Below are 288358 nucleotides of genomic sequence, written 5' to 3'. Positions count from 1 at the left end.
AATGTTCGATATGTGCCCCTTTAGTGATTCGGCAGACATCAAGCCGATAATCAAGTTCCTCCCACACTCGGCGCAGCATGTCCCCATCAATCAGTTCGAAAGCATCGTTGATGCGATCTCGCAGTTCTGGCACATTTCTTCGTAGAGGAGGTTTAAACACTGATTCTTTCACATAACCCCACAGAAAGAAATCGCGTGGGGTTAAGTCGGGAGAGCGTGGAGGCCATGACATGAATTGCTGATCATGATCTTAACCACGACCGATCCATCGGTTTTCCAATCTCCTGTTTAAGAAATGCCAAACATCATGATGGAAGTGTGGTGGAGCACCATCCTGTTGAAAGATGAAGTCGGCGCTGTCGGTCTCCAGTTGTGGCATGACCCAATTTTCCAGCATGTCCAGATACACGTGTCCTGTAACGTTTTTTTCGCAGAAGAAAAAGGGGCCGTAAACTTTAAACCGTGAGATTGCACAAGACACGTTAACTTTTGGTGAATTGCGAATTTGCCGCATGAATGCATGAGGATTCTCTACCGCCCAGATTCGCACATTGTATCTGCTCACTTCACCATTAAGAAAAAATGTTGCTTCATCACTGAAAACAAGTTTCGCACTGAACGCATCCTCTTCCATGAGCTGTTGCAACCGCGCCGAAAATTCAAAGCGTTTGACTTTGTCATCGGGTGTCATGGCTTGTAGCAATTGTAAACGGTAAGGCTTCTGCTTTAGCCTCTTCCGTAAGATTTTCCAAACCGTCGGCTGTGGTACGTTTAGCTCCCTGCTTGCTTTATTCGTCGACTTCTGCGGGCTACGCGTGAAACTTGCCCGCACGCGTTCAACCGTTTCTTCGCTCACTGCAGGCCGACCCGTTGATTTCCCCTTACAGAGGCATCCAGAAGCTTTAAACTGCGCATACCATCGCCGAATGGAATTAGCAGTTGGTGGATTTTTGTTGAACTTCGTCCTGAAGTGTCGTTGCACTGTTATGACTGACTGATGTGAGTGCATTTCAAGCACGACATACGCTTTCTCGGCTTCTGTCGCCATTTTGTCTCACTGCGCTCTCGAGCGCTCTGGCGGCAGAAACCTGAAGTGCGGCTTCAGCCGAACAAAACTTCATGAGTTTTTCTACGTATCTGTAGTGTGTCGTGACCATATGTCAATGAATGGAGCTACAGTGAATTTATGAAATCGCTTCAATCATTTGTAATAGCCCTGTACATACGTAATGTTCCTAATAGATACTTTGCCCATCCACTCGTTACTCGCGCCCACTTAGGTTGACGATTCCCGTAAGAGTTCGGGCAACCTGTGCGCACTCGCACAGACGAAGGTCAACGGTCGGGCAGCCATTTAACTATATATGAAGCTAGTAACTGATCTCGAAAGAACAGATACCATTGGTGACCGTGCAGCTTCTCTAGAATAAATGATAATTAATTGAAACCCTCAGCTACCGACAGGTGTTGTTGACATACCTTGATGGGGACGCAGTTTCCCCGACCGGGACACGAATCCGGGATCTCCTGCTGCATGGCAGACGCTCTATCCATCTGAGCCACCGGTCGGGGCACACATTTTCAGCTGACTTCATCAAGGTATGTCAACAACACCTGTCGGCAGCTGAGAGTTTCAATTAATCATCATTTATTCTATAGAAGCTGCACGGTCATCAGTGGTACCTTTTCTTTCGAGAACAGTTACTGTCTTCATATGTATCTGTTATATTTATTAAACTCGTGGAAAAACGCTACGACCTTGAGCACCTACCCGATATGAGGAGCAATCAAAAAGTGTCTGTTCGGAGGCGGTGCAGTCCAGAATGCCTATGCCAATCAGGCAACATTGCCATGAGCATCGAGGATATCATCCCACCGACGCACCGGCTTGAGGATACCTGTTTGGAAAAACACTGGTCCTGCTACGTGAAAAAGACAGTAACTGCCTCTGCATATCCTTGCCCGAGAGGAATCGTCGACCCTTCAGGGCCTTTTTTATGGGACCGAAGGCGTGATAACGGCATGGGGAGGGGTCAGGACTAGAGATCTGGTGCTTGAGTGTTTCCCATTGTGTTGGCGTAACTTCTCGTTACGACATTTGCGGAAGGGGGAAGTGCGTTATCATGAAGCAGCTACACCTCTTGTCGCAGTTTTCCACAATGGAAAAGAATAACGGTTTTTGGTCCTGCTCGTACACACTTGGTAACAACGTCGTCACAGTTCACATTTCCGCACTTACAAATGCACCTCGGAAACACACAAATGCCAGACTAATCTCTTGCCTACACGTCGATGGTTACATATGCACATCGGAGTCGTGCTACGTTGCATATACGCTACTGCAACTATCTCAAACGGAAACTTTTTGATCGCCCCTTACATTAAAGCTGTTTGGAATACAGGGTGACGCAGAAAAACGGGAACATTTCCACAATTCAATAAAATTAGAAGCGATGACAGAAAGAAATTGCGTTCATAGTAATTGAAACCTTACATCTTTGCTATTTACGAAACATTGATGAATTTATCATTTTTTTTTAAATTACGTCCTTTAGATGGCGCCCTCCTGTACGAATACATACGCGAAATTTGCTGTTGAGATTCCTCACTGACAGCTGCAACATCTCAGCTGGGATACTCTGAATTTGCATCCCGAATTCTCTGTTTTAACTCATCCAGGGTTCTTGGTCGAGTCGTGTAGACTTTGCTCTTGAGGTAGCCCCACAAGAAAAAACTCACCAACGGACAAATCTGGCGATCTAGGGCGCCAGAGAATGTTACCGAATCGTGAGATCACACGGTTGCCAAACAATTCTCGCACATATACCATTCATTGCCGTGCAGTGTGTGATGTCGCTCCGCCCCGTTGAAACCAGGCTTCCTGGACGTTTGAAAAGTTGTTCAAAGCAGGTGCAACGAAAGTTCGTATCATCTCCACGTAACGATCGGCATTGACAGTTTTTGTGTTTGCAACCCTATGTGATGAAACACCACACCATACTGTCACTTTACTAGCTTGTAAGGGGCGCTCATGAACTTCATTATGATTAGTGTTTGTTCAGTAACGGTAGTTCTGTTTAATCACGTAACCTGTGAGATGAAAACGTGCCTCATCTGACATCCACGACTTATTTAGAAATTCATCGTCATTGTTTTGCTGACAGAATCCTAATCAAAATGGTTCAAATGGCTCTGAGCACTATGGGACTTAACTTCTGAGGTCATCAGTCCCCTAGAACTTAGAACTACTTAAACCTAACTAACCTAAGGACATCACACACATCTATGCCCGAGGCATGATTCGGACCTGCGACCGTAACGGTCGCGCGGTTTCAGACTATAGCGCCTAGAACCGCTCGGCCACTCGTGAGTTCTAATCGTAACCGGTAATTGTTGTCCTTCAATTGTTGCACCACTGCTGCTTGCTTACGAATTGAACGCCGTGGGCTCCGTAAGACAGACTCGCGCACAACATCAATGTTCGCTGGAGAACGGACCCTTCTTGGTCCTCCTGTTCGTTTCTTCTTGAGGGCAGATCCAGTTCCTTCAAACTTAGTGATCCACCATTTTATCGTGTTTTTCGACGGAACGGCATCATGAAGTCCTAGATTACGAAAACGTCAAAACTCCCTCTGCACCGCTACCAAACTATCATTGTTTTTATATAACATTTTTGTGGCTAACGCACGCTGTTGTCCGTTCCGCAGATCCATGATTATTGAAATGGCGGACTGTTCACTCGCTGTCACGAATACGCAGTGCTGTCACCTCCCAATGGCTGGCACTATTCATTTCAAACATTCTCGTTATATATTGTTAATTCTCCAAGTATCTGCCACATATATATACTTAATTCGAGGACGGCCAATGATCTCTTCAGGGCGCATGCACACCAGACTCGAACTCATAGGGGAATCAGCGAAATGCCTCGAGTAATGAGAATAATGGGCAAGGTGCACGACATTAGTGGCGTGTGGATAAGTTGAGAATTTGGGTCTGTCGGGAGGCGTGCTAGAGTAGTACATGCAGTTGCATTGACCCCTGTGTCCGGATGGCTTAGTGGTCAGAACATCTGCCTAGTAAGTAGGTGACCCGGTTTCGAAACCTGATTCGGCACAAATTTTCGACTTTCCCCGTTGATTCAAATCAATGCCCACTCGCTTCCAATGTCTGCCATCCCTTCATATCGTAATTGGTCCCAGACTAGTCTAGTACGATATTTGTTTTATTGATATACAGGGTGTTACTAAAAGGTACGGCCAAACTTTCAGGAAACATTCCTCACACACAAAGAAAGAAAATATATTATGCGGACATGTGTCCGGAAACGCTTACTTTCCACGTTAGAGCTCATTTTATTACTTCTCTTCAAATCACATTAATCATGGAATGGAAACACACGGCAACAGAACGTACCAGCGTGACTTCAAACACTTTGTTACAGGAAATGTTCAAAATGTCCTCCGTTAGCGACGATACACGCATCCACCCTCCGTCGCATGGAATCCCTGATGCGCTGATGCAGCCCTGGAGAATGGCGTATTGTATCACAGCCGTCCACAATACGAGCACGAAGCGTCTCTACATTTGGTACCGGGGTTGCGTAGACAAGAGCTTTCAAATGCCCCCATAAATGAAAGTCAAGAGGGTTGTGGTCAGGAGAGCGTGGAGGCCATGGAATTGGTCCGCCTCTACCAATCCATCGGTCACCGAATCTGTTGTTGAGAAGCGTACGAACACTTCGACTGAAATATGCAGGAGCTCCATCGCGCATGACCCACATGTTGTGTCGTACTTGTAAAGGCACATGTTCTAGCAGCACTGGTAGAGTATCCCGTATGAAATCATGATAACGTGCTCCGTTGAGCGTAGGTGGACGAAACTAAAATGAGCTCTAACATGGAAACTAAGCATTTCCGGACACATGTCCACATAACATCTTTTCTTTATTTGTGTGTGAGGAATGTTTCCTGAAAGTTTGGCCGTACCTTTTTGTAACACCCTGTGTATTAACGGAGACAGTAAGAATAAAAAGCAATCCAACAGCAGCTCTGCGTGCTTGACGGTAGAAGTCGACATCGGCTAGGGCAGTGCGGTCGCTGCTGGAGATTAGATTAGATTAGATTAGTTTTTCGTTCCATGGATCCGTATTGAGGAGATCCTCGTGGATGTGGAACATGTCAATTCTTTTATGCTGAAATAACAATACTAATAGTATGAATATATACAATACATCATTTGTTTCTATTAAAAAATTCGTCAATGGAATCGAAGGAGTTGGCCACTAGTAAGTCTTTCAGGCTCCTTTTAAGCTGGTCTTTATTTGTAACTAAATTTTTTTATGTTTACTGGCAAATTATTGAAGATGAGTGTTCCTGAGTAGTGGACCCCTTTTTGAAGTAAAGTAAGTGCTTTTAAGTCCTTGTGCAGATCATTTTTGTTCCTGGTATTGTATTTATGAACTGAGCTGTTTCTTGGAAAAAGAGATATATTGAAACTTCCTGGCGGATTAAAACTGTGTGCCCGACCGAGACTCGAACTCGGGACCTTTGCCTTTCGCGGGCAAGTGCTCTACCAACTGAGGTACCGAAGCACGACTCACGGCCGGTACTCACAGCTTTACTTCTGCCAGTACCTCGTCTCCTACCTGGAAGGTAGGAGACGAGGTACTGGCAGAAGTAAAGCTGTGAGCTGTGAGTACCTTCCAGGTAGGAGACGAGGTACTGGCAGAAGTAAAGCTGTGAGTACCGGGCGTGAGTCGTGCTTGGGTAGCTCAGTTGGTAGCAGTTCGGCGCTAACGGCCGTGCGAAGCGGAGGTCCGATACTTCCGCCTGTGCGGCGAGTGCGAGTGTTTGTTTACTTGTGGACTTAGTCTGCGCGCGGGCTAGTAACAACGATCATGGCGAACAAGTACAGGAAAACTACATTGCGGTTCAATTTCTGCAAAGACTACGAACGACTAAAGGCTTTAGCAGTGGAACGATTCATTCGAGAGGACGTCAAGATACCGCCAAACGATATTGTTGGAATTCACCTGTCCATCGTTAGTCCCACGGTGTATGTTAAGATGGTAAATGACGCGGCGTGTGAGAGAATTCTACAGGCGACAAAAGCAGGTCTCCGATTTTGCCATAGTGACGGGAATGTCGGCACGGTAACTGTAGAACATGCTGGTCTGAGTGTACGGACAATACGTGTGTTTGAGCTGCCATTTGAGCTCCCGGCTGACGAAGTTATAGAGGCTTTTAAGCCATACGGCACGGTACATGGTCACACAGCAGAACGCTGGACACAATTCGCCACGTACCCTGTTCTTAACGGAGTGCGACAGATCACTATTGATCTTCAGAAACATGTACCGTCCTATCTGACAATTGGTGGTTATCGGGCGGTGGTGATTTACGATGGTCAACCACGTACATGTTCTGGCTGTGGCCAGGAGGGACACCTCAGGTCGAACTGTATGCAACGGCGGATTACGCAACTGCCTTCAGGTGTGCGGGAGCCGTCGCCAGCGATGACAAAACTACCGATCACCTAGGCCAAGGCCCTCACTGCGTCCGCTGATGACCGAAAGGACACAGCCCCGGTGGAAGATCAAGATGGCACTCTCCGAAACCTTGTAGCAGACGTCCGGATGACAGAGGATGCTGCTCCATCGAGCTTACAATCTACGGCGACAATATCAGATGAGACCGAACTCCCACCAAGCACACTGATAGTAAACGAAGCAGTTCCAGCCACTACGGATGCTGTTCCGTCTGGAACGCACTCTGAGACGACAGCATCAGTTTCGACCGAACTCCCGCCGAGTACAACGATGGGACTCGAAACACTTCCTGTTCCTACGGATGCTTTTCTGTCGGGCAGCCGTGATTCCTTACAATCTGAGGACACGGAAGGAAGATCACGCAAACAACGTTCCCCGAAAAGGAGGAAACGGCGTCGTCGCACGACATCTCCTAGGGATGACTCCCCTTGCCCCGACGACGATGTGCCTGTGGACCAAGACGACACAACAGCCTCTACGAAACAGGATGAGGCAATGGAAACTGTTCGATCAGACCCGCAGCGGTCTGTCACATTGCCGGTACCGGGACGTGGTGATGCTGAAGAGGAAGCACAACCAGTTGGCGCTCCAGACGCAGATGATGTGGCAATGGACACGAATGTATCACTGCCTGCAAAGATGTGGTATGACGATATTGAGGAGGCGCCGGACGTCATACAGAGGCAGCCGGCACTCACGAAGACAGCCTAATAATTGCTGAAGGTGAAGGGAGAGGGGCGAGAGAACGTCTTCTAACTCAGCCCCCAGCGCCGAAGCAGGGAGATGTTTTTGCGCGTCGACAGAGTGGCATTCAACGTCGTGCGAACCGTATTGCGACATTAAATATAAATGACGTGCGTTCACCGGCCAAAATACACCTACTGAAGGAAACGATTTGGGCATCTGATGTGGATATTGCTTTGCTGCAGGAAGTCCACATAGCTGCACTCCCATACATCGCAGGCTACCAATCCTATTCGTCACATGGAGATCACAATGGGAGTGGGGTGGCAGTTTACGTGCGAGATGGCTTCCCAGTGGAAAACGTGTGTTACCTTCCGTCAGCCAGGGGAATGGCTTTCACGACGTTTGGGACACGCATCATAAATCTTTATGCACCGTCGGGTTCAAAATGGTTCAAATGGCTCTGAGCACTATGGGACTCAACTGCTGTGGTCATAAGTCCCCTAGAACTTAGAACTACTTAAACCTAACTAACCTAAGGACAGCACACAACACCCAGCCATCACGAGGACACCGTCGGGAAACAATCGGCGGCGGGAAAGGGCACGATTTTATGCAGAAGACATTGCCCCACTTTTCCATGGACGTTATGAATGTGTAATAATTGGTGGAGATTTCAACTGCGTTCTCAGCCAGAAAGACCAATGGCCGCAAGCAAACATCAGCCAGGAGTTGCGAATCGTTGTCCACGACCTTGTACTTGGTGACACGTGGGAATTACGACATGGAGATGCACCGGGATACACCTATGTGACCAGTCATTCGGCGAGCAGGTTAGATCGCATTTATATCTCGCGGGCTCATGCAAATGATGTCCAGGACGCGGAACGCTGGCCATTGGCATTTTCAGATCACAGCGCTTACATCTGTACGGTGCTTCTTCCCCGTAGAGAGGTGTGGAACAGTAAGGCCCCGTGGAAATTAAACATTCAACATCTACATGATCCTGAATGCCGTCACCGGGTCCTTGAGACATGGACGATGTGCGAGCGAAGGGTTGGAAGGTATGCGACGAAGCTTGATTGGTGGCTGACTTGTGCTAAACCGGCGCTTCGCCGTACGTTCATCTCATATAGCAGGGAGATGGCAGAATGGCGCCGCCGTACGACCGACTTTTATTTTGCAGCACTGCGCGACCTGGACGATGGTCCACCGGGACAGGACGTCTGGATCGAACGCAAAAGGATAAGAGCTAAACTAGTGGCTTTAGCTCGGAAACATCTTCAGGGAACCATGGTGCGCGCCAGATGTCACGATACGATAATGAACGAGATTCCTTCCATGCACCACGTCGTGAATGAACGAAAACACCGACGACGCGTTTTGGTACAGGAATTAATTACCCGCGAAGACCGAAGAGTGACGCGTCAAGCGGACATTGTCTCTGCATTCGTCGACCATTACCAACACATTTATCGGGAAGAAGCAGCCCCTGTCGATGACCTCGAACGTATAGCCACGTCCGTCTCCCGTACACTGACGGTGGAAGCCGTGGGAACCTTACTGGAAGCCATTAGCTGTGAGGAAGTACATGATGCGATCGCAAAGGGTGCGTTGAATCGGTCCCCAGGCATTGATGGACTTCCTGCTGAATTTTATCGCGAATTTCGCAACGAAATGGCACCGCGATGGACGGAAATGTACAACGAGATGTTAAATTCCGATGCGCCTATTCCACCGGCTTTTATGGAAGGCCTCTTGGTGCCAGTACATAAACCGAAGCCAGGAATTACGGTCACACATTATCGCCCCATCACCCTGCTTAATGCCGACTATAAGATCTTTGCACGGTTCCTAGCGTCCCGATGTCGTATGTTAATTCGTAGCGTTCTCTCTCCAGAACAGACGACACCGGGTGGATCGGTGAATGTGCAAACAGCTACTGCCGAATGCCGTGATGTGATAGCGCTAGCGGAGGAGTGCCGGCTTAAAGCGGCGGTGGTAGCGGTTGATTTTGACAGTGCTTTTGATAAGGTGCGCCACAACTATCTGTACGCTGTACTGGAACAAATGGGATTTCCAGACCGTTTTACTGGTCTCATTAGAAGGATTTATGGGGGCGCACAATCCTTGGTACAGGTTAATGGGCGTATAGCAGGGCCCATTCAAATTCGACGATCCAATCGCCAGGGCTGCCCTCTTTCGATGCTGCTGTTCGCGATAGCGTTGGAACCATTAATTGGGAGGCTAACAAATTCTCTTTCTGGGATGGAACTGCGGGGCTACACCTTCAAATGTCGTGCCTATGCGGACGACCTCCTGCTGCTCGTTCGTTCTGAGGAAGAGGTGAAGACGGTCCTTGAACTGTTGTTGGACCACAGTGTGACGGCGGGTAGTGCAGTGAACATGAACAAATCGGCAGCAATGCCGGTTGGAAGGGGCCTTACGCCGGAAGAAATCAGTCCGTTTCCTTATGTGCAACGATTCCGCTATCTCGGCATAGACTTTACCTCATCTGTAAAACATACTGCGGCAGTTAACTACCGACGTATTTTACAGACAACACGTACCATGGTCCGACAACATCTCCTACGGCGCCTTGATCCTTTGCAGCGAGTCGAATATCTGAACACTTATGTGGTTTCTCGAATGGTGCATATTTCGCAGATCCTGCCCCTACCACTCACGCTCGGACGTCGACTTCAATCAGCACTAGGCTATTTTGTGATGATTGGGTCGCCCCTCAAGGTGCGATACGCAACGCTCACGCTCCCTACGGACAAGGGGGGACTCGGACTTACAAATGTTCACTGCCGAGCGACGGCGCTCCTTATAGCCACGATGTACAAGCAATGGCGTAGCGGGCGTGATTCCCTTACATCCCGCCTACTGGATCTCCTAGTTCCAGAGTCCCTCACACCTCCGGTGGCGGTGGGCAACATTACGTCACATTTTGCGCATGTATCAACATTTATTGTGGAACTTAGTTATATCAGAGACGAGCTTCCGCGCACGAGACCACCATGCGCGAAGGATTTTTATGTTTGGCTGCTACGACGGATAAGTCGTAATGTCATTGAACTCAAACACCCCAAGTTGCATTGGCCGAAGATTTGGAGATATGTGCACCAAAAATTCCTTCCCGCCTTCGTTCGGGCACTGTGGTTCTCTGTCACCTGTGGCAAGTTCAACACCAACCAACGACTCCATGCAATTGGACTAGTGGACACTCCACTATGCCCGAAATGTCGCCAAGTGGATGACGACCATCACCGCTTAACTTGTATCGCGGTGGAGGAGGTATGGCTCTTGGGAAGACAGATGGTGGCTTCCCACCTCCGTGTGACCCCGCAACATATTACACCTGCTTCCTTCTTACATCCGGAGAGTGACTACTTTCCGGCGACTAAATCACACTCGATCATCTGGGTCAAAGGTTGGACGATCGCGTACCTCTATGGGGATGCTGCCAAGTCGCGACTCGACTTTTGGTATTTCTTGCGGCAAGCCCACAATGAGGTTCATAGATGGTCTCACTATCGGAAAATCTTTGCCAATTATCTTCAGGCAGTCTTCCTCGACCCCACACGCAGTTGGGAGGTGCCGGGTGCAGTCGGTGTGCACATTTGACAGCTGATAATGAACCTCACGTTTCTGTCGCCGCTCCATATATAATGCACAAACTATACCATGAAATGCTCTACATGTTCCTTTTAACAGAGTGATCTTTATGAAAAATAAATAAATAAATACATAAAAATAACATCCCTGTATCCCTGTTCCTTTACATTTGTGATTTGTTTTACAATGATTTATTTTTTTTTTATTTTTTTTTTTTTTTTGTTTTTGCAGAGGATGCATTTCATTTAGTGTTTGTAAACAAAATTAATTTCTTATATATATATAAAAAAAAGTGGTCAGCGTGACATTACATAAGTAAAAAAAAAAAAAAAAAAGTGGTCAGCGCGACGGAATGTGAAATATCAGTGTCACATTAACAATGGAATTACTTGATTTGTTTGTGATCTAGATATGCCCAAAAGTGACTCGACTCATACATTTCACTACCATTAACATCAGTATTAATTACAATATTACAGTCATGATCGATTATCTACAACTTTATATAGCACCAAACTGTATTTGTAAGAGTCGAAGGAAGTGAAACAGAGACTATGACAGAGAAAGGGTAGATAAATTTTTGTAGCCTACCCGCACTGTTATTTAATCTGTTAACTGTGTAAGCACTAAGTGAAAATAAAGAGAAATTTCGATATGTAATTTAAGTCGAGGGAGGAAAAAAAAAAAAAAAAAAAAAGTTGGTAGAGCACTTGCCCGCGAAAGGCAAAGGTCCCGAGTTCGAGTCTCGGTCGGGCACACAGTTTTAATCTGCCAGGAAGTTTCATATCAGCGCACACTCCGCTGCAGAGTGAAAATCTCATTCTGGAAGAGATATATTATTTAGGACAAATTTCATTAAGGAGTAAATATACTGAGAGGCAGTAGTTAGTATACCCTATTCTTTGAAGAGGTTTCTACAGGACGCCCGTGAATTTACTCCACAAATAATACGTATTACTCGCTTTTGGACTCTGAAAACTTTTGTTTGACTTGAACAGTTACCCCAGAATATTGTACCATATGACATTATGGAATGAAAGTAGGCAAAGTATGCAAGCTTTTATCATTTTTATGTCGCCTATGTCTGCTAACACTCGAATTGCAAAAACAGATTTGTTAAGACGTTTCTGCAGTTCTGTGGTGTGCTCCTCCCAACTGAATTTATTATCAAATTGTAATCCCAGGAATTTAAGACTGTCAACGTCTTCTATCTGCTCTTCTTCATACTTTATGCATATGCTGGGTGGAAATCTCTTACAGGTTCTGAATTGCATATAGTGAGTCTTTTCGAAGTTTAATGTCAGTGAGTACCTGTTAATACATAACGATGAAACAAATATCGCTCGGACAGCTCCATCGAATGGGTACGGAAAATTCCGATTTAAAAATCATTTTGCCTGTAACGAGAAATAAACCGACGCTCTTCGTCGACGCTGGACATCGCACAAAAAACATGATAAGCACTATTTGCTTGGGCTGACTCAAGCAACACAATGCAAAAGCGAAACTGCAAATATCTGCTGAACACCAGAGAAAATCCGCCTGACATCTCTCTGGAGAGACACCCTATATACCCGCTTAGGAATGGTGCTAATACGCTACAGCAACACCCTCAAATGTAAACTTTCTGGTCGCTCCTTATAGACTGATGTCGTCTACAACACTTTCTTTGCTCACTAAAAACATGTGATCATGTTAATGGATTTACTCTATCGCTGTAATGCTCTCCGGTTTGTGATACTGACTGGCACAACCAAAAGTGAAAAAAAAGTGCTTGAAAACCTTTTTTTTTTTGCCTTTTCGAGTAGAGTTTAGCCTTGAGCCTGTACCCGACAAGATGGTTACCAGGAAACTTCCAAAATCACCTTCAAATTGGCCGGCAGAAGTGACTTTTTAACTGCATGGGACTGAACAATGTCAGTCCTCGTCTCTCCAGTCCTCACAAAAGAACGGCCGTAAGGACTTTGCTGTTGAGTTCGTAGCTCCGTGGCTGCAAGCGGTACTGTGTTACGCCCCACAGAGTTGAGTAGGTTCCAGATCCTGGAGAGAAAATTACACCCTCTTTTTCCTCTCTTTTGGTGCATAAATTGTGTTTTCTGTTTCGATTGAAACATTTGAGCTCAAAAATTAAGTGCAGAGCCTACTGAAATAACTCTGTCGTGTAAATCTGAATGCAGTGTTTGTCAAGCCACCACAGGTCTTTTTTTCTGCACAGTTAGAGCTGCGCTCTACCAAAACAACGGTTCGGTAGTTTTGGTACAGCACATAAATGACGTAGTAAATAGTAGGATGACAGGTAGTATTGGTAGGGAAAGAAACATAAATGAAGGTGTAAGAGAGAAAGTTGGGGGAGGGTGTGTAACACTACGCTCGGGCGCACGATACTCATTAAAGCCTGTACTATGGTAAGTTGACGGGCTTCACCTTAAGAGTAAGTATTTTTGTATAGATATTGACCGCATGTACCTAAATGGAGGCAAAATCAGACTTACACCCACTCAGTAATAATAATGATACGGCAAGCAAGTCCGAAGTGCAACCACACGTTCGGATGGACAAGAAACAACACAGCAGATACCAAATTTTTAATAATACAGTCGCCAGCCTAATTAGGCATTAACTGAGTTTCTTCCCTGTACAAGTTGATGTACGTTCATACAAAACAATACGTAATAGCACATGGTAAATTTTAGAACCAGAAAATCTACTGAACTAATAAAAAAAAAAGGTTCAAATGGCTCTGAGCACTATGGGACTCAACTGCTGAGGTCATTAGTCCCCTAGAACTTAGAACTAGTTAAACCTAACTAACCTAAGGACATCACAAACATCCATGCCCGAGGCAGGATTCGAACCTGCAACCGTAGCGGTCTTGCGGTTCCAGACTGCAGCGCCTTTAACCGCACGGCCACTTCGGCCGGCCCTGAACTAATAATTTCACTTTCTGTACTAATATGGACAAGCCATAAATACACAACAATACACTATAATGTTTACTACAAACTTCGTACTGTCTATTGATCTGATTAAAATTGGGCATAGGTTACCCTAGAAATAGCACTTTCGAAACACACAGACAATGTCAATTTTGAAAAAAGTAAAACACTGATAAATTTTGGTTTTATATTGACTTTAACTTTGCTGGTCAATCAGTTCAGTACACTTCTGAATTCAAATGAATAGAAAAGAAAAAGGGGGGGGGGGCCTGAAACTGTTATGATTACTGTTGTGGCGTAACAAGCTTGCTACGCCACACTGAGAAGGGAGCCGAAAGGCACGCGTACACACACGCCGACTGGCGTCAAGTCTGGAACAGGATAACTATTGAATGGTAGCAAGAAAAGTACGTAGCTGCTTTATACTTAACTTTTAATCTTTGTTGGTTTACAACGTTCTTCTTGAGACATTTATACGATAACTCTCAAACTAGGAAAGGCTAATGGCGCCTTGCTAGGTCATAGCCATGGACTTAGCAGAAGGCTATTCTAACTGTCTCTCAGCAAATGAGAGGAAGGCTTCGTCCGTATTGTCGCTAGCAATGTCGTCCGTACAACTGGGGCGAGTGCTCGTCCGTATCTCGAGACCTGCCTTGTGGTGGCGCTCGGTCTGCGATCACACAGTGGCGACACGCGGGTCCGACATGTACTAAATGGACCGCGGCCGATTTAAGCTACCACCTAGCAAGTGTGGTGTCTGGCGGTGACACCACAAATACTGTATTGAAAATTTTGATTATTGAAATCATTAAGCACTCAAAATTTCCAATATATGAGTTACTACTCATTTTGCCTTATTTCCTGCTCATTTAACTACCATTATTTCTGCCTCAAAATAATTAAACTTCATTACTAATTCAATTTCAAAATTATCTTCCAACTTTGTCAGACCTTTGTTGTTTACCTATATATTCATTAACAACAAAGTTCTTTAAACATCGTTCTAACATGGATAGGTCTGCAGGTAATTATTATTAACATAAACTTTAAATCTTCATCTCGGGACACTCGCATTGCACAACATGTGGAAAGGACCCTGTCTAGGTTAGTTGTGAGGATAATTAACTGATAGGACAGTTCTGGTGAAATTTAAGTTGTTATTGAACAGTATGGAACTAAAGTAACACTGGTCCACACGAATACAGTACTATAAGTTTCAACCTGTTCGTATCGATGCGGCGGTTGGCGGGTGGCGAGATGGCGAGGCACAGAGCACACACACAATCACAGCCATGGCTCTTGATGTATCGGCACTTTGCTTCTTCTTAGCGTCGCAATACTTTTCCGTTTAGTGCCTATGAAATATTGCCGTGCTGTATAGGCGTCGGAAACGGCACATCCGAGGCTCAACGAAATCACGTTTTCCAGGAGAGCCTCCTCGATCCAGAACGTGTTTCTCAGACCGATGCCCAACTCCGACTACTACTGCTGAGCCCGTTGTGCCATGCCGCGCCCGTGTGCATTTTCCCGCGCTCGCCTGCCATCCACCTTTTACCGCTCCCCTACAGACAGGGTATTCACCCGAGGTTTTGCATTCTACATATCCTAATACATTGCCTACGTATGGACCAGGCGCACAATTACAACTTTAACATCTTACAACAGTTTCAACATTTCTTACATTTCAATTTTGTTTTAATATTGCTTGCAATTTGACATAAACATTAATATTCACATCGAAAATTGTTTACAGTTTCTTTAACATAATGACATGAAACAAAAAAGAAATGAAATCAGAACACTGATTACACTAATTTATCGAAAATCAGGAGAAAAAAATTATCATATGTACAATAGTACAGCGTTGTTGTTGTTACAGGTGGCCCTCCAGAACTTTTGTTTGTTTGTTTTGCACGTAATTAGAACCGCGCATAACTCAATGTTACTCCATTGTGTATTTTATATCATTACATAATATTATTGTGTTTTATAAGTAATAAAACTATTTGATCACGTAACTTTCCTGATCTCATGTAACAAAAGCAATTACTTTCGATGCAAGTACAATTTACATCTTCAAACATTTAGAAACCTACACAATTATTGTTGTTATTTTGTGCTTAATAGAATGTTCGTCGTCATGATCAAAGGCAAGAGTTTTCTCTTATTTCTGATAAAAGCTAAAGCTGTTCATGAATAACAGAAACGTGCTTCATATAAGTTTGATGAAGTACTGAAGCGATATTTAACATATTTTTTTTCCATTCTTTAAATTTTATTTATCACCTTGAATTAAATATTGACAATGTCACATTTTCTATAAATACTGGTTATTTTTAAGTAACACACAGGAGGACAACTGCGTAAAATAAAAATGTTTCGTAGTTCACGTGGCCCTTTATAGAGGGTGATTCAGAAGTAACTGCACACACTTTGTGACTGTAATGCACACATCAAAATGAGAGAAAAATGTTAAAGCAAGTGTCGTCTGGAACAGCTTTATTTCCGAGTTATGACGCATAATGTCATTACATCATGGGCCAGTACAGGCTTTTAACGAGTCGTGTTCGCTTGCGAATCGGCCAATGGTGCTTTGTACGGCCCTCTACTTTGCTCGGTTGATTCTGGCACGAAATGCCTTTGTTCACTTGACTTCGGTGTGATCCGTTGTCACTTATGGCGCTGTTGTAATGTAGCGGCACCAGGCGCACTTCATACATTCATTCTGTCGATTGGTCATAGACTGCAGTCGTTGTGGATGGTACGTTGGCGTACTTAGGCGGTGAATACGCGCATATGCACCTCCTTTAAGGTGCAGCCATGTTGGTTATCCAGATAAATGGATCGGACGCGCAAGACCAGTTGCTCGGTCCCAGATTTTCGGCTTTAGGCACCTCCTGGACTTCTGCCTTTGATGCCGTGGTGGAGCTCGTGTATGATGTCGCAACTGGTACAACTACAGCAGCAAACTGAAAACGACTGTGGTACTGTGCAGAATAAGATGAACGGAGCCTGCAGCATTCCGACCGAGGAAGACGTAGAGCACTTCACTATCTTCCGTCTACATGGACATCGTTTTGAACATGTTCTGGGGTAAATGGGGAGTATGTAGTTGTGTTGAATATCACGTCCCTTCGTGTCGTTGTTTTCTGTTAAGAATTAATTTTGTGCTGGTTGTGGTGCACTTGTGATTCCTATTCAACAGCATAACTCTGAAATAAAGCAATTTTAGACAAAGCTTACACTTATTTTTATGCATACACTACACTCACGAATTGCATACAGTTACTTTTGAATCAGCAAGAATTAATTTTTTGTGTTGTTTGTGGCCCACTTGTGATCCCTCCTGCACTGCAATCTTGTAAACAAAGCTGTTTCAGACAAAACGTTATTTAGCATTTTACTCTTATTTTAAGGCGTGCATTACACCCGTTACGTGTGAACAGTTAATTCTGAGTAACCCTGTATATCCTCATTCAGTTTCTAGTCAGTTCACCGCATCTGGTTCTAGGGGAATCTAGTAAGGCACTGATTGCATCCGTAAAGAATGCCATCGTTACGGAATAACGCCTGATAGGTATGCAGTACACGTAATGGACAGGTAATGTTGGCACTACCTTCACTGACCAAAGCGCTAGGATAACTACCGTAGTCTACACTTACGGCAGCCTACCGTAGTTTTACAACTCTATGCGCAGACAAACAGCAAACTACTAAAGAGATTCCACTGTGCAGTAAGGAAGCGTCCTTGTGGAAGTTGGGGACAGGTGACCCGTATGTACACTGCTGTCACGGTCATGTTGTACTGAAATCCGCGCTTCAGGATACTGGTCCGGTTCCTTTTTGCAGCCTGAAGAGGGCTGTACGAGGAAGAGGCAAACACAACAAGATTGGTAACATTGTTTCAGGGCTGTTCTGTAAGGTTTTGCATCCTCCCCGACTCCAAAACAGCATCAAAACTGCCACTATGCCACATAATCAGCACAACTTCTCCTGAATGGCGTGAAAAAAGTAAAATCCCAAGACGTAATCATTGCTGTAATCACAGTATTTACCGTCGCGCTAGGAAATATTAATCTGCAGTTTCATAGGGTCGCAATCATTGCTAGAAATTCGACACAAGTCTGTAATGAATAAGAACTTTGCACCCAGATTCCAGGAGGGGCAAGTTCCCCCTTCTCCTCCCCTCCCTGCTCCATCTCCTCTTTGCGGATGCCCATGCTCGTGGTTAAGGGTAATGACTAATTACACGTGTGGACAAAGTTTTGTGTTACCTCAATGCCATAACAGTTTATAATAGTCACTGCATACGCCTGCTGCTGTTGGCGGGAAGGTAAGCAGTCAAACTCCCTGCGTATAGTACCTATAAGGGACGAAACCACGGAAATTCAAACAGGGCACCGCCACTATGAATGTGAGACTCTGTGGCACAACTTTGCTGCCCGCAGTTTCCAAGAGGAGGGCAACGTAGTATTAATGGTAGATCTACAACAGAAACATTCACTATACGTGAAATCTTGCATATGACCTCTCTATCTGTATGTTTACAACAGCAACAACCAGCTGTCAGCATGCCCTAAAAAGCGAATGATGAATAAACGAAATTTTGTTAAACTTTTACATCACCTCGGTGAATAGAACGAAAAGCGGAATCATCATTTACAAAATTATTCTATTCTTACACCAGTGTAAAATCCCATATAGAATGACTTGACAGCCTTTGTTTCAAACACGCTCTTGAACAAAATATGGGAGATACGAGGTCTGATCAAAAAATAACAGGAGTTTTTGTTTTTGCTAAAGAATCGACATTAACATTGTCCCCTTCAAAGTAATCCCCCACAGATATAACACACTTGTGCCAGCGTTTTTTCCAATCCTGGAAGCACTTCCGAAACTCACTTTTCGTTATGTTGAGCTGCTTCAAGGGTTCTGCTATTATCTCACTAATGGTGGAAAAACTACATACTCAACCTTGGGAACAGAAAGATGTCGCAGAAGGCCATGTCGGACGAAAAAGGTGGCTGAGGCGACATAACGTCTTTTTTTTCCATCAAAAAATATCACGAACATGCATTGAGATGACACTTCCTGGCAGATTAAAACTGTGTGCCGGACCGAGACTCGAACTCGGGACTTTGCCTCCCGCGGGTAAGTGCTCTACCAACTTTTTTTTTTTTAATTCTCATTTTGGCCGCGTTTGTTCGTTGTATCTGCTCGGTGCGGACGTCGTAAGACATCCGATTAAGTTCGTTGATGATCGATTAACTCAGTTTTTTTTTATTGCAGAGGGTACGTAACCCTCTGTCCGAACACGCTGAGCTACCGTGCCGGCCCCAAGCACGACTCACGCCCCGTCCTCACAGCTTTAATTCCGCCAGTACCTCGTCTCCTACCTTCCAAACTTCACAGAAGCTCTCCTGCGAAACTTGCAGAACTAGCACTCCTGGAAGAAAGGATATTGCGGAGACATGGCTTAGCCACAGCCTGGGGGATGTTTCTAGCAGATGGACGTAAGAAGCAGGATGGACGTAAGGGAGCAATGTTCAACGCTCGTTCTTCGAAATCCTCCATGAAGAAGTTAGTTATGGTTGCTGACAGTGGCGAACCCATGCTGTTCCGTCAGTCATTTCATAATATTTTCAACCATACAAAAAATAGGTGGTCGTCAAAGTGTGTCGAAATAATTTCAGTATTTCAGGAGAGAAACGAGCAGCCAGCAGTTTAACGTATCTTCCACCGGAACAAGGATTTCGAAGAACGAGCGTTGAACAGTGCTCCCTTACGTCCATCCTGCTTCTTCACGTATGTTGACGATACATTTTTAATCTGGCCACATGGCAATTAGGCACTGCAGCAGTTTGTTGATCATTTGAATGGTACACATCAGAACATAAGATTTACAGTGGAGGTTGAGAAGGATGGAAAGTTACCCCTCTTAGATGTGCTGGTGGAGCGAAAATCAGATGGACGTCTCGGACATTCTGTGTACAGAAAACCGACGCATACATATTTATATCTAAACGCGCGTAGTTTTCACCACCCAGCTCAGAAGATAGCTATGCCGAATACATTGGCACACAGAGCAAGTGCTATTTCGGACAAGGATCATCTCGGCTCCGAGATTAACCATCTGAGGCCGGTATTCATAAAAAATGGATATTCCGATCGTGATATCAGATCTACTCTGGCGAAGAAACCAAGGAAGGACGCTGTTCGAACAGCTCAAGAGGACCAACACATCGCGCGGCTACCATTCTGCGGTGCAACGACCAACAAGATCGGCAGAGTCCTGAGCCGGCAGGAAATCAGACCAGTCTTCCGGCCACCCAGGAAGATTAAGGAAATTCTGAGACCCGTGAAAGATCTTGGTCTGAGAATACCGGGAATTTACAGCATTCCTTTCGAGTGTGGTAAAAATTATGTGGGCCATTCTATAAGAACTGTTGCCGATCGCTGTGTGGAACATCAGCGTCACCTGAAAAAACCGGTATCTAGAAAAATCAGCGGTGGCTGAACACAGTTTGTTAAATAAACATAAGATTTTATTCGATAAAACAAGACTACTTGCTAATGCTTCAAACTATTGGGACTGTGTCATCAGGGAAGCAGTTGAAATTAGACTCTGTGAAAATAATTTTAACAGAGACTCCGGTTATGCACTCAGCAATGCATGGAAGCGCGCAATTGATAGAGAAAGAGCGCAGAGGGAGACTTCTTACATTCCTCGCAGTTCTCCGCCTGTTGCGATGGATGGCGCTGCAAGCAACGCTGGATAAAGCGTGCAAACAAAATCTATGGATATAGAGGCCACCACCTCAGTATGCGCCGGTTTCACCACGACGTCATCCAGCCTATGAGAAGCCGTCCACTGCATATAAAAGCAGAAGCCTCACCGGTCCACGACAGTCAGTTTTACCCCTGACGAAGATGACGGAGGTAGTCATCGAAAGCTTGGGATTTTATCCAAATTTGACACGGCAAGTGAACCGAGAACTTTTTATGCAAGACTTCGTAGTCAAAGTCGAAAGTGGATTGGCACACGACACGTATAGGTAACATGGAGCAGGGGATATTGAATGTCACTAGAACAGTGTGGGAGTTGACGTCAGACTTGGAAAGATATGCAGCAATTACCAGGAAAGTGTTGAATGGGGATATAGAGGCTATACAGGCGAGATTGAGCCGAATAGACGGGAAAATACAAGTAGCAGCTTTATTGAGGACATTAGCAGACAGGGTGGATGATGCGCGTGTCGAATGGGAAGCGTTATATGAAGCTATGCATCACGCAGTGTATGGGCAATTGAGTGCCAGTTTGTTAGGTCCAGATCAGATGCTGAAGGAGTTGCTGAAAGTGCAGAAAGAATTCTCGGAAGGAGTGCGTCATGCCGTGCCTCCGGCGAAGCGGAATTTACCGTTATTCTATCGCATGTCTAAAGTGAGAGTAATTACGGATCAGGCGAGTATACACGTAGAAGTGCAAATACCAGTGATGGGTATCAATTCGCGGTACCAGTGTTATACAATACACCCATATCCAATTAGATGGGGTGCACTTGGGAAATGGGTGCAAGTGCAAACTCGGGAAGTGTTGTTAGTGTCAAGATGGAGGAGTGCTCATGTGGTAATGTCTACGGAAGATTTGACAGCCTGTTTCAGGGGAAGTGTTTCTATTTGCCTGGCAACCCACAATCATTCATGTGAGATGCAGTTGTTGTTGGGAAATATGGAAACCTCAGAATGCGAAAAGAAGGTGTTACTTCCGAGACCGAAACATCAGAAAGTTGGGGAAGTTTGGATTTACTTTGTGTTCGAACTAGAGACCGTAGTTGCCACTTGTTACAGAAATGGTAGATTGACAGATATATCAAAGCTTGAATTGCAGGGCAGTGGGTTATTGATTAATGGCACTGGACGTGAAATAGTGGGGAAGCATTTTCACCTACCAGCTACTTTCACGGGTAAAACAATGATTAACGTGACACAGCCTATCTTGTATTATCCAGAGGAACCACCACACACATTGCCTCGCCAGAACCTAGCGTTTACTAACGAGTCCTTGAATCTCACATTGCTATAATCTTTAGATAGTCTTATTATCTCAGAAAAAGAGCAGATCTCAGTTAATCAACTACTGCAGCACATGCAGCAAGATTGGTAGAAACATAAGCAAAACACAACTATATTTGGTGTGTCAACGGCTAGCATAATCTCAGTTCTAGAGTTTATTTGTGCAACTTACTTTTGTATATGGAAAAAGATGTCTTGTTCTGAAATAACAATTGTACATCAAATACCTATGGGATGGATCGGGAATAGTGGAACGTAATATAAATAGATAACCAATGATAAGATTGGAATCAGTATTAAGTGTAAATAGATTATTAGCGGATAAGAAAAGTTTGACAGTGTTGAAGGAGTAGTTGTAAGATACCTGTAGAGTATAAGGAAGTATGGCGTGCACAACCAGTAAGACCAGAATTATGGCAGTAGATTAGCCAAGAGGTAAGAGGATTGCACATGTATCGGAATGTGTCGTCACGCAGGGGAAATGGCCTGGTTACACTCAACAGGCGAGAGAGAATTGCTTAGCACGCGGGTTTGTGTTAGACGGAGACTTTCGTAGAGTGTAAGACAGAGGTATAGCGTCAGCTGTACTGCATTTCACAACTTCGCGTAAGTCTGCCGTAACAACACTTAACTCTGTCACAAGAACACCTAAGGGGCGAGTACGAGAGATAAGTCAGCAGTATAAGTGGAACGAATGAGTTCATTACAAACGAGCATGACATCAGGACATCGCTCGTGCTTCCTTCAAATACGCCAGCTTTGATAGCAACAAGGCACTCACAGTTAGACTTGCAGTTAGATGTGTACTGGGACGCTGTGTAGCGCTCAACTCGGTGATCAACATGTTAATCTTTACTAAGGAGATGTTGCAGTAAGGGCGGCCCATCCAGCAGCAGACGTGAGGGGACAGTACCAGCTCAGGTCCTCTCTGCTGCTGATGTCAATCATCAACCCAGGATTAGCAGACATCGCGGCAGACTCGCTCGCCACCAATGCTGACCACGTCAGTGAGCCGTTGTCGAGATCGTGCGGGGCCTAGGCCCTGTGCATCCGCTGTCACAACCGTGTGAGTCGACGACGCTGGGGGATTGCAGCCTGTTCCGCCCGTCCACCGTGGACGAGCCACCAGGAGGAGCAGGGAAGAAGATGGAGTGGGATAGAGTACACTCCGCACTATGAGAACGCTTCTCATGCCGACAGTGACGGGACTCCAACCCGGAGCCCCCTATGCGCAGCGGCCTGCTGTCAGCCACTGAGCCGACCGGTCAGCCGGGTGCCGCCAGCCACAGGCGGCCAAAGTAAGGGCATTCCACGCTACGTCACAGCACGCAGCGCTGCGCTAGCAAGACTGGTGCAGCCCGGAGCTGGTGTCATCGCTCTGAGTCAGCAGGGACTCGGGGGAGGTCATTGATATCACCAAGCTCAGCCAGCCTGTGTTATGCGGGCCATATTGTACTCGACAGGAATAAAGGTGTCATGAATTGATAATGTTTCTTTGGCATTTCTGACGCGTCCACAGTCATTTCCTAGCATCCTGACAACTGGAGGGGTCACCGCTCGGCCTCCAGTCCACCGTAGGCAACCGGGACCACCGGGGCGCCTACAATATGTATGGGTGCCCTTCATTGTAAGTGAATCGAATTTTTTGTCTCATTTATTCTGGATGCAGTTTCTATTGTATGTAATTTCTTGTATACCCCCTCAGCACTTCACTATGTCACAGTTGTTGGTCAAGTCAATGGAAGATTCTTAAAATACATGCCCAGAGCTGCTATGGAGCTGTAGTTTGGCCACTCATTTGAATGGATTGCAATCAAGATTGTTATTCACTTTTTCTATTGAATGTCCACTCACTGTTTCATTTGTCAATCAAATTTAGTGTTATTGCATGTAATGTCAAAGATTTAAAAAATGCAGAACATTTTCTCTCACTTCGAGTAGTCTTGCTACTCTTTTTCCAAGTCAACAAAAAGAAGCTAGTTTCTGGGTGAGCAAGCGAAGAAATAACTGGCCAAAGTTGCTACATAGTGAAATTCTGCATATCATTTAATGAAAATCTTATATCTCAGTCAACTGGTTTCACTTTTCAACAAGATTACAGGTCCATGTAAGTGGTATGAAGCAGCCTCTGCTGCTGCTTGCAGATTTGAAATCGTGGTGCAAGTCAGTTTTGTTCTACACACTTTCACAAATATTTTCCTTCACATTGACAGCTTATTTGATAGAGGCCTGCTGTAAATTAATTCACGATGAAAACTAATGAATTCCAAGAATTACTGAAAACCAAATGTGGTGGATTTGAAAGAATATGGAATGAGTCATTCATGACAGGGGTGAACAAGTAACTAAGCATTTTATGCATTAAGCTGCAGTAAATTTGAAAATAAACCATGTAAGAATCTACTGCAAAATTTTGGACACAGTGATGGGCAGATGTAAAATAGATTCAGTAATCTGGACTCTTATTTTTTGAGCTTTCAAATATACCCAGTTCAGTATAAATAGTGTTACTAACATCTTGCACACAATCACTAACACATGGCAATTGATCATTTTTTTACTTTTATTTTTTCTGTTTAAGATCACAGCTGGTGGTTGCGTATATTTTTGGAGAAATGAATCACAAAAGTGTTGACAATTTATTGAGTTTTGTTGTAAAATGGACACCAGACTGTATTCCCTGAAATTGTACATTTGAAATAAATTATAATTGTTTAAGAAGACCTTAAACATACCTTAATTTTTAAATATAACTTCTCTCGAGTGCACAGTTAAATAATAGGTGTACCAACCGAATTGTTATAGTTCCATCCATATTTGTTTAATATTTTCTTACAGTTCCAGTTTCACCTTTGGAAGGAAGGTACTGATACACGATACTAATGAATAAAAGGCTAAGTTTTACACTTGACTTTTGTTGAGTGGTACTTAAGATAAGTAAATACTCGTAAATTAGTGAAATCAATGTGAAGTGAAGTAGAAATTAGAAAATAAATGAAAAACTTAGATTAGTTTAGAAGAGTTACACACTGGCAAGCAGTGGGCAGAGCAGAAGAGGCAATGACCGTGAAGTCAGCACATTCAGGAGAAGCCATTGCCCTCCCCACGTAAGCGGACACTGTCGATTCAGCCGTCAGGGCATCGCCCGACCGGCTCACGTGTCTCTCAATTGTCACATGTGATCAAAGATCCTCGCCTACATTCCAAGAGCCAATGACCGACGTTAAGAAGATGTTCGAGAAGCTTTTCAATGTGACAGAAGAGGCAATGAGCATGAAGTCGTTCACCTCCAGTGAACTGAAGTAAATAAATACGTGAGACGCAGTGGGCACGACAGAGTAGTTTCCAGTTCAGTTTCGGTGCTGAAGACCATCATGCAGGAAGAGACTACATCATACACAGAAGCACCAAGTCTGCCACTGTAATGGAATAGCAAGCAGCAGCCTTGCCGCCAGAAGAGAGAAGTTAGAAGGTATTTGAAGACTGATTTTTACGTACCCGGGTGACTCTTGAGGACGGGAAGGAGACGGCCTCACATCAGCAGTCACCTGTGAGCTGGTGATGAAGATCTAACAGCCGAAGACTGGCAAACTGGAATCCGTTGTTCGAGTCCGGGACACTGGCATTCCCCTGCCATGCCGCTCCGCTGGCCGACGCACAACAATGACACACGCAGCCGCTTAGAGAAGAGAAACACTGGGACGCCACATTCAAGGTATCATCATCTGATTCACGACTTCATTCTCAGTAATTAAACGGGCCACCTCACGATGCGCATCTCCAGTCAACTGGGCGAAACAGCAACACAAGATACACACCGCCAGGCGTAATCAGACGCTGCCGCTGCCGCTGCCGCAACAGAAGGCTTCGCAAACGACACAGCTGCTGCTCTCCCAGGCAGAACAATCCAGTAAGGAAACCATTGTACAAATCTTCAATAAAAGTTATCTTATGTAAAAATGCTGTTTCATTCTACCTCATACCCGAGCCAAGGAAGAACCCACCCTGCCCACATGTTGTTAAGAGAGAAAAAGTAATTTATTTAGTGTTTTTCACCCTGACATAATGTGTTAGAGTCAAATGCCCTTTGCAGTAATGCTCATCCTGACAATTGACTAGCATCAAAAAAGGTTAACCAGTTACACTTTATTAATAACATGTCCACAAATCTACAAAATGCACTACAAAACCAATAAGTAATGCACTACAAAACTAATAGGTCACTTTGAAGGAGATTGTAATCCCGATCTTCAAAATTTTATTTCTCACCTAAGAAATCTGATCACAGAAATCTCTTTAGTTACGTGTAAAATCACAATCTGTCAGTCACTTCTGGGCTGAACAGATCATATATTGTATCCATGGCTGCATTCTGTAGCTTCTAAAGCCAGCCAGTCCTGCCATTTAATTAAAATATTGCTGAACAAATGTCATATTAAAAGAATAATCCCAATTCTCTCTGCTAGAACAAGACATAGAATTTATTTAAAGAAATTGCAGGACATAGGTACTAAATCTATTGTATTAAAACTGTCTATTTGGAAAAATCAATTGTGAAAAATAATGCTCATCGTAAGTTTTTTGCTGCAATAGTTAATGTTGCTCATTGTCCTGAAAATAAAAATGAAAATGGGGTATGATTTCATTGAGAGGATGCCTGTTTCTTGAAATTGTTTAAGAGCAATGTATTAATATACTTCTTGGTCTCAGATTTCTGGTGTAGTTCATTTGTCCAATAAAATGGTCAATAATGCAGTCCTTTCATGTTCTCAAAATAGTGTAATCAGTTAGAAAATGAAATTTCTTCAAGTGAAACAATGGAAATCACCATCATGTATATTCCCTCACTCCTGAGTAATCGCAGATAAGTTTCTCACATCTCTTCATTCTAATGGGTGCAATGGAAACAAGGTACTGTGTTGCCTCCCCACATCTGGTCATCAACACAGTTACAAAATTACTTCTCTGCTCCACAGCTCAGTACAAACACTCTTCAGCAACACTAACATAAACCCAAGTTACAAGTCATGTCGACAGATCATAGAATGTCATTCATATCAAAGTCTGTTCACAGATGACATATGTGTACAATAGTTTGTACTGAATAATAATTGCATTTTTGTGAAGTTTAAATAATCAGTTAATGCTGGGGAAAATAAACGATAATGGGTTTTAACATTTTTATACATTGATAAGATCAAATATCTTTGCGGATAGCAGCTGGTAAGTGGAAACATAGTTAGTCACATATGATTATCAGTGGCTTACCCTGGTTTTTTTAATATATATATATATATATATATATATATATATATATATACATATAAAAACAAAGATGATGTGACTTACCAAATGAAAGTGCTGGCAGGTCGACAGACACACAAACAAACAAACACAAACATACACACAAAATTCAAGCTTTCGCAACAAACTGTTGCCTCATCAGGAAAGAGGGAAGGAGAGGGAAAGACGAAAGGATGTGGGTTTTAAGGGAGAGGGTAAGGAGTCATTCCAATCCCGGGAGCGGAAAGACTTACCTTAGGGGGAAAAAAGGACGGGTATACACTCGCACACACACACACACACATATCCATCCACAAGTGTGTGTGTGTGTGCGAGTGTATACCCGTCCTTTTTTCCCCCTAAGGTAAGTCTTTCCGCTCCCGGGATTGGAATGACTCCTTACCCTCTCCCTTAAAACCCACATCCTTTCGTCTTTCCCTCTCCTTCCCTCTTTCCTGATGAGGCAACAGTTTGTTGCGAAAGCTTGAATTTTGTGTGTATGTTTGTGTTTGTTTGTGTGTCTGTCGACCTGCCAGCACTTTCATTTGGTAAGTCACATCATCTTTGTTTTTAGATATATATTTCCTACGTGGAATGTTTCCCTCTATTATAACCATATATATATATATATATATATGTGTGTGTGTGTGTGATATATATATATATATATATATATATATATATATATATCTCACACACACAGGCTTTCAGAAACAAAGGAAGACAAGCAAACATGACAGAAGAAATATGGGCCCTCAAATAAAACAATAAACACTAAAAAAAGACAAGATGGCTAATGTATTAGACATGCCATAATGTGGCTGCTAATTAAGCTTTGATTTGTAGTGAATAAGACAGTGTTCAATAAAAACTGTAGTGCATACAGCTATCTATTCTAAGTTCCAGTGGCTCATAGTTAGTGATAACAACATTGTCTTTAAGTTTAAATAATAGCTTAAATATCATGTCACGTCAAGGTGCTCATTGTACAGGCTCCCATCCTAAGAACAAAAACATGGGTGTGTCTTGCCATGTATGTGGTGAACTGTGATAAAAGGTTTCTGAATTTGTGCTGAAACCATCTATGGATTCATTCTTTCTGCATCCAGTGGCTCAATACAAGAAATTCATGTTACTATGATAGTGAACAGTGCATGCACATAACCAAGTTGTTAAAACCTTATGATTTAAATACTGGACAATTCGTCATGGAAATGCTAGTAAACCATACCTTGTGACTAAAAAATGAGCTAAAAGTATTAACAATAAATACACTTAGTAACAACAGAAGTGTGTGTGTTGAACAAGAAAAAGAAAATGTAAACACAACTGAAGAAAAGCATAAAGCTTAATAGGCCCACAAAAGAAATTAGTTGTAAGCAAACTAATTTAACACAGACAATATATCTTCAACAGTTGTGGCAGGAAAAATTTACAGTGTATTATATGAAGAAGAAACTGGTAGCCAAAGAATAAACTTATGGCTACAGGAATAACAAAACTGAATGCACCTTTGACTGAGATAATAAAATCTGGTAACTCACTAAACGAGTTATCTAAGAATGATACCACCACAATTATGGGGGTAGCAATTATGTTTGCCAGAATGAGGGTAAACATGCTGCACTGTACTTAAAACCTACACTACATGCTCTCGAAATGCCCAATATTGTAGTTACTCAACATTGTAGTTACTAGCATGCCACACAGATACAACCTGCAGGATAACTCTGTCATAAATTTGGTGCTTGAAAAAATAAACAGACAGAATATGATAGGCCTACCATAGCATGACATTCTTCGCACTTCCCCTATCAAGATAACTGTTTATGAAACATGAACAGCATTATAACAATGTTGGGAGATCACTCATTCGTAAAATGCTAGCAAAATTAATACAGAATGTTGACCTCACTGTAAGAAAACCAGTTGTTATAGAACCAGTCTCTACAAAAACCATATTAAGCAACTGTTTGAGCAAACCTGAAAAATGTAATTTAGGAATTGTTTTTGATGAAACTTGTGCAGCTATGAAGAAACACAGAAAAGAGACACCTACAGGGAACAAAACAAAAATGTCAAAAAACCACAGCTACAGGAAAAAAAAGACATCCAGTGTTAGAAAACAAAACAGCCCTAAAAGAGTGCCACCAACAAGGATAGAGGATTTTTTATGGCCTCCGCCCCAAAAAGAAGACCAAGCAGACGCCAGTGGTGAAAGCGCACGAGTGAAAAAGAAGGTAAGTAGTCAATTACATATGCCTGAACTTAACAGAAGTACAAAATGCATGCTCTTTTATCAGAATGTTCAATATTTTCTGAATAAAATCAACAAATTCGAAACACTCTTGTCAGATGATCTCAAGGAAGCTTCTGTTATATGTCTAAGTGAACGTTGGTTGAGTAGTAATACGTTAGCAGTCACAAAATTACCAGGATTAACATTATTCTTATCATTCTGTAGGACACACTCTGCAGATGGTGGGATATGCATTTTTGTTAGAAGTAACACTGAAAATCACTGCTTAAAATCCTTAGAGATATTGGGAAAAGAGAAAGGCTTTGACATTTCAGCTGTAGAAGTAACATCACTAAAAATAATAATTAGCTTGTACAGAGGCACAGATGAGGACTCACATTTTTTTTTTTCCTATGGAAACTAGACAGTGCACCTGGCAAACTAAAAGCTAACAAGAAAAATCTAATAGTACATGGCGACTTCAACATAAATTTCCAGCAAAACTCAAATGTAAAACAAAATCTCATAACCATGTATAATTTGCCCGCCCCGGTAGCTGAGTGGTCAGCGTGACAGACTGTCAATCCTAAGGGCCCGGGTTCGATTCCCGGCTGGGTCAGAAATTTTCTCCGCTCAGGGACTGGGTGTTGTGTTGTCCTAATCATCATCATTTCGTCCCCATCGACACGCAGGTCGCCGAAGTGGCATCAAATCGAAAGACCTGCACCAGGCGAACGGTCTACCCGACGGGAAGCCCTAGCCACACGACATTTCCATTTATGTATAATTTACAGGCCACTATAAACTCTCCCACTAGAATTACGAAAACTTGTGTATCACTATTGACCAAATATTCATAAATGCAGAAAAAAAAAGACTTCCAAGCTGGAACCATAAAAACAAGATTTAGTGACCATAATGGACAGTGTGTTCATTTTCATGCAATACCAATACCTAAACCCACAATGCCAACAGAACTAGTCAAAGAAGAATGAATCCCAAGCGAACAGAATATAGACACCTTCAGACAACTGTTAGCTAAGGAAACATGGAATGCAATATATGAGCATGAAAGCTCATTTTCAACTGTCAGCAGATATTTTAACTCCACCCAATTTTAAGTCAGTCAATGTGAAATGTCAGCTATCTTTATTGCATCAAAATATTCGAGGACTGAGAAATAAAATTAATGAATTAACTATCTGCATAGATGAATTAGAGTCTTCAAACCCAGCTGACATAATCTGCCTCTCTGAACATCATGTGACCACTGGTATAGAACTTTTAAGTGTTACAGGGTTTAGGTTAGCATCTCATTTTTGTAGATCAGAAATGGAGAAAGGAGGAGTTGCCACATTCATCAGGAACGGTCATAAATTTAAGAACATAGACATTCATAAATTTTGCCTAGAACAGCATATGGAAGCATGTGCAACAGAATTAGATTTTCACAAAAAATCTTTCATAATATTAAGTGTATATCGAGCACCTGCAGGTAACTTTAATCTGTTTGTAAACCACCTTGAAGCTGTACTGGCCCATTTAACAACCAAAAACAAAGAAATAGTGGTTGCTGGTGATTTCAATGTAGATTTCCTTAAAGACTCTCCCAATAAGAACCTATTTGAGTTAGTAACACTATCATTCAACTTAATTCCCACAGTAAAGTTCCCCACTAGGATAACCACTTGCTCACAAACAGCCATTGATAATATCTTTATAGAAAAGTCAAATGAACAAAATTATATTACAAAACCAATAGTCAATGGCCTCTCAGACCATGACATGCAGTTCCTTCTGCTAAATGTTAATACTGAACAGGATATAAAATCTGTTAAATCTGAGCTCAAGAGGGTAATCAGTAAGCCAAAAATTGATTATTTTAGGACACTCCTCAGAGACATTCACTGGACTGATGTTTACAGTGCTCATGGCATGAATGAAAAATATAACATTTTTGCTAATAAAGTGCTTACCTTATTTGAACACTGCTTTCCCCCAAAACTTACCAAGGTTAGAGCAAAGTCTACAAAGAAGCCATGGATTACTCGAGGAATAGGGGTATCTTGTAAAACAAAAAGAAAACTGTATCTGTCAATCCGAAACATTTCCAATGTTGATGCTATAGCACATTATAAGAAATACTGCAAAATATTAAAGACTGTAATACGGATGTCAAAGCAAATATATTACAAGGAAAAGATAGTCATATCAGATAACAAAATAAAGACAATATGGGATATAGTGAAGGAGGAGACCGGTAGAACCAGACATGAAGAGGAACAAATAGCATTAAGAGTAAATGATGCATTGGTGACAGATGTGTATAGTGTTGCAGAACTTTTTAACAAACATTTTATAACTGTTACTGAAAAGATGGGGTTGTCAGGTTCGGTAGATGCTGCTATGGATTACCTTAGACCAGACATTTCAAGTTGTTGTTGTTGTGGTCTTCAGTCCTGAGACTGGTTTGATGCAGCTCTCCATGCTACTCTATCCTGTGCAAGCTTTTTCATCTCCCAGTACCTACTGCAACCTACATCCTTCTGAATCTGCTTAGTGTATTCATCTCTTGGTCTCCCTCTACGATTTTTACCCTCCACGCTGCTCTCCAATACTAAATTGGTGATCCCTTGATGCCTCAGAACATGTCCTACCAACCGATCCCTTCTTCTGGTCAAGTTGTGCCACAAACTTCTCTTCTCCCCAATCCTATTCAATACTTCCCCATTAGTTATGTGATCTACCCATCTAATCTTCAGCATTCTTCTGTAGCACCACATTTCGAAAGCTTCTATTCTCTTCTTGTCCAAACTATTTATCGTCCATGTTTCACTTCCATACATGGCTACACTCCATACGAATACTTTCAGAAATGACTTCCTGACACTTAAATCTATACTGGATGTTAACAAATTTCTCTTCTTCAGAAACGCTTTCCTTGCCATTGCCAGCCTACATTTTATATCCTCTCTACTTCTACCATCATCAGTTATTTTGCTCCCCAAATAGCAAAACTCCTTTACTACTTTAAGTGTCTCATTTCCTAATCTAATACCCTCAACATCACCCGACTTAATTCGACTACATTCCATTATCTTCGTTTTGCTTTTGTTGATGTTCATCTTATATCCTCCCTTCAAGACACCATCCATTCCGTTCAACTGCTCTTCCAAGTCCTTTGCTGTCTCTGACAGAATTACAATGTCATCGGCGAACCTCAAAGTTTTTATTTCTTCTCCATGGACTTTAATACCTACTCCGAATTTTTCTTTTGTTTCCTTTACTGCTTGCTCAATATACAGATTGAACAACATCGGGGAGAGGCTACAACCCTGTCTTACTCCCTTCCCAACCACTGCTTCCCTTTCATGTCCCTCGACTCTTATAACTGCCATCTGGTTTCTGTACAAATTGTAAATAGTCTTTCGCTCCCTGTGTTTTACCCCTGCCACCTTTAGAATTTGAAAGAGAGTATTCCAGTCAACATTGTCAAAAGCTTTCTCTAAGTCTACAAATGCTAGAAACGTAGGTTTGCCTTTCCTTAATCTTTCTTCTAAGATAAGTCGTAAGGTCAGTATTGCCTCACGTGTTCCAGTGTTTCTACGGAATCCAAACTGATCTTCCCCGAGGTTGGCTTCTACTAGTTTTTCCATTCGTCTGTAAAGAATTCGTGTTAGTATTTTGCAGCTGTGACTTATTAAGCTGATAGTTCGGTAATTTTCACATCTGTCAACACCTGCTTTCTTTGGGATTGGAATTATTATATTCTTCTTGAAGTCTGAGGGTATTTCGCCTGTTTCATACATCTTGCTCACCAGATGGTAGAGTTTTGTCAGGACTGGCTCTCCCACGGCCGTCAGTAGTTCCAATGGAATATTGTCTACTCCGGGGGCCTTGTTTCGACTCAGGTCTTTCAGTGCTCTGTCAAACTCTTCACGCAGTATCATATCTCCCATTTCATCTTCATCTACATCCTCTTCCATTTCCATAATATTGTCCTCAAGTACATCGCCCTTGTATAGACCCTCTATATACTCCTTCCACCTTTCTGCTTTCCCTTCTTTGCTTAGAACTGGGTTTCCATCTGAGCTCTTGATATTCATACAAGTCGTTCTCTTATCTCCAAAGGACTCTTTAATTTTCCTGTAGGCGGTATCTATCTTACCCCTAGTGAGACAGGCCTCTACATCCTTACATTTGTCCTCTAGCCATCCCTGCTTAGCCATTTTGCACTTCCTGTCGATCTCATTTTTGAGACGTTTGTATTCCTTTCTGCCTGCTTCATTTACTGCATTTTTATATTTTCTCCTTTCATCAATTAATTTCAATATTTCTTCTGTTACCCAAGGATTTCTACTAGCCCTCGTCTTTTTACCTACTTGATCCTCTGCTGCCTTCACTACTTCGTCCCTCAAAGCTACCCATTCTTCTTCTACTGTATTTATTTCCCCCATTCCTGTCAATTGCTCCCTTATGCTCTCCCTGAATCTCTGTACAACCTCTGGTTCTTTTAGTTTATCCAGGTCCCATCTCCTTAAATTCCCACCTTTTTGCAGTTTCTTCAGTTTTAATCTACAGGTCATAACCAATAGATTGTGGTCAGAGTCCACATCTGCCCCTGGAAATGTCTTACAATTTAAAACCTGGTTCCTAAATCTCTGTCTTACCATTATATAATCTATCTGATACCTTTTAGTATCTCCAGGGTTCTTCCATGTATACAACCTTCTTTCATGATTCTTAAACCAAGTGTTAGTTATGATTATGTTGTGCTCTGTGCAAAATTCGACCAGGCGGCTTCCTCTTTCATTTCTGTCCCCCAGTCCATATTCACCTACTATGTTTCCTTCTCTCCCTTTTCCTACACTCGAATTCCAGTCACCCATGACTATTAAATTTTCGTCTCCCTTCACAATCTGAATAATTTCTTTTATTTCATCATACATTTCTTCAATTTCTTCGTCATCTGCAGAGCTAGTTGGCATATAAACTTGAACTACTGTAGTAGGTGTGCGCTTCGTGTCTATCTTAGCCACAATAATGCGTTCACTATGCTGTTTGTAGTAGCTTACCCGCATTCCTATTTTCCTATTCATTATTAAACCTACTCCTGCATTACCCCTATTTGATTTTGTGTTTATAACCCTGTAGTCACCTGACCAGAAGTCTTTTTCCTCCTGCCACCGAACTTCACTAATTCCCACTATATCTAACTTCAACCTATCCATTTCCCTTTTTAAATTTTCTAACCTACCTGCCCGATTAAGGGATCTGACATTCCACGCTCCGATCCGTAGAACGCCAGTTTTCTTTCTGCTGATAACGACATCCTCTTGAGTAGTCCCCGCCCGGAGATCCGAATGGGGGACTATTTTACCTCCGGAATATTTTACCCAAGAGGACGCCATCATCATGTAATCATACAGTAAAGCTGCATGCCCTCGGGAAAAATTACGGCTGTAGTTTCCCCTTGCTTTCAGCCGTTCGCAGTACCAGCACAGCAAGGCCGTTTTGGTTATTGTTACAAGGCCAGATCAGTCAATCATCCAGACTGTTGCCCTTGCAACTACTGAAAAGGCTGCTGCCCCTCTTCAGGAACCACACGTTTGTCTGGCCTCTCAACAGATACCCCTCCGTTGTGGTTGCACCTACGGTACGGCTATCTGTATCGCTGAGGCACGCAAGCCTCCCCACCAACGGCAAGGTCCATGGTTCATGGGGGGGGACATTTCAAGTAACTTCCATAATATGAATTTGACCCTCACTACCCCAACAGAAATAACGTCCATCATAAAATCTTTAAAATCAAAAACATCTAGTGGGTATGATGAAATATCAACAAAGTTAATTAAAGAATGTGATTCTGAGCTAAGGAACATATTAAGCTATCTGTGTAACCAGTCGTTTATCAGTGGAATATTTCCCGAATGGCTGAAATATGCTGAAGTTAAGCCACTGTTTAAGAAGGGAGATAAAGAAATAGCATCAAATTTCCGTCCAATTTCACTGTTGCCAGCATTCTCAAAAATTTTCGAAAAAGTAATGTACAGTCGTCTTTATAACCATCTTATCTCAAATAACATACTGTCAAAGTCACAGTTTGGATTTCTAAAAGGTTCTGATATTGAGAAGGCTATCTACACTTACAGTGAAAATGTACTTAATTCATTAGACAAAAAATTGCAGGCAACTGGTATATTTTGTGATCTGTCAAAGGCATTTGACTGTGTAAATCACAATATCCTTTTAAGTAAACTAGAATATTATAGTGTAACAGGAAATGCTGCAAAATGGTTCAAATCTTATATCTCTGGCAGGAAACAAAGGGTGTTATTAGGAAAGAGACATGTATCAAGCTATCAGGCATCATCCAACTGGGAACTAATTACATGTGGGGTCCCACAAGGTTCCATTTTGGGGCCCTTACTTTTTCTTGTGTATATCAATGACCTGTCATCAGTAACATTACCAGATGCCAAGTTTGTTTTGTTTGCTGATGATACAAACATTGCAATAAATAGCAAATCAAGTGTAGTCTTAGAAAGATCAGCCAATAAAATATTTGTGGACATTAATCACTGGTTCCTAGCCAATTCTTTGTCACTAAACTTTGAAAAAACACACTACATGCAGTTCAGAACTTGTAAGGGGTGTCCCAAGAGTATATGTCTAACATATGATGACAAGAAGATAGAAGAAGTGGACGGTATTAAATTCTTGGGATTACAGCTTGATAATAAATTCAACTGGGAGGAGCACACCACAGAACTGCTGAAGCGTCTTAACAAATCTCTGTTTGCAATGCGAATTTTGTCAGACATAGGGGATATAAAAATGAAAAAGCTGGCATACTATGCTTACTTTCATTCCATAATGTCATATGGGATTATTTTCTGGGGTAATTCATCAAGCCAAGCTAAAGTTTTCCGGGCACAAAAACGTGCAGTAAGAATTATATGTGGTGTGAACTCAAGAACATCCTGCAGAAGCCTGTTTAGGGAACTAGGGATACTAACTACAGCTTCCCAATATATTTATTCCTTAATGAAATTTGTCATTAAAAATATATCACTTTTTCAAACCAACAGCTCAATTCATGGAATCAATACTAGAAATAAGAATAATCTTCACAAGGATTTAAAGTCACTTAGTCTTGTACAAAAAGGTGTGCATTATTCAGGAACACACATTTTCAATAACTTGCCAGCAGCCATAAAAAGCTTAACAACCAATGAAATTCAGTTTAAGAGAAGCCTAAAGGATTTATTGGTGGCCAACTCCTTCTACTCCATTGATGAATTTCTTAGGAAAACCAACTGATTTGTATATAAGTACAACATAACTTCTGCACAATTTCAGTGCAGTAATGTGTTCACTGAAAATTTGTGTGTGTGTGTGTGTGTGTGTGTGTGTGTGTGTGTGTGTGTGTGTGTGCTTGTGTGTGTGTAAGTGTGTAAGTATAATCTAACTTCTGCACCATTTCAGTGCAGTAATGTGTTCATTGTAAATAAGTATTACAGTAGTTGTATTACATGTTTCTTACCTTATAAATAAATAAAAAACTTTTTTATTTTAAATTCAGTGCAATAGTATTTGTAAAATGACTCTTAGTGTTCATTAAAAAATGACGATCATTCCACTTGGGACCTGTGGAATGGTACATTAGCTTATTTGTTTTAGTTGTAAATATTTGTCATGTATTGTTGTTTTTCTGACATGTTCCACATCCTGGAGGACCTCCTCACTACAGATCAATTGGAATGAAAGTAAATCTAATCTAATCTAATCAACAGATTTATGGAAATATTTAGCGAGTACTATGAAACTGCATTCCCAATAAAGAAACAGACTGAGCTCTAATAATAGAAACAGATGTTGGGTAACAACTGGAATAAGGATCTCAAGAAAGACAAAGAGAACATTATATGATGATATAAAGATACAGCAGGTAGGCAATGAATTTCATGCTTATTACAGAAAATACAAGACAATACTTTAAAAAGTTGTCAAGGAAGTAAAAATGAAGGCAAATGACCTATACATTCAGTCTGCTGGAAACAAGACCAAAGCCACATGGAAAGTTGTAAAACAACAGACAGGTAGTCACTACCAGAAATGCCAATATCATACTATGTCAAGATGGAGAGAAAATAACAGACATGGAAAGTAGCTAATACGTTCAAGAGCCATTTTACAAACATAAGTGTGCAACAGCTCTGCTGCCTCATTCTATCTATATCTAATGAATGAAGAAGAAATCCTGACCATCATAAAAACCTTAAAAATGCAACAGCCCTCAGGAGTAGATGGTATACCTGATAAAAAATAATAAAAAGATGTACTGAACGCATTGTAAAACCACTACCATGTTTATGCAATAGTTTACTGGTATCAGGGACTTTCCCTTATTGTCCAAAAATAGCAAAATTGAAACCAATCTACAAAAAAAAAAAAAAAAAAAAAAAAGGAAACACAGAAGAAGTTAGCAATTACAGGCCGATTGCCCTATTGTCTGGCTTCTCATAAATTCCACAAATTACCTACAGGCTTTATGGAAGAATATCAAATCCTATGCACAGCACAATGTGGGTTTAGGAAGAACTGCTTAACCAACAGTGCTGTCTCCTAATTACCTATTTAAATTTACCAGAAAGTGGACAGTGGCAATTATATCACTGGTGTAAGCCTTGACTTGTCAAAAGCATTCAGTATTATAGATCATGAAACACTACTATAGAAATTAAATCAACTTGGCATCAGAGGCACACCTAATGACTGGGTCAGGACAAACAGTGGAAATACAACATATTTACTGCAACAAAATCACAAAACATTACTCAGATTACCAAGACATGAAATGGTGTTCCCCAAGGATCAGTACTGGGACCAGTGCTGTTCCTCCTATATGTAAATGACCTACAAACAAAATACAGTGTCAAAATGCTTATCAGTTTGCTGACAACATAAGCTTTCTAGTCTCTGAAGAATCAGAAAACCTACTAGAAGAAAACATAACAAAGACAAAGGATAGCATAGCAAAATGGTTCACATACAATAATTAATAATAAATGAAGGAAAAACTGTGAAATCAACTTCCATAATGTTAAGGAAAAGGTTCCAGAAACTATAAATATCCAGTTGTCAAACAAAGCTGTAAATAGAGTTGACCTGACAAAGTTTCTTGGGCTGTAGATCCAGAATAATGTCAGGTGGGGAACTCATATTGACAATATCAGCAAAAAATTGAACACATCCTGCTATGTGATGTGGAAACTTGAAAGCTACTGTAGTAAAGACTGCCTAAAAAGTATGTACTATGCAAGTGTCCAATCAATGGTGAAGTATGGAGTCATTTTCTGGGGAGCTTCTCCAAACACCATCAAGCTACTTAGAATCCAAAAAAGAATCAGAAGAATCATAAAAAGTGCCAAACACAGAAAATCTTGCAAGTCATGCTTCAGAAAACTGCAAATCCTTCCACTTTCATGCCATACATTTACATGAAACCATAGTATTCCCACAGTAGTATGTGACTGAAAATATCCGCACACTTCCTCAAAAATGAAGATGTACACATTCACAACACACGGAAAACATGAATCCCATATGCAGCTTACAAAAACTAAGCTCTGCCAAAATGGAGTTTGGCAACTTGGGAAAAAGATGTTCAGGAAACTACCAAGTAACACACAATTAATAAACAACATAGCAGGGTTCAAAGTGGCAGTAAAGACATACCTAGTTGATAACTGCTTCTGCAGTCTGAAAGAGTATTTTGATAAATAACAATGTGCCAGTATGAATAACAGTGTACCCACTGAAACTATATTAACATTGTAACCACTGAGCAAATACAAATAATATGCAAGTAATAAGTAGTGTAACCATAAGAGATTAACAATATTAAAATGACAGAAACAATACTGTTTTAAATGATGTCCAACATCTTATGTACATTTTATGGACCAACAAGGTCCCATGGATAAATAAATAAATAAACAAACAAATAAATAAATAAACAAACAAATAAATAAATAAACGTACACTGAGAAAGTACACTTAGCCATTGTTACGAAATATTATAGAATATTGTGTTGTACATTAGCTACAGCGGTATCGTCATCCCCTGAAGAGGATTCACCATCCAAATCCAATGGAATATGAAGGAAGAGGATGAAAGAAGCCACCTGACACCAGCAATCATCAAAATTCCACCTCTGTAGCCCCAAGAAACCAACAGTGCTGAAGGGAGGTCAGATATTCAAGAATGACAGTATGGAATACCTTTTGTAATGCCCTTATATCAAAAGCCACATCATCAAAAATAGTGTCACTTGAAGTTCCATAAGTTTCTCTGAACCTTCAATACCTCTCTCTCAACTAATCATCAATTTGAATATTACATTTTATATTTTCAAAATTATAGCTGTGTCATTTTTATCCTAAGTAAACTTTTTACACATATTCACAAAAGAAATTTAGGAAAAAGGAATGTGCCTAATTTGTGCAACATCAAATTTGGTAGCAAAATAATTATAGCAGTTTTAACTGAAACCTTGGAAAAATTGCTAGAATTCTTTCCATAGTGGAATAAGGGGGTATTGTGACACTTTTCACATGGTATTGAGCCCTGTGTTTTATAATCAAATCAGTAACTGAGCTGAAAAACCTATCAATCTTGGTACTGGTCACCACAGTTGACAAGTTTTCACTATGAGTTAAAGAGTAACATTCATAACTGGAATAACAACATTCTCAATACTATTTGAGATGATGACAAGTACTTACTGATGTAACAGATGAAGTGATCTTTTCCAATTAGTGATATATAATGACAAGCCAAAATTCTTACCATGATTGAAACTATGTGATAAAACAACATGAACTAACAGCAAGCACAATGATACTCATTCTAGTCTATTACAAACCACAACTCTTAGTTATCCTTCAAAACCACCAATATATAAAAGCAACAACCACTTTCAAGCAACCTATAATTAAAAGTATATAATATAACACAAACTATTTACCATCTCTGAAATTTGTACTGTTCTAGAAGGCTAGGGGACTGAGAATCAAGTAAAACTTTCACTTTTCATCAAATTTATTTGACTGAGGAGTATTTGACATAAGTAAGACTCATATTGCATCACAAATAAGATATTCAAAGCAACTGTTGCCTCAATGTCACATTCTAAACTCCATTCTTAATTAGATATTGTCAAATTAATTAAATAAAATGAGAAACACCACAGGTTTGAGAAATGTATAATAAAAATGTAATGTTGATGAGCTCACAAAAATCCTCATATGCTAGTCTAAATACATGAACTACTGACACAAGAGCTCATAAAATCATATTTCCATACTGGGAGATACATGTGTGTGTGTGTGTGTGTGTGTGTGTGTGTGTGTGTGTGTGTGTGTGTGTGTGTGTGGGCGCACGCGCGAGCGAGTGTATATCCAGCGCTGGCTTTAGGGTGGGGAGACTCAGGCGGTCGCCCATGGCGCCGGGGCCCAAGGGGCGCCACGTACTAAACGCATGTAAAAAAAAAAATTACAATTTACAATCACCCATTTCACGAAACTAAAATATTATTCAGTCTCATTCAACATACGTCGCTAATCTCACGAATGCGCGATGAATTCGGGGTAGCAGAAGAGAAATCATGCTGAATGCAATCTTCATATTGTCTGCAACCATCCATGTTTGATGAGGGCTAGCACGGGCTCTACCAAAGCGCCTCTCTTATTTGTTTCAAGAACTGAAACAAGGAAGAGCCCATGCAGCCGCACCATCTCTCGTTTACAACAGAAACTACCGGTCGCTCCAAATAAAAGAAAATACAGACTGTGAAATATACATTACATTATGATTTAATTAATACGAATGTATTTATATCGAATATTTGTGACTTAATGACTCATGTACATTAATTAATAGATCATGCAATGCGTGCACTGCATTCATAGAGCATTCTCCCCTAACTTTCTGAAATAATACAGCGCCACACAATGTTTGTTAGACTGCATATGTTGGCAGCGCTACGATTTGCACCCGCATGTCAGTAATTGTCAGTAAGAGTAGGAGGCAGTGGTCATGTTTTCGTGGCTGAATAATTGTGAGTGAAACGAGTGTCGTGACTGTGTCAACATTTTAATTTTCTGGTAGGTGCGAAAAACATTTTTATCTTTCAGTTCAGTTTTTTTTCTAGTTACGTCTACTGATAGGTGAATTTCTTTATTTGTTATAGATCGAATATTGTAGTCACGAAATAGAGCAGTGTCCAAGCAATAATTTGTCAAATTATTAAATCATGCCAGAAGAGAAGGAAATGATTTAAAAAAAGCTTTCTGGTTCAGAAAATCGGAAAAGAAAAGCTGAAAAAGAAAAAGTTCTTGAAGAAACTAAAAAGCACATGAATATTTATAAGTACCTTAAAGGAAATTCTAAGGCAAATACTTCAGATATTGAATCAAAAGTCCATGTATCAGCAAATAGTTCTTCAGATTGTGAACAATTATACACAAAAAATATACAATCACCTATTGAAGGTGATCAAATTGACCACCGCAGTACATCTTTGCATGAATCCTCTGATATTTCTCCAAGTCAAAATCAACACATGACATCTGTGGTCGATGAAAGTATCAACGTTCTTGCAATAAAAGAATGCAATGTTTCTGATGTAGGTACATGACCAAAAGTACTTAATGCTAGAGATATAGATCGCATTATAATATGTGGACCCTCACAAGTATGTCTAAATAACTTTCCAAAAGATGAAAATGGGCGTCATTTCTCTTCAACTCATTACACAAGAAAACTATCAAACGAAGAAACTATCAGACGACAGTGGCTAGTTTATTCTGTATCAAACGACAGTGTCTTTTGCTTTTGTTGTCGACTGTTTGATTTAAAGTCAACTACTAATTTGACTACCACTGTGGGTTTCAGAAATTGGAAACATTTAAGTGAAGCTCTGAAACTGCATGAAAATAGTCCTAACCACAAAAAAGCATTTACTCAATGGACTGAAGCTGAAATCAGGTTCAAAGCTGGATTAACTATTGACAAGGAAGAACAAAAGCTAATTTCTAAAGAACGTTTACAATGGAGCAATGTGCTTCAAAGGTTGATGCACATTACTTTGTATTTGGCTGAAAATAATATGGCATTCAGAGGGTTATCAGATAAATTATTTACCCCAAATAATGGAAAATTCTTAGGTCTTGTACAGTTATTGGCAAAGTTTGATCCAATCATGGAAGAGCACGTCAGACTGGCATTGAATGGTGATTTGGCTGACCATTATTGTGGCAAAAATATACAAAATGAATTAATAGAACTCATGGCATCACACGTTATGTCTACAATCGTATCCTGCATAAAGGGTTCAAAGTATTATGCAATCATAGCTGACTGTACTCCAGATATAAGCCACAAAGAACAACTTTCGATAACTTTAAGATGCGCCGACATAACAGAGGATGGCGTAAGTGTAAAAGAACATTTCATCTCATTTCTGCAAATAGATGATACAACCGGTGAAGGCCTCACAGAAAGCATTTTAAAAACATTGAGTGTGACTGCAGAGGACAGGGCTACGATATCGGCGCGAACATGAAGGGGAAAAATAAAGGCGTCCAGAACAGAATTAAAAAGTTAAATCCACTAGCTTTTTTTGTGCCATGTGGATGCCATAGTTATAATTCGGTATTGTGTGATGCGGCAAAATCATCAGTAAAATCCGTGACACTGTTCGGAATGTTACAAAAAATGTTTAATCTATTTGCTGGATCGGTAAATAGATGGAAAATTTTGACCGACCATTTGAAGATATACATCCTGAAAAATGTAAGTGACACATGCTGGGAAGCTCGAATTGATAGCGTCAAAGCGGTTCGTTATCAATTATGCGAAATGCATGACGCTTTGGATTCCTTGGCCGATGCTACTGAACAAAGCGATGCTGTGGTGTCACACGAAGCGACAACACTAGGAGGACAATTAAAAGACTTCAGCTTCATTGTTTCTCTCGTGACATGGTATGATGTTCTGTTTCAAATTAACGTTGTGAGTAAAGCAAGTCAGTCACCCACAATCAACTTTGTCGAGTTTATGGGAATCCTTGACAAATGTTGCTCTTATTTGGAAACATATAGACAAACAGGTTTCGAACAAGCTATTGTAACAGCAACTGAACTGGCTTCGGATCTTGATACACAGCCATTATTTAAACCACAAATGCGATTAAGACGTATTAAACACAGGCCAGGTGAAGAGGCTGTTGATGATCAAATAACTGACCCAAAAAAGAAGTTTAAAGTAGAGTTTTTCAATGCACTGTTGGACACCGTGCACATATCCATGAAAGAAAGATTTGAACAGATGCAAGAATTTTCTGCGACATGGAGTTTCTTGTTTGACGTTAAAAAAAATCAAAATAAAGAAGAACTAATACAATGCTGTTCTAAATTACAAGAAAAGTTAACTGTCAACATGAAGTCAGATATTGATGGAAATTTGCTGTGTGACGAAATTTTAGGCCTGCAACACTATCTCGAAGACAGCCAGGCAACGCCTATTGAAGCCTTAAACTTCATAAAAAAGTATAATCTTCAAGAGTTATATCCCAACATCTGGATAACGTTACGTATTTTGCTAACAATACCAGTGACTGTCGCAAGTGGCGAACGCAGTTTTTCCAAACTGAAGTTGATAAAAACGTACTTGCGGTCTACAATGTCTCAAACAAGACTAACCAGTTTGGCCTCACTGTCCATTGAAAATGAAGTTGCAGAAAACCTGGACTTTGCTAATCTGATCAGAGACTTTGCCGACAGAAAAGCGAGAAAAGTAAAATTTTAGTCGTTTATAATTGTTTTTCATTAGGCGTAATATGTTTTGTGTTCAGATGACTGACAGAAAATATAGGTTTATGGCTTACAGTTATATTTAATTCAATAAAAATATGGTACCCAATTCAAAATTAGTGTTTTTTCGCTATACATATTACCTCCTATATATATAAAAATCAATTGTTGTGTGGTAGTCTCACCAAAACAAAGAAATGGCTTGACCAATTTGAATAATTTTTGTTTTGTTTTGTTCGCTTTAGTACAGGGGTGCTTCAGAAAAGAAAAGAAATATTTGGGATATATGAGCCTGTTTCAACCACATTTTACGCATATTTTCTTTGTTTGGGACATGCAAAAACAATTTTCTGTAGTTGTTGTAGATGTACAGTGCAGTACTACGCAATATTTTTAGACAATTTCCCAAAACGTGAATGCCCAAACAATATATCACTGCTATACTGACTGTTACGGCAGCGACAGCAGCATGCTGGACTGACGTCACAGGCTACACAAGACTCACATGGAGCGTCTTAGCGGGCTTTCAGATTATTTGGATTTCATTTCCATTTAAAAAAATAAAATACTCAAATTTATAATGGGAAAAACCATGTTATGATCATAAGATGACGCCATTAACCACTTAATACGATTTCTAGAAAACAGTCAAATACCGTGTTGCAAAGCACTGCCAGGTTCGGGAAATACGGAAGCATCCGATCCCACCCGTCTGCTTTGACCCATGACATCACAAATATGGCGGAAACAAAAACAAACACACACACTTTCCACAAGAAGCCTAATGACACTAACGGGACAAGCGCGGGAAATGGGGTGTTTTGGGTGGGGGGCAAACTAAATATAAACAAATTTAGACGCCTTGCGTACCTACAACGTGTAAGTGAAGACAGCCATGCATGAATACCGACCCACCTCCCCAGGGGTCGTAACCCCTGCAACCCATAGGAGATAAAGATGCTTCAGTAGCTGATTAGTGTTTTTTGTCTTTAAAAAAAAAAAAAAATCTCACGGGATAGAATGAACAGATCAAAGATAAATATAATAAACTAAAACAGAAACTCAAGGAAACAGATAATTAAAATAAATAATAAGTGTTTTTAAATTTAAAAAAATCTTACGAGATAGAACGAACAGATCAGAAAAGTAAATAAAATAAGATAAAACGGAACTGGAGACAGCCACACTCAAACCAAACTCCGCGCCGTCATGACGTCACACACAACACCCTTACGTCACGGGTCAAAGCCGACGCGTTGGATCGGACGCTTCTGTCGACCCCAGGTTCGCTATTTATACAATAAAGGGCGCCAACTGGATGACTCACCCGGGGCACCTGGATGGCTAAGGCCGGCCCTGTGTATACCTGTCCTTTTTTCCCCCTAAGGTAAGTCTTTCCGCTCCCAGGGTTGGAATGACTCCTTACCCTCTCCCTTAAAACCCACATCCTTTTGTCTTTCCCTCTTCTTCCCTCTTTCCTGATGAAGCAACCATTTGTTGCGAAAGCTTGAATTTTGTGTGTATGTTGGTGTTTGTTTGTGTGTCTATTGACCTGCCAGCACTTTTGTTTGTCAGTTCTCATCATCTTTGTTTTTAGATATATTTCCATATTTAAGCACTCATACTACGACATTTTATTTATCTAGAAGAAACATCAATATTTATACTAATTTTCACATCTACACTGGATTTTTCTAAACACCTATATCTGAAATTATTATTGTAATTATTATTGTAATTGATCATTTGATACTGGATGTTTTCCAAAGACCTCAAGCACTTCGGAGGCAAAAGACACCTGAAATGTTTCCAACTAGTGACTACACACAAGTGGAACTCACTCTGTAAAATCTACTGTTTGCCAACTCTGCTGAAAGTAACACAATGTATAAGTGTAGTTTCAGCTCTCCGAGACTGCGGATGTGTGTGTAGTTGCGCTTGTGTGTGAGTGAGTGTATGTGTGTATGTGTGTCTACTGCTGACAAAGGCCTTAATGGCTGAAAGCTATGATTGTATGAAACTTTTTATTGTGCCTAACACTTCTCAGCATCTCTGCCGTATGGTGAGTAGCAACTTTCCTTCTCTTGTATTGTTACATTCCATCCTGGATTTTCCATTGTTTAATTAATGTATAAGCTTGTTAGCTATCTACCAGTCAGCTAATAAATATTTATGCCTACCAGCACAAAATCATTTTTACTTAAGAGACAACAGAGAAAATTAACATATGAAAGCTATGTGAAAAACTTAACTTAGGAAACAGTGCAAACTTGACCAAACCGATACAACAAAAGGTGAGTTTCAACTTTATATATACATGATTGCGTAGTTTTCTTAAAGTGTGATTTTGTTTTTGTGTGTGTGTGGGGGGGGGGGGGGGGGGGGCATGTGTGCATGTGTGCATGAGTGTGCACATCTGCACACAACTCATGACCTATGAGAGCATTTTTGATTTCTGACCAAGAACACTCACTCAGTGCAGAGCATACATGGAAATTTGTTCTGAATTATATGTTAATCATCAATATGCACAGTTCATTAAAAATAAAGTACACTAGCTCCAAGTTGAATTATCGTCTGAACAGCATGAGATTACGCTTTACAGTGTACTGTTTGTAACAAAGCAGGTGGATTCTTTGCCCCGTTATGTTTTTCTACCGCCCCCCCCCCCCCCCCCCCAATTTTTATTTCTTTTTCAAATATCATCAAGGTCTTCACTTATGTGACATGTGCACCAGACATTTTTAATATTAATTCAGGGCTAAGCTAACTTTATTATCCATTGAATTCTTTAGGGTGACTGGATTTAAAAGTATGATTAGTTTACTTAAAAACTGTGCTATTTACAAAAACCAGTAACAGCATACTTCATTATCATTGTTCACATGTGAAATTAACCTTCAGCTGAAGTAGATCAAAAGTATATACCAATAACTGAAGTATCTAGATAGTGACTGCTGGAAATCTGTTACTAACTTTTCCAGTCTTTTACTTTCAGAGTAATAGGCATTATTACCCAACATTGTTACTGAAATACTCAACTATTTTTTGGCAAGCTAGACAGCATAATTCAACAGCAGATGCTATTGAATGTTGCATGTTGTGCCACAGGGTGGCCTACTACTGCCCAACTATGGCAAAGACCCAGGTGGTATACTGTGGCCAAGAGGAAAATAGACTACCATGCAGCTGAGTGTAGTATGCTTGATTTCAATGGCTGCCTCACTACTGAGCCACCTGTATCCTCCCCTCCACAACCAGCTTTTCTGAACTGTGCAGATGGGAGCTATCCCCATAACACATTCTTCGTTCCCATAATTAACCTACCCTCAGCCTATGGTAACATACCGTCATCGCACCCTCCACCCAACGGTTCCACCGCCTCTGTCCTATCATCTCCTCCCCATTCTTGTCTTCCAGTCTCTTTTTAATGCCTTCGATCCCCATAAAAGAATCTCATAGATAATAATTGAGTGTACATAGGTGCAGTACATCACCACACACACACAATTCATGCAAGTACAACTCACAGACATGAGCACTGTGTCTAGGCACTGAGGCCAGACCAGTCAATGCCTTGCCTTGTGGTGATGTACTACACCTATGTACACTCAATTACTACCTTATGAGATTCTTTTATGGGGATTGAAGGCTTAAAAAAGGACACAGTTCTTAAACTACAGAAAACGGTCATAAGAAAAATAACTTGAAGTAATAGTAAGAGTAAGGAGGCTCATTGTTAAAGGAAGGGGGGGGGGGGGGGGGGGGGTTGGCATCATTACTATGCCAAGTGAGTACTGAGTATGTCTAGAAATCTATGGAAACATTAATAAATACTTCACTAACAGTTCTATACACAATCATAAACTAGTGCCAGTTTGGAATTATATTTTCCCAAATTAAAAACTCATAACAACATTTTATGTCAGGGGATAAGACTGTATGATAAACTGCCAACAGAAATGAAAAAGATTACTAAAATACATAGACAGCCAATACATTCTTCATAAGAAATGCATACTACACAGTTAAAGATCACTTAGTGAACAGAGCAGTGGGTACTAATGGAATGAGGTAACTACAATACCTTGTCACATTTCACTATGTCATCATGGTTTCTTGCTGTCACAGGGAAATCGTGTATCAAGATGTAAACTGAATAACAGCAATATCTGCTGACTCCGTTTTTCAGATGAACTAAGGAGCATAGTTGAATATGGCAGGAATGGAGTCGGGAGTTGGTGGAACGTGGACAGCAGTGTCTTCACAACCCAGGAGCCATCAGTAGGTTTTCTCCGTGTGTGCGACAATGAAGAATGGAGCTATGTCTTATTTTGCAAGTTGCCAGAAATAAATTCTTTGTAAATCAAGGAACATTATACAATAGGGTCTAACTGCAAGAGGCAGTGCAGTTGTTAGGACACTGAGCTCATGCTCCCAAGGATGGAGATGCTGTGTCTGGCCATCCTGATTTGGGTTTTCCATGGTTTTCCTAGATCACTAAGGCAAATGTTGGAAGACTACCTCTCCTATCTTCATAAAGTGGGTTACGTATGATGTGTGTTGTTTGTTTTGACCTATTGATTTATACTGTATTACCTTGACAAACCCTATTTCATTTTGAGGTGATCCTTGGATGAATAAGAAGATAAATAAAAGTAAATGCTTTAGAGTCTCTTTCAGCTTTCATAAATGTGTATTGTGTTTATGCTTCCAAATAAGTAATAATAGAATGTTTATTAATTTTGTAGCATTTTTCTTTCACCTTGTGATAAAATATGTCAATTGATGTTCAGTGATGGTACAATTGTCCTATGACAGCTTCAGTATCTTTGTTTTAACAGACATCTTTACACTTTTCCTGCCTTATACTGATGAATCTCTCAATTGACATTTTTACACACAACTCTTTCTTTACAAGATGTCATGTAATATGTTTATTATTATGTAAGCACAAATGTCTGTTGGAAGTATTACAGCAATGTATCATGTAAGCTTGCAGTACATTTAATTGGACATTTGGATATTTAGTAATAGGAAGGAAGAAACATCTTGGTAAGGAATATAAAAATTTATTTGTAAAACATTGACTCAGATCACCAGACCTTTGTAAATGAACATCATGTGTTTGTAAAACCAATGTTTTACAGGCTAAATCTATGTTCCAGCTATCAATATTCAACAGATAATATTTGAAACAATGGCATCCTATAATTCAGTGTGCAATAACCAGATACACAGTTCATGGAAATTTCTGTTTTAGAAATCTGATTATCATTTCTACAACAAAATAGGTAACTCTATCTTAGTAAACAGAAATAAAATTACATAATAAAATAAATATATTGCATATGTAATGCCCATTACAACTTTTTACAATTGGTTTTTAACACACTGGCAATATACAAACATTCTTGGTCACGTAAACATCCAATGTGTGAATGTCATCTCTGTGGGAAAGAGTTTACTGACCTCAATATCAAACTACTTCATGTATAAATATAAATATTATTTTATGCATGAAGTATTCATGTACTGTACAAAAATCTAGAAAAAGGATTGTCAATAACAATCCTCATATTAGGAACTTGCCACACTTGACTCTGTGGATGAAACTTGAAGCTCATCAGGACAGCACACACCAGCATACCTGTTGAAGACATTTCATTACTCAGAAATCCAGTGAGCAAAATTATTCCTGTTTCAACTTCTTACATCAACAACCAATAACAAAGTATGAAAAATGTTCAGTGCCACAGACATAATGTTAGGTATCTTTACAAGTGACTAAACAAGAGTAAATTGCAGCCAAGCACATGGCACTCAAGTTACATATTCATTAGGAGGATTATTACTAAATGAAGTGAAAGCAGCACTGTCTGGAGTAAACTGGCAGCAGAAACTTGCAGGAATGACAGCCAGTGACTCATATGAAAGTCTGTTCCAAACCTTAAGAATGAAATTTGATAGCATGTTCCCACAAATTCCCAAGAAGAGCCCAGGAGACAAATCACAAGGAAGAGAAAAACCTAGCAAAGGGAAGATGTGTTATACACCTGAGCTATATAAATTAAAATACATTATCATAATGTTCAGGGACTGCATGAGGATAGCTTCAGATCTTCCAGCTAAAGACCTGCTTCATGGTAACTACTTAAGAGTCAAAACTGAAGCTTGACATACCCCAGGAATCCATCACAAGACCTCTCCTGTTTCTTAATTATGGCTGTAACAACATGTTACAGATTGCTGATGACACCATCCTTTTTGATAGAGAAAATACTGCTGCACAAGTTCTACTAGCAAAAGAAGTATTCTTTGAAAACATCGAGAAGTGGTTTAGCAAAAACAATATGAAAAAAGAGTGAAGAATAAATACATCATCTGATATGTAGCCTCAGCAGTGTTGGATGCCAGGATGACAGGAAACTATCAATGAAAGAACACACCATATGTGTGTGCTCCAAGCTCTCCCATATGATACACCTTCTGATGAGACCAAGGGGTGTATTAACATGACCAGTTCCTTATAGCAGTGAGATATGTACTATTTCATAGCAGCATTAATTGTGGGCTCCTATTATGGGGACACACTGCAGATTGTAAGGATATATTAAACTCAGTGTGAGGCAAGAAATACTCCACTATGATGCCAGCAACATGAGAAGCAAAGAAATACCAGACTGTCGAGTGTCTGGAACAGGAGATAGTTTTACAATGGTCGCTCTAAAATGCGCAACGCACTGCCTGACGAAGTGCAATGTGCACAGGACTTTACACAGCACCAATAACACTCAATTGGAGAATTTTTCAATAATGATTAGAGTGATTAGACAAAATAATTTATTTTCATCTATATATGCACACATCCTTGTTGTGAACAATTTTCTTTATATGTTATATGAAAAACTGTTAACAGCTTGTAGGTAATACATGAAACGTAGCTTTGGTGCAGTATGTCCAGCCATGACTAGTAAACAATGCAGATCTAGTCATAAAATTATATGTGAGACACGTTCCATTTTAGTAAGTAATGTTTCAAATATGATCACTGTAGTATTGTAGTCACAATCCAGGACAGCAAGCTGAGCACCTGCATCTACTTACTACACACAGACACCATAATGGAAGCAAGGGTGCCCATATACAGTTCTTTACCATGGCCTAGACCTGGGGGTATAGAGGATTTTTAATATCCTGGAAGACTGGCGACTTTTAAGTAGCCATAAGAGAGTTCCAGTTCTGACCCTGTTAAAAAACTACATAATACAAACTTTAAAATAATTTTCTTGAAAGAAAAGCAACTGACAACACTATAATTATATAATTATCTTTTTCTTTCCTTGGGAGCTGGGGGAGGGAGGAGAAGCAGCCCCCCCCCCCCCCCCCCCCCCTGCCCTCACCTCCAGGCATTGTGCCCTTGAATGGAAGCATTCATCTGTGCCTGTGTAAAATGCATGTCAATTGAAAGTTCCAGTTGGTGTGAAATATTCATGTATATTTATTTATACAAAAGTATTTAAAATTCTGTGGCAGATTAGTGAAGTTTATGGAAAAACCATGGACCTCACCGTCGTTGGGGAGGTTTGCGTGCCTCAGTGATACAGATAGCCGTACCATAGGTGCAACCACAATGGAGGAGTATTTGTTGAGAGGCCAGACAAACATGTGGTTCCTGAAGAGGGACAGCAGCCTTTTCAGTAGTAGCAGGGGCAACAGTCTGGATGACTGACTGATCTGGCCTTGTAACATCAACCAAAACTGCCTTGCTGTGCTGGTATTGCGAACAGCTGAAAGCAAGGTAAAACTACAAACGTAGTTTTTCCCAAGGGCATGCAGCTTTACCATATGGTTAAATGATGATGGCATGCTCTTGGGTAACATATTCTGGAGTTAGAATAGTCCCCCTTTAAGATCTCTGGGCTGGGACTAGTCAGGAGGGCATCATTATCAGGAGAAACAAAACTGGCGTTCTAAGGATCGGAGCATGGAATGTCCGATCCTTTAATTGGGTATAATAATGAACAAAAAAGAAAAACAGGAACACAGATAAACTACTATGAACACCATAGTGAATGCATTATTGTAGACGAAATAGACACAAATTCAATGCCTAACACAGTAGTACAAGTTTATATGCCAACTAGCTCCACAGGTGACAAAGAGATTGAAGAAATGTATGATGTGATAAAAGAAATTATTCAGATAGTTAAGGGAGATGAAAATTTAATAGTCATGGGGAACTGGAATTTGATAGTATGAGAAGGAAGAGAGGGAGAAGTAGTAGGTGAATAGGGACTGGAAGTAAGGAATGAAGGACGAAGCTGTCTGGTAGAATTTTGCACAGAGCATTACTTAATCATAGCTAACACTTGGTTCAAGAATCATGAAAGAAGGTTGTATACATTGAAGAGGGCTGGAGACACTGGTAGGATTCAGATAGATAATATAATGGTAATATAAGAGATTTAGGAACCAGGTTTTAAATTGTAAGACATTTTTAGGAGCAAGATGTGGACTCTGACCAATTTATTGGTTATGAACTGTAGATTAAAACTGAAGAAACTGCAAAAAGGTAGGTATTTAAGGAGAAGGGACCTGGATAAACTGAAATAACCAGAGGTTGTAGAGAGTTTCAGAGAGAGCATTAGGAAATGGTTGACAAGAACATGGGAAAGAAATACAGTAGAAGAAGAATGGATAGCTTTGTGAGACGAAACAGTGAAGGCAACAGAGGATGAAGTAGATAAAAAGATGAGGGTTAGTTGAAATCCTTGGGTAACAGAAGATATATTTAATTTAATTGATGAAAGGAAAAAATATAAAAACACAGTAAATGAAGCAGGGGAAAAGGAATACAAATGCCTCAAAAATGTGATCAATAGGAAGTGCAAAATGGCAAAGCAGAGATGGCTAGAGAACAGATGTAAGGATGTAGAAGCATATATCACTAGGGGTAAGATAGATACTACCCACAGGAAAATTAAAGAGACCTTTGGAGAAAAGAGAACCACCTGTATGAATATCAAGAGCTCAGATGGAAAACCAATCTTCAGCAAAGAAGAGAAAGTGAAAGGTGGAAGGAGTATAAAGAGGGTCCATACAAGGGCCATGTACTTGAGGACAGTAGTATGGAAATGGAAGAGGATGTAGATGAAGACGAAATGGGAGATACGATACTGCGTGAAGAATTTGACAGAGCACTGAAAGACTTAAGTCAAAACAAGGCCCGGGAGTAGATAACAATCCATTAGATCTACTGATAGCTTTGAGAGAGTCAGACATGACGAAACTCTTCCATCTGGTGAGCAATATGTATGAGACAGGTGAAATACCTTCAGACTTCCAGAAGAATATAGTAATTCCAATCCCAAAGAAAGCAGGTGTTGACAGGTATGAAATTTACCAATCAGTTTAATAAGTCATGGCTGCAAAATACTAAGACGAATTCTTCACAAGCAAATGGAAAAACTGATAGAAGTTAACCTTGGGGAAGATCAGTTTGATTCTGTAGAAATGATGGAATACATAAGGCAATACTAACTCTATGACTTACCTTAGAGGATAGGTTAAGGAAAGGCCAACCTATGTTTCTGTCATTTGTTGACTTAGAGAAAGGTTTTGACAATGTTGACTGGAATACTCTCTTTCAAATTCTGAAGGTGGCAGGTGTAAAATACAGGGAGCGAAATGCTATTTACAATTTGTACAGAAACCAGATGGCAGTTATAAGAGTCGAGGAGCATGAAAGGGAAGTAGGGTTGTAGCCTATCCCCGATGTTATTCAATCTATATATAGAGCAAGCAGTAAAGGAAACAAAATAAAAAATTGGAATAGGAATTAAAATCCATGGAGAAGAAATAAAAACTGATGTTCGCCAATGACAGTGTAATTCTGTCAGAGACAGCAAAGGATTTGGAAGGGCAACTGAACGGAATGGATAGTGTCTTGAAAGGAGAATATAAGATGAATATCAACAGAAGCTAAATGAGGATAATGGACTGCTGTTGAATTAAATCAGGTGATGCTGAGAGAATTGGACTAGAAAATGACATACTTAAAGTAGTAAATGAGTTTTTCTATTTGGAGAGCAAAATAACTGAGGATGGTCAAAGTAGAGGGGATATAAAATGTAGACTGGCTATGACACTGGAAGTGTTTCTGAAGAAGAGAAACTTGTTAACATCACATACAGATTTAAATGTTAGGAAGTCTCTTCTGAAAGTATTTGTATGGGATGTAGCCAAGTACGGAAGTGAAACATGGACGATAAACAGTGTGGGCAGGAAGAGAATAGAAGTTTTCGAAATGGGGTGCTACAGAAGAATGCTGAAGATTAGATGGGTATATCACATAACTAATGAAGAGGTACTGAATAGAATTGGGGAGAAGAGAAATCTGTGGCACAACTTGACTAGAAGAAGGGACCAGTTGGTAGGACACATTCTGACGCATTAAGGGATCACCAATTTAGTATTGGAGGGACGCATGGAGGGTAAAAATCATACAGGTAGACCAAGAGATGAATGCACTAAGCAGATTCAGATGGATTATGTTGCAGTAGTTATTCAGTGATGAAGAGGCTTGCACCACAACAACATGGAAAACACAATATGGGCCATAAGAAAGTAAGTTAGATGGTTATATTAACATTCATCAACATGTGTGAAGACTAGTTCAGAAAGTTAATGTATAAAGTAAAAATAAAGTTTTGCAATTTGATGATAATTAAGGAGTCTCCAAATTTCAAGAATGATTATTTATGAAACTGTTACAGAATGTGTAAACTATTCTGAGCTCTGCTCACATTGTGTGCAAAAATGATCGCTGGCATGAAGAAAAAAAAGCATCCTTGAATGGTGAAGTTTCATGCTAAATTATCACTGGAGACAAAGCAAGAGTATGTTATTTTACACCACAATAGATTAGATACAACAGTCCATGCAGAAAGCTCAGTTAAGCCATGGTAATTCAGTAAACTTTTTTTTTTTTTTTTTTTTTTTTTTTTTGGGGGGGGGGGGCACTTTCTAATAATGCCCATTCACACATGGCTCAATAAAGACAGATGTCTTATATGGCTGGGAACAATTTCATGACCATCCATATAGCCTCAATCTAGCACCCAGTGATTGTCAATTGTTCTTGCATTTTAACATAAGAAAACCATTTCGGTAGCCAGCATCATGTCAATGATGTTAAAATGGCAATGCAGCCATGGGTGAAACACCAAACAGCACATTTTTTTGTGAACAGAGTTCAGAAGTTGGTTGAGTTGATTGATTGTTATGTTAAGTGCCTCCACATTGCTGGAATCTTTAATGTAGATTAAGGCGTAGTAATATTATTGTTTTAATATGACATTTTGTTTAATGTGAAACTGGTCACACTTAACAAAAACATTCCTCTTATGAACCATTCTACATTTAAATAAAATATTTACACTGGTGATTTTTACTATGCATATTATATCCAAGGGTATCTTAGCAGCTCATTTACATTTTACAGAGTAAAAGCAACTACTTTAATCTATTTTATTTGGCAGTTTCATGTTACTTTTCTAGATTATATACTGTATTCTATTATACTTATGTAAAGCTGTGGGGGTTAATGCTTTTGAAAATGAAAAGAGATAGAAAATGAGTGGAAAGGAAATGCTTGCATCAGCTCCGACCCAGCCCAGTCAGAAAGAGTCATGTTTCAGACATATTAATGTGGAAAGGAAAAAAAAATAAATGGAGATAAATGTATAGAAAACAAGAGAACTGTAAAGCGAACATACATTGAGGTAGCAGAAGTCATGGGAACCTCCTAATATTGTATAGACCTTCTTTTTGCCCCGTGTAGTGCTATGTCAAGGACTCAGCAAGTTGCTGGAAGTCCCCTGCAGAAATACTGAGCCATGGTGCCTCTATAGCCATCCATAATTGCGGAAGTTTCGCTTCTGCAGGATTTTGTGCACAAACTGACCTCTCAATTATGCCAGGCAGTCTGGGTGGCCAAATCATTTGCTTGAATTGTCCAGAATGTTCTTCAAATCAGTCACGAAAAATTTTGGACCAGTGACATGGTGCACTGTCATCCCTGAAAGTTCCATCATTGCTTGGGAATATGAAGTCCATGAATGGCTGCAAATTGTCATCAAGTAGCTGAACATCTCCATTTCCAGTCAATCTTTGATTCAGTTTGACCAGAGGACCCAGCCTATTCCATGTAACATTCCACACCATTATGAAGCCACCACCAGCTTGCACACTGCCTTCTTGTTGGTGACTTGGGTTCATGGCTTCGTGGAGTCCGTGCCACACGAACCCTACCACCAGCTCTTACCAACTAAACTGGTGTTCCAGTAATCTAGGGTCCAACTGATATGGTCACAAGCCAAGGAGAAGTGCTGCAGGTGATGATGTGCTGTTGGCAAAGGCATTATCTGTGGCTTTAGCCTATTAACACCAAATTTTGCCACACTGTCCTAATGGATGTGTTTGTCGTACATCCCACATTGATTTCTGTGGCTATTTCATGCAGTGTTGCTTGTCTGTTAGCACTGAAAACTCGATGAAAATGCTGCTGCTCTCTGTTGTCCATGGTGAGAGGTAATGCCTGAAATTTGGTATTCTTGGTAAACTCCTGAGACAGTGGATCTCAGAGTACTGAATTCTCTAGTGGTTTCCAAAATGATCTGTCTGATACATGTAACTCCTACAATTATTTCATGTTCCAAGTCTGTTGATACCCACTGTGTGGCTATAATCATGTCGGAAGATTTTTCATATGAATCACAGTTCATATGAATGACAATTCCACCAATGCACTGCTCTTATATACCTTGTGCATATGTACCACCACGTCTGTAGATGTGCATATCATTACTAACAAATGTCTGCTTGTGTCTGTATATGTGCGGATGGATGTGTGTGTGTGTGTGTGTGTGTGTGTGTGTGTGTGTGTGTGTGTGTGTGTGTGTGTGCGCGCGCATGTGCGAGCGAGTGTATACCTGTCCTTTTTTCCCCCTAAGGTAAGTCTTTCCGCTCCCGGGATTGGAATGACTCTTTTACCCTCTCCCTTAAAACCCACATCCTTTCGACTTCCCCTCTCTTTCCCTCTTTCCTGATGAAGCAACTGTTGGTTGCGAAAGCTTGAATTTTGTGTGTATGTTTGTGTTTGTTTGTGTGTCTATCGACATGCTAGCGCTTTTGTTTGGTAAGTCACATGATCTTTGTTTTTAGATATATTTTTCCCCACATGGAATGTTTCCCTCTGTTATATTCATTACAATGTAGGAAATTTATAAAAACAGCTGTCATGTTCCCTATCCAAAAAGGATAAAATTATGTACATATCACTATACCATGACTTGTCATCCCAGTGCATACTAAGAGAAAACTGACATTTCAAACTTAAACAGAAACAGGAATAAAAAGAGCAACAGAGACATGTTCCAGTTATTTAGGATTGAAACAAAGCAGTGTAACTTCTGCAGAAGATGTGCAAATGAAAGAAATAGCAAAATTGTAACAAGCAGATGATGGGAGAGAATGAGCACAGGGGTATATGGAAGAAAGTGAGTGGACTTGGACTTTAAGTAACACGCAGAGATGGGAAGAACACATGTAAGTAGGTGAGATTTGAGGAATGCATTACAATGAGAGAAAAAAGAATTTGGCATATGAAATGCAAAGTCACCACATATTAAGATTATTTAGTAGTAAAACGGTTACAAAAGTAAGTAAATTACTGTTTCAATGTTGCACATCATATACTTGTGCTTCCCCCCAGTTGCTCCAGATGACCTTATTCCATCACACTTCTGAATTAGTAAAGATGTTTTCAATAATGCAATAACTAATACTTACCCATTAATAGAGCAGAAGTATGGAGTGTTGTAATATAATGTCAAATTGGATGCAAATACGTCAAGTGCACAGTATTTCAAATAACGGCAATGGCTAGATATCTCAGGATCGTGTCCAACACATATTTCATGTTCCAAGTTTGCCTGTAAAAAGGATGATAGAAACTTGATATAGACGTTTAACAAGATAGCTTTTAAAGAATGTATAATCACGTTTAGAAATTGCAATAATGACACATTGTTTCTGCAGGTTATTTATGCTCACCTCTGTGACTGCAAGCTTGTATGTCTCCATGCTGCCTGAAATGTTTGGTAGATTGATAGTGTCATTGCCAACTTTGACACTTTTGAGCCACATCAAGTCTTCCTGTGGGATGATGTGTGGTGCAGCTGCAACATTTGCGGACTTCAGAAATGAACCAAACTAAACTTTTGGAAGAGAGATTTAAATTTAGATATTAAATGATTTCAGCCCTCAGCAAAGCATTTCAAGGAGCATTTCATAATGGTGCCAAACACATTCTCTAACAAAGGCTTAAATGCTGCTTTTATCTTCATTTTCACAACATATTTTATTTACTGGATTTTATATAAAACCCGTGTTGCTTCCAGTTTTCTTAGCAGTAGTTTCAGTGATTTGGTTGCCACTTCCACTACTACCACAACTGCCATCACCACTCTTTTGAGTGCATTCATAACAAACTTCCTCATCTTTGATTTGCTCACTGTCTGCAAGTTCTAAGTGCTCATGTTTTCAAATATTGTCCAGTTCTAACAGTCCATTTCCCTCCTTAGTGTCGTGCATGACTTTTCCTATACCATTAGGTACTTTTATTCTTTTTCCAATCCTTTCTGTTTTTTTGATAGAAGAATCTCCTGACATGGAAGTTAACAAATTTACTACTTTCTGGATATCACCTATTCCTACTTAGCATAAACATTTTCAGTATCACTCAATATTGTCTGTCAATCCAGTAGCCATGATCAAAACATCATCGACAAACATCCAACATACTGGCAAGTAATTAATTTATTTTTAAGAGCTGTCCAGTAATTCAGTAATCAGTATAAAAACAATGCACATTTTCACTGCAAAAAAGATATTTCAGTAACTACATCTACAACTACATAAATACTCCACAAGCCACCACACACTGCATGACAGAAGGTACACTGTACTTCTGCTATTCATTTTTTTCCCATTCCACTAGCAAATATAGTGAGGGAAAACTGACTATCTATATGCCTCATACAAGCCCTAATTTTTCTTATCTTATGTTCATGGTCCTTGCACTAAACGTATGTTGGCAGTAGTCAGCCTCAAATCTGGTCCCCTAAATTTTTTCACTAGTGTTCCCTGAAAAGAATGCAACCTTTCCTTTCCACATTACTCTATCCTATGGAAACCTCTTCACCTATACATAATTGTAGAAGCTTACACCCATTTGAATCTGTTTCCTGTATTCGAGCCTTGGTCTCCCTCTACAATTTTCAACCCCTTCCTCCTCCTTGCTGTTAGCAAACTGATGATCCTGAAATGCATCAGGATGTATCCTGTCAACTGATTCCATCAAGTGATATCTCTTTCCTTTTCTTTTTAATTCAGTTAAGTAGCTCCTCATCAGTTATTTGATCTTACCATTTAATTTTCAAGATTCTTCTGTAGCACAACATTTCAAAATCTTCTATTCTCTTCCTGCCTGAACTGTTTATCATCCATGTTTCACTCTTTACAAGGCTACACTCTAAACACCTTCAGAAAAAGCTTCCTAGCATGTATATTTACTTAAGTATTAAAAACTCTCTTTTCCAAAAAATGCTTTTCTTGCTAATGCTGGTCTGCATTTTACAACCTTTCTACTTTAGCTGTCAGTTGTTTTAATACTCAAATAGCAAACTTATCAAGTAGGTTTAGTGTGACTTTTCCTAACCTACACTACTATATAAACACAAGATATTCTGTGTTACCAAAAATCTAGAAAAGTTCTTGACCTATTTACTTTAGCTTTTAACATGTTACTCTAGTAAACATAAGCTATATTTTTTATGCAGCAGTGTACAAGTTTTCTGTTTAATATGACTGAGAAAGAAAATGCTGTGCAGTGAAAATGTACAGTTTTCTTTTCTTTCTCATAGTCAGTTTTAACATCAATAGCAGGGCATTTAAACCATTAGAGAATTTTTATATTTCATATATATCCTTTTTCCATATACAAAATTTAAACAAAAATTGTATATACAGCAATATGCTGTTTTGTTATGTTCTTCCCAGTCTGTTCTAACAGAATACAGGAATTTGCGTTCACAGATTAAACTTTCATAAATACTGTCACTGAAGTTACTACTCACACAGATCCAGCAGCTGGAGATGTCTCTTGCACTCCACATACGCATGATCCCAACTGATTTACCCACTCATTTTAAGTGAACTCAATTCTCAATCAAGGTTTTGTTTGCAATAACAATAAACAAGTCTGAAGGTGAGGGGGGGAGGGGGAGGAGACGAGATTGACAGAGAGCAGAGGGGGGGGGGGGGGCGGGGAGGGGAGGGGAGGAAATGGTCAGAGGGGGGATGGAGGAGATGGACAGAGAAGGGGGATGAGGAGGAGGAGGAGGAGGAGGAGGAGGTGACGGACAGAAAGAGTGGAAGGAGGAGGTGATGCACAAAGAGAAGAGAGGGAGCACAATAATATGAGCTGGGAGAAGGGGGGGAAAAAAAGGAGATTAGGACATATATCCAATTCCCACACACATTTAGCATACATATTAAGCAATGGTGAAGCATTGTTGGCTTCACCAGCCTAATTATACCAGCATCACCTGATTTAATCAAGTTATATTCTATTACCCTCATTTTACTTTTGTTGCAGTTCATCTTATAACCTCTTTTCATAACATCAACCAATGCATTCAACTGTTCTTCCAAGCCCTTTGCAATCTCTGCAAATTACATGTCATTGGCAAACAGCAAAGTTTTTATTTCTTCTCTCAGAGTTTTAATTTTTTCCATACTTTGCCTAGCTTTCCTTTATTGCTTGCTCAATACATTCTTGTAGCTACAAATTGAATATAATAAATTAAACTACATGGAAAATCAGAAAGCAGCAACATAAGTAAAGGTAATGCATTATTTTTCTGTTCTTAGCTTAGAAAAGGTAACAAGGTGTGCTTGCAACCAGTGGTTTTTGAATGAGCTCTTACACAAAAAAGTGTGAAGATACTCAATAATAACAGGAGCACAAAATTAAATGCCTATACATTGCACAGATTAGTAGGAACATCTGTTACCTGTACTTTTATGAGTAGTAGTTGACGTTGCTGCCATTGTTGTTGATGGTTGTGGTGGAGGTGGAGGTCCATGAATTGTTGTATAATAGTGTGGTCTGTTAACTTGTGTTGGCCGGATACCTAATGCGGGAGCCCCAACAAATGCATATGATGGAGGCCCTGAAAGTCCTGCAGCACCAGGAGCCCCTGCTTGCCCAAAACGATCGGGTGCTGTTGGAAAATTAAGACAGAACCTTACAGTTCTTAGAATCATCTACATGCTTCTTCCTAAGTAAGGAACTTGCTATTATACAATTATATTTGAGCTTCAGTAATATGCATCACCTCTTTAAGTGTACAAGCTTCCATAATAAGTATTAATCTACCAAATTTATTTGTATATCTGTCTTGAAGAAGATCTCCATTTTATAGAGAAAACTAGTGTGGGTCTGTTGCTGATTAAAACCACTGCTAAAACCATATTTCAGCACAACTGGTAATAAATAAGTGTTATTCATAAGAAACATTGATCAACACATTGTTTTGTAAGGATGGAATTTTCTGTAATGCAGCTGTCTGTTACTGAAGCTTTGCTGTATAGTAGTTCAGTTTCAAGATGAAGACTCTAAACACAAGACAATAATCTTACTAATTAATAGGCATTTTTTGAAGAACATAAAAACTACTGCTCATCGCAAGGCAGCTTACTAGAAAAGTTGAAATATGCATTACAATAAGCATTTATTTCTTTCTTTTACTGCCCTAGTTCATCTTCCAAGGTCTTTAGCAAATTTGCTGTGCAACCGTTTTAATGGCCTCATTTTCTCAAACAATTTCTCCTCTTTCACTGAATGACTATTCTGAAAGCTAATAGCATAGTAACCTTTCATTTATGCTTTATTCTATGTTTCATCAATTAAAATTCATATTGCTTGCAACAGAAGTTTGTTTATAATTGCTTCAATTATCATCATCCCATTTACATGGGCAATCAAAGAAATTTATCCAAGAGGGTGCAAGATTCTAAAATTGCCATTTTTCATATAACTGAATTGGTGAGTTTGAAAATGTGTCCCTCGCAAAGAACTAATACCGGTGGCATGTATACAAAATTTATGTTATCTCTAACAATTGACAGTTGTTCCCCTGGAACTTTTTAAGGTAGATTACTTCGATAATCCAAGTGACAAGCATATTTCAGTAGCATATAGAATTCCACTTTAAAAACCAACAAGTTAAGAAATATAGCTAGAAAATATTGCACAAAAATTAATTCATAATCCAATAATGTTAGGCTGGCAATGAAATTTAAAAAAGAATGACTGAGAAAATTCTCTTGAATGCCAACAAAAATAAAGAACACATAATCTCTCTTTAATGTTCCTCAAAGTGGAGGAACAGGGATAAACTTTTAAAAATACTCATCTGACTCTGACGACATTGTTTGCACACAGAATTTCGCAGCTCATCATGTTCATGGATTTACTGCATTACTTTCATATTTACATACTTTAATTTATACTGGAATAACTATGAATGGAAAAAACATGCTTTTCTAAGCTAAATTTTTTTTTGAGCTGATTGGGTAAAGTGTAACTCAGGGCCATTATACTAGATGAAGCTTTTCAACCTCGAAATTTCTCATTTCTTCTTTTACCCTAGCCCATGAAATGGTTTTTTTTGACTGATGTATTTGGCTCCATAGATTACAGCATGACTGTCCTACAGTAATTTTATTGCCTGATACCGAATGTACAATCAGAAAGCTGATGTAGATCTATGTCGACAGACAAAGGGTAAACTGCTATTGTGTATCCACTGCACTTGATGGGGATGTAGCATCCATAGAGAAGTTGGGGATGAATGACAAATATCTACTGCAACCATGTTTATGTTACACTAGGAACTGAAATCTGAATACACATGCCAATGCAGGTTGTAGGGGCTGGTCCCTTTCTGCACTTCAATAGTTTTTGACACTGTTACGACACAGTTCTGTAATGGTTTCCACCCGTCTTGACTACAGAGCAATACCAAAACCGTTGCTGCAATAAGCGATGGACATAATTTCTGGTCAACAGAGTGAAAAAACGTTATAGTCGTTCTTAAAGACACAATATTTCCCTTCACATTCAGGAATGTTAGATACACAGTTGACTAGAGTCACACACAATCATTGCTGAAATTTGACAGAATACTATTATGAGTAAAAAAAAACTTTGCTCCAGGTTTTGGGGTGGGATTTGAGAGGGGGAGGGGGAGGGGGAGGAGGAGGGTGAGGAGGAGGGTGAGGGGGAGGGGGAGGGGAGAGGGGGGAGAGGAGGGGGGGTTGAAGTGGAGGGGGAGGGTGGCAGCAACCCTTGCAGATGCCTATATCTCACTCAGTACATATGTACTACTTCTGTGGAGCATATGCATGGCAGTTTTTTCATGCTGTGTTAGGGGTCACATCTCCTCACATACAATATGGGATCAAAAAGTAATGGGAATTTTTGTTTTTCTTCCGATTTATTCAACAACATCAACTTTGTCCCTTTCACAGTAATCCCCCTTCCATATACCACACTTGTGCCAATCCCTTTTCCAGCCTTGGAAGCACTTCTGGAACTCATTTTTGTTATGGCGTTCAGCTCCTCCAGCGAACCTGTTTTTATCTCATCAATGCTGGCAAAACGATATCCTTTCATGGATCTCTTCAGCCTCAAGAATAGAAAGAAGTCACGGGGGTGGGGGGCATGTTCAGCAAATACAGTGGGCTGAGGCAACATAATGGTTTCGTTTTTTGCCAAAAAATCATGAACAAGCATTGAGGTGTGAGCAAGAGCATCATTGTGATGCAATTTCCATGAGTGCCTTGCCACAATTTTGGTTGGTTTCTTTGGATTACTTCAAGCAAATGGTGCAAAACTTCCACGTAGTATTCCTTATTGACCGTATGACTAACAAACTCCTGATGCACTACCCAACTGTAATCTAGGAGAATAGTGAGAAGAACCTGCACATGTGATTGAACTTTTCCAATTTTTGTTGGTCTTGGCTCTTCAGGCATTCCCCACCCATGTTTTGTCACCTTCTTTAGGAGTTACGGGTTGTTGTTGACTTCATTCAGCAATTTATGAGTAATGTCTGCATGACATTGTATTTGGTCAAAATTCAACAATTTTGGAAAAAACATTGCTGCTACACATTTCATGCCCAAAACATCCAAAGAAGTAGCTTGGCATGAGCGAAAAGACATCATCTGCAACCTCTCTGAAGGTGATTCGATTATTTTTCAGAATCCCTTTCTTTACTACTTCTGTGGATGTTTTGGGCATGGAATGTGTAGCAGCAATGTTTTTTCCAAAATTGTTGAATTTTGACCAAATACAATGTCATACAGACATCACTCAGGAAGTCAATTTTTGAAAATATATCAAATTACATTACATTGTCATCAGCAATTAATATGCTAGCCAGAATGGTCATTGCCTTAAGCATAATCTCAATCCTCTTTGACTCATAAACGAAAAGCCTCAATCAACATTTAAAATTTTGTGCTTCTCTTTATTCCATTTTTCCACGCAAAATTTAATCAAATTCTTTGATCCAGCTTTTCCACAGTTAAAAATTCACTGAACACATGAAAACAGATATAACCTGTCAACAATAAATTAAATATTAAAAACAGATGAAAATGCAAACATACATCAGGAACATGTGTACCGGTACCAACATGATAAAAAAAACTGTAGAAATCAGATTAATAAAGGCCACAAAATTTAAAAAATTCCCATTACCTTTTGATCACACCTCATACATCATGGAATAATATGGTCACGGAATGCAATGTGCAGAAGTGATTAACAAAAATACATGGTGCAATAGATTGCTATAGCTACAATCAATACGTTTTGCTAGACATGGTTAAACATAATACTCTCGGTGCTAATTTTTTGTAGAATACTTTTATTATTACCACATGCTGCAACACCCCTGAAGCTTATTTGATATAATAAGTGGCACCTTGTCTTAAATATGGATTAAATGTAAAAGGGTGTACTCAAAACGAAGGAAAATATACCATAGGTCCCAATTCTAGCCATTAGTGACACTGCTCTGGACTGCAACATATCAATTGAACACCTAGAAATATTTTTATACAACTGTATGAAGTGGAACAAGTAGAATCACCTGGGAGGGTAATGACTTGTCCTATGCAGATGGTACCTCCACCAATTCGGAGAATCCTGAACTGTACAGTACAATGATCAATCATGAAGTCCATAAACATGAAAAACTTTTGCTCATTTCTTTTGTTGGTATCCTCAACAGATAAACATAAAGGAGTTAAAGGAATCTAGAGATGTCTCTAAGTTTGTAACTGGTTAGTTTCATCTACATAAAGGGATTAGGGATATGATCCACGTACCACTGCAAAAAATATGATAAATATTCTTGTTAAATACTGTTAGGATATTCTAGGGAATAAGTCCACGAGAATGAATGGCCACTGCCAAACTGTGGACAAGAGCAGAGATGACCATCCAGTGATGGAACGCACAGCTGGGCACAATGTGCTCAAGTCAACAGCTGCTTTACAGCCCACACCCTCTGGATCCTTACAATCAGCACCAGTTTCTGTGAACTTTGCAGGTGGGTATTCCCCTTACAACACATCTTTTGCTCCTGTAATCCTCTTGGCCTCAGTTTCCACCAACTCACTGCACCCAGACGCTCTACCCAACAGTCTTCCCTTCCTTTGTCCTGTCACCCCCTCACAATCCATGCCTCCATGTCACCACCTTGCACTGTCCGAAATTACCAGCTCCAGATCCTGTATGTTGCATTTCTATCCCACATATCTGCTGCCTCCCTCCACACTACTAAGTACCCCTTTCCAACCCTTCCTCCCACTTCCCACCCTTTTCTCCCTCTACCAATCCTCAGTGATTCTATTGTTCAGAGAGTGATCTGCTTTGCTCAAACTATTTACATCCTGCCACAATTTTCCTTACCACCAAATAAGTATATATAGGGACAGAAAACTGAGGATGTGTTAAATGATGATCAATTAGGCTTTAGGAAAGGTACAGGCACCAGAGACGAATCTCTGACATTGCAGCTGATAACAGAAGCAAGACTAGAGAAGAATAAAGAGACATTTGTGGTATTTGTTGACCTGAAAAAAAGCATTTGAAAATGTGCAAGATGTTCAGAATTCTGCAAAAAATACTGATCTGCTATAGGTAAAGATGGGAAATATACAAGAGCCAAGATGGTACAATAAGAGTGGAAAACCAAGAAAGAAGTGCTTGGATTAAAAGGGGTGTAAAACAGGGATGTAGTCTTTCACCACTATTGCTAACTCTATACATCAAAGAAGCAATGACAGAAATAAAAGAAAGGTTCAAGAGTGAATTAAAATTCAAGGTAAGAGGATATCAATGATGAGATTTGCTGATGACTTTGCTACCCTCAGTGAAAGTAAAGAAGAATTACAAAATTTGTTGAAGAGAACAAACAGTCTAATGAGTACAGAATATGGATTGAGAGTAAATCAATGAAAGACAAAAGTGATGAGAAGTAGCAGAAATGAGAACAGTGGGAAACTTAACATCAGGATTGCTGAGTACAATGTAGATGAAGATAAGGAATACTGCTACCTAGGCAGAAAAATAACCCATGATATATGAAGCAAAGATGACATAAAATGCAGACTAGCACTGGCAAAAACAGAATTCCTAACCAGGAGAAGTCTACTAGTATCAAATATAGGCCTTAATTTTAGGAAGAAAATTCTGAGACTTTATGTTTGGAGCACAACATTACATAGTAGTGAAACATGGACTGTGAGAAAACTGGAACAGAAGAGAATCAAAGGAATTGAGATGTGGTGCTAAAGAAGAATGCTGAAAATTAGGTTGACTGATATGGTAAGGAATGAGAAAGTTCTCCAAAGTATCAGTGAGGAAAGGAAAACATTGACAAGGAGAAGAGACAGGATAGTAGGTCATCTGTTAAAGACATCATGGAAGAGGAATAGAAGAATAATATAACATAGCACATTAAGAACCATATTGTATACGGACTTCCTTCCCTTGACCAAGTCCCTCCAAATTAAATATGTGAATGTAATAGCAATACTATTATTAATAATTGTATAACATACCTTCTGATGTGCACTATGAAGTGCAGTGGGATCTAATAGAAAACTACTGAATTTGTTAACGTCTCACACACACACACACACACACACACACACACACACACACACACACACACTTTTATGATGAAGGCCTTGGTGGCCAAAAGCTCACTTTCTGACAGTGTTTTTGTTGTGCCTACCTGTAACTCAGCATCTTCACTATACAGTGAGTAGCAATATCATTGTCATAATATTGTTACATTCCATACTGGATTTTCCACTGTTTGAATCTGGTAACAATTTTTTTTTATTTTTTTTATTTTTTTGGTGGTGGAAATTGGAAATGCTGAATTAAGGGTACCAAATTTAAGGATTTGGGGTAATAAATGATCACACTTCCTTACATGCTATCACAATAAATTATAATTCAAAATGTGCCTTTTCAGGAACGTATTTGGAATATCACACCCAGAAGTTCTAAAAATTATGCTTCAGTATATAAGAAGCAAAAATGTGTCAAATATGTCAAAATTGGCTAAATCCAATATGGAATCTGTGAGTCCAACTTTCTGTGCCAAATATTTTGCTTTAGCAAGAATAATAAAACCATCAGTCAAAATATTGAGTGTCTTTGATCAACTTTAGTGCCACATTTTCCAGTTCTGGAAACTGGCTGTCATACACTTGTTTTCATTTGCTGTGTCCTCCTTCCAAACATGCCACTTCAGTTGTTTTTATTAGATCACTATTGCATTTAACATTGATGAAGGAATGTTCAGTTTTTGTGCAATATCCACATGCCTCATCGGTGAATTTTTGTCCACCATTCAACCAAAAACGATCACAGACAGAATCAATCAATTGCTAAACATGGACAAAGAATACCATCAACTGAGTTACATGCTAATAAATGTTTAGTTTATTGTTTATCCACAACTTCACACCTGCCTTTCCTTAGTACTCGCCTGTAGAATTCTGAAGTTTTGACGGCTACTGCCAACCTATATAAACTATTCCCATGCATCATTTCTACAACAGAAAATGATCTGTTTGATGCACAAAGCTGCCGGCCCTAAACAGAACTGCCTCCCTGCATGTTCCTTCACCCCATGGCTGCAAACGTCCTACTCCCACCTTTCCCAGAACTCTCGGTGGCAAAGTTGCAGCAACCAACCGCCAAATAGGAAATGGTAAGCTGGGAGGGAGAATATATAAGCAAGTCATTTTAAACAAGTAATTAATGCAATTGGGACTGGGACTTCCATAATGGATGTACTACAAGTGAAAATGTTGCAATGATGGACATACTAATGAGATACCATTATATACAAATACATAACTGTAGGTAAAGAGTCCAAATATGAAAAAAAAAAAATCACAGAAATAAAATGTCTCTATATCTCTATAGATGTATTATTTTGTTCTAAGAATGGCTAAGTGTCATTGTTGAAATGGGCCATTTGGTTGATGCCACCTGCCTGAATATCCAACAACTTTTCAGACTAATCATATACTTAAGATCACATTCCCCCAGATATACTTTCAGTGTAAAACAGGGTGACTGTAGCTACAATGATCAATAATACCACACAAAGCTATGACAAAAGGTGTGAAAGATCATTCATGTCAAATACCTCACTTCTTAATCTAACAAAAAGTGATGGTTTGTAGTTTCCAAGAACTACCAATAACATGCAAGTATCAGAAACAGATGTCATACTCACACATTAAATGAAACCAATGGTTTTTGTAAATCAGTTCTTTCATACTCACCAAAAGCACTCAACATAAGAGCTGGGCTAGCAAAGTTTGAGCTTCCACTGGATGATGAAACTGGAAACAAAGTGAGACATTGATGACATTACAAAAAAGAAAGAAAATGCTTTTTTTTCCTAACTGAGCACAAGATGTTTCCTTTATATCTTATGATTCACAGTTTTATTTTAATATAATTTAGCAGTATTCCAAAGTAAATGCTAGTAAAAAGAACATGAATGACTATATAATTAATGTAAAATTAACAGGGGGCAGAATGAATGGCCAGTGCTTAGTGTCAGGGAAGAAAGAGTGTTAGGTTGGGGAAGGTGGGAAAGGAGCAGCTAGTTACTCAGACCACGAGTTCCCAACTGTTGGGAGGGTGTGGATAAGAGTGAGGGGAGGCAAAAGGTGTAAATGCATGAAAACCTTGCGTCTGAATGACCTGCCCATGCTCTCCAGCCTTCCCCAGTCTATCCTCCTTTTGTCACCAAGAAAAGAACATATCTGTTTTTCATACTGAAGGTGAGTGATGGTCTGGTCTCATTGTAATTTTACATTTTTTGGAAATGAATGTGCCTTCAGTACAACAAATGTGTCAGATAAATTGAAGGCCCCTGCTATAAACAATGAGAACAGAGTTATCACATGCAACAGGGTAAGAGATAAGCATTATTCCCAGTAACTGATAGTTCCAAGATAAAGTGAGAAATGAAAGCTTCAGCTCTAACTTTTGATTCTCACTAATGGGCACTGCCAGGATGTGTGCATATAAATATTGGAAAAACAGCTGCCAATAGTAGTAACTAAGTAGTAACATGTGGAATCTTCGTGCAGAAAATGCATTTCAGGGATGATTTTATGACTATGAGGATGGTATGGATGAATAATAAAGGACCTGAATATGTTCCTGAATACAATGCACTTGAAAAGTTGTTTCTAATCAGGTAAATGTGAATATATATTTAGTTGAATAAGTGAACAAATTTATTCTGTGTTCCTTACCATAGTTTGCATGAATTTACATAACAGGGTGATGGCAGAAATGTTCAGGGCCATCCTTAATATTGTTTACACGCTTTAGTAAGGTGTTTTTTAAAATTATATTTATACTTTGCTGAATCAAAGATTAATTACTGAGATTGTTATACCTTATTATTGCAAATATTGATAACACAAGGCTTAATATCAAAAAGTAAAACAAGTCAGAACTTTTAAATTTTTATCTGTGAGAGGTTTCACAGAAATGATTCATTCATTTGCCCAGCAAGTAAATAGTGATCAATGCTAAAACCCATGTTCAGTGCACTCAATTTGCAAACATACATCTTGACAGGTCAGGTAACACTGGGAAAATCTATTTTAAGGGATTTGTTTCATGAGTTTAGCAGATTTTAAACATTTGAGGGCAATGCCATCACTTTTGAATAATTGCTGCTTGAATGGAACAATGGCTACAAAACTTGACACTTGTGTTGGAGGATTAGTGTTTAAATGCTTGACTGTGAACTCATTTTAGATCTTCCAAAAATCCCTAAATTACTTAAGGCAAATGTTACAATAGTTCCTCTGAAACAGACATGGCCAATTTCTTATCCTAACCATTCTTGCATTTGTGCTCTGTCTCTAATGTCTTTGTTGTCAGTGGGATGATGATCTCGGTTTTAAAATTCAAGAAACTTCCTGGATGCTGCACACTTACATTGATGTTTAGCAATCTATTTGGGAGCTAAAATAAGTACCGTATTTACTCAAATCAAAGCCGCACTTTTTTTCCTGTTTTTGTAATCCAAAAAACCACCTGCAGTTTAGAATCGAGTGCAAAGTAAGCAGAAGTTCTGAAAAATGTTGGTAGGTCCCGCCACAACTACCTCCTGCCATCGAATATATGTAGTGCTACACAGGCATGCTTTGCAGGCACAAAGATAAATACTGGCGCCAAAACCTCTGTGTCAGTAAAAAAAAGGTGGAAGATAAGCTTTTTTTTTTCTCTGCCCCGAGTTTCGACCACTGAATTTTCACACATTATCCAACGAAGGAAATACAAATTTTGTATTGTTCATCTTCGAATGTAGCAGCATTTCAATGTACTATGAAAATCCGACTGGCAAGACTGTTTGGGATCTTTGTCAATATGGGAAACTCTACGTTCTGAATTTTTTCCTACCTGTGAGAAGAGATGGTTGCTAATATGAACTTTTATGAATTGTGAATCACACGCAGTATTCTCTTCACCATAAGAATAATATGAATATAAACATTTTGTCATGTATTCTTTTGTGTTTGCAGTTATCTCATTTAAATCCTGTCTGCCTAATAAACTATGAAACTAGAGTGAGACAACAGCAAATGCTGAAGAATATGCATATCATGTCATGTTTATATTCGTATTATTCTTATGCCTGATAGTGATACAGTCAGAAATAAAGCACAGCAATTCACTAGATTTTTAAATCTAAGATGAATAATTTCGGTGTAGAATGTAATGCACTTAAAGAGGCACCTGCAAAGATTTTCAAACGGACAAAAATTTTTGCTAAACTGTCGTTCAGAACATCTTCTATCATACAGTGTCTATTATTTGGTTCTTGTTGATCATTATCAAAGAAAGCAGCAGTGTAAGTAACAACAAATAGCAGTCTCTTGCCATTGTTTCGCTAATGAGATGATTCCTCTCTCTCTCTCTCTCTCTCTTTTTTTTTTTGTAGGCGGCGGTACCGTGCACAAAAGCAAGCCATGCAGTGAGCGGTGACAGGTCGTAAACACTGTTTATCAGAAAGTGACAAACAATGCATGGCACAATACACAATACAGTAATGCATTTTCAGCTTAGAGTGACGTAAACACCTATAACAAAGAGAACGGCACTTATCTGATCAAAGAAAAATATGCAATCAATTCTAACCAGACAAAGCACGTGAAAAAGGAAGGCTACCCGTATAAATACGGACGGAGCGCCTGACGCATTGCAATGGCTACCTGGTAAAGCTTAACTGCTAAGCTTATGACTCGAACCAAACTACTGTAGCTGTATCGTCATTAGTTCGACCTAAATTATGTCTCATATTATAATGGACCAACTTTGTTTCGATTTGGAGGTGCGGCCTAAAACTTTTCTCTCACCTTGAATTTCGAGTCTCAAAATTTCAGGTGTGGCTTAGATGCAGGAAAATTTTTTTTCCTTGATTTAGAGTCTCATTTTTCAGGTTAGGCTTAGATTTGAATGCAGCTTAGATTCAAGTAAATACGGTAAATTATGTTCAGTTATACAATATGTGACATTTTATTGGAAGGTAGAGCTAGATTTCCATGTAGGAGGAACTAGCAGGCGAAAATACTTCGAAATGAGTAGCTTAGTACCATTTTACAAATTCTGCTTTAATATAAATCCTTTCCATAATAAATAAATGAAAACTAAATACTATAATTCAAAAAGTTAACAATAGTTTGGAAAAGAACTGAGAAAATTAGAAGGGATTTTGTGGGTTAGGGAAAAGAATCACATATCCCACAGGATTCATCAAAATGACCCGAAAAAGTAAGTAAACGCTGAGAAACAACCTGCCGAGAGATGTAACTGGTGTGTGTGTGTGTGTGTGTGTGTGTGTGTGTGTGTGTGTGTGTGTGTGTGTGTGTGTGTGTGTGTGTGTGTGTGAAAGAGAGAGAGCGAGATAGAGATACCGTTACTTGTCAGCTCTAAAAGAAACTATATTTATTATATCCTCAACTTGTTCAAACATTACTTACCAGGTTGCACACTTTCTGACACATTGGATGTCTGATTTGGTTTCACTACTACCAGAGATGTCAGTTTAGTGACGAATGAATACTGCAAGAAACAAAACAAACAATAAAATTTTAACTGGGTGCTAAAATTTTAAGGAACACAATTGCACATCCTCTTTCAGTTTACCTATTTACTCAGTCAGCTTTATAAATGAGAATTGTGATAGGGGTTGACAGAAAATTCACTGGTAGTTATGAGATGAATGAAAGTAGCAGTAAAGAAATATTTATTTGTCACTGAATTTTGAACTTTCAGTAAAATATAATTTATCTTTGGAAAAACTAAGGTTTGCCATATATTTTGTGTACATGAAAACAGGCTGTCAGAGTTTTCAAATTAGTGTCTGTAATTCAAATTTCTATAACCATGAAAATGTTGTGAGATTTTCTACATTTCATTCATTTTTAAACTGATGAAGAAGCTAAAACTAACCTATAAATATGAAAATTGGACAGTGTCTTCCTTCAAAGAGCACTTGGAATGTATGGTATTAATTAGTTTATGATTTTAATACATCATAACAAAGATGTAGTTATGAAGAAGCATGACAGTAGATGGAATAGTCAGGTAGGTCACAGGTTCATTCTTACTTAGTCCAAAAGAAAAGTGAATGGACAGTAGGTATATGTTACTGGAATGAGTCATTCAGTTGTTCCCAAGAGAACATACATTTGTATCATCTATTGCTTTATCTGATTTCCTATTTTCCTAAGGTTCTGGCAGAAGATTTCCTGCATTTTGTCATCTCAGCTATACCTTTCCCCTCTCTTCCATATAATTACATGATGTTTCCTCAGAAACTGCCTTCTGTGTCATAAGCTTTCAACTTCAATTTATAACTAACATATTTTCCTTTTGCACCAGATATTAGTTCCATGAAGCCCCTTGCAAGGACCTACAAAATCAGGCCATGAATAATAATGATTTTTAGTCTTTAACAACAATCAGCAGCATTGAGAAATGAGGGAAATAACAAAGAACCTTTCCTTATTCTGGCAGTGATGAAAAGGTTAAAAAGAGTGAGAAGGGCTGAGGGGTTGGGCAGGTGCAAACAAGCAAGTTCGTCATAGTTACACAGTCTGTTGTTTAGGTCTTCAGTCAAAATACTGGTTTTGATGCAACTCTCTGCGCTACTCTATTCTGTGCAAGCCTCTCCATTTCCTAGCAACTACTGCAACCTACGTCCTTCTGAATCTGCTTACCTTATTTATCTCTTGGTCTCCCTCTACAATTTTTACACTCCACGCTTCCCTCCAGTACTAATTGGTGATCTGTTGATGTCTCAGAATGTGTTCTACCAACAGGTCCCTTCTTCTAGTTGGGTTGTACCATAAATTTCTGTTTTCTCCAATTCTGTTCAGTACATCCTCATTAGTTATTTGATCTATCTGTCTAATCTTCAGCAGCACCACATATCGAAAGCTTCTATTCTCTTTTTGTCTAAAACTGTATCATGCATATTTCACTTCAATAGATGGCTACACTCACAAATACTTTCAGAAAGGACTTCCTCACACTTAAATCTATACTCAATATTAACAAATTTCTCTTCTTCAGAAACTCTTTCTTGCCATTGCCAGTCTACACTTCATATCCTCCCTACTTTGGCCATCATCAGTTATTTTGCTTCCCAAATAGGAAAACTCATCTACTACTCTGTCTCATTTCTTAATCTAATTCTCTCAGCATCACTGATTTAATGTGACTACATTCCATTATCCTTGTTTTGCTTTGCTGACGCTCATCTTGCAGCTTCCTTTCAACACACTGCCCATTCCACTCAACTGCTCTTCTAAGCTCTTTGCTGCCTCTGACAGAATTAAAATGTCATCGGCAAACCTCTAAGTTTTTATTTCTTCCCCCTGGACTCCTACTCACCAACCTTAAAACTGAACTGCTGGACTATCCATAACACACACCTGCAGTGACAGTTTGAGTGCCTTGGCCTTGGCTGCTGCTGTGGCATTGTCCAACTTCTTGTCATCATGGTCTGGTGCCTGCCATGGGTATACAGGTGTCTCATCCAGGGCCCCAGCCACAGCAACCTTCTCAAGCAGCTGTTGCACTGTTAGGAAAGCCCATAGACGTTCCAGAGAAGGGGCATGCCTGTAAAGGAGCATTTATTGCCGTATGTCACATTCCAACATAGTTGAACACAAATGAGAAAATATTTAAAATATCTAATGCAACAAAGTTCCTAGGAAGTTAATCTTTAGTCAGAAACTGGAGAAAAAGCAGTTATCAGCACCTGACTGTACATGAAATCTATTAGTTTAACCCATGAGACACATACCATTTACTGCTCTCTGTAACAGTTACATATTCCTAAAGCAAAATATGAATATGAAGAATCTAGTGAAATAATCGGCTATATGTTGAAATCCCATCTGTTTCATTAACAGCAAACTACAAAGTTTGGCATGAGTCTGCTGAAAGCACTGACATCAAACTGACAATGAAATCATATAGTATACACTCAAATAACATGTGTTGGGTTTAGAGCAAACAATAAGGTGGAGCAAGAGTCTTCTAGGGATGTTACAATCAAATGTGTTTCGTATTAAAACATAAATTTTACAGATGTGACACTCCGCTGCAGTCAAAGGAGCATCAATTCGGTCATTTGAAAATCCCATTCCTCATATTTCTGATAACTCACTGTACAATCATTTAAAAAGGGCTATGACTGCCTGCGTCCTAATGCTTGCCTCACAAAGTGCAAAGCATAATCGTATTTTCCTGTGCCAAGATGCCATCAGTAGTTGCACTTCCATCCAATCTGGCTGAAAAGTGACTGTCTAAAGGAGGCTGTTTCACATGATATGGTCCACACCAAGTTTACAATTCAAACACTTCTATAGCACTTCGATGTTTAATCACCTACAGTTTATGGCCAGATTTATTATGATTATTAGAGTGAGAAAAACATAACAGCTGTTTGAAATCCACCTACTTTGTCCAAGTGCTTTGACAGCAATCAGTATCAGTAGCATCTCTAATGTTAAAAATTGCAGAAATTAAAAGACCTAAAGACAGTTTATCAAAATTGTGTCAAATGATGCAGGCAAAAAGCAGAATTGGTAGCTATAATTATAAATAAAAATGTTCCAAAGGCGAATACTCTAAGGGGAAGATGAAATTTTAAGCTTCAGTGGGCTTAAGTAACAATAGAATGCTTGTAATTCTTCATGCTTTCCTGGCGATCTGTTGACATCTTGGATATTCGGGAATCCAGCCAGATGTTCGCGTCGTTCTCGCAAGATATTTCAACAGCATGCCTCGCTGTCTTCTTCAGGTGCTACCTGGGCTGACAGCGAGGCACGCTGTTGAAATATCATGAGAGAATGATGCGAACATCCGGTTGGATTCCTGAATATTCAAGATGTCAATATAATGCTTGCCTAATAAATATTTTGGCTGATAATGACTGGAGGTATTCTTGCTGTCCAGAAAGCTAGTGAGATGACAATTAAATCTGGCATTGTCTTGACCTGGAATCACTTCTCTCACAGTAACAACAGACTGTGGGAATGTGCAACATGAAAATTTGATTCATTGTAAAACTATGTGAACATCTTATTTGTATGTGATATTGTCATCTGTTACTAGTGCTGCCTCAACAGCATTCACAAATGAGTGAATAAACCAGGGAAAAAATCTTTAAAGTGAGACTTGTAAGTAGACCGGCACTGTCTGATGCAGTCCCAGCCATGAGCATTTTCAACTTTTCACAATGTAATGAATAGTCTATTAAACTGATATACATGTAGCCATTTTCACTTCAGAATCAGAAGTTGCTATGATCATTAACAGTTAGAGTAGTGGATTACCTCATTACATAAATAATCAGTGGTAAAGCATATAAATAAAGCTCAAAGCAATATGATTAAAACCAGTTAAACAGCCATACAGACTATCAGTTATGACAGCATCTGTACAGTATCGTGACTGAATAGAAGGATAAACTGAATGATGAAACGTTTGGGAATTTAATTACTATCTTACAGAGCTGTTCAGATACTTAGTTTTAGGTTCCATGGATAATTTGCATGATAAATTGTAATGACATCGACAACACAGCCACTCTATTAGCAATAAATATCTGGAGTGTTCCGCTTCGAAACTGGTTGTGCTTATAAATAAAGTACTTACAATGAAGCAGACTTATCTTCTGCCCTGACTACCAAGTCTGTTACATACTCTGATGAAGTTTCCAAACAGCACTAGATTTTATACGGACTTGAAATGTGTGACAATTTGGTATGTTGCAGCATTTTACATGTTAGTTTCATTACTCTCTTTTCTTTTTGGTGTTTCATCCACGTTTTGCAATATTACATTCTTAATTAGCAAATTATTTTGTCTATGCTTTTCTTTGTGACAGAACCTTACTTCTGAAACTACTCTAATACTGTAATTAATCTGTTACATGTGAAACCAAACCCATTTTAATTAAATAATGAATCATGGGACTTTATGTCAAATAATGGTAGTGAAAAACTATTATCTTTTTTCTAAATGATGATCATAATATTGAAACAAAAGGTTTCTTAACATCATTCCGCTTGTTTACTTATAATATGGTTGTCAGGAACTTACAAATTATGTAGTCAGTACCTCTTTGATCCTGGTGAATCATCAGGGCGAGGTTCAGGAACTAGCCACAGAGGACGTAGCTTGTGAAAGTGTGCCTCTCCTGCTGCTCCATCTCCTGAGACAGATATTTCAGTCAACTGTTTTTGATCATTTGCGGAAGACAGGCGCCCTGCTACCACCAATTCTGACCCTCTAAATAATGCAGGGAAGTGATCACGAGTTGTTGAGTTCTCCTCTATCTGTAATGAAGTACAAAATAAAGTAATTACAAGAAAATAAAGACCAAGATAGGTAATGAAAAGAGTTTCACAGCATTAATTCACACTAAAAGTATGCTGGATAGTTTTAGCATGCATAATTTTAATGGCTGGCAATTTACCCTCAGAGTTACTGGATCCGAAATAAGAGACATCTTTCCATTTCATCTAATCCTGTAACTCTCCCTTGACCCAGGATCCTGGATGCCTTTTCCAAACTTTACCCCTTTTCCTAAACCTTCCCAGTCCTTTTCCTTCATCTCTTTTCCTTTCCCTTCACTCCTTCTGACAGAAGGAGCCACTGACTCTGAAAGCTTGCAAATTTTAATACCTTTCATATATGTGTTCTCCTGTCACTGCCTGGTGAGTAGATCCAATTGCATTATATTTTCAAAATTTGATAATTTTCATAAATATTAATGATGATAGCTAATATACAAGATAAAACAGAGTTCAATGTGAAACTTCCTGGTAGATTAAAACTGTGTGCCCGACCGAGACTCGAACTCGGGACCTTTCTGGAAACATCCCCCAGGCTGTGGCTAAGCCATGTCTCCGCAATATCCTTTCTTTCAGGAGTGCTAGTTCTGCAAGTTTCGCAGGAGAGCTTCTGTAAAGTTTGGAAGGTAGGAGACGAGGTACTGGCAGAAGTAAAGCTGTGAGTACCGGGCGTGAGTCGTGCTTCGGTAGCTCAGTTGGTAGAGCACTTGCCCGCGAAAGGCAAAGGTCCCGAGTTCGAGTCTCGGTCGGGCACACAGTTTTAATCTACCAGGAAGTTTCATATCAGCGCACACTCCGCTGCAGAGTGAAAATCTCATTCTAGAGTTCAATGTATTTATTACATGTTCTGCGTCCTAATTTTAACGTCCTAATTTTAACAGTGATTCCAGCACAATTCATTTGTTCATTGATTGTAGATGGCTGATTGTTAACAACTCACACAAATTCATTCTTCTTTTACTGCTATAGCACATTTCTGTCCCATTAACTGAAAATGAAATTGATGTACACAAGACAGGTAAGAAAGTGAGCCAATTCTAGGTTGACAAGGGATGTTCTTTGTTAGTGTCCATAAAATTATAATGGAAGATGGGTAGATGACATTAGAAAACATGCAGCAGCAATGTGGTTGCATGTATTTGAAGAGTGTAATTCCTGGAAAGATCTAAGGAAGTCTTCGTAGAGTATTACATCTAAAATGGCTTACAATTGTAGTTTAATGCAATTACTGATAATGTTTAACCTCCACTGTTACAAATATTTGTCTGTTGGCATACAATGGAATTTTCTTAACGTTATGAAAATGAAACAACATACATGTTGGAAGCTGCAACCAGCTATACCATACACAAATGCTGAACATTTATTTTTAAAAATACTGATATTCTCGTAACCCCATAAAAAGTATTGATGGACTATGTGGAACAGTTGACAAATTTCATTACATCTGTGTCTGGCAAGGGCCAGCTGATCATGTGAGATCATATAGTTGGCTGATTTATGCCTAAGTGGCCATGAGCAATTGTGGCCACGAGCACACTTATTCTCTGTGAGTCAGCTCATGTTGTATTCTGATCTAATTGATGCTTCCCTGGATGCAACCACTTTATGAACTCTGCCTGATAATGAAGCAGACTATTCTTACTGCTATGGAAGCTGTTGCCTGTGTATGAGCTTGCTACAGTGAAGTAAAGCTTTGGTGCCAGCAGCCTGATATACTTATTCAGCCAACCATCTACAGTGGTTTTCACCATCTTCTTTCAATATTATCATACTTGTCTTATGCTAGACTGACCTGCATCTTGTTTAACCTGCATGCACAGTGATTTAATTGTGCAAATTCTTTAATTTTCTTATATTCCAAAGCAATTATTGTATTTTATTATGAACTTATTGATTTTTGTTTCATATTGCAGTGTGCTTTCACAAGTGTTGTAAATAACTGATGGGACAGAAGAGTGAATCACAAAAAATATTGTTTTATAGTTCAAAATGTTGCATTATGTATTACCATACTTAAAATCACTGTGTGAAATTACCAATCATGGTGACTCACTCAGTTGGGACTGGTATGATTAAATATGCAGATAGCCAAACAGAACTGGCAGACTCTGAGAAAAATATGATTTATGTTAGAGAGGGTTATAAACTTGTACAAAGAGAATGACCCAAATGCAAATATATTATAAAACATGAAGGTTCGACAAAGTATCACTAAGACTGGAATGGAGAAAGAAATTGATGGTGTCCTTTCAAAATGAGTCATCCCAGTATTTACCTTACTTGATTTGTGAAAATCACAGGAAATCTATGTTTGCATGTCCTGAAAGCTTATCATGAACAGCCATCACCCAAATAGAAGTACAGTTTCTTCACCCTTGCAATGTCACTTGGTATCAATACTAGAGTATGGATGGTACAGTGTATGAATTTTTGGGAACACAAGCAGACTAGAAAAAGAAATTCAACACAGTGGTTGTTAATGGTAGATGGTCACCCCATGTACTACACTGGGACAGGGCAGAAGCAGAGCCAAGAGACCAAATTAAAGTACTACATAGAAACAAATACATATGACAGGAGACACTTATGGAATTTGGGTATCAGTCTTGGCACTTGCACACACAAATAGCCTGGATTATTCCTAGTGCTACAGCTGTCCTCAGATGATAAAAAACAGAAGCATAGATAGAACGTATTGCATCAACAACAGAACTGAACTTTAAAGCTATTTAAATGTACATACAATCTATATTTTGGTTGGTCTGATGATAGCTATGGCTAAAATGCACCATATGGAATAAGCATACTGTGATCTAGACAAAACCTGTCAGTAAGTGCTCAGGATTTACTTCTTGCAGTATCAGACACTGAAAGAAAGTTAGGTATTTTACATTTGTCTAGCATCAACACACACAGCTTTTTGTTATTTGTTTTTGTATATCAGCAAATCATTAGTTGCTAATAATATCTTTACATTAGTGGGCAACCATTCTCTGCACTTTCCTAGACTCTGCAGCAAACAAACTATGGACGATACGATTTTATCGTCATCTGTCTCACAATTGCATGGGTATGATTTAGTCAGTTCTAAAGATGGATGTGTTGTTTAAACCACTGATTCAGTAAGACCACCAAAAGAATAAATAAAAAGTTATTGTTCATAGACTAAGTAATGTACAGCTGGTACACTCTAAGAAAGCTCTTAGTGAGATGGCCAATTAGAGTGCCTGAATTGACAGAAATATTAATATGTTGACCAATATTTAATACTTTTAACTGCATGGATAAATGTTTATGTTAAAGCACTACTTCCAGGATGGGAGGTGTGCTGTTCAAAGATCTAATCTGCCTGATGGATTAACAATGAGGGTCACTGTGCTGGCCAGCCTCAGTGTCACTTTTAGGTAGTTTCCCCACATCTCACTAATTGAATACCAATCTATTTCCAAACACTTAGAAAACTTTTGTCCACTTTCACATTAATAACATTGCATGCAGGCAGCTGGGGTACACATATTCTCCCCCACATGGAAGGGGAGGGGGTATAATGGAGTGGTGACAGATAGGGCATTCGGCCACCCCTGAAACTAACATAATCATGCTGACTGTGCTGATGCAGAACACTTACAGTGGATGGAATGGAAGAGAACTTATGATAATGAGGATACCCTGTAATGCTGGGGCCGACAGAAGCGTCTGATCCCACGCGTCGGCTTTGACCCGTGACATACGGGTGTTGTGTGTGACGTCATGACGGCGCAGAGTTTGGCTTGTGAGTGTGGCATGGTTGTATATGTCGCCGTGTTGTGGTTTGTTGTGCTCTCTGGTGGTATGTTCAGGGTTTTCGTTTGTGTGGTGTAATGGGCTCAGTTTGCTTTTGCTCATTATCCAGAATTGTTTGAGTGTCGGCTGTGTTTGTAGTGGAATTCGTTTCAGTGAGTTAACGATTTTGTGTGAAGGTTAATTTAGTGTTGTTCGCTGTAGATCATGTGGTAATTTTAGTAAAATTAATTGGTTGATGTTTTTGTTCAGGAATGGGTATAACGGATAAAATTAACAGTGCGCAGGTCAAGGGAAGTGTTCGATCCCAATGTGTGGCTGTGTATGTTGATATTGGTATCGGGAGATGTTTTTGTGCTATATAGGTCAAAGGAAGTGTTTGATCATAATTTATGGGATCGGGAGCTGCTGTTGAGGTATATAGGTCAAGGGAAGTGTCCGATTCCAGAAGATATCGTGTTTAGTGGTATTTGGGGAGTTTTGTAATGTCGGTTTTTTTCGTCGTTTTGTGTGGTTTTGTATGGGGGTGAGTGTCTGAATTTGTTTATATTTAGTTTGCCCCCACCCAAAAATACCCCATTTCCCGCGCTTGTCCCGTTAGTGTCATTAGGCTTTTTGTGGAAAGTGTGTGTGTGTGTGTGTGTGTGTGTGTGTGTGTGTGTGTTTTTCGACGTATTTTCGTCCTCGTAATGTGTACGTACCGACTTTATATACGCCATATTGGAATCGTGGTTTATGGTCGTTTCCGCCATATTTGTGATGTCATGGGTCTAAGCAGACGGGCGGGATCGGACGCTTCTGAATATTGTCAAACTATCAACGTACTGACCGTCTGAGGCTGCGTATTGACAGTACTCGAAATATTGATAAGCAGTATTGATGAATCTCAAAATATCCTTAGCATTGTGAATACATACTGAACTTCCGAGTCAAATACTGACAGTTCGATAAGATTCTCCATTCTGAAGTTGACAGCCCTTTTGTCGATAAATATCGAACATGTGCAGGCCCTGAAGCTCCCTTTCGTTGGTTATATCTGGTTGTTAACAGTGAAATTATACTTTGAAAAAATCTCTCTACAGCAACGGATGAACAGGAAATGCAAACTAAGGCTGTGTTTGAACATGACGAACTGTTTGAACAGTTCACGTCACAGTTCGGGAAATATCGTGTTCTGTTCGATATCTTGCTTAGCTTTCAATCTATGGACGCTCGCTGGTACTACCAACGACCTGTCTTAACGTTTTTAATGCACTTTGGGTTTTAATTATAAAAATAACTGTGAAACATGGACTGAAATGTCCTCAAGGATGTAGATCATGCTTAATAACAACAACTAATTAACAAATGAAAAATTGCCGTTAAGATCGTCCAATTCTCGAACTTTCGATCGCCCCGAGATCTAGTGATATCTCATGGAACTATTTCAGAGTCGGATCTAGCCGCTGTAATTCATTCTCATGATAAATATGACAATTTATTATACGTATTTCGTTCGTTCGGCATTTGAGTCTTGTTTAATTTTCCGGACTCTTTCAGCTAAATGTTGCCGTCTTGTTTTCGAACAGATTAAATATGGTGACATTTCTTCCTTTAATTTCAATACATTAACAGGGATTGAACTGTTTATTTGTAAACTACTTTGTAAATCATTACAATCTCACATAAATGAATAAAATATTGTCCTGGATTCAGTCAAGTTATATTCTAGGGAACAACATTTTCATCCTTTCTTTTACCTATACTAAATTTTAGCCTACATATTAATACATGTCGGTAATGTATAAGAACCAGATAATTTGTTCAGACACAACAGGAGTTGTGCAGTAGTAGGGTGGAATGCCATTTCGTCCAGTGATTCACGAAATTGTCAAATTTTAAACATTGCTATAGCGTAGTGTTGTACTAGTTCCTAGTTTCTTAAGTATCCATCACATTCGCATTGTGTGTGTGTGTGTGAGTCAAATGTTACGTGATTGTTCGAACAAGCTTGATATTATATCGAACGCTGCGGTGTAGCGGGAAATCTCGAGCCTGTTCGAACACGAACATCATTTGCTCAGCCCTAACGCAAATAAAATTTTGGCACTTGCAAAGTTCAGGTGCATTAATTTCAGTGTTTGCAGTGACTCAATTATTTCGACCTGTTTACCGTTTTTTTCTTTTTTTTTGTTTGTTTGATTTAGTAGAATATCTTTGAAAGCAAGGCACTCACTAAAATATCGAACCATTGTAACACTCTAAAGAGAGTTAATTTTTGTACTTTTTCACTTGTTGGAGCAATATCTGTGTAGTTTGATTGAATTACATTTGCTGGATGAAATAAATCATTTCATAGTGCGAATAACATTATCACATGAGGACATGTACTTTCATTTGTTTACAACTAAAATACTAAGATGTTGGAAATGGAGTGACACTTCACTCTTTAACTAGTCACTAAATCCCTCATTAACCTTACAAACTGTTTTACCAACATGACCAGAAGCAATTACATTCATTCTGTTCTTTAGTTGTTCTATTTTTGAAACCAGCAAATGAGAACTGAGACAATTATTACCAGGTTTCCAAATCTGAAATTTTTCATTTTCGCCAACCATTTTACCACAGAAACAGATTTTTGTGAGAATTGTTTGAAAAATAAATGGAGGATATCTAAATTTGTATGTAAGTATCAGACAGCTTTAAAACAAGTTCTAATCTACTCAACACAGGCTCGGGATGCAATGAAACTGACAATTTGGGAATTTCTCGTCAAGGTATGAACAGTACAAGTGTTTGCTTTTCCTTAACATATGAAAACAGTTCTTTGATTTCGACACAATGGCATTGAGCTCTGTCAAACTCTTTCGCAGTACATAACTGAACAAGCTGAAATTATGAGCCAAGCAAGTGTAGTGAATTAAATTTTCTCCCATAATTACCTTCAGTAGTTCAGAACATTTTAACAAACACGGGCAGAATCAGTTTCTATACGAGAATATTAACTTGATACGGCGCCGCGGCCGAAGGAAGCGACCGTAAAGACGTAAGAGGTGGTGGCTCATGTCGGTACCAACGACGTGTGTCGCTTTGGATCGGAGGAGATTCTCTCTGGTTTCAGGCGGCTAGCGGAAATAGTACAGACTGCCTGTCTTGCTTGCGAGATTAAGGCGGAGCTCACCATCTGCAGCATCGTCGATACAACCGACTGTGGTCCTCTGGTGCAGAGCCGAGTGGAGGGTCTCAATCAGAGGCTCAGGCGGTTCTGTTATAGTGATGAGGAGCTCGTGAATGAGTCGTTCAAATGAACGCTTCACTCCAGTGAAGTGTGAACTAACCACTCAATTTCAATGAACTGGTACTTCAAACTCTCCACAGATAGCACACTCCACACTTTTTTTCTAGTTCGTTCACTCACTCTCTTCCCCTCTCCCTCTCCCACTACATTGGCGCTACGTCACTCATTCTCCCTTCACTTCAGTCCTCCCTCTATTGCCTGTCGACGAATCGCGCGGTGAAATACATTGACAACAGTTGCACTTTGCTTTCCCATCACCTAAATCAGCGAAGAAACCCCAAATTTCACTACTTCTACGCGATCGCGAGTTGCTAGCTATTGTATAAGCGTGAACAGACACAAAAATTGCTTTCCGAATAAAATAAAGAGGGATTTTACCTGAAATGGTACCAATGACTACAGGTGACAGTTTACGTTTTGAACTTAGAGGGTTATTATTCTCAACAAAAATAAAATCTACAGGAAAACTTCTGAATAATTACTTAACGTAGGTATATAGACTTTGTGACAGTGGTAAACATACTCATTCTATTTTGGATTAAATTTTAAAAGGAACATAAAATTGGACTGAATTTCGTTAGTAGCCCTAGTTTTCAGTCCATAAATACAACAAATAAGGTTTCACTTGGCAGATGAAGACTCTTTTTGGCGCTTCATGAGAAAATGTCAAGCAAGGTTAAACGTAATACCTTCTTTATATGTGACAGGCTTCTCTATTTATCTTTCCTTTGCCCTCTTCGACCATGCTGTATTTAAGTTACCTCAGACGCTGTAAGACGCAAAACGTTGGGTGGACGTTACTTCATAGTTCGGCCATCTGTTGGTAAACTTATGAAGTATTACGAAGCTTTATTGTACGAGCGAGGCGAAGCGAGCGTAGCCGCGGCTGAGCGGCAAACTGGACAACTTCGCCAGGCTTCCGTACTTCATGAATGAACTACTTCATTTGAACGCTTCACGGCAAAGAGTGAAATGAATGAAGTACTTCACGGGAATGAACGGGTTCGACCCATCTCTATTCTGTTACCGTGCAGGCTGCAGATTCCTTGACTTGTGCCATCGGTAGGTCAGAAGTCCACTACACACAGGAAGTGGCTACACGGGTAGCGGGGGCTGTGTGGAAGGGACTGGGTAGTTTTTTTAGGTTAGAGGCTCTCAGGAAACCTCAGAAAGCTAGTTGTGGAAACGATCGGTATTGCAGCTGTGAATTGTCGTGGCTGTGTTGCGAAAGAACCAGAGCTCCAATCCGTTATAGAAAGCACTTAAGCTCAAACAGTTATAGGTACAGAAAGCTGGATAAAGCCGGAAATAAGTTCATCGGAATTTTTTTCAAACGATGTAATAGTTTTCAGAAAGGATAGATTAAATACAGTTGGTGGTGGAGTATTTATTGCTCGCAGAAGTAGTTTACCTTGTAGTGAAATTGAAGTACATAGTTCCTGTGAAATAGTATGGGTAGAGGTTATACTTGACAATCGGACTAAACTATTAATTGGATCGTTTTACCGGCTCCCAGACACAGAAGATATACCTGCTGAACAGTTCAAAGAAAACCTGAGTCTCATTTCAAATACAACTACAGTTGGTGGTGACTTCAATCTACCCTCGATATGCTGGAAAAATTATACGTTTAAAGCCGGTGGCACACATGAAAGTTCATTCGAAATTGCACTGAATGCTTTCTCAAAATGGTTCAAATGGCTCTGAGCACTATGAGACTTAACATCTGAGGTCATCAGTCCCCTAGAACTTAGAACTACTTAAACCTAACCAACCTAAGGACATCACACAACACCCAGTCATCACGAGGCAGAGAAAATCCCTGACCCCGCCGGGAATCGAACCCGGGAACCCGTGCGTGGGAAGCGAGAACGCTACCGCACGACCACGAGCTGCGGACAGGAAGTAGGTCCTATCTATATATTAGATATCTTATTACTAAGTTACGTTAAACGAAACTTTAAGATATTCAAATATATTAACAACCATCAACGTTTCTCTTAATCACGCTTTAGCTACGTAGTTTTTATTTCAAAAATCGTGTACAGTCACAGCCTCTGCAGCGTTGTGCTCTGATTGTCGCACTGTTAAGGAGCAGTATGTAAATGGCTGAGGCTGCTTTCTGTTCCGTAGTGAAACATGTGCGTGGAAGCGGTTAAGTAGTGCAGAGAAATAGCTGTTCTTAATGTTTTTCATAAATTTACGGAGATAATCGGCTTTGAAGTTTTCCCAGCACTGTATATACTGCACTTATCAATGGAACTACTTAGGTCGTGTAGCATATCCGGTAGTCGGTAGCGTAATAAAATGTGAGTCAAATGTGCATATTAGTGCGTTGGTTCAAATGCCTCTAGTACCATTGTTTTCCTCGTTCAATTTGAAATACCTACATCTCGTAATTACAATACTCATAATAATTTTTTATGAATAATGCACGTCTTCGTTTTTAATTACGTATTGGACGCGAAATTCCTGTTTCCATTTCAAACACAATTTCTCGACTATCGATGTTTTATGAAAGACTGTTCACAAAATTTGTTTAAATTAAGAAAACATAACAATTTAATTTTTAGAGCAAAAAATGAAAAACCTAATCCTCTTTATTTGGACTACGTCCATCGTTTTATACCACAGAGGTAGCTAAGTATCGTAGAAAAATAGCATTGAGCACATCATACAAATGCTACATTTTTACATTTGCTAATGTACCGTTACAATACGAAGCCAACAGAAATGACCTGGAGTCAGGCTGAGGGATTTGGCCCTATAAGTAACAACACTGTTAAAACTACCAGACGTACTGGAACTAACGCATGCAGTTTTTTCACACGTCACTGCCGAACGCTGGCGGGATATAGAACGGCTCGTCATAAAAGAAGAAGAGAAAATGCTGCGCCTGGTTGGCTTCGTGGATTCTGTTGTTGACAGGCTCGTTATCAACATAGCCGGTGACACTTCCAGAACTAAAATGTATTTCTCGTATTCGGATAAGGAAGGAGCTAAGAGATTGCCAGACGACTAACTGTAAGTAATACCTTCAGTGGCTTCAATATTTACCTATACAGTGAAATCCTTCAATACTCTCTTACGGTACACGCAGCTTATGCAGAAAAATTACCCTGTGGTTAAGTCAGGAATTTTCGTCATTCTTGTTTTTAATTACAACAGTACATTAGCTAGAAACGATAACGCGTTGCGGTTTTCGTCTAGTCGTCAGAGGAGCGTATTGTGGTAGATTTGCAGTGTATTATATCATTCTGCTAAAAAATTAAATTACATTCGAAGCTGTATTGCTCCTCTGCTCGCCGCTTTTACGGTACTTCTTAACAGCGGGAGCTCACATCACAGCAGGCTAGCTGAACCAGCTGACCGGCCACTGCTGTCCAGTTAAATGGGCCGGTAAAGCTGTTGTCCTGTATTATTTCTAAGTCGATATGCGCGTAATGCACAGTGCAAAACGTACCCTTGTTATCATACTTGACGTTACTAGAGACAGCTTGGCTGCAGTCCCACGTGAAACGGAAATCCAATGAGGTTCCAGCTAACGCGGAAGAATACATAGTGCAATGTTTACATCAGATTTATTCTTACGATGAACGGATTATATAACTTGGTATTCGGCGAGCGGTAGTTGCGTTTACGTTACGGGGAGACTGTATAGTGTATAGGCTACACTGCGGGGGACGTATGATGCGGTGGAGAACGAACTCTACCATCATAAATTATAAGTATGCAGTTCAGGCAACAGAAACTTTTATTTTGAGCTTCCACGAGCTCCTGATAATCTGCTGCCTTTTCTGAACTGGAGTAGAAGTTAACACTGCAATGTACCAGCAACCACATGAGCACTCTTAAGAAAAAAAAGATCACAATGAAAATAGCGCAACGTAACACAAACAGTAACATTACAGCTCAGTAACAAAGCAGATGACAATGCAGTTAAAAATGGCTTATCGTATGTTGCACAGTTGGCAACAAACATCTACGGATCACTACAGTACGAAGTCTTCCGACTGTTGCCGACTGCTACCGATCAGAACTAAAGAGTCGACGCGCCAAGTTTTAGTTCCCACACAGTACCAATACGCAGAAATACACCAACTCTTTGTGCAGTCAGCTGTGCAGCCACTAAATGTCATTAGGGATTTCCAAGAATATTAGCATTGAAAAATAAGGAAACAGGCTGAGGTGGGATTCCCAGCCACTCTTAAGAACAATATTCCAAACATTTCGATTTGCAAGAAGCCTAGAGTCGAAGTCGGCAATATTTGTGTCTGATTATTCAGAAAACACCTCGTCCTGGGTAAACCCTTTCACTCACTAGCATCAAGCTTTAAAGAGATTTTGCGGAATATTAAAGATAAGAAGTATTTCTGTCCTGTTGAGGAATCTGTTCTCTCTTCCCTTTCTCTTCATACATGTAATCTCGGAACAAAATTTTAAGCTCATTATCCTTTAAAAATTTCGTTTTACATCTTTCTTATCACGAAATAAGTAAATTTCGCTTCAAAATGACGTTATCACTTTAATTCGAGGAAATAGGATCATTATTTTCTTAACTATATACATATGATTCGTAAAGACATCACAAAATCACTTCAGAATGTCTTCTGTCACTTTTACTATTTACGCAAAAAAATCATGAGAAAACATCATTTAAAAAATCATGCATCTAGCTAAAGCCAACACGGAACAGGGGACAATTATCGAACTATATGAAATAAAATTGTCATAATTTCTGAGCGGTTTGCGTTAAGACGTTCAAACTGCATGATTTGCCAGGGCACCATGAGAATTAGTTTGCGCTGCGCACGTGCCTTGGCGACAAAGCCCACTTTCATTTGGATGGCTTCATTAATAAGCAAAATTGGCGCATTTGGGGGACTGAGAACCTGCATTTCACGATCAAGAAGTCACTTAACCCTTAACAGGAGACCGTGTGGTGTGAAATATCCAGTCACGGAATAATCGGTGCGATATTTCTTGATGGCACGGTGACTTCCGAACGGTACATGAAGGTTTCGGAAGATGATTTCATCCCATTATCCAGAGTGGCCCTGATATCGACAAGATGCAGTTTATGTAAGACGGAGCTTGACCCCATCGAAGCAGGAGAGTGTTTGATGTCCTGGAGGGGCACTCTGGCGACCGCATTCTGGCTCTGGGGTACCCAGAGGCCACTGGCACGGGCCTCGATTGGCCGCCACATTCTCCGGATCTGAACACATGCGACTCCTTTTTGTGGGGCTATGTTAAAGACAAGGTGTACAGCAATAACCCACAACATAATTGCTGAACTGAAAAGAGCCATTCCGGAGGCCCTGGACAGCATCGATGTGCCGACGCGTCTCGGGTCATGCAGAATTTTGTTATTCGAGTGCGTCACATCATCGCCAGTGACGGCAGACATATCGAATATGTCATAACCTAAATCCGAATATCTGAAGTGACGTTTACACGTTGAATAAACTGTGTGCACGTCGTTGTTGGTAACTAATTCACCTTTTTTGTTTGCTTCAATACTAGTCACCCTGTACAAACTTCCTTTGACAGTTTGCCAAAACATCAACATCCAGCAGAACGTGAGTTAACACTACTGAATGCAAATTAAAGATGAACGATGCTGTATGCTCGTGCTTGCCCAGTGTTTATACTAGAGAGAATTCTTGTTCCCCTGTGTTCCCTCTTGTGTACACCAGATTTCACATGCCACGAAATTGTTTGAGCAGCACTCGATGCTATATTGTAATCTGTGGTGTAACAGGTTCTCTCTGACCATTCAAACTCCAGTAGTACAATTTGTGCAGCCCTAATATTTCTTACCTGTCCCTTGGGGTAGGTGAAGGTGACGTTGGCTAGCAGCGGCGACGCGATCTGCTTGTAGAAATGCTTGAGCTGGAGCGCAGCATCAGCTGCCTCGTAGATCTTCCTGGCAAAGCCAGCGTTGCGCAGTGAGAGCCTCCTGAGGAAGGGCAGGTCGGCGTCGTCGCCGAAAGCTAGAGAAAAGATGGCGGCAGCTGGGTGTTCGTTGCGTTCACTGACCGCCGCAAAGATCTTGCTGGGCCGCGACTCTCCCACTGTGGGCTCTCCATCTGTCAGGAAGACTACCAGTGGCTCGGGACGCACGCCTTCCAGCGTCACATTCTCCAGACCATCGTGCGTCACTTCTAGAGCTGTCTTCAGCGCGCCATCGATGTTGGTACCTGTACAAGAAGATGGTGTTCAAAACTGGACACAACCTTATGAAATAACCATTCTCTTTTTGTTGCTGATATATTCTCAGGGCCATTGCTAGGTGTTTTGCCATGCTAGGATGCCCCGTCTTTTTTACTACAGTCGGTCTTCCCAATATCCTCCCTCTCCACCACCACCACCACCACCACCACCACCACCACCACCACCACCACCAACATACAGCAGCACAACAATCTGCAGCTCCTATTATACTCTTAATCATGAAACTAAGATGACTAGATGTCCTCTTTTCTGGGGACAGTCCTCAATTCAACTGCCTCAGAACAAACGATCTGTAGGGGCAAAAACGAAAAGAGGGACCGAGGGATGTATGGCATCAAGTTAAAACACTACTGCAAGCCAGTGCATGACCCCACTCCAGTGCTCAACATAGATGACTCAGGGTCATGTTTTTTGCTTTTTGTACTCAGTAGTACCTGCTTTCGTTTTGAGGCGGGTAGAGGCAAAGTGTTTACTTTCATCAAATTAGGTAAAGACTTATTAAACAACTTTTCCATACAGTTTTGAAAACAATTTGGTGTTTTAATTTTTCCTCTTTTTCATTTTTATCCTCATCTACTCAGTTTTTTTCACGGTTTTATTTGAAATTAATTTTTCCACACTTTGCCGTGCCTAAAATTTTGCCATCCTAGGCCTGGTAGAAATGGCCCTATATGTTTCTTATTTATTTGAGGAAGATGTGAGTTACACACTATTATAAAGGGTAGTCATAAAGTTGTAATTATTACTGAAGGTACACCAGACTCTTACAGGCCAATAAATTGACTGAGGGAAAGTACTGCATTGACAATGGTCACTCTATGCTGTATGAAAATGTCGAAATTCTAGCACTGAGTTCGTCATTCTGGGACTGTGAGGATGGAAGAAGTGGGAATTTGTTTGGCGAAGGATTTAAGTAGTAGAGACGGCGGTTTCAGTCGATACAAAGTATGGACGACTGTGATTTCTTCAAGAAGCTTTCAAAAATGTCGCTGCAGTGCAGATCCTATTGACACATTGACATCCCAACATAGACTGAATGTATGGCCACAGATTCAGTTCATAGAGAATTCTTTGCCACTGAACAACATCCCTGACCTTTGTATATTCCGTGGCCACAAGCGCATGGATATGGTCTCGTGTTTAAAATGAAGAATGCGAGATCTGTAGTTGCAGTCTGTCAGCTCACTCAAGAGATAGCCAAAAGGTGTTCGGCCAAAATATTAGTTGAAGAAAGAGTTTTTGCAGCTGCGCAACCTAAATTAAATCGAGCAATTCTTTGTTTGTTTGGAGGTATACATCTGGAGCCCTGTTGAACGTTGAACTCCCCATACCACAGTTCCACCGCATGCTGCTGGAGGAACTAAAAAAAACTAGAGTACTGCGTGGTAATCATTCCCGCATTTAAAGGGGAACAATGCTGCAACAATCCATGCCGTGTCGACGGACATGTACGACAACAATGCACCATTATCTGATGCACTGGTTAGGTTGTGCAGACGCTTCTAATATACTCAAAGAAGTCTAAATGATAAGATTGGTTGGTTTGGGGGATTAAAGGGACCAGACTGCCATGGTCATCGGTCCCTTTTTCCAAAGACAAAGAACACCCACAGAGAATAAAAACTAGGAACAGAAGAGATCACAGACGATACAGAATAGGAGAGACTGAGACAAAGACAAGACAAAACGAACGAAAACCACATAGAGAATGACGGTGGTTGGCCGACCATAGAAATAAAAAAGGAAAAGCCAACCACTTAGAAACACATTAAAAAATCAGTGTAAAATCATAGGCCAAAGGCCAGAATCAACACAAAACAATAAAATAAAACAGAAACACTCAGATTAAATGATAAAATCCCCCTGCCCGAATAAAACGTAAAACTAAGTCAGCCATAGCGGAGTCGTCTGTTAAAAGGGCAGGGAGCGTATCAGGCAGCGCAAATGTCTGCCTGACCACAGCTAAAAGGGGGCAGGCCAACAGAATGTGGGCCACTGTCAAAGCCGCCCCGCAGCGACATACAGGAGGGTCCTCCCTGCGCAGTAAATAACTGTGTGTCAGTCGGGAGTGGCCAATGCGGAGCCGGCAAAGAACGACCGAGTCCCTGCGAGTGGCTCGCAGGGATGACCGCCACACAGCCGTCGTCTCCTTGACAGCACGGAGTTTATTGGACATTGTCAGTACGCCATTCCTCGTCCCATAGCGCCAAGATTTTGCGGCGGAAGACTGCCCGCAAATCAGTCTCAGGGAGGCCAAGGTCCAGAGATGGCTTGCTGGTGGCCTCTTTCGCCAGGCGGTCAACATGTTCGTTACCCGGGATACCGACATGACCGGGGGTCCACACAAAGACCACAGAGCGGCCGCAACAGGCGAGAGTATGCAGAGACTCGTGGATAGCCATCACCAAACGAGAACGAGGGAAACACTGGTCGAGAGCTCGTAAACCGCTCAGGGAATCGCTACAGATAACGAAGGACTCACCTGAGCAGGAGCGGATATACTCTAGGGCACGAAAGATGGCGACCAGTTCAGCAGTGTAAACGCTGCAGCCATCCGGCAAGGAACATTGTCCGGAACGGTCCCCTAGAGTGAGCGCATACCCGACACGACCAGCAACCATCGAACCGTCAGTGTAGAGAATACCAGAGCCCTGATACGTGGCCAGGATAGAATAAAAGCGGCGGCGGAAGGCCTCTGGAGGGACTGAGTCCTTCGGGCCCTGTGCCAGGTCCAGCCGAAGGCAAGGGCGACGAACACACCATGGGGGTGTATGCAAAGTAGCCCGGAAAGTAGGTGGAACAGTGAAAACCTGAAGCCCAGAGAGAAGCTCTTTGACGCAGACCGCTATTGTACAACCAGACCGGGGCCGACGATCTGGCAGATGGACGACCGATCGCGGGAACAGGAGACGATAATTTGGATGCCCGGGCGAGCTTAGAACATGGGCAGCATAAGCGGCCAGCAAACGTTGGCGTCGGAACTGCAGGGGAGGTACACCTGCCTCCACTAGTACGCTGTCCACGGGGCTGGTGCGGAAAGCACCAGTGGCAAGGCATATCCCGCTGTGGAGAATTGGGTCCAGCACCTGTAACGCAGATGGGGATGCTGAGCCATAAGCCAGGCTCCCATAATCCAGACGGGTCTGGATTAACGCCTGGTAGAGCCGCAACAGGGTAAAGCGGTCGGCGCCCCAGCGGGTGTGGCTCAAGCATCTCAGAGCGTTTAGATGCCGCCAACACGTCTGTTTAAGCTGCCGGATATGAGGCAGCCAAGTCAACCGGGCATCGAAAACCACCCCCAAAAACCTGTGGGTCTCCACCACAGCAAGGAGTTCGTCGGCAAGATAAAGCCGCGGCTCAGGATGGACTGTTCGGCGCCGGCAGAAATGCATAACGCGGGTCTTGGCTGCCGAAAACTGAAACCCATGGGCTACAGCCCAAGACTGCGCCTTACGGATAGCGCCCTGTAGCTGACGTTCAACAGCTGCAATGCTGGGAGAGCTGTAATAAAGGCAGAAGTCGTCAGCATACAGGGAAGCGGAGACAGAGTTTCCCACGGCCGCAGCAAGACCGTTAATGGCTATTAAAAACAGACAGACACTTAAAACGGAACCCTGTGGCACACCGTTCTCCTGGACGTGGGAGGAACTATACGAGGCCGCGACTTGCACGCGGAAGGTACGACACGACAGAAAATTGCGGATAAAAATCGGCAGAGGACCCCAAAGACCCCATCCATGGAGCGTAGAAAGAATGTGATGACGCCACGTCGTATCGTACGCCTTCCGCATGTCGAAAAAGACAGCGACCAGGTGCTGACGGCGGGAAAAGGCAGTACGGATGGCCGACTCCAGGCTCACCAGATTGTCGGCGGCGGAGCGGCCTTTACGGAACCCACCCTGAGATGGAGCCAGAAGGTCCCGAGACTCCAGTACCCAATTCAAGCGCCGGCTCACCATCCGTTCAAGCAACTTACAAAGAACGTTGGTGAGGCTAATGGGACGGTAGCTGTCCACCTCTAAAGGGTTCTTTCCAGGTTTCAAAACGGGGATGACAATGCCTTCCCGCCATTGCGACGGAAACTCCCCCTCGACCCAATGACGGTTGTAAAGATCGAGAAGGCGCCGCTGGCAGTCCACTGAAAGGTGTTTCAGCATCTGACAGTGGATGCCATCTGGCCCAGGAGCGGTATCAGGGCAAGCAGCTAGGGCACTGCGAAATTCCCACTCACTGAACGGAGCATTGTAAGATTCCGGATGGTTGCTGCGAAACGAAAGGCTCCGACGTTCCAGCCGCTCTTTAATGGAGCGGAGGGCCTGGGGGTAATTCGCAGAAGCGGAACTCATAGCAAAATGCTCTGCTAAGCGATTTGCAATGACGTCGGAGTCGGTACAAACGGCTCCATTCAGTGAGAGCGCAGGGACGCTGGCAGGGGTCCGATAGCCGTAGACGCGTCGAATCTTGGCCCAGACCTGCGAGGGAGTGACATGGAGGCCAATCGTGGACACATACCGCTCCCAGCACTCCTTCTTGCCCTGGCGGATAAGGAGGCGGGCCCGCGCACGCAGCCGTTTGAAGGCGATAAGGTGGGCTAAGGAGGGATGTCGCTTGTGACGCTGGAGCGCCCGCCGGCGATCTTTAATCGCTTCAGCGATCTCAGGCGACCACCAAGGCACAGCCTTCCGCCGAGGGGACCCACAGGAATGGGGAATGGCAGATTCGGCGGCAGTAACGATGCCGGTGGTGACCGATTGAACCACCGCATCAATGTCATCGGTAGAGAGAGGCTCAAAAGCGGCAGTGGAGGAGAACAAGTCCCAGTCAGCCTTATTCAGAGCCCATCTGCTAGGGCGCCCATAACAGTGGCGCTGTGGTAGTGACAAAAAGATCGGAAAGTGGTCACTACCACACAGGTCGACATGCACACTCCATTGGACAGACGGTAAGAGGCTATGGCTACAGATGGAAAGGTCAATGGCGGAGTAGGTGCCATGCGCCACACTGAAGTGTGTGAAGGCACCATCATTTAACAGCGAGAGATCGAGCTGCGACAATAAATGCTCAACGATGGCGCCTCGACCTGTTGCCACTGACCCACCCCACAGAGGGTTATGGGCGTTGAAGTCGCCCAATAGCAAGAAAGGTGGCGGCAATTGGGCGACCAGTGCAGCCAGGACAAGCTGCGAGACATCACCATCCGGTGGAATGTAAAGACTGCAGACGGTAACAGCCTGTGGCGTCCACACGCGTACAGCGACAGCCTCTAAAGGCGTCTGGAGAGGGACAGACTCGCTGTGCAGAGTGTGAAGGACATAGATGCAGACGCCACCAGACACCCTTTCATAAGCTGCTCGGTTCTTATAATAACCCCGATAGCCACGGAGGGCGGGGGTTCGCATTGCTGGAAACCAAGTTTCCTGGAGAGCAATGCAGAAGAAAGGGTGAAGGCTGATAAGTTGGCGGAGCTCAGCGAGATGGTGGAAGAAACCGCTGCAGTTCCACTGGAGGATGGTATTGTCCATGGCTGAGAAAGGCGTGACGGGACGGGGAAGGCAGATTACGCCGCTGGGTCACCTGCTGCCTCCGATTGAGCACCCGTGCTAGTGTTATCCATGGCGTCTGAGGGACCGGCGAGTTCTAGGTCCTCAGCGGACGCCAGGATCTCCACCTCGTCCTCAGACGCAGAGCTGTAAGGTGGCGGTGGGGTGGCTGCCACCGCGAGTTCCTTGGGCTTAGAGCTCTTCTTCTTTGATTTCTCACGCTGCTCCTTGGGTTTAACTGGCTGGGAGGGCTTCACCGATTCAGTCTCCGGGACTGAGGAGGATCGTGAAGCCCGTCGACCAGCTGATTGCGGGCACTTACGCCACTGGCGGTCGTCAGCCTTCCCACTGGTGGAAACCTGGGAAGGGAGGGACCCGAGGGACCCCTTGCGAGCGTGAGAAGCCGAAGAAGTTGGACACTTCTCCGGCTTAGAAGCAGGGACGGACGTCCCTGATGGGGGGGATGGTGTTGCCCCTGAGGTAGGTGGCGCAGGAGCAACCCGGTGGGTAGAGCCCCCCACTGGCAAGGGGGCAGGAGGAGTCTTACTGGTTATCGAGCTGGCTGGAAGTCGTGAAACTGATGGGGCGAGCACAGGTGTTGTAGCGGCGGCGTAGGATGACGTCATTTGCACGGGATGTAATCGGTCGTATTTCCGCTTGGCCTCAGTATAAGTCAGTCGGTCCAGGGTCTTATATTCCATGATTTTGCGTTCTTTCTGGAAGATTCTGCAGTCTGGCGAGCAAGGTGAATGGTGCTCCCCGCAGTTGACACAGATGGGAGGCGGGGCACATGGAGTATCGGGATGAGACGGGCGTCCGCAATCTCGACATGTGAGGCTGGAAGTGCAGCGGGAAGACATATGGCCAAACTTCCAGCACTTGAAGCACCGCATCGGGGGAGGAATATAGGGCCTGACGTCACATCGGTAGACCATCACCTTGACCTTTTCCGGTAACGTATCACCCTCGAAGGCCAAGATGAAGGCACCGGTAGCTATCTGATTTTCCTTCGGACCCCGATGAACGCGCCGGACGAAATGTACACCTCTGCGCTCTAAGTTGGCGCGCAGCTCGTCATCAGACTGCAAAAGAAGGTCCTTATGGTAAATAACTCCCTGGACCATATTTAAACTCTTATGCGGTGTGATCGTAACAGCAACATCCCCCAACTTGTCACAAGCAAGTAACCGTCGTGACTGGGCAGAGGATGCCGTTTGGATCAGGACCGATCCAGAGCGCATTTTTGACAAGCCCTCCACCTCCCCAAACTTGTCCTCTAAATGCTCGACGAAGAACTGAGGCTTTGTTGAGAGAAAAGACTCCCCATCAGCTCTCGTACAAACTAAGAATCGGGGCGAATAAGTGCTACTGCCATCCTGAGATTTACGTTCCTCCCACGGCGTGGCCAGAGAGGGGAACGTTTTCGGATTGTACTTTTCAGCATTAAATTGAGCCCGAGAACGCTTAGAGACTGCTGGCGGCTGGCCGCCAGCGAGAGATGATGTATCACGCTTCATTGCGGGTCATCCACCCTGATGCCACCTACTCCGACCAAGGGCCCTCCCCACGGGCGCCACCCAGCCGCAGCAATAGCCACCTGGCAGGACGGCCATTGCCGGGAGTCCTGATGCCCCAAGGAGATGGGCATCTACTCCTTGGCATACGTGGGGAGTTAACGGCGCAGGCATCAGTAGAGCGATCCCTGTGTTGTCAGGGGGCTACAACCAAGAGGGTACATGGCGGCCCCACCACAACGGACTGGCTACCGTGCTGGATCTTAGGTGCAAAAATGGCCAAGGTTGTCGTCGCAGTTAAAAGAAACACTGCAGAGTGCAGCGTGGTAATCGCCCAAGAGATCGAAAACGAGCGGGACACCATTGCAACGACGAGAAATCCGGCTAAAGGTCTAATTGCACGACGGAAACAGTGCACCATGTAAGGCGCCCTTCCCCAATTGGCTCGCTCTTCGGATAAATTTTGAAAGATGGAGGTCAAACCCGAGAGGGGACCATCACATAAGGCCGAAACGTTGGAGACTCCGTTTAGTCGCCTCTTACGACAGGCAGGAATACCGCGGGCCTATTCTAACCCCCGAACCCGCAGGGGGGTCTAAATGATAAAGAACAGAAGCAGACCGTCTCTCTGAAGGACAGATAATTGCAAGAGAACTGGAAGCTCTGATGCTCGAAGACCAACGTATCGTAATTGAGGCGGGAATGGAAAAAGTGATGTCGGTTATGGATTAGTTTTCAACATTCTGCACATAATTTTGAATGTGACAAAGTGATACGTCAATATCGATTTCTCCTCAGGCCAATTTCACCACTATAAGGGGTCGTGGGTCCTCGTGGAGAGAGGGTGTGCGCCTCTATTTGGGGAGAGCTTTTAAGCAGCATGCAAGTGTGAAATGGGTCCTCGCCAGCAGAGAGTGGGGCCAACGAGGTATATGTGTCCTGCAACGGACATTTGACATCACACTAGCTGGCTTGTCCACCATACTTTACTGAAGCTCTGATCCGTGCAGGGCCCATGGAAAATAAATTTTTGACTAAAAAGGTACCCAGTAAAGGTCTTAATTTTGTCGTATGCTATCGAGAACTTGTATGCATTTAAACACGTGGTCAAGAATTATTAAACTCGTCTGAAATAGTTACTTGCTCCCCACTGGATACCGCTTGGCACGCATAAGACCTCCAGCGTCACAGGCTGTGATGTTCGCTCCATGGCCTGTCTTTCCCAAGGGCCCCGGTGGACAGCGAGCAGAGCATATGCTGCACAGGAAAGCGCTGGTGCTGTGGGTCACATGCTGATATCCATTCCCGAGAACTACAGACGGCCAGACCGGCTGTCATAGGTCGGCCGCTCTCCAGAGAAAGAATACACGAAGGAGATAGAGAAGCTGAAGTTTCACTCTCTTTTTCAATGTCTGATCACTGGAAGGAGTTTGCTGAACACAACAATCAACTTAAGTTTCTTCATGTTACTGATCTCTTAAACTTGGTTACTCCGTTGGGTATCAGTGACGAACGAGAGTTCGAGATTTTGGAACTTTGAGTGAAGCTCTGTCTTGCTTGTTGTATTCGCCAAGTATTTAGGTTCCAGTGTGTGCTGTGTCAGCATTAAACTGTAATTACTGTTGAGCTGTTGACCAATGCGATCGTGATTTGTTTAATTCTCAGTCTTTCATACCGTCAGTTGCAGTCATTTGTTTGGCTGGGTGGGGCAACAGTGCTAATACTGGTAGAATTAACTTGCTCTATTATATTTAGATTAAGTGTAGCCCTCCTCTGCTGTAGAAGGCCTCTAGTGAGTATTTAATTAATTGTTTTAAAGCTTGTGTAACTTATTAACTGCTTCAAGGCCCAAGCCCGTTACCCTGTTGCAGATTTTGTTTGAATTTATTAGCATCCAATGAGACGATTGTTCTGGCACCAGTGTATGCAAAGAAAAGTTTTTACAATGCATATTTGCCAAAATAAATGCTTAATAAAAGGCCCAATGGCTTACTGCTCAAGAACCACTGTATCCAAGCCAACCTGTTCCATCGTTAACCAAAGCCTACCCCTAACCTATGGTATCCCTTTTCACGAAAGTCGGCATCCGCCGGGTTTCGCGATTACTCGCGTACTTTTTAAAAGCCCACGATACTGAACCAGCAACGGAAATGTTGCAGCTGTTTCACTACAAATGAGTGCTGCAAGACTATGAGCCCGAGATAAAAACAAAGGCAAGAAGCAAACGCGGAAACATGTGGAGTCATCACCACAAAATGGCTCTGAGCACTATGGGACTCAACTGCTGAGGTCATTAGTCCCCTAGAACTTAGAACTAGTTAAACCTAACTAACCTAAGGACATCACAAACATCCATGCCCGAGGCAGGATTCGAACCTGCGACCATAGCGGTCTTGAGGTTCCAGACTGTAGCGCCTTTAACCGCACGGCCACTTCGGCCGGCCATCACCACAAAAAAGTGACGATCTGACTATAATTCAGTGAGATAATACCAAGTTGTTTGTGTTGCGCTAACAGATCTCTTAAGGAGCAACTCATCACAGCAGCATGCTGCTGAAATCACCTAACGATGTTACGGAGGCTGTCGGCTGTGAAGACAAAGCGTCGCTGTACAAGGGGACGTTTTGATCCATGGTAATACCCCAACTCATTCTGACGGGGACATAGGCTGCTTCTTTGGGCTGTAAAATTTTGCCTCTCCCCAATATTTTCTGGACACAGAAATCAGTGACTTTTCTCTGTCTGATTTTAAAATTTTTAACTCTGTTCTAACGATACAGTTTGTGGTACTTCCCTTGCGGGTGTTAAAAAAAATTTCACAGCAGAGGTTACGAATCTATTGTAAACTCTGGAAGGTACCTTAAGGTGCGCGCACCTGACGCTACCTTTTCTGATTTATGAATGGTGTGTGGAACTTTCATATAGACGGGAATTTGTTTGATTTTTCCGTCATGACCATTTCTGTAGAGGTATGTGGGAAGAAGTAACACATTGCTTGGCTCCTCTTGGACAGTACACTCTCAGAATTTCAATAGTAAACCTCTTCGTGCCGTACAACACCTCTCTTGCTGCGTTTACCATTGGTGTTTGAAGGAAGAAAGGAGAAGCTGATGATACCAGCGTCGGACTCTGGGAAAAAAAGGTAAGGATGTCAACTGTGTCCTTTGAAAGGAACCATCCCTGTGTTTACCTTATGTGAGACAGAGAAACGACTGAAAACTTCAATGTAGATGGCGGGACTGGAATCTGAACCGCCATCTTCCCAAATTTGTGTCTAGTCTCTCACCACTGTGCCTCCTCACCCGTTCCCTGAACTCTGTTGAGCGTCTCCCGAACTTCCTCATGCTTCTCTTTGTTTCTCAAGATGTCCTCTACAATCCCTCAAAATCTGCTCGTACATCTGTCACTCTCTGTATAGGGAACAGGAACAGGCCTATAACATGAGATTCCAGGCTTTCTCAGCGAATTCCAATGATAAAATCTTATCAGGTGATCAGCCGAGTAATGGAGTCGTCTTGTCACAGTGTTTCAACGAGTTTCGTACCCATCATCTTTAGGCAAACGTTGCAACAAGAAGATCTCAACTTTCGGCTAATCACCTCAGAAGATCTTTAACATCAGATCTATCACAGTCCCTTGTTGTAGTAGAGGTGAATCGCTCTTCAAGGAGTGGGTCCAAAGAAAAAACGACTTCTAAGGAATGATTGTTCGCCATTCCCTTCAGGTCGTCTTGTTCCCACCTTGATCTCATTCGATTGGGAATGTTCTTTTTCATGTGGTTACTCTTTCCTCGTTGACGCTACTATCACTTTTGGTGTGTTTCTTTCATTTTTGGGTGGTTACTCATTCCAATTCCGCCTTTCTTCATTCACTTCCGACTTGTAATTTCATTTATTGAGCTTGCCCATTATTGTTCAATTTCAAATAATTATTAATATCTCGGCTTCTAGCTCTTTGTACTCCTTTCATCGTCAATGACCGTTAATTTCTAATAACTTCATTATAATTAGATACTAAAACTTAAATAAGAAGTCCCAATCCACTGTAATTTGCGATTCGGCCTCCTAGTCCGTGTTCTTGAAAACAATTTCCACTTTAGATTTGACAAACAATATTTATCAACGAAAATGAATGTCTCTACCTATAGAGCTTTCATAATTCCTATTACAGGCTACTGGAATTGTAAAGAGGATATAGTAAATAAAGCTTTGATAAGCAACCCATGTTCAGAATATACCGTTTGGATATAAAATTGATTTGAATATCTGAACTTTTCAAATCTCCCACTTCACAGTACAGTACGCAATGGTTGAGCTGCGCAACACATGTATCACGAACATTTTCTGGACTGCATCAGTCCATCACATATCATTTATGTCTCGCTACATAAACAGCTGCAAGAAACTGGTATATTCGTAAATAGGAGTGTTGACTATGGTGCTCCATGGACGCACATCAGGGATTGTGGGCCTTGTGTAAGAAAGTAAATACCACAGGTATACTCCATGCAACGAACAATAGCGTCGCTACGTGAAGCAGCTCCTGTAAAGCACACAGAGCTCCTTGTCTCCCCCGTGTGTATACTGTAGAGTGGGAGAGTATTTTACGAGATCTAACATTCAAACTTAATTAGCATCCAAACGGTACATTTCCAGACATAGGTTCCTTATCAAAACTTTGCTGTGTCCGCTCTAAACCCCTAGAAATCTAATAGTATTTGTGAAGCACCCAATGTACTTTCAAAGAAGAAATCTTGACGAGAGAAGCGCTTACCTCCTCCAGCGATCATCTTTGAGACAATGTCTTTGGCCTTGGCGATGTACTCTTTGGTCGCTGGGAAAGCAGGCGTAGGTCCCGCGTTGGGCTGCTTGCCGCTGTCGTCGTACATGATGTACGGCGAGTAGACTGCACTGTCATTGGTCGAGTCCAGGTTCCACACCTGAAATGAAACACGTCAGTACCTGGTTACTGCAGTGAGTCGCTGCAGCTACGAGTATTTCATACGGTATTAATGTCTCAGAGATACTTGCAGAGAGCAGAACTGTACAACTGGTTGGTTACACCCCTCCATATCTAAAGTCGCTAGTGTATGTTAGTGTGATGACACTTGGTTCTGAGGCAGGTGGCTCGAACCCTGGTGGTGGAAATATTTTCATCGCCAGTAAAAGGCAACAGGGCATGGGGCAATGGTGGCATATAGCTCCTGTTTGTCAGGCCGTACATGAAAATTCTTGATTAAAATCCGAAACACTCTGCAGTCTCTGTTTCTAAATTTCGACAAATGCCCAAACAAATTTTCTCAATGACACAAATCAGCGCCTTCCACCTTAGCTCAAAACAACGAAATCAAAATATGTCAAAACAATTCATGGGTGGACTGCCGGAGTCAGTGTACAATGGGCATAATATTTCGGCAAGCGACCACGTTGCCATCATCAAGTGCACTGATGAAGTCACTGATGGAGGGCCAGTATGAAGTATGCCAGATGAAGCTTAAGAATCAAAAGATGAATGTAATGTGGAACGGCATCACTCGAGCACACACGTGATTTGGCATACGTGGGTGTCCTAATGGACTACTAATGGCTGTACAAACATCACTGTGAGAAGACCCATCATAAAGTCGCAGCTAGAAATAACTTACTGAGAATGCAGGCTAACAGCAAATGAGGAGCTACAACAAAGCTACAGGGAACTACAGACCAGGCATTGTACTTCTCCGTAGTAGAATATGTTTGTCCAATGTAGACCAGATTTGTGTATTTCAAAAAGGCCACGTAAGCTTAAATGAGACTTACCAATTAATAACTGACTGCTTGCATGAAACCAATGCCACTCTATAAACTATATAAAGCAGCCGGACTTACGGATCCCAGTTCCTGAAGAGGTTGTCACAAAAACACTGAAAGTTTAAGGATAACTTCAATGGATGCTGCACCTTATTTGGAGATTCCTGTGGACTTTGAAGACTTCAATCTGGTGAGAGAAGCCTGAATAAATAACTCACTGAGCTTCCAAACGATTATGCTTCGCAGCGGGAGATACCAAGCGGCAAGAACTTGAGATGGAAGATTGGGAGGAGCCTGAACTGAACTGTATCGGAATTAGAACGAGATTTTCACTCTGCAGCGGAGAGTGTGCTGATATGAAACATCCCGGCAGATTAAAACTGTGTGCCGGACCGAGACTCGAACTCGGGACCTTTGCCTTTCGCGGGCAAGTGCTCTACCAACTGAGCTACCCAAGCACGACTCACGCCCCGTCCTCACAGCTTTACTTCTGCCAGTACCTCGTCTCCTACCTTCCAAACTTTACAGAAGCTCTCCTGTCTCCTACCCTCCAAAATTTACAGAAGCTCTCCTGCGAGGAGAGCTTCTGTAAAGTTTGGAAGGTAGGAGACAAGGTACTGGCAGAATAAAGCTGTGAGGACGGGGCGTGAGTCGTGCTTGGGTAGCTCAGTTGGTAGAGCACTTGCCCGCGAAAGGCAAAGGTCCCGAGTTCGAGTCTCGGTCCGGCACACAGTTTTAATCTGCCAGGAAGTTTTGTATCGGAATTAACACAGCATTAAAGGTAAACCTGACCATTTGGGGTCCTGATGGGAAATATCACTGCGAGGAATCTCATGATGTGCAACATCTCTTTACCTGTTCTAAGAGTTCCAGCATGCTCATCCTTGATGAATTACAGCAGGGAAGCAGGGTAGCATTGGATGTAGCACAATCTGGGGTGAGAAACCTAGACCTCCAGACCTAAAAAATGGAAGTGAACTGTGGCTGATACTAGGCAATGCACATAACAAGGAGGAAGAACTCCATAGTTTTTTAATATAAAGTTTTTTTTTCAAATAAATCGCTTAATGGCTTCACCAGTTTTGACTGATTTGTCATTATCGATAGTACTTGGATGAATTTTCTGATGTTGAGAGATCATGTTGAGTCGTACGTTCTACGCTGTCTAAGGTGGATCTACAACGATTAGAACATGGCCAGTTAACGTGAACACATGAGCTAATGTGCATTTTATTCTGTACTGTGATTTTTATGATGTAATGATCAGCCGTGAGGACTACACATCAAGTGCATAAGACGCTTTTTGAATTTAAATGTTTTATTTATGACAAACCTTTGTATAATGTGCTACACTTTATCCACCAACATGACAACTTGGCATGAAGTTCCAACTCAAAACGAACACGTTTTATAACAAAAATATTTGAAGACCTGAAGATGACAGCAAAGACTGTAGAAACCAGTTGTTGTAAATAAGGAAATACTTATGCGAATTTGCTTTAGAAAGATTTTGTCAACAGCACATAAACATTTCGCAGGCGATGGCTGTGTCTATGCACCCTAGGAATCTCCTCCCAAGTCCTCTAGCAGGAGCCTTATGGAAATGTCGACTCCTAGTATGCTTCGACGAAGATATCGCCTAACAACTGGAGATATAGTCACATTAAGAGCACTTTATTTAATATCGAACGCAGTAAAGACTGATTATGTGATGCATTGATGTGACAGGACTAAGCCCAGTGGCGGACGTACCGTGACGGAGTAGGAGAACTCTATGATGTTGAAGTAGTCTCCCGGCTGCAGCTCGTCCAGGATGGTGGTCATGGCTTCCTTCAGCTGCTCGATCTTGCGGCCCTCCATGGAGCCGGACACGTCCAGCACGAAGATGGCATGCTTTCGCAGTGGGGGCAGGTCTTCTGGGGCGAAGAAGTGCACGAAGTATCCCTCGTACACCTGCAACCACTCTTAAGCTTACTACAGGTTAAGTGAAATATATCTACACAAAATTTTTCTCATCTATTACGACAACAGCACATAATCTATGATGACTTCACTTTTCAACATAGTGCAATTGGTCCATCGCTGCGTAAACATCCCTATATCCTCATAAAAAAAAGGCAAAAACAAAGAGGCAGCAAGCCAACTCTACATCAAAATGAGTCAATGATCTCTTACGTCAACTTTAAGTGGACCAAACTAAGAGAAAGCCGACAGGGCGAGATCAGAACTGTATGAAGGATGCTCCAATATCTCGAAATGAATGTTCTGAAGCGTTTTGATTGTTTGTGTGGGCGAGAGTTTTCATACAAAAAAGAACCCCATTTGACAATACACCTCAGCGTTTATTTCGAGTTCCATGCTTCAACTCGTCGCAAAGCATATCACTGTTATGTTGCCGTCTACCCCACGTTCCAGAATTCGCCATTGTGCTTCCTAAAAACTAATGAGCATCAATTTTCCTGTAGAGGGTTGACGCTTTAAGCTCTGTCGCTTGCTCTCTGGTTCAAAGTGATGCGCCCTTATGCCAACTCCAGAAATAATTGGTTTCAAAAATATTAACTCTTCATTGTTGTGTTAGACCAGTAACTACTGACAGGTTCTCATACAACTGTGCTTGAGCTCTTTGGGGCACATGTTTCTCACCACCTTATTTCACTGACTCCAACTTCATTCTCAGTATTGTGTTTGACAAAAATTGCAGGGGGTTGTCTGTCTGAACTTACGTCCCTTCGCCTAAGCGAATTCGTGGGAACGTTGCAGTTTCTTTACCCAGGAGTTGGGGAACGGCCGAGGCGCACAACATTAAGAGTAACATAACAGGGCAGTCCGCTCGCCACTCAGCGGCTGAAGTCCCTAGCTTACGCGAGTGGTAGACACACTCCAATGAGGCTTGCCGTACTCGCCTTGTATTCAAAGACGGACGGGATTTTCGGTGTTCTGGCGTACGACACTGTCCAGTGCCCGGCTAGTGGGTTTGCGTCTTAAGGACTGGTTGACAACATCTGGAGAGAATACCATTCTTGTAGAGGCCAGAACTGCTGCTGTGTGAACGGGACCTGGTGGAGTTACCTCGCGTGCGTTTGGGGTGTTGTAAATTCTGAGCTCTATAAAAAACACTGGCGGAAGTAAAGCTGTGAGGAGGGGACGTGATTCGTGCTTGGGTAGCTCAGATGGTAGAGCACTTGGCCGCGAAAGGCAAAGGTCCCGAGTTCGAGTCTCGGTCCGGCACACAGTTTTAATCTGCCAGGAAGTTAAATTCATTCAACATTCTGATTCGCCTATCACCTCTTGACATCAGCCAGGAGTTCCCACAACAAACTGTGATAGGACAGTGTGCCCTGATTGACCCTCTACTTGAAACATTCCGTGATGGTAAATTATTTAACATTGTAGTTTCACACAATTGGATATAAACAAATAAGATTTGGCTGACGCGTTTGCTGCGTGTTAGCGCAAATGGGGAGTCGGGTGCAGGGACGCATGGCCACAGAGACTCGGATTGGTAGTCTCAGAGGCGACTTCGCATGCTCGACGACCTAGCGTGATCCGGAGATTCCTGGTTGGTGCATAACCCATACTGGCCCACATCAAGAAGAGATTGGTGAGCGTATAGTGCACCACCAGCTTTTTAGGTGGGAGTTATCATTTTACTAGGGTACTCTGAAGCCACAGTGGCGTTAGATCCCAGCTCTTCTCTTTTGAGTTAGGACACCAACCGCTGCATAGTAAAAATCAGATTCGTCGAGTCTGTTTACGTTATCGATGGAATGTGCAACTTAAAATCGATTAATAGCCTATCATAGCAGATTCGTGTTTTCGACCTGTTGGTTTTCTTGTGTACGAAGTCAATCTTTTGTAATAAACCACCAATTTCTTTTGATTAGAATTTCACTTAAAGCAGGTAGTGTTCCCTTCATCTCATTTTCATAACCGATTGTTTTTAAAATATAGTTATTAATTGATTTCATGGCAATTAACCTCCTTAAGGTCTCGCGTTAGGGCCAAATTTCAGATAGCGTATTTCCAGTGTGTTAAGTGTATCAACATTGGGTCTTAAGGAGTGTGTCAGAGTCTAGATAGAAACTGTTACTACAGTCAGACACGAAGTTCACACATGCAGGGTACTGCAGTATTGCTCGGGCTTTACAAAGTTGACCCTGTTATGAATGATGCCAAATGAAGAATTATGACATGTAGGTACATTTGGTGTGTCACTTCATCAACAATCACTCGTCAGTTATTCAAATTCAGACCACATACTTGCACCATATTGGTATCAGCAGAAGATGTGACTAGACGTCCAGCTTTCCTCGTCCTTAAAACTTATTCGGCCGCTTTTGAATTTTTCACTCCACTACCAAAAACTCCACCATGTTGAAACATCATCCCCGAATTGTGCAGAACATCCATTACAAATTTCAGCTCTTTCTAAACCTTCAGATAAAAAAAAACTCTTAACACACAGTGTATGGGTTTTCGTTAGCGCAAAAATGGTAGTACAGTCACTTTTATTTTACAAGATCGAAAAGCGAATTGATGTGACAAGTGCTGAAACCTGTTACAAGTGATCAGTGCCGTCTGGTGGCTGGTGACCGCACTAGGCCGCACTGCCATCCTAATGACGATTAGAAAATTGCAGATACCTATCGACGTATCATATTGTCATGTCTGTGGCAGATGAAACCATTCACTGATGATTAGAACCCATAAAGCTACCAGATTGCATGGACTTTGATTGCTGCTTCCATCCACAGTTCAAAATAGTCCCAAACATTTTCCATGAGATTAAGATCTGATGATTTAGCAGGCCAGTCGAGGTACTGCAGAGTGCCAGAGTGTTAAAGTAGGAAGGTGTGAGAACAGTCCTGTACACATGGTTATCATCATCTATGATGATGATGATGATGGAGTCTCCACAACATTCTCATCATGAAGATACAGAAGAAAGGACACCACTTTACCATTCCGAATTATGAAATAAACGTCCTGGTTCATGTTTAGGACAATTTGAGTCGAGTGGTCCCAAAGTCATAGTGCGAAAAACAACCCCAAAACACCACAAAACCACTTCCTGCCTGAACTACACATTACACGCACTGCATATTAAATGCGAGTAATTCACTGGATGAGTAATTCACTGTATGAGTAATTCATTGGACCATGTTCATTTGGAAACTGGTTCAGGGTTCAATGAAAGCAACAAAACCACTCTTATGTGAAAACAGTTCTTACTGACAAGACATGACGCTCTTCTACTGTCCCTGTCAGATAGATCTTTTTTTACGATTACTTTTCTTACATGGCAGCGAATGGTATCTTTTCCTCACAGACATGTTGGAAGTCCACTATAATACACCAATTATCAGGCAGCTTCGTTCACAATATGGGCATGTGCGTGTCCAAACACGATGGATCATGCCATTCTGTCACATTTCCGCATCGACTCATGTTACTGCACTGGTTCCGTACAAACGACTGCCTCACACGCACCATTTCACTAACACGGCTTACGTCAGTGATGGAGGATCACATGAGCGCCTGGTACTTCTAACCCAGGGGTGGCCAAGAATTCGGCTCACGTGCTTCGCTGCACATTTCCTTGACCGCCACGCCACACTCTCTGTGAACGAGGGTGGGAAATAGGGGGGAATTACGTACGTACTGCATTTAAATGGCAGTACAGTCACACTGTATACGACTTGCTTTTGGATTTCACATTCCTCATCAACAGATCACAAACAAACAAAAATTTCTGTATTATTTAATTATTTTTGGTGAGCTTAAGACATAATATTTATCCGATACAAATTGTCGGCATATGGGCATATGCAGAGAATTTCACAGATTTTCGCACTCAAATTGCCACGTAACCGTGATTTATTTAGTTTCATAATCGATAAAAAAAGTCTTTCAGACAAATATCTCGATGGAAATACTGTAGCACTTTTGCCACCTCATTTTGTAGATACGGAACTACCTGAGGAAAACAATGTATCAATGTTACATTGGCATATGCACAGGGGCGCTTTCAATTTTAATGGCAAACTGTCTCTAAAACAGATGTAAGATGGACAGTGCTCTCGAATTGTTTAGGAAACTATCTTTGTAATTCTTTCAAGGCTGCAGTGAATTCTTCAACCCTCTCTTTTCTTTAGCAACGGTGATCTTAGGGAACCAAACTGTGTTTGAAAATGTGCTCCTTCTATAACTATTTTATTTTTATATGCATCCCCCATCAAACCAGAAAGACGTTGTTCCTCGCCTTGCAGTATCTTACTGTGGGCAGGGTGCAGCCAAGTCCACTTACAATGCGAGGTCTGCAATTCATTCCGGATCCAACTTTTGTTCCTGAACATTTTTTCCCTTCATAAATTCAACAATAGCGAGTTTTAAAGCTAAAAATCATTCCAGGCTTACTCCTTGATTTATCCAACATACTTCGCAGTAATGTATGAAGTCTCCATACTCTTCGTTCAATTCCATAAAAAACAGTTGCAACTGACAGTAGCATAATATGTGCGACTTCAGAAATTTTACTATTCGTCCCAACAATATCTTCAAGTGCAGCCTGAGTCGTGCGCAGCTCGTGTTCATTCCGTTTATTGTTTGTCATCTTCTCTTACGGTACTGCCGCCTCGTTTTCTTATTCTATTTACTGGCGTCACTAACTTCCTGCCTTATCTTTCCGTGAGTGGCAGCAGCAGCAGCGTTTATCTACAAGTGCACTGTCGTACCATCTCTGGAGCGACCGATAGTATTTCCGGGTCGTCGTGTGTCTGGCAGTCAGTTGGAGACGGGCCAGCAATTCAGTCGAGGACGGAGTGCCGATGAGGTGCGGGGAAAAAAAAAGTTTCTTGTGTGGTATGTGGCCTTCAACCGAGTTTCAGCCTTTCAAAATTAAAACTGAAAATTCCTTAAGCCGTAGATTTGTACCAAGTTGGTATGCGGCCTTTAGCCGAGTTTTCAACCTATTTTGATTAAACATTGAAAAATCTTTGTCTCGGCCTTAAGCAGTAACACTGTTCTTGATCAATATGTGGCCTTCAGACGAGTTCTATGGGAAAAATTTAAACTAAGGCTTTCAGACTATTTATATTGAACATAATTTTGTTTTACTCCAGAAGAACTCCTGTACCTCAATTCCTTGCCTAGGCCTTGTGCCTTGGATTTTCGATGTGGCCTTCAGCCGATTTAAATTAAATCAAAGGAGGTCTTTCGTTAAAACCTTGAGAGTTTTTGATTCTTGTTTGTGTGATAGTGTGTTTTAACAAATAAACTTTATATGTTGAGTGCAACTGACATTAACTTATTTTGGCCCCTTTCCACAAATGTAACCTCATCCGCTCTGTCCTGCTAGCCCAGGGATTTCACAGCCTGCCTGCAAATTTAGTTTTCTGAACAATGAATTCCATCTGTTGATCGTTGTAATTCTTTGCTCTATCATTGTCAACTAACTCTTCAAATTCTTTCTGCATGGTATTGTAATATCGTTTGCTAGTTTGTAGTACCCATCGCTTATGCGACTGAGTAATATGTGTTGAGAGACCTCATCCCTCTCTTCTGTCTTTTCCATTCATGTTTAATGGCTTGTGACGATAGATCTCTAGACTGCGTCTTTTTGTGCAAACATTCATTGGACGTGTGAACGTGCTTCATACCACGATCGAGTAGCGAAGGGCAAACAGCGCTGGCACTACGATTCTAACGACCTGAAGATGTGCCGACCGAAAAATGCTACATCGATACTAAATGAAATGTAGCTTTGTGCCGAATACTTCCGGGAAGGAACGAGCATTGCCGATACAGGCGGAACCTTGGCTCGCCCGCAGCCCGCCCGTGGCCCGCACACTCGGCCTGCGTTAGGTTTGGCACCCGTCGCTGGCCCTGTTCTAAACCACGTACACGGCTAAAAAGTGATCAGTGCGCTCATTTAAGAAGGTTCCTCATTTGAGAGGTGAGGGGGAGCTTACTAACGATCTCCTTATCTCAAGTCATCATTTCAACAGTCCTGGTGGTACTCCGGTGGTATGAACCAGCACCTTTGGTATCGGGTACCAGATGGTGATGCGGTACTCTCCAGCACATTGCGATACTATGTATGAAGTGGTGATGTGCCTCCAGCGCCAGGTATGTCAGGTATTAGGCAGTGATGTGGTGCTCTTCAGCATCTGTTCAGCATTAGCTACCACCTGGCGAGGATGTACTGAGGAAGATCTGAGCTTTTGAGGTACGAGATCGTGGTGTGGTACTCACCAGCACCTCGCCGGCCTGCGGGTCGCGGTCTACGTCGTACTGCACGACCAGCTGCCCGCTGAGACCGTCTTTCCCCGACTGCAGCTGCTGCTCCGGTGTCGGTGCGTAGTGGATGTGAGCGGACTTTGCTGTTGGTCTCTCTACCGTCACCAACGCGTTAGCTGGAACGGGAGAAACAAACTGAATCACCATGCTGCAAGTTAAGATGCTTCGCAGCAGCAGTGAGATCATGATTATCTCGTGGTCTTACGTCATCTTTTATATGAACCACGAACTCTCCACTGCCCTTGAGCTTCACTAGTTCTGAACTGGCGGCTAGAAGCTTTGAATAAAGTGGTACGCATCTGAAAATCTCTCTCTCTCTCTCTCTCTCTCTCTCTCTCTCTCTCTCTCTCTCGCACACACACACACACACACACACACACACACACACACACACACACACACAAAAACACACACGCACACAAAAGCAAACGTACACCGCATATGCACACAAACACGAACACACATGATTCTATTTGAGACACTAACGTAAAGTAGCAGAAACATTAAGTCGAGATCTTAGCTATAATTAGGCTAATCAGAACACTAAGCCACCGTCGAAAATTCGCGACTTTTTCCCTGGCATGAGCCAACAAACGACCACGTGCCACTTTTAATTTCTTACTCGTCCTTTTATCTCAGTATTCATCTGTTCAGTGTGTTTTTCCTTCCTGTATTCTGTTCACTTCAGCCGCGTATTCTCACTTTCGTACCTTGCAATTCTTCCATATTCAATTATTTTCTCCTAAACACTTCTGTCAGTTCACTTTTAAGCCAGCAAATATTTGAAGATATTTTCAGTTAACTAGTGACTTGCATTCGATATCAATGTCTACAATATGTTATTCTTTTTTTAGCTACATTTTGTTAAATTAATTGTTATGTCGTAATTTCCGTCCTCCAATAGCTTTTCGTGAGCCTAATAATTTCCAAATGATTCGTCTTTCTCGAACTTCTAATTCATCTAAATTGTAGTTTAGTGGTAGACATTCGCTTTCTTGTAGACATTATGGCTTCACTAGTGCACTGTAATGGCTTATTTCTGGATGTTTAGAAGGTCTTTCAGTTGTACCCTAAGCTATTCCCATTTTATATATCATTTCTGCGATACTACCTTTTTCGAAGCCGTTTTCTTGGACTACCTCGTCAAGACGTGTAAATTTTTTAACCTTTATCTTCCCAATGCGTGCTTTCAGAAATTTCGACACATTTCTAATGCTTGTTAAAAATTTTTTTTTTTTCTACAGTGAATGTTAAGCCGGTCCTATTGGCTATTTCTCCTAAAAGATTAATTTGTATTATAACAAAACTGACGCTTTTTATTAAGGATAGCAAAATCCCCTGCAAATGCAAGGCAGTTTACTCCAATATTAAACTGTCTCGCTGTACTTTATGGAAGTGTGAAATCTGCTGTATTTTTTTAATTTTTTTATCAGCGGTAAAAAATCAATACGTCATACCCCACACTTCGCAGTGGTTGCTTAGAAGGAATCGTATGATGCACCTTACATCGAGGAAAGGTATGTTGCTAATTACTTGGTGGAATACAATAACTATGCTAACAGATCAGAGAACACTCATGCGATCCAAGTGCTAACATCGCTATTTTCTTTCGAAAAGTAAACTATTGGAGAAACTTAAGTTCAAACAAGACTCCCCTATTTTCTGATACGTAACGTGTGATCGCAGTAGGGTGTCCTACAGCTGCTCGGGAACCTCAGTAGTCTCAGCATTTGCATCGCCAAGGGCTACTTCTGAAACTAATAGATCCTGTATCTGCTAATGATCCTAAGAAGTTATTGCTTGCCCTTACCACAATACTGAGTTTGTAAGAGGACTTAGAATACATGCAGAACGTTAGATGTGGATGCTGAGAAGTTCAAAAACGTAACTCCTGCAGATATGCATACACAGCAATTGTTGAAACATTGTTTGGAATGGTACCTAAACAGAAACGTGTCGACATTACTCTACACTTGAAAGCTGCTGTCCCTGTTAGCTACTGAACTGAACGATAGAAAAATGTCATTTTAATTTCACAGTACAACTGAGGATCCGTTTTCGCTAACGAGATACGCACCTGTACGTACATATTTACACTCTAAATTTTTCAAAAATGGCTCTGAGCACTATGGGACTTAACTTCTGAGGTCATCACTTTGAACTACACTACTGGCCATTAAAATTGCTACACCAAGAAGAAACGCAGATGATAAACGGGTATTCATTATTCATATTATATTAGAACTGACATGTGATTACATTTTCACGCAATTTGGGTGCATAGATCCTGAGAAATCAGTACCCAGAACAACCACCTCTGGCCGTAATAACGGCCGTGATGCGCCTCAGCATTGAGTCAAACAGAGCTTGGATGGCGTGTACAGGTACAGCTGCCCATGCAGCTTCAACACGATACCACAGTTCATCAAGAGTAGTGACTGGCATATTGTGACGAGCAAGTTGCTCGGCCACCACTAACCAGACGTTTTCAGTTGGTGAGAAATCTGGAGAATGTGCTGGCCAGGGCAGCAGTCGAACGTTTTCTGCACCCAGAAAGGCCCGTACAGGACCTGCAACATGCGGTCGTGCCTTATCCTGCTGAAATGTAGGGTTTCGCAGGGATCGAATGAAGGGTAGAGCCACGGGTCGTAACACATCTGAAATGTCACGTCCACTGTTCAAAGTGCCGTCAATGCGAACAAGAGGTGACCGAGACGTGTAACCGATGGCACCTCATACCATCGCGCCGGGTGATACGTCAGTATGGCGATGACGAATACACGCTTCCAATGTGCGTTCACCGTAATTTCGCCAAACATGGATGCGACCATCATGATGCTGTAAACAGAACCTGAATACATCCGAATGAATGACGTTTCGCCATTCGTGCACCCAGGTTCGTCGTTGAGTACACCATCGCACGAGCTCCTGTCTGTGATGCAGCGTCAAGGGTAACCGCAGCCATGGTCTCCGAGCTGATAGTCCATGCTGCTGCAAACGTCATCGAGCTGTTCGTGCATATGGTTGTTGTCTTGCAAACGTTCCCATCTGTTGACTCAAGGATCGAGACGTGGCTGCACGATCCGTTACAGCCATGCGGATAAGATGCCTCTCATCTCGACTGCTAGTGATAAGAGATCGTTGGGATCCAGCACGGCGTTCCCTATTACCCTCCTGAACCCACCGATTCCATATTCTGCTAACAGTCATTGGATCTCGACCAACGCGAGCAGCAATGTCGCGATACGGTAAACCGCAATCGCGGTAGGCTACAATTCGACCTTTATCAAAGTCGGAAACGTGATGGTACGCATTTCTCCTCCTTACACCAGCATCACAATAATATTTCATCAGGCAACGCCGGTCAACTGCTGCTTGTGTTTGAGAAATCGGTTGGAAACTTTCCTCATGTCAGCATGTTGTAGGTGTCGCCACCGGCGCATATCACAGCATCTTCTTCCTGTCGGTTAAATTTCGCGTCTGCAGCACGTCATCTTCGTGATGTAGCAATTTTAATGGCCAGTTGTGTACTTAAAGCCAAGTAACCTAAGGACATCACACACATCCATGCCCCAGGCAGGATTCGAACCTGCGACTGTAGCAGCCGCGTGGTTCCGGACTGAAGCGCCTAGAACCGCGCGGCCACAGCGGCCGGCTCTAAATTTTTCAAGAGATACTGTAGCACAACGAATATTAATGGATGCTTAGCAAAGACTAGAAAAATGTTTCTGTACTCACGTTTAGAGTCCTCGTCGGGTTCGACTTCGTTGCCGGAGCGCAGTTCTGGTACTCTGAGCGTCGTCACGTTGCTGCTCTCCTGTATGTACACGTCCACCTGTAGGTCCCGCACCACCTGCACAGAACACACCACTTGTCTCCTCACCATCTTCACAATCGTTTCTCTACACCGCACAGTACTTGTGTTCATTGCAGAGATGATGGTGTGTATAAGGTAAATCCACAGTAATGCGCAAATTGACTTGATGAAAGGGAGACGGTTTTTCCCTTTGTACACTCTTGACAGCTGATGCGGATGAGGGGGCATCCTTTGAAAACTTATCAAATGTAGCCAAGGCCAAAATACAGTTTAATGCGTTTTCGCCCTGATTTTGGTATGCTTTTTAACACTTGAGTGAGATCGGGTCAGTTCGTTATTCTTTTCTGCAGTAATCTAGTACTGAAAAACATGAATCGGGTCAGATCGTACTGTGTACATCACAGCCGACGTTTCAAAAGGTATCGTGCTTATGGTCATATTTCCCAGCCTGCATTATCAGCCCGCTCTTTTGTGGGCTGTTCCCACTATTTTCATCTTACTGCTCACAGTGTGGTGTTGATTGCATGACTCTGCACTTTCGACCACTATGAAGAGCAATTTCCACGTGAGAAAGGGATGAGATGAGAATAAGAGCTGCGAAAACTGGAAAACAGCGTGAAAAGGAAAATTTGGAAATTTGTGGTAAGGTCTTGTGAACTGCAGAGGTCATCGGTCCCTAAGCCTATACACTAAGCTTCCTTTTCACGCCGTCGGAGGTTCGAGTCCTCCCTCGGGATGTGTGTGTGTGTGTGTGTGTGTGTGTGTGTGTGTGTGTGTGTGTGTGTGTGTGTGTAAGTTAGTTTAAGTTCGATTAAGTAATCTAACTTTAACTTACACTATGGACAACACACACACACACACACACACCCATCCCGAGGGAGGACTCGACCCTCCGACAGCGTGAAAAGGAAGCTCAGTAAGTAATAACACCTGACTTACTTTACGAAAGATCATTTTCAGTGAAATTCGTAATGCCGGTGCACTGATGTGTTATTCACGGGGGAAAGGTTTCATAAACGCCTGATTTATACTTTGATTGAACTTTACTCACTGTAACTGTTCCGTGAGGAGACGCATTTCGCTTTAGGTACTTCAACCGAGATCCACGTTTAAGTAATTTTGAGCCACTTGTAATCACAAACAAAGCAAATTCAAGTGTGAAACCATCCCAGTATTTTACATGACGAAATCGAAAAAAGTGACGTTTGCAGCATACGGAACGAAGTGGAACAAGATCGCACTCTGCTGTCTGCAGTGGTGAGACTAGGTTCTGTGTGTGTGTGTGTGTGTGTGTGTATTTATTTATTTATTGTTCCGTAGGACCAAATTAAGGAGAAGTCTCCATGGTCATGGAACGAGTCAATAGATGAAATTGTAACACGATAGTAGAAACAGATAAAATGAAATATAGGAAACATATTCAGGCGACAAGTCGTAAGTTTAAATAAAGAAAATCAACAATGTAACACTGGAATTTGCTTAATTTTTCAGCTCTTCCAGGAGTTCCGCGACAGATTAGAAGGAGTGAGCCATGAGGAAACTCTTCAGTTTAGACTTAAAAGTGTTTGGGCTACTGCTAAGATTTTTGAGTTCTTGTGGTAGCTTATTGAAAATGGATGCAGCAGAATACTGCACTCCTTTCTGCACAAGAGTCAAGGAAGTGCATTCCACATGCATATTTGATTTCTGCCTAGTATTAATTGAGTGAAAGCTGTTAACTCTTGGGAATAAGCTAATATTGCTAACAACAAACGACATTAAAGAAAATATATACTGGAGGACAATGCCAGAATTCCCAGACTATTGTATAGGGGTCGACAAGAGGTTCTCGAACTTGCACCACATATAGCTGAACAGCCCGTTTTTGAGCCAAAAACACCCTTTTTGAATCAGAAGAATTACGCCAAAAAATAATACCATACGACACAAACGTATGAAAATATACGAAGTAGACTACTTTTCGTGTTGAACTGTCACTTATTTCAGATACTGTTCTAATGGTAAATAAAGCAGAATTTAGTTTCTGAACAAGACCCTGAACATGGGCTTTCCACAAGCCACATGTGTGTGTCAGCTATAGCTATTTCTCAAGTCAGGAATTGAGCTTTCATTCAGGTGACGACACCTTATCACTGATCACATGTGAAGTCGTTTAGAGGTGTTACGCAGCGATAAGGCCTGACACAATGGCTTCTGAAGCGTAATGTCACCATCAGTGCTGACGATACCTCGGCCATCAACTCCGCACATGCCTCCGCCTTGGTCTCATGCGAAGAAAGTATCCAAGTGCTTGTGGGAGTCACATACATATTCATACATACATGCTTTTTCCCTCCCACTAGAGGCTGCAGATTGTCTTCAGATCATTTAAAACAATGTTTTTTCGATATGTTTTTGTTTTTCGAGTATCTCCCACTTCAGGTTGTTCAATATGTAGCTTAAACCTTTTTCCCGTTCTATATACTTGCTTGGTGCAACTCCTTATTCGTGCAGTTGGGTATATTTCCTCCACATGGATCAATTGCCTGGAACAAACAGTGTAAGCATTTTGCAAGCCATCCCGTAGGTGAGCGAAGTTGTAGAACTTTCCTGATGTTCGATCGTTTCATTTCAAGCTTACACGCATTGTTACTGTTAGGTACTTGTATGAATCAGTTTAAGGTTAAAACTATGGATCCACCGCGGCCGTAAACCTATAGCAGCATTAAACATTATTAATATCCACGCAGGAGTTTTTTTGGATTTTAAGCCATTATCAAGTCTTACTTGCAAAAAGACGAGTGACAACAACATTTCTGCGCTGACCACGTTTTCATTTTGGTATGCGTACATCTTGAACACATGCTTCTACACTAATTTGTCGATCTGCTTATAATACCTGCTATATATTGTCAATGTAGACATTACTTCGTGACGTACAAGTCTACCAGCGCACGTCTGCTCAAGTTTCTGTTGATGCCTCTGTACGCCAAATGGACATGCTGTCAGCAGAAATGATGTTGACATGAATCTGTGCTACCCCCACATGACAGTTGCATAAAGGACAGACAATGAAAGTTGTGTATGTTAATAAACTTTTAATTTTGCTACAAGTTTAAAGCCCCAGTGACGCCATGGTTTTTAATGTTCACTGAAATCTTAACAATGGATCAAGAAACCTACAGATGATTCTTCAACCTAGAAAAATTAGATGTTTTAAATCGTTTTTAAAATAGGTATACAGTGTAAGGAAAGACAGGTAATATACCAAATGTGCCAGAACCAAGATGGACAGTAGGAATAAAATAGTAAGACCTAAGTTTTCGCATTGAAAAGAGATTAATGCAAAGATGTAATCTGCATCTCCTACTCCTCAACCTGTACAACGAAGAAACAATAATGGAAATTTAAAAAAGCTATATAAGAGCTGGATTAAAACTCAGGCTGAAAGCATATCATTGGAAAGAGTCGCTGACGACACTGGTATTCTCAGGAGAAATCGTTCCCAAGTGTCTTGACGAAACTTGGATGTTGGGTAGAAAGGGAAAATACATTTGTTTTTAGAATGAGATTTTCACTCTGCAGCGGAGTGTGCGCTGATACGAAACTTCCTGGCAGATTAAAACTGTGTGCCCGACCGAGACTCGAACTCGGGACCTTTGCTTTTCGCGGGCAAGTGCTCTACCATCTGAACTACCGAAGCACGACTCACGCGCGGTCCTCACAGCATTACTTCTGCCAGTATCTCGTCTCCCACCTTCCAGACTTTACAGAAGCTCTCCTGCGAACCTTGCAGAACTAGCACTCCTGAAAGAAAGGATATTGCGGAGACATGGCTTAGCCACAGCCTGGGGGATGTTTCCAGAATGAGATTTTTACTCTGCAGCGGAGTGGGCGTTAATGTTCGCAGAAGAGCTTCTGTGAAGTTTGAAGGGTTGGAGAAGAGGTACTGGCACTATTGAAGCTGTGAGGGCGGGTCATGAGTCGTGCTTGGGTAGCTCAGATGGTAGAGGACTTGCCCGTAAAAGGCAAAAGTCCCGAGTTCGAGTCTCGGACCGGTCGGTGCCGTCGAGCCCTCTGGGATCACCAGACGGACAGGTTTCTTGTCCTCAGGTACGATGTCTCATACGTTTCTTTCACACTGACCTCAGCTAGAATCTAACAATAATAGAGATATTTTTCCCTCACTGGGAAAGAAAACATCTTTCAAATATCTTTTGTCCTCATCAGATGCTTGTTTACCAGATTTCGAAATTGTCAAGGACATTTGGGGCTTCAAAAAGAGACTCTCGAATTCTCGGCTCAAACTCAACGTTAGTTTCTTTTAAAAAGCCCAGCAAAAAAAAAAAAAAAAAAAAAAAAAAAAAAAAAAAAAAAAAAAAAAAAAAAATTAAAAAGAAAAAACGTTTTGAGTGTCATACCGGAAGACAAGAAACATTTGGTGATCCCAAAGGGCTCGACAGCACAAATACAGCCGTGGAACGTTTACAGCTTTCGATGTTGGAACAACTTCGTGAGAAGATTTTCAGCTGTTGAATGTTTATGACGTCAATCTCCACCTGAGAAACAGTACAACCAAGCTGCAGTCTCTAGCACATAACCAACTCTCTTGGGTAAGGCTTGTCAGTGTTTTTGAAACATGCCTGACACAAATCAGGGTACTTAGAGGATCACCCGTGAAAATTTGGAAGCCTGCTGAATTTTGTTTCGTATTGTCTTCTCCGTCGTGTATATAATACACTCCTGGAAATGGAAAAAAGAACACATTGACACCGGTGTGTCAGACCCACCATACTTGCTCCGGACACAGCGAGAGGGCTGTACAAGCAATGATCACACGCACGGCACAGCGGACACACCAGGAATCGCGGTTTTGGCCGTCGAATGGCGCTAGCTGCGCAGCATTTGTGCACCGCCGCCGTCAGTGTCAGCCAGTTTGCCGTGGCATACGGAGCTCCATCGCAGTCTTTAACACTGGTAGCATGCCGCGACAGCGTGGACGTGAACCGTATGTGCAGTTGACGGACTTTGAGCGAGGGCGTATAGTGGGCATGCGGGAGGCCGGGTGGACGTACCGCCGAATTGCTCAACACGTGGGGCGTGAGGTCTCCACAGTACATCGATGTTGTCGCCAGTGGTCGGCGGAAGGTGCACGTGCCCGTCGACCTGAGACCGAACCGCAGCGACGCACGGATTCACGCCAAGACCGTAGGATCCTACGCAGTGCCGTAGGGGACCGCACCGCCACTTCCCAGCAAATTAGGGACACTGTTGCTCCTGGGGTATCGGCGAGGACCATTCGCAACCGTCTCCATGAAGCTGGGCTACGGTCCCGCACACCGTTAGGCCGTCTTCCGCTCACGCCCCAACATCGTGCAGCCCGCCTCCAGTGGTGTCGCGACAGGCGTGAATGGAGGGACGAATGGAGACGTGTCGTCTTCAGCGATGAGAGTCGCTTCTGCCTTGGTGCCAATGATGGTCGTATGCGTGTTTGGCGCCGTGCAGGTGAGCGCCACAATCAGGACTGCATACGACCGAGGCACACAGGGCCAACACCCGGCATCATGGTGTGGGGAGCGATCTCCTACACTGGCCGTACACCACTGGTGATCGTCGAGGGGACACTGAATAGTGCACGGTACATCCAAAACGTCATCGAACCCATCGTTCTACCATTCCTAGACCGGCAAGGGAACTTGCTGTTCCAACAGGACAATGCACGTCCGCATGTATCCCGTGCCACCCAACGTGCTCTAGAAGGTGTAAGTCAACTACCCTGGCCAGCGAGATCTCCGGATCTGTCCCCCATTGAGCATGTTTGGGACTGGATGAAGCGTCGTCTCACGCGGTCTGCACGTCCAGCACGAACGCTGGTCCAACTGAGGCGCCAGGTGGAAATGGCATGGAAAGCCGTTCCACAGGACTACATCCAGCATCTCTACGATCGTCTCCATGGGAGAATAGCAGCCTGCATTGCTGCGAAAGGTGGACATACACTGTACTAGTGCCGACATTGTGCATGCTCTGTTGCCTGTGTCTATGTGCCTGTGGTTCTGTCAGTGTGATCATGTGATGTATCTGACCCCAGGAATGTGTCAATAAAGTTTCCCCTTCCTGGGACAATGAATTCACGGTGTTCTTATTTCAATTTCCAGGAGTGTATATGAAGCAATTTCGTTTATTTTAAGTGCATGGTGTAAAAAACCGTTATGTTTTAGGCATTTCCTCACAGATTATCAATATCGTAATGTTTTCCTGTCATAATAATGAGTTACTTATTATTTTCATTTAACGAAATACAGGTCGTAAGACGGTAAACTAAGAAACAAAAAAAAACGTAAAACATCAGTTTAAAACAAAAAAAAATTATGTAAAATAAATAATTAGAATAATAATGAATGTTTAGATATTTTAATAAGGTATGTTGAAAATACTGAGACAGCACATTGTGAGCCGGCCGCTGGTGGCCGAGCGGTTCTGGCGCTACAGTCTGGAACCGCGCGACCGCTACGGTCGCAGGTTCGAATCCTGCCTCGGGCATGGATATGTGTGTTGTCCTTAGGTTAGTTAGGTTTAAGTAGTTCTAAGTTCTAGAGGACTTATGACCTCAGCAGTTGAGTCCCATAGTGGTCAGAGCCATTTGAACCCAGCACATTGTGTATAGCTTATTCTTCAAAAATGGTAGTTCAGGAATCAGCTTTATTACACAGCGATGTATGTGGCTTGAAAACTTCCTTAATTTACGATGGAACAAAAGTTTTCTTTTTTCAAAATTAGTAGTGGTGGGGTATTTTGTAAAATTTCAAATTACTACAGAAGTTGATTACGGAGTTTTCAAGAACATTAATTACGTATCAAATTTATATGAAAAACATCTCTTATATATCATCGTTTCGAAGATATTCCTTCTAAAACTAAAATGTTAAATTACCTTTCGGGTTGTGTTTTATCCCTTAAAAGTGAAATTGGGCACAAAAAAATAAGTATTGCGCTATTCCTCCCCAACAGCCAAATTTCATCAACATCGTTTATTGACACTTGGGAATGTTCCCTTAGCAGTGAGCTTGACGAATAATTACAAAACCTGTTGAATGTAATGAACAGTCTGACGATCACAGAACAAAGACAGAGTAAATCAAAGAAAGGAGGATACAACTATGTGTACAGCGATGAGATCAGGGACAAACGTATGGATACTGGGCCCATGTAGCAGAGAAACTGAGGGATAGTCGTTACTGTGAGAGGCGAAATAACGCATAACGGACGTAACAAGGAGGAAATAAGCAGCAAATTATCACAGCCAAAGAGGGGGCTTTCCTAGCCAAAAGAAGTCTACTGGCATTAAACACCGCCCTTAACTTGAGAAAGAAACTGCTGAGCAAGTACGTTTGGAGACCAGCATTGTATGGAAGTGAACCGCGGATGTGGAAAAACCGGAAAAGAATTGAATTGAAGCGTCTGAAAATGGTTCAAATGGCTCTGAGCACTATGGGACTCAACATCTTAGGTCATAAGTCCCCTAGAACTTAGAACTAATTAAACCTAACTAACCTAAGGACATCACAAACATCCATGCCCGAGGCAGGATTCGAACCTGCGACCGTAGCGGTCTTGCGGTTCCAGACTGCAGCGCCTTTAACCGCACGGCCACTTCGGCCGTCGAAGCGTCTGAAGTATAGTGTTACAGAAGGATACTGAAAATTAAGTGGAATCATAACGAAAAAAGTAGGTGGTACTTTTCAGAATCGGCAAGAAAACGAATTTTTTTTTTTTTTTTTTTTAGACTGGTTAGAAGGAGGGGCAGGGAAAATGATGTGTTAAGTAATCAGGGCATAGTTTCCATTGTACTAGCGAAAGTTGTAGAGAATAAACACTGTAGGACAAGACAGAGATTAGAAGATATCTTACAAACAACCGAGGACTTTAGGGGTAAGTCCTACTTTGAGGTGAAGATACAGGCGCAGGCCACATCAATCGAATCAGGAGTCCAGTGAGAAGATCTTACTGGCTGAGGTACCTAACCTAAAGAAAATGATGTGTGTGAACTAGTTGGGACTCAGCCAAGCATTAATTTTACTCTTCCTGGAGTACAGAAATTTACACTTTCCTGTTCTGGAGTCAGGTATGAAGCTTTGTTGCGGTTGGACATGCTGTGAAGATGTGTTTATTAAAGACTCTGTCACAGCTAACATCGTAGTAAAGTGAGACTGCAAGTGTCATTACCCGCAAAGTTGTTTACGTGTCTTAAGAGGCTGCGGCGTTGTCCCACGTATGCATTATCTTCCCAGATTTATCGTTCGTTCTCCGTCGTTCTCGGAACTATGACCCAACTCCGTTTGCATAATGGTATTCCGGAAAGTTGGTGCAAGCACCTTTTTATGCGCAGATTTGCAAATACACAACCTGTAGGATCCTGTTGAGCGTGCAATAACAATCAATTTATGATAATGATCGCTCGCTCTGCAAAGAAAACACTACGTTTTTATCTAGTCGGCAGGTCTGTTAGGGAATGTGTCTTCCATTATTTTGAAACATAAAGCTTCACTTCGGCAAACGAAACGTTATATTAAAAATAGACTCAAGGATATTTGTCATAGTTTATGTTACAGAGTAAAAAGTACAGAATGTTTTAAAACAAAGTGTCACTTACTCCCACGGAACGTAGTAATGGGCAAAACTAGAAGTTCATATAACTAAGTATGTCCGAAAACCAATACCTGTAGAGATATGGACCCTTTTACATGTGACATGTAATGTGTAGAGTCATAAGAGATGACATAGCAAATTTCGACTGTACTCACGTATGGGCAGGTGTAAACATTCGAACAGTCATGTAGGCGAGGAATCTGGATCGTTTCAGTATCACTGTATTAGCAAAAATTGTTAGTGAGACTAATAGGACACAAATTTTACCAAACGAAGTAATAGGTACTGTGCATCAGCGAGTTTTGCTTCATGAGTTACCAGCGTTATTGGTCAACATTACGTCGGTATTGTTGTTGTTGTGGTCTTCAGTCCGAAGACTGGGTTGATGCAGTTCTCTTTGGCAATCTATCCTGTGCAAGCATCTTCATCGAATAACTGCTGCAACTGACATCCTGCTGAATCTACTTACTTACTCATCTCTTATCTCCCTCTGCGATTTTTATCCCCCACACTTCCCTCCAACACTAAACTGGTGATCCCTTGATGTCTGAATGTGTCTTGTGAATGTGTCTTGTATCCCCATTCTATTCAGGACTTCCTCATTAGTTGCGTGATCGATCCATATGATCTTCAGCATTCCTCTGCAGTACAATATTCCGAAAGCTTCTATTCTCTTTTAATCTGAACTTTTTATCGTCCATGTTTCACTTCCATACATGGCCACACTCCAGACAAATTCCTTCGGAAAAGACTTCCTAACATTTAAAGCTATATTCGATGTTAGCAATTTTTTCTCTTGTTCAGAAATGCTTTCCTCGCCGTTGCCAGTCTACATTTTACATCCCCTCTACTTTGGACGTAATCAGTTAATTTACTGTCCAAATAGGAAAACTCATCTACTACTCTAAGTGTCTCGTTTCCTAATCTGATTCCTTTAGCATCACCTGATTTAATTCGACTACATTCCATTAACTTTGTTTTATTTTTGTTGATGTTCATCTTATATCCTCGTTTCAAGACACTGTCCATCCCGTTCAATTGCTCTTACAAGTCCTTTTCTTTGTCTGGCAGAATTACAATGTCATCGGCAAAACTCAAAGTATTTATTTCTTCTCCCTGAACTTTAATTCCTAGTCCAATTTTTTCTTTCCTTTCCTTTACAGCTTGTTCAATGTACATACTGAATAACATTGTCTCACTCCCTTTTCAACCACTGCCTTCCTTTCATGTCCCTTGACTCTCATGACTAGCGTTGGTTTCTGTACAAGTTGTAAATAGCCCTTCGCTCTCTGTATTTTACCCCCACTACCTTCAGAATTTCAAAGAGTGTGTTCCAATCAATATTGTCGAAAGCTTTCTCTAGGTCTATCAAAAGCTTTCTCTAAGTCTACAAATGCTGTAAATGTAGGCTTGCCTTTCCTTAATCTATCTTCTAAGATAAGTCCCTTCTAAGATAAGTTCCTTCATTTCTCCGGAATCCAAAGTGGTGAACATTACCCTTGCAGAAAGGTAACTACTGTGGTTTATGTACTACGCGGCACTACGCCATTTTCTACGGATCGTGAGACAGTAGTAAACTGCAATGGTTCGTGGGCGATGGATTGGATGAGGAGGTCCAGTAACATGGCCACCTGTCTGTTCACCAGATATGAATCCGTTAGAGTTGTGGCTACCGGAACATCTGAAGTCAATAGTGTATGTCCAACACGTCAACAATGTGCAGGCGATACAGGAGCGTGTGACCAATGTATATGACGCAATCCGAATAGAGTCAGATGTATTTGAAAGACTGCATAGTTGACTACGAGGAAGCGCTGAACGATGTTTCTGGCCGCGTGATGAACACATGCAGCACTGCCCGTAGTATTTACTTCTACGTAACAGACAGGTTGGAGTGAGAGGACAGATTGAGCGATATCTCAACAGGTAACGGTTTCCGTACATATCATAGCAACTTTTTTCTAGTTTTGACCATTTTTATTTAAAACGCTATGTAGCTAGCATTGCAGGTAATTTCACATCGTCTGACAGGCTTGTCTATGAGTATTTCGTAGATATTAACTTTTACTTTGCATAATGTAAAATTAAAACTGAAACTTCGTCTGGCGACACCTCAGAATTTTTCTGATACAATGGTCTTCATATTTAAATTACGTTCATGCTACAAGTTGTCTCCAGGGAGGTTGAACCTTGACACCTGGACCAAAATACAGGAAGAACGCGTTTGTTTTTTGTTTCATTATGGTCTGAATGAGGTGTCACTCGAGGTAGGGACTAATTGGCAAACTTGCTCTAGAAAGTTAAGGTTTTCAAACACAGTTACGTACCTTCAAATAATTATCTTCTGGAAGCTTACTTACGATGGTCATGACAAGGCTAAACAAGGAATGCAACGAATAGTGTAAATCATCATTATATTAAGAGGCGACGAAATTATAACATGCCGCGATGTTCGAGAGGACCAGTAAACCCCCCCCCCCTTTTCCCCGAATAACTAAGAGAATCTAATCGATCGGTTTTAAGAAAAGGTAGTATGTCACGCGCCTCAATTTTTGTGATGTCTTATGTCCTGAACTATGTGTCTTACAATGGTACATTTTGTAGTTACTTTCAGTGGCGTACAAGTTGATCCCGTTACGATGTTAAAAACTTTCTGGGATGATGGAGAAATGTAAAAGTATCAATTTGAGGTAGGGGACCCTGGTCCGAAAACGACAGAGTACGTAAATTTCGAGAAGAAAATTGTGTATAACGATATATAACTGTGTTTGGAAAGTCAGCGGTACAAAGAAACATAGCATGTGGATACTTCTGCAAGATGTGTTGCAAATAGGGTAAGGAGTAAAGAAGTCATAATTTGAAACCACATGCCTGATGCTGAAGATTTACTGCACGAACAACGAAAATGCAGTAATGACCAACTTTTCTCCTTTCATATTTTTGTGGTGGATGTAAGTGAGAAAAAGTTTCGAAAAGGTTTGAAATCACCTGTAAGGCCTGTTGAAAATCGTCGAGTGTTCTCATTCTCATATATCGGACGAATATAGTCTGGATAATTTGGGCGCTCTGAGTTAGTTTGCCTCAAGATATATTTACACTTTGTGACTTGTGTTAACCTTTTCGAACCTTTGTTTATCTTAACGTAAGGTTACGCCTCTTAATGAGTATATTACGACAACTTTTTAAATTTTTGAATTCAGTCAATAATTAAACGAAATATTGAAAATAAAATTTAGCGCCTTCTGTCCAAATAACTGGCTACGAGTACTACTAGAGGTTGGTCTTGTTGTATACCCATTACGACAGTGCTGGAACTCATCAGGATGACACACAGAATCTGGTATGTTTCTTCTCCTCTGTGCTTCCATACGCAGCTATGTCTGTTATGATATGACGCTGTATGCTGATCAGGGAGTCGTTTGATACACTACGTGGTGCCCCTCCTGTGTCAGTATCTTCGTTGTACCTCATAGTCGGAGCGCCTTTTTTTGCAACAAGTCAAGGGAAGCCACAACAACTGGCAGTCCGTGGTGCTCCAGACGTCTCACTGTCCGTGCGAATACTTAGCTTGCTGCAAACAATTACATTTTCCGATTCAACGTATTTGACAGCTGAGCAAACAATATCTCTATCCTTTCGAGCGCTGAGGTACGGCATGGTCCACCTGAACACATCAATACCATTTTCGCCGAACAGTCGTAGGATTCTGATCAAATTTTGCAACAAATCGCGGAACGAGAGCATGTATGGTTCAGTACATTGTTTGACTCTTCTAGGAACGTAAGCTCTCGGAATTTTAATAGTGGACCATACCATAATGCAGAACGCCTCTCTTGCAGCTTTTGCCACTGTAGTTGACCGAGCATCTCCCTGACGCTCTCACGCTTACTAAATGAACCTGTAACGAAATATGCTGCTCTTCCTTCGACTTTCTCTATCTCCTTTGTCAGGCCTATCTAGTACGGATCCCAGGCTGAGGAGCAATATTCAAGCATTGGTCGAACGAGTGCTTTGTAAGCTACTCCCTTTGTTAATGGACTACATTTCCTTTTAAAAGGGGCACAGCACGATATTCTCAAACAACCAACATTCAAATGTGATTTCTAAATGACAAACCCATGGAGAGATCTACCATGGTTTAATAGCCGTGTTAGAAAAGCGCTATGTAATCAAAGAGGACTTCATCTCAGATTAAAGAGAAGTTAAAACCTAGCTGACAAACAAAAACCGAACGAAGCTAAAATGAGTAAGGAGAGCAATGAGAGAAGCGTCAGTGATTTTGAAAGTAAGACGTTGTCAACCGACCTGAGTAAAAACTCTAAGAGATTTTGAAATAATTAAATCAAGACCCTAAGCTGTCTACAGGCGTTGATATATACATCAACGGGGACAGTTGATAAATCTGTGTCCCGACCGGGACTCGAACCCAGGATCTCTTGCTTACATGGCAGTCGCTCTATCCACAGAGGATAGTGCGACTGCATGGATTTATCCCTTACACGCTCCTCTTGAGACCCACATTCCCAACTTAATGTCCACACACAACATTCGCAGTGCCCCTGCCCATTACACTCATTACTCGCGCCAGACAATCTTACCGAGTCCCGTAAGAGTACGGACAATGCGTTTGCATCCAGCACAGAAGGAGGTCAATGGCCGGTTAGCCTTAACTATACGATCTTCATTTACTAAGAGAGTTTCGTCGTATGAAAATCAGTAAGTGGGTTACAATCATCTATTCATTCTCGCAGCGACCACACCGGCACCGAAACAGAAGATAACAGTGAGAAGGCCGAAATACTGAATTCGGTCTTACGAAGTTGTTTCACCGTGGAAGATCTTAACACTGTCCCTCCTGTCAACCGTCGTACGAATGTCGAAATGGCAGATATTGAGATAACCGATCGCGGAAATGAAAAGCAGCTACAATCCCTTAGTAGTGGAAAGGCGTCAGGACCAGATGGGATACCTATAAGATTCTATAAAGATTATGCGAAAGAACTTGCTCCCCTTCTAGCTGCAATTTATAGTAGATCGCTTGAGCGACGAAAGGTACCTAACCACTGGAAAAAAGCGTAGGTCATTCCCGCTTTTAAACAAGGGCCGTAAGACAGATCCACACAGTTATAGACCTATATCGTTGACTTCAATCTGTTGTTGAATTATGGAACATGTTTTATGGTCAAGAATTATGATCGTCTTGGTAAATAAACATCTCCTCTATAAAAATAAAAATCAACATGGATTCCGCAAACAGAGATCCTGCGATACTCAGCTCGCTCTGTTCCTCCATGAGACCCACAGCGCAGTGGACAACGGCGCTCAGGCTGATGCCGTGTTCCTTGATTTCAGTAAGGAATTTGACACTGTCCCGTATTGCCGTTTAATGAAAAAAATACGAGCAGACTTGCGATTGGATTCAAGACTTTCTTGCAGATAGAACTCAACACGTCGCTCTTAACGGAATAAAATCGACAGATTGAAGTTAATATCCGGAGTACCACAGGCAAGTGTGATACGACCGTTGCTGTTTACAATATTTAAAAAATGATCTAGCAGAAAGCCTCGGATGCTCTTTAAGGAAATTCGCAGATGATGCAGTTGTGTACCAAAGTAGCAACGCCAGAAGACAGTAAGAATTTGCAGAACGACCTGCAGAGTGTTGATGATTGGTGATTGGTGCAGGCTCTGGCAGTTGACCATGAACGTAAATAAATGTAATGTATTGCGCATAAATAGGAAAAGGAATCCACTACTATACAGCTACACTATTGATGACTAACAGCTGGAGACAGTATCTGCCGTAAAATATCTAGGAGTAACTACCCAGACCGACCTTAAGTGGAATGACCACATAAAACAGATAGTGGGAAAAGTGGATACCAGACTCTGATTCATCGGAAGAATATTAAGGAAATTTAACTGATCCACGAAAGAAGTGGCTTATAAGGCGCTTGTTGGCCCGATTCTTGAGTATTGTCTATCTGTCTGGGATCCCTATCAGATAGGACTGATAGAGGAGATAAAGAAGATACAACGAAGAGCGGCGCGTTGCTTCACGGGATCGTTTAGCTGGTGAGAGAGAGTTTTGGAGATGCTAAACAAACTCCACTGGCAGACCTTATAAGAGAAGCGTTGTCCATCACGGAGATATTTACTACTGAAATTTTGGGTCAGCACTTTTGAGGAGGAGTCGGACAACACATTACTTTGTAAATAATAGATTTCAGCTATCAGTCGTCCTTTGGAATTTTTATTGGTTGATCTAGATTTCAGTTAGAAACTAGCCATTCTCAATGCACTATCCTTTTTTGGTCAATGCATGTAATGCCTGTTGATATGGCTTTGTACACAGTTCATTGAATACTCAAAGAGGATAGTGCATTGAGAATGGCTGGTTTCTAGCTGAAATCTAGATCTGCCAATAAAAATTCCAAAGGACTATTATTTACAAATCAAAAAAACTGTCTCTGCGTGCAAAAGCCTCTGAATGGATGGTAACCTGAACAACACATTACTTCCCTCCACATACATCTCGCGTATTGACCACGAGGAGAAAGTTCGAGAAATTAGAGCCAATACAGAGGCTTGCCGATAATCATTCTTCCTACGCACTATTCGCGAGTGTAACAGCGTTGCAGATCAGATAGTGGTACCGAAAGTACGCTCTGCCACACATGAGGTGACTTGCGGATTATGATGTAGATGTAGATCCAATGTGTAATCTTCCCTTGCGCCCAAGAATGTAAATGGCGTTACTCGTATGTGGTTTGTGCGATTGCGCTGACATACCATCCAAACATCTATTGCACTTCACCTCAATTTGACATTTACTGCGCGCCGCATTTGTGGTGTTCTAACGGCCAGCAATGAGGATAAGGGAAGGGGTCAGCCTTCAGTGGAGCGCCTTCACACGAGGATAGCTGCAGAAGTGCGGCGCGCGGCCGTCAGTTGGGTTGCCTACCTGCCCAGGCTGTAGGTTGATGACGTGGTTGTAGGAGCCGAGGCGGCGCGTCAGCAGCTCCTCGTACGTCAGGTTATACGTGACCTTGCTGCCCGCCTCCACGTTTACGGACACGGTAAATGTGTTGGAGTCTCGCGCACTGAAAAGTACGAAGGTGCGACAGGATTCGTTGAGAACTACGAATTACGAGGCTGCATGTACTATTAGCTTCTGTGTTCGCTCTAACTAGTTATTCACCTGACAGCAACGTGAGCCGCTGTCTGTCCGCTGGCCACTGCCTGCTGGTATTCCTTCTTCGCTTCCTCCTTCTCCTTCACGTAAGCTTCGTACACCTTGCCGTCGGACTCACTGAAACATGCGGAACAAGAAGATATTACAAAAATATCGCGTGCTCTACTATTACCACCACCACACCACCACCACCACTACTGTTCACAATCATGATGAGAGAGAGAGATAGAGAGATTGAGAGAGAGAGATAGAGAGATAGAGATAGAGAGAGATAGAGAGAGATAGAGAGTGATAGAGAGTGATAGAGAGTGATAGAGAGAGAGAGAGAGAGATAGAGAGAGAGAGAGATAGAGACTCGATCGCTTCACTTTCATAATTTTGTCTATTAATCAGCAAAAATAATAAAATTGAGCGAAAGAACTGAGTTGCATAGCATCAGAGGAGCTTTCGTGTTACGTTCGTCTGAAAAAGCAATATCTGGAATGAAGCGCATGAATTTCAGATGGAATAGTTGCCAAGCACCTGTGCCAAATTAGAAAGATGAAGTCTCCCCAAACAAACAAAAACTTTAGACGGGAGTATCTCTCTGTTCTAGAATAAAACAACACCAAAGAATCTAGAAATCGATGAAACTACTACTACTACTACTACTGCGAAAAATCGTTTAGAATAGAAATGGAAACGTAAGAGAAACTTGCTGTACACCGTTAGCTGTACTTCAGGTGTTTCCATTTGCCAGATCAGTATTCGGACATACAGTCCATCATTCTCATCTGTTACAGATGATAAAAAGCAAATATTTACGTGCAGTATATTGTGTTAAGATGGTGTAATCGCTGCACTATAGAAATTTTTGGATGAGATCATCGGTCTCTAAGTTTACACACTACTTAATCCAGCTTAAACTAACTTACCCTAAGATTCCCCCGCCCCCCCCCCCCCCCACACACACACACACACACACGCCCGAGGGAGGACTCGAACCTCCGACGGGGCAGTCGCGCGGACCGTGACAAGATGCCCTAGACAGTGCGGCTACCCCGCGCGACTCTGCACTATACAATTAGTGGTTTCAGCAAATGACGTTTTTTAAGGATTTTCATGATATTCAGTCTGCATATAACTAGAGTTTATATATCATGATGAAAATGACTGGATTCATTATCACACATGAAGATGACAGTTATTTGCTGACTCAGATAATGTGAATACTGCAGTGATTAGGCGATCTTGGCATGATAAATATTTATAGGAATATTTATAGTGCCGCATGCTTCCAGTCGACAATAAGTCAATTCTATAACAAATGTTTGCATACGCATTTCAATAACACAAGAAAACATAGTTTACACCAAAGTGGGAAAATTATTACTTACATATTATGATTGTCTACATTAAATGATGTGCCTCTTAGGTGTAAATCCTCTACGATATTTACAAATGATATCACTCTAGAGACATAGGAACCTCTCGAATAAAATTTGTAAATGACCATGCATACGTAACTATGTTAGGTTCATTATCTCGTGGTAGAAATAAAACGTCTTACCGATACGGCCCGGAAGTGTGCTTGAGATAAATGATATTGCAATTCACACACAACTGATAGAAGAAATAGTCTGATGGTCTTGGGGTTACATGTATTGTAACAAAATAGTCCTCATTCCATTTAGCGTTTTATAGTTTGATAACATGTACATGCAATGATCTATGTGCCGCTGAGGTAAGAAATTTTGTTTTTACCACGAGATAATTGAAGCTACCGTAGTCATGTATGCCCGTTTATGTACTGGGTTATGATTATACTTCTAATGTTCACGGGCTTTCTGAGTTTCTGACCTGACGTAATTTGAAGGGCTTATTTCAATAGTGGTGCAAGCCCATTGCCTCCACTTTTCTGTCTATAATGCTTCCGAAATTAATGAGCCAAACAAACAGAAAGAAAGATTCATCTCTAGCAAGAAGCCATATGCTTGAATATTTCTGGTATCTCAACTGCAGATTTTTCAGCGCTCATTTAACCTTAGGACTCTGTATCTCAATGTGAACAGAAATGGACTTTTACCACTATTGAAATAAGTCCTTTATTTGTAATCTTAAGATTTTATAATAACAGGCAAGTCGTTTTCATGTCTACGCGCGCAGTACGCAAGTGATATTGTTTTTTTACTTTAATGCCTACGAAGCTTTCTGTATTACCGACATAGGCATGCATACATATGTTTATCCTTTCTGTCAGATGTCAATGATGATGAGCTGCGTACCCAAATGCGTATCTGGCAAGTAGTCTGGAAGTGCCGCTCATGGTGTACAACAAGATGACATTTATCAACGACACACAAAATGCAGAGCGCCTAGCACCTATGTATACACATAAACATTAAAGCGTTACGAAGGTATCTCTCAGTTGAAAGGACAGAACTGAGTTGCATTAGAAGTTCTACTGTGTAAACAGGGAAATTTTTATGCATCTGGTCAATTTGTGAGCTACGAAACTCAGGTCTATTATAACTACTGGACCCAGTTCAGATATGACAGAAACCAGTTTATGCTTTAAGTCCACAGTTGCTGTTGCATTTGCAAGATTGACAACAATGTTTTTCTGAAATACCAACAGTACAGGCATTAAAGCGTATTTCTTGCGTTGGATGCAAATTCGTTGCATAAACATACAGTATATGATTAAGATGTATTGTATGGCTAAGAGTATAGGTGCCGGACCACGCACCATTGACTCGTAAATCAATCCTCAGCCACTCTTACTATTTTTCGTTTCTGTCACCTCTCGTAGCCATTTATTCGTGTGAAAAATTCCATTTCGCATCGCAGTTCGCAGTTAAAATTAACTGTGTCCCCTTACAATTGACTCGATAACTCAGTTTCAAAGACGCAGGAAAGCAACGGCGTATCACTTCCAACAGGACCAAAGCACAATAGGGTTTAAATTAACCTTCATATAGATCACAACTTTTCTTTTTACCATAACATTCTGTGCTATGCTAATTAACAGTGACCTAATTTCTGCTAAATGTCTTGTATGACAGACTAAAGGGAAGTCTGTATCGGTGGAAGTTCACCAGTCGTTTTAAAAACTTATTTCAGTATGAAGAACTAAATTTACTGTCAATTTTAATTTTCAGGGCTCGCCCAGACAGTGGTGCCTCCACAATTTTTTCTCGGCAGGAACAATAGTGCGAATACGAAATTACATCGACATCACATACGTACCCTGCAAGCCACTGTATGGTGCATGGTGAAGGGTACCGTGAATTACGACTAGCCATTGTCCTTCATGTTCCACTAGCAAAGGGAGCGAGGTAAAATAGACTGTCTATACGTCTCTGTACGAGCTCTAATTTGCCTCGTCTTCGCAGTCCTTAAGCCAACTGTGTGTTGGCGGCAGCAGAATGTTCTACAGTCGGCTGCGACTATCAGTTTGCTGAATTTTCTCGGTAGTATTTCGCGCAAAGAACGCCGCCTCCCCTTCGCGGATTCCGATTTCAGTTTACGAACCATCTTCGTAATACTCGCATATTGATCACGTCTACCGATAAGATACCTAGTAATACGCATGTGAATTGCTTAGATGTCTTTCTTTAATTCGACCTTTGGGGATCCCAAACACTAGAGCAGAATGTGTCTCACAAGTTATGTATACGTGGTCTCCTTTGTAGATGAGCTACGTTTTCCTAAAATTTCTCCCAGTAAACCGAAGTCGACCATACACCTTCCCTACTACGGTCTTTTCGTGCTAGTTCAATTTCACATCACTTTACAACGTTTCGCCTAGGTATTTAATTGACGTGAGTGTCAAGCAGCACACCTTTAGTATTGTATTACATGACTGTTTTTATACTGATGTGCATTAAGTTTGTTTTCCAACATTTTAGCAAGCTGCCACTACCACTGACAAAGAGAAGTCTATTAGTATCAAACGGAGGTCTTAATTTGAGGAATAAATTTCTGAGAATGTACATCTGCAGTACAGCACTGTATGGTAGTGAAACATGGACTGTTGGAAAACGATAACAGAAGAGAATCAAAGCTTTTGGGATGTGGTATTACAAAAGAATGTTGAAAATTCCATTCACTGATAAGGGATGAGGTTCTCCGAAGAATCTGTGAGGAAAGGAATATGCGGGAAACACTGACAAGAAGAATGGACAGGTTGGCCTGTTAAGACATCACAGAATAACTTTTATGGTGCTAGAGGAGCTACAGAGGATACGTGGAGGGAAGAAACCAGTCACAAGCCAGACGAGTCTCTCCCTCCCTCCCCCCCCCCCCCCCCCCCAAGAAATTAAATCTACCATTCATCACAGCAAATAGAAATTATGTCTAGATCATTCTATATCGTTCTAGAATCAATCACGATAATTTCTCGGGCACTACAGAGTCATCAATAAACAGTGGCAGATTGGTGTTCACCTTGCATATATCAGATCTTTTATGTATTAGAGAATGCTTCCCTGGGGCATTCCTGACGATACGATACTCGCAGTCCAGGACAACGTTCTTGGACCTAATACACAAGAAGCCTTCGAGCAACTCACCTATCTGAGAGACTATTCTGTAAGCTTGGTCCTTCGTTAACACTCTGCCGAAGGACACTGTGTCAAAACACTACTCGGAAATCTATGAATATGGCTCCCAGGAAATCGTACGAGAAAAGTGCACCACGAGTTTCGCACGAATGATGCTTTCTAAATCCGCGCTTATTTGTGGCCGAAGCTTTTCTGCCTGAAGGGAAGCTATTACACTCTGAATATGTTCAAGAATTCTGCAGGATACCGTTATTAAGTACAAGGGTCTTCTTCTCGTAGAGGTGTCATCTGTGCTGCTTTCCATTCGTTTGGGACTTGCGCTGAGCGAGAGATTCGCGGTAAATGCAATCTAAGTAAGGGGCCAATGCTGTAGAGCACGATCTGTTAACCAAATTGGATTTCCATCCACACCTGGCGAATCATTTGTTTTCAACTCTGAGTTGCTTCTCAACACCAGATATGACTGACTATTTCTAAACCTCCTTACGGAATCTGTGCGACGGTAAACGTTAGGTATGAATACTTTGCAATTTCATGAGAGCGCACGCAAAATTTCCGTTTCCTCCGATAGATAATGTAGATATAGCAATGTCCAAAAATGGCGTCTGTGTGACGTACGTTACAAGCAGCGCGAGGCCAATATATTTCTCACTGAGGGCAAAGCAACTGTGGGGAATATTCAGAAATGTGTGTGTCAAATCTATGGAGCATCCGCAGTCGACAGGAGTACAGCTGGTCGCTGGACGAAGAAGATGAGGAGAAGGCGGTTCGTCGGAGATCGACAATTTGCAGTGGGCGGTGAGACCTTCTGCGGCCATCACACTTGACATTCTGTAGCTAGGTGATGTTATCATGCCCCAGGGTACCCTCATTACTACTCGGCAGTTGTTGTAGCTGCTGTCAATTAGTAACGCAAGTGTTGATGCAATAATCCGCGCTCTTGGAAACTCGAAAGAGTGTGCAAGATGGGTTACGAGCTATCGTGTCGTGGAACACAAATCTCTCAGGAAAAAAAGAAAAGAAGAAAAATTGTTCTGAGTTTTTGCAACATTTTGACGCTAAGGGGATGGTCTTGTCCCAAACTGTACAGGTGATGAAACCTGGATTAACCATTTCGAGTCCGAAGCAGAGACAATCGATGGAATGACGTCATCCTTCTCCCCACTACATCCTTGTGTCGATACAGGAATGCCATTGGAGTGGAAGGAGATTACGTGAAAAAAATAGGGTGTGTAAGTAAAAGCCCTTCTTTAATGTGTGTAATTTTCATTTTATGGAATAATTAATTGTTGCAGAAAAAAATGTGGTGCATTGCTTCTTGATGGGAGAAGGAAGATTTGAGTTTAAAGTCCGGTCGACAGTGAGGTCATCAGAGACAGAGCACAAGCTAGGATTACGAAAGAATTGAGAAAGAAATAGACCGTGTCCTTTTCAAAGAAACCATTCTGGCCGTTGTTTGTGAGCTATTTAGGGAAACCACCGGAAATTAAAATCTCGATGACCAGATGGGGTTTTGAACCGTCGTCCTCCGGAATGTGAATCCATTGTACTAACTACTGCGCCACCTGGCTCGGTCATTACTTTCTGGGAAACCGTCGTAATACGGCTCAGTTTCAATTCACGACTGTTTCGTGTGATTTTAGATTCCTACATCAGCATCCTGTTCTGAACAACAGAGTAACCGACGTCAGATGCATGTAATACAACTGGATCATTAGTACGGCCGACGAACTTCGAAAGACAACCAAAGACGATACGGTCTTATAGGCTAATAGGGCTCCATCTTGCGTGAGATTGCTCATCGAAGAAATATACTGATGTTTCATGAAATATATAACAATTTCGCCGCCAAGACTTTGAACATCACTGATTTGTTGGTTCTCCTGAAAATATGTTCTAAAGTGGCAAAAATGCCACTCATTGCTATTAAAATTCAGGCATTTGTTCCGTAGTATGGTGCAGTCTTCCAACTGATCAAGAACGCGTACGGTATCATCAGCTGTGTATCTATCAATCGATTCTGGCAGCCAATATTGATTCACACTGGTGCGCAAAAAGGAAGGACGAAAGCAGCTTTTGTGTTACGTGTCACTGCGAAGTAACACAGCTCGACGGATCTTGAGCCAAACAGTATAGAATAGTATAGCGCAGCACAGCATAACGCAGAAGGTAACTGAAACAAATACGTAATGGGACAAACATAAATGACACTTTTATTTAAAACAACCAATACAATGAAGTCACCGCGATTTCTGATGGTCCCTTGGGTATTATAAGCGGCGAGACAAGATTCCTAATAGGCTCTGATCACCACGGACAGCAAAGCATGACTGCAACGTGCTCCCATGCTGTGCACAAGGTTGGTAAGGCGTTCTTGGAGTAGGGCGTTCCAGTTTCCAGCAGTGAACTTGTGACAACTGGTAAATGGTCGTTGGTGTATGTGGACGTGCTGCTATAGGACTCCTCACCGCATCCCACAAGTGCTCGATAGGATTTATATTAGCGGAACCAGTAGGCAAGTCCAATCGCCAAATATCCTCCCGTTCCATGAGCTTCTCCAACTACGCTACTCTATGTGGTCACTCGTTGTCATCCATAAAAATGAAACCAGGTCCGAATGCACCCCTCAAAGGAAGCACGTAGAGGAACGAGTACAATGTCACAATAACGCTGCCAGATATGTGTACCGTGTTCAAAGATTTGTGGATCAGTACACCTGCGAAACATTATACCTCCTGAGGCCATGAAAACTGGACCACCGAAACGGTCAAGTTCGCCAATATTCCTGGATGCATTACGTGTTCACACCTCTCACCATAAGAGGATACATCCAGCATTGTCCAGCATGATGAGGGGTGTCCCAGGTGTCACGACAGGGGAGTATGATGTTGCATGGACGTACTGACCTCGAAATCTTTGAACATGGCGCACTCGCTGGTCAACGTTACACCATATTCCTTCCCCATGTGCCTCTTTTCCGGGGCGTTTTCGGTTCTCACTTCACTTTTGTGGATGATAGTGCGCGACCGCATCGAACAGAGTGGGTTGTGGACCTCTTGGAACGAAGGGATATTTGGCGAATGGGTTGGTCTGCGGAGACGTGTTGTAAATCGTCCATGCACACCAATGAATCCAATAGTTGTCAACAGCGGTGGAGGAGAAATGGTTCAAAAGGCTCTGAGCACTATGCAACTTAACTTCTGTGGTCATCAATCGCCTAGAACTTAGAACTAATTAAACCTAACTAACCTAAGGACATCACATACATCCATGCCCGAGGCAGGATTCGAACCTGCGACCGTAGCGGTCGCTCGGCTCCAGACTGTAGCGCATAGAACCGCACGGCCTCTCCGGCCGGCTGTGGAGGAGAAATGGAACGTCCTTCCACAAGAACTCCTTATCAGTCTTATGACCAGCATAGGAGAACGTTGGAGGCACGCACTGCCGTCGCTGTCAGTGATGATCACACACCCTATTAAGAACCATGTCCAGCAGCTTGTAATGTCCAGGAAAATATCATGAATCGCAGTGAGTTAAGAGTAATTAATTGTCTTTAAATATGAACGCTCTTACTGTCCGTTTCAATCCGTATTTCTTTCAGTTACCTTCTCTATTATACCGTAGCAGTTGTTTTTATGCATGATCCAAGTTTCATCAAGCTACGAAGGGCGTTTGAAAAGTCCGTACAAAGTCCGAGAGATGGCACCACCGGCGCGTATCGAGGTCGTGTTTAGTTAGTAGCATCTTTGGAAAGAACGCACACCAAGTTTCAGCCATATTGGTCTCTTTATTTGTGTCTGGCATATGTGTGAATCAAGTAAGTCGAGTGATTGTCAAAGAAATGGACGAAAAAGAATTTCGTGTATTGGTAAAACATTACTTTATGAAAGGTAAAACGCCTCAGGAGACTAAAGAGAAGCTTGATAAACATTACGGTGACTCTGCACCTTCGATTAGAACAGTTTATAAGTGGTTTCAAAATTTTCCGAGTGGCCATATGGGCACAAGTGATGTTGAACGTTCTGGACGCCCTGTGGACGTTACGACTCCAGAAATCATTGATAAAATACATGATATGATGATGGATGACAGAAGAGTTAAGGTGCGTGAGATTGTTAGTGCTATGGGCATCTCGAATGAATGAGTACATAATATTTTGCATAAACATTTGGACATGAGAGAGCTATCGGCAAGATGGGTTCCGCGACTGCTCACGCTTGACCAAAAACGGAATCCTCTGAAGTGTTTTCAAGGATTGTTTGCAGCTGTTCAGGAAGAATCCACAGGACTTCAAGCGTCGTTTCGTCACTGTGGATGAAACATGGATACATTACTATACTACTGAGACCAAACAACAATCTAAACAATGGGTTACGAAGGGAGAATCTGCACTAAAAAAGGCGAAGACCATTCCTTCGCCCGGAAAGGTTATGGCGACTGTCTTTTGGGATTCGTAAGGGATAATCCTTATTGACTATCTGGAAAAGGGTAAAACTTTTACAGGTGCATATTATTCATCGTTACTGAACCGTTTGACAACCAAGCTGCAAGAAAAACGCCGGGGATTGGACGGCAAAAAAGTCCTTTTCCATCACGACAATACACCAGCACACACATCAGCAGTTGGGGTCGCAAAATTAATGGAAATAGGATTCCAACTCGTTTCACATCCCCCGTATTCTCCAGACTTGGCTCCTTGGGACTACTATTTGTTCCCCAATTTGAAGAAATGGCTGGCGGGACAAAGATTTTATTCAAACGATGAGGTGATTGCAGCAACCAATAGCTATTCTGCAGACTTGGACAATTCCTGAAAGAGATTTTCACTCTGCAGCGGAGTGTGCGCTGATATGAAACTTCCTGGCAGATTAAAACTGTGTGCCGGACCGAGACTCGAACTCGGGACCCTAGCCTTTCGCGGGCAAGTGCTCTACCAACTGAGCTACCCAAGCACGACTCACGCCACGTCCTCACAGCTTTACTTCTGCCAGTACCTCGTCTCCTACCTTCCAAACTTTACAGAAGCTCTCCTGCGAAACTTGCAGAACTAGCACTGTTAAGAGTGGACGAAGTGTATAAGTTTAAAAGGAGACTGTCGAAAAATAAAAAAGGTTTACCCCAAACATGTAAGTAGTTTTTATTTTTGCACGAGCTTTTCAAACGTGCCCCGTATATTACATGGCAGTGACACATAACGCGGAAGTTACTTTCCTCCTTACGTTTTGCACACCAGTGTATAGTAAAAAAATACCATAAACGGTGATATTTATGTCTTACTTATAAAAAGATCTCTGTGCAATGGTACGAGTCATTTACGAGAGCAACCGTGTGCAAACTGTAGAGCAAAAAGAATTAGTTGTGTTCCTTAGTGATGAAGGTGGAATTGTTAATATTAAACGCTCTAACGGTGTCAGAATGGTATGGCACTGCCTATGCTAAACTCTGGAGTTCAAGTCTTGATACCACAGAAAGCTTCAGCTTTGGTATCTACTGCGGATGGAGATGTTATTTCGAAAGTAACTCTAAGCTAATCCTTTTAGTACTTTATCCATCATCAGCAACTCTATTTCTGTTTGTTAAAATAATCAGCAACCAGCTGCAGAAAAGAAATTTTATCTCTGCTGATTTCAAGCATCTAGTGCTGCTTCTTCAGAACACTGTGCAGAAAAATGTAACAAATAAGTAGACGTTAGGTAAAAATATTAAAATTTGAGAACGAAGTACATACTGCTAAGTATCGTATTATTTGCGATCGTCGAAAATAAGATGAATGCAGCATATTGCTGTTGTTTTAGAAAATACACGAGCAATATGTAATACAACAATGAACCCATTAATCCAAAAAGGGCTCGTAAATGCCTCCGTGTGGTTCATAATGCCTGTACAGAAACAAGTGCAATATCGTTCCAGAATACAGCTAATTAGTTAATGACATTCATAACTTGAAGTTGGTCTCAGGGTGAGGATAAAAGTACGATAACATAATGAAACAAAAACTTACGCAGGTCGTCCGGTGTGGCCGAGCGGTTCTAGGCGCTTCAGTCGAACCGCGCGACCGCTACGGTCGCAGGTTCGAATCCTGCCTCAGGCATGTATGTGTGTGGTGTCCTTAGGTTAGTTAGGTTCAAGTAGTTCTAAGTTCTGGAGGACTGATGACCTCAGCAGTGAAGTCCCACAGTGCTCAGAGCCATTTGAACTGAAGTTGGCATAAGGCATCGTTGAAAATGTAAGTGCTCAGAAGCAGTGCATCAAGTAATATATAAAAATACTTAATAATGGATAACTTAAGTTTACAGAAACGGCAAGTGGAGCTATGGATGGAAAATTTGGGAACTAGTTTGCGAAACAGCTGTGAGTCAGTAGCAAGTCAGCAGGCAACCTGTCGGCAAAAACAAAGTGTGAAGCGAATCACTGGGCTGGAACCTGTAACTGGGTAAGTGGAGGGTCAATTCTCAACCGGTGGCTAACATTAATGTTAAGAAAGTAACTATCGAGCACAGGAACTGGTGGTGGTTTTGGGGAAGGAGACCAGACAGCGTGGTCATTGGTCTCATCGGATTAGGGAAGGATGAGGAAGGAAGTCGGCCGTGCCCTTTCAGAGGAACCATCCCGGCATTTGCCTGGAGTGATTTAGGGAAATCTCGGAAAACCTAAATCAGGATGGCCGGACGCAGGATTGAACCGTCGTCCTCCCGAATGCGAGTCCAGTATCTAACCACTGCGCCACCTCGCTCGGTCACACAGGAACTGTGGGCACAATTGTATACTAGTAAAGGAATACATGCAGGTTGCAAGTATAGTTCGTGAAAGAACTGTAACTAGCGGCATTCATACCAACTGTATGGTACTGTAAATTTTAGAATGCATAGCTAGACTGGTGTAGTGAGGTCAGTACCTTGCTAGCAGAAATTAAACGGTAGGAGAGAAAGGCTGCTCCCTTTCAGGCCGTTTATGATGCTTTTGCGTGTAAGAAAGTAAACACATTTGATGTAATATTATATATATCATACTCATTTTCCACTTGCTCGAGTGAATAGAACAACACGACAACGGCATCTTCTAGTCACGTGCTTCTAACATTCACCGCAGTGCTTATTTATTAGGTTTGTGACACTCCTGACAACTAATTTAACGGGACGATGATTACTGGAACTAAGCTGGGTATACCAAACGGAAATCCGAGAAAAAGGTTTAAGGTACATTATAATTCCAAAAAGCCGGCCGCGGTGGTCTAGTGGTTCTAGGCGCGCAGTCCGGAACCGCGGGACTGCTACGGTCGCAGGTTCGAATCCTGCCTCGGGCATGGATGTGTGTGATGTCCTTAGGTTAGTTAGGTTTAATTAGTTCTAAGTTCTAGGCGACTAATGACCTCAGAAGTTAAGTCGCATAGTGCTCAGAGCCATTTGAACCATTATAATTCCAAAAAGCCAGATACTCTTCTGCTTCAACTAACGTTATAGCAATCCTCGTGACTGCTTCAATTGTATTTCATTAGCATCTTGCCGCAGCTAGTATTCGAAGACACTCTGATGGAACCGAAGTCAATAAACTTATTTTGGAACAGTCAATTAAGATAGAAAGGTGACTAGCTAAAAAAACAGATTACAGTCTAAGACAAAGACCAAACGATGCAACACGAAGGAATAATGCAAATGAGATGGATATCTGTAGATGTGATTTACACGTACAGACAAAGAAATACGAGGATAATCCCAAAAGTAAGGTCTATTTTTTTATAAGTACATACACCTGTTTATTTCTACAATGGTTTACATCAGTTTACAGCTTGAACATTTTACTATTTTTTGACATAATCACCATTTCTGTCGATGCATTTTTGTATGCCCATGTCATACCTGCTCGTCGCCATGTTGTTCAGAAAGTTATGAACCTCTTCTTGCTCCTCGTCGTCGGAGCTGAATCGCTGGGACCACAATTAACGCTGACAGGTATTGTGAGACTATGAAAAAACTCAAACGGGCAATTCAGAACCGTAGAAGAGGAATGTTGAGCAAGGGCGTACACATTCTCCATTACAACGCTCGCCCACACATCGCTCGGCAAACCGTTGTTCTCCTGCAACAGTTTCAGTCGAACATAATCACCTCCCCACACTATAGTCCTGACTTGGTGCCCAGTGACTATCACCTGTTCCCTAGGTTAAAAGAACATTTGGCCGGAAAGCGATTCTGCTCCGACGACGAGGTTGATATTTTTGAACAGCATGGCGACGAGCTGGTATGACATGGGCATACAAAAACTGCCACAGCGTCTACAAAAATGCATCGACAGAAATGGTGATTATGTCGAAAAATAGCAAAATGTTCAAGCTGTAAACTGACGTAAACCATTGTAGAAATAAATAGGTATATATACTTATAAAATATAGGAGACCTTACTTTTGGGATTATCCTCGTAATTACAATTTCAGAAAAAATGATTTATTCAAGGGAAAGAGCTTCAGAAACTAATCAAGTAAATGTGTTGGTATATCTCTGGCCCTTATACTAGCAGTTATTCGGTTTGGCATTTACTTATAAGGTTCGTTGGATGTCCTCCAGAGGGCTATCATGCCAAATTCTGTCCAATTGGCACATTAGATCGTCAAAACTCTTAGCTGGTTTGAGGGCCCAGCCCATAAAGCTCTAAACTTTCTCGATTGGGGAGAGATTCGGTGACCTCTCTGGCCAAGGTAGGAACTGGTAAACACGCAGACAAGCAGTAGACACACTCGCCGTGTGCGGACGGTCATTATCTTGCTGAAATGTAAGCTCAGGATGGCTTGCCATGAAGGGTAATAAAACGGGGCGTAGAAGATCGTCGACGTACCGCTATGCTGTAAGGGTGCCGTGAATGACAATCAAAGTGGTCCAGCCATGTCACCCTAGACTATCACTCCTGGTTGTAGGGCCGTATGCCTCCGACAGCCATGCTGGTATCCCACCGCTGTCCGAGGCGTCTTCAGACATGTCTTCGGCCCGGAATCTCATTGGCCAGAAAAGAATCGTCTTGAATGATGAATCTCGCTTTGATCTGAATCCCGATGACTAGCAAAGACGTGTCTGGAAACGCCCTGGGCAGCGGTGGGTACCAATCTCATCCGTCATACGGCCCGACAACCGTGAGATGTCGACGATATTCTACACCCCGTTTTGTTGCCCTCCATAGCAAGCCATACTGGACTTACATTTCAGCAAGATAATACCCGCCCGCACACGGCGAGTGATTTTACTGCTGGTTGGACAGCAAGGTCGCCGGATCTCTCCCCTACTGAGAACGCCTGGAGCATTATGGGCTCAGGATTTTGAAAACCGAACGCGCCAATTGGACAGAATTTCGCACGATATCCTTCAGGAGGACATCCAAAAATCAGTCAATGCCAAGCCGAGTAACTGCCTGCACAAGGGCCAGAAGTGGACAAACTCATTGACTTGCCCAGTTTGTGAAGCTCTTTCTCTTGAATAAATCGTCCAATTTTTTGGAAATTGTAATGATTTGTTTGTCAGTACATGTGCATCACATCTGCCGATTTCCGTCCCATTCGGATAATTTCTTCGCGGTGTATCGTTTTTCTTGTCTTAAAGCGCATTTGATTCCGTAGATTTTCCCCGGCGTCTTATATGTTTATGCTCTTCACAGGTATGCTGCGGGATATGATCGTCTTCACTACCGATATTTCGGCGATCCATCGGGCTGCCACCTTCAGGTGCTGTCGCCCCCTTCGCAGGGGGCAGCTCTTCAGCTTCTCGCGCAGGCGCAGTGGCCTGGTCCCTGGGTATAAACGAGCTGCCGTTTCTAATGTTCATTTAGTTCCTACGCGATTATGTAATCAGCGTTCGCACCTGAAGATGACGGCAGGATGGATCGCCGATGTGTCGTGTAGTGAAGACGATCATATCCTTCAGCATAACCGGGAAGAGCATGAATTGAATTGCATAACCGGGAAGAGCATGAATTGAATTTACAGTTATTACATGGGTTTAGTGCAATACACGTCTATCTTGGTGTGAGGTCTTAGGCAATGTAGAAACTGTACACAACGCCCAAATAAGCTGTTTTCACTGCAGAGAGTTCTAACGTATGATGTGTCCAACAAGCGCAACTAGCTTTTCTGACGTGAAAGTTGGACGCGGGAAGACGAAAGCAGAATGCATAACGGCGCACATATTTCTGGTGTCAGTGCCTACGGCGTGACGTCCAGGAAGGAGAAACCGAGACATCCGAAGCTTAACAGGACCAGACGCTTACGAAACGTTTGTCAGAAAACTGCCTAAGTGTTCTCCTCCCACGCGTTATCCATCATGTTGCTGATAGTGGGACTACGGGCGTAAATAATTTTGTTTTGGACTAAAAGCGTTATTTTTGTGGTAAATTTCCTTTCATCTGTGTTTACCCTGTTTATTTGCAATAAGTTGTTTCATCTTCAGACAATTAGACACAGTCACCGAAATTAAATAAACCCACAAGTATGGCGCCTAGTTTGTAGGGAAACACTACTTTGCGAAACTAAGTTTCGAAACCGAAAAGCCAGTCACTGCGCAGTGAGCAGTGGCGAAAGCCGTCAGGCGTTCCATCTCTTAAGACATGAAGTTGTCAGTTCAGTGCGCTTTTAGGTTAGGTGCATGTCAGTAAATGTCATGAGGTGCAGAAATCGTTGGCTTATGGGCAATTACGCTATGCATAGGTTCTTGAGAGACTCAGTACCGCAGATGAGACAGTTCTTCCTAATATGTACATCGAATCATTGTCCATGTCGGCGATGCTGACCAAAATACATCATGGAAGAAATACTGAGATTAATAAAGATCCCTGTCTGAAATAGAAATACGTTGTATATGCTGTGAGGTCAATATGAAGCCATCCTGAAGATGCCGAAGAAACAGTCAGCTTCGATAAAAGCACAGCTGCGTAAAAACGAAAGTTATACGAAGAATGAAAGTTGGAGTTAATAACGAAAATACGAAAGTACAAAAACAGTACAAAATTTAACGCGTATGGAAGTTTTTTGACTTCGTATCGCCTCCATGACATAATCCGGCCAATCAGCCAAATGAGTATAGTACCCAGTGGCCTACTGAAATCTCCTGTTGATGACGCTAATGAGGGAAGTCGTCGGAATCTTGAGGCTGAATATAATCTGACGCGGTAAGAACTCAGTTATGCATTTGTTCTGGAATAATGGAGCAATATTCTAGAACTGGTAGCACTATTGTGTTGTATGTTATTTTGTTTACAGATTGCCCTGCATTTTACTAGAGCCCTTCCGACAAATAAAATTATTGCATATTATACGTGAGCCTTCCACTTGCGTTACTTATTAGTATTACTCTAAAATAGTTGATAGTGTACTGCTTCTTAGTCCACTAATCAAGATGCAAGAAACTGCGGAGAGATTTGGAATTTAATCCAGGACATAAGCGCCAAGGTGATGAGGAACTCTCCCCCTCCCCCCTCCCCTTTCTTGCCAGTCAAATACTAAGCAGAGAAAATTTCATCCAGCACCTGGATTCCAACCGGATGACCTATGAATCGGGAGTCTCGGCACAAGAGTATACTAGCGACCACGGATACGGACGCAGGTATTTTTCCCGCGCTTAGAGCTATCACAGAGCAAGATGACGACAAACATTGAAAGGGGCTAGGAGAGCAAGAGCTGATTATATCGCATATAAAAATGAAAAAAATACTCAGGGAACTGAAACAGGAAATTGCTTGCAGAAAGACGAAGTAGTCCTCACGATGGTGTGTTGGGTAAATTTAGAGAAACTCTATTCAAAAAGGACTGTGAGAATATTGTGCTGCTACTACAAACGTCTCAAAAATGAGATCGACAGGAATTGCAAAATGGCTAAGCAGGCATGGCTAGAGGACAAATGTAAGCATGTAGAGGCTTATCACACTAGGGGTAAGATAGATACTGCCTACAGGAAAATTAAAGAGATCTTTGGAGAAAAGAGAGCCACTTGTATGAATATCAAGAGCTCAGATGGAAACCCAGTTCTAAGCAAAGAGGGGAAAGCAGAAAGATGGAAGGAGTATATAGAGGGTCTATACAAGGGCTACGTACTTGAGGACAATATTATGGAAATGGAAGAGGATGAAGATGAAATGGGAGATACGATACTGCGTGAAGAGTTTGACAGAGCACTGAAAGACCTGAGTCGAAACAAGGCCCCGGGAGTAGACAACATTCCATTAGAACTACTGACGGCCTTGGGAGAGCCAGTCCTGACAAAACTCTACCATCTGGTGAGCACGATGTATGAGACAGGCGAAATATCCTCAGACTTAAAGAAGAATATAATAATTCCAATCCCGAAGAAAGCAGGTGTTGACAGATGTGCAAATTACCGAACTATCAGTTTAATAATTCACGGCTGCAAAATACTAACGCGAATTCTTTACAGACGAATGGAAAAACTGGTAGAAGCCGACCTCGGGGAAGATCAGTTTGGATTCCGTAGAAACACTGGAACACGTGAGGCAATACTGACCTTACGACTTATCTTAGAAGAAAGATTAAGGAAAGGCAAACCTACGTTTCTAGCATTTGTAGACTTAGAGAAAGCTTTTGACAATGTTGACTGGAATACTCTCTTTCAAATTCTAAAGGTGGCAGGGATAAAATACAGAGAGCGAAAGGGTATCTACAATTTGTACAGAAACCAGGTGGCAGTTATAAGAGTCGAGGGGCATGAAAGGGAAGCAGTGGTTGGGAAGGGAGTGAGACAGGGTTGTAGTACTGTCCCCGATGTTATTCAATCTGTATATTGAGCAAGCAATAAAGGAAACAAAAAAAAAAAACAAAAAAATTGGAGTAGGTATTAAAATCCAGGGAGAAGAAATAAAAACTTCGAGGTTCGCCGATGACATTGTAATTCTGTCAGAGACAGCAAAGGACTTGGAAGAGCAGTTGAACGGAATGGACAGTGTCTTGAAAGGAGGGTATAAGATGAACACCAACAAAAGCAAAACGAGGGTAATGGAATGTAGTCGAATTAAGTCGGGTGATGCTGAGGCAATTAGATTAGGAAATGAGACATTTAAAGTAGTAAAGGAGTTTTGCTATTTGGGGAGCAAAATAACTGATGATGGTCGAAGTAGAGAGGATATAAAATGTAGACTGGCAATGGCAAGGAAAGCGTTTCTGAAGAAGAGAAATTTGTTAACATCGAGTATAGATTTAAGTGTCAGGAAGTCGTTTCTGAAAGTATTTGTATGGAGTGTAGCCATTTATGGAAGTGAAATGTGGACTATAAATAGTTTGGAGAAGAAGAGAATAGAAGCTTTCGAAATGTGGTGCTACAGAGGAATGTTGAAGATTAGATGGGTAGATTACGTAACTAATGAGGAGGTATTGAATAGGATTGGGGAGAAGAGAAGTTTGTGGCACAACTTGACTAGAAGAAAGGATTAGTTGGTAGGACATGTCCTGAGGCATCAAGGGATCACCAATTTAGTATTAGAGGGCAGCGTGGGGGGTAAAAATCGTAGAGCGACAGCAAGAGATGAATACACTAAGCAGATTCAAAAGGATGTAGGTTGCAGTAGGTACTGGGAGATGAAGCAGCTTGCACAGGACAGATTAGCATGGAGAGCTGCATCAAACCAGTCTCAGGACTGAAGACCACAACAACAACAACCATCGTTGCATGGGGGTCATGAAATGACGAAAGACGTTAGGGAAGTGTAATAGGCGTTTTTTTCTCGTTCCATACAAGAAAGGAACGGGACAGAAAATCTCTGGTAATGGTACGATCTGTCCTCTGCCATGCACTGCACAGTGGTTTGAAGAATATACAAGGTGGTGCAGAAAGTAACGCCTCCGAATTTTTTTTACGTGAAAACTCTCAAAGATTTTTAAATAAAACTAATGCTTTTATCGTTCTTCATCTTTAGTCTTCACGTCTGAATATTTATTACTCGTCATAGTCACTCTGGCAAGGATCACGTTTCTCCCAACAACAGACGAGTTTGTTGATGCCGTCACTGTAAGTGGCTCAAATGGCTCTGAGCACTATGGGACTTAACATCTGAGGTCATCAGTCCCCTAGAACTCAGAACTACTTAAACCTAACTAACCTAAGGACATCACACACATCCATGCCCGAGGCACCGAGCGAGGTGGCGCAGTGGTTAGCACACTGGACTCGCATTCGGGAGGACGACGGTTCAATCCCGTCTCCGGCCATACTGATTTAGGTTTTCCGTGATTTCCCTAAATCGCTTCAGGCAAATGCCGAGATAGTTCCTTTGAAAGGGCACGGCCGATTTCCTTCCTTATCCTTCTCCCACCCGAGCTTGCGCTCCGTCTCTAATGACCTCGTTGTCGACGGGACGTTAAACATTCATCTCCTCCTCCTCCATGCCCGAGGCGGGATTCGAACCTGCTACAATAGCGGTCGCTCGGTTCCAGACTGAAGCGCCTAGAACCGCTCGGCCACACCGGCCGGCTCCGTCACTGTAAATGTTTGACTTTGTTGACGGAACTACAACCTCACCTCTTCCTTGCACCGCTTCATCACTGTCGAAGTAAATTCCTCAAAGCTGTTCTTTAAGTTTTCTCAACAGATGGAAATCGGAAGGGGCCAAGTCGGGACTATATGGAGGATGACAGATGACAGTGAACCCACGGCGTCGGATCGTTGCAGTTGTCGCAGAGCTCGTGTGCATAATCTGGCATTGTCATCCTGAAGGAGAGGTTGTTCCACCTGTGGACGAACTCTCTGAATTCGTAACTCGATTACACCACGCCGTTTCTCATGCACCGACGTAATTACGTTATACACCACCACGTTACACGCTACAATTCGGAGCCCTCTAGCGGCAGCCCTCGTGTATGTGTGTATGTATGTAGGTTTGGATGTAGATGTAGAATGGGTATGAACACCGAATGGAAACTTAATGCATTACACAGAAAGAAATGGAAGAGGCTTGTGGAGCAAGCGTGTGGTCATCAAGGTAGTTGCCAAGAAAGTAAATTGCCTTTGATACTCACATGAGGAATCCAGAAATGAAAGCGGTCTCTGGGAGCACGACGCTGAAGAAGACCTCCTGGGCTTTGCTGGCGGGGTTGGCCAGCCTGCTGCTGAATACTGTCCGGGCGTACCGGTAGTCTATGCGCGACTCCACATGCAGACTGTACATCTCCGGTTTGGGCAGCGGCTTCTCCTGAAAACAAGACGCAAACCAATAACTCACCTATTCACTTCCTACAGTGACATTACAAAAGTAAACTTCCTCGGACGTTCATTTTCTGTTGGGAATTGAGCATACAAAAGTTGAGAACAGGGATAATGTTCCACAAAGGAGAACGCGCCGGTTTTCGTACATGAATCCTCAACCATCGTGGAATCCATTTTGTTTAGTATATTGCTACTTCAAGGGGCACATACACTTGACAGCATCGTTAAGTGTCAGCTGTTGTCTCGAATCGGGTTATTCTTTAGTGTTAGTAGTTGATACTGGTCTATTTCAGAGTTTCTGCAACAGCCCGGTGCAGGACCAGCGCTGCTAACGGCCGACAGCGCGTTCGCAGGCATCGAGTGCGTAGCGCCTTCCATGTTTGTTATTGACGTCACTACTGAATGTTGTATGTTCCATTAACAAAGACCAGCATTGATAATGAGATTTCCGGAGGAGAATAGTATATGCAAATGTTCAAATGTGCATGAATTCCTAAGGGATCAAACTGCTGACGTCATCGGTCCCTAGACTTACACACTACTTAAACTAAAACTATCTTATGCTAAGAACACCACACACACACCCATACCCGAGGGAGGACTCGAAGCCCCGGTGGTAGCGGGCGCGCAATCTGTGACATGGCCCCGTAAACCAGGCGGCCACTCCACGCGGCCCCAATAGTACACTCCTGGAAATTGAAATAAGAACACCGTGAATTCATTGTCCCAGGAAGGGGAAACTTTATTGACACATTCCTGGGGTCAGATACATCACATGATCACACTGACAGAACCACAGGCACATAGACACAGGCAACAGAGCATGCACAATGTCGGCACTAGTACAGTGTATATCCACCTTTCGCAGCAATGCAGGCTGCTATTCTCCCATGGAGACGATCGTAGAGATGCTGGATGTAGTCCTGTGGAACGGCTTGCCATGCCATTTCCACCTGGCACCTCAGTTGGACCAGCGTTCGTGCTGGACGTGCAGACCGCGTGAGACGACGCTTCATCCAGTCCCAAACATGCTCAATGGGGGACAGATCCGGAGATCTTGCTGGCCAGGGTAGTTGACTTACACCTTCTAGAGCACGTTGGGTGGCACGGGATACATGCGGACGTGCATTGTCCTGTTGGAACAGCAAGTTCCCTTGCCGGTCTAGGAATGGTAGAACGATGGGTTCGATGACGGTTTGGATGTACCGTGCACTATTCAGTGTCCCCTCGACGATCACCAGTGGTGTACGGCCAGTGTAGGAGATCGCTCTCCACACCATGATGCCGGGTGTTGGCCCTGTGTGCCTCGGTCGTATGCAGTCCTGATTGTGGCACTCACCTGCACGGCGCCAAACACGCATACGACCATCATTGGCACCAAGGCAGAAGCGACTCTCATCGCTGAAGACGACACGTCTCCATTCGTCCCTCCATTCACGCCTGTCGCGACACCACTGGAGGCGGGCTGCACGATGTTGGGGCGTGAGCGGAAGACGGCCTAACGGTGTGCGGGACCGTAGCCCAGCTTCATGGAGACGGTTGCGAATGGTCCTCGCCGATACCCCAGGAGCAACAGTGTCCCTAATTTGCTGGGAAGTGGCGGTGCGGTCCCCTACGGCACTGCGTAGGATCCTACGGTCTTGGCGTGCATCCGTGCATCGCTGCGGTCCGGTCCCAGGTCGACGGGCGCGTGCACCTTCCGCCGACCACTGGCGACAACATCGATGTACTGTGGAGACCTCACGCCCCACGTGTTGAGCAATTCGGCGGTACGTCCACCCGGCCTCCCGCATGCCCACTATACGCCCTCGCTCAAAGTCCGTCAACAGCACATACGGTTCACGTCCACGCTGTCGCGGCATGCTACCAGTGTTAAAGACTGCGATGGAGCTCCGTATGCCACGGCAAACTGGCTGACACTGACGGCGGCGGTGCACAAATGCTGCGCAGCTAGCGCCATTCGACGGCCAACACCGCGGTTCCTGGTGTATCCGCTGTGCCGTGCGTGTGATCATTGCTTGTACAGCCCTCTCGCAGTGTCCGGAGCAAGTATGGTGGGTCTGACACACCGGTGTCAATGTGTTCCTTTTTCCATTTCCAGGAGTGTATTTCCTAAGAGTATTTTACAGGCTCTCGTGAAATTTCGTTTATGAATGAGTTAAAGAAATCTGGAGTGCTGGTGATCGTTATATGAATGAGAAATATTTATTCTGTGTGATATGTCTTTGTTAACTGTCTACGTTAAAAAGAATGTCATGGATCGACGTATACATAAAGATATTGAGTGCAACGACTAACAAAAATATTAGATGCTGCATAAATGGTTACAAAATAGTAGCGATGTAAACAGAGAACATTTCATTAAGCGCAACGAGAAGAAGCATTAATCCCTCGTATAGTCTAAAGCAACCGGCGGGACGGATCCGACCCGTGATATTTTTCAGCACGGTCCGCGGAACAAATACGTGGGAGTTGGAGAGAGAGAGAGAGAGAGAGAGAGAGAGAGAGAGAGAGAGAGAGAGCAAGACGCTGCAGATTCTGCATCGGAAGTGTTTAAGACAGCTATTGTGAAACATCTTAAGTAAAGAAACATCGTTCACGTTGCATAAGCAAATGTAAAGACCTGAAGGTGGGTTGAACGTACTGTGAGTGTACTCACAAAATTCACGTTTTGAGGCATAATTTGTTGGCATAGAGTGTAGGAAAAGGGGTGTCAGTCATATAGGTGCGTTACCACATAAACATCAACGTCATGGACGCTATACTTTTCATCTTATGCGCTAGGAGCACTGCAGTCGCCTCACGTGGCGAGGGGGTCCTCGAGTTAAAGTATATGAATCAGGCACAAGGGTCACCAAAGGAATTTTAAACAGTTCAAATACAGTGCCGTCCATACAGCTCAATTCTTGATGGAATGCGAATCATGTTGCTGCGTCGTCATCGTCTTACCTTAGATAATTTCGATGGACCTATCCACGCAGCTCTACCTTGTGTAAGTTTTTTTTCGCATCTGTTTAAATGTTTGCACCTACTTACTGCATTCATGCTTTGGTCTCCCACTGCATCCCATCACCCTTACACAGACAGGCAGATACCCTCTATTGCGAGATCGATTATTTATCCACTTATGATTCAGAAAGTGCACCACCAAGCTATCCATTCTTTTATTCAAGCTGTTTTCTCTCAACGTCGATTCAGTAACCTTTTATTAAAACATTTCTCTCAGTAACACACCAGCACTTATAAACAGAAGCACGATGACATGAAGCATCTAGCAAAATTTGTGACTGAACTGACGACTTCAGGCATGTCCCAGGAAAGGCTGTGAGGATTCCTGTTGTTAATGTCGTGTATTAATGACTGGCAGACAATTGAAGAGACAGCATAACATCCTGTTTAGGGAACTATGGATGTTAACTACTGCTGCTCAGTATATTATTTACACCTTAATGAATTTGTCCTTAAAAATATACCTCTTTTTCAAATCGACAACCCATTTCAAGGAAATAAGAAAAATCTTGGTGGAGAAGTCACTTACATTGGTCTAGAAAGGTGTCTGCTATTCAGACACAGACATTTGGATAACTAGCCGGCAGCCATAAAGAGTTTAACTACTTCAGTTTAAAAAGTAGCATAAAGGATTTATTGGTAGTTACCTCCTTTTAATCCACTGGTGAATTTATAACTAGAGCCAAGTGATGCGTATGTTACTAATCATAGTGCAACCTGTCTTGCACACAAATTCAGTGCAGTAATGTAGTCATTGTAAGTGCTGTAAAATGATTTTTCTATTTGATGATGCATGGTTATAGCCAAGAACTATCGTATGTTCCTCGGTGTATTAAGCATTTACATGATTTATAACAAGTTATTTATTACCTTTTAAATGAATATTTGTTTAAGATTTTTTCCACTTTTTCCACATCCGCGAAGGCAATTTCATTTGGGATCTGTGCAAGTTACATTAGCATATTTGCCTTTCTTTGTAAATGTTTATTGTACATTTTTGTTTTTCTCACACGTTCCACATCCTGGAGGATCTCCTCACTATGGACCAATGTCACCTTTTGCAAGTGATGCATGTATTATGATGAAGCTGCACAGACATCCAGTCAGATGTTGACAAAATTTCAAAGTAGTGCAAAGACGGACAACTTGCGGTTAATGTTCAGAAATGCAAAACCATGGTCTTCAAAAAAAACCGAAAAGTATTATTCAATGGCTGTAATTAATGTCAGTATTTCACAGTTGCAATTTGTCAAATGAAAAAAAAAATGTAGACTTAATAAGTTTCATAGATATAAAACATTGTGATCACTCAGGCTCAGGTGTAGGTAATGAGATGGTAAATAACGTAAATTTTAACGTCTAGTTATCAATTCTTTGTTTATGTAACTAGCTTTAAGCCGAAATACATAGAACTTCCATAAGATGTTCTTATGTCATAATGATTTTCAGAGAGAATAATAAACAATAACCCACCGTAGATAAGCCTACGTTTATGTTTACAAAGAAACAGTATCTTGTTTAAGGCGGGCTCTCTCTCTCTTCAATATTTCATTGAAAGCACGGAAAGCAAGAAGCGCTACACCATCCAAAACATAATTAAGCTTAAGCACGAAGTAATTCTAGGAGGCTTTTAAATGCGACCTTTTTATTGTTCAAAGAAAAGAGGAAACCATTGTTTAGAGCCGGCCGGGGTGACCGAGTGGTTCTAGGCGCTACAGTCTGGAACCGCGCGACCGCTACGGTGGCAGGTTCGAATCCTGCCTCGGGCATGGATGTGTGTGATGTCCTTAGGTTAGTTAGGTTCAAGTAGTTCAAAGTTCTAGGGGACTGATGACCTCAGCAGTTAAGTCCCATAGTGCTTAGAGCCATTTGAACCTTTGTTTAGAATCAAAAAAATAAAGTAAAATTCAAAATAATTCCCTTAATCATATCAAATACTTAAAAACACATTGCTACAGTAATGCGTACTATGATTTCAGCGTACTTCACGAACTACTTGGAACATTTTGCATAATTAGAAGATTACAGGAACCTGTTATCTGGTTGTCAGAAATGTGTAACCTAATACTTACGATTAACGATTTAACCCATCCCTCATTTTTCGGCTGTGACCATCAAGCTGGTACAAGGTTTCGTGATACTCGACAGTGAAGTTACTACCCACCAAGCCCTGCGCTCTGACAAGCAGCAAACCTGTGAGCTAGCTTGAAATCGGTTCTCTCGACAGAGCCAACACGGCTACAATGTGTTCGCAGAGTGTGACGTCACGGCACGATGCAAGGGGCCGGGGAGAGTGGGGTTGGGGGGGGGGGGGAACAACTCCTCCTTGCCTCCCTCGAGACAAAAAAAAAAAAAAAAAAAAAAAAAAAAAAACAACGAAGTGCTGTAACTGACAACTGACTTTTGGGAGCCTCCAAAGGCGCAGGAGACATGTCAGTTTCACTGCAATGGAGACTTCCTATACGAAGATCTTAGTAGAAAGGAAGATTTTTGCTGGAGTGAGAGTTGCCAAAGGCATTTAGGAAATGCAGATGGCAATCAGCCGGAAATTCGGGGTGCATATTTGGTTTACAACGCGTATGAGTGATCCACAGTGTCAAGTTTCCAAAATGAAGTATGCCGCAGAGAGGCTGCGCGGTGTTTAAGGCATTGGATTTTTAGGTTTGCTTAAATTGCTTAAAGCGAATCAAGGGAAGGATGCAGTCAGTTTGTTTGCCATACTTACCCAGTCAGAGGTTCACCCCACCTCTGATTTCGTTTTCGATAGGGAATTAAACCTTAATCTTCCTTCATCCCTTGCTTCATATCTGGTCAGCGTCATCAGAAAATATCCGTTCCCAAATACACTAGATTTTAGTCTCCCGAGAAAGGAGAAAGACACAACGCGGAAATTACTCAAAACACCAACAAATTATATATAGCGTTCCAAGCTACATTGTCCCAGATGGCTTTAGCACTCATTACATTTCACTTTATAGCGGAAGAGAGGCAATTTTGAAGTTGAGCTCGATAACTGGAGCAAGACTCACGGAAACTGGCACACGTTTATGGGATTTGACCACCTAAAAAGTATTCGAAAATCTAAAATGCCATCACCTCTGGCCCTTGAGCAAGCAGCTATTCGACTCGTCATTGAGAGTTGTTGGATGTCGCATTCTGTCTAGTTGACGCTTACTGCTGTCTATAAGGACGCCGCGGATGACAACCAAAGACATTCTGCTGTGAAAAGAAATGACACACTGGTTGTTGGCCGTATGGCGGGCGACAGTCAGGTTGGTATCTCATGGCAGTACGGAGCGTCTCCAGACACATCTTCGTTGATCATCGCGTCTTAATTCTACTTCGATCAATGATATTCCAGGCTGAAGACCCTTTTTTTTGGCATCCGCAACATCCTTACACCACAGCGGTACGTCGACGATATTCTAAGCTCTTTTTTGTTGCCTTTCGCTGTAAGCCATCCTGGGCTTACATTTCAGCAAGATACTACCTGCCCGCACACGGCAAGAGTTTCTGCTGCTTGTTTTCGTGCTTTCCGAACCTCATCCTTGGCAGCCAAGTCGCCGTATCTCTCCCCAATTGAGAACGCTTGAAGCGTTACGTTCAGAGTCCTACAAACATCTTGGGATTTTGATGGTCTAAAGCGCCAGTTGGGCAGAATCTCGCTTGATATCCCTCAGGAAGTCATTCAACAACCCCTTCAATCAATACCAAGCCGAATAACAGCTTGCATGAGTGCTAGAGGTGCACCAACATATTATTGACTTGCTTAATTTGTGCAGTTCTTTCTCTTGGATAGATCGTCCAATTTTTCTGAAATTGTAATCATTTGTTTGTCTGTCCAAATTGGGATTACTTCTTCGGGGTGCGTCTTTATTTCCTTTTTTGTTTTAAAGTGTACATTACGTAGCACAACGGAATAGAAAGGTTGTAAGACACGGATGTAGTCTTTTACTGATAACCTTGCTAACCTAAGTGATATCACTATCACTGTAGGGCGTGTTGAGCTGAATAGGTCTACTGAGCATAACAACAAAGAAAACCGAAGGAAGAAAATAATAAGGAGTGGCGGAAATGTGATTACCGAGGAACGACAACGGCATTTCGGACCCTGTAGTAGATAAAAGTGAAGCAATTGCGCTACCTTGGAAGCAAAATAGATTGCTGAAAACCAAAAAGCAACGCGTGATTGACGGAGCAAAACATCACAGGGAAGCGGCTATTCCTGGCCAAAAGCATTAGTTTCAAATGTTGGCCTTAATTTGGCGAAGACATTTCTGAGAAATTGCTTCTGGAGCTCAGCACTGTGTGAAAGTGACGCACGAACTATGGGGAAACCGAGAAATAAAAATTTCTAAGCGTTTCAGGTTTAGTACAATAGAAGGATGTTGAGAATTAGGTGGACCGCTAAGATTAGAAATGAAGTTCACTGAAAACTCTATGACGATAGAAATATTTGAAAAACGTTTACAAGAAGAAGGAACTGGATGATAGGGCAGGTGTAAAGACATTATCGAAAAAAAGGAAGTATGCGGTGACATCTCCTTGTAACGGTTGCTGCTCAGTGCTTTCTGTTGTCAATGGCGTCTGCTGGTATGTAATGACCAAGAGCGTCGACAGATTTTCAATAACCCTGGAGGAAGCACGTTTTCAGCTTTCATTTGGCTATATTATTTCTCCCCTATGAAGCCTTCTGGTAGTGTGGTATTGTTCGCAGCTGGAAACACTTGTGTTTCAGTGTAAGGCGGTCTGGCACTCTGCAACCTTTCTTATCAACCCATTTGTGATGCCTGAAAACAGGAGTCTCTTATCGGCTGTTACAAAACCTCATTTGTACGGCTAACGGGGCCGTCAAGTCCGCGTAGAGCGCGTCAGTCCATAGGAACATTTGTCGTTTGTGAGAGCCAGCTAACAGCTCGGTTCTTCCCAGCAGCATTTTCCTCTGTAGATTATGGCTGCTACTCTTGCATCATTCCCTTCCCAGAACACGGGTAATGGGTAGTTTTGCAATTACTGTTGCTACTTGCTATAATTTCGCTCCTAAGGTAATAATTTCCTACTGTTCTTTATACAAGTACCACATACATTGTACCATGCACGTATGACCTTTCCGAATTCTTGTTGAAGCTGTGTTTTTCTAAACCTCGTTACTTAGTGGAAAGGCTGTTAGTAATAAACTGTTCATTCCGTAACAAAATGGTTCAAATGGCTCTGAGCACTGTGGAACTTAACATCTGAGGTCATCAGTCCCCTAGAACTTAGAACTACTTAAACCTAACTAACCTAAGGACATCACACACATCCATTCCCGAGGCAGGATTCGAACCTACGACCGTAGCGGTCGCGCGGTTCCAGACTGTAGCGCCTAGAACCTCTCAGCCATCCCGGTCGTCTCATTCAGTAACATTTAATTATAACAAATACCCGAAATTTGCGATTTACTAATACCAGTTGCACTTCAAAATTCGACCCAGCTAATAATAGTTTAATGAGTCGTGCTTGCAAAATGCTGAGAGGAAGTATTTACAATAAGAAAAAAATGGTAGAATCCCACCTCGTGCAGGAACACCTCGGGTTCCGAAGAAAGGCAGGAACACGCGAGTCAATAGTTACCCTGGGACTTATAAGACAGATTGAGGAAATTCAAACTTATGTTTGTAGCTCTTGTTGGTTTAGAGATAGCTTTGAAGATTTTGGCTGCAATACGGTAACAGGGATAAAGCACAGGGAAGCAGAGGTTGTATACAACTTGGACAGAAACCAGACGGCAGTAAGTCTGGAAGGGCACGAAAGCGAAGCAGTGGTTGAGAAAGAAGTGAGACAGGATTGTAACCTATCTCTGACTTTATTCAATCTGTACATTGAGCAAGCGATAAAAGAAAATAGGACCAATTTGAAGAGGGGATTAAAGTTCAGGAGGAAAAAAACAAAAACTTTGAGATATATGAAGTGTATTCGCAGTTGCGAATACGGACAACCACCAGCTGTGGAAGGGAATGTCGACAATGAAAAGTGTGCCAAACCGAGACTCGAACCCTGGTTTCCGCTTTGCGCTAGCGTTCGGCTTAACCGCTTTGGCTATCCACGCACGACTCACAGCCAGAACCAAACGCCCATATGTCGTCAACTATTCGTCTATAACCTGTACTCTTAACGCATTATGCAATTCCCGTACAGGAGAGGACATTTTAATTAAAAGTCGCCTCCTGGTGTCGTCGGATAGTTACGATATTGCAGTGCCTGTGCTATTAAGAAGAACGATGGACTGTTCCTTCGGACATGCCTTCTTAACAAGAAAGTCACTGCAATATAGTAAAAGTTTCAGGTTTGCGCAACATATAATTTTGTCAGTCGTGCCGGCCGCTGTTGCCGAGCGGTTCTAGGCGCTTCAGTCCGGAACCGCGCTGCTGCTACGGTCTCAGGTTCGAATCCTGCCTCGGGCATGGGTGTGTGTGTGTGATTTCCTTAAGCTAGTTAGGTTTAAGTACTTCTAAGTCTAGGGGACTGATGACCTCAGATGTTAAGTCCCATAGTGCTTAGAGCCATTTGAACCATTTGTCAGTCGTGGCCAAGGAGTTGGAAGAACAGTTGAATGGTATGTATAACGTTTTGACGAGAAGTTGTAGGATGAACATCAAAAGTAAAATAGGGGTAATGGAATGTAGCAGTCTTGAGTGAGGTGACGCTAAAGGAATAAGATTACAACATAATACACTAACCGCAGATAAGTTGTTTTTTGGGCTGCAATATAACTGACTGCAGCTGTAGTAGGGAGGAAATAAGAAGCAGACTGGCTACAACACGAAAATTCTTTGAAGAATAGTAATTTGTTAAAATCTAATACAAGTTTTAATAGTAAGAAGTCTTTTATGCAGGTATTTGTCTGGAGTCTAGCCTTGTACGTATGTGAAGCACAAACAACAAGCAGTTCATACAAGAAGTGAATGGAGGCTTTTGAAATGCGTTTCTACGTAAGACCGTTAACGATTACCTACTTAGATCGAGGAATAATTGAGGGCGTACTGACTCGAATTGTGGAATAAAGAAATTTATGGCTCAACTTGATTAAAAGAAGGGATCGAATGTTAGAACATACACGTTCTGAGTCATCAAAGAGTAATCAATTTTGTTATAGAGGGAACTGTGTGGAGGAAAAAACTGTATAACGAGACCGAGGAGTGACTATAGTTAGCAGCTTCCGGTGGACGTAGGTTGCAGTTGTTCGGATATGGAGAGGCTTGGGTAGGATGAAGTAGCGTAGAAAGCTGCTTCAAACCTATTTTCGGGGTGAAGACCACAACAGCAACCATCAAAATTGTTTAAGATTGACGTACATTGTTTGAGAGACCTTATTCTCGTCTTTCTGAAGAACCTCTTCCTTTTTCTGAAATCAGAAAGTTACTTTTATTCAAAATTGAAGGTTGCTTTAATTTTCGCAATTAAAATACAATCCTTTCAAAATTTCAGCGTTATTTTGTTGTAGTCCTAGTTTTCCTGTTTCTGAAAACGTATAATTTTCCTAGAATACCATGCTAGTTCACGAAACATTCCCATTGGAAAATTTGAGCTTCTAGAAAAATGTTGGCGGATTTCGGAAAGCTGTACTCTGAAATTCTCTCCCTCCCCCCCCCCCCCCAATCTCTTCTGTGATATAAAATTTTGTAGCTCCAGAAATAAGGGCTCATTCTCAACCCATGTTCATGAACACTGAAACGTAGTGGTCGGGAGGACACAAGCGACTGAACGTCGCGCGACTAACTACTCGTGCACCCACTCACACTCCAGCACTGTATGACCACCATCACCTAGACATTTAAGTAACATTTCTGCTACCTTTTTTTTTCAGCTCTAAACGCGCTGGAAAAATCACGCACATTGAGTCTGGTCGGGCCTACGACTGAAGCTACGAAAGCTCCGAGTCGACTGACGAGAAGGAGTGTTTGAAGCATACAGTGGCTCCAGGTGTACAGCAGGCTGTGACGTGTGGATCGAATAGCGGCAGTGACGCGCAGAGGCTGGAAGGCGCATCGCGAATCCCAGCTCTCGCGTCACCCCGTGTCCCTGACCCTGGGGCCCAGGCCGGCTGGCGCCGTCGGCCGCCAGGCCCGCGGCAATTAAATTAATTGCGAGAGACGTTCGGTTCCCACGCAGCCGGGAAGTTTCACTTGCGAGCAGCGCCGTCGCTGACACCAGCACCAGCAGGGGCCACCAGCTGACCGGCTGATACAGCCGGAGGAGTGGCCACTACTTCTGAGTTTAAACACTTTCGCTCGCCACAAAACTTCCTGCACAGGAACATTATTGGTGATCTCTGAGATGACTTGCAGCGTGCTGCTCAGAAGAGATCTCCACCCTCTCGTACTCTTACGGATTTATGGGATTTACGGACAGTCCTGCAGGACTCGTGGTGTCAATTCCTTCCAGCACTACTTCAGACATAAGACATGTCCAGGCACGTCCTGTTTCGGCATGTCTGCGTGCCCTACACGATATTAGGCATGTGTACCAGTTTCTTTGGCTCTTCAGTGTAGAAACAAGGAATTAAAGGAAGCATTTTGCTTAGTTCCTGAAGTGGAGGAAAAGAAGAAGAAGAAGAAGAAAAGAAGAAGACGAAAAGCGCACATCAAATGTCGACCAACGTGCTATTAAGCAAGAGGTAATAAGTGTGTGCATATGTACCAGTGCCTTCCCCACTGATCATCTGTCTAGCTTTCTCAAAAACTGAAAGTGGATGGCAAGCGCCGAGGGGCTCACTAGCGAGCGTCAAAGCGCCCGCGGGAAGGTTCACAAGCGGGCTTCAACACTCTCACGGGGGGCTTACATACATAAACACTACCGAGCTCATGAGCCGCTGGAGAGCAGAACGATCGCACTGAGCCACTCGCAAGCACAACGCTAGAGCGTGAGTCACTGCCTCCCCACACGTGCACATTGACGAGAGTTTTTAGCAAACAGAACACAGCATGTTGTTCTCAATGGAGAGACGTCTACAAACGTTAAAGTAACCTCTGGCGTGCCACAATGGAGTGTTATGGGACCATTGCTTTTCACAATATATATAAATGCCCTAGTAGATAACGTCGGAAGTTCCATGCGGCTTTTCGCGGATGGTGCTGTAGTATACAGAGAAGTTGCAGCATTAGAAAATTGCAGCGAAATGCAGGAAGATCTGCAGCGGATAGGCACTTGGTGCAGGGCGTGGCAACTGACCCTTAACATAGACAAATGTAACGTATTGCGAATACATAGAAAGAAGGATCCTTTATTGTATGATTATATGATAGCAGAACAAACACTGGTAGCAGTTACTTCTGTAAAATATCTGGGAGTATGCATACGGAACGATTTGAAGTGGAATGATCATATAAAATTAATTGTTGGTAAGGTGGGTGCCAGGTTGAGATTCATTGGGAGAGTCCTTAGAAAATGTAGTCCATCAACAAAGGAGGTGGCTTACAAAACACTCGTTCAACCTGTACTTGAGTATTGCTCATCAGTGTGGGATCCGTACCAGGAGATAGAGGAGATCCAAAGAAGAGCGGCGCGTTTCGTAACAGGGTTATTTGGTAAGCGTGATAGCGTTACGGAGATGATTAGCAAACTCAAGTGGCAGACTCTGCAAGAGAGGCGCTCTCCATCGCGGTGTAGCTTGCCGTCCAGGTTTCGAGAGGGTGCGTTTCTGGATGAGGTATCTAATATATTGCTTCCCCCTACTTATACCTCCCGAGGAGATCACGAATGTAAAATTAGGGAGATTCGAGCGCACAAGGCGGCTTTCTGGCAGTCGTTCTTATTGCGAACCACACGCGACTGGAACAGGAAAGGGAGGTAATGACAGTGGCATGTAAAGTGCCCTCCGCCACACACCGTTGGGTGACTTGCGAAGTATAAATGCAGATGTAGGTGGAGATGTAGATGTAAATTCGTGAACCTCCCACGAGAGCGCTGACGCTCGCTCGTAAGACGCCGGTGAGAGCGTTGAAGCCTGCTCGTGAAAATTCCTGCGAGCGTGTTTATGCTAGTTAGTGATCCCCACCGCGAGAGCGTTGACTCACGCTCCTGAGCCCCCCCCCCCCCCCCCCCCCCCCCCACAAGCACGACTCTCGTACGTGAGTGCCTTGGCGCTTGCCACCCACTTTCAGATTTTGAGAAAGCCAGCCAGATGATCAGTCGGGAGGCACTGTTGCACATTCATAACCTGATTACCTCTTGCTTAATAATGCGTTCGTCAAGATTTGCTGTGCGCTTTTCGTCTTTTTCTTCATCTTCTTCTTCTTCTTCTTCTCCTTATTTTCCTCCACTTCAGTATCTAAGCAAAATGCTTGCATTAATTCTTTGTTTCTACACTGCAGAGCCAAAGAAACTGGTACATCTGCCTAATATCGTGTAGGGCCCCCGCGAGCACGCAGAAGTGCCGCAACAGGACGTGCCTGGACTCGACTTACGTCTGAAGTCGTGCTGGTGGGAATTGACACCATGATCCTGCAGGACTGTCCATAAATCCGTAAAAGTACCGGGGGGGGGGGGGGGGGGGGGGGGGTTGGAGATCTCTTCTGAGCAGCACGTTGCAAGGAATCTCAGATATGTTCAATAACATTCATGTGTAGGGAGTTTGGTGGCCAGCGAAAGTGTTTAAACTCAGAAGAGTGTTCCTGGAGCCACTCTGCAGCAATTCTCGACATGTGGGGTGTCGTCCTGCTGGATTTATGCAAGTCCGTCGGAACGCACAATGGACATGAATGGATGCAGGTGATTAGACAGGAAGCTTACGTATGTGTCACGTTTCAGGGGTGGCGTAGCACTCCATCTGCACACGGCCCACACCATTACAGAGCTCCAACAAGTTGAACAGTTCCCTGCTGACATGCAGGGTCCATGGATTCATGAGGTTGTCTCCATCCTGCTCGATAAAATTTGAAACGAGACTCGACCGATCAGGCAACATGTTTCCAGACATTAACAGTCCAATGTCGGTGTTGACGGACCCAGGAGAGGCGTAAAGCTTTGTGTCCTGCACTCATGAAGGGTGCGGGAGTGGACCTTTGATAGCCTATTACGATGATGTTTCATTGATGCTTGTTGATGGCCCAGCATTGAAATCTGCAGCAATTTGAGGAAGGGTTGCACTTCTGTCACGTTGAAAGATTCTCTTCAGTCATTGCTGGTCCCGTTCTTGCAGGATCTTTTTTCGGTCGCAGCGATGTGGGAGATTTTCTGTTTTACCGGATTCCTGATATTCACGGTACCCTCATGAAATAGTCTTACAGGAAAATTCCCACTTCATTGCTACCTCGGAGCTGCTGTGTCCTGTCGCTCGCGCGCCGACTATAACACCATGTTCAAATTCACTTAGATCGGTTACTGCTGCTAATAAGGGAGTTTATCGAGATCTAACAACTGAGCCAGATACTTTTTGCCTTATATAGGCGTTGTCGACCGCAACGCCGAATTCTGACTTTTTACACATCTCTGTAATTGAACACACATGCCCATATCAGTTTCTTTGGCGCTTCAGTGTATATCTCTAGTTTTATTGCAATTTAGATCTGCTCCTAGACTGTGGATGTTATACATCTGTTCTGTGAGTTTTCTGTTCATAATTGTCTTTGAAAGGACTGAGTATTTTTCTGAAAAGCCCTCGATCTAGGTACAACTACCAAAATTTCCAAGGTATATTGCTTGAAAGTTTTTTCAAGTTTATGATCATTATCTCTTATTTTGTATGACTTGAAACATCCACAAAGAGTAAAAAATCTGTTGGTATTGATTTATCTTTATTCCAGGGCTTTCCGCGTTTTGCGTTATTTAACGGTATGGTCAATGCGTAAGTTAAACGATATGGGTGAAATGCTACATCCTTGTTTTACGCTTTGGCCAGTGTTTAATATCATTTGTCTTTTTGGTATTGATACATCCTCTTTAGTATTTGAATTGAAGACTGGGGATATTCTCTGAGGTTCATCATTTCCTATAATGTAGATCTGTTTTCTTTATTGAAGGCTTCTTTGAAATCGATAAATCCAATATGAGTTTCCATTCTTACAATGAAGAGTTTATCTGTCCATGACTGACCTTGTCTAAATCCTACTTGTTCTTCCTTTAGTATTACATCAACTATTATCTTAAGTCGATTGTTTATTATCCTGGAGTACACTTTAGAGGTGGAATTGAGTAGGCTTCTCATTCTGTAATTTCCACAGTTGTCTCTTTCATCTTTCTTAAATGTAGATACTACTTCAGCTGCATGCCATGCAAATGATATCTCACACTTAATTCAATAGTCGTTTATCAAGTGTAAGAAATGCAGTCACATTTCACCAATTTTTGACAAATGCGATATTTTTAAATTTGGACACCAACTCAAAGAATTAATTCCTCTCGAAAGTGAAGCGTAAATGTATTAGTGTCAGCGAGTAATTCGTTATTCTTCTTTCCGAACGCTACATCATACAATGTCCATGTAAGTAAGTACATGTAAGTAGTGAAAAACAGATATCTCATTTACTCACCCCTGGAGTGACCTGCAGAGACGAACTTTCATGTAACACTATCAGTAAGTTACAGTAAGACAAACCTGTCACCTGGTGGTCAACTCCTGAACCGATGGCGGTCAGTTCAAAAACGATGTGCGAATTTTCATCCCACGCGGGGCTTTATCCCCAACTACCCTACTGGATAATGTATCTTTCTTCCGTAGATATTCAAACTGCAAACTGAACTAAGCCTCCAACATGTATTATTTCTTCCTTTTTAGGCTAATCGTGTGACCCTTGACACGATTTACAGCTCGTTGCTTAATTCTGCAGTTATCTGGCCCACACTCCCGGGAAAAAGAGATGAATTGAGTGCTCCCCCCCCCCCCCCCCTGTTGCTTGTTGATACTATTAATGGTCTAATTTCCTTGTGTGCAGTCACCTCCAACCCCTCAACCCCTCCCACTTTTTTTTATAGCATATCTCTGTAGATCTAATGTTCAATGGAGGAAACAAAATATTTGTATCACCTGCAGTGCTCAAACTTAGATCACGCAGATGCTTTAGAAAAGCTGAACCTTTCATGGAACCCAGAGGGGTTACCTCACCTTTTAGCCTGCTAAATCAGCTCTTAACAGTATAGCTACACTACTGGCCATTAAAATTGCTACACCACGAAGATGACATGTTACAGACGCGAAATTTAACCGACAGGAAGAAGATGCTGTGATATGCAAATGATTAGCTTTTCAGAGCATTCACACAAGGTTGGCGCCGGTGGCGACACCTACAACGTGCTGACATGACGAAAGTTTCCAACCTATTTCTCATACACAAACAGCAGTTGACCAGTGTTGCCTGGTGAAACGTTGTTGTGATGCCTCGTGTAAGGAGGAGAAATGCTTACCATCACGATTCCGACTTTGATAAAGGTCGGATTGCAGCCTATCGCGATTACGGTTAATCGTATCGCGACATTGCTGCTCGCGTTGGTCGAGATCCAATGACTGTTGGCAGAATATGGAATCGGTGGGTTCAGGAGGGTAATACGGAAGGCGCGTGCTGGATCCTAACTGCCTCATATCACTAGCAATCGGGGTGACAGGCATCTTATCCGCATGGCTGTAACGGATCGTGCAGCCACGTCTCGATCCCTGAGTCAACAGATGGGGACATTTGCAAGACAACAACCATCTGCACGAACAGTTCGACGACGCTGGCAGCAGCATGGACTACCAGCTCTGAGACCATGGCTGCGGACACCCTTGATGCTGCATCACAGACAGGAGCGCCTGCGATAGTGTACTCAACGACGAACCTGGGTGCACGAATGGCAAACGTCATTTCTTCGGATGAATCCAGGTTCTGTTTACGCATCATGATGGTTGTTGCATCCGTGTTTGGCGACATCGCGGTGAACGCACGTTGGAAGCGTGTATTCGTCATCGTCATACTGGCGTATCACCCGGCATGATGGTATGGGGTGCCATTGGTTACACGTCTCGGTCACCTCTTGTTCGCAGTGACGGCACTTTGAACAGTGGACGTTACATTTCAGATGTGTTACGACCCGTGGCTCTACCGTTCATTCAATTCCTGCGAAACCCTACATTTCAGTAGAATAATGCACGACCGCATGCTGCTAGTCCTGTACGGGCCTTTCTGGATACAGAAAATGTTCGACTGCTGCCCTGGCCAGCACATTCTCCAGATGTCTCACCAACTGAAAACGTCTGCTCAATGGTGGCCGAGCAACTGGCACGTCACAGTACGCCAGTCACTGCTCTTGATGAACTGTGGTATCTTGTCGAAGCTGCTTGGGCAGGTGTACCTGTACAAGCCATCCAAGCTCTGTTTGGCCCAATGCCGAGGCGTATCAAGGCCGTTATTACGGCCAGAGGTGGTTGTTCTGGGTGATAATTTCTCAGGATCTGTGCACCCAAATTGCGTGAAAATGTACTCACATATCAGTTCTAATATAATATGTTTGTCCAATGAATACCCGTTTATTATCTGCATTTCTTCTTGGTGTAGCAATTTTAATGGCCAGCAATGTATTTTGTTGTGCTGAAAGACTGTTTCCTTGTTGCTGTTAACAAGCAGTGTGCGGTTTCTCCACTGTTCTCTGTTACGGCAGAACTACATCACTAAATGACGTATTCTCCTGTTGCAACACCGTTTGCTATCTGCACTTGCAACAGGGTTTTTGAAAGTAAGTCTCGCTGCTCAGTATGCTTCGGTGCAAACTTGGAAACAAAAGTGCGCGTGACTGATTAAGGCTAATGAGATCTGCATACGCGAGCCGGGAGAGCACCTCTTAGCAGGTCGGTCACGCTCCTCCTGCAACGAAACCACCGCACTCCTGCGCATGCGGCCGCAAATTCTTTCCCCACACGTAGTCCGCACCGGAGCACTTCTTCGAAGGTAACACGACAACTGTTGATTTGTAAGCCAAAATACAGAACCGCCTGAATAAACATGATACGCGAGGGCAAATGTCTGGCATTCCTGACACCTCGTCATCCACCAGGGCAACTGCCTAGTCGTACACGACTCGTGTTACAGTCATCGAATTGGAACGGAAGGTCCAAAATTCTTAACAAATCGTTTCTATCTATTACTGCAAGAGCCTACTTTTTTTCCGGAGATTTATACCGGGTGACCATATTAAAAAATTCAGAAATTTGTAGTAAGGTCTTATGGGACTAAACTGCTGAGGTCATCGGTCCCTAAGCTTACGCACTACTTAATCTAACTTAAAATAACTTACGCTAAGGACAACACACACACCCGTGCCGACCGTGCGGCTACCCTGCGCGGCTGACCACAGTAAAATTTGTCTGGAAATTGCGCACGAAACACTAGACTTAACTGTTTAATCATCTGTAGCAGGACAGCCTAAACCAGGCATCTGAAGAAATTGGAGAACTGGGAATCCAAATGTTTCAGTTACAAGTCATTCAACTCTACAGACGCAGCTGTAGCAGGACAGCCTAAACCAGGCATCTGAAGAAATTGTAAAACTGGGAATCCAAATGTTTCAGTTACAAGTCATTAAACTCTACAGATGGAGCTGAACACGCAAGGCTATTCTGTCCGTTTTACCTCAGGCACAACAGTAAATTTGCAACTATAAAGAAGTCGCTCGTTTTTCACAACGTTTTGACAAAATAATTTTGTTGTCTGCCATTTAGCCGAACTTTTATGCAGGCACGTTCAGGCTTATTTCAGCTAGTTTTAAAATGTTCTCTCTACTCTTTAGAAGACCAAAAAATGCAGGAAACACAAGAACAATTGGAAAATTTGAACTTTCACGGCCTGAAATGTCGCATTATTAAAATATTCCGGGCTATAATGTTTTGGTCGGATGAGTTTCCTATTGAAATCCATTGTTTCGTCTTCAACTGCGGAAAAATTTTTGAAGAAAGTTTTACCTTTTTCGAAGGTCCTATACGCACCCTGGTTAGCTGGTGACTGAAGTGAAATTCTGTGCTCCTGCTCAGAGGCTTGACGTCACATGTTTTGAACACTCAAGCGCGACTGGCTGTTGTCGTGATTGTTCGCTGTTGCTATCATCACGTGGGGATGATAGCTGAATCCATATACAGTTCAGTTTGACATTCTCCTCCTTCCGTTTAAAAGTACTGTATTAGAATGTTTAGTAATCTCTATGACGTCTCTGTATAGCCTTTTAATATGCAATCGTGGCTGCCAGTACCCGTGTCTTATCAAATCGAATCCAGTGGTTTCATAGTGGCTAATCTATTTCTCAACTTCTACTGTTACCTCTGTCTTCCTCTAACCGTTTTTCTACCGTTCTTTTAGTAGTGCCGAAGTGCAAGTCTCTACAGTTACATGGAATCGTATGAATTCTGGTTTTTCCCAGAAGTCTGCGAGCATTCTAGGCCGCCTTCAGACGTACCCGTATCTTCCGAGTGTGTTTGGAGATTACAGCGTTATACCGTTCGTCAAGACTTTTCCTATGCAGTCAGTAACGTCCTAAATGGTCTTACAGATTCCTGTACATCGCTATGACCTTCTCGTCGCTGTCTTAATGCTGTTTTTATCTCGGTGGAAGAATATCCACTATTGAGCAATGCACTACTGACATATTTGAATTCCGCATCGAGCGTCTTCCATTCACAGACTTCTTTGTTCTTTCCGCTAACGTTTCTATAGCACCTCACTTTCGTCGTGAATGGCAGGTACACCGAAAAGCCACAGGCACGTGTTGTTATGTACACCAGGATTCAAATGTATTCTGGAAACAATTGTTCAGTTACCATCGTAATTGACATTATAAGAGAAGTAAATACTCTACCCTGATGTTCTCTCGCAACAGTGATCAGAACGTTGGGTTATACGAGGGTTTTTAACCTCCGATAGCAAACGAAATGAAGCCACAGTGAAAATTAAAATTTTATTTACAACATTTAGCTACACTTTCCAACTATTTCTGTACATAGTCGCCCCGCTGACTTTTACATTAGTCGTAGTTAGCTATTAGCTTTCCAGTACCCTCGTCACAGTGATTTCAGTCCATTCCCTCTGTTGGTCTGCAGCTCGTCGTCTACGTCAAAATGCTGTTTTCGTAACCAGCGGTTCATGTGAGCTAAGAGATGAAAATCAGAGAGAGCTAAGTTCGGGGTGTATGGTGGGTAATCAAACGCTACATATCGAAAATGCTACAGGAGTGTCTCCATTTCCCCTGCTGTATACGGCCGAGAATATTGTCATGAAGAAGGGAACGCATGACAGCTACGTTATGTGGGCTGCAAACAGTCAGGCGAAAGACATTAACCGGACCTCACAACAGTAGGAAGACACTATTTTTCTAGGCATCTTTACGTGCGCTCTGTGGGTTCAGAAATATAATTAAAACAATAAAAGAAAGCCCTCGTTTAACATGAAGCGGTTGCGGACTCGGTTTTTTTGTTTTTTATGTTACACTCCGCCTTAAGTCATGAGATAATGTAGTTTCTGCACAGCCTCATATAAAGAGACAAGCGGAAACATTTTAGTCAGTGGGCGGATCGAATGCATATCTTTACAGATTCAAATTGGTCCTGCTTAGATTACAACCACTATTAAGCTAATTGAACATTTTTGTTAAGTACATTAATTTGCAGTGCCATGTTCTGGTACTTTGTACAGGCAGTAAAATATTTGTTCACTGCACATGAGATGATCAATTGTGGATACAGTTCATGGTCGAAATAAAATCTTTCAATAATTTACCACGACAAACGCTTCTTCAGTAATTTTTGGAGTCTCATACTTCTACATCAATGTAGCACGTTTCAGGAATAAGATTACATAGTACTGACGATGTATTTTTGACAAACTTTAAATGTGCTATCGAAACGGCATATTTTGTCAGCATGAAAGTTTGCATCAAAGATGGCACTTTATTCACAAAGCTTTAATGCAATATGGCGTCCATTCTATATGTTTTTATCAGCCAATAATAGAACACGGAACGTAGGTCTCGCAGACCTCCGGCTATGTTTGAATACATTTTGTCACCTCAAACGCGGTCTTTTTTATGGATGAGCTACACCTTCCTAGAACACTCCCAATAAAACGAAGTCTATTACTAGCCTTCCCTACAACCGACCTTACGTGCTCGTTCCATTTCATGTCGCTTTGCAACGTTACGCCTACACGCTGGTTCAGATAACCGCTTGGCAACAGTTGTTGATCGTCTCTTGCACACCAAAGCGTCATGTGCGCTGTTCTAACGAGATGACTAACACACTGCCGGAAAAACGTGATACACCGTTTTAGAGGTTTACAAATCACTCACGATTTATTGTTGCAAAAATGCAACAGGCGGCATTGCAGGCGCTGACTTTGGCATTCAGTCGATCGTAAAGATGGCGAATACTGTCCTGGGGTACGTTGTGCTTGACCTGTTCACGTAGTTCTGTAAGAGTTGTTAGCTGACGAGTTGCACGAGTCACGTCGCGTCCCACCATATTGCGTAAGCGCTCGACTGGAGACAAGTTCGAGATAGTACTGACCAGGGAAGCTGCTGCATGTCTTACAGAGCACATTGAGTTTCACGGGCAGTGCTGGGCGAGCCTTAAGCCGTCGGCACACAGACCGTGCTGTCAAACGTTAACATGGAGCGTGCCAAGTTCAACGTGCTTTTGAACGCTCAGGAACGACGCGACTCCTGCATACGGTACGTGGGCCCCAACGTGGTATACGCGATCGCAACGCACTCCAGCGGCAGTCGAGGGATGTTTCTAGTTCGTAAATCACACTGTTTACTCAATGGGCGCGCGTAAAATTCCCACGTTAGTTCTATTGAAACGCAGATTTCCTCCATCGTCCACGAAAAGGAAAGAACCATGTCCAATCAATAAGGACACAGGCTTATAAAAGTTCCATTACAAACAGTGCGGTACAAATTTGGAATACTTCCCCGCATAAGATAAACATTATTTCATCATTCCCACATTTTAGTAAAACCACAAGGTCAGTCTTACTTGATCACTGTTCCTACTCAGTAGCAGAATCTCTGCAACAAGTGAATTACGAAGCGTAAAAGAAAAAGGAGCAAAATATCTTTATACAAGCAGCGCAAGCTGTCCTGTAGATTAAGCCAATCGAACAAAGTCACTCCTCAAAAATGGTGAACTTATATTTACATAACATCAAATATTATAGCAAATACTATTATTAAATTAATAATAAAGTATCAGAACCTAATAAAAACGCGAATGTTGGGGAACAAATTTCCATGTGTTACGACGCGAAACACCGCCCCAACAAAACCTCATTGCTGGATAGAGACGCTACTCATTACGCTAAACAATCAACACAATTCATATGCTTAATCATACTGTGCTATTCCTCGCTAAAAAAGTTAATCGTAGATAATTATGTTACTAATTGAAATTTAATTATACAAAATTTTTCCACGAACAATGCGTCTTGGGTGGATCTTCAGTGTGTCACTGCCTTCAAATAGTCTACTCTCATAATACGCAAGTTACAATAACTCTTTTGCCACGAATGCGATGTATCTCATTATTTCATTAGAACGAATCACACAACTAACAGCGGGTTTTCCAGTGATTCTCAATTTGCTGGCGCTCAGAAACGGCATATATACATATAGGCTTGAAATGAATGCCAATGTGGCGCCTCACAGCTCTGTACTGAAGGGAGACGGCGCGCGTGTGACGTAGGTGGCGTTGTGCCATCTCATTGGTCAACGCTCAGACGCACGCTCAGAATATCTGACATGCCAGATATTTCTCTGCACGTTCGGAAAGACTCCCGAACGTGCTATTCCACGCTATGGCGTCAGAAACTCGGCACGCTCAACGCTCAACGTTCGCATGCACGGTCCCTGTGCCGACGGCTTTACCCTTCCTGTTAAAAGAGCGGCCAAAGAACAGCTCTAACAACATTCGGCATGAACGGAGCAGTGGTTAGCGTCGCCTACAGAAACACCAAAGGTGAACGGGAGTTGTTGCTTACCACACCCCTCATCATCACAACGCCTAGGATGGAGCCCGTGTGTCTTGTACGAATGCACTCTTCGAGACAGCACTCCCCAGGTCTACATTGTATGCACGGACAACCATCTCTTGCTTTCTGACAGACTGCCTTCATTCCTCAAAGTGATCTTCTCACGGCACCAGTCGAGCCGTCCACGTCGATGTGAGTGGAAGATGGGCTAGAGGCGTGCGTGCCCGTAGTCCCACTGCTAATAATCGGTTCACAGCAGGTCGTGTTGACACATCTGGGCTGACAAGCCCTCCTATCTGTTCTGTGGTAGCTGTACGATCTGCCACCGCTACTCTTACAATACGATGAATCCGGTGGGCATCTGTATTGCACAGACGTCCAGAGCCTCAGAATGAGATTTTCACTCTGCAGCGGAGTGTGCGCTGATAAGAAACTTCCTGGCAGATTAAAACTGTATGCCTGACCGAGACTCGAACTCGGGACCTTTGCCTTTCGCGGGCAAGTTTTCTACCATCTGAGCTACCCAAGCACGACTCACACCCCGTCCTCACAGCTTTACTTCTGCCAGTACCTGGTCTCCTACTTTCCAAACTTTACAGAAGCTATCCTGCAAACCTTGCAGAACTAGGACTTGCCCGCGAAAGGCAAAGGTACCGAGTTCGAGTCTCGGTCAGGCACGCAGTCTTAATCTGCCAGGAAGTTTCGTCCAGAACCTCATCTTCGGGTGTGAGAATGTTCATGTTACCGCTGATATCAGTATCGTCACACAGCTGACGCAGTGCGTCCAACTTGTGTGGCAGTTTTCCGAAAGGATCATCCCACCACTCGGAAGGCCACAGTTTGACCCCTTTGAAACTCTCTCAGTTGGCTGTAGGAAGCACAAGTGGCATGGTTGTCTTCTTGCTTCACACGTTTTCATCGCACTGAGCGTTCATGAGTCCGCCCCCGGTAGCTGAGTGGTCAGCGCGACAGACTGTCAATCCAAAGGGCCCGGGTTCGATTCCTGGCTGGGTCGGAAATTTTCTCCGCTCAGGGACTGGGTGTTGTGTAATCCTAATCATCATCATTTCATCCCCATCCCATCACCGAAGTGGCGTCAAATCGAAAGACTTGCACCAGGCGAACGGTCTACCCGACGGGAGGCCCTCGTCACACGACATTTCTTCATTTCTTCTTCTGGCTATGAGCATTCTCTATTGAAGGGTAGACAGTGACACTCTGGTAGCTATGCCACTACGCCACCTGTTGGCGGTCGACGATGGAACCATTATCAGTACATCTACTGTCCCCCATGTGGTATATGCAGTCATTGGGACAAAATGGACGTCGTCTTTCCAGGTGTACTAATTTTTTTTCCACCAGTGTACTTTATCCCCTCAGCTTTGTTGCAACTAACGTGAGTAGCCTCATTACTGTTCCGTCAAAGTGGTCCAATTCCAGATGTGCGCAGTTCGGCGAACGGTCGACCACAGAGAGAAAATTTGGTTCTCGTACGTGTCACTCGAATGGCGTCCCGAATGGCCTCATATAAGGAAAGCACGCCGAGTGTTTCGCGGCTGCAGTTCCGCCGCGTGGCCGCCTGGGAAAAGCGCGGCCTTTGGCGAGCCACTCGCGATTGGCGCGTAACGGCGCTTACGCAAGCGGCGGCGGTGCGTGAGGCAGCGAGGCAATGCGAGCCGAGGCGAGGTGAATCTGCCGGTGAAACCCCGCGCTGCGCTGTGAGTGGCAGAGTCGTGCAGCAGATGCGCCCGCCAGCTTTCTAGGCGCCTCGACCCGGATGCGGCCGCAGGGTCGCTCTGAGGAGCGCGCCGCCCTCCGCCGCCCGCACATCACTGAGGCGCCACGGCACTTAGGCCGGCCTCACACGGGACGCGTTTCGCACCGAGGTCGGTGCGCGGCTCACAAACGAACTGGTTCATCACATGAAAGGTGCTGCCCTACGTGGTTTGCGATCACAACGGACTACACTGAGGCGACAAAAGTCATATGGTAACTCTCAATATCGTGTCGGACCTCCTTTTGCCCAGCCTAGCGCCTTCACAAAAGAAGACGAAGTAAATATTCCAAAATTCGAATCGAGAACAGCTGCCAACTTGAGTTACGTAAAGTAAATATGCTTGGAGTAGTGATGCAACTCAAATCACTTAATAAAAGTAAGTCTTCTGGTCCAGACTGTATACCATTTAGGTTCCTTTCGGAGTATGCTGATGAAATATCTCCATACTTAACAATCATATACAACCGTTCGCTCGACGAAAGATCCCCACCCGAAGACTGGAAAGTTGCACAAGTCACACCAATATTCAAGAAAGGTAGTAGGAGTAATCCACTAAATTACAAGCCCATATCGTTCACGTCGATATGCAGCAGGATATATTGTGTTCGAACATAATGAATTCCCTCGAAGAAAACGGTCCATTGACACACAGTCAACATGGGTTTAGAAAACATCGTTCCTGTGAAACACAACTAGCTCTTTATTCACATGAAGTGCTGAGTGCTATTGACAAGGGATTTCAGATCGATTCCGTATTTCTGGATTTCCAGAAGACTTTTGACACTGTACCACACAATTATGTGACTGGATCTGTGATTTCCTATCAGAGAGGTCACAGTTCGTTGTAATTGACGGAAAGTTATCGAGTAAAACAGAAGTGATTTCTGGCGTTCCCCAATGTAATTTTATAGGCCCTTTGCTGTTCCTTATCTATATTAACGATTTGGGAGACAATCTGAGCAGCCGTCTTTGGTTGTTTGCAGATGACGCTGTCGGTTATCGACTAATAAAGTCATCAGAAGATCAAAACAAACTGTAAAACGATTTAGAACAAATATCGGAATGGTGCGATAAGTGGCAGTTGGCCTTAAATAACGAAAAGTGTGAGGGCATCCACATGAGTACTAAAAGGAACGCGTTAAACTTCGGTTACACGATAAATCAGTCTAATCCAAAAGCCGTAAATTCAACTAAATACCTAGGTATTACAATTACGAACAATTTAAATTCGAAAGGAACACACAGAAAATGTTGTGGGGAAGGCTAACCAAACACTGCGTTTTATTGGCAGGACACTTAACTTCTGAGGTCATCAGTCCCCTGGAACTTGGAACTACTTGCACCTAACTAATCTAAGGACACCACACACATCCATGCTCGAGGCCGGATTCGAACCTGCGCCGTAGCGGTCGTGCGGTTCCAGACAAGCACCTAGAACCGCTCGGCCACGCCGGCCGCCTCTGCGCCACACTAAGCCTACCGTCAACTCTTACCAACCGAAATCTGGACTCATTTGACCAGGCCACGGTCTGCCAGTCATCCAGGGTACAACCGATATGATCACAAGCCAAGAGAAGCGCTGCAGTCGGCGTCATGCTGTTAGCAAAAGCATTCACGTCGATTATCTACTGCCATAGCCCATTAACGTCAAATTTAGCATCAGATTTCACTGCACTATCCTAACTGATGTTCGTTGCAACTGCCACATTGATTTCTGCAGTTATTTCACGCAATGCTATTTGTCTGTTAGCACTGACAACTTTATGCAACCGCCGCTGCTCTCGATCGTCTGTAGATCTCGGAATATTGAATTCCCTAACGATCTCCGAAATGGAAAGTACTATGCTTCTAGCTCCTACTACCATTCCGTGTGCGACGTCTGTTAACTCCCGTCGTGCAGCCGTTATCACTTCGGGAACCTTTTCACATGAATCACCTGAGTACAAGTTGAAACTTCTCATTTAATTTTCTGCATATATATAGCTGAGTGAAATTGAACATACTGTCTCTTTGCTTGTCTTTATCGTTTCAACACCGACCTACAGAATTTGTCCTGACAAACAGAACTCAAACTTTTCCTATTCATTAATTACTCACAATATTCAAGGATAACGCGATCTGACTGCTTTAAAATTGATAACCTGACTTCAAATAATTAATACAAAAGAATGGCCCTGAATTAGTAGAAATCCTAACAATACGTTTCATAAGTCACTTACCTCCCAAAAATCTACATTACACGAACTACAGCAATGCCGCAAGCACCAATACTACCAGCTAAATAAAAGCTTCTAACTACTGAAGGCTCTAACTACTGATAGTCGTGTGGTTAGCAAAGGAAAGATTTTGTTGCAGAGCAAACAATGTATTTACTTTAAGAATGTGACAACCAGTCCAAAAATTATATAATCATCAGTAATGAATCTCAATGACGGATATACATTCAGACCGTCTGCTCGCTCTGATACTGCAAACCTCAAACACTGCTAATTATTAACCTGTAACCTCCATCACTGCTGACTACTCACTCCCAACTTCCATCACTGCTGGCTGTTCACCTCCAAGTGCCACCACCGCTGACTTAACTTCCAACTGCTAGTGCGACCAGCCATAGAGTCTCTTGCAGAGTGCACACAGCGCTGTCAGAGATATTAATGCAGGGCGCTACATAGCGCTGCCAACATACAAACACATAAACAGCATGCTTACAAAGTGACAGCTCCGCCAATGCACTGTCCTTTTATGCCTTGTGTACGCGGTACTTCCGCAGTCAGAATATGTGCATATCGCTATATGATGACTTGTCACCCCAGTGTATATCCAATGTCAGTGAAGTGGAATGTTCTAAAAATCGAACACCTATATGTAGAAGAACATTAGCAGTGAAGTGCGTGGGAAACAAAACACTGTGAGGCTACTGGTAAACACCGTGTGTGTGTGTGTGTGTGTGTGTGTGTGTGTGTGTGTGTGTGTGTGTGTGAATCAAAAAAATGGTTCAAATGGCTCTGAGCACTATGGGACTTATCTTCTGAGGTCATCAGTCCCCTAGAACTTAGAACTACTTAAACCTAACTAACCTAAGGACATCACACACACCCATGCCCGAGGCAGGATTCGGACCTGCGACCATAGCGGTCGCGCGGCTCCAGACTGTAGCGCCTAGAACCGCTCGGCCACTCCGGCCGGCTGTGTCAATCAGCGAGCAGTTACGTTGCGCTTGTGTGTTTACGCGTATCTTCTTTACAACATGGCCCAGAAACGACATCTGGATGACTCCACTAGGGGAGGAATCATGTGGAAGGTGGAAGAAGGACAAAGTGTGACTGTTGCAGCCCAGGAATTCGGAATTGCACACAGTGTTGTTTCACGCGCATGGGGAGCATTCCGAATCACAGGCACTTTTATCCGAACGAGAAGAGCTGATCTACGAAGGGGCCCATGTCAAACAGTGGGTGCAATTGCAACCGCATTTAACAGGACTGAAAGTCACCCAATCTCACGCTCCATAGCGTCACGGCGACTGCGTGGGGGTAGTCTGTTTTCCCGATAACCAGTACGTTGTGTTCCGTTAACCTCGCACATCGGCGACACAGTCTGCGACAGTGCCAAGAGCATAGGGACTTGATCAACGAGGTGTGGTGTCGAGTGCTCTTCTCGGATGAGAGCTGATTCAGTCTGGGTATTGATTCCGAACGTACTTCATATGACGAGAGGTAGGAAAATGTAATAAGCCAACGGCCTTGCCGTTGTGGTAACACCGGTTCCCGTCAGATCACCTAAGTTAAGCGCTGTCGGGCTGGGCTAGCACTTGGATGGGTGACCATCCGGTCTACCGAGCGCTATTGGCAAGCTGGATGCACTCGCCGCTTGTGACGCAAACTGAGGAGCTACTCGATGAAGAAGTAGCGGCTCCCGTCTCGTAAACAGATACGGCCGCGAGAGCGGTGTGCTGATCACATACCCCTCCGTAACTGCATCTAGTGACGTCTATTGGCTCAGGATGACACGGCGGTCGGTCGGAACCATTGGGCCTTTATGGCCTCTTAGAGCGGAGTTAGCTTTCTTTTGCTCTTTTATGTTAATGAAAACGTAATGCATCAGGAACATGATCGTTTTGGTGGTTCAGGTGTTAACGGTATGAGAAGGCACAATGTTGTATGAGCATACCGACCTTCAGATTTTCGAAAACGGTACACTCACCGGTCAGTGTTTTCGTGGCACTGTACTCCTTCACCCGGTGTGTCTCTTCAGGGCTGTATTAGGACCTGACTTCAGTTTTGTGGATGACAATGTGCGACTGCATTGAACAGCACAGATGGAACAGCTGTGGGAAGAAGAGCATATTGAGCGAATGTATCAGCCTTCCTGATCCCCCGGGCTTAAATCCCATCGAGCACTTGCGGGGTACCTTGGGGAGACGTATCGCAGCATGTCCACATGCACCAACGACCATCCACCAGAAGTCAACTGCACTACTTGAAGAATGGCGTACCCTACCACAAGAAAGCCTTACTAAAGTCGCGGCCATCACGACAGCAAGTTGCAGACCGTACGCTGCCTCCCGTGATCACACACCCTGTTGTCAATCATGTCCCGCCGCCTGCAGTGTAAATGGGGCCATCACGAATCGCGATCACATCAGTGCAATTATTGCCTTTCAATGAGCGCGTCATTTCTATTCGGGACTTCACAAATCGAGTCACATAACTGAGACGATTTGTAATTTCCTGTCAGAGGGGTCACAATTAGTAATAATTTACGGTAAGTCCTCGAGTAAAACGTGATTTCTGGCGTTCCCCAACGTAGTGTTATAGGCCCTTTCCTGTTCCTTATCTGTATAAACGAGTTGTGAGACAATCTGAGTAGCCGTCTCAGGTTGTTTGCAGATGACGCTGTCGTTTATCGGCTAATAAAGTCATCAGAAGATCAAAACAAATTGCAAAACGATTTAGAAAAGATATCTGAATGGTGCGAAAATTGGCAGTTGACCCTAGATAACGAAAACTGTGAGGTCATCCACATGAGTGCTAAAAGCAATTCGTTAAACTTCGGTTACACGATAAATCAGTCTAATCTAAAAGCCATAAATTCAACTAAATAACCAGGTATTACAATCACGAACAACTAAGAGCCATAAATTCAACTAAATATCCAGATATTACAATCACGAACAACTTAAATTGGAAGGAAGACATAGAAAATGTTGTGGGGAAGGCTAACAAAAGACTGCGTTTTATTGGCAGGACACTTCGAAAATGAAACAGATCAACTAAGGAGACTGCCTACACTACGATTGTCCGTCCTCTTTTAGAATACTGCTGCGCGGTGTGGGATCCTTGCCAGATAGGAGTGACGGAGTATATCGAAAAAGTTCAAAGAAGGGCAGCACGTTTTGTATTATTGCCAAAATATGGGAGAGGGTGTCACAAATGATACGGGACTTGCGGTGGACATCATTACACGACTGGCCATTAAAATTGCCACACCACGAAGATGACGTGCTACAGACGCGAAATTTAACTGGCAGGAAGAAGATACTGTGATGTGCAAGTGATCAGCTTTTCAGAGCATTCACACAAGGTTGGCGCAAGTGGCGACACCTAGAACGTGCCGCCATGAGGAAAGTTTCCAACCGATTTCTCATACACAAACAGCAGTTGACCGGCGTTGCCTGGTGAAACGTTGTTGTGATGCCTCGTGTAAGGAGTAGAAATGCGTACCATCACGTTTCTGACTTTGATTAAGGTCAGATTGTAGCCTATGGCGATTGCGGTTTATCGTATCGTGACATTGCTGCTCGCGTTGGTCGAGATCCAATGTCTGTTAGCAGAATATGGAGTCGGTGGTTTGAGGAGGGTAATACGGAACGCCGTGATGGATCCCAACGGCCTCGTATCACTAGCAGTCGAGATGACAGGGATCTTATCCGCATGGCTATAACGGATCGTGCAGCCACGTCTCGATCCATGTGTCAACAGATGAGGGCATTTGCAAGACACTAACCATCGGCACGAACAGTCCGACGACGTTTGCAGCAGCATGGACTATCAGCTCTGAGACCATGGCTGCGGTTACCCTTGACTCTGCACCACAGACAGGAGCGCCTGCGATGGTGTACTCAACGACGAACCTGGGTGCACGAATGGCAAACAGCTATTTTTTTCGGATGAATTCAGGTTCTGTTTACAGCATCATGATGGTCGCATCCGTGCGCATCCCTGCGAAACCCTACATTTCAGCAGGATAATGCACGACCGCATGCTGCAGGTCCTGTACGGGCCTTTCTGGATACAGGAAGCGTTCGACTGCTGCCCTGGCCAGCACATTATCCAGATCTCTCACCAATTGAAAACGTCTCGTCAATGGCGGCCGAGCAACTGGCTCATCGCAATACGCCAGTCACTACTCTTGATAAGTTGTGGTATCGTATTGAAGCTGCATGGGCAGCTGTACCTGTACACGCCATCCAAGCTCTGTTTGACTCAATGCCCAGGCGTATCAAGGCCGTTATTACGGTCACAGGTGGTTGTTCTGGGTACTGATTTCTCAGGTTCTTTGGACCCAAACTGCATGAATATGTAATCACATGTCAGTTCTAGTATAATATATTTGTCCAATGAATACTTGTTTATCATTTGCATTTCTTCTTGGTGTAGCAATTTCAATGGCCAGTAGTGTAAAAGAAAGGCGTTTTCCGTTGCGACGGAATCCTCTCACGAAATTCCAATCACCAACTTTCTCCTCCGAATGCGAAAATATTTTGTTGACACCGACCTACATAGGGAAAAAGGATCACCACGATAAAATAAGGGAAATCAGAGCTCGTACATAAAGATATAGGTGTTCATTCTTTCCGCGCGCTATACGAGATTGGAATAATAGAGAACTGTGAAGGTGGTCCGATGAACCCTCTGCCAGGCACTTAAATGTTATTTGCAGAGTACCCGGGTAGATGTAGATGTATTTCTTTCAGTTACCTTCTGTATTATAGTGTAGCAGTTCTTTCTGAGTACTGCCCAACTTTCATCCAGCTGTTATGGTTTGTACAGCTATACCACGTAAAAGTTACTTTCGTCCTTACGTTTTGCACACTAGTGTAGCTTGTGCACTGAAAGACATTAAGAATACATTGAGAACACAGTAAGTTTATACCGAGATTCTTTTGTTTATTAGTTTTTTTTTTTTTTTTTTTTTGCCTACCCACCCAAGGTATTGGATTGTGTGTTGCTATTCCCATTCACTTTGTAGCTCTATAATCACTCCGCGACCACAAAATTTCTGTGCAAACTGCCGAGAGGATCTAACGAATATCCTTTGCTCTAGACCATTTATATTTAGATTAAGGTGCGTGGTTAATACCGCAGAAGAATCGTTGAGCTTCACTTGTCTATCGACCGTATCCTACGCAAGAATTTCAGCTTGTCACATTGGTACAATCAATGCAACGAGTAATTAATTTGTCTCAGGCGGTGAACGACTCAGGGGTACTACCACAATCGGAGTTTAAAACAACCATTACAGACATTATGATACAACAATAGACTTCCACAGAAAGTAAAAATTATTTCTTCTCACAATTTAGTTCGCAGTTTAATGAAAGCCTGAGGGTCTTTTCAGTTTACTGCTTCTCTGTACGAGCAGTATTTTTAAAACATGTGAAAGACATGAGACTAGAAACAAGAAAGTTTAAAATCTATTACTGTAAGTCGTGCCAGCTCTCTTGTAGATAAAGCCGGAAAATCGTTCGTTGGTCCACGTTCGCAAAATCGGAGAAACTCACTTCTGAACCTGGAGCGCCCGCACGTATACATAGCATTCCAGAACATGCTGATTTAAAGGAAAGTCCCATACCTTTTAGGGCGAAAAAAACCTATATATTTTCAAAAAGTAGGATGCGAACCAAGAATATTTCAGTTCACAGTCCGCATTTCCATCCACTACATTACAGTTGATAGACATTAGTTGGGTCAAGAAGACTCAGATTTATAAATCAGAACTGAAACCTAGACATCTGGATGAAGAAAGTGGCGCCAAATCTACTGAAAGAGTAGCAGTTCATGGGAGGCGACTTCTTTAAGAGAGTGTTTTCTGGCATATTTTAAAGTGGTTTCCAAACGATAGAAACGAAAGGGGGATCGTAAAATTTTCGAGAAAGTGGACCACGCAGGTGATTGTGGTTATAATAGCTCCGATTAGCAGGTTGTAGCTGGATGAATCTGCACTGTAACTGAAGAGCCTTAGCATGAATTAGGATGGGCCTTGCATGAATTAGGAGGGAAATCGGTGCACGTAAAAAGATAACGAGAGCAGCAGCTGGCCTATAAAGAGAACCTCTCTTTCTCAACGAGGAAATTGAGCAACGCTTTCTTTTTTCGTGTGGACGAGCAGCTAATATTCGTAAGAGATGGGGATTAAGCTGGTTGTATGCGAAGTGCCTTGGCGCTCGACTGAAAGTAAACTGCTTTGCATTCACTGTGTGAAGGCTAGCCAATACGTCTGGAGCAATGGCGAGGGGAAGAGCGAACATCTTACGAAACTGGGTCAGCGTAATATTCACACCATCTTTGCCAGACGAGCAGTGTGAAATCTGGTTCTACTTTTCCTCTTCAGCGCTTTCGCATTTATTAGTTCAGATGTTTACTACCACCAACAGAGTAAGTACTACACGCATTCTAGTCAAATTTTTGGGATTCGAGGTCCGCCAGTTACGCAAAACATCGTTTTGCTGAGTACCAAAACATGTTTCGGCACGTAAGTAAATACGAAAATAGGCGCGAAAACATCGTGAAAAACTAAATTACACTCTAAAAGATAGGTTAACTCTCAGTAAAAAAAACCTCTCATCAACATCGTTTGGTTGCAGATGACAAGCTACGTGTAATAATTAACACAAAAGTGGTCCAGAAAATTGATGTTCACCAAATGTAAAGGTATTTACAAAAAGAAACGATCTGTTGTTTGAACTAAAAATGCAGATAATTTTATAATCATGTAACAAAAATGTTCACATTGCAGAATAAATAAGAACGAAAACCCACTGATGATGGCACAGTGGTGCCGATACATGTTTTGGTACTGAGAAAAACGCAGTTTTGCGTAACTGGCGGACCTCAAATCCCAAAAATTTTAACTGCAAACACGGCCAATACAAGGAGCTGCAAATCAAAAGATGGATATTCTAGTCAAAATCTATCTCTGACATTGTTTGTCGCTTCAGGAATCACGCGTCAGATAGACGCTTAGTGGCTTAAGAACACGACAAGGCACCAGATGCGATGTCGGTCCTCGGTTTCTGAAGCCAGAGCGAATGTTTATTTCTGTACAGTGCTGGCTGAATTGCAGAAGTTGTGTATTGTGTCTCTCTCCTTCAAAAATACTCATAAAACTTAGTTCCACTTTTAATAAACAAAAAGCAGTGCCTATCTGGATACTATGCTGTACGTAAAGTGAAATGTTAAAATAATCTCCCTTACTCGTTTGTTAAGTGATTATTATTGGTTAACTGTGAACAGTTGTGTTAAGAAATTATTATAATTAATTGTGAACTAATTATTTCGGCTTCATGGGGTCAAAGCCGGCCGCTGTGGCCGAGCGGCTCTAGGCGCTTCAGTCCGGAACCGCGCTACTGCTACGGTCGCAGGTTCCAATCTTGCCTCGGGCATGGATATGTGTGATGTCCTTAGGTTAGTTAGGTTTAAGTAGTTCTAAGTCTAGGTGACTGATGACCTCAGAATTTAAGTCCCATAGTGCTTAGAGCCATGGAGTCAAACTGGGAAGACAGTTACCTTAGAGAGACAATATTATGAGGAACTCCCGCAATCGTACCAACATATAACTGTAGTGTTTACTTCAACTCTCTTCCTACATTTCTCTTAATTTGTAAAATAGTAGTTGCATGTTCCCATTCATTCAGTGCATTTTTTGTGTTCCCCAGATTCTGATTTCTCGCGAAATAAGTAATTTGAATTGCGAAGTGGAAGTGTAAAAGCCATTATGCTGCGTGCTCGCGAGCCCATCATAAATATGCTTTGTTCTAATATGAATATGGCTCTGAGCACTATGCGACTTAACTTCTGAGGTCATCAGTCGCCTAGAACTTAGGTTTAATTAGTTCTAACTAACCTAAGGACATCACACACAGCCATGCCTGAGGCAGGATTCGAACCTGCGACCATAGCGGTCGCTCGGCTCCAGACTGTAGCGCCCAGAACCGCATGGCCACTCCGGCCGGCTTGTTCTAATTGGTCGAGAACCGCAGCAAGCGTTGCATTCATATCTGACAGCTGCTGTTCACATGTTTGGGGCCGCTTTGTTTAAGGTATTAAGCAAGCTGCTTACGCTAGGTCCGTCATCGAATTTTGAATGTTGGGTCCATTTCCAGGTGTATGCACGTTTATTGTTCAACGACGTTGATACTGTACTGTACATTAATGTGACCATCCCGTCAAAAGCCTGACTAACCACCTTTTGCAGCGCTAACTGCTGCGAGTCCTGTAAAAATAGAGTCAGTGAGAATCTGCAAGTTACCGACAGTTGTGCTAGTTTCACGGTTGAAGTTCCATGGCGCGAGCATCCTGGTCGAGGTGGTCCCACAGATTCTCGGTTGACTTTAAATCCGGGAAGTTTGGTGGTCAGGAGGGTACGAAAAACGCTTCCTGGTGGTCGTCTAACCACACTCGTAGACTGCGAGGTGTGTGATACATTGCGTTGTCCTCCTGGTAGATGCCATCGTGCCGAACTGCATGTAGAGAGCGGACATGGTCCCCAAGGATAGATGCACACTTGCGTTGATCCAGTGTGGCTTTCAGGATGATGTGATCACTCAAGGAATGACAAGAAAACAATCGATCACTTCTCCGACCTCGACCCTTCTGACAATTGTTTCAGGGTTTTTGCCATCTCTCCGATGCAGTATAAAAACTCGATTCATCTGAAATGGACACTTGTCACCCAGTTGATATCTAGTTCGGTATTAACGTGCAAACTCCAGCCCTCTTCAGCATGGATGCGTGAACCAAGCGCCTGCTGCTGAGGCCCATATACAGCAACGTACGCTAAACTTTCGTTGAGGAGATGCTGTTGATAGTGTCTTGGTTCATCTGGACGGTTAGCTGCTCAATAGTTGCATCTCTGCAGTTGTGTCTGCGCCGGTCTTCGATAGCGCCATCCGGCCGTGCACGGTATATTTTAACCACGGCTGCACGCTAACAGTTTACAAACTCAGCCGTTTCTGAAACGCTTCTTCTCTTGGCCGGAAATGCAAATAATCATTCCCATCCGGACGTCAGATAATTCTTCCGCATAACGACTTCATTGTATTCCACGTCACCCCGACACCCACTGTATACCCATCAAGGCTATTATTGCCATCTGCTGGTAGTGAGTGATTACTGAACGTTGAAGTTGAACATAGGCGATTGTCAGATTAACGTGACTGGACTGTCTGTTTATATACTTGTTGAACCTTTATTTAGAATGAAGGAATGTTTGTTTGGCGGCCGCTGTGGCCGTGCGGTTCTAGGCGCTTCTGTCCGGAACCGCGCTGCTGCTACGGTCGCAAGTTAGAATCCTGCCTTGAACATGGATGTGTGTGACGTCCTTAGGTAAGTTAGGTTTAAGTAGTTCTAAGTCTAGGGGACTGATGACCTCAGAATGATGTTAAGTCCTATAGTGCCTAGAGCCATTGAAAGTAGGCTGTTTACGTGTTTATATTGGTAACGCCACGTAGCGCTCTGCATGAAAATCACTGGCTGTGCTGTGTGCAGTCTGTGACTGGTTGGCATTGTTGAAATATTCTCTATTGTAGTGGGCAGTTGGATGTGAACGATGCATAGCTTTGCGCAGTTGGAGGTGAGCCGCCAGCATTGGTCGATGTGGGGAGAGAGATGGCAGAGTTTTGAGAGCGGACGATCTGGACGTCTGTCAGTCAGAAAAAGGAAATTTGTAAGACTGGATGTCACGAACTGATTATATATATCTCGGGGCGGTTAGTAGACCCGCAACCGAGCGCCTCCCCAGGTGGCGGATAGGGGAATGCCTCCTAGATATAGGTGGTACCGAGGAAATGAAATACTCGGGGCGGACCAAAACTACTAGTAGCGTCTGTTCCCACAGTAGGCGGCTACAAAAGGCGTCTGCTCCACATGTCAGTGGCGGCCTCAACCAACCTCCTGATCTGGAAAGTCAGGTTGTACTCGGCAGCTTGCCATACATCCAACTACTAAACATCATGATGGTACAACGAGAAAAATCTCATTACCCCGGGTCCCAGTCAATAGACTGGGATTGTCGTGAGCATCGGATTCCGGGGGCTCACGGACATCATGAGAAGAATCGGAGCTTCTCAAACTCCCTCAACACCAAGCGCAAACACTACATCGGCACACTCAACGTGAACACACTGATGAAGACAGGAAAGATGAAACAACTGACAGACACTCTCGAAAAATTTCAAATCAAAATATGTGCACTGCAAGAAACACGATTCACAGACGAAGACCATTTCAACACGGAGAATTTCAGAATATACAAAGGAAAACCATCGAGACAACTGAAAAACCTAAGGCTTTTTGGCACAGGATTTGCAGTACACAGGTCCATCACGGACAGCATAATCGACTTTTCGTCACCAAACGAAAGAATCAGCACCATCACAGTGAAATCAGCCAATAAATCCTACACAATAATCAACGCACATGCACCAACTAATGACTACAACAGGAAAAACCCTGACGAAATTGATGACTTCTGGACGACAATGGAAGAAACTATCAGAAAAATTCCTGCACATAGAGTCAAAATAATACTGGGAGACTTCAACGCCAAACTCGGAAAAGAAAAGATATACAGACATATCACAGGAAAACATACTCCACACAAGGACACCAACAAAAACGGAAAACATCTGATAGACTTTTGCAAAAGCCACGACCTCGCCATTATGTCAACAAAATTCAAGAAACCAACACGAAAACTTACCACATGGAAATTCCCCAGCGGAAAGCAAGAACTACAAATCGACCACGTAATAGTGCAGAAAGACTCACAAAAAGAAATTTTGAACATAGACACCCGTAAAGGCTACTTCGACTCAGACCACCACCTACTACAGATCAGGATTCGTCTTTTGCCCAAGAAAAAGCTCCAGAAGAACAAAATTGTTAGACCAGATCCAGAATACGTTACTTTAAACCAGACACAAATATTACACAAAATTAAAATGGAGAAAACGACAGACTGGACACAACTTTCACGAAGAATCCGAGAGGCCATGAAACTAGCACAAGCACCACGAACACGGAAACACCGTTGGTGGAACCACACATGTGACCAAGCTATTGACCAACGAATCAGTGCATGGAAAAAATTTAGTTGCCATAAATCCCAAGAGAATTGGATGAACTTCTTGAAAACACAGAAGCAATCAAGCAAAATCATTCGCAGTGAAAAACGACAGTATGACAAACGGCGACTGACAGAGATCGAATCGGACTTCATGAAGAACAATACAAGAAACTTCTACAGAACGTTCAGAGAAAATATGACTGGATATCAACCACCCAACTTGTGCTTCAGAAGACCGGATGGAACCCTAGAAACCAATACTAAAAACAATTGTGACATTCTGGCAAAGTACTTTGAAAAACTGCTCAACACGGACCCCCCCCATGGAAGAAATGATGACAGAAACGAGCACATACAATCCAGATAGTGAACCTCCAACTCTAGAAGAAGTTAAAGAAATAATAAAGTTACTCAAGAATCGTAGAGCACCAGGAGAAGATGGCATCATCGCGGAAATCTGGAAGTTACAAGACCCAGAACTCACCAAAGACATCCACAGGATCTTGGAAGACATCTGGAAGACCATGAAAATTCCTGACGACTGGAAAACTGCCCTGATACACCCACTACACAAAAAAGGTGACAAGACTAACCCGAACAACTACAGAGGAATATCCCTACTACCGGTCACATACAAGATCCTCTCTAAAGCTTTACTGAACAGACTAGAATACCAAACCGACCACTTGATTGGGGAATACCAAGCAGGCTTCCGTAAAGGGCGGTCTTGTGCGGAACAAATTTGGAACCTGAAAATGATTTTACAACACAAACAGAACCTGATCATTACCTTTGTTGACTTCAAAAAGGCGTACGACTCTATCGACCGGAAAACTCTTCAAAATTCTAGCAGAATACAAAGTAGACAACAAAACACGGGCTATCATAGAGCAAAATTTAACCAACACGACCTCCAAAGTAAAGTTCTGTGGGGAACTATCAGAGCCCTTCGAAATTCGCACAGGTGTCCGACAAGGCGATGGCCTCTCACCTCTCCTTTTCAATCTGGTGTTAGATAAGGTCATAAAAGAATGGGAAACATCACAACAGGGGATAACCTTAGGAAACCTACAGATTAAATGCCTGGCTTTTGCAGACGATTTGGCAATTGTCACGAAAGGTATAAAGGAAACAAAAGACGCTATTGAAAAACTGCACGAAATCGCTTCCAAAACTGGACTACAGATCTCTTACGAAAAGACACAGTTTATGAGCACAAAGAAACTCTCATCTCTGAACACAAAGTATGGCACGATTTACAAAACAGCAAACTTCAAATACCTCGGTGAAACACTACAAATGAGTGGACATAACAGAGACTCAAATGAAGAAAGAAAGACTAAACTGGACAAGGCATACAAAGTAGTGTGGAATCATTACAACAAGAAGTCTATCTCACAAAAAGCCAAATTACGCCATTACGACACGGTGGTGCTCCCCGAGGCACTATATGCAGCAGAGACCACACTAATCCGAGGGCATACACGTATCAGACAATTAGAAAAAGTAGAACGGAAAATACTTAGGAAAATATTTGGCGCAACTAACAACAATGGAATATGGATCAAGAAACCTACAGAGGAACTGTACAAACATACGGAGACAATCACAGAAAAGATTAGAAAACGCAGACTACAATTCTATGGACACCTATACAGAATGCCATCACACAGGCTGATCAAACAGATCTTTGACTGGGTAACCACTAGAAACAACAAATGGGTGGCAGAGGTAGAAAACGACCTGAACCAGCTCAACATAACAGCAGACACAATAAACGACAGAATAAAGTTCAGAAACATCATTAAGAAAAGTAAACTACATGAGATACAATGCGACAAACGAACAGGCATAAAATGGACCGAAGAACGAAAGCAAGATCACAGCCAGAAGATGAAAGAAATATGGGCAACCAAAAAGGCAATCAAGATGAAGCCGAAGACACGAAGCCGACAAGAAGCATGGACAGAGGACCGGAAACAGAAACACAGCGAGCGAATGAGGGAAGTTTGGGCAGCAAGGAAGGCAGCAAAAGGAACTGGCCATGTAGTTTAGTCCAAATGCGCTCTTTAAGGGCAAAACACCAATAATATATATATATATATATATATATATATATATATATATATATATATATGACTTTTGAACTCTATTAAGGTAAATACATTGTTTATTCTCTGTCAAAATCTTTCATTTGCTATGTTTGCCTATCAGTAGTTAGTGCCTTCAGTAGTTAGAATCTTTTATTTAACTGGCAGTATTGGCGCTCGCTGTATTGCAGTAGTTTGAGTAACCAAGATTTTTGTGAGGTAAGTGATTCATGGAAGGTATAGGTTATTGTTAGTCAGGGCCATTCTTTTGTAGAGATATTGAAAGTCAGATTGCGTTGCGCTAAAAATATTGTGTGTCAGTTTAGTGATGATCAGAATAAGTAAAGAGAGAAATGTCTGAGTACGTTCAGTTTTGCTCAGCTGTTTGAAAATCAAATAACGTAAGGGGGTTATCAGCACAGTAATTCACTAAGTTGTCTACGGGGAAGTTTCACCATTTGAACCATTTTTTTTACGCTTGTTTAATTTTGCTTTTGTGTGCACGGGTAACAGTACAGGTCGAGTAAATGACTACCGCTTTACTGAATGAGCTGTACAGTAATTTCTTTCCTATTACGTCAGAATCCCACACGTGGAATTGATCACTCTTGACTATTATACTCAAGTTCACTCACTACTTCCATATTACTAGTAACCCACGCCCCCTCCAATTTTTTAAAGAATTTGAGTCCCATATAAGCAAGATTACGCCAGCACTTTATTACATGGTCATTTACACCATTTTAATTAAAAGGCTAACCTTCACATTGTGTAAGATATGTTTAGTACAGTCTGATAGAAGATTATGTAGACAGTTCAAGCCAGCTGTACCAACAGAGTTATTTAATTACGTAAATTGAAACTGGAGGGTTGAGATAGGAAAGGAAAGGGAAGGGACAGGAGTATTGATGTCAGCTGCATCGGGACTTTATGCGGAATGAGAGAGGACGAGTGAAAGTGTGTGGCAGGCTGGGATTCGAACCCAGGGTCTCTTGCTGAGTAGGAAGTTGCGTTAACCACTGCGCCACCGGGACTCAATGTTTATCGCACTTTCGCGGATCATCTCCGCACACCTCTCGGCCGACCCACACTGCCACCTAGCGACACCTATCTTACAAACCAGTAATATAAAACTTATTTAAGTTGCTTCAATACTAAATTGCACTAGGCCAGTCTGAATTCTTTTCTTTTTGGCTAACAAATTCACCCTGACATTAATAGGCCATCCAATGTCATTCTCGAAAAATTTATAACGCGAAGTTATATTCTCACGAAAAAGTGCGATCTCGCATATAAATATATATTTAGCGCTACTATGCAACCCGATAAGGTATTTTAAGCAGGTGACAGTTACAACAGCGTCTATAATAGGCGTAGAAAACAGTTAACCTATCAGGAGTCATTTCGTTACAGGCTGGATCCGTACTTTTCTGCCGGCCGGAGTGGCCGTGTGGTTCTAGGCGGTACAGTCTGGAGACGCGTGACCGCTACGGTCGCAGGTTCGAATCCTACCTCGGCATGGATGTGTGTGATGTCCTTAGGTTAGTTAGGTTTAAGTAGTTCTAAGTTCTAGGGGACTGATCATCACTGATGACCACAGCAGTAAAGTCCCATAGTGCTCAGAGCCATTTGAACGTACTTTTCTCCTGTTTTTCGTTTAAGGTATGGTACTCCTCTTTGCTATCTTGTCTAGAAGATGAGAATCCGTGTTCGTCATATGGTACAAAATTAGATCATGCAAGTCTTTTCATGCCACGAGTAAACGGTCGGACGTCGAAGCGCTAGAGAGACCAGCCGATCTGATTACGGAGAGTGCCGGCGGTGATTTTGCCGCTTTCGGGGCAGTAGCGCCGAGGACTGGACTACAAGGTCACATTTCGCGGAGCCCAGCTGAGCTCTTCCTGGAATTCCCGAGATGCGATCTGGCGCGGCACGCTCCTTTGTTTTTGCCGGTGGGGGCAGCGCGGGCGCGACAGGGGGTCAGAATTCCGGGCGCCCCCTCCCCCCCCCCCCCGCCCCCTCCAGCGACCGGCAGCCGTGCCACAGGAATGCGCGCCGGGTTCCCACGTCCTTGAGCCCCCTCTCTCTCTCTCTCTCTCTCTCTCTCTCTCCGCGCCTGCAAAGCCAGCCGGCTACCGCGATGCGCGCTTCTCGCTACCTGCCTGCCCGACCTCTCGAGCGTCGAGTTAGCGCATCGTTTTATTTAGCTTGTGATGATCTGCACGCCGTCGCGGACTCGGCACTTCGTCTCTTCCGCAGTCTTGCTGGCGCTCGGCTGTTGCGTGCGGGACGAAACACGCGAAACGCCGGCTCTTAGACGACCCGGACCTTTCCTGTCAGGTTGAAAACATCGAGGAATATTTACCTTTTACAGTATCGTCGTCTTTATTTTTCCTGTCGTTCCAAAGACAGTAACCCTTGCCCCCTCCAATTTTATAAAGAATGTTATACGGAAGAGCTTTCTGCATATGGGATAGTGAACCCAGGAACACACGATATTTTTGGCCGGTTCTTCAGTCTATTAACTTATTTTAGAATCAGATAAAGGAATGCACACTAGAAACAGCCATAAGCACTTTCCATCGTTTCCTGCAATTTGTATTATTGCTGGAGATTAGGTTCCGTCTTGCTCAGCGTGTGCAAATAGTTCGCATACTACACATTCATGTGGTGTATAATACCTTCAAGCTAATTGTATTGTATTGTTAAACAGCGAATCTGGCAATGCTTCGCAATTGCTAAACATGTATGGGAATTAGATATACGTTCTAATCTCCCTTTTCCCCCCTCTCTTTAACCCTCTCCTACTCCCCCTCCCTTTGCTTAACCCATCCTCTTCCCCCATCTCTGATGGTTCATATGGCTCTGAGCACTATGGTCCCAACAACTTAGAACTACTTAAACCTAACTAATCTAAGGACATCACACACTTCCATGCCCCAGGCAGGATTCGAACCTGCCGCGTAGCGGTCGCGCGGTTCCAGACCGAAGCGCCTAGAACTGCTCGGCCACTGCGGCCGGCTCCCCCATCTCTCTGACCTCATTTAAAGTCATTGCAAACGGAATAGAAGTAAAAATTAATGGGTAAATCGGTTGGGTTCATCAGTTCACAGGTATGAGAGAGACCTTTCCACTTGCTGGATGGGTAAGGACTGTGACTTTAATGGCAGTATTTCATATGGTTGTAACCTACGAACAGGTAGGATTATAAAGTTAGCCACAAAATTTCCTGTTTCTATTAAAAATGACTACGAAAAAGACCAAAACTGAACATTTTCATAACACAGCTAAACATATTCTTTTCCTCAGCCAGTTTAATAGAAAGTGTTTATTGTATAAAATGTCTGTATTACCAGATATGCTGTGCTTCGTCTGTCTGCCTTCCAGTTGGTCGTGAAACGATTCATCCAGTAGAATCTTACCTTGAATTTGTGTGAATTGGATCAAAACAATTTAGACACCTAAATGTCTAGTGTAACAGCTGGTTTTGGTAATGCTCCTGGTTAATTTGATTTCATTTACTGGTTACTGCTGCGTAGGTGAGCAATAATGTAATGAAGACTATTAAATATAGTCAATAAAATGTTCCTGAGTTTGTGACTGCATTGTCCATATGTAAAACTAACGACGTTCCAGTCACTATTGTTTTACTGTGACAATGACCATGGAAACCTATATTTATATTAGATATAGTATTGGCAAGATTTAACTACAATGTTTTTAAATTTCAATTGAATATTTGTTCCTGGGTACATTTTATTTGATTTCAAAACGGAGGTAAAGACAACAAGGTCCACAATGAAACAGAGCGTAATGTGCGGTTTCACTTCCTGTGGTTCTAGCAAAGCCAGGCCATATTCTTTAAGAGTAATAGGAAACCCTTTACTAGTTCTTTATTATATACTGCTAACTGGTGCCAGATGTTGCCCAGATATGTATTTATTCCAGTGTTCTATTAGTCTATCTCCTCCCCCCTCTCTCTGACCGTCTACTCCTCACCCCTCTCTCTATCTCCTCCTCCACTGTCTACTACTATCATTCTGCTCCTCCCTGTCTAATTCCATCTCCTCCTTCATCTCTCTCTGCTTATCTTCTGCTCTTTCCTTTCTCTGTCCACTCCTCCTCTCGTCTCACTCACTCATTCTCCAACTCTTCCTCTTCACTTTCTCTGTCTGTTCGTCTCCTCCCCCCTCTGCCTATATCTTCCTCTCCCTGTCTCTGTCCATCTCCAATTTCCTTTCTCTGTCAATCTTCTCCTCTCCGCTCTCTCATCCATCCCTCCCTCCCTCTCCTGTGTGTGCCAAATTTGGCTGAAATCGTTCCATGGGCTTAGGATGAGCTTTTTGCTTACGGATTTGCCCAAGTACACACATGTCAATATATTACACATCCATTTAATGTATTTCACATGTATTTGTACACGTGTTTCAATTGTATCTGTAAATTTCGCCCTGGTGTTTCATTTTCACGCACCTCAACGTTTATGACATTATATCTCCTGAACAATGTGCTGTGCAGTGACATAGTTTTCCAGGCACATTTAGTGGTGCACTTAGATACTGCCTGCGAAATGTTCTGCGAATAGAATTACTAGTAAAGAAATAATTTAAAACGTCTCATCTGTAGATGCTTCACTGCGTGAACATTGAAAATACAGTAAGTGATAAACTTTTCCTTTCATTAATTCGTAAGAGGTGTCAGAGAGAAAAAGTTTCTAAAAGGTTCGAAATTGTGTATAAATTATGTTGGAAGTCGGTAACTACTCTTGTTCTGAAATAGTGGATCAATATGATCCAGATAATTAGCGCACAGTGGCTTAGACCTGCCTCAAGACACATAAATCATCCGTCCAAAAACTTCGGAAACTTGTTTTCTGCCTGGCGTATAGGCGACATCAGCGCTGCAGCTACGGTAGCAGCTTCAACTAACAACTGTAAAAAGATGTACATTCGGCCACTCAGTTGTGAGAAGGCAGTGTTAAGTAGTGGGCGTGCTGCTGCACCATGTCAACATTCTTGTGCCACAAGTCGCAATGGAGCAGTATCTCCACATCAAGACCACAAGACGTTTTCCAGAACATTTGGAAGAAGAGAAAAGCGTGTTCAAGGTTTGCCCCGCTCACTTTGAGTCCCGAACAAAGACGGCGACACGTGGACGTCTGCTGAGATTTAAGTGAAATGCAAAATGTGGGAAATTCTTTTCTGGACTTGGAATTATCAAGACAGACCTACAACGAAACGACAAAGTGCAGAAACTCCCGTAAATGGTCTATACTTCGACATAACTGACATTCAAACCAGTGTGACAAGATTCCATAGAAAAGCTATTATGAGAGTTTCACGTGGTTGAATGGACATTCTGTGCGTTGTAGTCAAATGAGGCGGGAGTATTCTAATCTCAATACTTGACTTACTCTAATGAAAGTACAAATACCGTCTGGATTACTATTGTGATCCAGGCAGTGCATTGTTCATTCATTATAACAACTGAAATTACCTTTGCTTATGTAATTGACTTAATGTGGTAAACGCTTATACCTTTTGAGTAATTATGAGAGCGTTTTAAATTCGGTCAGTAATTATATGAAATACTGAAAATCAAATTTTTGTTAGATAGGCAACCAGTAACTGAGACTGGGTGACTATTATTATCATTAGTAGTAGTAGTATTAATAACTTCATGGAGCTGTAGCTCGTTTTACAACTAAATAAAAGGCTGTGCTTGAACTCAGAAGAGTGTTCCTGGAGCCACGCTGTAGCAATTCTGGACGTGTGGGGTGTCGTATTGTCCTGCTGGAACTGCCTAAGTTCGTGTGAATGCACAATGGCCATGAAAGGATGCAAGTGATCAGACAGGATGCAAGTGATCAAACAGGATGCTTACATACGTGTCACCTGTCAGAGTCGTATCTAGACCTATCAATCGCACACGCCTCCACCAGCCTGAACAGATCCTTTTTGACATGCAGGGTCCAGGGATTCACGAGATTGTCTCAATACCGGTACACATCCATCCGCTCGATATAATTTGAAACGAGACTCGTCCGACCAGGCAACATGTTTCCAGTCATTAACAGTCCCTGGTCCCGGCGGAGGTTCGAGTCCTCCCTCGGGCATGGGTGTGTGTGTTTGTCCTTAGGATAATTTAGGGTAAGTAGTGTGAAAGCTTAGGGACTAATGACCTTATCAGTTAAGACCCATAAGATTTCACACACATTTGAACATTAACAGTCCAATGTCGGTGTTGACGGGCCCAGACGAGACGTAAAGCTTTGTGTTGAGCTGTCATCAAGGGTACACGAATGGGCCTTCGGCTCCGAAAGCCCATGTCGATGATGTTTCATTGAATGGTTCCCAGCCTGACACTTCTTGATGTCCCAGCATTGAAATCTGCATCAATTTGCCGATGGGTTGAACTTCTGACACGTTGAACGATTCTCTTCAGTCGTCGTTGGTCCCGTTCTTGCAGGATCTTTTTCCAGCCACAACATGTCGAAGTTTTGATATTTTACCGGATTCTTGGTATTCACGGTACACGCGTGAAATGGTCGTACCCAAAAATCCCCATTTCGTCGATGCTTCGGAGATGCTGTGTGCCATCGCTCGTGCGCCGACTATAACATCACGTTCAAACTCACATAAATGTTGATAACATGCCATTGTAACAGTAGTAACCGATCTAACAACTGCGCCAGACACACGTCTTATATAGGCGTTGCGTACCGCAGCATTGTATTCTGCCTGTTTACATGTCTGTATTTGGAAACGCATGCCTAATCCAGTTTCTTTGGCTCTTCAGAGTATTACCCAACTGTAATTCATTCTAGCAGCTAGGAATTATTGGTTTGAAGTGTTAAAACTGAAGTGAAGTAAAAGCATAACCCGATACTTCGTTTATTGGAAATCCGTAGGTGTATGTTGTCAATGGCGAGGTCAGTTTAATCATTTTATAGGCATGAGAATTCCCATGAGGAGACAACATTAGGGAGCTAGACGTACACATGCATGTTGTACACACCGGGGGTTTACCCAAGGTGCGGATTTCTGTCATTGAGGAATTGGACGATTGTCGGCCGGCGTGGCCGAGCGGCTCTAAGCCTTACAGTCTGGAACCGCGCGACCGCTACGGTCGAAGGTACGAATCCTTCCTCAGGCATGGATGGGTGTGATGTCCTAAGGTTAGTTAGGTTTAAGTACACTACTGGCCATTAAAACTGCTACACCAAGAAGAAATGCAGATGACAAACAGGTATTCATGGGACAAATATTACTAGAATTGACATGTGATTACATTTTCACGCTATTTGGGTGCATAGATCCTGAGAAATCAGTACCCAGAACAACCACCTCTGGCCATAATAACTGCCTCGATACGCCTAGTCATTGAGTCAAACAGAGCTTGGATGGCGTGTACAGGTACAGCTGCCCATGCACCTTCAACACGATACCACAGTTCATGAAGAGTAGTGACTGGCGTATTGTGACGAGCCAGTTGCCCGGCCACCATTGACCAGACGTTTTCAGTTGGTGAGATATCTAGAGAATGTACTGGCCAGGGTAGCAGTCGAACATTTTCTGTATCCATAAAGGCCCGTACAGGACCTGCAACATGCGGTCGTGCCTTATCCTGCTGAAATGTATAGTTTCGTAGGGATCGAATGAAGGGTAGAGCCACGGGTCGTAACACATCTGAAATGTAACGTCCACTGTTCAAAGCGCCGTCAGCGCGAACAAGAGGTGACCGAGACGTTTAATCAATGGCACCCCATACCATCACGCCGGTTGATACGCCAGTATGGCGATGGCGAATACACGTTTCCAATGTGCGTTCACCGCGATGACGCCAAACACGGATGCAACCATCATGATGCTGTAAACAGAACCTGGATTCATCCGGAAAAATGACGTTTTGCCATTCGAGAACCCAGGTTCGTCGTTGAGTATACCAACGCATGCGCTCCTGTCTGTGATGCAGCGTCAAGGGTAACCGCAGCCATGGTCACCGAGCTGATAGTCCATTTGCTGCAAACGTCGAACTGTTCGTGCAGATGGTTGTCGTCTTGCAAACGTCCCCGTCTGTTGACTCCGGGATCGAGACGTGGCTGCACGATAAGTTACAGCCATGCGGATAAGATGCCTGTCATCTCGACTGCTAGTGATACGAGACCGTTGGGATCCAGCACGGCGTTCCGTATTACCCTCCTGAACCCACCGATTCCACATTATGCTAACAGTCATTGGATCTTAACCATCGCGAGCAGCAATGTCGCGATACGATAAACCCCAATCGCGATAGGCTACAATCCGACCTTTATCAAAGTCGGAAACGTGACGGTACGCATTTCTCCTCCTTACACGAGGCATCACAACAACGTTTCACCAGGCAAAGCCGGTCAACTGCTGTTTGTGTATGAGAAATCGTTTGGAAACTTTCGTCATGTCAGCATGTTGTCGGTGTCGCCACCGGCGCCAATTTTGTGTGAATGCTCTGAAAAGCTAATCATGTGCATATCACAGCATCTTCTTCATGTCGGTTAAATTTCGCGCCTGTAGCACGTCATCTTTGTGGTGTATCAATTTTAATGGCGAGTTGTGTAGTTCTAAGTTCTAGGGGACTGATGACCTGAGAAGTTAAGTCCTATAGTGCTCAAAGCGAATTGGACGATTGGTAGTACCTTCCGGGGTTGATCACAGAGACTTGGTGACCTCTTTGAAAAATACCGTTACGTATCTGTGTTACTTTGAAGTGTAGTGCAGCATTCAACTGGTGTTACTTGGCCTGTCGTAATAATGTGTAACCAATTAACTTACTCGAGACCCCTTGTCATTTTCTCTTCTCTTGCTTCTTTTTTCGTCACATGCTATTTTGTTTTTCCCCTTCGTCGTCCTACTGTACAACACGTTACAAATTCTAGACTTTCCTTCCCTTTTCCGCTCAGTATTCATGTTGTGTTTCCACACTGGACAATACAGCAAGGAAAAACATACGACTCCCGGTTAGGGATGGAGAGCGCCACTTGCCAGTGACGGATAATGTGTTACATTTCAGCGGGGACTGCCAGCGGGAAGAGGCGGCAGTAGTTGGCAGGAGACCAGGCGGTGAATACCTGCGTCCGTAGTTTGTGGGACCGCCGCAGCGGGCGCGGGCGTCGGCCGGCATGCCGATGAGCGCGCAGCCTCAGATGGAACGGCTGTCGGCTGTCGGTGGCCCGGTCCAGATGCGCCGCTGGCGCACGTCGCGCTGCTAGCTGAGCTGCAGCCACAAGCCGCGTGTGCCTGTATGTATGTATGTGCGGCCGGCCGCGTGTAGCTCGCGGCTCCGCCCAGGGCAGGCGCGGGCGGACCGGCGCGGGTGTTAAATATTAAAAGCGGCGGCGGGCAGCGCACGCACGCGGCCGCCGTACGTGGCGGAGCGCCTGGGTCCGGGCCCCGGCTTGGCTCGAGGCGCTGCGGCGCTGTCGGGCGACGTACGAGGGCAAGTCGGAAAGTGTAGGCAGTGGACTACACAAATTCCGGGCCACTTGGAAGAGGGCAAATTTAGTAACAATAAAGAAAGGTCCTGAAAAGGATCCGACACTGGAAAAACCGTACAGGCCTAACTGCCTTTTTGAAGAGCTGTTAGCTGATAGACTGGGCTGCACACAGAGTGCTGTGCGGGATGAGCGACAGGGTTGGGTTGTTTGGGGGAGGAGACAAAACAGGGAGGCCATCGGTCTTATCGGATTGGGGAAGGCGGTCGGCCGTGCCCTTTCAAAGGAACAATCCCGGTACTTGCCCCGAGCGATTTAGGGAAATCACGGAAAACCTAAATCAGGATACGAAGATGGCATCTGTTCTTTCGGACATGTCCGAAAGATCAGATACCATCTTCATGTCGTTTAGGGCTAACCGGCTGATGACCTTCAGTGCGAATGCACACGATTTGCCTGAACTCTTACGGGACTCTGTGGATTGTCTGCCGCGAGTAATGGGTATAATGGCAGGGGCACTACGAATGTAGCGTGTGGAGGGAGAGTTCAGCTACCTGTTGGCGAGTTCTTTCATTCGGACGCCGCTTCACCGACTTGCACGACCTTATCCTACCCCAGTAGTGGTATCGAGGAAACAGGACTAAGTTTAAATTACATTCCGAACCACGTGTCTTTCCTGGCATGTCTTCACATCTTTGAGAAGTGACGGCCAGCCTACAGGCCGACTGAAAAATTCTAGTTTCTCATTAGGATTCAATCCTGCGACTTTACTACTAGCCCATCAAGTCCAACAATCTTCTCCATAAAAACCAACATGGATTCCGCAAACAGAGATCTTGCAAAACTCAGATCGCCAAATTCGTCCGCGAGATCCATGCGCTGTAGAAAAATCCGCTCGTGTTGACACCGTGTTGTTTGACTTCCCGTAAGCAAGTAATATATTTTCGCACTGTCTTTAGTTAAAATACGAGCTTATGGTGTATCGGACAATATCTGTAATTTCTTACAGTATTTCCATGTACATAGAACTCAACGCGTCGTTTTTAATGAGCAGCACGTTTTGTATTACCGCGACACAGGGGAGAGAGTGCCACTGATATGATCCGGGCTTGGGGTGGACATCATTAAAACAAAGACGATTTTCATTTCGGCAGAATCTTCACACGAAATTTCAATCACCAACTTTCTCCTCCGAATGTGAGGATACTTTTTTGGCGCCGGCCTACATAAGGAGAAACGATCATCACGATAAAATAAGGAAAATTACAGTTCGCACAGAAAGATGTAGGTGTTCGTTTTTCCAGACGCTGTTCGAGACTGGAACAATAGAGAACCCTCTGTCAAGTATATGATTGGCTCAAATGGTTCAAATGGCTCAAATGGCTCTGAGCACTATGGGACTTAACATCTTAGGTCATCAGTCCCCTAGAACTTAGAACTACTTAAACCTAACCAACCTAAGGACATTACACACATCCATGCCCGAGGCAGGATTCGAACCTGCGACCGTAGCAGTCTCGCGGTTCCCGACTGCAGCGCCTAGAACCGCACGACCACCGCGGCCGGCAAGTATATAATTGTGATTCGCAGTGCATCAATGTATATGTAGATGCAAATGAATAAAATTGACATGTGACGGTAATCTCAGCAGCACCCCATGCGTATGCAGTAAGGGCACTTTTGTTTACAATTTACTGTAATGAAGTGGTGCATAATGTTGCAGGCTCCGTGAGCCCATTGGTAAATGATGCTGTTGCATGTAGGAAGACTTGAAGAAGATTGGTGGAGGGACTGAAACAGACTGTCAACGCAAATAAATGCAACGAACTGTGCATAAATAAGCGAAGGGATCTTCAACTGTTCGATTACACTACGGGGGACAAATCACTGGAAACAGGAACTGCCGTAAAGTACGTATGTGTAACCGTCCGGAGCGACGTGAAGCGAAAAGAGCACATAAAATCAGAGGCCGGCCTGATATTCACCGGAAGTATACACTGGTGAGCCAAACCCTTGTGACCACCTGCTTAACAGCTTGTTTGTCCGCCTTTCGAACTAAATTCATCAGTCATTCTGATTATCAGGGATCCAACAGCTTGTTGGCAGATTTGTGGAGGTATATGGCATTAGATGTCTGCGCACAGGTCATTTACTCGCGTAAATAATAGATCGCAGAGTTGCGTACACGGTGATGGTGCCCGATAGCGTTCCAGTTAGGTTCTATAGGATTTGCATCAGGCGAATTTGGTCGCCGAGACATCAACGTAGTTTCACTATAATGCTCCTTAAACCACAGTAACACGGCAGGGCTCCGAGATACGAAAGTTGTACTGCTGAAAGATATCGCCGTCGTGAAAGTTATCAAGCATGAAGGGATGTAGGTGGTTCGCAGCTTTCATCGTGTCTTCGATTGCTACCACAGGAGCGCAGGAGAATTTCTCCCATAGCATGATACTGCTACCACCAGCCTGCGTCCGTGGCGCTCTGCACTCTTCGAGCCGCCATTCACCTCGATGACGACGTTTGTGGAGACGACCTAGTGTAACAAAAACGTGATTGCCGAAGAGCTGGCGGGTTTCCATTGACCGACGGTCGAATCCCGATGGTGCCTTGCCCACTGGAGTCGTAACTGACGATGTCGCTTGTTTGCGTGTGAACACGTAGGGGTGGTCTGCTGCGGAACTCCATGTCCAACAAAGTACGATGAACTGTGAGCTCCGAAACACTTGTGAGTGCACCAGCATTTTGGTCTTCCGCCAGAGATACCACACATCACAATCTGTCTTACATTACAGAGGAGACAAGCCTCAGAACCCCACGTTCTGTGAAGAGTCGTGGACGTCCAACCATTTAGCGCCTAGCGATAGCTTCACTCTCTTACCTCTTTCCGTAGACGCTCACCGCAGTAGCACGTGAACATTCAACCATATTCGCCGTTTCCTAGTTAGTCGTTCATAGGCTACGCGTGATAATAATCTGCCTGTGGTGTCACCGCCAGACACCACACTTGCTAGGTGGTAGCCTTTAAATCGGCCGCGGTCCGTTAGTATACGTCGGACCCGCGTGTCGCCACTATCAGTGATTGCAGACCGAGCGCCGCCACACGGCAGGTCTAGAGTGTCTTCCTAGCACTCGGCCCAGTTGTACAGCCGACTTTGCTAGCGATGGTTCACGGACAAATTACGCTCTCATTTGCCGAGACGATAGTTAGCATAGCCTTCAGATACGTCATTTGCTACGACCTAGCAAGGCGCCATTATCAACTGCTATTTATCTTGTGATGCGCGTACAGTCAGACCGATGTTCACCAATATTGGATTAAAGTTAAGTATTCCAACAGATACGTACTATTTTTGCTAGTCTCATATCCCTGACCTGTTCCAGACCACACGCCATCCTGCGTGAGCTTAAACGCGTGCCTTTCGGCTACCTCGTAGTGGCTTGGCTGTCTCGCCAAGTCACAACACTGCCCTTTGTCAGAGCCTCTTACCTCCATTGATTCCCCGATTGCAGTCCGCCTGCTTAGCTGAGTAGTAGCGTGCTTGCCTACCCTGCAACGGGACCGGGTTCGATCCTCGCCGGGTTGGAGATTTTCTCCGTCCGTGGACTGGGTGTTGTTTTTCCTTCATCACCACGTAGACGCAAATCGCCCAATGTGGCGCCACCTGCAATAAGATTTGCACATGGCGGCCGAACGTCCCTGGACGGGGCCTCCCGGCCAACAATGCCATACGTTCATTTCATTTCCACATTCGCAGCTCATATCTTCACTGGGGTGATCCCCCGTCCGTGTATGCTCCGCTTACATACTTTTGTTGCCGCGTCACGTTCCCGCAACGCAACCAGGTGACATCTGACGTCGCAGTGGAAAGTCGTCATAATGTTTTGACCGATCAGTGTATGTAGTAATTCATCCACGAATGAACTGGCTCACAAAAACATTTTTGCGGCCTATTTATTATCAATCTAGACCCATACCAAGTAGGGTTAACACAAGAGCGAATGTCCAAAGAAGAACGGCTCCTTTCGTCACGGGATGGTTTAGAAACCACGAGAGTCTTCTGGAGATGCTCAACAAACTCCTGTGGTAGACGCAACAAGAGAGGCTAATCACGGAGAAGGTTTCTGTAACAATTCCGAGAGCGTACTTACTCCTCCCACTTATGACTCGTGAAAAATATCAGTGAAATCAGAACTCATATGGAAACTTATCGACAGTCGCTCTACCAAAGTATCATTCGCGAACTGAACAGAGGAGGTGGACGATGAGCAGTAGGAGGAGGGAAGGAAGAGGAGGAGGACAGATATCTTCCGTCAGACACTGTAAGGTGGAATCCGGAGTATCTACGAGTGTAATGCTAGGTGACTTTCCCGGAACCAATTGCAGGTTGGCTAACGCCTTCCAGGGACAACAAAAATTTGATTTTTAGTATTTTACGTAACTACTGGCGGAATTTAAAAAATTTAAATGCTGTCATCATCTTCTCATTAAGAGGTAAAATGTTATGTTAAAAGTTTAACACAATAACACAAGTACTACATTTATAAACTGTATTTCTCTTGAGGCAGCATAACTAAAGGCAAAGACCCGGACTTAATTCATCCAGTATTTGAGAATAGCAGCACTTCGCACACGTCCAACAAACTTCAGACTTTTTATCATTTACATGCTTAACGTCAAATATTTAATACATTGACTCATTTGTGAAGTAATCAGACGTTTGAAGGTCCTTCATACATGAGTTATCGATTTTTTAAAGAATAAAGCTTTACCAGACGAAGGCTACTGCAAGTAACATTTCTTTACATCATCTCCCTCAGCCCCTACGCAGTTGATCTATCTCTTGACAAACTACCTCATTCCGTTGTGTAAGATGCTTTGTGCCACTGAGGGCATCCACTCTTGCGCAGCCTCCACAACCGCGATATTCAGGTAGATGCTTTTACACCAGCTGAGACATAGTCGCGTATATGAACAGTGAGTGATCCAATACTGTCAAATGTTTTTTATTCCAGTCTTTGATCATAATATCAGTTCTTTTGACGATGAACGGTTTCAGTCAGTAATTGCCATTCTCAGATCTTTTTCTACACCATGTCCTAAAGTGATAAGGCCGTAATGAAACCGGTCATCGTCAAAATAATTGATATTGTGGTCAAAGACTGGAATAAAAAAAAAACATTTGAGGTGCTTTTTCATCCCATCAGAAAGATGAATTACCTGGAGCGACATCAAGACTGTTCTGTACGTTCCAGCAGATCAAAGATTTTGGATGCCGGTTTGATTTTGGGTTTCAGATCTTACAGTATCTGTCACTGTTTGTAACACAAAACTTCATATCGTGTGCATCAGCTACTGGCGGGCGCTATTATGAAAGGCGGTGCTGCTTCTCCGGTCGTAATTTATCGAACTACAACATTTTCGCTGCAACAGTACCAACGTACAAAAGTGGTTCAAATGGCTCTGAGCACTATGGGACTTAACTACTGAGGTCATCAGTCCCCTAGAACTTAGAACTACTTAAACCTAACTAACCTAAGGACATCACACACACCCATGCCCAAGGCAGGATTCGAACCTGCGACCGTAGCAGTCCCGCGGTTCCGGACTGCAGCGCCAGAACCGCTAGACCACCGCGGCCGGCAAGTGAATAGCAGTTTACGGTCAAATGGAGAAAACTTCTTTCAAAAAGCTCTACATGACATAACTATTAAAGAAACAGTTCAAACTGTCGATTGTTAATTGGCAGTCCCATTAGTTTTTATTACTCTCGCATATCTAGATTTTGGCTAAAACAGCCATCTTCAATGTATTTTACTTACAATGAAGCGATCTCTCGTCCCAGAGTGAACCAATTACGGCACTCCAACTACGTTTCTATACGTTACAGCGATGTGGTTTGCTTCTGCGTCGTATCTCTAGTCGCATCACGTTTCATATGAGGGGCCTTCAATAATTAACGCAACACGTTTATTTTACCTACCAATTTCGGTTGGAAAAATGCGGAATTTGTCGTGGGACATCGTTGAATATTTTAAGAAAATGAAACAGCTATAGCCGTCCTTATATTGTCATTTACTGTGCAGCTGCCAGCTTCGGTATTAAGTAACACCAAACATGGGGCGCTGAAGGGTCGAAAATAGTAGCTACACCATAAATGACAACATTAAGGCCGGTTGTAGGTGTTCCATTTTCTTACAACAGCGAACGGCCGTAGTGCCCCAGACCTCCTGGCACAAGGATGGACATACAAATAGCGTGGAATATTTCCGCTTCAGCCCCCACAGCTTACACGTCTCTATACGTGGCGTTCAAAATTGTGCCTGTAACACAGGTGCGTTCCAGGCTTCCAGGCCCAGACCTGTCATTGAATTTCTTTTGGCGGAAAACCAGAGCATCACATATAATTGTAGGCGCTTACTGAACGTCTACAAAGACTTGACAGTGAACAAAAGCACGGTGAGTCGTTGGCTGTGGGGTCCGTCAGCGTGTCGGCGGTCCAACACACAGCTGTGACTCCTGCAATATTAGAACGCACGGACACTCTCATTCGAGGTGATCGACGGGTCACAATCAAACACCTTGTTGCACAACTGAACGTCTCTTATGGTGGTACTGGCACACTCATCCACCAGCTGGCGTACTAATCCCCGATATAGCCTGGACCTCGCACCTTCCAGAATACTGATGCAGCAAAACGTTGGCTCCGACCTCTACCAGTAGTACCATGCAGGCATATAGGCCCTCCCAGTAAGGTGGCGTAAGGCCGTCGCATTAAACGGAGATTTTGTGAAGTTTAGAACGTAGGAAACGAGGTACTGGAAGAATTGAAGCTGTGAGGACGGGCTGTGAGTCTTTCTGGGTAGCTCAGTCGGTGGAGCACTTGACCGCGAAAGACAAAGTTCACGAGTTCGAGTCTCGTTCCGGCACATAGTTTTAATCTGCCAGGAAGTTTCGCATCAGCGCACACGCCGCTGCAGAGTGAAAGTTCCATTCTGGGACGGAGATTTTGTTGGAAAGTAGGGTTTTGTTTCCAAAAGAGTGGAGATAATATCGTGTATTGGAATCCTGAACCAGCCAACTTACTTTCAGCAAAGCGCCCCTCGTATCGTATCGCATCGCATACCACGTCACCTCAGTGAGAACCGCGCTGGGAAATTAGCCTACTTGGCCTTCGATGAGAAGCCCTGGCCCATGCTGAACGCCAAGCTCTCCTTTGCAGTAATGGGATGGCGCGAAGAGTGTCAAGGGCTGGGAAGTGTCGGCCGGACAGACGGACAGGTCGGAGCAGCGGCGGAGACAGCGCGGTCAGATAGGCGCGACGCGCGGACGTGGCTCGCCTGCCCGAAGACGGCGGCGCCCCCCATTTCCATTGCTGATGACGGGCCCCTGCCGGGATTTGCATCGCCTTTACATAATTGCCGCGCAGCCGGCCGGCATAGCAAGGGGGCGGCGGGCCGTGGCCCGCGGGCGCGCGTCCATTCAGCCGGGCCGATTCATTTGCCGGCCGCGAGCTGTATTAGGCGCCTCCCACGGCCGTAACGGGAGGCGCCCACCCGCATACCTGAAAACCCGCTGCCCGCAACTTCGGGCAACTCCGCCGCTCTGCTGGCTGCCACTCTGGGGCCAACTATGAGGTGAGGTGGTTGTACACTACTGGCCATTAAAATTGCTACACCAAGAAGAAATGCAGATGATAAACGGATTTTCATTGGACAAATATACCATACTAGAATTGATATGAGATTACATTTTCACGCAATTTGGGTGCATAGATCCTGTGAAGTCAGCGCCCAGAACAACCTCCTCTGGCCGTAATAACGGCCTTGATACGACTGGGCATTGAGTCAAACAGAGCTTGGATGGCGTGTACAAGTACAGCTGAACATGCAGCTTCAACACGATACCACAGTTCATCAAGGGTAGTGACCGGCGTATTGTGACGAGCCAGTTGCTCGGCCACCATTGACCAGACGTTTTCAATTGGTGAGAGATCTGGAGAATGTGCTGGCCAGGGCAGCAGTCGAACATTTTCTGTATCCAGAAAGGCCCGTACAGGGCCTGCAACATGCGGTCGTGCGTTATCATGCTGAAATGTAGGGTATCGCAGGTATCGAATGAAGGGTAGAGCCACGGGTCGTAACACATCTGAAATGTAACGTCCACTGTTCAAAGTGCCGTCAATGCGAGATGTGTAACCAATGGCACCCATACCATCACGCCGGGTGATACGCCGGTATGGCGGTGACGAATACACGCTTCTAATGTGCGTTCACCGCGATGTCGCCAAACACGGATGCAACCATCATGATGCTGTAGACAGAACCTGGATTCATCCGAAAAAAATGACGTTTTGCCATTCGTGCACGCAGGTTCGACGTGGAGTACACCATCGCAGGCGCTCCTGTCTGTGATGCAGCGTCAAGGGTAACCGCAGCCATGGTATCCGAGCTGATAGTCCATGCTGGTGGAAACGTCGTCGAACTGTTCGTGCAGATGGTGGTTGTCTTGCAAACGTCCCCATCTGTTGACTCAGGGATCCAGACGTGGCTGCACGATCCGTTACAGCCATGCGGATAAGATGCCTGTCATCTCGACTGCTAGTGATACGAGGCCGTTGGGATCCAGCACGGCGTTCCGTATTACCCTTCTGAACCCACCGATTGCATATTATACTAACAATAATTGAATCTCGACCATCGCGAGCAGCAATGTCGCGATTCGATAATCCGCAATCGCGATAGGCTACAATCCGACCTTTATCAAAGTCGGAAACGTGGTGGTATGCATTTCTCCTCCTTACACGAGGCATCACAACAACGTTTCACCAGGCAACGCCGGTCAACTGCTGTTTGTGTATGATAAATCGTTTGGAAACTTTCCTCTTGTCAGCACGTTGTGGTGTCGCCACCGGCGCCAACCTTGTGTTAATGCTCTGAAAAGCTAATCATTTGCATATCACATCATCTTCTTCCCGTCGGTTAAATTTCGCGCCTGTAGCACGTCATCTTCGTGGTGTAGCAATTTTAATGGCCAGTAGTGTAGTTTTAGTGCACACACCTCCGACAGGAAGCTTCATTTTTTCCACGACATTATGAACTGTCCGTCCAGTTCACTGAAATGTTTGTTCTCTTTCTGTAGTCTTGGCAGTTGTCATGCTATACACTGGTTATAAATGTGAATGATGTGGTAAGAATGCGTTACCGTCTCAATTAAATATGATGAATAGTGAGAACATGCCACGTAGACATCTCACAGAAACGAGAAACCACAAATGAAGTGGTGCGAACTATGTTACAACAAGTGAATTCAAGAATACTTGCAAAATGGAACGCAACTTCAAAAACGTTAAAAATCTAATTTTTGACAAAGCACAAAGAAGTTGTGTGACTGTGAAATGTTGCGTTCATTTGTTGTAGCTTATGTGACAAACTACCGTGTTTTCAGCATTTCCCTGGGAGTGATTACATTCACATTCATACGAACGCCTATATCGGGCAAGGAGGCATGTCTCACTCACCTACCAGTCGCACAAATTCGGTGCGTCGGTAAGAGATTCCTGCCACACGACACACGTACTGTCACTAATGCAGTATATGACACACCAGACGTGTTTTCCGGTGGAGGATTCGGGTGCCTTGCCACTTCGTCATCAAACACTTGCTGTTCCCATACGAAAGCCACTTCCTTTCGGCTGCCAATTGAGTAGGTGTGCAGAATCAACTGTCATTATAGGTCCCTACATTACACTTCGTTGTTGCAAACGGACGTTACACCAAGTCAAAAATGCAAATTTGAATGAAGCGAAGAGCGGAAAAAATTGGCACTAAGGAGGTTTGAATACGGCTCGCCCGCTTGGCAATCTAACACCGTAACCACCGACTCCTCTAACTTCCCGGTTTCTCTTGTTCTTGGATCATTCACCGTTTCCAGTACACCACCTTCCTGTTTCCATGCTTGATCTGTTTTCAGATTTTGACCGGCTGTCCACTAGGCCCTTTTATCACTAAATCTGATGCGGGTGCGATAGCGAGTTTCCCTTGTGGGATGCAAAATTAAAGTCCCTTGATTGCAAAGCGTAGTGAAGCTCCCTATGCAATCATGTAAATTCACTTTTAAAATGTAATGAAATAAATCACGCAACAGATGACGCTTTATACAGTCTGAATTTAACATTGGTAGGCACCACCTGTAAAAGATAGCAATCGTGCATGAAATACAGAAGCAACCACCACTTGACAGCACATTTCAGTTAAGGAAGGCACATAAGTATTAAATGAAAATGCATGTTTATAAAAGTGCGGTGTCGTCGAGTATTGAGAGCGGTGCAAGAAGTATCGACCACTGCAGAGATACTGCACAGCAAAGTGGAATCTCGAGGCCCCAATGAGGTGCTAGGAAGAAGCCTCCCGCAACTTCCTGGCAGATTAAAACTGTGTGCCCGACCGAGACTCGATCTCGGGACCTTTGCCTTTCGCGGGAAAGTTCGAGTCTCGGTCCGGCACACAGTTTTAATCTGCCAGGAAGTTTCTTATCAGCGCACACTCCACTGAAGAGTGAAAATCTCATTCTCAAGCCTCCCGTAGTTCTGAGGCGCCCCCGCTGCCTCTGCCCTGAGAGCGCCGCCAGAAGCCAGGATGGCACTTCTGTTCGAGGTCGCAGCCTGCCCACTTCCAGGAATCCTGTCGGCGCACAGTCGCTGTGCTGCCTACCCGTGACACAGCCCGTGCCAACCCACCGGGCAAAGAAGAGACTTCCGTCTCCTGCGAACTGTGCCTACATGCCAACGCTATCAGAACTATGTCAACAAGTGTCTACGAACTTACGTTTTCTCGCGACTGTAGTGAAGCCACGGCCATTCCGAACTTGTAACAATTCGACAGTAGGAACTGGTGGCTCATTTAACTTGTTCTAAACCGCAAGTCCACGTGTGCAGTTTCATAGCTACAGCCGAGCCTTGAGAGCAAAGATAAATTTTGTTGTAATTAATAGAGTATTACTTATTCAGAGTGTTCTAATTAATTGTATTTTTACTAGCCGCTTCAGTGTCCAAGAAGGCGGACACAATAAAAAGATGATACTAATCACCTTAATGAGCATTGTAATATTTCTGACTTAGTCAGCCATCATACTAGGCTCCAAGAAGCTGTTTCCAGAGCAGTGGAGATGCAAGAAGTATGTAGATGACGAAATGTGGTGTGAGGTACCTGTGACAGATGTTAGATTCGGTACCATTCCCGTGAGAAAGACCGCCTGCATAATGCTACTGCTCTGTGATTGGCTGCTGTGTTCGGAGCAAGGGCGCCAAAACGTTAAAGTATAGTTATTATTATTAGTTAAACTACTCACTGGAATGACTTTTTTATATAAATATCTCTCAACAGCTGACTATCAATCAGACATTTTAGAATTATTAAAAACAATTTAAATCAAAAACAAAAGACTGACGAAAGTGCAGACGAAGCGCTTCGGAAGCGTTCGGGTCACACCTTTTCTGGTATGGCGCGCGAAGTGTTTCGGGCTGTTCGTCACTCTGGATTAGGCAGTCGAGATGTACAGTCAAGTTGTCTGTGGCAGGATGTATTTGCCAGTATTCAGTATTAAAAGATTCACTCCGGTAGTCATTAGGCACAGACACGTGCCACTAATAGTGTAAAGATACATTTTCGTAAACATTGTGTTTGATCATGTACTTTGCTGTATCAGAAGGTGTTGTATTAAGATCATGTAGTCTTCTCGTGTGGCTATATTAAAATACGCGAGTGGCATCCCAAAGAAGTGATACATTATTTCAGAACAGAACCTTGCTGAAAGTCAGTTTCAGCCTCAAGATACAGAACCTACGACCTGCGTGCTGTTTTCTGAGCTGGGGACATCAACTCGAGGACAGCAGGTTAGTGAACTGTAACAGAACCTTCGTATTCCACACAGTGCAGTGGAAACAACTAGACGCCTCACGTGTACTGCATGCACAGGACAAATGTGCACAGTGACACGTCATCTGCAGTAATGCAGAGGAGATAAAGGAGGATGATCGTTATTAACACCAACAATCAACTCATTCTTCCTTTCTTACCGTAGCATTCAACTCGCAAAACCAACAAGATAGCATAAATGCAGAGATAGAAAACAGCTATGTTTAATTCCGATCTTGGTACCAATTTTAGGATCACGTAATGAATACTGCCAGTGCTCAAGTGAAGCGTGTATCTTAAAGTGCTAATGAAAAGTGTACTCGGAAGAACGAACACCGTTCAGAGAAGTTAAGTGCAGCCTGCATATCAAACAACTAAGTGAGGAAATCATTAGTGAAACGAATAACGGCGCAAAGTTAACAAATACCGCGTCCCCTGAACCATTCTGTGCAAAAGCATTGCTGGCCGAACCTCACCAAATAAACTTCCAGTACTCGGCTGCGTGAGCGCTGGCTGTGAGCGTCAGCCAGCCGCGGTGGCCGAGCGGTTCTAGGCGCTTCAGTCCGGAACCGCGCGACTACTGCGGTCGCAGGTTCGAATCCTGCCTCGGGGATGGATGTGTGTGATGTCCTTAGGATAGTTAGGTTTAAGTAGTTCTAAGTTCTAGGGGACTGATAACCTTAGATGTTGTCCCATAGTGCTCAGAGCCACTTGAACCATTTTTGTGAGCGTCAGTTAATAACGTACTGGTCCCATCTTTGCGTGTGCGGCCCGCGAGGCTGTCAGCAATGCCGTCGTTTGTGGAGGCAGAAGGGAGTGTGTTTTTAAACAGACATTCTAAATTCTCTCTCCAGTTTTGGAAAAGCTTACGAGTCATCCACCAATGACGTGATGATTCCGAGTGCCATCCAATTTCTGGCCGAGTTTTGCCGAGTCTGCGACCACCACAGCAATGAAATTTCAAGATTTCGACAGAGCGCCAGAGAGAGAGATTCCTTGTTTATTTTGTGATCGGGGGCACGGGCACAAGCTAATCGTCTTTCTAGCCGCGTTTCAGAGCAGCCGTTACGACGCTGCAATTTGCAGTTCCCACGTAAAATTTCGAGTCACCGCTTTCTTTAAGTGAGGTAGAGGCTCCTCTACGTAGGCGTCGCGTCTTTGCACGAGCGTTGTCAAGCCGCCCGGCACGTTGCCTCCCGTTACAAGTGCAGCCCCGAGTTGCCGAGTTGTGGGAACCTGCGAGGGTGGTGGCTGCATCATCCCTGAGGACCACTTGAAGTTGCACATTTGTGACCGTGGCGAAGGTCGAATGCTTGCGTCCCGCCGCCCTCTCTCTCTCTCTCTCTCTCTCTCTCTCTCTCTCTCTCTCTCTCTCTGCTAGGCTGGGAAACTGTAGCTTCTCACAAATTGAGAAGACCGGCTAATTGAATTCCTATCCTGACCTTAGGCGATATGTGGCATTACATGTGCATTTTGCAATTAGTAATATGAATTGCGAAAACAACATCTCCGTTATCCATTCGTTAACTTAATAGACCTATGGAGTACTGTTAGAGAATAAAAATTTGAATAAAATATGTTGGCTCGCGCTACATGAATAATAAGGCCTCCTTACAGAAGGTATGCACAGCGAGGAAAGGAGGAAGGAAGAAACGAAAGATGTAGAGTAACGTCCAACCGGTAACCAGGCCGTGTAGATACACTTCACAACTGTGACATAGTGAGGGAAATCGGCGTCCCCTTTACAAAACAACCACCCCGCCATTTAGTTGGAGCGATTTATGGAATCACCGAAGAGGCCAGACTTTGAAGAAGGAAAAAAAAAGAAAAAAAAACACCGATCACAGAACAAGCCAGGACATGACTTCGCTTATTGCCGCTCCTCTTTCACTGAACAAAGTTTCTACGAAATCGGGTCATGGCACTTTCCGTGTTCACCTCTTAAGTCATTAGACTAAAAATGAGAGGGATGCGAAAAATCCAAATGACGACTTAGAAAGAGTCGTTTTCTGGTGAAAGTATCATGATGTTCTTAATCTTAATTGACACATGGGAGCCTTAATTTGGAGGAAAAATTTCTGAGAATGTACGTTTTCAGCACAGCGTTGCATGGGAGTGAAACATGGACTGTGGGAATATCGGAAAGGAAGATAATCGAAACGTTTGAACTATGCTGAAAATTAGGTGGACAGGTGAGGTAAGGAATGAGGAGGTTCTCTGCGTAACTGTCGAACAAAGGAACATATGGGAAACCCTGATAAGAACAAGGACCAGTATGATAGGGTATGTGCTTAAGACATCTGGGAACAACTTTCATGGTACAAGAGAGGGCTGGGAGGTTTAAAATTTAGGGAAAGATACACATCGGAATGCGCCCAACAAGTAACTGAGGACGTAGGTTGCAAATGCTACTCTGAGGCCGCATCAGAACTGTCAGATGACCAATGAAAATGAAAAACCTGAGCAATATTAGTAGGTGCGTCAAACTACACTGAGCTGACGGAGTCATGGGATAAGGATATGTACATATACAGATGGCGGTAGTATCGCGCACACAAGGTATAAAAGGCCCTGCATTGGTGGAGCTATCGTATGTACTCAGGTGGTTCATGAGAAAAGGTTTCCGACTTGATTACGGCCGCACAAAGGGAATAACAAACTTTGAACCCTTATTGGTAGTTGGAGCTAGACGTATGGGTCACTCCAATTGGAAAATCGTTAAAAAATTCAGTATTCTGGGATTCACTGTGTCAAGAGTGTGTCGAAACTACTATATTTCAGGCATGACCTCTCAGCACGGACAACACAGTGGCCGCCGGCCTTCACTTAACGACCGAGATCAGCGGCGTTTGCGTAGAGTTGTCAGTGCTAACAGACAAGCAACAATGCCTGAAATAACCACATGAATCAATGTGGGACATACGACGAGCGTATCCGTTAGGACAGGGCGGCAAAATCTGGCGTTAATAGGCTATAGCAGACGACGAACGACTAGAGTGCCATTGCTTGCAGCACGACGTGGAATGCAGCAAATCTCTTGGCCTTGTGAGCATATTGGGTGGACCCTTGACGATTGGAAAACCATGGCCTGGTCAGATGAGACCCGATTTCAGTTGGCGCCGGCCCCACAAAGCCACGGACCCAGGTCGTCAACAGGGCACTGTGCAACCTGGTGGTTGCTCCGTAATGATGTGGGCTGTGTTTACATGGAATGGAATGGGTCCTCTGGTCCAAGTGAACCGATTATTGACTGGAATGATTATGCTCGGCTACGTGAAGACCATATACAGCTATTCATGTACTTCACGTTCCCAAACAGCGATGGAATATTTTTGGATGACAGTGTGCCATTTCACCGGGCCACAATTGTTCACAACTAGTTTGAACATTATGGACAGCTCGACCGAATGATTTGGCGACCCAGGTCGCCCGACATGAATTTCATCGACTGTTCGTGGGACTTAATCAAAAGGTCAGCTCTTGCACGTAATCCTGCACTGGTAACACTTTCGCAGTTGTGGACGGGTATAGAGGGAGTAGGGATCAAATTTCTGCTGGGGACTTCCAACGAATTGGTGAGCCCATGCTATGTCGAGTTGCTGCACTACACCGATCAGGGGGAGGTCCGAGTCGACGTTACGAGGCATCCCATGACTTGTCACTTCTGCTTAAAGTGAATAGCGATAGTGAACTTAAAGAACAAAATAGAATGGTAAAAGGAACATCTGAAACTACAGTGGTGCGCCATCAATGGTTCGTTACATTGAAAGCAAAGTGGTGCGGGATCGACGCTTATAAACAGATGAAAATGGCTGAGAAGGCAGGTCCACTATATAGTCTAGTTAAAATTATCTCCTCACAACGACAGAAATTCGTCCGATCGTAGGGAGGGGTTACATCTTCAGTCATTAGAAACCCTGGCTCCTGGTTTTGAAAAAAATTGGCGAAATTCAAGTGAGTGTTTATCGGAGGTGAGAGTATCATAAGAAGTGCCCCAGGGAAGTGTGGCAGGTCCGCTATCTACATGTGCGGCTGTTTGCTGATGATGCTATGGTGTACGGGAAGGTATCGTCGTTGAGTGACTGTAGGAGGATACAAGATGACTTGGACGGGATTTGTGATTGGTGTAAAGAATGGCAGCCAACTCTAAATATAGATAAATGTAAATTAATGCAGATGAATAGGAAAAAGAATCCCGTAATGTTTGAATACTCCATTAGTAATGTAGCGCTTGACACATTCACGTCAATTAAATATTTGGGCGTAACATTGGAGAGCGATATGAAGTGGGACAAGCATGTAATGGCAGTTGTGGGGAAGGTGGATAGTCGTCTTCGGTTCATTGGTAGAATTTTGGGAAGATGTGGTTCATCTGTAAAGGAGACCGCTTATAAAACACTAATACGACCTATTCTTGAGTACTGCTCGAGCGTTTGGGATCCATATCAGGTCGGATTGAGGGAGGACATAGAAGCAATTCAGAGGCGGGCTGCTAGATTTGTTACTGGTAGGTTTGATCATCACGCGAGTGTTACGGAAATTCTTCAGGAACTCGGGTGGGAGTCTCTGGAGAAAAGGAGGCGTTCGTTTCGTGAATCGCTACTGAGTAAATTTAGAGAACCAGCATTTGAGGCTGACTGCAGTGCAATTTTACTGCCGCCAACTTACATTTCGCGGAAAGACGACAAAGATAAGAGAGATTAGGGCTCGTACAGAGACATATACGCAGTCATTTTTCCCTGAACAGGGAGAGAAGATGCTAGTTGTGATACGAGGTACCCTCCGCCACGCACCGTATGGTGGATTGCGGAGTATGTATGTAGATGTAGATGATGCTTGAGCTTTAGTGGATAAATCAGTCCAGGAAGCTCGGTTGGCCTAATTTGGATTCGAATCCAGGTGTCGCATGAGTTTTCCATCCAGCAGTCATCCCTCCATCTCCACACCTCCACCTATGTTCACCCACAATATATAAACTAAATGTAAAGTCCATCGGAGGAAAAATGAAATCTATGACCAATCGAGGATGCTTTTTGCATAACTAATCTAAAAGCAAGCTTACAGTCCGACCTGTGACATTAAAAAGGAGAGATTTCCGTTGTGGGTCCCTTCTCCTCAGAGAACACGCGAAGCTGACCGGCAGGAACAACGACAGCGATGCATAGTTCCCGGAGAGATATTACGTGTCTGAGTGTATTTGTATTCCCGCGAACGACAGCTCCGACGCGCGTGAGCGTTTTCAAAAATCCTTTCTTGTGAATCTCGTTAAATCGCTGTCCAGGTGCGCTTTACGGCCACCTGGCCGACGTAAACTCCGAGCGCCATCTATAATCCCTTCGCTGGAAATGCGGCAGCACGGGTCTCACACTGAAGAATGGCGCCTCGAGCCGTTTTGGTGGTCTGCTGAATATTTCATGGTACTATTTCGCGAGGATGTAGACCCCTTGTTTCCGAAATCGATGTTTGCACAATGGGAATGTTCCAGCTGGCTGTAGCAATATCAAACCCGACACGCGACCAGGGAGGCAAATGTTCCAGGCATGCCGCTCCATCTTGGCACACACCGAACAATTTTTGTCTTCTGCGTTCCTCCTAGCTATTTCAAACAGGCATCCATATTGTCACAAAAACAACAATAAGTACGACTCGTGCTCCATAGCTACTTGGGTCGGTGAGAAAGTGACAAATAACATATCTATAGGTCTGGAGCTCGTTCATTTGTGTGGACATTTGCTATCAGTTACTGAACTGGAAAAAAATGTAGCACATAAACATCATAGCACAACAAGCACTAGTTTCAACATAAATAGATTTGCATAATTTGTCGCCACTCGTGATGAAATGTCGTTTTTTCAACAAAGAGCATTTATGAAGTGTGCTAAAAAAAATAGCGGAAATTTGTTTTAAATAATTTATTTCGTACTCCTCTGACCAAACGGAATCGTTTGATATATTGCATTAATATTCGTTAGACTTTTTTTCTGACTTTTTCTAACGTTTTCTGCTTTTGTATATTTTTAGTCCTTCCACCCCTCTTTTCTTCCCCTCCCATTTCAACGCCGCTCAACCTGTATAGCATGCGAACAGAACCGACAGCTTGTGATAGACTTCAATGTCCTTCAAATCGTTCAAATGGCTCTGAGCACTGCGGGACTTAACATCTGTGGTCATCAGTCCCCTAGAACTTAGAACTACTTAAACCTAACCAACCTAAGGACATCACACACATCCATGCCCGAGGCAGGATTCGAACCTGCGACCGTAGCGGTCGCGCGGTACCGGACTGAGCGCCTAGAACCGCTAGACCACCGCGGCCGGCTTTCAATGTCCTTCAGATGGACTGAGATATCCATATAATTGCCCATCGTCATAATTGAAAATTATATGAAACTGAATTTCATTCATTAAACACGTCACAGTTCTTATGTAGGGCTTGTTTGACGCTATGGCAATGACTTTACAAGCCACCAGAATAAAAAAAAAAAAAAAAAAAAAAAAGGAGCCTCGGCAGAACATGAGAACATGGAAACATTTTAGAGAGTTTTGAGCTGGTTAGGTCACTGATTCTGATTTTTCGCCGTCATTGCGTAATACGGTGGCAACACTGACTAAGCAAGGTGCAAGATGCCTGCTTTTGAGCCAAACAAAAATCAACATTATGGAAAGCTTTTGTTTGTTGTTTATGAATATAATATCACCTCAGTGATTGGATCCATAAACTCGCAATCCTGCCAACCAGAGACCACAAAATAAGCATATCCACGGGAATTGTGGAGTCGAGAATCTGCTTTCTGTAAGCCAAACCATAAAATATAGGCAACGCACAAGGTCAATATTAGATTGGAAGGTGTCGATTTGGTTGAGTGTAGGCGAAGTCAACGAATGTATCATGACTATTTTCTTTATAGACATTGTGCATCCTGTAGTTACACGTATGACCATTATTAATGGGCACTGATATAGGACGTGTCCGCCATTTGCCTTTGTGGCGGCTTGAACTGAGGACACTTTCTATGAAGTGTTAAGTAGCCTGTTGGTATGTTGGCAGCGCTATAGACTGTATTAATATCGCTGACATTCTTCCTGTGGAGCCGAAACGAGAGAAGGTAGTGAGCATGGACGCTGGGATCTGGAGCGAAATCCACCTTCCAATTAATCCAAAAGGTAGCCATTCGGGACTCTTGTCAGGCCAGTCCATCTCTAAAATGTAACACTCCATAAAGCTTTGGCACACAGATATAGCTTGCTGACAAAATGCATTGTCGTGCTGATGCGAACCATCACCGTATACGAATTATTCCCTCCCTGTGCATGGTCAGCATTGCTGTAAAATTTGTTCATATCCTTCTACATTTAGCGCATTCTTAAGCGTAATAATAGGGCCACACCCTAATCAGGAAATGCAGCGCCGTATCATACCACCACCACCACCACCTCCGTACTTTACTCATGGCAGGCAACGTTCACCATTCCAAAATTACTTGTTTCCAGTCATCCTCTTTCCAGCGGCGTCGCTCTTTACACCAGTCGAGCGGCACTTAGCAATGACTACAGAAGGCTGCCCGGGTAGCAGCGTGGTCTAACGCACTGCTTCCCGAGCGGAAAGGCGTGCCGGTCGGCCTGGCGCATTACGAGGTGCATTCAAATTCTAAGGCCTCCGACTTTTTTTCTCCGGACTGGAAAGAGATAGAAACATGCGCATTGTTTTGAAATGAGGCCGCGTTCATTGTCAATACGTCCCAGAGATGGCAGCACTGTACAGCAGATGGAATTTTACCGCCAGCGGCGAGAATGAGAACTGTTTTAAATACTTAAAATGGCGACGTTTTCCTTACTTGAACAGCGTGCAATCATTTGTTTTCTGAATTTGCGTGGTGTGAAACCAAATTAAATTCATCGACAGTTGAAGGAGACATGTGGTGATGGAGTTATGGATGCATCGAAAGTGCGTTCGTGGGTGGGACTGTTTAATGAAGGCAGAACATCGTGTGACAACAAACCGAGACAACCTTGGGCTCGCACAAGCCAGTCTGACGATATGATCGAGATATTGGAGAGAATTGTTTTGGGGGATCGCCGAATGACTGTTGAACAGATCGCCTGCAGAGTTGGCATTTATGTGGGTTCTGTGCACACAATCCTGCATGACGACCTGAAAATGCGAAGAGTGTCATCCAGGTGGGTGCCACGAATGCTGACGGACGACCACATGGCTGCCCCTGTGGCATGTTGCCAAGCAATGTTGACGCGCAACGACAGCATGAATGGGACTTTCTTTTCGTCGGTTGTGACAATGGATGAGACGTGGATGCCATTTTTCGATCCAGAAACAAAGCGCCAGTCAGCTTAATGGAAGCACACAGATTCACCGCCACCAAAAATATTTCGGGTAACCGCCAGTGCTGAAAAAATGGTGTCCATGTTCTGGGACAGCGAGTGCGTAATCCTTACCCACTGCGTTCCAAAGGGCACTATGGTAACAGGTGCATCCTACGAAAATGTTTTGAAGAACAAATTCCTTCCTGCACTGCAACAAAAACGTCCGGGAAGGGCTGCGCGTGTGCTGTTTCACCAAGACAACGCACCCACACATCGAGCTAACGTTACGCAACAGTTTCTTCGTGATAACAACTTTGAAGTGATTCCTCCTGCTCCCTACTCACCTGACCTGGCTCCTAGTGACTTTTGGCTTTTTCCAACAATGAAAGACACTCTCCGTGGCCGCACATTCACCAGCCATGCTGCTATTGCCTCAGCGATTTTCCAGTGGCCAAAACAGACTCCTAAAGAAGCCTTCGCCGCTGCCATGGAATCATGGCGTCAGCGTTGTGAAAAATGTGTACGTCTGCAGGGCAATTACGTCGAGAAGTAACGCCAGTTTAATCGATTTCGGGTGAGTAGTTAATTAGAAAAAAAATCGGGGGCCTTGGAACTTGAATGCACCTCGTAGTATCCAGGTCCGCTGTGCCGACCAGCCTGTGTATGGTTTTTAAGACGGTTTTCCTTCTACCTAGGCGAATGCGGGCTGGTTTTCCCTTATTCCGCCTCAGTTACACTGTGCCCGCAATTGTTGCGCAAACAAACACTGTCTCCACATATGCATACACCATAATTACTCTACCACGCAAGGGGGTACGCTCGCCTGGTATGACACGTTCACGGGGAGGGGGGGGGGTGTCCACTATAACCCTGGGTTCGGTGTGGGGCGGCGGTGGGGTGGGTGGACTGCTGTAGCCTGTTGTGGGGGTTGTGAACCACTGAGGGCTACGGCGGGACGAAGCCTCTCCATCGTTTCTAGGTCCCCGGTTCAATACACAATGACTGCAGAAATGGGTGGCTGATGGGGATCTGCCCAGCCACTGTATCCCATTCTCCCTAACTCCCTAGGTGCAGCCACTGTGCTAATTGCTGTTAACACTTAAGAACTCACGTGTGATTCCTTCTGCTAATGTCATGCTTCCTCTCCCCGAAGTTCCGCGATTCCTGTTCTTCAGTACGTCAGGACTGCCTGATCTTTTTTCAGCTGTGGTTTCTTAGCGTTCCCACTTCACAACGATATTACCAGCAGGGGACTTGGGGAGCTCTAGAAGGGTTGAAATGCCCCTAATCGGTATGTTGCTCAAGTGGCTTCCCATGATCAGTTCACGTTCGAACTCACTGAGCTCTCCTGACCGATCCATTCTGATGTTACTGCCTCTCTACTGACAACACAATACTCCCCACCTACTCCTACACTAGCAGGTCACCACTCGTGACATCTAGTGGTCAGTTCTTTGTGGAATTTGGGTATCCAGATACTTTTGATTAGTTAGTGTATGTCTGAAGGTATTAATAACAAATACACCATCGCCAAACTTTATATTCCCGCTGGTGCCTCAGTACTATGGTTTTTGGAATACGTGTGACTGTATGACGTTATGTCGCTATACTGGTAATGTAGTCTGCACAATTACTACATTGATGGCGTCACTGGTCAAATCTGATGGACTGTTTCGAACTCTACATCTACATGACTGTTCTAAATACCGCAATTCCTTGTCAGAGGGTTCGTAGAACAACTTTCGGACTATTTCTCGATCGCCCCACACTCTAATGTCACGCTGGATAAATGCAAACACATATCTTTCCGTGCGAGCTGCTATTTCTCTTAGTTCTTTAAGATAGTGATTTCATTCTATACAGCTGGAGACAAAAAGTATTTTGACTTTCGGAGGAGAAAGGTACAGGTTGAAATTTCGTGAAAAGATCTCGCCTCAAAGTAACATGCCTTTGTTTTAATGACTGCGAACTCAACACGCTTATCAAAAAAATAGTTCAAATGGCTCTGAGCACTAGGGGACTTAACATCTATGGTCATCAGTCCCCTAGAACTTGGAACTACTTAAACCTAACTAACCTAAGGACAGCACACAACACCCAGCCATCACGAGGCAGAGAAAATCCCTGACCCCGCCGGGAATCGAACCCGGGAACCCGGGCGTGGGAAGCGAGAACGCTACCGCACGACCACGAATTGCGGGCAACGCTTATCCTACTCGTACACACTCATTATGTCGCAAAAATATAAAACAATCTGTCCTTCCTTGAAATTTTCCGATGTCCTTTGTAAATTCTATCTGGGAAGGAACCCACAGCGCGCAGCAGAACTCCACAAGAGGGCGAACAAGGGTAGGGTATGCAGTCTCTTTAGTATTTTGGGTGTTGTACTGACTGTTTTGCACTGTAGTCGTCTTTTTAAAGTTAAGATATTGTGCCTCCTCCATTATGCAAAAAACCACACACACTCATACCATTACTCATGCTATTTTTTGTATGTTCATCCGTCTGGCTGAAAGTTCGAGGGACTTCGGCTGTTCGCTTATGTAATAATATAGAACATCTACAGCCGTCCTTTCGATGTTATTTATTGTACGAATACCAGTATCGGTGATTTAGTACACCGTCTTCAGGCCTTCAACTTCGGTTAATGCCTGAAGGTGATGTACTGAGTCACCGAAGCTGGTAACCGTATAGGAATGACGGCTGTGGATGTTCCACTTTATTACACTCATACTGTGACAGCCTTGGGAGAGAGAGTCCTGACAAAACTCTACCATCTGCTGAGTAAGATCTATGAGACAGGCGAAATGCCCTCACGCTTCAAGAAGAATATAATAATTCCAATCCCAAAGAAAGCTGATGTTGACAGATGTGAAAATTACCAAACTGTCAGTTTAATAAGTCACGGGTGCAAAATGCTAACGCGAATTCTTCACAGACGAATGGAAACTGGTGAAGCCGACCTCGGGGAAGATCAGTTTGGATTCCGTAGAAATATTGGAACACGTGAGGCAATACTGATCCTACGACTTATCTTAGAAGCTAGATTAAGAAAAGGAAAACCTACGTTTCTAGCATTTGTAGACTTACAGAAAGCTTTAGACAATGTTGACTGGAATACTCTCTTTCAAATTCTGAAGGTGGCAGGGGTCAAAGGAGCGAAAGGCTATTTACAATTTGTACAGAAACCAGATGGCAGTTATAAGAGTCGAGGGACATGAAAGGGAAGCAGCGGTTGGGAAGGAAGTGAGACAGGGTTGTAGCCTGTCCCTGATGTTATTCAATCTGTATATTGAGCAAGCAGTAAAGGAAACAAAAGAAAAATTCGGAGCAGGTATTAAAATCCATGGAGAAGAAACAAAAACTTTGAGGTTCGCCGATGACATTGTAATTATGTCAGAGACAGCAAAGGATTTGGAAGAGCAATTGAACGGAATGGACAGTGTCTTAAAAGGAGGATATAAGATTAACATCAACAAAAGCAAAACGAGAATAATGGAATGTAATCGAATTAAGTTGGGTGATGAGGGAATTAGATTAGGAAATGAGACACTTAAAGTAGTAAAGGAGATTTGCTATTTGGGGAGCAAAACAACTGATGATGGTCGAAGTAGAGAGGATAAAAAATGTAGACTGGCAATGGCAACGAAAGCGTTTCTGAAGAAGAGAAAGTTGTTAATATCGAGCATAGATTTAAGTGTCAGGAAGTCGTTTATGAAAGTATTTGTATGGAGTGTAGCCATGTATGGAAGTGAAACATGGACGATAAATAGTTTGGACAAGAAGAGAATAGAAGCTTTAGAAATGTGGTGCTACAGAAGAATGCTGAAGATTAGATTGGTAGATCACATAACTACTGAGGAGGTATTGAACAGAATTGGTGAGAAGAGAAGTTTGTGGCACAACTTGACTAGAAGAAGGGATCGGTTGGTAGGACATATTCTGAGGCATCAAGGGATCACCAATTTAGTATTGGAGGGCAGCGTGGAGGGTCAAACTCGTAGAGGGAGACCAAGAGATGAATACACTAAGCAGATTCACAAGGATGTAGGCTGCAGTACGTAGTGGGAGATGAAGAGCTTGCTCAGGATAGAGTAGCAGGGAGAGCTGCATCAAACCAGTCTCAGGACTGAAGACCACAGCAACAACAATTGTTTGTGGCATTTCATACTGTGTGTGTGTGTGTGTGTGTGTGTGTGTGTGTGTGTGTGTGTGTGTGGGCGGGCGCGTGCGGGTTTTTCTGCATAATTTAGAGGGCACAGCACGGTATCTTTCAACCCCAAAAAGACGACGCAGTACAGAGAGGCACAACACATATACAAACACAAAATATTTATGTGAATATTTTCATTTGACAATGAACGCGTAGTAAGCATAAATCAGAAACATCTGAGCACCGCAAGGAGAGTGAAGATATCAACCAGCGCTATGGGTGGTCAGACAATGAAACACGCGAAATATGCGTTCGATTAAACCCTAAGGGGTCTGGCGGTCGGAAGTATCACGTTGCTGCGCATCCGCACCAGTCAGTTTGAGAACGATTTCAGTCGTTCGTAATACCTGTGCGAGCAGAGAGCGGAGTGTTGCCGGGAGATGCGGCTGAGTCAGCGAGCGGCGCGCCTGGCGAATGCGGGTCCGGCGTTGCCATGCGACCAGCAGGCAGCAGGAGGCTCGCCTGCCGCGGGTTCTCACGGAGTTTGGTCCGTCGCCAGCCAGGTTGGCGGCCCCGTGGGAAACTGCTCGCCACGGCCGTTCGCGAGTACCGCGTCCCTTACAACTGCCGCGGCCATGCGGCGGGCGGCGCAGCACCGGTGAACCGGCCGGGGCAAATTTCTGCTTTACTTCAAAAGGAGCCGGATACAAATCGCCTACCGGCCACGTAGGTTAAGATTTTCCCTCAGTACGAGTCGAACGAAAATCTCTTCCATGAAACTAATATGGATTCCACGAACTAAGACCTTACGAAACTCAGCTCTTCACCAGAATGAAATTTTCGCTGCGTAGCGGAATGTTCGCTGATATGAAACTTCGTGTTAGATTAAAACTGTGTGCCGGACTGAGACTCGAACTGGGGACCTTTGCTTAACGGGGGATTGTGCTCTACTGACTGAGCTACCGAACCACGATTCACGACAGCACCTCAGTACCTGTCTCCTACCTTCCAGACTTCACAGATGTTCTGTGAATCTTGCAGAACTAGTATCCGTGGAAGAAAGGATATTGAGGAGACGTGGCTTAGCCACAGCTTGGGGGACGATTCGTATCAGCGGACACTCCGTTGCAGAGTGAAAACTTGATCTTGGAAACATCTCCAAGGCTGTGGCTAAGCCTTGTCTCCTCAATAACCTTTCTTACAGGAGTGCTGGTCCTGCAAGTTTCGCAGGACAGGTTTTGTGAAGTTTTTCCAGGTAGGAGACGAGATACTGATGGAAGTGAAGCCGTGAGACGGGTCGTGCGTCGTAGATGGATATCTCAGCCGGCAAGGTAGCTCAGCGCGTTCGGACAGAGGGTTGTGTGTCCTCTACAATAAAAAAAAAACTGAGTGACGTTTTCAAAAATGAACTTGAAGGGGTGTCATAATGACGTCTGCTCAGACGAAATGCCGAGACCAGTGATGAACAAAATGGATTGAAGAAAAAAGTCTCAATCTGTCATACAGTTTTAATCTGCCACGAAGTTTCAACTCCATCTGTTCGTTCATGAGATTCAGAGTGCATTAGACATCCGTGTCCGGGTAGATACCGAGTTCCTTTACTTCGGGAGGACGTTAACTTTGTTGTTTACTGTATATAAATAATCTAATCGATACTTACGACACAGGAAGATAAAGCAGGTCCAGAGCGAACCCGCGTAGCGGCTAAACGACCCTCTGGCTGGAGCACCATCCAACAAGATTGAGGTTTTCAGGACGTTTTCTCACCCTCGTTTAGCCAAGTACTGGGCTTTTTGCCAAAGAAAAAGCATCAAACAGTCGTATGTTTTCAGAAGTTGTTATCTGATTTACACGATCAGTTTCGGCATCTAATGACTGCACTCTCCAGTCCCCTATGCACTCCACGTACAGAGAATCATATACATCGATCCATGCGTAAGTGGAACAGTCAATAGCCGGATTCCGCGAATTCTTTGTAGGAAGTGTTTTTCGATGACTTGACTACAGTCAACAGTTGTTGAATCTTCGAAGTACACACTCCACAAAAAATTCACGGAATCTAGGTTCTGATGGCTCCGATTATGCACGCAACGATGTATCTGATCCTCTACAGGACGTTCCTCGTAATTCCTGTTACAAACTTCTAGGACTTTTGAGGCAGTGAGTAAATAATATTTTGAATAGGAAACCACGTCCGGAAACGTACCGTTTCCGTGCTAAACTTGTTTGAAAACATGTTTGCTAAGTAGGTTTGCAGCAGAGTAGTCATGGTGAAGGGTGCTTGCGTCGGATTGGCTGATATAATTCGACGTCCACCCTACCTCTTTGGTTCGAGCCTCATTCACGTGTCTGAGTGTTAGAGCAAGATGGTTGCGTACACGTTTGCAGAATACGCCGACATGATCCTTCTGTATGGCAAAGCTCACGGTAATGGAAGAGCTGCTGGTCGCCTTTATCAAGATAGTTGTGGACAACGTCCGACTCCATCGCATACCCTACTTGCAACAATTTCACAACGGCTTCGCGGAGAAAAGGCGTATCTCCACAGACAGTAGGCGTGACTGTGTTGCTCCAAGGAGACGCCGTACATCCGCACTGGTAGAGGCCGTACTGCATCACTTTGAAGCAATTGCGCGTGCAATGGATGTTGCTTCCTGCACAGTCTAGTGTGTTATACATTACCAACAACTACATCCATACCATTTCCAACACTCGATACCACCTCCAACAGTTACAGATACGTGAATCAGGCTCGAACAAGGTGAGAGAGGGAGGACATCAGCCAATCCGACGTAAGCACCTCCCACCATGACTACCCTGCTGCAGGCTTACCTAGCAAACATGTTTTCAAATGGCTATAGCATGGAAACGGTATCGTTCTGGACAAGGATTCCTATTCAAAATATTATTTACTCACTCCACTCTACAAGCCCTAGATACTTGTAAGGGGAATCTCTCCAACACACTGTATACATGAGGTTCACAAGGGTCTGAAGATGGCATTGATGGGATGCGGAAACTGGCCGTGTAAACAAAATAATAACTTCTGAAAATATACAGCTGTTTGATGATTTTACTGCGGTAACTATCTGACTGGCCGCTGTCCCGAGTCCACGATGGGTCAACAGAAATACTGTTCTGGTTCACAAATTCAACCTTGTGGACTATGATAAACAACCAGTTGTTGCGTATAAGTTCCTACTTTTTATTTGTGAATCACCGATTTCGATCTACTGCAGAGATCATCATCAGATCTACATTCCTTGGCGGTAGTAGGAATCCCTGTCGTGGAGCAAGCTCGTCCGTACTGGTGCTGAGAACATAGTTTACACGGTTCATAGACAGATTCACACGACCTCCTGTTTAGGTTACTTGGGCGATGGAGGCTAGGTGTCGGGAAGGGCATCCGACTCGAGAGTTAAATAGTAAATAAATTTTGGCAGGTCATAAAAAGCGGCGTCCATACCAAACGGGATAAACGCTACGGAAAAGAAGAAGCATTACCTAGTGGACAGAGTCAGAAGCTCCATAAGGCTGTTATCACATCATGCGATTGTTTGGAAGAAATCAACAACGCCAGAAGACTAGCACAACGTATGAAGACCTGATGAAGTTCAACCATTTATGCAGAGACTGGCAGCTGACTCTGAACGTAAATAAATGTAACTCATTGCACATAAATGAGCGAAGAAATCCCCTATTCTGCATCCACATCAATACTTTGCAAACCACCTGCCAATGCAGTGGAGGGTACTTGTGGTACCATTAACCGATTCCCTCCCCTCCCCCACCCCCCTGTTCACGACTGGCACGTGGGAAGAATGATTGCCGAAAGCCTCCATAAGTAGCTCTGATTTATCGGATTTTCTCGTCGTGGTGATTTCACGAGACGCACGTGGTAGGAGGCAATATGTCGTCTAACTCCTCGCGAAAAGTACTATTTCGAAATTTAAATACCTCTCCTTAATACACAACGCCTCTCTTGCACCGTCTGCCACTGAAGTTTGTTGAGAGTCTCTAACGCTCTCGCGCCGACTAAACGATTCCATGATGAAACGCGCCACTGTTCATTCGATCTCTCTCTCTCTCTCTCTCTCTCTCTCTCTCTCTCTCTCTCTCTCTCTCTCTCTCTCCCTCCTGTCAGTACTAACTGGTAAGGGTCCCAGATTGATGAACAGTACTCAAGATTCACGCTCTGTAAGCCAGTTCTTTAGTGGGTGAATTACGCTTCCTTAAGACTCTGTCTATGAATCTTAACCTGCCATCTGATTTCCCTGCTGTGTTTGATGTGGTCATTCTGCTTATGGTAGCTCCGGATATATAGCCCTAGATATTCTATGTGGATTACTTTTTCCAGCAACAGTGTAGTTGTGCAGTAATGGATTACTTTTTCCAGCAACAGTGTAGTTGTGCAGTAGTGGATTACGATTACCCTATTGCGGACAAGAAACTAGGATTTACCACCTGGTGCTACCTAAAGTAGAATGGCCACAAAATTAAAAGCAGGAAAAGTAGATGCCGGGCTGATTTTTCATCGAAACAATCTAAGCCACTGTAATTCATTTAGAAATAAGTGACTTACAAAACACTTTATCTGTTACCGAGTATTGATCATCAATCTGGGAGCGTTAGTGATTTGGATGAATAGAAAACAGAGAGAACATCCATCGAAGAGCGGCATGTTTCGTTACAGGACCGTCTTAGTCAGCGTGGGAGAATTACGGAGATGTTCAATGCTAAGAGAGAGAGAGAGAGAGAGAGAGAGAGAGAGAGAGAGAGAGAGAGAGAGAGAGATTTGGCAGCGCGGAGGTTTGAAATTGATGTTCCGTGGGAATAGTCTACATTCCGGGAAGAGTCGGGAAACGTATTACTTCCTTCTTCATACGTCTTGCGAAATGACCACAACCAGAATGTACAAGAAATACACTCCTGGAAATTGAAATAAGAACACCGTGAATTCATTGTCCCAGGAAGGGGAAACTTTATTGACACATTCCTGGGGTCAGATACATCACATGATCACACTGACAGAACCACAGGCACATAGACACAGGCAACAGAGCATGCACAATGTCGGCACTAGTACAGTGTATATCCACCTTTCGCAGCAATGCAGGCTGCTATTCTCCCATGGAGACGATCGTAGAGCTGCTGGATGTAGTCCTGTGGAACGGCTTGCCATGCCATTTCCACCTGGCGCCTCAGTTGGACCAGCGTTCTTGCTGGGCGTGCAGACCGCGTGAGACGACGCTTCATCCAGTCCCAAACATGCTCAATGGGGGACAGATCCGGAGATCTTGCTGGCCAGGGTAGTTGACTTACACCTTCTAGAGCACGTTGGGTGGCACGGGATACATGCGGACGTGCATTGTCCTGTTGGAACAGCAAGTTCCCTTGCCGGTCTAGGAATGGTAGAACGATGGGTTCGATGACGGTTTGGATGTACCGTGCACTATTCAGTGTCCCCTCGACGATCACCAGTGGTGTACGGCCAGTGTAGGAGATCGCTCCCCACACCATGATGCCGGGTGTTGGCCCTGTGTGCCTCGGTCGTATGCAGTCCTGATTGTGGCGCTCACCTGCACGGCGCCAAACACGCATACGACCATCATTGGCACCAAGGCAGAAGCGACTCTCATCGCTGAAGACGACACGTCTCCATTCGTCCCTCCATTCACGCCTGCCGCGACACCACTGGAGGCGGGCTGCACGATGTTGGGGCGTGAGCGAAAGACGGCCTAACGGTGTGCGGGACCGTAGCCCAGCTTCATGGAGACGGTTGCGAATGGTCCTCGCCGATACCCCAGGAGCAACAGTGTCCTTAATTTGCTGGGAAGTGGCGGTGCGGTCCCCTACGGCACTGCGTAGGATCCTACGGTCTTGGCGTGCATCCGTGCGTCGCTGCGGTCCGGTCCCAGGTCGACGGGCACGTGCACCTTCCGCCGACCACTGGCGACAACATCGATGTACTGTGGAGACCTCACGCCCCACGTGTTGAGCAATTCGGCGGTACGTCCACCCGGCCTCCCGCATGCCCACTATACGCCCTCGCTCAAAGTCCGTCAACTGCACATACGGTTCACGTCCACGCTGTCGCGGCATGCTACCAGTGTTAAAGACTGCGATGGAGCTCCGTATGCCACGGCAAACTGGCTGACACTGACGGCGGCAGCCGGCCGAAGTGGCCGTGCGGTTAAAGGCGCTGCAGTCTGGAACCGCAAGACCGCTACGGTCGCAGGTTCGAATCCTGCCTCGGGCATGGATGTTTGTGATGTCCTTAGGTTAGTTAGGTTTAACTAGTTCTAAGTTCTAGGGGACTAATGACCTCAGCAGTTGAGTCCCATAGTGCTCAGAGCCATTTGAACCATTTTGAACTGACGGCGGCGGTGCACAAATGCTGCGCAGCTAGCGCCATTCGACTGCCAACACCGCGGTTCCTGGTGTGTCCGCTGTGCCGTGCGTGTGATCATTGCTTGTACAGCCCTCTCGCAGTGTCCGGAGCAAGTATGGTGGGTCTGACACATCGGTGTCAATGTGTTCTTTTTTCCATTTCCAGGAGTGTAGAACTAATACTGAGGTTTACCGACAGTCATTCTTCCCGCACGCCATTCACACATGGAATAGGGATATGGAAAGACGACCGTTCCAGAAATACCCTCCACCAGCCGTAAGGTGGCTTTCAGTATTTAGATTTAGGTGTTGATGCTAATACTGGAATAACTAACAAAAAAAAAAAAAAAAAAAAAAATGGGGCACACTATCTCCAGTTGGCTCAATAAAGTCACATATATCATCGGGATGTTTATTGCATGTGTGAACCTCCAACATGATGAACGAAAAATTCTTTTATTTTTATTCTTTTACTTCTATTAAAATTATTTGTAATTCAAAGTTGCTGAGAGAGAATCCGTTATTTGCGATTACTACTCGTAGTTTCCGACATGACGTCCATTATAAAACCATCGCCTTCATCGCAAGTACTGACAAGTGATTCAACCAATACATTTGCAAATAGCCACAGCTGGTAATGCTGAGTAAGGAGTACGAACTCACCTGCAGTTAATGCTTATTGCCAAACAGCATTAGAAGTTGCCGACTGTGGGAAATTGCAAAATTCTGGTTGTATCACGTGTCGTTAGGATGAAGGTGGTGGTTTGGCAATGTATGTTATGTCCGACACCAGTGACAGCAAATAAAGGCTTTTTCTAAAAGCAACTTAGAATAAATAACAATTTTAAAGTTTATTTCACATTTAATGCTGCAGTTGTCCCACATATACTCCGAAGAGCGCTGACATTCACCTCGTGTAACAGTAAGGGAAAACGAAGCAAAAAATGTTAGCTCAATGTAGTAACCACGCAGTTGAGGCATCATCATAGTAAACACACTAGACAAAAACTTAAGTCACCCTCGGAGGATCTCACGCTGATATCGCCTTTAGCCTTGAAAACGGCTACAGTTCGGAAAAATCGCCGTTATGAGTGCTCTCACCTCTGGGGAAAGTGCGCATGCACACGGCGGTATGACGCACAGCGTATGCGAAATCATGACGTACGTGCGGTTAGCCGCAGGAAGTGCGCTGTATTGGTCGTGGCTAACTGCAACTAGGGACGACACAGGTCTAAACGCGCAGGGCTCTTTCTGTGGCATCAGCGAAATCTCTTCAGGTGGAACTTGTGGTTCAGTCGTGGGTGAACCAAGAAACAATGACTAACGAAATACTTTCACAACGGCCACCAATATTTTACAACGAATAGCCCCTTAGGTTGGGGGGCAGAGGGGATCTCGGGTATAGTTATCAACACTCTCCCCTCACTTTCTCTCACTGTTCCACTCGGAAAGTGCTAGAGGGTAAAACGATGCTACGTAACAAACTTTATGAGCTCGCATTTTTATCGTCATTTCACGAGTCGCTTGTGAGAGGTAGTAATGTAAGATCCTTCAACATTGTTCTGAAGAAGGTGTAGTTATCTACGCCGAAACCTAGGTTAACACTAGGTGCTTTTTTCGCAATCGAGGCGAGTTTCTAGTTTTTTCATATAGGTAGAAATGTGTTTCCTGACTCTTCTGAACTCCAGTTACTGGAATTTTGACAGTGAGGCAGACTACCGACGGTGCAAGTGGACCAAATGGAACTGCAACGCGACCACAACTTAACGTTTTGGCTACATTTGGATAAGAGTCTCGTTGCACTTTGTCGTCCATTGAAACAACTCATTTCCGACAGGCAGTGGACTCAAAACTGTTGGTTTTCATTAATTTTTGCTCCCCAGTAGCAAGCCACACAGTACGTGATGTTCTCGTTTTGTGTTGACAGTTAACGAATCCTCAAAGAAAGCTAGAATATTGAATCAATTCTTTCATCCGCGATAGTGAAACTGCTTCAGCTTTCCAGTCAGCGCGAGTACTTGAAAAATACGAAGTAAATTTAAAAGAAATTTACAGGATGACGTAGAAACAATTCGAGAATTTGCCTCAAAATTTTCGATCAGTCACTAGCAAAGGGGACAGAAACTGAAGGAAAAGTATCTCTCAGTCAGTTACTTTGCTTACTTCGAGGTAAGATGCATACTGTTAACCATTATAACGTATCGCAGAAATTTGTTACTCAACAATTCCTTATAGTTATAAATGTAAATCCATTGCGTACCATAAAATTCTCTTGCATTTCTTTACTATAAAGAAACGAAAATTAGCGATTTGCGTTCTCAGAATCGAATATTTGGGCTTCATGCATCGCATTACTACCAATTAACTGATGGATGCTGGTAATCTTGGAGGGGAGGATGACTGTTGGGCTGCGACACCCGTAACTGACGCATACACGCGTGTTATACTATAGAGATGATGGGCAGAACGTCACCTTTAGGCCGGTTGATGAGTAAGAAGGCTAGGTAATCACCAGTCATTGGTAGCACTTAGCTTCCGAAGCGCCGAAATCCTACGTCTGTCATTCTTTCCGGATCTGGCAGTGGCCTTGGTAAGAAACGTTTTCTCGGACTATTTCATGAGACAATATTTTGCTGACTATAGAAATAGATTAAAGTTTTGTCGGCTATAGATATTCGCGATCGGCTTTTTACCTTCTTGGCAGTGTGTTTGGTTTTCAGAAGGCACAGGTGAAGGCTGGGACCTCTTGTGTCGCGATGACTGGGGTGAAATTGTGTTATCTGAGCAAGCAACTTTCGTTTAATAACTTCTCCACCCATAAATTTCCTGGAATGCTGATTGCTATGCTTCAATTGCTATCCCAAGTCGTCCCAGCAATTAGCTGGCCAGTCACAGCGCCTGAGAGTTTGTGAAACCAGGAATGTAGCTTGAAGACTGTTCTCACCTTGGACAGCGGGAGTACGTGCAGGTGTGACCCAGGAGGAATGCTCAGAATTCAAGGATATGACAGGGACGATGATTCGGAGCAAACAGGTCTACTATACATGAGCTCTAAAATGGATGCCTTAGGAGCTATGAGCACTTATTCATTTTCGCTACTGTCAAACGCATCTCTCTTACTAAAAAAAAGCGCTCATAGCTTTTAAGATAAGCATTTTACAGCTCTTGTTTACTTTCTTCTCAGCTAAACATGGAAAGCAATGATCTTGCAGTAGGAGAGATTTGTTTCACAGTACCGAAGACGAAGAAGTGCTCATTTTAGAGCCCATGTTTACTAACTTTTTTGCTTCGAATAATCGTTCCTGCCACATACCTGAAAATTTACCACTTCTCCTCGAATACATTGCACAGGACACTCATTGTGAACAAATACCTGAAAGAGCAAGTCTTGGTCATAGACAATGTTGAAATGAACACAATGGTTCTTTCTCACGGTAACCTGAATGAATGGTACCAAGTCAAGAACCACCTCCGGACTAAACAACATCCTCCACGCACTGAGGGATGAAAGCCTCACTGGGCCGTGGGTGTACTCGAAGAATTGTGTCGTTTCGAAACCGGATAAGAAATGTCGTATTCACGGCCCGTTCTAAACGCTCAACATAGATACTGTTCAATTTTATGTTGTTTGGAGCACTGGAGACGTGGAGCACGTGTCGCCGTGACCAGTACCACTCACCGGCTTTAAATATCTATTGCATGCACTTCCATTTGCAACGTTCGCCCGACAGCTGGTTGTGACAACCTGGTATTGACCAACAGTAGCATTTTGTCAGGTTTGAAAAGTGTTATCACTGACAAGGTCTGACATTCTCTCCGGTCGCTGTCAGCTTTTCTTTCCATTTCTTTAAAACTATTTTGACCTCCAGATTGTGTACTCTATTTAGCCATCTGAAACAAATTGTTCCAATATACACTGAATTGTGTGAAGAGAATACGTAAATGCATATATACAGATACAAATGCCCATGTCAGAGTGTTGATGCAATAAATCGTTAACAAACTGAGTTAGAAGTAAATTAGACATTGGATTTATCAATTCACACTATATTTGAAATTTCATATCAAGTGAGACATAAAATGAGATTGCTACCATTAAAATCTACAGATTTTCCCCTCTCCTTTTAATGAAATTGACGATCGCTTTATAAAGGTGAATTTCTTTAGTAAACAAAAGAACCTGATCGAGGGAAGTGATATCCCATACTCAGCAGTATTTTCAGAACGTGAAGTTTTTTTACAGTCAAATTTGGGAAACGAAAACAGGATTAGGTTTACATCAGTTTCCGATTCAGAATCGCATTCACATACAGGAGAACCATAAATGTTGATTCGATGTAGACGCAGGGGAAGAGACACGGGGTTGAAGTGGAGCCGAATGATAGTGGAAATCGTTGATCGGTCGACGTGTCCCCTTGTCGGAGTGCTAGGTTGTTATAAGGCATAATAACCACCTTTAGTTTGTTGACACACGTTCCACTTCTCTTTCCGTGGCTCTTGACCTCACGTATCTGTCAGTTAGGATGTTTTCATGAGCACTGTTCCTACGCCGTGTCACATGTCTGGGACTGGTATTCATTTCTTTACGTACCGTTGCACAGTCCACAATGACACTCCAACAAATTGGGCAGCTTCATTCACGGTGTGAATTTGGGCACGTGCAAGCATAACAATTCCTGTCTGCCATTATGTCACTTCTCCACGGCACTGATTGTAAACTACCGTCTGGAACATATTGCAATGGCCGCCATTTGCAGCTTAGTGTAACAGTTAACATGATCGTCTGGTACCAATTCTAAAAATCCCCTACAGCGCTCCAAAGCGAGCTGTGTGCTCATTCAAGACGGTGGCAAATCTTTTGTTCAGTGAGTTTATTACATTGTTACTTGAATACTGACGTGGCAGAAGTCGTGGGGTACCTACTAATATCTTATGGGACCTCCTTTGTTCAGCCAGTACAGCAAATCGTCGTGGCATGAACTCAACAAGTCGTGGAATGTCCCCTGCAGAAATATTGAGCCATGGTGCCTCTATAGCCGTTCGCAATTGCATAAGTGTTGCCGGTGCATGATTTTGTGCACGAACTGACCTCTCGATCATGTCCCGTAAATGCTCGACGTCATTCATGTCGGGTGATCTGGGTCGCCAATTCATTCACTCGAATTGTCCAGAATGTTCTTCAAACGAATCGAAAGCAATTCTGATCCGATGAAATGGCGCTTGGTCATCCACAAAAATTACATCGTTGTTTGGGAATATGAAGTCCATGAATTGCTGCATATCGTCTCCAAGACAACGAGAGGACCCAATCTATTCCATGTAACCACAGCCCCGCCCATTATGGAGCCGTCACCAGCTTGCGCAGTGCTTTGTTGACAATTTGGGTCGAGAGCTTCGTGGGGTCTGCGTCACAGTCGAACTCTATCATCAGATCTTATCAACTGAAATCGTTACTCATCTGACGAGGCCACGCTTTTTCATGTCGTCTAGGGTCCAACCGATATGGTCACGAGTCCAGGAGGGTCGCTGCAGGCGATGTCGTACTGTTTGCAACGGCACTCGTGTCGCTCGTCTGCTGCCATAGCCCGTTAACACTAAATTTCCCGCACAGTCCTAACGGACACGCTCGGCGTACGTCCCATATTTATTTTTGCGGCTATTTCACGCAGTGCTGCTTGTCAGCACTGACATCTCTACCCAAACGCCGCTACTATTGGTCGTTACGGCGTCGGCCAATCCATTGTTTGTTGGTGAGAGGTCATGCCCGAAGTTTTGTATTCTCGGCACACTCTTGACACTGTGGATCCCGAAATACTGAATTCTCTAACGGTTTCCGAAATGAAATGTTTGTGTCTAGACAAGACAGCCTAGATACAATGAGAGGAAGCCGAAAGGCACGCGCTAAGCCAAAGCAGGGTGCGTGAGGTCTGAAACAGGATACGTAATGAATGCTATAAAGAAAAGTACGTAGCTGCTGGAATACTTAACTTTAATCCATCCTTTTTGGTACATCTGGAGCTTGTGGCGATACAAGTGAGACTCTTTAGATACATGCAATGTTACTAATGGTGCCTTGCTAGGTCGTAGCCATTGACTTAGCTGAAGGCTATTCTAACTATTGCTCGGCTAATGAGCAATGCTTCGTCCATGTAGTCGTTAGCAAGTCGGCTGTACAACTGGGGCGAGTGCTAGTCCGTATCTCGAGACCTGCCTTGTGGTGGCGCTCAGTCTGCGATCACACAGTGGCGACACGCGGGTCCGACATGTACTAATGGACCGCGGCCGATTTAAAGCTACCACCTAGCAAGTGTGGTGTCTGGCGGTGACACCACAAAATGTCCCATGCATCTAGCTCCAACTACCATTTCGCGTTCAAAGTCCTAATTCGCGTCGTGTGGCCATAATCAAGCCGGAAACCTTTTCACATGAATCAGCTGAGTACAAATGACAGCTCCGCTGATGCACTATGCCTAGTGACACGATACTACCGCCATCTGCAAATGCGTATATCGCCATTCAATATCTTTTGTCACCTCAGTGTAATGACAATGGACGTTCTGATCAGCGGTGTAATGGCCTGAAGTTACCAAGGACGCGGGGAAAGACTAGCGTGCTATTTGCGACGGTCCTTGAGGAAGAGTCAGCGGAGATGCGCACGCAGGCAATTCCGAGCTGCGCGCGGCACGCATCTTCAATTAGGCGTGCATCACGTCACGCGATATCACACCGCACCGAGGCCGTAGCTCTTCCGTGTTCCCAGCGGCGACGGCGTGGACGATGCGCAGTACTGCTGCAGACGAGGGAGAAAGTTGGTTTCACCCACTCTCGGCACGTCCGGGAATCATACCGTATTACATTACACAGGATGCATCTCGAAAGGTTTGAACAAAATTTGGGGAATGTTTCCTTACAACTGGGCCACTACTGGCTTCAGTGGCGTACTCTATCTCTGTACTCCCCCAGCCACATTACGGTGTGGGGCGGAGGGTACTTTACGTAGTAGTGCCACTTTCCCTTTTCCTGCTCCACTCGCGAATGCTTCGCCGGAACGATTGCCGGTGGACTCAAATATATCTAATTCTATTTTCAAGATCTTTTTCGCGAGATGTAAGTAGGCGGAGGCAATATATTGGCTGACTTGCAGGAAAGCACGCTCTCATAACTTAACAGTAAGCCATATCATGACGCAGAACGCCTCTCTAGCAGCGTCTACCACTTTAGTCGGCATAGCATGTTGTAATATTTCTGACTTAGTCAGCCATCATACTAGGCTCCAAGAAGCTGTTCCCAGAGCAGTGGAGATGCAAGAAGTATATAGATGACGAAATGTGGTGTGAGGTACCTGTGACATGTTAGATTCGGTACCATTGCCGTGAGAAAGACCGCCTGCATAATGCTACTCTTCCGTGATTGGCTGCTGTGTTCGGAGGAAGGGCGCCAAAACGTTAAAGTGTAGTTATTATTGTTAGTTAAACTACTCATTGGAATGCCTTCACTTTTTAATATAAATGTCTCTCAACAGATGACTATCAGTCAGTCATTTTAGAATTATTAAAAACAATTTAAATCAAAAATGAAAGCCTGACGAAATTGCAGAAGAAGCACTTCGGAAGCGTTCGGATCACGCCTTTTCTGGTATGGCACGAAGTGTTTCGGCTGTTCGTCACTCTGGATGAGGCAGTCGAGATGTACAGTCAAGTTGTCTGTGGCAGGATGTGTTTGCCAGTATTCAGTATTAAAAGATTCACTCCGGTAGTCATTAGGCACAGACACGTGCCACAAACAGTGTAAAGATACATTTTCGTAAACATTGTGTTTGATCATGTACTCTGCTGTATCAGAAGGTGTTGCATTAAGATCATGTAGTCTTCTCGTGTGGCTATATTAAAATACGCGAGTGGCATCCCAAAGAAGTGATACATTATTTCAGAACAGAACCTTGCTGAAAGTCAGTTTCAGCCTCAAGATACAGAACCTACGACCTGCGTGCTGTTTTCTGAGCTGGGGACAACAACTTGAAGACAGCAGGTTAGTGAACTATAACAGAACCTCCGTATTCCACACAGCGCAGTGGAAACCACTAGGTGCCTCACGTGTACTGCATGCACAGAACAAATGTGCTCAGTGACACGTCATCTGCAGTAATGCAGAGGAGGTAAAGGAGGATGACCGTTATTAACACCAACAATCAACTCATTCTTCCTTTCTTGCCGTAATGTCCGTAAAATTTCGCGCTTGCTAAATGAAGCTGTAATGAAACGTACTGCTCTTCTTTGGATATTCTCTGTTTCCTCTATCAATCTTGTCTGGTACGGGTCCCACACTGATGAGCATTATTCAAGTATTGGTCGAACAAGTGTTTTGTAACCTACCTAATTTGTTGATGGGTTACGTTTCCCGAGGATTCTTCCAATAATCTCATTCTGTCACCTGCCTTACCCGCTATTAATTTCATGTGGTCGTTCCACTTCAAATCGCTCCGTAGGCATACCCTTCGATATTTCATGGTAGTAACTGCCTCCAGTGACTGTTTTGCAATCGTGTAATCTTACAGTAAACTATCTTTCTGTCAATGTATTCGTAATACGTTACATTTGAAGGTGAACTGCCATTTCCTACACGAAGCGTCGATCCTCTGCATCCCCTATTCCGCGACAATTTTCTAGCTTTGCGACTTCTCTCTATACAACAGCATGTCCGCGAAAACCCTCATGAAACTGACATTATCTACTATGTTATTTACCTGAATTGTGAAAAGTAATGGTGCTGTAACGTACCTTTGGGGCACGCCAAGTATTGCTTTTACGTCTGAAGACTTCCCTGTCCTATGTGTGCTGTTTACTACAAACACTTCAGTCCAGTCACACAGTTGGTCTGATATTCCGAACACGGCCTCTACTTGGGTGCCTGTACTTACTGCTCTCTGTGTCTCGTGGACGAACAGAGCGATCTGGGTTTCACGAGATTGTGATGTAGATTCCTCCAGAGGAGATTTCCGGTCTCCAGAAACGTCACAATACGTGAGCATAAAACAAACTGACAACAGAGGTATAGTCCTTTAGCTGGTGCGTCTACTCGACGACCCTTCTAGAAAACGGTAATGACCTGTTTTTTTTATCTAATCTATAGAAACGCTTAGCTCCTCCAGAGACCTACGGTATGCTGCCGTTAAAAACAGTGGGATGATCTCCAGCACCACGGAGAGTCCGGAGTCAAGAACGCTTATTCAACAGCAAGATTTTTTTTTATTACGCATATTTTCGTACAGGAGGCCGTAAACTACTTAATGGTACAATAAATCAAATGAAATTAAAAAAGCGACTGGTTGCGTATAGCCTAGACCGGTCTTCAGCTTAAGGTGTGATTATACGAGGGCTATTCGGAATGTAAGGTTCGATCGTTCAAGAAATGGAAACGACTGTGGAAACCCAAACTGTTTTATTTGTGACAGTCAGCTATACCTTCCAGCTATTTCTGTACATAGTCATCGCTCCGACAGACATTTGTCGTAGCGCTATACCAACTTTGTGATACCCTCGTCATTGAAGGCAAGCGGTTCATGTGAGCAGAGATGAACATCAGAGGGAGCCAACTCCGAGCTGTGTGTTAGGTGACCGAACATCTCCCATAGGAAACACTGCAGGAGCTCCATTGCCACTGCAATGGGGCCGGCCGTGGTGGCCGAGCGGTTCTAGGTGCTTCAGTCCGGAACCGCGTGACTACTACGGTCGCAGGTTCGAATCCTGCCTCGGGCATGGATGTTTGTGATGTCATTAGATTAGCTAGGCTTAAGTAGTTCTAAGTTCTAGGGGACTGATGACCATAGAAGTTAAGTCCCATAGTGCTCAGAGCCATTTGAGCCACCACTGCAGTGTGAGGCCGCTCAGAAGTGAAAATAGCAGCGTGAAACGATCGACGGGCTTACTAGAGACACTGTCCAACACATCTGTGCAAAACTTCATCGGATTTTTTACTGTAGTTTCCATTTCGGGAATGATCTGACCTTACTTTCCGAACAATCCTCGTAATAAGAAAGCATTCACCACGCACCTTGACAAATTACACGAGCGTTCGTTCAATCTACTCATTCGAGAAAGCTCTAGGGAAACATTAACAAATAACCTATTAACGTTTTTGTGATTACCTCCGAAGCAATCACAATTCAGTCACGATGTAATTTTCTTCTCATACGATAACATCTGCTCCTCACATCAGCTACTGCTGAAGCGATGATGGTGATAAGAGTGGCATTCATTACCACGCAGGTCCTTTTAGACGAATTTATTCGGCTGCAAAACTCAACAGCTTTGTAGGGCATAGTTTATGCGTACCGCATCCGTAGACGCAGTAACAGCAAGTGTTATTTCGTGTTACCTTGGTTATGCAACATGAATGAAATTACTTCTTCAGAGGTTCGACCATGGTGGAGCATAGGTTTGATGTGGAATATTTTTAGGCTGGAAGAGACGAGTTCATATTACGAAGAGGTGGAAAAGTCAGCCAACCAGTTGCAAACAAAGATTTATTAGCCCTTGACCTAGGTTTTGATATTTGTAAAAATATCGAAACCCAGGTCAAGGGCTAACAAAACTTTATTTGCAGCTGGTTGGCTGATTTTTCAACCTGTTCAAATTTGCGTAGTTACTGTTTCGCAGCCATGTTTAAGATCTTGAAATGCATATTATACTGCACCCCTGATTTGTATTGTTTTCGTGGGCTTGTAATATTGAACGTAGGAAGAGGAGGTTTTGTTTTGTTCAGTAAAGCCAGTTAACCAATTCCTCGTCGCCCCTCCGCCTCTGCTCCACCTCCACGGTATTGCCAAATACATCTCTGCACTTTCTTTACTTTCTGTCAATCTTGTGTCGAGTCTCTATTTACGGTATCGCCGACGAGATAATTGCTTTAAAATACCTATGAGACCCCAGTTCCCTCGTATTTGAGGTGTGGAGACTACCAAAGACTATTGTAGACTACGGCAGTTTTCCTACTATCCTTGGTCAGTTCAGATCGTACCCGCTTTACCTGTACGTTGGGTGTGTTGCGTACTTATCGGGCGTTACCTCATCTCGATCGGTTTGTTTACGCATGCGATCAGAGTCTTATCAGATTTCCTTAGACACCGGAAGCGGTGAACCGTCTAGAAACTGGGTAAGGGTACATAAAGGGTCGCGTAAACTACGGAACATTTTTGTCCTACTACTTGAAAAGAGATATTGTTTATAGAAAAATTGAAATTGTGATCGTTTAATTCATGTTTTATTCGAATATTGTTCATTTGTAATGTGAAATAAAGCGATATTTCAGTAAAAACAAAAAAAAGAAAGAAAAAATATATCATAAAGCGCTATAAAACTTAATTCCCTAAAAAAAAGTAAATTTAAAAAAAGTATGACAAAAATATATCAAATTTCGCTTCAAACATGTTTCTGTTTTAATTAACAATTTCGCACTTATCGATAATAATACGAAACTCTTGCCTTTGATCTTGATGAAAATTTTTTTGAACGCAAAATAACAATAACTGTTACATTATTTTTTATGTTCGTGCTCCTAAACTGTACCTGAATCAAAAGTCACGGCTTTGGTTACATAAAAGTGCAGAAGTTACGCGATTAACTAATTTTTTATTACTTGTAAAATGTAATTTATATTCTGTAAGAATATAAAATACACTATGGACTAACACTGAATGATGTGGAGTTCATTTAATTATATGCAAAACAAACAACCAAATGAACAAACAAAAAAAGAAAAGAAAACAAAGATGTCATCGCTCCCATTTCCTCTCTTACACATTCATCAATGTTTCTTTCCCCTATTAATGCTACCAAAACTGCCGGTAATTCTACCATTTACTAAGTCATTCGTGTAGTGTACCAGAACTACGGAACTGGAGTTTTGGTGGAGCGCAACTCTTCCTCGTACCCATAATATTCTAGATAAATCATCCGATTGTTTACAGAGGGTCTTTTTTTTGGCTCCGTAGACTTTTCCAGCGAAGCAATCGACGGTATTCATATGGGGCCTCCAGCGGGAACATAACGTCATCTTGACGATATTTCTGCAGTCCACCTGGCCGCCAGCTTCAGGTGAGTAAGCCGTGCCACTAATAATTCCGGAGAGTTTGTGCGACAGCTCACTCAGCTGAAGATGACGGGGCACGCGAACCGCCGAAACACTGTGCGAGGATGACGTTATGTTCCGGCTGGAGACCCGATATGAATATCAAAGGGCCTTTCTTGCTGCAGTATGTGTTGTGGTTGAAGTTACGTCGTAGCACCAGCGTCGAGGGGTATCGGACTAGAGAGGAGCGTAAGGCCATCGTGAGTCGTGCGGAACCACGAGGTGGGTGAGAGCGGAAGTCCGCTTGTGCGCTTCTGACCCATTTGCTTTCATCGTTAACGGCAGTTCGCATCACTCGGCCTCCTCATTGTGACGTCAGCCTATGCATTCCACAGTATGCAAGTGCACGCATCATATATGTACAAATCTATCAGAGTGATTCAACACTCAGGACTGAGCGATTTCTAACGGGGCGTGGGTGCAGCAATCACAATAGCTCGTCAGTCCCGCTAGATTCACAGGAGTGAACATGCCCACGTCCACAGACAACGAGTTACTTCTCAAGAGGGCACGCCAAGAACGAACCAAGGCTAATATCATCGCTAGTAACTTTGCTTCACGGCGCTGTTTGTTTCTGGCGTCAATAGTGCAGTTTACTTTTTCCCAGGGAGCATTTGATTCACAAAGCTCCAAACCTCTGATTCCGACAAAGCTTTACAGGAGACCTCCATTACAGGACGAATCCAGTAACTGAAAATCCCTACAAATTATTCCCAGTTGGAAATCCTTCTTGTCCACTCGCAGCATGTCATATCCCTACAACCTCGGTGATACCATGAACCATTCACATCTTACGCGACTCCCTCTACATGGAACGGGACGATAACCGCAACAATGTTCCGGTTACAAGCAAGGTGTTTGGGCGTTTTTATCTTCGCTGCCAGCCAAATCACTGAATCGCAAATACCTTTCAAAGAGTTCACTTCACTCATTCCGTGCTTGTTGTGATTTGGCTGAGCCCTTTAAGACCAGCACTTTCCATAAGGGGCCATGAGCGCTTCGAATTCAGTGGGTTAATTTCCAAATTTATTTAAGTATGTGTTGCGCCATTAAGATTGAATACTGCGAAATTGTGGCCGAGCGGTTCTAGGCGCTACAGTTTGGAACCGCGTGACCGCTACGGTCGCAGGTTCGAATACTGCCTCGGGCATGGATGTGTGTGACGTCCTTAGGTTAGTTAGGATTAAGTAGTTCTAAGGTCTAGGGGACTGATGACCTCAGATGTTAAGTCCCATAGTGCTCAGAGCCATTTGAACTACGAAATTACTACAAATAACCTTATAGGTCGGGCAACCACAGTTAAAGAATTTGTACATAATGTTAAGGACAATTAAAATAAAAGATAGTAAAATAGTCTACATTAAACTGAGTGCCGTCCAAATCCGCAGCTGCTGTTTATTGTGTTTTTCCCGGTTTCTTACCCTGGAGGAATATTTTCAGGTCAATAAAACTAATACTTCACGTGCCACGACTTCCAAGGTGCAAGTGCGCGTAAAAGCATGTCACTCCTCGGTAGAACCATGAATGAATTGGTAGATGAACATCCGATCCGAAACGTGCATGATCAGTTAAACATCTCCAAAACTCTGTCATAAGACGAACCCTGACAGCAAATGTGACAATCTACGTCTGATAAGATGAAACCCTTGTCAAAATCCGTGGGGGGAACAAAGAATTAAAAGACCTCCCCGGAGGACTGGTTTTTGACCCACGTGTAATTCCACGATTGGCAGGGCAGTTACCTTTAAGTTCCATACGAAAGGCAAAGAATGGTTAGTTGCCCTATTCCCTTACAAATGCGAAACATCTTTCATTTGTTCTCAGTCCTCAGTGTTAAAGATGCTTTGTGAATCAGCGTCGGTCAGTTCACCACAGTTCCGAATGAGCTACTCCGAATCGCCTGCAGTCCGTTTACGTACCGCTGCCTACTCACAGCTTCTTTAACGACTGTTCCCAAAGAGCGCGCCACAAAGACCGCAATTTCCATGGGAAGCGTCGAGTCTGGAATTCTCCATTTATGGCTCTCTCTTTCCGTCAAGAAGAAGCGGCTCCATCCAGTTCATCTGCGACTGTGAATTTCTGAGAAATGCGAGCAGTGTCAGGTACACCTCAGTTTTTGTCATAGCGAGTTGAGACAGCCGGAAAAACAATTTTAGAGTTAAGGCAAAAAGTAGTTGTATTCTTTGTTCGCTGCACAGTCTTCTGCGAAGCCGAAGCGAATTGGAAGAGCTTTTCTGTAGACCCCTGGAGCGTATTCGTGGTTTTCTCTGTATATTGTAACATTTATTTGTTACACGCTTTACACTAAAGAGAATCATGTCTGAGTCAAAAGCCTGACAGTTCTGAATGCTGGACACAATGTTCGACAGTAGGTTTGTAATTCAGTTTATGTAGAGCGTGTAAGAACAGTCGTTAACACCCCAGTTGTTTGAACTGTGGAAGAACTGATGATGCCGTTTGCACATTTCGTTTTCCTGTATCATCGAAGAATGGAAACGGCACCTTAATAAACTGGTGAAAAAAAATTGCAACACCGAAACATAATTCATGTAGAATAATGAAATTTTGGGAATACATTTGTCTAGGTAACATATTTAAGTGATTAACATTTCAAGGTCACAGGTTAATATAAGAGCGAGATAAGTCACTGTAGTTGTGAAATGCAGGTACATTAATAACCGATGTAAGCGGCAGAATGCTGGATGCAAACGTGCAAGCATTGTGTTGTACAGGTGCCGGATGTCAGTCTGTGGGATGAAGTTCCATATCTGTTGCACTTGGTCGGTCAGTACAGGAATGGTTCAAATGGTTCTGAGGACCATGGGACATCTGAGGTCATCAGTCTCCTGGACTTAGAACTACTTAAACTTAACCGACGTAAGGACATCACGCACATCCATGCCCGAGGCAAGATTCGAACCTGCGACCGTAGCAGCAGCGCGGTTCTGGACTGAAGTTCCTAGAACCGCTCGGCCACATCGGCTGGCAGTACATGGATGGAATGCTATTTTTGGATGACGCTGGAATTGTCATCTGATGATGTCCCACATGTGCTCGATTGGAGACGGATCTGGTGGTCCAGGAGGACAAGGCAAGATGTCTACACTCTGCAGAGCATACTGGGTTACAACAGCTGTATGTGCGCGAGCGTTATCCAGTTGGAAGTCACCATCTGGAATGCTGGTCATGAATGGCAACACAACTGGTCGAATCACCAGAATGACGAACAAATTTGCAGTCAGGGTGCATAGGACAACCTTGAGAGAGCTCCTGCTGTCATCCGAAATCGAACCCCAGACCATGACTCCAGGTGTAGGTCCAGTGTATCTAGCAAACCGACAGGTTGGCTGCAGGCCCTCAACAGGCCTGCTTTCAAACAGAGCGCGACCATCACTGGCACCGAGGCAGAACCAGCTTTCAGCAGGAAACATAACAGACCTCCACCTTGCCCTCCTGCGTGCTCTCGCTTGACACCACAAATGTCTCAAATCGCGGTGGTTTTTGAGTCAGCGGAATGCACTCTACAGGGCGTCTGGCTCGAAGCTGTCCTTGAAGTAGTCGATTTGTAACAGTTCGTTGATTCATTGTGGTGCCAACTGCTGCTCAAATTGCTGCTGCAGATGTAGTACGATGCGCCAGAACTATATATCGAATACGATGGTCTTCCTTGTCGGTAATGCGACGTAGCCGTCCGGAGCTCCGTGTTCTTGCGACTGTACATTCTTGTGACCGCTGCTGCCAGTAATCATGTACAGTGGCTCCATTCCTGCCAAGTGTTCCAGCAATACTGTAGAAGGAACATCCCGCTTGTCGTAGCCCTATTACACGACCTCTTGCAAAATCCGTGAGTTGTTAATAATAGCGTCCTTGTCACCTTAAAGGCATTCTTGACTGACATCAAGTCACCACGTTCATTCTCAAAGTTAACTAACGCTCACCACCGTTACGGTGCGTACTTAAAACAAACCTGATTCACATCCTCATAGTGGTGACAGCAGCGCCACTCTTGTGCTACTGGTGCGAAATCTAAACTGACGTTATCTTTCAGATGTAGAAACATGCCTACCAACTTTCGTTTATGCCGCGCAACTCCTTCTTGCTGCTGTGATTTTCTCCCTTCATTGTATCTTTCATAACTAAAGTAACAACGGGGTGGTTACCTACTTCTGCATCTACACTCCGCCACGGCTTGTGTCGCAGGGTACAACTGGTACCACTACCATTTACCCTTTTTTCTTGATCCACTCACAAATAGTGCTTGGAGAGGACGACAGGTGTTAAGCCTAACTTCCGACTTTCTCATCTAGGTCAGTTCGCGAGATTTATCTGGAAGGAAGTAAGATGTTGCCAGGTTCATTTTCCAATGTACACTCTCGGAATTTCAACACTAAATCCCTCCGTGATAGACTACGCCTCTTCTCTAGCCTGAAACTGTAGTTTGTTTAACGTCTCCGAAACACCCTCGCGTTAACAAACAATCCCATGATGAACCGTGCCATTCATTGTTAGATATTCTCTCTCTCTCTCTCTCTCTCTCTCTCTCTCTCTCTCTCTCTCTTAACGTCTTCGGTGTATGAAATAAATTTCCTTAATGTTATTCCAATGAATCTCAGCCTGACAACTAGTTTTATCTGATCGTTCCAATTTACGTCCCACTGTATGTATACTGCCAAGCGTTTTAAGGCTGTTCCTGTCGCAATTGTTGTATCCCCAATAGTGTAATTTAAAAGTAATGGATCAGTCAGCCTATCCTAGCGCAATACATTAGATTCATGGACCTTGGGGATCAGCTGCTACTCTCACCGCCAACTAGCGTTCCCCAGCGGGTCTACTTGCATTCCGCCGGCCGTTGTGGCCGAGCGGTTCTAGGCGCTTCAGTCCGGAACCGCGCTGCTGCTACGGTCGCAAGTTCGAATCCTGCCTCGGGCATGGATGTGTGTCATGTCCTTAGATTAGTTAGGTTTAAGTACTTCTAAGTCTAGGGGACTGATGGCCTCAGATGTTAAGTCCCACAGTGTTTAGAGGCATTTGAACCATTTGAACTTGCATTCCGATATAGTTTTATACCCTTGACGCTAAACGACAGCATACGGCAGTATCCAAGCATTTTCAGGAAGTCGAGGATCCATATTCATAAATGATCTGGCGCACAGGGCAAGCAGCAGTCTGTGACTATTTGCTAATGATGGTTCAAATGGTTCTGAGCACTATGGGACTTAACATCTGTGGTCATCACTCCCCTAGAACTTAGAACTACTTAAATCTAACTAACCTAAGGACATCACACACATCCATGCCCGAGGCAGGATTCGAACCTGCGACCGTAGCAGTCGCGCGGTTCCGGACTGCGCGCCTAGAACCGCTAGACCACCGCGGCCGGCTGCTAATGATGCTGTGGTGTGTGGGGTGTCGTTGTTGAGTGACTGTAGGCGACAAAATTGGTGTGTTGAATGGCAGTTAGCTCTAAATGTAGAATTTAAGTTAATGTGGTTGAGTAGGAAAGGCAAATCCACAGTGTTCTGATAAAGCATTAGTAGTGTACTGCTTGAGACACTCACGTCGTTTAAATACCTGGGCGCAACGTTGCAAAGCAGTATGACATGTAACGGGCATGTGAGGATTGTGGTAGGAAAGGCGAATGGTCCAGTTTATTGAGAACTTTGTGAAAGTGTGGTTCATTTCTGTAGGAGACCGTGTATAGGACGTTAGTGCTACCTATTCTTGGGTATTGCTCGAGTGTTTGGGATCGGTACTAGCTCAAAGGCGAGCTGCTAGTTTTGTTACCGGTTGATTTTAACAACACGCAAGTGTTACAGAGATGATTCTGGAACTCAAATGGGAATCCCTGGAGGGAAGGTGATGTTCTTTTCGAGACACGCTACTGAGCAAATTTAGAGAACCAGTACTTGAAGCTGACTGCAGAACGATTCTACTGCTAGCAACACACATTTCCGGTAAGGACATCGAAGACTATAAACGAGAAATTAAGAGTTCATACAGAGGCATATAGACAGTCTTCTTGACCTTACTCTGCAAGTGGAATAAGAGAGTGGTGCAGTGTACCTATTGTCAGGCACTGTATGGTGACTTGCAGAGTATGTGTGTAGTTGAAGATTGTAGTATCAATCTAGGCGCCATTGTCCATGGTCCTCTGAATCACGTGAACTCACTGAGCGAGCTGAGTTCCACAAGACGTCTATTTGCGGAATCCATATTGACTCCTACTGGGAATTCGTTTCTCCGGAAAAGCCATAACACGTTAGGACAGGGCGTGTTGTATATGCCTAAAACAGGCTGAAGTCAACGATACTGCCTACACTTGTGTGTATCTTACGATTCTTCCAGTGAATACTCCATTCTTTTTAACTCCCTGAGCCAGTCACTGTACTACCTGAATTACTGGTAGCACTTAGAACCCATGACTGATTCCTTCCGCTGATTTAACATGATTTTTTATAACCACCATTCTAGATATTCTACGGTTCTTAACCGTCAGCACATGAGGTCTGCGTGTTCTTGGCTTAACGGTTGTTGCTTCCTGTTTCTACTTCACTGTCACATCAGAAAGGGTCAACTTGGGAAGCGTTAGTAGGGTTGAAATGTCGCTGATGGATTTGTTACTTAGGGTACAACCAATGATTAGTCAACGTTCGAAGTCAGTGAGCTCTCCTAACCGAACCATTCTGCTGTTTATGCTCCTGTATAGACAACAGTACATTCCCCGCAGCATTTTATACTGATGGATCCGGCTGTCATGACAATCAACTGCTCAGTTCCGTATTACTACGGGTGTCCGGATTCTTTTGATTAGACAGCGTGCGATTCAAACGTTTCTGCTTAAGTTTCATTTCTCTGTTACTATACGGTCATACGATTTAGCGCTGTTATTCAAATTTTTCAAAAGTCTCAGAAGTACACTCTGACATTGTGGCCTACTAGGCAATTAAGCCCCAAGTCTCAACTGATAAAATTTTATAATGTTAGTTGAATATTTAAGAGGACGAACGGGAATCTGGCTTACAACCAGATTGTGTTTCGGATCAGAGTTAGCCACTTTTCAGTTTCTTGAAGATAAAGCGTTAACATAAGACGTCCATTAAGTTTCCAAGAACAAATTTTTTTTGTTTGATTTTTTCTGGAATGAGGAAGTGTAGAAAGATTAGGGTTCGACGCCGTATATACCAAGCGGTAGAGATCGTCGAAGAACAGAAAGAGGATAGAAGAAGAAACTGATCGTGGCTTTGTTACAAGAAATCCTTTAGAGTTTCGCTGCAAATGATTCAGTGAACCTACACCATTTATTTGGAGCCTACTGAAGTTACGAAACGCTTGCACTGTGCATACATTCATTCTTACGATGGCTGAATTAACTGTCTTTTTCGCCATATACTCGCGGCTATTTTGAAGAATAATTAACCAGCTGCACTTTTCCTCATTTGCAGACTTAGAAATTTGAATAAAAGGCACCCGACTATGAGATGGATGTGCGTAAACGTGTAAGAGTGAGTACTAAACAACAGTTTTTCGTGCTGTTTTTTTCCGAATCGTCCCAACCTAGGAGTTGGTAAATTAATATATGAAAACAACAGAAATAGCAACTAAATGTGTTTGTTCAGAAGATGGGCTCCATCTGTCAAAGAACTAATTCTTTTTTCTGAGAAGCGTGATGGTCCGCAGCAGGCTGACGAAATGCGTCCACCACGAGGCAAACAGCCACGGGGAACCACTGTGACGTCAACAGGGAAATCGAGGAAAATTGCTTCAGCTCCACAGTCGCCCGTGCTTCTGCTGTAGAGACGTGTAACGGTGTCCGGCCCTTACATAAATCAGTCACACAATGCTATTTCTGAACCTCTTTTGACTAATGGATGACATTACCATCTTCCGACGACACACACACACACACACACATACACACACACACACACACACTCCCTCATTCGATTTGAGCACATATGTGCGTGGAAGGGGGTGGAAGGGCAAGGAGTGGGGTGGATGATTATCAATACATCTCGGCGCAAGTATTAATTTCTTGCATAAGTTCGTAGCATTTTCCTGTAAGTTTAGTAAACACAAGAGATACACGTAACAGAAACTTCAGCTGGAGCAACTTTTCGATTCCATGACAGTAAAAATCACGTAGTTGTGATGCGAAGAACTTACCGATCCATGTTGGAAGTGTACTTTCATCCGGGAAGGAAGTTCCTTGAAGGTTGTTCGATAGAAAGCGGAAAAGGTGAAAATCTGAGGGCGCAAGATCAGGTGAGAATAACTTGGGAGCGGAATGACTTCCCAACTCAACTCTTGTGAAGTGTTTTTTGCCATTCTAGCAGAATGTAAGTGGGCGTTATCGTGGAGTAGCATAATTTAGTGTATTCTTCTTGGTCGTTGTTCTTGGGTTGCGTCTACAGTACGTATCAGTCATTGAAAATAAATGTCAACAGTGATGCTTACACGTCGGTGAAGTAATTCGTGATACATCACACCGTCGCTATTCCACCAGATACATAATATAACTATTTGTATGAAGAGTTGCTACTTTGTTCGGGCTCAACCATTCCGTTTTTTTCCTTACGCGAACATAAAGATACCGTTTCTCGTCATCAGTAACGATACAGCATAGGAATGGTCGCTGTTGTTCACGAACCAATTGATGACGAGGAAGCAATATGGGTACACGCTGATTTTCGTGATTTTGACTCAGAGCGTGAGATACCCATACACCTGATTTTTGAACTTTCCCCATCACATGCAAATGTTGCGCGATGGTGGAATTATCATACTTTATCACATTTGCCAATTCTCGAGTCATTATTGATTAATGCGTTTAAACGATCGTCATGATACCCCGAAGGTCTTCCTGAATGTGGAGAGTCACTTATGTCAAAAGAGGCCTCCTTAACAAGAGAAAACCATTTTTTTTGGTGTGCTCTGTTCAGTGCGTTATCCCCACACACGGGGCAAATCTTTCTATCTGCCTACACTGCTGTCGTCTCTACTGAACTGAATCAGAAGAATACGCCGGAAATGTTCCGATTTTTGCGCCTTGTACTCCATTTTCTAGCGTCCACAGCTCCACTCACAATCTCCAATGACAAAATTACAATAAGTAGCAGTAGTGAACTACAAATAAATAATGGCTGTTGACGAGTAAACCCACAGCAACTATAATACCAACATGCAAAACCAAAACGCTACGAACTTGTGCACCAATCTAATAAATTCGATGCAAATACAGATCATAGTACGAGGTGCATTCAAGTTCTAAGGCCTCCGATTTTTTTTTCTCCACACTGGAAAGAGATAGAATCATGCACATTGTTTTAAAATGCGGCCGCGTTCATTGTCAATACGTCCCAGAGATGGCAGCACCCTACGGCAGATGGAATTTTACCGCCAGCGGCGAGAACGAGAACTGTTTTAAATACTTAAAATGGCGACGTTTTCCTTACTTGAACAGCGTGCAATCATTCGTTTTCTGAATTTGCGTGGTGTGAAACCAATTGAAATTCATCAACAGTTGAAGGAGACATGTGGTGATGGAGCTATGGATGTGTCTAAAGTGCGTTCGTGGGTGCGACAGTCTAATGAAGGCAGAACATCGTGTGACAACAAACCGAAACAACCTCGGGCTCGCACAAGTCGGTCTGACGACATGATCGAGAAAGTGGAGATAATTGTTTTGGGGGATCGCCGAATGACTGTTGAACAGATCGCCTCAAGAGTTGGCATTTCTGTGGGTTCTGTGCGCACAATCCTGCATGACGACCTGAAAATGCGAAAAGTGTCATCCAGGTGGGTGCCACGAATGCTGACGGACGACCACATGGCTGCCCCTGTGGCATGTTTCCAAGCAATGTTGACGCACAACAACAGCATGAATGGGACTTTCTTTTCGTCGGTTGTGACAAGGGATGAGACGTGGATGCCATTTTTCAATACAGAAACAAAGCGCCAGTCAGCTCAATGGAAGCACACAGATTCACCGCCACCAAAAAAATTTCGGGTAACCGCCAGTGCTGAAAAAATGATGGTGTCCATGTTCTGGGACAGCGCGGGTGTAATCCGTACCCATTGCGTTCCAAAGGGCTTTACGGTAACAGGTGCATCCTACGAAAATGTTTTGAAGAACAAATTCCTTCCTGCACTGCAACAAAAACATCCGGGAAGGGCTGCGCGTGTGCTGTTTCACCAAGACAACGCACCCACACATCGAGCTAACGTTACGCAACAGTTTCTTCGTGATAACTTTGAAGTGATTCCTCATGCTCCCTACTCACCTGACCTGGCTCCTAGTGACTTTTGGCTTTTTCCAACAATGAAAGACACTCTCCGTGGCCGCACATTCACCAGCCATGCTGCTATTGCCTCAGCGATTTTCCAGTGGTCAAAACAGACTCCTAAAGAAGCCTTCGCCGCTGCCATGGAATCATGGCGTCAGCGTTGTGAAAAATGTGTACGTCTGCAGGGCGATTACGTCGAGAAATAACGCCAGTTTCATCGATTTCGGGTGAGTAGTTAACTAGAAAAAAAATCGGCGGCCTTAGAACTTGAATGCACCTCGTAGTGCGTTACCAGCATATTTCAGAAACTGCCTTCCACTCCTCTTTGTCTGGTTTTACTTAACCTTGTGTATATTGATTTTTATCTAATAGGTAATCACTTGCTAACATGGAAGTGAAAGCTTCATGTTTAAGGAAACTACTCGAACAGTTGTAGACTGTAAAGAGCCTTTATCACATTCGTACGGCTCGTTATTTGTAACTTTGTTTAAAGCAATATTTGAGAATTAGGGAATTTTTTTGTAAAAATTTCATAGACATGGCCTCTGACAGATGATTCGCGTCTTTTCAAAATACATGAATCTTGCCATTCGCCGGTTTCGTGTTCGTATTCACTTAGTGAGTCCTGGTAGTTTCCTGTGACTACTGAAGACCAGTTCGTTAAGGTCACCGCGCAGCTCGCCTTGAACCTACGCACGTGATTAGCGTCTGTTGGTTTGGCACACCGACCATTGAGTGTGGTATTAGGGGGTTACCCACAATGGTGTAGGCAACTGGCAGGCTAGTTCTCTCATCTATGCCTCATACACGTAGCCTACTGCCAGTTAATATACAGCTTTTTCCCCTTAACTGACGATTTTGGCGGCAGAGCGCACAAGACCCCAGCATTAAAGCCACTACGAATCCGTTAATTGACGATCACTTGCCGTAAGTTTTGCCACAGTGGGGTTAACTCAGAAGAAAAGGAAGATACGAATGAAACAAAAGTGGCTCTAAGAAAATAGAGATACTTGAAGCTTCCGAGGTGCGAAAAGGAGTTACACAAGGAGACGATCTTTAGCCTATTTTGTTCAGTTGTGTCCTTGAGGAGGAGATCTGAGAAAGGAAAGAATAATTCGAAAAGTCCTCAGTAAATGACCATGTGCGACTGGACTGTAAACATAAGAATCTTACAATTCAGTGTTTAGTTTTTGTCGTCAGTCTTGCAATAAAGTCCGGAAACAGAGTAATGGTAACAATAAAAAAAAGATCATTTTTAGCAGAATCGTAGGAAAGAAAACTTGTCTTCAAATATTCAATATCTTTCACAAAAACAGAATATATGACAAATATAAAATATGCTCCGAAGTATATAAACAATAAATACGGAAAAGTTTCAGCAGTCAATTAATTTAAATAGTAACGCAGAAGAACAGCCGTGATGGTGAGATTAATAAACTCACGGTAAGGGCGATGGATAGGCCTTCCAGTTCAGTAAACATCTGTACAATGTGACATCTCTTCTCAAGAGAAGTTACAGAACTATATTGTAGAATCAAAATCAGAATATATATGCAGTCGTATATGTCTGGGTTTGACTAAGACGGGAGGAATACGAAACGTGGAAATGAAAGAGATAAATCCAAAAAAACCTATTTGGACCAGTAAACAACAGTGAATATGGGAAGAAGTAATGAAAATCTGTAGAAACAAACTTAACAAAATGCAATTATGAGAAAACGTCTTATGGTCATCTGGTTCGTAGGGATGGAAACAGAATACGTGAGACAGTTTTTGAATATGTCAACTGGAAAAGAAAGTTCCTTGGTGCAAGTGGTTGTAAGAAATCACAAGTGATCTGAAAGAGATGAAGAACGTGAATTTCTTAACAGAGATACCTTTCGAAAGAAGGTTTTAGAGTCCAATGAAAAATAAAAACAGAAAACAGGAGAAATGTGGTAAGAAGTTGTAAACAATGGCACTCTGACAGAATGAAATGTCATTTGAGAAACTGGATGTTAGAAATATTTGTGTGGTCCATAGAAGGCCCCAATCGACAAAAAAGAAGGCGACTCCATTTATGACAGTGACTATCACTATGTCTATGAATGTACAGATGACGCCATTTATGGCAGCGCTAACAGTACTGGAATGTACAGATTATTCCACACGTCACGTGACGTCTATTTAGGTTTACGGCCAGCTACTGATCGCTGCTCCAGTAGCCAATGCTTTTCACGGCCTTGTGATGTTTATCAACAACGTGCTGTCCCTTTGCAGTTAATGCCACGATCTGCGAACAATTCGAAGCCGTCCGGCTCGTTCGTAAAACCTGTTTTACACGAGAGACTTCCTGGTCAAAGTCTTATACTCGTTGAAGTACGCGTAATCAGCTGCCAGCCATGTCGCGAGTCCTAAAATATTGAGTATGCTGCATACTGCGCATGCACAGGTACAAGGGGCCGTTAGCTTTGTCTGCAAACGTCGGAAGTTAACTTGTACTCACTGGGCTCTCTGGTATTATAGCACTGGATTTCGTGCTTTTTTGTTTCCGTAACAGTGGAAAGGTTGCACAAGGACTTGGTATTTTCCCTACTAGCGTTCAGCCACATGAGAACACAAAATTAGCTGCGTTTTACAATGCCTGGACAATTTCAACTATCAGGCATGCGGAGGGTGTACAATACGACCTTTGTCAGGAATACCGACTACTGATTTAACTTTTGTCATTGATCTATTATATTTGCTTGTTCCTACATTTCGATTTATTGATAAAACAAGTGGTTCCTCTTAATTTCAGTTTCACTATTCAGGTGCCAAACGGTACAACACGCGCAATTTTGCCTCTGATTTGTACACGAAAACGACAGTTCGTGACAAGCGAGAAACAGTGCAGGAGTCTTCCGTGTTTCCCGGGAAGTCCCGCATTATAGCAATACCTTTTTAATCCTCCCGTACTCTTAGTGACCCCCGGTTTTTTCCGCATATTTCGTCAGAAATCACTCTTGTAAATATTAACTCCGCGAAGTACTATCGATAGTACAAGTTTCATGACAGACACATCACGAAAAGTTTTCGTATAATAATCGACATTATTGTCGACATACAGTGTTTTCTGCTTTTGCTTCTATGGAAAGAAACCGCGGAGCGAAGGACGAATGACACGGTCTACACATCTAGAGGAGTCGTGAGAGGGGGAATGTTAATGTTTACTCGTTTCTCGATATGAACAACAGACGGAAGTAATAAGGACTCGCACAACAGTATCATAAAGACGTTCATGTTTAAACACGCTCGTTACGTTGTTTCTCAGCTGGCTCAAACTACAGAACGTTTCATAATGCTTCGAAAGAGTTTTTTTTTTTCCTTCATGACAAATAGATCGACTGATCAGAGAAGCAGCAGCAGCTTAGAACTTATTAAATGAGAGCTTATGTTTAAAATTAATTTTGAAGATAATAGCAAAGAGTTTTTTAATTCTGCAGCTTCTCTAAGTAAGTACTTGTAGGGGGCACAGTTGTTAAATTTTATTGTGATTGTATTCGTTTGTTATTGTTTTGTTTGGATTAGATTAGATTTATTTTTCATTCCATACACCCAAAAATGAGGGAACTCTTATAGGTATGGAAGACCTCGAAAGACATAACACAGTCTAACAAACATATTTAGAGCGCTTGAGCGTAATACTCATTTCTGAATTTATGCCACAAATGAGTCTTATTACAAGCTTTTAGACTCTTGAAAACTTCGTCTCAGTTTGTGGAGTGACATAAAAATATGGCACCGTACCATATAACAGAGTAAATGTAAGCAAAACTGTCAATTTCCTTAAATATTTTTGTCTCCTAAGTTAACCATTCCTAGAAAATACTACGTAGTTGTTCAGCTGAAGTATACTGCGAGCAGATATCTCTTAAACCTCCCTAAAATCGTGATCAGATGGTAGTCATCTCTCTTAATACCATTTGGGCGCCCCCTCCCGCCGGAGGTTCGAGTCCTCCCTCGGGCATGGGTGTGTGTGTGTGTTGTTCTTAGCATAGGTTAGTTTAAGTTACTTTAAGTCGTGTGTAAGTCTAGGGACCGATGACCTAAGCAGTTTGGTCCCTTAGGAATTCACACACATTTGAACAACGTTTGGGCGCCCTAGTGAAGTGCCGAGAGCGCTATAGAAGAGCCATTTGGCACAAGTAGTCGATTGAGAAAGTCGATTGTGTAATTCAGGCTTAAGATAAAACTGAGACGACGTCGCAGACAAGGTGACTGTTACAATGCCGCGAAGAAGGGCGGAATTGCAGCGTAGTGGTACTCACGACTTCCGTCGTCTCCGGAAGCGGGGGTGGCGTCGGGCCATCGGTAGCGGCGACGGCGACGAGGGTGGCGGGCGGCGGGGGCGTCGTGGTGGTGGAGGCGGTGGTGGCGGGCGGCGTTGTGGTCGACTCCTGGTCGGCGGCGGTCGAGGCCGCGAGCGCGACCAGCACGATCGAGAACAGCTGTGGCGCGCGACTGAGCATGACGGCGAGTGGTGGGCGCGCTGCCGCTGGCCAGCTTATATAGGCGAGGTCCTCTCTCCCTCCCACCCCTCCACCCTCTCCCTCGCGCTCGCGAACGCCACCGCGGGAATCTTCCGAGAAAGCTCTGTTTACACGGTCGGACGCCACCTGTGCCCCGTGTCCTGATTTACGATCTCTGGCGGCAGCTTTGAAGTCGGCGCGGTCCTCCGCCTGTAATGGGTAACACATCGGCCCGAGGAGTGTTCCTCCCTCTTCTATTTTTTCTGGTGATGTGATGTCAAATAATTCACGGTGCGAGGTTCTCGGCAAATTTTTGCAACTGAAAGAGCGATTTCTGGATCGTACCTCGTTTTCTGTTTAGAGTGCATTGCTCGTCTTCGCCAGTTCTTTCGAATATGTGTGGACCGACGCAGTCCAGTCACGTTACTATGACTATCTGCTAGATGAATATGTACTGCGTGTACCGCGTACATAGGCAGGACCGGTTTATTTGTCCAGGGGACGCTCAGACGTTCCTTCTGCCAGTGGCTCGGAGCTTCCATACCGTCACTCCAAGTCCCCCTCTTCATTAAATGAAACAACAAGTTCACTGTTACCAGTCACCGTTTTATTTATTTCCACGACGCGTTTCGAAGGTTTAAACCTCCACCATCGGGTGGATATTCATTAGTAAGTATTACATTTGTGTGTGTGTTGTGTTACAATTTTTGGAGGAACGTGTGGCACTGCCTAGTGGAGAAACAAGACACTATTTCAGAATACGGTTTAGGATTACTTTTGACAAAAAATTAAACTGATACCTAATGGTAAACAGTAAGTAAGTAAACGAGAGTACTTTCAGTGGTCACAGGTTCCTTTTGCTGTCGTAACACATCACACGTATACTGCCACATTTGTAAACAAATATGGCGTCTGGAATCAGCTGGGTGCAAGGTTCGTATAGCAGAAGAGAAGACATGATCGCAAAGTGCAAAGAATATACATTGTAACAACATTATTGCAGAATAATTGTTTTAAGCATTTGGCGGTGTTTGTTTTGAGGTGTCAAATATAGGTGTGTGTACTTCAGGTGGTATATAAATCTAATTCTGACAAGTTAAAACAGCTAAACATTCGTACTCGTTTATACAATCAGGTGATGTGTTAAAATAGCTTAAACTTCATACTTGTTGATAATAATTAGGTGAAATGTTACAGACTTTAGTTACAATGATCATATTGGCTACAACAGTAAAATCATACATACATTACACTCTTTGATTGGAATTAATAAACAGATGTGAGGTGAGGGGCTGGAGGCAGAAGGAGAGGTAGAGAGAGGGAAAAAAGTGTGTGTGTGTGTGTGTGTGTGTGTGTGTGTGTGTGTGTGTGTGAGTGAGTGAGAGAGAGAGAGAGAGAAGAGTGATTATATGAGAGCAAACATTTACATGACAAGGGGTCTTAAGATTGCATGTTGCATATATTAGCTGCCTAAAGGTTGGGGTAATACATTGGTCAGTGCTATAAAATATGCAGATAGATATACATTTGTGCCAGTAGTTGATGTACATACAGTTTCAAGCTGACAAGGGGTACAAGCTGTTGGTATGATGAATTATCTGTGAATGAGGTCAATCTCTTGTACTCTTTGGAGCTGTCAATATTTATGATAAATGTTATGTGTGTGTGTGTGTGTGTGTGTGCATTTTTAAGAGTGTAGGCAGTTGTTGAAAATGGAGATGATACTATTGTAAATATTGTCATTTTTGTCATTTAAGATGGACTCTGGTTGTTTCATTTGATGTTTGTGTATTTGGAGTGGTTCAAGGATGTCTGGTTTTCTGCCTTTTGGTTGGATGTGTAGGATGCTAATACTTGTGTTGTTAACATGGTGTTTTGTTTCATGCAGGTGGTTAGCTATTGCTGATGTGTGATATTTTTTGTTTTTTAGTGCTGCCATGTGTTCCTTGAACCTAATCTCAAATGATCTGCCTGTCTGGCCTATGTAGAAGCAGTCACAGTCCATTCAATTTTGTCAACACCTGTGTGATGAAGTGGGTTTCGTGTGCCGATGTTGTGGGGTAACTTCTGTCCAATCCTGTTGTCAGTTGTAAAGGATATGCTTATGCCTTTTCGTTTGAAGACATTGGCAATCTAGTATGAAATGTTACCCAGAAAGGGGATTGTATGGAAGATGTTATTTTCTTTTTGTTTTTTGTGTTGTGATTCCTTTGCCATTATTGAGTGTTTTAGAGTGTCCACTATGGAGCTGTTATAACCATTTTCAATAGCTGTTTGTGTTATTATTTCAATTTCTTGGTCACATTTATCTTCTGAGAGTGGTAGTTGGATAGCTCTATTAATAATGTTCCGGAATGCTGCCATTTTGTGTGCTGCGGGGTGGCAAGAGGAGTTGCGAATTGTGGTATGTGTTGTGGTAGGCTTTCGATAAATTTCAAACTGATGTCTGTTATTCTTTATTCTAATGGTAAGGTCTAGGAAATTTATACTGTCATCTTTTTGGTGTTCAACTGTGAATTTTATGTTTTCATGGGATTTGTTGAGAAACTGATTCAACTCGCTGATGTCATCTTGCCCTCTTCAGCAGATACTGGCCCTTCATCTTCGGGTGCCAAAGCACATAATCATCCCCAGTATGCTCCTGTGTCCCGACGAGACGTATTTTCGATCATCAGAGATGTATGTAGTAATGGTATGACCGTCCTTTATCTTTTCGGAAATCGACATCAGAAAGTGATCGATTTCTGGACGTTTTTGCTAACACAAAAACTCATAATGAGACGACACGATAAATACCAGTCCATTTCTGCTAACTATTTAGGGAACCTTTTTTCCAACCCACCCTGGAGCTAGTCCCCAGTGAGCGGGGTTGACAGGTGAAGCTACAATCTCATGGCCACCAAAGGCTCGGCATGACTCCAACCGATGTCTTCAACACGAGCGGTTGCCGATTCGTTTCCGCACACTAGGAGCACCTATGATTTTTTTCCTGCTTTCTATGCCGATGCAGCCATACGTCACGCACTGCTAAGGTAGCTTACCTGTGAACGCCTGGAAAAATAATAAACATTTTCATAAAGTTTACATGGCTCTACCGAGCGGTTCTAGGCGCTACAGTCTGGAACCGCGCTACCGCTACGCTCGTAGGTTCGAATCCTGCCTCGGGCATGGATTTGTGTGATATCCTTAGGTTAGTTAGGTATAAGTAGTTCTAAGTTCTAGGCGACTGATGACCACAGCTGTTAAGTCCCATAGTGCTCTGAGCCATTTGAACCATTTGAACACGGCTCTAACCAAAAAAGACGAAATCTTAGTAGGATGAAAACTGTAGATGTAGAACAACAGGGATATTTCTTCCTGAACCATTTGATATATGAAACTTCCTGGCAGATTAAAACTATGTGCCCGACCGAGACTCGAACTCGGGACCTTTGCCTTTCGCGGGCAAGTGCTCTACCATCTGAGCTACCGAAGCACGACTCACGCCCGGTCCTCACAGCTTTACTTCTGCCAGTATCTCGTCTCCTACCTTCCAAACTTTACAGAAGCTCTCCTGCAAACCTTGCAGAACTAGCACCCCTGAAAGAAAGGATACTGCGGAGACATGGCTTAGCCACAGCCTGGGGGATGTTTCCAGAATGAGATTTTCACTCTGCAGCGGAGTGTGCGCTGATATGAAACTTCCTGGCAGATTAAAACTGTGTGCCCGACCGAGACTCGAACTCGGGACCTTTGCCTTTCGCAGGCAAGTGCTATACCAACTCACGCCCCGTCCTCACAGCTTTGCTTATGCCAGTATCTCGTCTCCTACCTTCCAAACTTTACAGAAGCTCTCCTGCGAACCTTGCAGAACTAGCACTCCTGAAAGAAAGGATACTGCGGAGACATGGCTTAGCCACAGCCTGGGGGATGTTTCCAGAATGAGATTTTCACTCTGCAGCGGAGAGCCCACCTTGGAGCTAGCTGTAATCTCCCCAGTGAACGGGGTTGACAGGTGAAGCTACAATCTCACGACCACCAAATGCTCGGCGACTGCTTTCCGAAGGCATGTCTCCAACCGACGTCTTCAACACGGGCAGTTGCCGGTCCGCTTTCTCACACTAGGATCATCTTTGATTTTTTTTCTGCTTTCTATGTTAAAGAAATGAGGTGACTGGTTGGTTGATTTGGGGGGGGGGGGGGAGGCTAGGGGGAAGGGACTAAACAGAAAGGTCATCGGTCCCATCTGATTAGGGAAGGATGGTGAAGAGAGTCAGCTGTGCCCTTTCGAAGGAACCATCCCGGCATTTGCCTGAAGCGATTAAAGGAAATCACGGAAAACCTAAATCAGCATGGCCGGACGCGTGTTTGAACCATCGTCCTGCCGAGTGCGAGTCCAGTGTGCTAACACTGCTCCACCTCACTCGGTAAATAAAGGACTTTTCTATTATTCTTTTTACACTGTATAACTGAAAAAGACCCAGACAAAATTGTTTCCTTCGTCACCTGTATTCTGTAATTTCTAGTCAATGGATAAACTTTAGTTTTAGAGTAAGTGCTGTCTCATGAAAGAACTATGATTATGTTCATGTAGATAAATATGTTTTGTTAACAGCATTCCTAACAGAGGAACTGCATTCTGAAATGCTGGGAAACCGTTCTTGTAAAATAAAAAAAAAATTGAAAAAAGGTAAGGCGGCCGCTCGCGAAAAGCGGGAAATCCAGGTTCGAGCCCCGGTCTGGCACAAAACTTTTATCCTCGTCATTTCCTTATACAGCTGATGGTTGCGCGTATTCGCAACTGCGAATACGTTTCATGTATTAAGGCAACTTGCTCTTGTATCAGTTTCAAAAAAATAGATTTCTGTTTTTCAAATGGCTCTGCGCACAATGGGACTTAACATCTGAGGTCATCAGTCCCCTAGAGCTTAGAACTACTTAAACCTAACTAACGTAAGAACATCACACACATCCTTGCCCGAGGCAGGATTCGAACCCGCGACCGTAGCGGTCGCGCGGTTCCAGACTGTAGCACCTAGAACTGCTTGACCACACCGGCCTGCTTCTTGTTTTCATCTTAAATCGATATTTAAGGTTTGTTTGGACAAAATTGTGGTTAAAAGAACTGAATTGATCATCAGGAAGCTGTTTAAAAATCAACTTAAAGATCTCTCGGTGTACGTCCACATTCATGTTCCTGCTGCTTTCACCTGTGGTCATCAGACCCGGGAAACATGTAGTACACAACTGTTTTTCAAGTTGACAGCTGTGTTACAGGATACGCTTCGCAATGCTATTCTGTTTCCGTTGTATATCTTTGGTTCTAGAGCGTTGTTTTCCTCATAAACTTTTATGTAGTTTGAGTTGTTGCTCTTTTGTCATTCTCTATTTTATTAGGCCTGTAATTTGTTTTAACGAGAGGTGTGAAGTTCTAGAGTTGCTAGAATTGTATTCTGGGTTTAATGTGAGAGGAGAGTGGCCAAAGTAAAAAGTGGGTCCTTGGTGCAACTAAAGACGCTAGAATCACAAGAAAAAAAAGAAAAAGGAGAGAGAAGATGAGGAACATGTAAACCAAGAAGATTACGCAACTGGATTGTATTAGAAACAACAGAACTGTGTCGGAGATCAAATATAGCTTTGAACTGAATTCACCGAGAAATAAATTTTCTGATATGTTTATTTTATGCTCAAAAAATATTTGAATTAGAGGTTTGAAATTGTTTGGGATGTTTCGGGGTAATATTTGGCACGAAGTAGACTGGAAACACTAACGCATAATCAACAGGAAGGGAAATACATATTTATTAATTATAAAAAGTAAGTAAGCAAGACAGACCGTCAGTGCATAGATTTTAATTATGGACCGGTGTATAAAAATGAAATTTACTGATCTTCAAAAAAAAAAAAAAAAACGTAATAAAGTCAGCGTGAGAACTAATGTGATTATATATCAAATGCAGAATGAGATTTTCACTCTGCAGCGGAGGTGATAAATATCTCGCGTAGTGGAAGTCCTAGAGCGAGAAAAGTCTGCATGGACATAACTATACTCCGTAAGGAGAAGTTTGTTATACAATAGCGCTGGTTCAATGTGGGCCAGGGCGATCGGCGGTTGACATGAGTTAGGTGAGAGTTCAACGACCAAAAGTCCACTGATACTGTTGACGCTGTGATTGCGTAACTTCAAGATCGTACATACTTAAGGAGCTGTATCGCACGCGTGGTCACTGACCAGGGCGAGATCCCCTCTTCGCTTGTGGAGTATGACGCTGTCATACGTGACCTTGAATATTTATTTATTCACAGTATTTACTCAAGTTCCGTAGGACCAAATTGAGGAGCAAATCTCCAAGGTCATGGAAAGTGTCAGTGCATGAAATTACAAAATAAAAGTAATAACAGATAAAAATAAAATGCTTATGTACCCTAAAAAAGTCAAGCCATAAGTTTAGGTAAGCAAAATCAACAATACAACAAGAATGAGCTTACCTTTTCAAGGAACTCCTCGACAGAATAGAGTGACCCAGGAGGAAACTCTTCAGTTTCGATTTGAAAGCGCGTGGATTAATGCTAAGATTTTTGAATTCTTGTGGGAGTTTATTGAAAATGGATGTAGCAGTATACTGCACACCTTTCTGCACAAGAATTAAGGAAGTCCGATCCAAATTCAGGTCTGATTTCTACCGAGTACTAACTGAGTGAAAGCTGCTTATTCTTGGAAATAAGCTAATGTTGTTAACAAGAAATGACAGTAGCGAATATATATACTAAGAGGTCAGTGTCAAAACACACAGACTCGTGAACAGGGATCGGCAAGAGGTTCGTGAACTATTACCACTTATTGCCAGAACCTCTCGTTTCTGAGCCAAAAATATCCTTTTAGAATGGGAAGAGTTACCCCAAAATATAATACCACACGGCATAAGCGAATGAAAATAAGCAGACTAATTTTCGTTTCGAATGATCACTTACTTCAGATACCACTTGAATAGTAATAATGGCAGCATTATCTCGTTGAACAGGATCCTGAACGTGGGCTTTCCATGAAATTTTACTATCTATCTGAACAACCAAAAATCTGAACTGTTCAGTTTCACCAATCATATTCCCCTCCTGTGAAATTAAAACGTCAGGTTTTGTTGAATTGTGTGTCTGAAAGTGTAAAAACTAAGTTTTACTGTGATTTAGCGTTAGTTTATTTTTTACAAGCCACGAACTTACGTCACGAACTGCTCTATTTGAAACCGAGCCAATGTTGCACACATCCTTTGCTACTATGCTAGTATCATCAGGAAACAGAAATATTTTAGAGTTACCCGTAATACCAGAGGGCATACCAGTACTGACAAAATAACGGAAGGGCGCTTGGATCCGACGCGCTATCACTGTAGAGTTAGGTAAAAATTGTGAGATGTGAGTTATGTGGGATGCCATGTAAATGTTAATAAACTGCACCTGTTTTAACATGTCCATTGCTAGCAATAACTGAAAGCCCGACCTGATGTTCTGAAGAAGACGCCAGAAGCTAATCGCCGTGGTGCGACCGTGTCTCGAGTAAAAACGATTTCAAGACAGCGTAGGGTCTCCATAGTTCGGAACGGAGCCGTACTTTCATCAAGGTCATTGCGCAGAATTTGACGACGTTCGTATGGCTACCCGCACCGCCCTGTATTGTTCGGTCCACCGTATTGACTCTTGAACATCCTCGTGGGTAAGTACATAAAGACGAGGTCGTCTGCATAGGTGCGTCATTTGAATGTGTGTCCTCGCCAGGTGATCCCTGATAAAGTTAGTTGAAGATCTCAGAGAAACGATTGTAGTGCGAGCGTGCACACGATCGATGAAAGGGACCAACCCTGTCGGACTGATCGTGCAATCGACACTGGTGTCGTCATCCGTCCATTGACTATCACCCTCGACAAAGCGTCACGAAGTAGGCGCATGATTAAGAGGACGAAGGCAGGTGGGAAAGCCATCCGTTCCCTCATCTTCGCGAGGTAGGTGCGGTTCACACGATAGAATGCTTGATCGAAATCGACGGACATCATGACTCCCTGCAGTCGACAGTTTCAATGGCGATGACGTCTCTACAATCACATAGCATTGAGTATATTAGTATCTCCGCCCATGGACGTCTGTGCGGGCGACAGGACCTGCACCAGGTAGATCACGTGCCTCCAGAGGGTTAGTGTATCGGATTAATTCCACCTTCCAGAAAAGCCGTTGGTGGCGGCGTCTTAAGGGACAGTAGATCTTGGTAGATTTCTCTTCATCGCTGCAACATTAACTCCTTGAAGGTCATATAAAGTTCTAATGGCAGGCCGTCTGGTCCTGGCGATCGATTGAAGGCCCCCTCGGCAAGCGGATCAGTGATGTCTTCTGTGGAGATGTTTGATATAAGGGAAAGCGCCGCCTGGCTACCAAGGGTACGATGGACCGTCTGTAATATATCTGTAAGTGCCTCAACGTGGGTCTTCTTCGCAATAGAAGTGACGATAGTGAGCTTTGAAAGCTATTGCGATGTCCGCCTGTGATACCAACAGTCGGTCGCCACGCAAATCTAAAGACTAGGTCAGCGCATGTCCATCGCGTCTGAGATCCGCGACGACATGATGCACTGGGGGCGTTTCTCTGGTGTCGCTGTCTTAGCATAACTCTCGGACAGCTACACATTCCAAGCGGCGCTGAGTGAGACCCTTTATCGTGGCAGTGACGTGTTGAACCTGGACGTGACGTTTCGGGGATGGCGAGTGTTCCATAAGATCCCGGAGGATCACGTAGTAAAATAGTATGTAGAAATATTGCGTGATGCGTCTTTCACAGGATTCCCATGTGATCGCGACCATTCGTCGACATTCCGGTTCCCGTAAGTAGGCAACGTTAAGTTTCCATGGATCCCGACTGCGTAATATTGTTTGTCGTCGGAGGTTGATTACGCGCACATACAGGGCGACAATTATTGAACTGTATGAAATAAAATCGTCATAACCTCTGAACGGTTTGCGTTAGGATGTTCAAACTGCACGGTTGGTCGAGGGGCTTCTTGGGAATTAGTGTGTGCATAGTTTAGCGACGAAGCCCGCTTTCATTTGGATTGGTTTGTCAATAAGCAAAACTGGCGCATTTGGGGAACTGAGCAATCCGCATTTCGCGATCGAAAAGTCTCTTCACCCTCAACGGGTGACTATGTGGTGGGCAGTGTCTAGTCACGGAATAATCGGCGTGATATTCCTTGATGGCACGGTGACTACCGAACGGTACTTCAAGATGGAAGATGATTTTATCCCCATTATCCAAAGCGACCCTGATTTCGACACGATGTGGTTCTTGCAAGACAGATCTCGACTCTATGTAAGTGGGAGATGTTTGATGTTCTGGAGGAGCACTTTGGGAATCGCATTCTGCCTCTGGGGTACCCAGAGGCAAGTGGCATGGCCCTCAATTCGTCGTCATATTATCCGTATCTGAACACATGCGACTCCTCTTTGTGGGGCTATAATAAAGAAAAGGTGTACAGTAATAACCCCAAAAGCATTGCTGAGCCGAAAACAGCCATTCAGGAGGTCATCGATGTTCCGACACTTCAGCGGGTCACGCAGAATTTCGCTATTCGTCTGCGTCACATCAACGCCGAGGATGGCAGGTATATCGAACATGTCATAACCTAAATCCGAATATCTGTAGTGACTTTACATGCTGTATAAAGTGTGTACACGCCGTAGTTTGTAATTAATCTACGTTTTTTGCATATAGTTCAATAATTTTCACCCTTTAAATACTATGGCACGAGAGAGTAGAAGGACGTCCGAAGGGAAAGGGGAAGTCACGTAGCGCGATCCAATAGACTGGTTACATGGCTCGTGATGTCTGTACAGGGCATGTGTCTACGAGACTGCGTCGACATTCTAAGTAACGGAGTTCGGGGCAGGCAGTAAAATTTGGATGTTGGTCCTTCCTCGCGAGAACGCAGCTAAAATTTCCGACGATATTATGTGCTCATATCGTCCCAGGAAAAGCGGCGTGATTGTTTCACAACAGAAATGTGAGCGCTCTCGTCTTTGATGTGTGCCAGATGGCTCATAAACATTCACTACTCTGATCCCACGTACTGTTAGCGCTAGGCCTCGTGCTGGCTGTATGTAAGAAAGGTCTTCTACTGTAATCGCTGCTCCTCGTTATTCGTTGATGGCGGGGGTGACGTAAGCAGTATAACCATAAAGTCGGCCAAGTCTCTTGGAACAGGGAAATGTCAACTTCCGCTGCTCGTACCGCGTCACTTAACAACTGAAGTTAACATGGGAACCCATCAAATTTAGTGGCAATTCTGTGCGCCAGTGTTGGCAGCGCTTTACCGTGCACTGTAGTATCGGGGCTAACGAACGTAGTAGGGTCTTAAGCATTGTTTGTCTCCTGATCATGCCCGATTCACTGGGGCGGCTTGTGACTTTTCTTCGTCCGGTGGAGGTTCAGGAACAACGTCGTCCACCCATGAAACGGGGCAGTCTGGTCCGATCAGCGCTGATGCTGGAAGTGCCGTTGGCATCAGCGTGTCCGTGATGGCAGCGTGGAAACCCGTTGGGGTCGTCCTTCCCGTGATGAGGTGGGTATCGGAAACTGCTCATGTGATCGTGTGATCTCATCCTGGGAATCATCTGGTTGGCACGTGACGATTTCGTCTTGGAAACATGATTCCGACTCTGCCATCATTGCCAACTTCCTCTTGTTGCGTAGTTTTGGTGACCTATGTTTGCTCGGCTATGGTTCGTAGACGGACAATGGGGTGGAGTCGTCAAGTTGAGGAACGAAGGCGGCAGTAGGCACACCCATGGCATCGAGAGCCATGTCACCTTCACGTCTGTCAAGATCTCATCCGGCACTAGCATCGCCGGTCGTTGTTGTAAACGGTCGAACTCGTCTCGTCCTGTCTGTAAGCTGTGAAGGACCGTGTGGAAGTTACCCTGTAGGCGTTTGAAGGGCATCGGGTCTCAGTGCTGCCACGTATATGTGTGGAAGGGATGTCATAGTCGTAAAGGGTGAAGCTTCGTAGATCCGCAGCTATGTAATTATGTAATTCTGCGTCGCACATGTCCTGTTCCTTTTTTTGTTTTGAGTCATCAGTTCTGACTGATTTGATGAGGCCCGGCACTTGCAACCTACGTCCTCAATTATTTTCCTCTACAGCTTTTGCCTTCTACAGCTCCCTCTAGTATCATGAAAGTCGTTCCCTGATGTCTTAACAGATGTCCTATCATCCTGTCTTCCCTTCCTCTCCGATTCTGCGCATAAACTCATTCCTTACCTTATCAGTTCACCAAATTTTCTACATTCGTCTGTAGCACCACATCTCAAATGCTTCGCTTCCCTTCTGCTCCGGTTTTCCCACTGTCCAGGTTTCACTACCATACGATGCTGTGCTCCAAAAGAACATTTTCAGAAATTTCTTCCTCAAATTAAGGCCTATATTTGATACTCTTGACTCTCTGGCCAGGAATGTCCATTTTTCCAGCTCTAGTCTGTTTTTGATGTCCTCTTTGTTCCGTCCGTCATTTGTTATTTTGCTGTCTAGGTTCGTGAATTCTATAACTTCATCTAATTCGTGCTAACTAATACTGATGTTAAGTTTCTCACTGTTCTTATTGCTTTCGCCTTTCTTTGATTTACTCTCAATCTGTATTCTGTACTCATTAGAATGTTCTTCAGTTTCACTGCGGATAGCAATATCGTCAGCGAGTCGTATCAATGAGATCCGTTTGCCTTGAATTTTAATTCCACTCCTGGACCTTTCTTTTATTTCCATCGTTGCTTCTTTGATATGCAAATTGAACAGTACGAGCGGAAGACTACATCCTTTTTAATCCGAGCACTTCGTTCTTGGTCATCCACTCTTATTATTCCCTCTTGAGTCTTGTACGTTTTATGTATAACCCGTCTCTCCCTATAGCTTACCACTATCTTTCTCAGAATTTCGAATATCTTGCACTATATTACATTTACGAACGACAAATCCTACGACCGTATCTTGATTTTCCTTTAGTCTTGTTTCCATTATCAACAGCAGCGACATAATTGCCTCTCTGGTGCCTTTACTTGTCATAATGGAAAACTGATCGTCATCTAGCACTTCCTCGGTTTTCTGTTCCATTCTTCTGTATATTATTCTTTTTTACCACATGAAGAAAAGGTCTTTGGCTGCCCATCGTATATGACTGAATGACTATGACCCAGCAACCGCCAGCGAAGAGGTAGAACGGGACATATGTCTTTAGCTCAATGCGTACTTGCCGCACTCCGTTCAAAACTGGATATTAGTGAAATGTGCTCATTTCTCTGCTACATGTCCGAGTTGTGTTTCATAAGGGTGCAGTGCCACCATCACGTCTTATGCCAGCATTTCGAGTTCGGTGATACGGAGCGTTCATAATCCCAGGCCGGTATGTTCAACAATTACTGGGCCGATGTAGCCGTCCGAATGCCGGAATTTGAGGCCATGATTCGTCCGTTCTAAACCACGCAACTAACAATGAACAGGTGTATTCCGATGATGTCTTCATGGGGGATCTTCACTTCATCACACGGATATTGTGCCGGCCGCGGTGGTCTAGCGGTTCCAGGCGCGCAGTCCGGAACCGCGCTACTGCTACGGTCGCAGGTTCGAATCCAGCCTCGGGCATGGATGTATGTGATGTCCTTAGGTTAGTTAGGTTTAAGTAGTTCTAAGTTCTAGGGGACTGATGACCACAGATGTTAAAATAAAGTCCCATAGTGCTCGTAGCCATTTGAACCATTTTTGAACGGATATTGTTGGACGGTGAGTGCTTTTGGTCGCGCAGCCATTCTATCGTTGACGGTAACACGCGCGAATACCGCTGTGAGGTGAACAACCGCGAGGCACAGGCCACAACGAGGAAGTAAACAGCTGCGTCCGCACCGGTTGGCCTCGGATGGTGGACTTAGCCATTAGGCTATCAGGGCAGGACTGACGGCCAGATCCAAACTTCCTTATGTCGTCAGTCATGTGTCAACAACCTGTACTCGTGCATTCGTTAAGCATATCATTGTACAGGGGAGATATTTTAATTGAAAGTCGCTTACCCATTGTCAGCGGATAAAAATGATACTGCAGTGCCTGTGTTGTTCAGAAGTACGAATCAATACTCCTTCAGGAATGCATGTCTGAAGGAATATTGCATCATATTTTCTGAACAACACAGGCGCGGCAATACTGAAGTTAACTTAAACCGTCGTCACATGGGACGAGGCAGCTAACGTTGACGTGAACGCTAACGGGAAATCCAACGTCAAGATGCACAGCACCGGTGGCAAATGGGCCGAGTTGGTTAACGTGATTTTGCGCTCTCAACGCTCCCGAGTGGCAGTTGTCTGCTTTATTTGGCTCGCAAACTACACAGTTTCTTTACGAAACTGGACGCGTGTAAAATTCTTACGTTAGCACCATTAAAACGCACATTTCCTCCCTTGTCAATATGCTACACTTGGTGTTCTATCTGCAGTATACATAAGTAAAAACTTCAATATCCTTGAACAGGTAATAAGACAAAAAGGAAAGATACATGTCCAGTCAATGAGGACATCAGCTTATAAAAGTTCGCAAAATCGACCAAACTCAGCCGCGCAGGTTTAGCCGAGCGGTCTGCCGGCGCGGTAGCTCAGCGTGTTCGGTCAGAGCCGGTTGGCCTCTGTAATACAAAACTGAGTGGAAGGATCAACCACCGAACTTGAACATGACGTCTTGCGACGTCCGCAACGACCAAACACAACGATCAATAACGAACAAAAAAAAAAAAAAAAGAAAGAAAAAAAGCGGTCTAAGGCGCTGCAGTCGTGGACTGTGCGGCTGATCCCGGCGGAAGTTCGAACCCTCCCTCGGGCATGGGTGTGTGTGTTTGTCCTTAGGATAATTTAGGTTAATTGTGTAAGCCTAGGGGCTGATAACCTTAGCAGTTAAGTCCCGTAAGATTTAACAAACTCACTCCTGGCGGAGAGCGCACTTATATTTACAATAGCACCCCCTGCAATGCTTCGCAGTTGCTAAATATGTAAGGGAATTGAATATATATATCATAAACTCCTCCTCCACCTCCACTTTTATTCCCATTTCCTCCTCCTCCTCCCCCATTTTCTGCCCTCTTACCCGTCTCTCTGACCTTGAACCTTGTTTATTGTTCAAGACACAAGGCAATTAAACGCATTAGCTTCCAGTGGGCATTGATTTACATAAACAGGGCAAGCTGAAAATTTGTGCCAGCAGGGATTCGAACCTAGGGCTCCCGCTAACTAAGCAGATGAGGTGGCTACTACGCCATCCGGACACAGTGGTCACCACAACCACAAGGACTGCCCTAGCACGCATCCCATCACACCCATGTCTGGAAGAACAGAGACCATACATGTTCGACGTCTGTTCAAAAAATTCCGGAACTTTGTCCACAAAGCTTACCTTTTACTTATTGCGCATCGTCTCCTTCGAAGTACTCCCCTCCACAATTGATACCACCGCTCCCAATGGCGTTTCCACATCCGGAACCATCTTGGACCGTGCGAAGCGCCGTCTACGAATTTTCTTTCATATCCTTTATCGTCGTAAATCTTGGTCCTCTCAATGAGGTTTTCAACTTTGGAGAAAAAAGCCCGCAGGGGCCAGGCCTGGAGAGTACGGAGGATGAGGCAGCACAGAGATTTCGGTTTTTGGCTCTAGTGCGCACCAAATGAGATGAACGTGCGGGTGCGTTGTCGTGATGCAAAAGCCATTTATTGTCTCGCCACATTTCAGGCCGCACTCCAATTTTCTCGCAGGAGTCGCAACACGTCCCGATAGTACCATCGGCCCACAGTTTCTCCCTGTGGCACGAATTCATGATGAACTAATCCTTCAAAGTCAAAGAAAGCTATCAGTATGGGTTCGACATTTGACCTGACCTGACGAGCTTATTTTGGTCTTGGAGAACCTTTCCCGGCCCATTGTGGAGACTGAAACTTGGTATCAACATCATAAGCGGAGACCAACGTCTCATCAACAGTTACCTATGATTCTCTTAAGGAACATCTCTCATTTACACCATCCAATATCTGTTCACAGATTGCGAGGCGAAGATTTTCTGGTCTTGACTTATGAGCCGTGGGACGAACACGATGCGTTCCAAGATGCTGTGTCAGGATTACATGACATGATCCAACTCAAATATTACGTTCTTCTACAACTCTCGGACAGTCAATCTTCCATCGCACAATTTCGTTGACGTGCCTGAAATGAGCGTAGTCGGTAGACGTCGAAGGGTGTCCTGAACGGCGGTCATCTTTAACTTCCGTCCGACCATTTTTGAATCGTGTGAATCATTCGTAACACCGAGTACGGCTTAAACAGTCATCATCGTAGTCTTCTTGCATCATTTGGTGTTTCTCTGTAAAGATTTCTTGAGTTTCATCCACAATTTAATTGCTCCTCTAACTCTGCCATTTCGAAATTCGCACGCTGTGCGACACAACGTTCTATTCTATGCAGCGCTTAACAATAACTAACGGACATACAACAACGAAACTTCCGGCAGTACACGATAAACACAGGCGTGAGCAGAGATGCCATCCGTATTTCGCTACAACGCACTGTTGGCGCGAAATTACGAATGTTCCGGAATTTTTTGAACAGATCTAGTATATTGTTTATTTTTAATATGAACGAAACCTTGAATGGGAATTGAAATCGCTTAAAATGAATTGTTCAATCGGCTGGGATCATAGGTATACGGTGTAAGAGAGAGAGAGAGAGAGAGAGAGAGAGAGAGAGAAACACCTACCCGGCTGCTGGATCTGCGAGGATAGTAGCTTCAATGGGTGCGTTTCTTACAGTTTCAATCTTCGAAGCGGTCTGTTTACCAAGTTCCGGACGCTTAGATTCCGTAGTGGTATTCTGATCACAAGCCGATAAGCCATAAATACAACTTTCCTATTTTCTGCAGAACTGACGGTAGGAAGGAAATAAATCAGCACGCTGTTGTGTATACAATTTGTGTCTGAAAAAAACATATCAGGAGACAGAATAATGGTTCAAATGGCTCTGAGCACTATGGGACTTAACATCTGAGGACATCAGTCCCCTAGAACTTAGAACTACTTAAACCTAACTAACCTAAGGACATCACACACATCCATGCCCGAGGCAGGATTCGAACCTGCGACCGTAGCAGTCGCACGGTTCCGGACTGCGCGCCTAGAACCGCGAGACAACCGCGGCCGGCGTATTTTCTTCCTCGTAGTCTGTTTTAACTGAAGATCTGTACGTTGTCGGTTAGAACGTATATAGCCTACGTCCTTCCGAATCGTATTGGAGTATTGTTGGAGTATTGTGTAAGAATTTGAGGTAAATCAGTCAAGAACTTTTCGAGATTTTTGCGTTATCCATTTTTAATATTACACACACACACACACACACACACACACACACACACACACACACATATATATATATATATATATATATATATATATATATATATATATATTATTGTACACAGAAGCGACAGATGTCATACAACATAATATCATGTCGGACCTCCTTTCGCCCGGCGCATTGCACCAAGTCGACGTGGCACGGACTTTTGCAAGTCGTCGGAAGTCCCCTGCAGAAATATTGAGCCACGCTGCCGCTTAGCTTCGACCATGTACCAAAAATGTATGGGCGATATGGGTGGCCAAATCACTGTAAGGTGACCTCTCGCAATAAGTGCAAAATCCACTTCGAGCCCCGGTCTAGCACAAATTATCATATGTCACCAAAAGGTGAAACATCTGAACCTAACGCAGATGGCGCCAAGTTCTTCGCATTCAGCTAATTTATTTCTATATAATTTCGAACGGCTGTCAGTCATCATCGATGTAAACTTCCCTAAGATTCCTTACAGAAGTTATCCGCAATGAGAGCAGGAAATGTTCGAAGAAAGGCAGGACAGTGTTCAGCAGGAAAATGAAGGAATGCAGGGTGAACAGAAAAGCTCAACGTACTGACAAGGAAACAGCTATTAAACTTCGCTAATAAAATAACAAGTGGCAGACGACAAAAGTACAGCTAAAACTCAAGCTGCCCAAATGAGTTAAAAATAATAAATAAAACTGTTGTTTAAATTTTCCATTGTTGACAACACATTTATTTTATACTAACTGTCACCCGCAGCTATGCTCACATATCATTAACTTTGTGATGATGAGTAACTAAGCTACCATATGTGCAATAACGTCAGCTGCCCTCAAGTGCCAGCCTGTTCGGGTAAGTGTAGCTTGTGATGTACAGTCATACCCAAAAGTATCCGAACGACCTGAATTGCATTTCACCTGATTCGCATGCAACCCACATAACGCAGCTGTCTAGCAGGTCCTCTAATCGCTCCTTGGTACAGTCGTTTGACTATTGAAAATGGTTCCAACAAGTCACCACTAGAAAGCACTGCTCTGTATCGCAATAACTCAAGATGTTAAGTAATACCACGATACTAGATATATCAGGAAACACCTTATCACAGATAAGACTGTCCTTAAGGCTTGTAAGCTCATATTTATTGCAATAATTGACATACCTGAAATGTTACCACTCTCATTATTACGTCAGATAGGTAATGCACGTAGTACGTTCGTCGTATTCATGATTTCCTCTTCAAAGTAACATACCGTACTTGTTATTTAACACAAAATGACACTAAAAATTTAAGTTATTCACGAGCAGCTAGTTGAGAATATGTATGAACGTCAAATGACACGACGAACCGTCTAGTTCTGCATATGGATTCAAACCCAGGTCATGCAGACTGGCGGAAACTAACAGTCATTCCTGACTACTCATACAGAGAGTGGTATACCTCGATTTTAGACTGTATCAGTTAGCAAATATCAACTTTAAATTACATAACGTAAACATGTTCAACAGACGCGAATTCCTACCCATCATCTATTGTCCCTGTTAACGAACTACGAGAGATGTTAAATATTGCTTCTTCACAAGCAACTTACTTGAAATGCCGTGAGGTAAAACTTTGTGTTGGACAGGCATTCGAACCCAGAACCTAGTTGGATTGTTATCGAAGGTCAATCAGCTGTGACGTATCAGATTTTCTCGGCAGTAGCTAGATGTTTTAACTGAAATGACGAGACGAAATATTAATTTTTTCCTTCCCAGGACTCCAACCCGGCACCTATCGCTGTTATATTCAAGAGAAAACGAACGTTAAATATGGGTTTGTTACACCAGCAGCGACATGTGAGCATGTTTGAATTAGAAATAATATGACGAAGAGTTCAGCGCTGACTGGGAATCGAACCCCACACATATCGTTGTTGACTACAGACAAACAGACGTCAGCTACCGAATTTTTCCACCAGCAGCTGGGAATAACATCCTTGAACATACAGTGATCACGCAAATAGTTATATGTCTCACTGGGAGTCAAAAACGTCAGATATCGTTAGTGTTGACAACGAATGAAAATGCATAAAAAATCAAAATTATTATCCACCAGAAGATCGGTGTTCTCACGCTAGAGCTTGATAATTCACAATGAAAACCTTAGTGCCGGGCCAGGATTCAAACCCATTCACGCGCAATATCTGGAGATGTTGAGGAATCTGCAGTTTTGAGCAAACAACAAATTGTAGTCGAGCTGTATTGTCAGAAGGGATCAAATTCCGCGTTAAGGGCGGTCTGAGTTGCATTCCCAGTTCAGAACCAATTTCATCGGCATACAGAAGCTCAAATAAAAGATGGAATAATTGTCCTGTGACCCTACATAGCGTTTGTTTCGTCACTAGAAATAAATATTCTGCTGTCTGCTGAAGTTATCAATTTAATGGAACTTTGAACATACTTCCCTTCACTTCTCAACTCAAAATAGAAGCATGTGGAAAAAGGGCAGCAAATTAAAATAAAAAGGGAATGTGTGTGTGTGTGTGTGTGTGTGTGTGAGAGAGAGAGAGAGAGAGAGAGAGAGACAGAGAGAGAGAGAGAGAGCGAGAGAGAGAGATAAATATAAAAAAGACTGAGAGAGAGGGTAAAAAATTGTTGTAAAGAAATTGAGTACTGGTATGTAAAGAAATCTTTCATTAAAATGACATGTTCCACATCATTATGAAATGTCGTATTCATGATCTATGGAACAAGCATTAATCTAATCTAATATAATCATATCACGTTGCTGACTAGCCGTGAAGAGTCATGAATTACCGAAATTTTCGCCAACATCAGTAACCAAATCCAAACCTGAAAATAAAAGACGACAGTTTTTGTAATAAACCAGGACTCCTATCAAGACCCTTTCATGCCTGTTAACTAACTACGAAAGATGTCTGATATACCTCAATTCAGAAGTAACAAAGCGTGTATGCATATAAAGATGATGCGCATTATGCGAAGTTCTGTGACGGAGATACGAAGCCAACACGTAATCGTATTGTTAACTAAGTAAAATCAAATGTTATGTATCCGTTTTTCTTACTAGCTGCTAGGTGTTTGAATCTAAAATAAAGATACAAATTTTTGTGCCTGAGCGACAATCGAACCGCACCCCTATCGTTCTTCTTTATCGTCCACGAATATAGCCTAAGTTTAAATTGCTTACTCACCAACAGTAAGATGTGTTCGTGTTTGACCAGTAATTGTTGGCGACACATGAACAGACATTAAAAATTCACGTTAATTTTCAGTAGCAGGCCGGTGCGCACGCGATAGGGCTTGAAATGAAATTATGAATATTTTTGTACTGGATCAGGATTCGGACCCACATACTTACCTTTGGAGGAGACCTAGAGAAGATTTCATATTTGGGAAAAGGAACGAAATGATTGAACTAGTGTTACGAGAGATTTAGATCCTCGAAAGAGGAGATACGAATTCGAATCACAGTCCAGCACTAAATTTTTCAACGTCTCTAGTTCAATCAAGTGCAAGTAAAATAAGAGACCTGTTCCTTTAAATGGCTATCGGTTCATCAAATAAAATAAAATTTTCTAATGTAAGTTTACTGGCGACAGTATTTCTGTTTACCATGACCTTCACCTATGTCATTTCCCGACGTAAACCGGCTCTGCCCAGTTGGGAATGAAGGAACGTAATGTTCAATGCGGATTCTGGATTATAACATCTTTCTCTTGAGGTTACCAGAGGTAAAGTAAATCTGTTTGTGCCTCTTAAAAATAAATGCCTGAACCCCGCATTGCACTTGTGGTAGTTCGTTCCATCAGACCATTGTGGCCACATTTCCCAGCCTCAGGAGTGTGCTGTAACGGATGATGTGCTTGGCTTACAAAATTAGTCACGGTGGAAAAGATGCAAGTCTATTAAATGGGTAAGTAAGTAGAAGCAAGCTTCTGACGTGGGGATTATGCTATTCTCGTGTCAGCAGGATGTAAAGACTCTTCTAGGCATCATAGCCTCGATGTGAAGCCCTTTTGAAATTTTCACTAATTTAGGAAATTTCTTAGTTCGAGAAAATCCACTGTGAAGTGTGAAGTTACCGCATAATTCGATTATTACCGTCACTGTTACTATCATTTTCTTCATACCGCTGCTGGAACACATGTGCTTGAAGATCATTTAAGGCCTTTTGGTCATTATAGAAGTACACTCCTGGAAATTGAAATAAGAACACCGTGAATTCATTGTCCCAGGAAGGGGAAACTTTATTGACACATTCCTGGGGTCAGATACATCACATGATCACACTGACAGAACCACAGGCACATAGACAGCAACAGAGCATGCACAATGTCGGCACTAGTACAGTGTATATCCACCTTTCGCAGCAATGCAGGCTGCTATTCTCCCATGGAGACGATCGTAGAGATGCTGGATGTAGTCCTGTGGAACGGCTTGCCATGCCATTTCCACCTGGCGCCTCAGTTGGACCAGCGTTCGTGCTGGACGTGCAGACCGCGTGAGACGACGCTTCATCCAGTCCCAAACATGCTCAATGCGGGACAGATCCGGAGATCTTGCTGGCCAGGGTAGTTGACTTACACCTTCTAGAGCACGTTGGGTGGCGCGGGATACATGCGGACGTGCATTGTCCTGTTGGAACAGCAAGTTCCCTTGCCGGTCTAGGAATGGTAGAACGATGGGTTCGATGACGGTTTGGATGTACCGTGCACTATTCAGTGTCCCCTCGACGATCACCAGTGGTGTACGGCCAGTGTAGGACATCGCTCCCCACACCATGATGCCGGGTGTTGGCCCTGTGTGCCTCGGTCGTATGCAGTTGTAACCTCCCCCCTCACTTATCGACCTTAATGACAGTGAAAAATTAAACCGCGTGTACCTAATGGAAATTTGGGAAAAGCAATCGTCACCGAAGTTAATCTATCGGTAAAGAGGGAGGAAAGGGTTACATCTAAATGAAAGGAAAAATGCAAATGAAACTGGTGGAAATTAATTTTGAAAAGGGGTAAAGTTAATAAAGAAAGTAAATGTGCGGCCGTTACGTTAGCAATTAACTAGCGGTAATTAGATATTTGAGATTTGGGGGAAATCACGGTCGCCAGTCCTAAGGACAATTACTATAGTAACTGAAAAAGGAAGGTTATTACACATATAATTAACACTAGAAGCGTGGCAACTGAAGGTTGACACGTGTAGTGTGAAAACTGAAAGTTTGTCAGAAGTAATAAATTTCGCTACACTCTGACTTAATTTAGCAAAAGAATTAATAAAACCGGAAAATCGAAAGTTAATTTAGTGACTGAAGTTAATAGTGAGCTTTCTTTCTGAAGCACATCGAAATCCAGTAAAATACGGTTAGTCTTGGACTACCTCAACAATCATTTCAAAAGCTACTTGAATCTACGCAATTTAGAAATAAGAGAATTAACTTTGAACTTGAATTAAATGATTCTGAACAATTAACAATAGTAAAATTTAGTACGTACCAAGCTGAGCTGCAGTCACAGGTAACTAAAATACGGTAACAAAACTCGCACTCTTAATTTGTGCTTGTGTAACCTAAATATTGTAGCCAGCTACTGAACTTTGAAATTAAAGCAGTGAAATCTAATTATATTATTTTAATGCTGGCGTTTGAATTTCAACGACACTCGGGTTCATTTCGGAAAAGGAAGGGACCCTGCTTGGCAATGCAATTGGGACAATGAGCAACAAAGGTTCATGCTAAGTTGCTGTAATTTTGCGAGGCAAATGGAACAATTTGAAAAGCTGAGGTCTGCCATACAGTTCTGAAACTTTACGTGCTTTTAGTCTTCCTTGTTGGTTGATTGAAGGTTTGAAGCCGTCGATCGAGGAGGTGGCGACACTCACTCATTGTCGGCCGTCGCTGTTGCAGAAGCTGGATGTTGGCGCGCCTTCTTCTCGACACGGTCACCAGGCGAAACGGGCTCTTGATGTGCGCCAGCTAATGCTTCCCGTCCGCGACACCATGTCAGAAACTATCATCGCGAGTCGAGCGCAATTACATGCTGCCAAACCCCGAAAGCGCGGCAACTCGCGGGAGCGTCACACAACACCTGCTCCACTCGCTACTCCCGCCAGACTCTCTCTGCTCTGCCCGCGCTCCACGCGGCAGAGTTAACACTACCAAAGATCCTACACACTTTGATTCTTCACACGACCTATCGATGTAATCGTTCGATAGCAGTTTTCCCTAGGCAAGACCCAGCGTAAAAATACAAATAATCTTTACACAACAAACCAATTATACATCGACATAAGTGCATAAATATATATATATATACAAACAGTAAAACAATTACAATATATAAAGAGACAGAAATGTCATATCTTGAGGTAACAAAACAAGGAAAAAAAATAATAGTACAATAGATGGAAATAGGAGGATATGCATTTCCGGCGTTACACGTGCCCCACATTGTCTGAGGATGTTCGTGTAACGTAAACAGACTCAGAAAATGTCCCAAAAAAGAAACAGCGGAAATGCATATGCTCAAAACATCAACAAAATTTAGCATTCGTCTAATTAACCATAAATCAATTTTTTAGACCACAATAATTGAGTGGAGACACTCCTAATCTTATTCCACTCTGTCATCTTGATCAAAATAAAACAGGTTGACAATATATTAAAATACATAGAAGATATAGAAAATGGTTTAGCTATTCCAAAATCGTCAAAATCCGTAACACTATCATGAAATGGAATACTATTTACAAAATTAATCAGAGTACATGGTCATAAAAACAGGTAGATCAAAATACGCAAATTAATAATTAATTACATAGAATACACATTTTTACATAACCCTTTCATAATTAATATTCTCGTCATGAGATTCCACTTAACGCTAAACAAGAAAATAATATTCAGTAGATCGAAAAAAAACATAAATATTGACAGCAGAATTCTTTCACATCAGCTGTCCGGGAAGAAAAACTATTCCGCCTTTCGTAGTCGCAAGTACAAAGAATGCCGACAGCGGCACAAGAGCCAACAGCGGCACAAGAGCCGACAGCGGCTCGCCTCGCCAGTATTGTTGCGCCCGCGTGTGCGGCACGCTTGATCTCACTCGCCCTTGTGACGGCGTTTCCAGAACGTCCGTTTCACTGAATTCTTTAGGAAAAACTCACTCCCGAGTAATCTCAAGGAGTCCATAAACACTGTCACAGTGGATAACTCAACACTGTCCATCATCACACGCATGTACTAGCCTGAAACTTAAAACAGCGTCTAAGTACATCGGCAATGACTAGTAAATCACATATTTATGGAATCTTACAGCTAATTACAAAATCATATTTACATTGCTTAATCTACTGTGACTCAGCTGAAAACTTAAACTAGCAGCTTGGATTTTTAAATTGATTAATCATGATTAAATTGATTAAAATTAAATTGATTAATCAAAATTAATTACTTATTAATTACAACTTCTTTAATGACCTTGGTCAGTCAAAAGCATGGCAATCTAGCAAACCTTAAATCTTACACTCTATATTTACATATAGTACAAATTACCCATTGTGTGGTATTAATCGATCCTAGGTTGGTACAATTTCAAGTCTACTATATTCCGTATACCTAATCCTTTTCCAGAGCTTGGATACTCTAAGCAATAAGCATTTGTGTGAGGTATACCAATGACTTTATATGGTCCATTATAAACAAACTTAAATTTAGAGATTTCATGGTCTATCTCGCTCGATTTCTCATGAGCTTTTACAAGTACTAAGTCTCCGATTGCAAACTTAGCAAAACGCGCTTTAGCGTCATGACGACGTATGCGAGCATCAGCTTTTAGCTTCATTACTTCTCGCAAACGATCTTTTTTCACACCAATACTAATGTCAATCCGTGGAGGGAATTTGATTATCTCTTCCAATTCACTTTCTACACTTTTGTCAATGCCGAAATTCCCCATGTTACGGCAGTTCAAACTCATTCCTACGTCAATGTCATCCGGCCAGTTAACAATGTGTATAGGCTGGTATTGCCTATGCACACCGTCTCCTGCCTCGTCAAAACTAACTACTATTGTTTTATCTTGTGACGTACATGTCAAAGTTTTGCTTTCGCAATTAATCACTGCACGGTACTTTAATAGCCAATCTAACCCGATAATTACTTCCGTAGTTAAGTCTGGCACGACGACAAACTCTTGTTCAAATCGTGTCCCACATATCTCGAAGTTGACAAAAATCTGTTTTGTGACCGGTTTACTGGCCTTCCCAGTAGCACCGATAATTTTCACTCCTGTTACTGGCATAACTACGATGCCAGGTCTGTCTTTCAGTAACTCAAATATTTTCCCAGATACAGCACTCAATTCTGCACCGGTGTCAATCAACACGTTTAGTTGTAGGTCGTGCATATTAACAGACACTACTATCTGTCTACACTTGTCCTCGACTGTTTCTTTATTTTCCCACAGTAAATGCTCGTCTATATCCAGGTCATTCCAGAACAAACCATCCGGCTTTGATCCTAAATCCGGTTTATCTGGCGGCTTTTTCAGCCTCTTTTCACATACAGTTTTAATTTCAACACGTTTGTCCTGAGGCTTAGTCTGTAGCGTCGCCTCCAATACCGAAACCTTTTCCTGTAACTCGTCAACTAGTGAGTGTTGCTTTGCTATCAATTCACTAATTGTCACCTTCGTTGATTCCTCTTTAATCAGATTGATCTCATCTGCCAATCTACCTGGAGACATGTGCCCAGTAGTATCTGCAATTACTTCCTCTAGATCTGCGCAACCCACACTGTTATCTTCTGACCGTATAATGTCAGCTCTAACCTCATACGCGCTGTAATCTACGTGCTTTTCTACCAATCGTGTTCGGCTATCACTAAAATTTTCGTAATCTTTCTCCTTAATACTCTCGCAATGTTTAAACTGGATGTTCGCGTCGGATGGGTCGGCTACTTCTACCATTACAACTTTCGGTAAAGTCTGCCGGTTAGGGCCAGAACTTTCCGTTACTACTTCAACATTCAACTCCTGCGGGACAAAACACGACGCATCTTGCTCGTGCTCCCCATTAACATCAACTATTTCTAGTAAAGTCTGCCGGTTAGGGCCAGAACTTTCTATCACTTCACAATCACTATCTTCCTGCGGGACGAGAAGCGGCAAATCCTGCCCGCGCTCCCCATAAACACTTCTCCCGTACAGGCCCCTATAATCTCTTAGTTCGTCGTATAAGCGACCGAACTGCCTTAACCAGACCTCATCCCTCTCTGCATCTCCTCGCTCGATGACGGACGTTTTATCCGACATCTGATCTTCTTTCAACACTTGCGAATCATTCTTAAACTCAATCTCCAGTTCCGCTGTGGGTATTACAGCTGCCACTTTATAATCGATTTCCGGAACACTACTTAAATTGTTCTCACTGACAGTGAATGTACTTCCTACTGCCGTGTCTACAGCTGATCTACTACTTGTGGGCGCACTCCTTTCTCCTAACACTGGCACACTCTTCCGCCGTTGATTATTCCATACGGAATTTTCATAACGACGACACCTGGGTTTTCTCCTGTTATTGGGCCGCCAAAATTTCTCCACGCCCGGTCGGCCCCTCACCGGCGCGGCTAATGGTTTCCCTGTCTCGTCCCAGCAGATACGCTCCCCGGATACTTCTGAGGCGGCTGGTCACACCCTCTGGCGTTATTACTATTCTGCGCAGCCCGTATCACGCTAGTATGATACTGGTTTCCGTCATTCCGGTTATTATTTGCATTGTATCGATTGTTATTACGGTCCGAACCATTATTGTTATTGCTGCCATGGTTGCGGTATGCATTATTCCCATGGTTATCGTTGGTGTGGTTGCTGTGGTACCCGTTGTTGTTACCACGGCCTCTACCACTGTCGCGATTATTGCGCCAATTGTCCTCGTCCTCCACTCTTTCCAGGAAATCATTTATTGTCCTGTAATTGCTTCCTACGTAGCGTTTTGTATCATCTGGAAGCTTTTTGTAGAGTTCCCAGACTATTTCGGATTCCGTGCGGCGATCACGCAAATATTCCAACTTGCGGATCCAGCCCTCACAAAACTCCTTCATCGAGCCGCGCGAATTCGCATCGAAAGGCCTCGATACGACAAATTCGCGCCAGACACTTTGCTGTTTTTGCTCTGACCAGTATTCAGCCAGAAACAAATTTTTAAACTCGTCAAAAGTCAGGTTCGTAATGTGGAGGTTTAGGCCCCAACGCTTGGCATCACCAGCCAACACATCAATAACCGCATTAATTTTTCTCTCATTAGTCCATGATCTGGGTAAAACTCTTTCACAATTTTTAATGAATTCCGTCGGGTGTATACCGCCTTTTTTCAAGGGGTCGAACCGCTCCTCTTTCGTCAACAACTCCGAACTATGTGCACAGATTGGCACATAGCTCTGTTTTTCGTCAAGTTTCCTTTCTAATTCCGACACCCTCGTAATCACTTGGCAAGTGGTTGTCGCAAGCGTTTCCACTTCCCTCTTTTTCTCTTCGCAGGTGTTAGCCTGCTTCGTCACTTTGGTATCTACTTCGGATACTAAAGCCTTTAAAGTTTCCACCTTCTGTTGATCCTCTTTTCTCACTAATTGAATTTGTTCCGTCACCTTATTCTCGATGATCGGAGCAACTGCGTCTCCTACACTTTTCTCGATTCTGCTAATTTCGGAATCAAAACGAGTATTTATGCTCGCAATTTCCGCCTGAACGCCTACCATTTCCTGTTTAAGATTACCGATTTCGGTATTAATCACGACAATATCGTCTTTGATTTTATCAACTTTTGCGTTAACAACTTCAACATTGTTGTTAACAACATTAATAGCTTTGTTCTGATTGTCTAGCATTCGTTCAATTTTTTTAGACTGAGCTACTTGCTTGGCAGCCTGAGCTGCTTGCTTGGCAGCCTGAGCTTCTTGCTTGGCAGACAGAGCTTTAATTTCTGCCGATTGACTCTTGATTTCGTTAATCAAAACATTCAATAAATCAGTTAAATTCCCGGAAACTACCGGTTTTACTTCCGCAGCGGCTTCCTCTTTAATTGTCCCCCCGTATTCGTCATCAAGGGATTCAGATTTGATTTTCACTTCCGATTCCGAAACAATTTCTAAAGTTTGGAATTCCATTTCTGCTCTTTGTTGCGTTTCGGCGGTCGCGTCTTTCATGCTAGCCGCCTGCCCCTGAACAATGGGTACCGTGGTGCGCGTTTCCCACTGTTCGACCGATTGTTCCGTATCCAAGTCTACCAAATTTTGGTAATTGTTGCCTTCACTCATTTTAATAATTTTCAATATAAATGCAAAATCTCAACTCTAATTAGGATTCCTCACACGAATATTCTCGCTGATGTATCGACCATTTCGTAACCAGTATTTTGTTACGAGATTTGCACAATGCAAAATTCGTGTCCAGAACAACCTCAAATTTGAAGATTGTCCTGTCACGAGGTCGCCACGTGTAACCTCCCCCCTCACTTATCGACCTTAATGACAGTGAAAAATTAAACCGCGTGTACCTAATGGAAATTTGGGAAAAGCAATCGTCACCGAAGTTAATCTATCGGTAAAGAGGGAGGAAAGGGTTACATCTAAATGAAAGGAAAAATGCAAATGAAACTGGTGGAAATTAATTTTGAAAAGGGGTAAAGTTAATAAAGAAAGTAAATGTGCGGCCGTTACGTTAGCAATTAACTAGCGGTAATTAGATATTTGAGATTTGGGGGAAATCACGGTCGCCAGTCCTAAGGACAATTACTATAGTAACTGAAAAAGGAAGGTTATTACACATATAATTAACACTAGAAGCGTGGCAACTGAAGGTTGACACGTGTAGTGTGAAAACTGAAAGTTTGTCAGAAGTAATAAATTTCGCTACACTCTGACTTAATTTAGCAAAAGAATTAATAAAACCGGGAAATCGAAAGTTAATTTAGTGACTGAAGTTAATAGTGAGCTTTCTTTCTGAAGCACATCGAAATCCAGTAAAATACGGTTAGTCTTGGACTACCTCAACAATCATTTCAAAAGCTACTTGAATCTACGCAATTTAGAAATAAGAGAATTAACTTTGAACTTGAATTAAATGATTCTGAACAATTAACAATAGTAAAATTTAGTACGTACCAAGCTGAGCTGCAGTCACAGGTAACTAAAATACGGTAACAAAACTCGCACTCTTAATTTGTGCTTGTGTAATCTAAATATTGTAGCCAGCTGAACTTTGAAATTAAAGCAGTGAAATCGAATTTCAACGACCCTCGGGCTCATTTCGGAAAAGGAAGGGACCCTGCTTGGCAATGCAATTGGGACAATGAGCAACAAAGGTTCATGCTAAGTTGCTGTAATTTTGCGAGGCAAATGGAACAATTTGAAAAGCTGAGGTCTGCCATACAGTTCTGAAACTTTACGTGCTTTTAGTCTTCCTTGTTGGTTGATTGAAGGTTTGAAGCCGTCGATCGAGGAGGTGGCGACACTCACTCATTGTCGGCCGTCGCTGTTGCAGAAGCTGGATGTTGGCGCGCCTTCTTCTCGACACGGTCACCAGGCGAAACGGGCTCTTGATGTGCGCCAGCTAATGCTTCCCGTCCGCGACACCATGTCAGAAACTATCATCGCGAGTCGAGCGCAATTACATGCTGCCAAACCCCGAAAGCGCGGCAACTCGCGGGAGCGTCACACAACACCTGCTCCACTCGCTACTCCCGCCAGACTCTCTCTGCTCTGCCCGCGCTCCACGCGGCAGAGTTAACACTACCAAAGATCCTACACACTTTGATTCTTCACACGACCTATCGATGTAATCGTTCGATAGCAGTTTTCCCTAGGCAAGACCCAGCGTAAAAATACAAATAATCTTTACACAACAAACCAATTATACATCGAC

The 288358-nt window shown here is 43.1% G+C and overlaps 1 protein-coding gene and 1 pseudogene across 1 annotated transcript; one reads left to right on the top strand and one right to left on the bottom strand.

Annotated features, from left to right (window-relative positions):
• Positions 1-49322: 49322 nt before the first annotated feature.
• On the bottom strand, positions 49323-259267 carry LOC124593923 (inter-alpha-trypsin inhibitor heavy chain H4-like). The gene is made up of 17 exons (XM_047132272.1): positions 258839-259267; positions 151529-151701; positions 131993-132103; positions 131756-131894; positions 116088-116202; positions 112305-112465; positions 105804-106004; positions 103036-103201; positions 90795-91174; positions 77673-77890; positions 74975-75161; positions 73016-73097; positions 69287-69346; positions 61408-61617; positions 58385-58509; positions 58121-58263; positions 49323-49916 (listed from the first exon to the last, which is right to left on the bottom strand). The coding sequence occupies exons 1-17, from the start codon at positions 259265-259267 to the stop codon at positions 49847-49849; spliced, it is 2970 nt and encodes a 989-aa protein (XP_046988228.1). The 3' UTR covers positions 49323-49846.
• LOC124597036 lies at positions 180190-180307 on the top strand (annotated as a pseudogene).
• Positions 259268-288358: the final 29091 nt, after the last annotated feature.

Source organism: Schistocerca americana, chromosome 2, assembly GCF_021461395.2.
Source record: "Schistocerca americana isolate TAMUIC-IGC-003095 chromosome 2, iqSchAmer2.1, whole genome shotgun sequence".
Lineage (NCBI taxonomy): Eukaryota > Metazoa > Arthropoda > Insecta > Orthoptera > Acrididae > Schistocerca > Schistocerca americana.
Note: the sequence above shows the minus strand (reverse complement) of the source record. Positions and strands in the feature narration are given on the sequence as shown.

Excerpts from the sequence above, each read along its gene's own strand:
- LOC124593923 (XM_047132272.1), bottom strand. The coding sequence starts at position 259,267 with ATGTGTTACCCATTACAGGCGGAGGACCGCGCCGACTTCAAAGCTGCC. Across the intron at positions 116,203-131,755 it reads TCAACCTACAGCCTGGGCAG|GTGGTGCGGGACCTACAGGT; the intron begins GTAGGCAACCCA and ends TGTTCTGTGCAG. Across the intron at positions 103,202-105,803 it reads AGTTCTCCTACTCCGTCACG|GTGTGGAACCTGGACTCGAC; the intron begins GTACGTCCGCCA and ends GTTTCATTTCAG.